Below are 231,871 nucleotides of genomic sequence, written 5' to 3'. Positions count from 1 at the left end.
GACCTGCCCCATGTAACTGTGATGTGCTAAGCCTGGTTTCAGTCCCCGTGGAGTGACTATGGTCCAGAACCTCGTTAGTGGTAACTTTTTCCTGCCATCTGATGCAGAGTATGGCACGCAGATCTCGCAAATGGAATGTATCCAGAAGCTTAACAGGATGCCTGTAGCAGGTCCAGGTCTCACACCCATACAACCAGTTGGGCAGCACAACCTACTTTACAGGTTTTTAGCTTGGTTTGAAGCTTAACACCACCTCGCTGCCAAGGTCTGCCTGCTAGGTGGCCAAATGATGAACTGGCTTCGTTGATACGACTTGTCAGCTCCTTGTCTAGGGTGAGTTCCTTTGACAATATACCACAAAGGCAGCAGAAGTCTGTACCAGCATTGTGCTGGGTGTTGCTGATTACGACGTTCGGTTTTGTTTAGGGTGTCCTTGGAGCTGGTTGATACATGACCTCTGTCTTTTTCAGATTGTCAGCCCGTACTTTTCTGCAGACCCTGCAAATCTGTCCATAATCAATTGTCTCTCTTCTGGAGTAAGTGACTGTAGCGTGCAGGTATCAGCATACAGCAGCTCATGAACACTGGCTTCAAAGACCTTCGTGGAAGAGAGCAGCCTGCTCAATTTAAATCATTTCCCAGAGGATCAGAAACATGTCCTGACACCAGCATTCAGGCCTCTTGGAGCATCCTCGAGCATTGCTGCTCAAGACTAGATAGAAGAGATTATACGAGGGTGGACCAGTTCTGCAGTCCTGCTTTATACCATTAGTGATAGGAAATGGGTCAGACAGAACACCATCTAGGCAGAAGCAGCACATGTATAGCCCAAGGTCAGACAGGAAGTCTGTGGCCAAGCAGGGAAGTGAACCTGGATCCCTGGCTAGTGTCCTATCCACTGGACTAGTCTTCCTCTCTAATGATAACAATATTCACCTACTTCCCAAGGCCTGCTGCAATGCTTAATCCATGAATGTGGTCGCAGCTTCTATGGTAGGTATTATATAAGTGCAAGTGATGATTTCTCTCTCTGTGTCTCTCTCACACACACACAACCATTCCATATGTTCACAAAAGGCATATACATATGAAGTCCCCTCTGCTGTCTGACAGGCCAAAGTATTCTTCTCTATCTGTTTAAACTTGTATAGCGCTGCTGGACACTGCTAAACAGCTGCTGTGTTTTACCCCAGAGGTGGCTGCATTTCAGCAGTGAGCCAAGACGCCAAGACGCTCATAGCACTAGGAGTTTGTAAAGCACCTGAGGATGAAAGAAATGCTGGAAATACAAGGTCACAGAGGGCAGCAAACTCTCCCAAGGTGATCTGATGCTGCGCTGTCTGGCAGTCTGCAGGCCCAGAGGCCGTGCTCCTCAAAGGCATTTTAGTTCCTAACTTCCATTTAAATCAATGAAAGTTAGGAGCCTACATACCTTTGTGGATCTGGGCCATAGAAACCATGGCAGTGGTTCTGAGAGAGGTGTGAAGTGTCTGCATTCGTGGGTGTTAACTCTGAAGCTTAATGATGACACAACAGCCACACTCCCCCCATCCTGCAGACATGTACACAGAAACAGCAGGATAGTAACACACTGGTAGGCACACAATCCATACGGGAACAAACAGGTGCATGTGGCCTATATTTATTTGTATTATAACAGCACCTAGAGACCCCAGCTGAGATGAGGGCCCCATTGTGCTAGGCACTGCACAAAGTGTAAGACACAGACCGTAGCCATCTAACTAGGCAACAGCAAGGAAGTATCAGTGCCTCCATTGTATGAATGAAGAACTGAGCAAGAGTCTAAATGACTTGTCCACCCCACGCGGTGCGCAGTGCAGGGCAGGTAATTGAGCTGCAAGCTGTTGAGTCAGACCAGTGCCTTAGCTACAAGACCAGCCTTTGGCACAGTAGAGCTGTGGCTGCATGCAGTGGTCAAGTCTGCCTTGCCAGCTGCTGTGGTTACTCTCTGCTGCTCCTTCTCCTGGGCCCACAACCCTCCACCCCAGCCGTTTCCATTCAGTGTCCCACAGGCTGGACTCAGCAGAAGAATTTCCCAGAGATGAATTTGAATTCTGCTCAGCCTACCTCCATTTCCCCAAAGCGCCTCTCGAGATCGGGGCAGAAAAACTGAATCAGACCCTGGCCCTGACACACTGGAGCATCTGCTCCCATGGCTTGTAATTCCGCCCGGGGGCACTGGCTGTTCCGCACAATATCCAGCGCCATCCTTGGGGCTTTGCAAACAGGGAATGAGACAAGCCAGGAAACAAAGGGAATGGAAAACCAGCCCATGACACTGGGGAGTAGAGCCTGGTTGTAATTTATTCTCGGTCCCTCCCAGGGTGTGAAGCCAGATCTGATCAGATCACAATTCTGGGCTAGCATTAATGTAGCCATATGTCTAACCAGCCTAGCGCTTGGCTATCAGAGAGTGAGACAGGAGTGACAGCTGGATGGGTGTATATGGGGATGTATAGAGGGTATGTGTGTGTATATATGGGGATAGAGAGACAGATGGGGGTGTATAGTAAGACAGTGATAACATACAGGATAGATTTTTGTCCTCAGCCAATGTGGCCTGGATGGGTACCAAAATGAGATGACAAACCCAGAGATCAAAGGGAATTCCAATCGTTCTGGAGTTATTGGCACATGTGAATTTTTTTAATCCTAGTCAATCCATGAGCACAGCAGCCGCCTCCTCCCTGGCATAGCTGCCCAAGTGCCTTGGTGCATGCGGGAGAGGGGGAGTGGCGATAAAAATAAAACTAGCTTCAATTCCATCTGGGGTGAGCTCCCCAGGGCTGCCCTTGGCCCAGTGTTCTCTCCACTTATAACATGAGCCCTCTGGCCTCCAATGTCAGCCCCTGATGGGCCAGGCCCCACTCTGGGACCAGGGTGTTGCACCCCTGCAGTGCCAGTTTCCATCAAGTCCCCTACCCTGGATGGGCACCAATGACCCAGTCTGACTGTGGGACGCAAGTTTGCATTCACGTCCCACCTAGGGCCAGCCCCCGAGCCGCGTGATGGCTGAATGAGGTGGGGTGAGCATGGGGGAAGATTATTACTGGGTATCGAGCCCCAACTATTGCTCAGCATTGTAGGATGTGTGCAGGGCTTTAGTCTCAGTTATACTAAGCCCCTTTATGCCACTCTGGCAGTGTAAAAGGACCTTACAGGGGTGGGAATGGTGCCCTGAGCATCCACACTGACTGTGGCAGAAGTGGGATAAGGCCTCTCCTCCCAGGTCCTGGATCAGTGGGGATTGGATTGGAGGCACAGATAAAGTGCCCTACACCTGGTCTATTCTCTGCTTCCCAGGGCCCATAGCATAAGTCAGAGCAGACTTGAGGCTGCTCTAATTTACACTAGGGGCCAGGCAGGCACCTACACAGCCCCAGAACATAGGAGCACAGAGGCAGCTCAAAGCCCATTTCACACTCCAGCTGTTGCTGCCCCAAATGTAGGGATGATGCAACTGTGAATCGGGGCCAAAAACGCAGATGGGCTGTGAGCCAAAATACATAAAACCTAGGAGATCGACTGGAGGCAATGGGAGACATTTCTCCTGAGACAAACCCCAGCCTGGTAGGGACTAAATTAATATCATACTAAACTGCTCTTGCCAATTGGCTTAGCAAGAAATATCCCAAAGCTTCAGGCTTGCAAACACATGGATTAACCATCACAGCCCTGACTCTCCGCACTGAAGAAGCCACGCAAGGCCTGCGGGCGGTGCCTGATGATGTGGGTAGGCACCAGCTCGCATGGTTTTGATCTTGTCTGCTGCATGAGCCGGCTGGCTGGTTGCCAGGTGAGTTTTTTGGCGAGGGAGTGGGGTGCATAGTTATGCGATGCTTCAGCTGGTGGCTGAATTGACTGGATGGCTGGGATAGCAGGTGGCTGCTTGGTGGACTTGTTTGATTAGATGGTGGAGAGCAAGTTCTTGGCTTTGTCCCTTAATTGCTGATGAGAAGAGGTGTAGTTAATACATCAGATATCAAGGGGGCCAGGAAGCTCTCTGGCCTATAGATATGTAGGTTGAACATTTCAAAAGCAGTCACTGAATCTGGGTGCCTAATTTAAGAGCCCTGAGACTAGTAGATGCAAGAAGCTCACCCCCTGATTGTTAAGAGGTATTTAGACATCATTTTGGTCAGCACTGCAAGGCCTAAGTGATTTAGACACTGACTTACAATGGAACTCAGTGCCTAAATCACTGCAGAAAATGGGGCTTGGCTTTGCAACACTGAGCAGAGCTATGTCTCACAGCCGTGCCTCAGCCACACAGGCACCCAAAGGTGCATCTACACTGGGTGCTGCCTCAGCCTGATTTTCAGCAGCGCAAGGCCCAGGGAAGCCAATGGAAGCTCTGGGGGAGGGGCTCCCCGCTTCAGAAATATCAGGCCCCTGGTGTCTCCGATCATACAACAGCTCAGATCACCCGACTGCCAACCCGACCCCGATACTACCATCCCCCGGCTACTCCGGGTGCAACTCTGGACAAGAGGGGAGTAACCCCCCACCCCCACGTCTTCATCTTTCACCTGGTCAAAGGTCAGGACCAAGGCGATGGAAAAAGAAACATTTCCTAAGCGAACTGGCCAGGTCACGCAGCCGCCCGTGAACATCCTGGAACAGGGAGAGGTTCTGACTCCCACACCGCAGCTGCCCCACTGCAGCATGTGAAACTGACAATAGCGCCTGGGGATGGGGAGGCCCTGTGCTAAGCCTGGGGGCTGGGGTGGGGGAGTGGGTGGGGGTGCTTTGGGGGGTACCACAGAGGGCTGGGAGCTTCCAGCTACACAGAGCGTTTGTGGCACAATCCCCCAACCCCCCGGATCCCTCCTGATGGGAAGAGTGAGACACACACAGAGGCTATTTGTTTTGAATGGACTCCGGGTGTGTGGGGTAGGTGGAGGGGGATGGGATGCTGCTTCCCTCCCCCTCCACAGAACAGTTCTCACCCCTCATTAAACTGATTAATGGTTTCACACATTGCTTCATGCTTCTCCGACCTGGCAGTTTCCATAGCAACAGTCATCCTCTGCTTTAATTCCTCTCCCCTCCTCCTCAGCGTGCTGCATGTATCCTCCTGGCTCCCCCCAGACCCTGGGCTGCTCAGGGCGCCGAGGTCAGTGTCATGCTCCGCATAGCCTTGGGGGTCAGGGTGACAGTAATCCCCCTTCTGCAGAGATCTCTTAGCGAGGCAACCCACCCACCACGGGGCAGGTGCCTATTCTTCACATCCCCATTTTACAGATGTGGAAACTGAGACCCAGGGAGGTGACGGGCAGAGCAAGGAGTCAAAGGGAGGAATCCTGACACCCAGCTCCTTGCTCTAGCTACAAATGCCACACTGCCACCAGCCCTGGAAATAGATCCAGGAGTCCAGACATCCAGTCCCCTGCTCTGACCCCACTCTGCTCCCAGAGCTGGGAAGAGAACCAGGAGTCCCCTCCCCCTTGCTTTAACCATTAGACACCACTCCCCTCCCAGAGCTGGGAATAGAACCTGGAGTCCTGATGCCCAGTCCCTGCTCCAACCACCAGATCACACCCATGTAGCACTCCGAGCATACAACCCATGCTGGGGAATCATACACGACATTCTCATTACCCTTTGTCCTTGGGGGACACGTAACTTCTGCCCTCAGTCCCACCTACAGCCAACTCCTTCCCCTGGCTGAGGGGAAGGGGCAGGTCATGCAATAAACCACCAACTCTTCCCCCGGCCCGAGCTCCCTGCTGTTGCTGCTCCAGCCAGAGCTGAAGACCAGAGATCTCCCCCCCACACCCCAGGAATTATTTTAAGGACATGATTTGCCCTGTGGTCTACAGGAGGTGAGACAAGATCTCAGTGGGCAGTTCTGGCCTGGGGATGCATGAAGCTCAGGGCACTACACTGCAAGCAAATATGTGATTTAACCTGCCTGGGCTAGCTTTAATGTAGTGCAGATAATAGCCACAGCATACGTGCTGCAGCATCAGGTCCCCGGTGAGCTTGTCCTCTAGTTTCTAGCGCATGCTGATGGCCCTGCCACCTCACTGACACTGCTATTATTACCGGGTGAGCTAAATTAGAGAGAGCACAGCGATGCTACAGTCACACCTTCACTTGCACTGCAGACATACCCACAGGGCACCAGCTCCCCTGGTTAGTTAGGGTGAAACAAAGCGTCAGCTGGGAGACACACACGGTCCCTTGCAAGGAGCTCCACTCTGCGAGGGGCGTGGATCTATCTCCATTTATTCAAAGAAGAGTTCGCTTGTGAACATGGGACACTTCCCCCTCTCTTTAGCCATAAATAGCTGCAGGAGCCAGGGGAGAGAGCCCCCTTTGGCTGAGGCAAGGAAGGTAATGAAGACAACCTCCTTGGGGCATTGATCAACCTGGATGTTCTTATTGACCCCGAGCGGAGGAGTGCTGCTCCGGCTGCCAGGCGGGTTGGAGCGGACGGGGCTGGAAAGAGCCGAGTGGAGGAGCTGGCACGAGGGACTTGCTCTGTGCTCAGTAAATGGTTTTGACTGAAATGCCAAGAGCCCTTTAAGAGCATCACAGAGCGAGAACGGATTGAAGGAGACCACAATGAGGGGGTAAAAGGATGGAAGGGGCCAGATTCTTTGGGGCCTGGGCCCTGAGTGAAGTGGCATGTCCAGTGTTCCTGCTTATGTAGGTAGGGAAGTCTGAGCTGGGAGCATTTCGTATCCACTTTGCCCAGATGTAATCGCTAAGAGCAAAGCCACAGGAAAGACAGGCCCTCAGACTTCCCCACATGACAATGATAGGAATCACACCTGAGCTTTGGCACCTGTGTAATCCACCGGCTTTTGACCCCATCAGCACCATGGACTGGATAGGGGCAAACATTTTAGAACAGCTGTTGCTGGCTGGACTGGGATGAGGGAGACCTCTGGGCTCTATTCCTAGTCCCTGTGTCAACCCATTGTGCTTCTGTGTCCCCTCCCCCCGTTTAGCTGTCTTGACCCCACAGATTCTACAATCAACCCAACAAGGACCATCTCTCCCTCTGAATATACACACTGGGGCCATCTTCTTGCCTTGTCTAAGTCTTATTTAGTTGGGGATTGGTCCTGCTTTGAGCAGAGGGTGGGACTAGATGACCTCCTGAGGTCCCTTCCAACCCTGATATTCTATGATCGTACAAATAAATGATCAAAAAGGGCCCATAAACCCACCCCTAACCACGTGCCACTGCTGATGTAATGACCTTTTCCCCTCAGCTCCATTTGCTGGCTAGGACACATCTGCAGTAAGACCACAAATTCCTCACAGGAGGATCTCTCTTCAGGAAGCAACCAGTATATTTTAACAGGCCCCCCCCGCCCCACCGGTAGGACTCAAGTCAACAAACAAATTGATTTGTTCTTGTAGACGCAAAATTTTTGTGAACACTGCAGACAAATCACACCTGCCCTGTGGCTTCCTAAAGCACTTCATAGGCTGTTGCAGCCTAACTGGGTTGTTACATGTTGCACTAGTTTATTCTTGTGGTTAGTGGCTAGAGGCCCATGAGCCAGACCCCTTTGTGACAGATACTGTCGGTGCAAGCGGAATAGAGCCCCTGCACCGGAGAGCTCAATCTAGACTCTGGCTATACTTCAACACAACAGGTGGAGCGTCTGCCAGGGCTGGGGTGGAGAACAGGGAAAAGTAAAACAAAAGGTCCCAATTCTCCTTTAACCTGACCCTCATGCACCCACTTAGAGCAGGGCAAGGTGGGTATAAAATACAACCAGCACAGGATAGCAGCAGCATTTACACCCACTGTACCTTGGTGAAATGATTACAAGGTGTAGGACAATGGAAAATCCAGCTCTGTGTCAACAAACCATGTTGTGACCGAAAGGAAGCCCTTAGCAGCATAGAGCGTGGATTATCCAGGCTACCTTTCAGGTAGGGGGTGAATCACCTAGCAACAGGGGATGGATCACTTGCCGATTCCTTGTTCTGTTCATTCCCCCTGAAGCACCTGGCACTGGCCACTATCAGAAGACAGGCTACTGGGCTAGATGGACCTTTGATCTCACCCAGTCTGACCGCTCTTATGTAGGTAGTGGCTGGTCTATACCAGAAAAGTAACATGGTTGCAAACTCCCACTGCAGATGAGCTTCAATTGGTTTAAACCTCACTTCTGTTGATTTAGTTTAAAGCAAGAAAATCCATCTACTGAGGTCAGCAAAATTAACAAGGTATAAACTAGTTGAAGCTTGCTTGTGGTTGGGGGTTGTTTTTCAGCCTGTTTTAAAAAGAAAAAAGGGCCCTGTCTGTACTAGAAAGGAAAATAGGTCTCCCCGGGCTTCTATTGGTAATATGGTAGCATCCAGCAGAAATCAGGCCACTGCTGTGCTATGAGTTGTACATATCCAAAGGGTATGTCTACACTTCAATCAGAGGTATGACTGAAGCATACACACACACACACACACAATTGCTTTGATCTAGCTAGTATGAATAATAGCAGCAAAGCTGCAATTGTACAACCCTGTCCATGGCCCTGGAGCAGCTAGCCTGTGCCATGGCTTTGGTCCTATTGTTAGTTGTTTGAAGTCGCTAGATCAAAAGCTGGCTTGCCTTCGTCCATAAGTGCTGCATTCACCCCTCTGATTGCACAGCCAACATACCCATAGTGACGGTCACAGCCGTGAAATGCTAACAATCTAAAGACAGATCAAGGATGGCTGGGGAAAGAGGCACAGAGCGAGGTGATTTCCCCAAGGTAACAGCAGGTCAGTGACAGAGCCAGGAACAAAACTGAGGTCCCTGCTCCCAGTGCAGTACTCCAAATCCAGCTGGGTGCATTCTTCCATATACACAGTGGCTGCAGTTGCTCTGCTATTGGGTCTGTTCAGAAGTTCACCAGGGAAGTTCCTGTCACCTGAATCCTACTGTCGGACCCTACTGTTGCCAGCTGCGATTTTCAAAGGAGCCCAAGGGATAAGGCCCACCCCCTCGCATGTCTCTCTCTCTCCAGTGCTAAAACTCAAAATCCAGACAGCCCATAGCTACATTTACAGCATTCCACTGGAAGGGGTGAAAAGAGAGGCATCTGGAACTCCCACAGCTTTCTCCAACCCCCTTCCTGTCCCCCTGCCTTTAAGATTCTACAGTAGAAAGGCCCTATTAATTCCTTTCTCAAATCATGGTGACTGTTCCTGGAGAACTTGACACCTTGGAGACTAAAATTTATTTGAGCATAAGCTTTCGTGAGCTACAGCTCACTTCATCAGATGCATCCAGCCACTGAATGCATCCAATGAAGCGAGCTGTAGCTCACGAAAGCTTATGCTCAAATAAATTTGTCTAAGGTGCCACAAGTACTCCTTTTCTTTGTTCCTTGAGAGAACTTTTAAAGGGTTTTGTTTTCCCGCACAGAGTCAAGGCTATTGCACATACAGTCCAGTAATTCTCAAGCATCATTGGTCTACACCTTCTTCAAAAATTGATGTTTGAAGTCCCATTTGCAAATTTCTTTTAGTACCCAATTATTTTGAGCCTTAATAGGCTTACCTTAAGCATTTCCAGATTATTGTAAAATAGTTGCTGTCAAGGTTCCTTCCCCACTCTGAACTCTAGGGTACAGATGTGGGGACCTGCATGAAACCCCCCTAAGCTTATTTTTACCAGCTTAGGTTAAAACTTCCCCAAAGTACAAACTATTTTACCTTTTGCCCCTGGACTTTATTGCTGCCACCACCAAGCATCTAACAAATATATAACAGGAAAGAGCCCGCTTGGAAACGTCTTTCCCCCCCAGAATCCTCCCAAACCCTACACCCCCTTTCCTGGGGAAGACTTGATAAAAATCCTCACCAATTTGCATAGGTGAATAGAGACCCAAAACCTTGGATCTTAAGAACAATGAAAAAGCAATCAGGTTCTTAAAAGAAGAATTTTAATTGAAGAAAAAGTAAAAGAATCACCTCTGTAAAGTATCAGGATGGATACCTTACAGGGTAATCAGATTCAAACAGAGAATCCCTCTAGGCAAAACCTTAAGTTACAAAAAGACAAAAATAGGAATATAAATTAAATTATGCTGAATAGAATGCATCAGCCATTTAAACAAAACAGAATCTAACACATAACTAAATTGCTTATTAGACCTTTACAGGAGTTCTGACCTGCATTCCTGCTCTGGTCCTGGCAAAACCAACACACAGACAGAGAGAACCTTTGTTACTTTCAAAGCTGGAGGGGGGAGAATCTTGTCTCCTCATTGGTCATTTTGGTCAGGTACCAGCGAGGTTATCCTAGCTTCTTAACCCTTTACAGGTGAAAGGGTTTTTCCTCTGGCCAGGAGGGATTTAAAGGTGTTTACCCTTCCCTTTATGACAGTTGCTTAAGAAAGCCTAAAATGTTTGATTTTGAGCATCTCCGGTTTCTTGTAAAAGGAACAATGAAATAGCCATTGTTACTACTTAGGTCTTTTATTGTACATAATTGTTTCTTGTAATTTGAGTGTGCCATAAATGATGTCAATACATTTCAGTGGGTGTGGCTGAACTATGTCAATGGCTTGACTTTTCACCTTATTCAATTTAAATTCAGCATTGCTGCTAATTGTACCTCGCTTATTGCTGAACATGAGCCAGGATCTTGGCTAGAAGGGGGAAGACTTTACCTGGACAGCCGGCAGCTTCAGATCCATGAGCCCTCTTGCTCCTTCAATAGCTCTAGATCCTTGGATACTGGCCCTCCAGTGCTGGGCAAACCACATGGGGCTGACCCAGCTGGAAAGGGGTTTAAATTCCAGCAAGTGAGATTTCCTTAGTTTGTAGGCAGACTTTTATCCAGAATTGCCAACTGGCCACTCCAGCATTGCCAACAGTCATGAATCTTGTGAATTTTGGTGCGTTTCTTAAAGGCCCAGCTCCTGGAATCAAGCAATTTGCAGGAGGATCTCAGCTTTCATTAAGGAAGTGTGTTTCTAACCCTCAGGATTACAGAAAAAGCTTGAAAACGTGAATTAGGGCACATGAAAGGCTCAGAAACCAAAGAAAAAACCCAAATTTAACAATCTCATGATTAATAACCAATAATGATAATCATGATTTTTTGGGGGCCTGATTCCTGATTTTTGAATGCTCCAGGTTGGCAATACAGCAAACCTACTCCCCAACAGAGACAGGAGGGAATTCCCCACTTCCCTCCTGGCTCCCAATCTTGCAAAGGCCAGGCTTCAGCCTCTGCAGGAAAGGGAGCGGAGGGGGAGCTCCTGCTCTGCAGCAACTTCCTACATGGGTGTAGCTGTGCGCGCTGTATTTCAGGGCTCCCTGCAGCTGCAGGTTTTACAGCCACTCTGAACTAGCCCTGAACACATGTGCCTTGGTACTCAGGTGACGCGCTATGCAACTTAGAAGCCAGCCTCAGTGACAAGGCGCTGGCAGCTCACCTTGAACAGGGTGACAGGGTTGGGGCTGGGAAAGTGCACTGAGGAGCCCAAGCAGCAGCCACTGCTCTATAAGTGAAACAGTCCTCCCTCCATTCCTGGTTACATGGCTCCACCCCGCCCAGCTCCAGCCTCCTCCTCCCAGCACCCCCACTCCTCCAGCTGAGGGGTCCCGTCTACCCCATCTTACATGCTCCATAGGTACAGTGGACATATTGCAAGGTTCCTATTGTGGGGCTGTCAGTTCCTATTGCCCCCCACCCAGTTTGAGTTGCACAGCTCAGTACAAACACCTAGCAGAACACTACCCAGCTGAGAGAACAGCACCCACCTGCACAGCCCCTAGCACTCAACACATCACTACATAGAACGACTATGCCAGCCCGTTCTACGCCCCACACACACACACACACACACACACACACACACACACACATTCCTCTCCTCCATTTCCGAGATTTGAAATCAACATGTGTTTTTGTTAACTCCCTTCCTCAGGGGCCCAGCTTCACAGTTGTCAACCCAGAAACGTTCAATTGCTCCTGTCGAGCCAGGCAGGAGCAGGTCTTTTTTTAAAAGCAGTTTCTTAAAGATCCCTGGTGTACCTAAGACGTGGATTATTTTTTTTTTTTAAGGTCTCAAAAAGAACGGTGGATTAAAAACAATCCAGCTGTTTAGAATCCTGCATCCTAAATTCATAGACATTGAGATGGAAGAGATTTACTGATCCAGTTCAACTCCTGGTATAGAATTCAATAAGACTGTTGGAAGGGTCATGGAGGAAAGTATCATTTTTGAACTAATCTGGCAAATGCACTGGAATATAATAATTTGTAAAAAGTTTTCTGACCTCACTATCAGAAGATTTTTATAGGCTGCACAGTAATAAGCCTGTACTGAAAGGTTAACACTGGAAATCTAGCCTATGCTATCAATTAGCATCCTTAGTTCTTTAAAACCAGCAGGAAGAGAGACTACAGGGCCAAACAAGACAACCCAATCAAAGACTGAACCAAGAGATAAGGAGCTTGTGGCAGGAAAGGCAGAGGTGGAAGACTAACAGTAACAGATAATCCAGCGCCACTTCTACGCATTTAGAAATCATTGAAGTCACCTTGTGGATTTCTTAGGAGGATGAAATGCGGTAAGATAGTGTAACCTCAGCACAGCATGTTGTTCAGGCCTTTCCAAGTCCACCCGGGGCACTATGGCAGAAAGGAAAAGTTTCTTCTCGCTGGTACTGCGAAGAGTTTTGTGAACAGCAGAGAGATCCTGCTGAGAAACACACTCATTCCTGGGTCAAGGGGCTTGTAAACCATACGGCAGTGCTTTAGGCACATCTGCATTTAACCGCTTCTAAAGACAGAGCTCAGTGCCTCACGAAAGTTATGGATGCAGACAGGTTTATCCTTTTGTCAATATCGCAGTCTGCAATAGATGCTGGTGGGAAGAAATCTTGCTGTCAGAGGCTGCACTAGCAGCCGCCTATGTGCCTCCACAGCCGTTACCGCACCGACGTGGAGTGTAAGACGACGATACATACCACTTTTCCAGCTTCAAAGAGTTTAACAAGCAAGGCCTTGGCGACAAGCTGACTGTGGGGCATTTTGTCTTTGCAAATATAGGTTCAACTGCACTGGCATTAGCAACATTGGAAGTGCTAATATAGAATAGGTGCCAATGTTTCAAACATTGGATCAGGTAGACCTGCTCGAAGGAGGCCGAGGACACAAATTACAGCCCTGTTGATTGGTTGAAGTTTGCAGTTTCCTTACCATAGGCTAGACATACAGAGACGCTTTGGGAAGCTGAGTTTCTCACAGTAGTGCTTGATTGTGAAGTTTATTCAGACTGCAGGGAGAGAGATGCCCACCACAAGGTCAGAGCAGATTGCATCTCTTAGATTGCGCAACTGGTTAGATCAAAGCTTTAGCACAAACCACATGTGTACGACAGCTCTTACACACTTTCCCTCATCTCTCTCAGCCTGAGTCACACCTGGTCTTATACTTCACCTGGGCAGCGTATTTGTGTTGGAGTCTCAATTAGCAGGTGCAGGGGTCTTAGCGTTCGACTCTGAGCAATCTAAAAGTTGCAAGAGACTAGTGGAACTTATTGCACATTGGTACAGAGGGCGTGACTGTCCAATTAAGAGCACGTGAATAGGAAAGAGAGCTAATTCTAGGGCTTAGACACAAACCTGGAATAGAAACTTCCATCATATATACACATGGGTTTATGCCCAGACCAGAATGCACATCTGTTCTCAAACAACTGCATTGTCCCCTTGGTCTCTCCTACCCTCCACCAGATCAGCATGCCTCAGCAAGCTAGTTTGAAGATACCTGGCACCAGCTCGAGGGGTGTTAACAGCTACAAGCTAGATAAACATCAGCCAAGGCCCCTTTAAAGAATCCTCCTCACCCAGCTCTCTGCATTGTGAAGCTGTGCATGCCCTGGGCCCCAGCCAAGGAGTTTCCATGGCAATGAGCCAGGCTGCTTAGCTGCACGTGCAGGGAGAGACAGGAAGTGAGTGTGGGGATGGGAAGGGATGGAATAGCTGAGGGGAGCTCAGGAGCCATGCATTGGGACAGCCGCAGCCGTCTCCATGGAGATATGGTCCCAACTGTATGCTCCTGTCTGTCCCTTCAATCGATATTTGCTTTGCCCAGAGTGGCAGATCTGGGAAGGCATAATTACTGCACCAGACAGCTGATAATTAGCAATTCATTACTGTCCAAGGCTGAGAGGGACAGGAATGCAGGACAAGCCCTGATTCCTCCCCTCCTAGGATTTGTTAGTCTCTAAGGTGCCACAAGTACTCCTTTTCTTTTTGCGAAAACAGACTAACACGGCTGCTACTCTGAAACCTCCCCTCCTAGGCAATCTCAGTCTGCTCTAGGAAGCTCAATATTTCCCTTTCAGACACCTTTTCTGAAGGGGGGAGATCCCCTAATACCACAGACCTCAGACCAAGCTAGCTCAGTGGTTTGAGCATTAGCCTGCTAAACCCAGGGTTGTGAGTTCAATCCTTGAGGGGGCCATTTAGGGATCTGGGGCAAAAACTGGGGATTAGCCCTGCTTTGAGCAGGGGGTTGGACTAGATACCTCCTGAGATCCTTTCCAACCCTGATATTCTATGATAATGTGGCTGGTGGGATTACAGCACAGCAGAAGAGCCCTCCAGGAATACTGACCAACTTCTCTAACTGGAAGGAAGAACTAAAGTGGAAAGGAAACAACTTTTCAAGACACAGCAGGACCCCGTGGGGTTTATATCTGCCTGCTGCACCAGAGATTGGTCCTGGCAGAAGTCACCAGAGTCTGAGACCTTCTGGATTATGACCGGGGAGACTGGCTGGATCCCCTGATGCTTGCTTTGTGCATGGGGCTCTCCAGACCTCGTACTCCCCTGCGCGTACTTCAGGAGGGCCGCTTTGCCGCCCTGCTGCTGGGGTTTACCTCAACTGGGTCCTAAAAGAGGGCATGCCCCGCCCACAGCCTTCCAGACCTTTTCATCCCCCTGCCCTGTGGACCTGACCGACCCCCCCGCCCCTTCACCGTGAGCCAGCTACATGAGCTGCAGCCGGTCTGTTTCTGGACCGCACCAAGGAACCATCTATACACACTCACGCTCCACACCCTTCACATCCTCACCCTTGTGTCCCGCCCCAACACAAAGTGGCGGGACCTCCTGCCATCTCTAGAGGGTGAGGAGCCCCAGTGGGCTGGCCTATATTCCACCCTGGCCTCGAAGCCCTGCCAGGGATATTAGTTGGTGGCTCCTTCATGGGGCTGTGAGCACAGGCATGTACTTGATGCGGTTCACCCCAATCCTGGACACCTGCCCCTTTACCGGCATGAGGGAAACCCTGGCACATGTATACCTGGAGTGCACCAGGCTACAGCCCCTATTCCAGCTCCTCACAAATATTTTGTTAAGATATTGATTGCACCTTTCCCCCTCACCTCCTTATCTATGCACTCCCTATCCATGGCCCCACTAAGTCACAGGACCTCCTGGTCAACCTCCTTCTGGCCCTGGCTAAAGTGGCCATCTATAAAACCAGGGTGAAGAGGTTGGCCGATGGAGTCTGTGACTGAGAGGCCTATTTCTGATCCTCCATCAGTTCACACCTCTGGGCAGAGTTCCTCTGGGCAGCGTCCACTGACTCCCTTGACACCTTCGAGGAGCAGTGGGCGCTGTCCGGGGTTCTCTGCTCGGCATCCCTGTCTGGTTCCCTTCGTTTGACCACACTCCAGTCCCTGTTCATTAGCTGTCCCCCGTAATTATTTGGTTTTCTAGGTCCTGTGGATCCCCCCCTCTTAGGCTGCCTGCCCACTTCCAGGATCCCAGTAAGGCAGCACAGGTGTTGTCCAAGGGCCAAACGTATGTCTTTGTACCACAAAAATGCAGTTTATTCAGCATGGGTCAGGATCATATGGGAATTACCTGGACAGTTGCTGTGCAGCATTAGCTATTCAGGAGCACTTTCCTCTTCTACAGCGAAGGTCAGGTCATAAAGGACTTCCTGACAGTAATTAACGGAGACAGGAGTTTTACCATCTGGAAACTGGATGGCAAGGATAGAGGATCTATTCTGCCTAGAGACAGACAAAACTATCCTTTTTAGTAACTAAATCTTTTGACATTTGGCACTGGGCTACAGCCCTGATAACCCCCTCATCAAAAGGAGCTTCTCTTGCACACTACTTCCATGAATAATGATTAGCTCAGTGGCTCTTGTGGGTGATGCTGCTTATGGCTTGCATGACATTTCCAATTCAGCATGAGCACAGGTGGGGGAAAAGAGGCTACTGCAAATCTCATGACACCTTAGGGGTGGAAAAATAATCTTTTCCTTTTATTAGAAAAAATGTCAGCTTGGCAACGGTGGAGGCTGGTCTTACTGATCTGTCTACAGAGCAGACAGGCAGGAGTGATGCAAATGTGCATTAACCCTCCACTAAAAAAGGTTAAACTGCAGAGACCCAAATACATATTTTGAACCTAGTTCAATGAGCTTTTCTACCACCATGCTTCCTGCCCCTGGGGAACCTTTAGTCAAAAGCAACCGTGTTTTCAATCATCACTTACTAGGGTTCAGTGCACAACAATGCAACCCATTGGGCTGCACCAAACCTGCCTTCCTGTTATGGACAAACTACTGCAGTGACAAGTCTGGCTGTTTACAGCACAGCCTATGAATAAAAATGACAGTGCATGTTTTTCTCAAAAAGAAAAGGAGTACTTGTGGCACCTTAGAGACTAACAAATTTATTAGAGCATAAGCTTTCGTGAGCTACAGCTTAGCTCACGAAAGCTTATGCTCTAATAAATTTGTTAGTCTCTAAGGTGCAACAAGTTCTCCTTTTCTTTTTGCGAATACAGACTAACACGGCTGCTACTCTGAAACCTGTTTTTCTCAAGCATTTCTCAGTCACTGTACTGAAAGTCCGTGGATGAAAGTTTGTCAAAGAACTTAGGCAAGATGTATTAACGGAGCAGCCATCCTTCACACTTTCACAGAAATGAGAATACCCATTTTGCCCATGATATATCAACACAGCTTTGTTGAGGTACAGTCTAGTTTTAAGTGTTTAGATTACCACAGCTTCCCTTGGGAAATTCACTAACATTTTAATGAGATGAAAAACATCTTTTGTTGGATTTACACTTTACATCCTTAAGCCTCCAGATGAATTGGTTAATGTTTACCTTTAGTAAGCCAGAACTGTTAATTCACTGAGTTGTTCAAAAAACAAATTCTTATCTGTCATTGTCAATCACCAACTCAGACCCAGAATTTTGTCTGTCTGTGCAGGTGCACACTGAAATCACATGCAACAATCAAGAGCATCTCTCATATTACCTCTGAAATGTCCTATACTGGTGTGACTGGAACAGGAGTCTCGCTTGGTTAGAGACAAGAACATAAGCAGTGAATCACTCACTTTAATATCAAGCTAAAAAGTTTACAGATGTCTCTAGAGCAGAATACTGCAACGACTATTATGTTTAACTTGAAGGTTAGGTTATACCATGGATATTAGCTAGAGTATATGGAAAGTTTAGGAACATGAAGTAAAAAGTGTTGGAATGTGACAAAGGCAGAGCATCAGTTAAGGACCCTGTAACCTCATACCTCTGAACTTCACCCAATCAAACATGGAAGGACTGGAGTGTGAAGAGTTTGGAGTGGATTACTTAAATGTGCTATATTTTCCCTTTCTGACTCTTAATCTGGCTCTCATCACCCTTGACTCAGTTTAATCAAAGATGCTAATGTTAACACTCCACCAGCCCAGAGGTATGCGAAAGTCAAAGTTATATAAAATGAGGCAGCTGAAATTACATTAGAAGGAAAAATCAGAAGCAAAAATAAAAAAGCACAATAAAAAGATAGGAAAATCAGAAGCAAAGAATACAGAAGAAATTTATTGAAAGCACAAGTACAGACTGGCCAATAACTGCTTTCTACAATCTGAACAGTAAATAATAGATCTACAGAAAGGTACAAAGTTTGTTATAAAATAGTTTTAATTTCAATTCTTTTTGCATTACAAACATTCTTTGAAAGAGGCAATGGAATTTTGATGTTATGTGTGGTCACCCTCCCACAATACTGAACCTGTAATAGCTGTTATCAAAATATACAATACATCTGTTCACCATAAAAAACTGGGTTTTGCTGCCCCCTCATGTCTTACAACAGGTATAAAAAAATTATAAATATTTACACCCTTTTGTTACTCATTCTTTACATGCAAACATAGGGATGCAAAGGACAAACCCACAGTTGTCTGGGTTCTGGGGTCACCTCAATTCATTTGCTTGCATCTTACAAAATATATAGTCTGTTTGCTGACCGATCCATGTGAGCAGCCAGCAAACAGGTTTAATTCCAATAACCCTCTCCCCAGCTTCTTGGGTGAGGTTGATTGAATGCATTTAAAAATTAAACTGCAGCTGTTCCACTTGGGTTGCGCATGGATCTCTCTTCATGGCAGAATGCTGCTTGTGGCATGTTCAAGGGTACGCATTCAATAGCCAGTGTCCCCTAGCTACAAGGGAAATTGTTTTACTGTTTTTGATTTGAGGGAAGGGAGATTAAGCAAATTAACTCTGGTTGATAGCAATTACAAGAATGACAGTTAATTTGCTCTATTGAGTGCAAGATGCTGGCCAAGGAAATCTGGAGCTTTTCAGATAAGGAGATCATAAGACTTTTCTGTAACAAGCTTATAAGGATCTATGGTAATTGGAGCCAGCATCTACTTATTAGTGAGCCCTTTTTTCAGCTCAAAACTGTGGGCAACACTATTGTTTCATTTAAGATGGCTTCTAACTCCTTTCAGCCACAAGCAAGGAGAAGATGAAGATAAGGCAGGCCAGTACTACCAAGCTCATGACAGCAACCCAAGCTGAACTCTCACTCAGACATCACACACTTCTCCAGCATAGTTCACAACCACAAGAGCTCAGAGAGGAACTAAGAAAGGTTAAGACTTTGCCAACCCCTCAGTGACAGGCAAGTCAAGAGCTTCCATGCTAGGCAAGGAAAACAACTTGCTACACAAAGAGAATTAAAAAAAACAAACTTTGGTCCACTATTTGCAGAAAAACCCTGAAAAAGTATAAGATTATTGTTATTTTTGCATCCAAACAGGTTGCATGTTAAAGGGAAATGTAAGGCAACATTAGATTATACAAAATAGAAGGCAGAACAGCACGGGAAAGAGTTGTAAGCCAGAGGAATGGTGTTTCAATTTAACAGTGGTTTTATCATTGGGAAAAAAACCCAACTTGCCGCATTCTTCTACTTTTAACAAATTTCCTTCCTATAACTTAAAAAGATCTGGGCTTATAGGTTAAAAAAAAAGTAAAAACTTTAGCCTGGTCCATTTACTCAATCGAAATCAGAAGTCACTGGTGTTCACTACTTTGAACACCTTTTGCTTTTTAAAAAAAGCTCTGCTTAGCTTAACATGTTTTATCGCTTTCATTACATTACTCATCCTCAGTCATGACCTCAGCCTGAAACTAAATTCCTGCCCTACAGTTTCAATTACAAAAAAATAATAAAATAAGTACAGTATACAAGGGTAATACCAACAAAAGGAGTAAATTTAGATTACGTTTATATCATCTTATTGATCTATAAAAAAGTTACTTAAACTATTTCTTTTGCATATAAAGAGATTAGAATATTTGGTCAACTGGAAATATTGCTAGGCACAGATGACAGCAACTGCATCAAAAAGTATAATACAAGGATTAAAACAAAAGCTCAAACGCTGAAGACATGCTACAAGAATGATGGCGGAGCTACAATGGTCTTGTTAATTGCCAAATTAGGGGCATGAAGGTGACTCAGATGAACACCTTTCTAACCATGGGATATCCAATAATTCTCCAAATCCTAGTCAAGTGTTTAGATTTATGTACAATTCAGACAAGCTCATACTAATTTGTTTTCTTCACAAGTGTCCAACAGTGGTTAATTTTATAGCTTGATCAAGGCTCTTGTGAAGAGGGAGCCTGTCAGCTTGCTACCAACAATGGAATATAATGAGGCCATAGGAATGTTTCCCCATGCAGACCTTTCTGCTTAGTTTGAATGAAATAAACCAAGCATTTTAATTAACTCCCACCTAGAAGAGTATACAGACGGAGATAAAACCACATGCGGACTAGAAAAGTAGCAAGAAGATACATGATACTATGCAGATTATTAAGACAGTTCATGGACAGTGGGACAATCAATTGCCTAAGGAATTAAAGCCAAATATTTTCTCTCTTTATCCACTCTGCCAGTTTTACTTGTCCTTCATTACGAGTTGATTCAACAACCAGAACTCACTTGTTCTTCTCAACTCCCCCAATCTAATCCTTACAGTTCAGATGATGTTCTTTCCCCAACAAACAGAATATAAGGCACAGGATAGCAGATGCTTAGAAAACATTACCCTAAAACCCTTTGCACTGGGTGGGTTAGGATCTCCTGCACACCATGTACTTTGCAAGATCCTGACTCAAAGGCGCTAATGTGAATTCACACAGTGGTTTCTAGGTCTTCCAAGGCTTGCATGGGTAAAGAAAATAAAAAAGGCATCAGTGTGAAACCTGATAAGCTTGTTAGGATCCATTTGTTTTTGTTTTTACTTGGGGGGGGGGGGTGGAGGGGGGGGGGAGACAGAGGGAGGAAGAGGAAAATTCCCAGAGCAGTTTCCAAAGTGTAAACTTTAACTTGTGATTTTTTTTGTTTGAACAGCCATCAAGATTGTTATCCCATCACCGCAAGGTTAGCAATATGAATTAGATTTAATTTTTTTAAAAACCGGTAAACTGATTTCTCTTTAAAAAAATAAAATCTCTGGTCTTTAAGGTCACTTCAGCTGCATTTTTAAAGTGGCTTTTTTTTCTGGAATGATGGAAGTTGTCTCCTAGCATTCAGCCCTTTAAGGTCAGGGCTGAACCCATGAGGTTTTAATCAGGTCCATTCTGTCTCATGCCTTCCAAAGCTTTAAATGGTAGACTTTGAGAAGGACACACGCAGGTGGTGATTCTCACCAAGGTCATGATTATGGAGCTCGATGAGTGACTGAATGGCTTCTTCCACAGAGCCCATCTGGATTAGAGCCATTTTACGGTCCTTCCTGCGAAGACAAGTCAGTTAGTTAGTTTTAGGACACCTTTGGTACTGTCTCTGTGTAGCCTCGCTCTTGCTGACTCAACAGAAGTTTTCTTGTCTGATGCTGAAGGCCAAACAGATATCTCAGTGGGCAAAACTGCTCATTAAAAGGTTTATTCTTTTCCTCCCACATGACCGAGTAGTCTCTGATAAAAACATGCATCCAAGCCACCAACGCAGTCATCTTAGACTAAATTTCATCTCCAGCACTCTATGTGCACTTATTATCCTTGCCCCTATTCCCTAACCCAGAGATATCAAGGAATGACCGTTCCATACAACCAATAATTCAGCCAAGCTAAATTTCTGGTCTGAGACAGTCACTACCCAGCGCCTTTAGCATCTTCAAATTCGTGGAGAATTCACTGGTAGATTTCATTTAGCTTTACCGGTTTTCTCCCAAGAGGACAGTTTTAAAATCAGACTTACTGGAAGAATTTGAATCCCTTCACCATCCCACCATTGCTTGAGAACAGCATCTTAAGGTCTTCTTCAGTTATTGAAGGTCTAAAAAAATCAAGAAATTAGTTTTCTAGTCAGCTGGCATGAACTAGGAATTTATGCCTTAACTATACATTTTACAAGTTCCTTTTCTAAACTCTTTTCTACTGTTGTTCTTGCACTGGCATCCAAGATATCAGACTGTAGAATGATGGATAAGCATTTCTTCTTGCTACACATGGAAGATGGCAATTCCCTTACTCCTGATGAGTGAGTTATTACTTTGTACTATGAGAAGCATTCTGGTAACATTACTGGAATTTAGAATTGCAAATTTTGATGCTGGTCTTCCATATGCAGCCTTTTCAGAGTGACTATGTACTCCTGCCTTGCCATTACACATTTTCCCTCCCTCTGGAAATATTTCCCCTGAAATGCTCCAACATTCTGAATCACAGAAGTGAGCCACTAGGGTTTGCCATGGGCAGAAAAACACCCCCAAAATAAAGCAGACAAGCAGTCTCAGATCCAAAAAACATGACTTATGTAGGATTCTCCCCCCAGATTTTCAGAAATAAACTGATCTCTAGGTTACTATAATTTGCTTTACTGCCATCACTAAACAGTTCACAGGAGCACTGGGATTTAACTGTAACTCGCTTTTTTTAAAAAAATAAAAAAGTTTCTAACTTGTTCTGTAACTGTTCTTTGAGATGTGTTGCCCATGTCCATTCCACTTCAATTATGTGCATGGCCAGTGCTTCATTGTTAGATATAGTTGTGGGTCAGATACTAGGGTTCTCAATTCTCCAACTCTCCATGGAGAGGTAATTGCTACCAAAAAGGCTGCCTTCACTGACAGATGAGAACAGGTAGCCAGAGGTTCAAAGGGCGAACCCATTGGCTTTAACACCAGGTTTAAGTCTCCAGGGGGAACAGGGCTGTCTCGTTGGGGATAGGTTTCAGAGTGGTAGCCGTGTTAGTCTGTATCAGCAAAAAGAACTAGGAGTACTTGTGGCACCTTAGAGACTAACAAATGTATTTGAGCATAAGCTTTCGTGGGCTAAAAATCACTTATCGGATGCATGCGGTGGAAAATACAGTAGGAAGTGTGACAGGGCAAGGTCAGGTGGCTATAGAAAAGTAGTGGGAGAAATATATTAGCTTCAGGCTCAACAAATCCCTGGTACCAGGATAAGTGAAATGGCAGCTGCTCCAGGTCAATTAAGACACCTGGGGCCAATTAAGAACTTTCCAGAAGGCAGGGAGAATGCTAGGTTGATTGGGACACATGAAGCCAATCAGGGGCTGGCTGAAACTAGTTAAAAGCCTCCCAGTCAGTCATGTGGGTGGGCATGTCAGGAGTTGTGGGAGGAAGTTGCACTGTTGGAGAAATTGAGCAATACACACCATATCAGGCACAAGGAAGGAGGCCCTGAGGTAAGGGTGAAGTGGAGCTTGAGGAAGGCTGCTGTGGGGGGAAGTAGCCCAGGGAATTGTACATGTCATGTTTCTAAAAGATCAGCTACCATAGCTGATACGATTAGGGTCCCTGGGCTGGAACCCGGAATAGAGGGTGGGCCCGGGCTCCCCGCCCCCCCTTTGTCCCCTGATTAATCACTGAGACTGGGAGACAGAGACTGTGCAAGGAAGGATAACTTCTCCTCACCTCCCTCGCTGGCTTATGATGAAAATGGCTCAGTAGACTGTGACCCTTGTCTCTAGAGAGAAGGGTTACGTGGAGAGGCACAGTGATCCTCTGAGGCTAGTGAAATCCGCCAGGAAACGCGGGACCCAAGGGAGGTAAGGACGGAGCTTTGTCACAGAAGAGACACACAATGAAAAAAATGGGTGTTGCCATACCCACTATAAGGAGAGTGATCAGTTAAGGTAGGCTATTATCAGCAGGAGAAAAAAAAACCTCGTGAGTAATTGTTGGAAATGGGCCATCCTGATCATCACTACAAAAGGTTTTTTTTCCTCTCCTGCTGATAGCTCATCTTAACTGATCACTGTATTTTCCACTGCATGCATCCGATGAAGTGGGTTTTAGCCCACAAAAGCTTATGCTCAAATAAATTTGGTAGTCTCGAAGGTGCCACAAGTCCTCCTCGTTCTTTTAGTTGGGGATATAATCAGTCCAGACTTCAAAAACCTTAGTGACATGGGTTTGGAGAAAAGTAAGTGACTACCAAGAGGTTATAAAGCAGAGCTAGCAGCAAGCTGCACCCTGATATACCTCCACTCAGTCCTTTTAGCTGTAGGAGGCAGGAACATGGCATTTGCTACTTGGGCACCTAAATAATCTCATTTATGGGGAGTGCCACCTGAGAAGGCTCCACAGATCCAAAGACATGAACTAATCTGAGCCCTCCTGAACTACTTTCAGCTGTACATCTAGGGAGGAAGTCATCCTCTTTAAGAGGTACTGGTGAGCCCTGTAACAGTGGGGGAGGGAGAAGGGGGAAAGAGAAAACACTACTTGCTATTGTCTCAGACAGATGAGGCAGAACCCAAGAATGGCTGAGGTGGAGCTCCAAAGAAGGATTCACTAAAGCAGATTGCCCATGTTTGGTACCAAGCTTGGGAGTGGCTTCCTGCAGCTCTTGCTGCAGAACTTCGTGATGTCTACTGGAGGATGTGCAGAGGATCTGGAGGCATGAGGAAACTCCCATGGGTTCCAATTTGGCCACTAATATGGTGTCAAAGCCCAATTTCTTCCCAACCATGGCTCCCTACAAGCAGACTAATGGAGAGGTTCTGCTGGATACCAGGGGTGAAAACCCTTGGGAGAGTGATGGCTTATGCAATGCAGCTGACACACAAGATTCAACTTCCAACTTGAACTATGAACTGGAGTCATCTGAGCAAGGAGTTGTGCTGACAGTCCGGAGAGGATGGCATTAAGGAAATCAAAGGTGGATTGCCATTCAACAGCACTGTACAAGAGGTACCAGAGTGGCCAGAGGTGCTCACAGTACTTGGCACTTAACCCAAGGGGCTGGCAGATCCACAAGTATCTGTTGGCACCACGCAAGAGGATTCTTGAACCACTGGCAAAGCCAGCACCAAGAGACAGACTGGGTGCCATAGTATATGTCTCAGACATTGATGGCACTGGGAGATTCTCTTGCTGCTGCAGCAGCGAAGAGACAGACTATAGCACCGCTCAACAGGAAGGTGCTCCCTTAGAGACTGGTCTCCATGGCATCAGTACTCATGCTGGAGCTGAAGACCCTGCCGGAGGTGCACTGATAAGCACCATGCACACACTACCCTCCTTTCCTGCTTGTTCACTGCACTCTGGTGCTGGGGACCTTGATTTCCTGGATGCTGAATACCAGGGTGCAATCTTCCAGTCCTCATTTTTCAGTACTGGAGAAGGAGACTGGCACCGAGACTCTGCCATGATTGGAGGAATACTCCAAACTGAAACAGAGGCATTCGATGCCCACCCCAAAGGGAAAGGAAGTATAACATGCAGTTGTGGCACCTGCCTTGATAGGTGCTTCTCCTAAACACTTCAGGCTTCAGCCTCTTGCATCTTTCAAGATTTGAAGCCTGGGGACCAAAGCATACCATGGCACGTTTATTGGTACCTCGAACGGGCAAGAACCAGGAGTGTACACTAAGTACACTAGTACAAAAAGGAAACCAACTAGTGTAGAACTACAGTATGACTATAAACTATCAACTATTAACAAGTACCAATATACAAAACAGAAATGCTAAAAGAGGGAAACAGAAGCAAGGTAGAATGCTCCAACTGTCCCATGTGGTAAGAAGGAACTGAAAGGGTGTAGGGCGCAGTTCTGCCTTTTATATCACCAAGCAGCAATTCAAGGCAGAAGCAGGCGCATGTGCCACTCCAAGGGTACTACTAGGGGAAAAATTGACTCAAGTTCATTGGACGCAGACACACCTGAAGTAGAATGGACATGTGCAAATCCCTCGAAGAAGTGCCACCCATATCAAATTATTTTCTAAGTGAACAACCATAGAAGCACAAACCTACTCAAGGACTGATGATGAATGGGACCAACTTAGACAGCTAGTGTCTTCAGGTTTCTGGAAGAAATGGACCTTAGAACTAGAACTGCTGTGGGGAAATCTAGATGAGTTGACATAATGCAAGTTAGCTCTTGCATGTGCACTGAGAGCCCTCATTTTAAGATGAATGCGGCCAAACTCAGCTACACCTAGAGAATGAAGATCTTAAATTAATGCTCCACAGAACCTGACACACGACATGCTCTCCACTTGCAAAGTGTCTCTTTTTCAGAGCATATGTACATTCCTTACATGGGTACTTACGGGATATTGGAGAGGTGAAGGGTAGCAGAAGGTGGGAAGATATTCTGGAAGTTTTTGGAGCCTGGTTTCTTGAAACGATGTAGAGGAGAGTTTCCATAGTCTTTAGTCAATCCTTGGTCTTCCTGTCCCTCACGGGGAAGCTGTACTGTCTGATGCTTGGACAGAGTGATACGGATGGGTTTCCCATGAAGCTTCTGACCATTTAAGTGACTCATTGCTGCAATTAAAAAATAGCGTAAGGGAACAGAAGTTGAAAGACTAGTTAAGGCGGATGTTTAACCCAAACCTAGAATTCCAATAAAATCCACTTCCCTATACAGACTGTCCAAACACCAAGACACCTATCAGTATTACTGTTTATTATCCTGCACCTTTTTATATTCTTTGCCCTCTCTCATTTTAAATTAGCATACTGTCCAACATAAGAATATCTACTTGAGTGTAACACCAAACCCCGGCCTACTATGGAGGCAAGCAATTCAGTGCATGAACACTTATTCTGCGCTTTTTGAAGAGCAACATTAGTATTGACTATCACTCTTCCATGGAGGAGGAATTTATTGCTAACTTGACTGCCATAACAATAGGATCCTTAGTTGGATGTTAAACCTTTAAACAAGCAGCAGTGCTATGAAAGACTGCTATGCTACCAGTGATGCAACAGAGCATGCTTACCAAGCTGGGCCTGGTTTCCATCAGCCATTTGAACTAAGGCATTCTCCTTCTTATTAAATAAGATCTTCACCCTTTGCACATCACCATAGACTCCTTCAGAAAGTGAGGAGACAAGGAAAAAAGTCTTTAGGCAGGAAAAGAAAAGTCTCATCCAACTCTATAACAAATCAATTCAACACCAAAATCATCCACAACCAGATTGATCTCATTCCAACCAAGTTTACTTATTCTGCTCTACTTAGAGGGAGAAACTTATATGCAGCAGAATAATAATGGAACAATACATTAAAGAAAACAGATACCGGGTTTCAGCAAAAAGAAAAAAATCTAACTGCCAAAGGATTGAACTGGACAATATAGCATGCTACCACAAATTTTAAACTCTTATAAAAAGACATGCAAAGCAATAAATCATGCATAACTGAACATAAAAATAAAGGCAAACTAAACTAAACAGCAAACTATGTAACAATGTAAAAAAATGAAATTATGCATTCAAAAATGGCAAACTGCAAACTGTACATTTTTGAAGTATCAAAAAAGTAATCTCAAATAAATGAAAAACAAAGTAATAAAAAGTGTGAATAATAACATACCGAAAAGAATAAAGAGGCATTGGGGTGTAACTCTCTTTAGAGAACAGCAGAGCAAGGCAGCGGAGGGACAGGGAAGAGGTAAGGAATCGAAGGGGAGAGCGAGGTTGCACAAATCGTCCACAACGAGGAAGGGCAGAGTCCCCGCAGGAAATGGCGAAATTGGTTGATGGATGATGAAGTTTTCAAGATGGTTAATATTGAAGGGCAGGTTGGTTTCCGAAGAGCAGGGTTTTTTGGAGGGGGGATTTTTTTTTATTTTATTTTTTGTTTCAAGCAACAACAGGAAGCAGAAGTACCGTGCAGTCAGTTGGCAAAGAAATTCCGGATCAGGGGAAGAAAAAAAAAATTCAGGGATGGGGAGAAAAGAAAAAGTAGCAAAAAACACAGGTCAGTAAATACATAAGGAATATGTAGTGTTCCATCAGTCAGATTTACAGATTTCTACATACAATACTTGTTTTACAAGAATAGTTAATAGGTTTTACCTAGTGGAACACAATGATAAAGAAAAGCATTTTTACTTAAGATATACATAGAAGGTAAGAGACAATATCACTGCGGAGTGACTTCTAGAGCGATAACATTAATATCCCAACTGTCCTTCTCAAAGCAATGGTTCAAGACTTTTTTGGCCTCTAAAAGAGGCTGAAACCTGTACTAATGGTCAAACTAAAAACAGTGACATGACACTCTGAAGTATCTGCTTAAACACAGGAATGTTTAGTGGAGATGATTTGTGTTGCACACTTCACTGCAACTGAACTAAAGGAGTGCAGTCTCAACATGAACCACGGCTTTCAAAGCCAAAGATTAACTAGAATAGCTTCTGAACCACTGCTAACTATATATCAGAGTGAATTGCTAAAGGAGAAGTGTCTGTTGTAAGGGGACACTACCACAGGCACTGGAGGGGAACTGAGATTTCCACATACTCAACACATTAATGAAGCAAGTATCTTACTGCAGAGGTCAGCGTGCCAATACTAATCAGCAAGGGTAGTAAGCAGGAAGAGCCTGTCCTCCAAGGGCACAATGATAATTCAACATGCAGGCAAACACCAGCACACAGTCTACAATAAACATGGAAAAACAATGCAAATGGAAGAAATCTGGACTTCTCCCTACCAATCCCACATTAGCTCTTAGGATTTAGAAAGAAATTTCACATATTACTAGAGGGAGAGAGTCACTCCAGGGAAATACAGTCTCTTAACTGTCTAATTGTTGAATAGGTAAGTTTCTAAAATACTGATTATACAAGCAGTGAAAAAAGTTTAAGACTGTTAGTTCACTATAGGTATCAAAGTCTCTCTAACCCAAAGACAAGCTGGATGGATAGTGAAGAAGTCATCAAAAAATGCAAGGCATGATGTAATTGCTTAATTCCTACATTCAGGCAAAAACATTTGTTCACACTGTTCAGAAATGGTTCTTTAGAAGCCTAGTCAGTTTACAAAAAATTAATCAGAATTCTAAAGTTTAAATGACTACACAGAAAAATGGATTATGCTGTGCCTGTCATTGACACCTGGGCATAGCACATAACATCTGGAATCAAACGGCCACCTAATTTCACAATATTGATCTGAATATGATAATGCCAGCCCTTTGCCAGTTAAGGGGCTCTCCATTTGTTTTGTTTAGGAAGTCACTGTTAACTCCTGAAATATCATAAGAATTTCCATTCTAGGGACAAGATCTAGCCTGTAATCACAGCATCCTGACTGTGCCACTGGCATTATCTCATGCCTTGAAGAAAACAGTAATGATAGTCAGGTGAATAGAATAGTTTGAAATTTGATAGATCAAAATATTTAATTCATAGATTAAATTTGTTAATTATTCCTTATCTCATCCAGGCTTCCCTTTTGAAGCAAAAGAGGTTTTACGGGTACTTTGACATGTCTGATAAAAGTTTTTATAATTACACGTAGTAGGAATTAAGTTTTATGGGCAGTCTTACCAGATATAGTAAAGCATTATTTTTCAGGCAGTATAGACTTATCTTCTAATGCACACAAACTGAAATAGTCTACACTTTCAATCCAAAACACAGCCAAAAGTTGACTTAATAGAAATACATTTAATTCTTATCAAATGCTTTTATATTTCATCCTTTTTTACTAGGAAGGATTATTCCAATTTTACTTGCCTTCATTTAAAAAGAAACACAAGTATTTTCAACTCTGAGAAAAGTTAAATGGAATTGAAAATGTAAATTTGAGAGTTAAAAGCATAAATAAAGAAAAACTTCAGGGAATCTTGGAAAGGAAAAAAACATGTGTGAGCACATGGCAGAGGAAACACTGCACAGGTACAATGAAGCCAAGCTGGCGGGGGTCAAGACATTAAACAGAAAGAGTAGAGGGCAGAATGAACTCTGTAGTTCTGAATTAATGTATAAAATTAGAACATGCCAAGGAAGGAAGGGAGGGACTTTGCTATTCTGTGACCCAAATCACATGAGATCCAGGGGAGTGGGTGGGAGATTGTAAAATAAATAAATAAAAAACACAAGGGAGGGACACACTGTAGCTTTATGGGATGAGAGCAGACAGGCAACACCCTTGGCTATCAACCAAGGAAGAGCAAAGATTTCAATTTAAAAAAGATAGACCTTCCCATTTCCCTTTAGTGGCTAGAGTATTGATCTGCTTTGAGATTTAGACTGGCACAGCACATTTCATCTGCTTTTCTAGTTTTGCCGTTTCCATTAGGACACAGTAAGATTTCACTTTCAGTAAGTTCCACCACAATCTTAGTGTTCAGAAAGTGAAAGTAGAGGTAACTGGAAGGAGAAAAAAGTGAAATTACAACTCCACTAACCTCAGGGTTCAGATTGCTAACCAGCAGAACTGAGTTCCCTGCCCCAGTGAGGCCGGGAATGCCCATCCGTCCTGCTGCAGCCGCTGCAGCTGCTGCTGATGGGATAGCCAAAGGAGCAAGTGCTCCATGAACATTTGGAACTGACAAGCCTGGAAATTAAAGAATATTAGCCAGTAAAGAAATTAACAGCATGTACTCTAATGTGTCTGCTGCACTAGAATGGAGCGCTTCAAACCCCACCAATCACAGTCCAAAAGCATTTACTCTAATAATGACAAGTGCCTCCAATTCTGATACTACTAAAAAGGAAATAGTCATCGGTTCTTCTAACAGTGTATTTCGCTCTCTTGTGGTGCCGACTGCATGACAGAGGTTTCTGGATGTGATCTGGCTGGTTTTAATATTTTACATGTTCCACAGGCTGCAGAATTGTATGAGTGCAAAGCCTCAATTCTGTGGGTTCAGGAAGGGTACTACAAGCAGTGCATTTGTAACATTATTCCAAACAATGCATGCTACAAGTGCTTCATTCTGTTACCATGCATGTAATGAAAACAAATTATACACTCCTACCAGTTATTCACTACTAAATCTGAGAAAGGATTAGTAGTCTCTACAGGCATTTCTATGGGGCTCATTGTAGGTACGCGATGCTCACAATATCAAACATACATGACAGTCTCTAAAGGTACATCTATACTGAAAAAACCTGTGTAGGAGCAAGTCTCAGTGTCTGGGTCGACTGACTTGGGCTTGTGCTACAAAGCTAAAAATAGCAGAGGTTCTCCCTCAGGCTGGAGCCTGAGCTCTGAGAGACACCCCCACACCAGATTTTGGAGCCAACGACAGCTGACCCAGGCTCTGAGACTCTGTCAAGGTGTTTTTTTTTTTGCAGCATAGACACCTTTCAATTTAGAGCTTTCAATCTTCAAGTACTGATAGAGCTACTGGTTGATTTCTTTCATAAATGATTCACAACATTCAAGGGGCATATGTATAACCTCCTTAGAGGGATGTGACATTAAAGAGGAATTGATGGTCAGACAGACCACCTGGCTCATGACTAAATTATCCCATAGACATCTCAAATTCCACTTAGCTAAGCTGTTTCGACAGTTTATTGATAACTTATTCCAAAGTTTACTATAGTAAAAAGGAGCCAGCCTAGTACTTAACCTACTATTTGAAGTTCAATACAAGTATTTACTACCCAAAAATTAAGGGTTTGAGAATGACATTTATTAAAATTGGCACTTCAGTCATATATGCATTATTTTGATATCTGCAATGAGCCCTGAAGTTCATAAGGCTATTTACCACACTTAAGTTTAAATATTAACTTTATTCAATTAAGAAGCATTAAAACAGAATGGAAAGTGGTTTCCAGTTTCAGAAGAAGCTTCCATAAGTGCTATAAAGTTAAAATTCCAGTGCCACTAACATACCAAATTTGCTATGCTTGGTCAAGAGTTCAGAAACAGATGCAATTCTTTATTTTCAAAATACTACTCATGATTATTATTTGTGTCTTGCCTTCTTTCCCCTCCCACTATGTTGATTACTTCATTTACTACAGTCACACTTGTCCGTGAAGATGGCTTCAAGGACTTCAGTATCTTCCATTTCCTCATTTGTCTACTTATTACAGAACCATCTCATTCTATACCCTGTAGTCAGCACACAGACTTAACAGTTCAGAAGGAATAAATATTTTTCTAACCTAATGATTTTAAGACAACTTGGGTTGAAGTGGCTGTCCAGTGACGAAACATTTAAAAAAGCACTGCTCTAGTAAGGGCCAACAACTGGAAGGCAACCTAAGGAATTCAAGTTTAATGTTTGAAATACAGTACCTGCTTGAGGAATTGCAAAGGCAGGAGGGAAGCCAGCTCCTGCATATGGAGAGGCAGAAATTATTCCTGGAGCTCCTGTGAAAGAAAGAGTAAGACAGTATGTCTATGAATCTGATTCCAATAGACAAGACAACCGCACTTCAGCCAGTTTGTCTCGTCACGTCTTGAAATGCATGCAACTGAGGACAGAAAGGATATAGACTAAGCTCCTAGACCTATCACAACGTTAGAACAGTCTCAAACCCAATAAAGCTACTAAGTTTCTTTTGAAAATGTCACCACTGAATGCCAAGAACCAGTTTCCTATTCCAAGTTTAGCTTTGAAGACACTTTCCTGCTTTGAAGCAGCAATTAAAAACTGTTTTATCTACTTTGCACTTTTGAAAAGCCTGCTACTTTTTTCTGTCATATCAGTTTCAGTATAACACCATTCTCAAAGAGCCAGGGATATAACTAGTAACTCCAGCCACTCCATATCACTGACAGAACAGCAGGTGGCACTAATAGCACAGCAAATAGACAAGTATCTGCAAGGGTTCTTGGTAAAGGGAAGCGAGATGGCTTATCAAAGATGAATGTTAATTTTTTTTTGTACAAACATATTAGTGTTCCATGTTATTAGCTTAAGCCTTATATGCCACCAAAGAGACTAAATGGAGATTAAACTGACTGATCCAATGCAGCATAATCTGTTGGTTAAGCAGTAAATCCAACTTTGGATACAAGAGGTCTTGGTTACTGCGCAAATCAAACCGGCAGAAAAGACACTCAAATACTATCTATGGGGGTAACTTCTGAATGGAAGTAAGGAGCTGTTGCTAAAAATGCATTAATGGGTTAATGCCAACATTCCGCTTTGCAAAATGCAGTTTCAGAGCTAACAGTTAATTGCACTATAGAGGGGGTCATTATGAATTGAAAAGGAGGAACCAGATGTACTCCACTAAAAACTGATACTTAGTATTGTTCAGGGAACAACAAAACATCTCATTCTGTACAGAAAGTGGTCTGAATCAACAGTGCAATGAGCAATTATGGTCTGTGAGGTGTTAACACTCAGATTTCTTCACTACTTGACTCAAGTTCTGAATGTTGAAGCCCACAATATACAGGCTTTTAGTAAGAATTCAATATATTCTTAGATGGGCTTTCTTACCAAAAGCAGCTGCCATAGTTTGATCAAGAGAGGGCTGGCTATCCCCAGAAGGTAAATCTGGCCGTGTGTAATCTCTGCTCTTATCATTGTTGTATTTAACATTGAGGCTTGTGAGTTTGGAGAAGTCGATGCGCAATGTGCAACAGGCATTGTAGATATTCTGCCCATCTAAAGACTGCAGAAAAACAAACCAGAGCTCTTTTACCTTCTCAAAGGTACCTTTATGCTAAAGATCAAATCTGACTAACCTGGAAAGTTATTCTGTCATCTTAAAGCTGAGAATAAGTGCAAATAGTTTGCTTAGATAACATGCTATAAAATTTAATAATATCCTGACAGACTGTGTTAAAATTTCACTTTCAATGCACTTTTATTGGTGAAATTCTCCCCATTACACACAGAAACCTCAGTGAAACAGTCATACATGTGTAACTGAGGGCAGGATTTGACCCTGTACTATTATAAACATTTCCAGCGTGACAGAAGCAAGACACCTAGCTGTTCCTAGATCTGTTAAAACCCTTTCTTTGCAAGTCGTCCCTTAAGTTCAGGTGTGTGAAGCTGCCAGTGTACTCACCAGTTTGGCATGCTGAGCACTCATAGGGTCAGCATATTGTAACAGGGCCTGGAACTGGTTGTTCTTGGTGAATGTAATTATTTTCAGCACTGTGCCAAACTTGGAAAAAATCTGCAAGATAAAGTTTGCATACCATGTCATCTTATGTTTCTAATAGTTTCTCTTTGTATTTCCACTTTTCACAGTAAGAAACTGCAAATAAAGCCACTTTCATCTTAATTTCATAGAATAATTATAAGGACTAAATTTCAATCATTTTCCTTTTCTAACTTTAAACTTAACTGAGTTTATAAACAGTATTAGAGGCACTTTTTTTGTAGTGCTCACACAATATCTAAAATTAAAGATCAGAATGGAAAAGTAACATAGGAAATAGGGTGTTGTAACGTATTTCTCAACTATGTTCTGATTATGTTTAATGAATGGCTTGTGGATCTCTGCAAAGGCTTACTGAATTTGAATTTCCAAAGCTGTATTATGCATGAATTTAGCTCTCCTGTGTAAAAAACTTTAGTATGACAATGCTGAAACCCTGCTGAGAAATACTTTAGTAGTTTCCCTGAAGAGTTACTTACTTCCACTGGAGTTAAAGATATTTAAGCAAAGGCACTTCCCTGTTTTGTCAGATTAAAAAACTGGTAACTTTTTAATTTGCATCTTTGTCTTGCAGTCAAGGTGACTAATACCATGTATGACAGACAGTTTAATATGGATTCTTCATAAAAGAGACCTGAATGTTTCCTAAAATGAATAGAAACATCAATGGCAGTTTTAACAAGGAGTCCTTGTGGCACCTTAGAGACTAAAATTTATTTGGGCATAAGCTTTCATGGGTGCCACTGCACACACGCTTACCAGCATGAGAAAAATATAATGCATGCATAACTAGCTACCTGTTAAAAAAAAAAGATACAATTAGGTCCTTTCCCTTTCCATCTGAAAGATGACCCACTACTATTTTGAAGTGTGCACATCTGATGGCGCTTCTCAAAATTACTTTAAACTCAACTTCTAGCTGGATAACTTGTACTGTTAAAGCATGTGTTGTAGTATTTGCACTTAGTGTATTTTGAAATTAGGGTTTGAAGGAAGAGCTACAAAAACCAAACTGCATTTTAAATTGAAGAGACACTGATCAGAGCAAAATTATTGTCCCTGGTGCCCTTTGCAATTAAAGAAATTAGCCTGGTTTAGTTTCACAAAAGTAAAAATTAAAGTTTCTATTTTTAAATGTATGCTCATTGCACTTGTGCTAAACTAGTTTTTTTTGTAATGATTGACAGCATCTAAATTTAAATGTGGCACATTTTACTAGCATTATATATAATGCCCATCAACTAAAGTTTCCTGGTTTAAGCCATGACACTATTTAATTGACACAAACTCCCTAACTTTACCAGTAGTCTCAGTTTTGCCCAGTATAGTCTGCCTTATTGCTGCCTACACTTCAAAATTTTCCTAGACAGAATTTTCTACCTATTCTGTAGTCATTTTTTGCTTCACTGCCACACATCTTGAACGCCTATCACTGCAATAGGCTTCACAGAACTAGATTTCAGGTGGGGACTGAACACTAGCAAATGAATGCAATGCAGTCCAATACTGTGAATGTGACTTGGCAATTAAAAATGAGGAGATACTACAGGAAGTGTTATTAACTGAAATGCCTCTATATTTAATATCTGCCAAATACTTCTTCATTGCCAGCTGTTTTTAAAGCTAAATAGTCAGTGTGAAAATTTTGATGTGCAAGCCAACAGTTTATATGGATTCTCTGAGATGCTTCTGTGTTTTACGTTGCTAAAACACATTTATGTATCACTGTAAAGCACCATGTACATTTACAGTCGTAAACATTCCTAGATGCAAGGACTTAACCTAAGACAAAGGAGAAAAACATTGAAGGGATGATCACATGAAGGTGGTGTTGGATAAAGCAACACTGCTCCATGCAAACTGTTGATGCCATTTTTTCCATATTGATCTGCACGAGGCAATTTGAGCATGGTCTCACCTGATGCAGGACATCCAGAGTGACAGGATAGAAGAGATTTTCCACAATGATCCTCAAGACAGGGCTCTGACCAGCCATTGCCATTCCTGCATCCACTGCAGCAGCAGAGGCCGACAGTGCCAGGTTTCCAGATTGAACAGAATTCACGGCTTGCAGAGCTGCCTGGGCCCGCTGTGGAAAGAAACATCCTGTCAGGTTAATAATACTGCAGGTAGAAGTACTCAAGTTTAATTTTTTTTGTTGCAAGTTTCCCTACTTGGAAACTGTGTGAAGAACACAACACTGATCACCACCATTGGAGATCAGGAGTCTGTATAAGGAAATTTACAACTAAGAGGCTGTTCACATAACAGTACATTTCAGGCAGTGGTTGTACACTTCAGAGCCAACAAGAGCATTGCAACATGAAAATGCGAACTAGAAGTTCACGCGCATTAATTGCTTACAGGAAAAGACAGCTAGAGTTCATACATGCTATGATCCAGTTACTAGTGATTGATTCCCCTCCACCCACCCTCCCAAAAGCCTAGATTGAGTGATCTTGTTCAACATTTGTTGATGCAAGGTCTGTGTTATTCCATAATAAACTTCAGGCAGAGCATGCCCACACCCTAGATGAAGGGTCTGGATTACTAGTATGATTACTTGGATCCATGCCAAACAGGCAGCACTAGTAAAATTACACATTTCACTTTATAACTGTTATTAGGGTCATGCTAGAAACACATGGAACAGGAGTGAGGAAAACAAACGGCATGGAGACAGTACTATCCTAAAAGTACCACCACAACATACTGGGGTTTCACCCTTCTAAATGTGCAAAGAATACTCCCTCATCCCCAGGACTGAGAATTAAAACTAGAATTAAGGCTCTTTAATTATGGTGCTTGCAAGTGTCTTCTGCTGTAAAGTAATGCTACAACGGGCAAGTCAGAGCTGAACTTCTGACAAGCCACAGAAACTGACAAGTTTTAGAGTAGCAGCCGTGTTAGTCTGTATTCGCAAAAAGAAAAGGAGTACTTGTGGCACCTTAGAGACTAAAATTTATTAGAGCATAAGCTTTCGTGAGCTACAGCTCACTTCATTGGATGCATTCAATGGAAAATACAGTCTATTTTCCACTGAATGCATCTGATAAAGTGAGCTGTAGCTCAGGAAAGCTTATGCTCAAATAAATTTGTTAGAAATTTACAAAACAATGATTAATGAGCAACTTTTTAAAAAACTATTTAGGAATTTTAAACAAGTTTACAAATCCTTGTTTTAAGGACAGTGAAGTTAAAACAAACTTGAAAAATATATTTTTATAAAATGGAGTCTCCCTTTGTGAGGTTCCTGTTCTGAGCCTGTTTATAGAACACACTGGAAATTGGAAAATGCACCAACATTACTATTTATCAGATACCTGGGCTCTCAGAATCATATCTATGTTCATTTTACTTAAGAACATAATAGCCATACTGAGTCAGATCAATGGTGCATCTAGCCCAATATCCTGGCTTCTGACAGATAATGGCTTCCATGCTAGATGCTTCAGAGGGAATGACCAGAACAGGGCAATTTCAAATGGTCTATTCCCTGTCATCCAGTCCCAGCTTCTGGCAATCAGAGATTTAGGGACACCTAGAAATTGGATTACATCTCTGACCATTTTGGCTAATAACCATTGATGGACTTATCCTCCAGGAATTTATCTAATTTTTTTGAATTATGTGATCATTTTGGCCTTCACAACATCCCCTGGCAACGAGATTCACATTGTGCAAAGGAATATTTCCTTATGTTTGTTTTAAGCCTGCAGTCTATTACTGTCATGGGTGACCTCTGGTTCTTGCATTACGTAAGAGGTTAAATAGCACTTCCTTATTCACTTTCTCCACCCCAGTCACGATTTTATAGACCTCTCTCATATCTCCACTGATAATGTCTTTTCCATGCTGAACAGTCCTACTCTCTTAATCTTTCCTCAAATGGAACCTGTTCCTCACCCTAAATCATTTTTGTTGCACTTCTGTGCTTTTTCCAATTTTTTTTTTTTTTTTTTTTTTTGAGAATACTAGACTAGAACTGCATGCAGTATTCAGGGTGCGGCCATACTGTGGATTTATAGAGTGACATTATGATGCTTATTGCCTTATCTATCCCTTTCCTAACCATTCTTAACATTGTTCGTTATTTTGACTGCAGCTGCAGCCTGAGCAGATGGGTTGAGAACTATCCAAGACTTCAAGATCTTTGAGTGATAACAGCTAACAGACTCCATCCTTTAGTATGTAAAATTGGGATTATATTTTCCAGTGTGCATTACTCTGCATTTATCAATGCGGAATTTCATCTGCCATTCTGTTACCAGTCATCCAGTTTTGTGAGATCCCTTTGTAACTCTTCATAAGCAGCTTTGGATTTAACTATCTTGAGAAATTTTGTATCTGTAAGCTTTGCCATCTCAGTTTACCCCTTTTTCCAGATCACGTTGAACAGCCCTGGTTCCAGTACAGATTCTTGAAGGACCCTACTATTTACCTCTCTCCATTGTGAAAACAGATCACTTATTCCTCCTTTTTGTTTCCTGTCTTTTAACCAGCTACTGATCCATGAGAGGAACTTCCCTCTCACTCCATGACTGCTTAAAAACCTTTGGTGAGGAATTTGACAAATCCAAGTACACTATATTCATGGGATCACTCTTCTCCACGTGCCTGACAATAGCCTCAAAGAACTGTAATAGTTTAAAGGATAATCATGCCTCACCAAAGAAAGCAGTATTGACTAACATTGTGTTCATCTATGTATGATAATTCTTTACTTCCGTTTCAACCAATTTCCTGGTACAGAAAATAGGCTTACCAGCCTGTAATTGCCATGACTGCCTCTGAAACTTTTTTTTTTTAAAAAATCCATGTTACAATGGCTATCCTCTAGTCATCTGGTACAGAGGCTGATTTAAGCAACATTACATACCACAGTTGTTAGTTCTGCTATTTCATATTTGAGTTCCTTCAGAACTCTTGGGTGAATACCATCCGGTCCTGGTGACTGTTTAATTTGCCATTTTTTTCCAAAACCTCCGACACCTGTCTAGGACACTTCCTCAGACCCGTCTCCTAAAAATAATGGCTAGGCATGGAATCTCCCTCCCTCACATTCTCTGCAGTGAAGTTCAATGCAAATAATTCATTTGGCTTCTCCTCAAGAGTCTTGTCTTCCTCGAGTGCTCCTTTAGACCTCAATCACCCAGTGGCCCCACTGATTGTTTGGCAGGCTTCCTGCTTCTGATGTTCTTAAAAAAAATTCCTGTTAGTTTGTGTCTTTTGCTAAATGGTCTTCAAATTCTTTTTTGGCAGACCTAATTATAGGTTTACCCTTGATTTGCTGGAGTTTATGTTCTTTTCTATATTCCTCAGTAGGATCTGACTTCCAATTTTTTAAAGGAAGACTGTCTCTCTAACCTCTGCTTTTACTCTATTGCTTAGCCATGGTGGCATTTATTTGGTCCTCTTGCTTTTTTATTTAGGGGTTATATATTTAGTTTAAGCTTTTATAATGGTTCTTAAAAAGTTTCCATGCAGCTTACAGGCATTTCATTTGTGACTGTTCCTTTTAACTTCCATTTAACTAACTTTTCCTCATTTGTGTGTAGTTCCCCTTTTTTGAAGTTAAAAGCTTCTTTGATATTTTCCTCTCTACCGGGAAGTTTAAATTTAATTACATTATGGTTGCAATTACTGAGCAGTTCAGCTATATTCATATCTTGGGCCAGATCCTGTGTGCCACTTAGGACTAAACCAAGAATTACCTCCCCGCTTGTGGGTTCCAGGATTAGCTGCTCCAAGAAGTAGATGTTAATTTGGTCTAGAAATTGTGTGTCATGTACCCAGTCAATATGGGGATAGCTGAACCCCCCTACTGCTTTTTCTCTTTTTGTAGCCTCTCTAATACCCTTGAGCATTTCACAATCACCATCATCATCCTGGTCAGGTGGTTGGTCCTCTACTCCTATTGCTATACTCAAATTAAATCAAGCATAGAATTTGTATCCAGAGAGTCTATGGTACAGTTTGATTCATTTAAGATTTTTACTATATTTCCACTCCCCCACCAGCAGGACCTACTCTGTCATTCCTATATTTTGTACCCTGGTATTACCAGGTCATGATGATTATCATTGTTCCAAGTTTTTGTGATGTCCATCATATCAATATCCTCATTCAATATAAGGTACTCAAGCTCACCCATCTTAGTATTTAGACTTCTGGCATTTGTACACAAGCACTTAAATTTGTCAGTATTTAGGCATCTTTCTTTATGTGATAATGAATAGGACTCATTTGACTGTTTCTCTTCAGTTCCTACCTGTACTCTATCAACTTCTATTGTCTTCTCTTTACTAGGATACAGACTGTCCCCTTTAATAAATCCTCATCTAAGGGATGTCTGTCTGAACTGTGTGCACCACCACACCTGTCTGTTTCCCTGAGCCCTTAGTTTAAAGTCTCCTCTATGATTGGTGGCACGTAAAATTAGAACAATCTGATTCTGTTTTGGTTTAGCTTTGCTGTAAAGGCACCTCCTTTCCCCAAAGTTCCCCAGTTGCTAATAAACCTGAATCTCTCATTTTAGCATCATCTCATCTATGCATTGAGGCCCTGAAGTTCTGCTTGTCTAACTGGCCCAGAATGTGGAATGGGAAGCATTTCAGAAAATGCTACCATGTTCTTCACCCCCTATCATTTCAACTGATAATTTTAGCAGTTCATCTCCCAGAGAATGCAGAAATGAAAAACAGCATTAGCTACCTGAGAGCTGCACGACCAAGCTTTCTAGATTGCAAAAGTTGTTAATTTCTAGTTTTACCGGTTTAAGTTAGCCACAGAAAATCAGAAAGCGGAGGAAAAAGCAAGAGGGCAATCAGAAACATGTGATTCTAAGGTCCAATTTCTTGCAAAATCTACCAGGACTAGAAGTGATTACGTAAGACTACTAGAGACGTGTCCTGTTTATTCAAGTTATCATGCCTTGGAGGCCGTCTTGTCAGCCTCAGTCAAGGGTCTTGTCCACAGCAGGATATAAAGGTGGGACAGCATGTTAGTAGCGAAGGTCTGGCAGTGCTTTAGCATTAATCCAGGACTAAATTTATCCAGCCTGAGCCTCAGACAAGCATAATTTTCAATCTCTATCCCATACAATAGTGCTTAAATAATACACAGTATAAAATTCATAAATTTAGCCCTTGCAGATCCTTGAGCCACAGCATTAGCGGCACATCAGGACCAACAATGAAACCAAATGGATAGTTAAGAATGGCCATAGTGGGTCACACCAATGGTCCATCTAGCTTTTTACCCGGTCTCTGACAGTGGCCAATGCCTGATTTAGAACAGTGGTCTCCAACCTTTTTTAGGTCCAAGATCACTTTGAATTTAAGGACAAACCAGCATCTACCCTGCCCCTTCCCCAAAGCCCCACTCAATCCATCCTCCCTCTCTCAGTCGATCACTCTCCCCCACCCTCACTCACTTTGGGCTGTGGCCGGGGTGTGGGCAGGGGTTCTGGGCAGAGCCTGGGCAAGGTGTTGGGATGCACTTTGGGGCTCTGGACTGGGGCTTGGGGGTGTGGGGTGCAGGAGGGGGCTTGGGGTGCTGGCTCCAGGCAGGGGTGTGGCCCCCCACCAGGTGGCACTTAGCATGGGCAGGCTAATGCAGGCTTCCTGCCTGCCCCATGCCGCTCCCAGAAGGGGCCCATGTGCCCTTGTGGCGGGTAGGACGGCTTGTGGCTCTGAGCAGTGGCCCTCTCTGCAGGCACTGCCCCTGCAGCTCCCATTAGCCACAGTTCCCCATTCCCAACCAATGGGAGCTGCGGGATCGCTGCTTGCAGGCAGGAGCAACATGCCACACCACCACCTTCCCCAATAGGGCCATGCTAGCCACTTCTGGGAGCGGCATGGGGCTGTGGCAGGCAGGGAGCCTGCTTTAGCAGCCCCGCTACACCACCAGAGATCGCAATCAACTGGGAGAGTCTCTAGGATCAACCAGTCGATCATGATTGACCGGTTGGTGACCACTGCTTTAGAGGGAATGAACACGAAGAGGTTACCCATCCTGTGCACAACTGTAGTTCAAGATGTGTCCACCTATTGGTGCTCCATTTCAGATGCGCATGTGCCCCGTGCGCCTTTGACTGGAGATTTTCATTTAGTGTCTGTTCAGCCAATGGATGCACCATTGACATCCTTGTACCCCGCATCAAAGCTTTATCAGGCTGTTCAGGTGAACCACCCCCTGGGTTCCTTCTCCAATGCAGAGTCTCAGGAGCAAACGGGAAGGAGGGTAAGTAGTGGAGCATCCACAGGGACACATCTCAAAGAACTACAGTTACTGCAGAGGGCGAGTAACCTCTCTTCAAGTAGTGTCACTATGGGTGCTCCACTTGAGGTGACTCCCGAGCAGTATCCCATCAGGAAGAGGATGCTTTGGAGTCAAGTCCATTACCGAGGAAACCACCACACTGTCAACTTCTGCATCAGATCTGGAGGCAACACACACACAGAGTCAGGAGAAGGTTTGTACCAAATATCACATAGCAGCTCTCAAGGTCTCAGTAACCAGGACATTTAAGTAGAGCCACAGATGTAGATTGTGATTTTGGTGAGTGATCTGACGAGATTCCAGAGTGTGGAATGCCGGCAACACTAACTATGTAATACGCCCTGAAATCCATTTTGCTACCCTCTGGGTAGAAACAACAGCCTTTTGATCTGTCTGAAAACAAAACAAAGCCTATGGGATTTACTAAATGGTTTAGTCCTATATATACAGAAAGATAATGGTCTTCTGATATCTAGAGTATGGAGCACTGTCTCCATGTTGGATTTGTGAAGTTTTTGGAAAGAAAAATGGCAGGTAAATGATCTGATTCAGATGAAACTCAGAAGACACTTTAGGAAGGTCCCCGGGATGCAGACACTAGCCATGTAGAAAATTGTGAAAGGAGGGTCTGCCATGAAGGCCCCAATCTTTCTGAATCTATGGGGTGAAGGTAATAGCCATTAGGAAATCTAGTTTAAGAAAAGGAACCTCTGCCCCTACACTGTGAAGAACCATCCACCAGTCTAGGGAACGCTTCACCAGCTGGGAAACTGACACCTGTTTCTGTAGGCTGTATTTGGCGAATAAATTGATCCAAGCCACCCCTGGAAACAGCAAAAGGTGTAACCTCGCCTGTTCTGTCTCAATGGTATAAACTACCACATGACTGAAGTCTGGGGACTCCCTTGAATAATTCTGACAAGGTCAGATAATGTCACAAGCCTATCCATGGGAAGGAAGGCCCAGTCTGTTAAAGAATCCACGAATATCCCTATAAATTGTATGTTCTGAAGGGGTGTCAGTGTGGATTTTTCCACATTCAACTGAAGACCCAAGTCTAAGAACAAGAAAAGTGTTTTTGCTATGGCAGATGACACCTCTTGGTATGACCAATCCCTTGCACAGCTAGTCATCAAGGCACAAATACTATGACCACCTGATGATGCAGGTAGGCAGCCACCACAAAGGGAACTTTTCAAAACACCAATGGAGCTAAGGAGAGATTGAGCGGGAGCATCTGATACCAAATATGAACCTGGCCTACGACAAGGTGAAGGAACCTTCTGTGAGACAGGTATATTACAATATGGAATTATGTATCTTGAAGATCAATGGCTGAAAATCATACCCCTGAATTTAAAGAAGGAATTATAGCTCCCTGAGTCACCATCCTGAACTTTTTAGGTTTCATAAATTTCTTTGAGCCTTAGATTTAAGATGGGTCTCCATCCTCTGTTTTTCTTTGGTTCAAGGAAATACCATCAATAGAAGCCTTTCCCCCTGTGCTGAGCAGGGCCCTGACTATCACCCCTAAACAAAGGAGAGAATTTATTTCCTGTCCTAATAGTAATTTGTGAGAGGGGTCCATGAAGGAAAGGAAAGGGGAACGAGGCAGCGGGACGGAGGTAAAATGTGTGGTGCTGCCCGATATTACGTCCATCATCCATTTGTCTGAGGTGATTCCCATTTTCAACAAGCCTAGGAGTGTGAGCATCTCCAAAGGGGGGAAAATGGAGAAAACACAGAAGTTGACAAGCAAATGGAAGTCAGAGGTTTGAACCCTCAACCACCCGGTCAAAATGGATGCTTTGGTGAAAAAGACTGCTGCACAGATGCATCAGATAGATCAGAGAGAAAGATCTAACCTGTGTCTTTCAAGAGGTTCCCTCAGCCCCTGAAACGGAAAGAATTGTATCGCAGGAACTTTGAGCCATTTGTGATCTAAACTTCCTTTTGTTTGTAGGAGTGTAGATACCTAACAAGTGTAATGTGGCCCTGGAATCTGTAAGGGTATGCAAAAACTCAACAGTACTTTCTGCAAACAACTTCAGTCCATCAAATGGAAGGTCCACCACCATATTCTAGACTTCTCTGGGGAAGCTGTAAGCATGAAGCCTGGTGCACCACCACTGCCACAGAGCTGAAGTGGGCTACAGTATCTGCAGCACCCAGAGCTGCCTGAAGAGATGTCCTGGCCAGTAATTGTCTGTCAGCAACAGCCTGCAATTGTTTCCTTTGGTTAGTTCAATAACCTATACATGTATTTGTATTTTACCATCAGTACCCAGTAATTTGGGATATGGATCTGTAGGGTTGCTGATGAATAGGATTCTCTGCCCAGCAGGGCCAGGCACTTCTGGTCTCTATCATATGGGGAGGACTTACAATGTTGCTTGCCCCGTTCATTAACTGCATCAACCACCAAGCGTTAGGTGGAGGGTGGGAGAATAAGACATCCGAGTCCTTTGACATGTAGGCATTACTGTAGCCCGAGTTTGCCAAATGGTTTTAGAAGGTTCCAGAAGAGCCTTGTGGAGAAGAAGGGCAACTCTGGATGTGTTGCAAAGTGCAGAATATCCAGCAGCTTGAGTTTGGATTCTCTGACCTCCTCAACAAGGTATCTAAGGATTCTGTCACCCACCTAACAAGATTCTGGAACTGCCAAAAGCTATTCACCATAGATGGAGGAGGCATTACAGATTCATCTGGTGAGGATGGTATAAAACTACAAAGTGGTAGCTTAAGGATTGGCTTCATCTGCCCTAGTTTCTTGGGATTCATATGTTTCTTCCTCTTGCTGGAGAGAAGAAGCTTGAGTCTCCCTTTCATTCTGATGGAGAGGGCTGGGAGCCTGGAAAACTGATAAAATGCGCCAGGATTCCATCACCACCACTGAGGGGAAGAATAGGGGAAGAGGTGGCACGCAGGGTTGCTCCCACAGGAGTTGTGAAATCCTTGAGTACCGCTCCTACCCCTCTGAGAAAGGAGGTCCATATGCTGAAGGGAAATCATCATCCTCTTCTTTTATTGTTAGATATTCAACTGAAAAGGGGGTGAAAGTACTGGAAATGTCTGAAGCCTGAGTGACTCAGTACCAAAAGGCACTCTAACCACCAGCAATGAGGACTCTGGTTCAGCAGTCACTGATAAGTCCTTTGTGTATCTAAAAATCTTGCAGCTCTGAATGTTGCTACAGCATAAATAGAGGAGTACGCTTGTCCTTGCTAGTCAGTACCGATTGCTTAGAATGCTGATGTGGCTAGAGGCTTACAAGGTACTGAAGAACTCCATAGGGGAATGGGGAAAGGAGTTAAGTCCACCAGTACTGTTCCTCTGTGTTTGGTGTGTGTGCATCTCCAGTAGATAGTACCAGGGCCTTCAGAGAACCATGACTGGACTTAAACCTGATTTCCTAGTTATCAGCACAGGAGGGTATTTTTGCCTCCACAGTACTGAGCCTCAAGGACATAGTCTCCGAGACCATCGACTGGTGAGGGAATGAAATCTGAGGAGGGTTCTTTGGGAGGGAATTAGTGCTCCTCTTCTTCGGATGTTTCGAAGAGGACTCTGAGGATCTCCCCTTTCTAGAAGAGTGCTGTGTCAAAGATGAAGGGGCGCTAGAGGTCCCCAGGGAGTGATGTACATGGGAGTTCTCCTGACCTGGTTCCAAATCAGGGTGAAGGGAACACTCCCCCATCAGTAGTCACAGCCTCCTTTCTGAATTCTTCCAAACCCTACATTAGAGGGCTAACCAGAAGCTACACTTGCAGGAACACGTGACTCTCCCAGGGAGCACTGATCAGGATAGCTTCCCTCTATATTAGGTGTAACATTTAAATCCCAGTAAACTGGTCATGCCCCACACAGGTAGGATTTCCCCAGAGGAAAAGAAACTCCTCACCTCCCCGCAAGAAACTACAAGCTATGATTACAAACTAAGAACTAACTAGGCTAGCTAAGTTGGGATAAACAAGCACTGCCAAAGCAAAGGCAAACACGCCAAGCTCCACTTCAGGTGAAGGTGGCTGAAAAGGAATTGAGGGCAGTTCACTTGCACAGCCTGATATACCCTCAGTGCAAGACATACAGATATTAACGGCACATGTGCAGAATGGACAAACAATACTAATGAAAATCTCCAATCAAAGGCACATGGGGTGGAGCACCCATAGGGACACTACTCAAAGATTAAGGCAATTTTGAATGATTTGTCTTGTCATCCAGACCAGCTTCTGGCAATTGGAGGTTTAAGGGTACTCAGTGAAGTGCTAGGCAGTTATTGAAGGACAATGTAAAGAATTACTACTCACTGCTTGGTTTGGAGAGTTGTCTGTTTTGAGTTCCTTGTGGTTTGAGAACTGAATGTAGATGGGCTGGCTTCGAAGGACTGGAGTGACTGTGGTGTAGTAACTTACCATGGTGTTTGCTGCTTCCTCAGTGTTCATTTCTATGAAAGCCTGCATAAGATCACAAATGCAACATGTTCTGGTTATTACCAGAACCGCTTACATTAAGGTGGCAATTTGAATGTTGTATGGTACCATGATGTGAATGATGGTAGGTCTTCTGTACAGGATATTAAGTGAGATTTAGCAAGATGTACAGCAGTGGTGTGTTCCGAGAGTTTACATGCAAAAAGAAAAGGAGTACTTGTGGCACCTTAGCGGCTAACAAATTTATTTGAGCATAAGCTTTCGTAAGCTACAGCTCGCTTCATCGGATGCATCTGATTAAGTGAGCAGTAGTCCACTGAATGCATCCGATGAAGTGAGCTGTAGCTCACGAAAGCTTATGCTCAAATTGTTTAGTCTTTAAGGCGCCACAAGTACTCCTTTTCTTTTTGCGAATACAGACTAACACGGCTGCTACTCTGAAACATGTTTACATGCAAGCTTTCAAGAACATTTGCTTGTACAACAGACAGAATTGCAAGAAGTTTTCAACTAAGTCTTGTTTTTAGAAGAGACTAACCATATTGAAAACAAGTGAGAGTTTTCACTGTGCAGTTAAAAATACCAGGTTTATTAACTTGGGTCTCATTTTTAGGACTTCAGATCACAATTTTTGGCAACAGATCCGTTATAAAAACAGTTTGCAAAAGAATTTCCGTAATCAGACTGAAGAGACCATGAATTCTGACAGTGCCAAAAGTGACAGTGACACTAGTGCAGACTGAAGCATTACCCCAGATTTCAGCCTACTTTCACCTTTTGTAGATATAAATCAGGCCCTAATCTTGAATATTTTAAATTTACTAGCTAAAATCTCCCACTTTTTTACAATAGCATTGTAAAAAACTGCAAACAATAATTGAGTGCATGAAACCACATGAACTATGTATTAACACATGTAATGTAGAACCTCACTAATTCTCTGCTAATCTTCAAATCTGCTTATTCTTATGATCTCATACTACTTCTAACAAAGATGCAAATGTGCTGCAGTGAGTCATTACTTTTAGGATACACAGCATAAATGCAATTTATATACTATGAAATATCAGATCAAAAGAGCCACACTTTTATACTTGCAAAAATCAAAATAAAATATTTTATGTGATGCAGTAACTGTAAAACTCTGCTTCCCAATTTATAATACACAATGGATTTCCTGGTCACCATGAATTCGTGCTAACCTACTATATTGTCCAACTGGGTTTTGGCTTTGATTACTTGTTAAATTTTTAGACATCCTTTAACTTCAAAACTTAGAAGACCAAAGAGGCTACTGGGCCAGCATGATTAAGAGCTGGCTCAGTCTTCTGTAAAATACTCTCCTGCTTTGTAGTTTACAATCAATTTTAATAGAAAAGTGACTGCATGCAAGCAGTGTTTGAAGCTCCTGAAGTCAGAAAAGAGGGCGTTTTTGAATAGCTCTTAAAATCATCTTGAACAACAAAAAATGTATCTGGAAGTTAGTAACTACTATATGGCAGTTGTGAAAGTTATGTTAGCAATATACATCTTATTTGCTGATGCCATGACAATGGTTTCAATCAAGTGTCCCATAAAATCCCCACTTTCAATTGTTGGGACAGTACCTGATTTTTTCCTTTTAGCATTAGAAGATTGGTGACTTTGCCAAAAGGTAATCCCAAAGAAATGACTTCTGCCTCCGTGACGTCACTGGGGAGTTTACGGACGTGGATTACTCGTGAAGGAACCCCCGCACTTCTGCTGTCACCTTTGAATTTTTTGCTGTCATTTCCATTAGCTGAAAAGAACGAACAAGCATTGTTGGTTGTTACAGTTCCAATTGATTGAGACAGGGCATCAGGTTACCACTTTGTCTTGCATTTTGCCTCCCACATTCAGTTTCCAACTCACCAAATTATAGAGAAATTTCATGCTCTAAGGCAACCCAAATAAGACACATGGTTCTACTCATTTTTTCAAATTATATAAGTGAGCTGAGTGACATAGGAGCAATGGAATCACAAGTTAACTCTCAAGTGGCCATTTTACCATTTATGTTTACAGTATGTCACAGCCCATATTTATACTCTAAGGTTTGAGACATTTTTAGTCTGCCTTTTCCTTTTCACTTTGACTAGTATTATTGGTGGTGAAGCTGCTTTTTGAGGGGGCTCACACCTTAAATAGTTAATATCAAACAGAAAACATGGCAACTCTAGACTTCATCTTAGCTCAGCTGGATTCTGCATCATCCGATTGCTAGCCATACATTGTTGGCAGTATACTAACATATACTAGATGATATAGCTTAGCAGAAAGGCCAGAAGTTAAGGAGAACATAAGATAACTGGAGGATTGTGTTAGCTCAAAGCTGCAGAATTTGAGGCAAATAAAGCAAACCATGAAATGCAACATTCTGCACTCAAATACTAATGAGTTTATCTAGAGCAGGATTATGAACTCACCTCCATACTGCATAAGACTGTTTCAATAATACCCATCATGGTGACTACATATTTCCGAAATCAACCTAAGGATCAATTTATGCACAACTGCAGAGGTTTATAGTATGAACTGTGGGGTCTAATCTCTTAAAGGGCCATTTTAGTAGTAGTCCTGTGGTACCAATTTTGTTCAAACTCCTAGGCCTTTTTAGGATGTAGGACAGCAGCTAGTCAGATATTTTGTATGCTCTTACACAAACCCTAACCAGAACAAGTAGTGAGAATGAAAGCAGAGATTTTAAACCAAGAGCAAGTGAAATAAAGTAGCCCTGCTAATTGTACCTTCAACACTCATCATGGGTTGCTATACTTTTTTGCTAGCAATTTTACCTGCAGAAGCAGAGTTGCTGCTCATGATAAAGGGTCCGTTAGTAACACAAGTAGAGAAAAGCTCGTCAGATCCCCGCTGGAAGAGAAAAAGATGGGAAAGGGTAAGTTGACAGCATTTTTCTAAATTCTGTTCAGGTACTTTGAGAACAGGAGGACAATTCAGAAATTAAGATGGTAGAGAAACTGAGCAGAAGTGTGTAAGGAAAAATACTTTGACAGTAGATCTACTTGGCCTTTCATTCATCTGTATGTAATTTTAAATCAGGCAAATGTGTAGAGCTACATAAATTTGGCGGGGGGGAGTAAAGTGTGAAGATCATCAGGAACAAAAACCTCTGGACTGCATACCCTCCTGAACTATTAGGATAACAGGCACCGAAAATCTAGTGGCAGAATTACCTATACCAGACAAGATTTTCATCCATTCTTTAATTTAAAAAAAAACAACAACAAAAAAACCCAATACTCCAGTCACTCTGGCAGCAACATTAAACTAACCCACCCTTCCGAATATTTGCCTTAGGTTACAAAGAACAAGTCAAAAAGCTCTAAATGCTACTGCTAGTTAAGCTCTTGCTTATAAGGTCTAAAACCACGCCATCTAAAAACGTTATTGTATGACATTAAGTCACACACTATGTGAGGTGCTGCTAAACAAGACGTAGGATGCATGTTTTTCAGTGGCAAGGAGAAGACCGGTTACACAGACAGATCAAGAACTGAAAATGCAACGCTACAAGTCTTTCCCCAGATAGCTTTTGCCAATTATTTGATATTGTCCTATTATAAGCCTAAGGGGTGTTCCACATTATTTTATTAAAGTATCTCCACAAATCTGAGTCCAAGTGTACACATCCAGCAAAAAGTATTGTGGCCATTTGTCTGTCATCTTACTTTTAAGTTCTTTAATTTGCATCTTAGGAGCTAGAGTCTAGAGAGTAACCAAGAGCAGCCTAATTTCCATATAAAATAAGTGCCTTGGAGAACTAAAAATCAAACTGTTGGATAATGTACAAGTTTATTTTAATAAAAATGAACAGACTAAACTATTCTGAAATACAGACAATATTTATTACCAAAGCACTGGGCCAGACTGTGATACCATCACTTTGCACAGTACCTTATGCCATGAGCATTCCCACTGAAATCAGCAGGGCTACTTGTTGAGCAAGTAACTATCCAATGAACACAAAGGTAGCACAATCTGCAGTCTCTGAGTAACTCATTGTAAAGTTACATTTCTATATGGGACAAACAGAAATTTTTTTCTGTAGCAGATTTTTAAAACCAGTTTGGATACAAATTGTTGTTGCTTTCATTAAAAGAAATTGTGTTTCTATCAGTGAGACTACAGACAAACTTCTGATTACTACTGTAAATTTAAGAGACGGTTAAAAATTCCACACTTTTCACGTATCAAAACTGACAATTCTGACCCTTGACTCTAATGCAATTACATACTGAATAATCTGGTACTTCATCTCCCAATACCCTGCAATCCAGTCAAAAGAACATCACAAGAGAAACCAGACAGATTGGCGACACAGTTGGCAGTGACTGTTGTAAGTATCTAACTGATTCAACCACCTAGTTTAGTTCTATTGAACAAGGCCAATCTTATTTAAACAGCATTAGCTGCTCACACTTTTTACTAAGAAAAACTGCATACAACCTCAAATTCATCAGCGTTGCTTATATTCATATTGGTGTATGAAGTTTTAGAACAAGCTAATCATCTCCCTAATTTTAATTTAAGTTAGTGCTACATAGCAAAACAGTCAATGCTGAAGTCTAAGTTACGAAGATTTGAAAACTCAGAATAAGTAAGTTGGGTATTACCAAAAAGGGCATTTTTTAAAGCTGTAGGTCAATTATAGTTTTATCTTGATCCACACATGAAATTACGGCACAACAAAGACTTCCCCTGGTAACTGAGAACTTGGTTTATCTACTTCTATAGTCTCTGCCTCAATCAAATGGGAAGTTGTTCTGTTTTCCAACATCTTGATGAAACCATACTCTATCATCACACACTCCAATTACTGGAAACACTATCTAGTGACCACTTAAGGAGTAACAGTATCTGTAAAGACAAAAGCACTCTTTTCACTGCATCTATGAGCAGGGTAAAAAAGTAGGTCATACAAGCAGCTCAAAATGAACTGGAGTTATATTCTAAACACATTTTATCTATTTGCATCTTGAATATCCTGTTGGATGACTTGCTAACTACTTTCCAAAGCCAAATGCAACACTTTGGTGCACACCACAAGATAACTTGGGAACCTGATCTAGTTTGTGGATCACTGGTCATCTGCAAAACATTTGCTGGGGTCTGCAGAGAGTGGACTGGGCACACAATGTTCTCTCCTTGTTTCCAACCAATAAACTGCATTAAGAACTTCACTATTAAAGATGCAATCCATCTTGCGAAAGTTTGTGAACCCCTGAACTACAGCAATTGGAACTGAAGTATTACACCATTTTAGAGGTTTCTTTTAAAAAGAATGAAAATAAGCTTTTGTAAAACTTAAGACAAAGTTGTTCCATGAAATGTAAAAATCCCAATAAATCTGTTCTCAGGAACATTCCTCTGCCATACCTAAACACCTCAACATTGCTAGTGCATGAGAAACTAGGAGTCAAATTGCAACTGGTTATTAACAAGTGCACCTAATTAGTCTCTTCATTGTTCAAACAGTGAAATACAAGCTAAAGCAGCACAATCTTGATTCACATTTCACTGTTTAAGTGTCCATCTACTATGGCATTCATAAGATTTATTTATTTAATAAGAATAAAGAATTTTGGTTGAGATTTTCAAAATCTTTAAGGGAGGTTGACTGCCTCACTCCCTGAGATGCTCTCGCAAATCCCAGCTTTTAACCCAAGTATCTTTAAAAGAAAATCACCATGATTAGTAAATTTTCTATTTAAACACCAGGCAAGGTTTTATGGAATCAGAAGTCTCCAGTATCAATCTGATAGCATGCGGAGACTGGTTCTGCTCACACAGTAAGTCCTCATGATATATCTATAGAAACACTAGAAGAATAAGCCATGTATTTGCCCTCTGTGGGAGGTAAGGTTAGGAAACTATTGACTGGAAAAACATTCGTTCTATGTCAGAAAGAATTTGGCTCCTCCAAATCTGCCAGCTTGAATGATGCTTTTGTAGTACTTTGAAGAGTTACACCATTTTCTTCTTGCACTTAAAAATATGTCAAGTGTATATAAGCAAGAAATGCTTACTGCTGCTAGTATTCGACACTTCAGGGATTCTTTAATCGAAGTGTAACTTCACAAATCCACACCCCTCTTATCTTCAAGACATTCTAAATGCCTGCTGTGACAAGAGCCAGAAAGTAGAGGGGGAAGACTGTTTTACACAGAAAGCAGCAGCAGTCTATTTGTAAGCTTCCCAGCTGGAAATGTGAGCTAATGAAGAGGGAGAATTGAAGGGACTGGAAAACTACAATTACACCATCTTGCCTACATGGGGAATTTACAGAATTACTGTACAAGTATAACTGTATATACACTCGTTCAGGATAATAGTGGCCTTTTTCAGTTTAGCACAAACTATACTAGCATAAACTTCAAGTTATACTAGTAATTTTATTCCACAAAAAGCAACTTCAGGAAGCTGGACAACCAAATTTGGTGCTCTTTAAAGTCTCCTGCCATCAAAAGACAGAAGGAAAGGTTCACCCATTTCTTAAGTTTTGGGACCAAGGAATGCTGTGTATATTTAAAAAGAGCAATTATTAAGAATTACTCAGTGCTGGATGTCTGAAGACTAAGAAGTCTACATGTGTTTTAAAAAACAAAATAATTAAAAAACTTAGTAAACTGATTCCCCTTTTACTTCCTGTTAGGGGTGTCAAGAGATTAAAAAATTACAATTAATCGTGCAATTAATTTTTTCACGCTGTTAAACAATAGAATACCATTTATTTAAATATTTTTGGATCTTTTCTACATTTTCAAATATATTTATTTCAATGACACAGAATACCAAGTGTACAGTGCTCATTTTATATTACAAATATTTGCACTGTAAAAAAGAATATTTTTCTTCAATTCACCTCATACAAGTACCACAGTGCAATCTCTATCATTGAAGGTGAACTTACAAATATAGAATTATGTACAAAAAACTGCAATCAAAAATAAAACAATGTACAACTTTAGAGCCTACAAGTCCAATCAGTCCTACTTCTTGTTCAGTCAATCACTCAGACAAACAAGTTTGTTTACACTTGCAGAAAGTAATGCTGACTGCTTCTTGTTTACGTCACATGAAAGTGAGAAAAGGTGTTTGCATGGCACTGTTGCAGCCACATCGCAAGATATTAAGATGTGCTAAAGATTTAGATGTCCCTTCATGCTTCAGCCACCATTTCAGAGGACATGCGTCCATGCTGATGACTGGTTCTGCTCAACAACAATCCAAAGCAGTGTGAACCGACTCATGTTCATTTTCGTCATCTGAGTCAGATGCCACCAGCAGAAGGTTGATTTTCTTTTTTGGTGGTTTGGGTTCTCTAGTTTCCACATCAAAGTGTTGCTCTTCTAAGACTTCTGAAAGCATGTGTCACACCTCATCCCTCTCAGATTTCAGAAGGCATGTAAGATTCTTAAATCTTGGATTGAGTGCTGTAGCTATCTCTAGAAATCTCACATTGGTACCTTATGTGTTTTGTCAAATCTGCAGTGAAAGTGTTCTTAAAACGAACAACATGCTGGATCATCCGAGACTGCTATAAACATTAAATATATGGCAATACAGGTAAAACAGAGCAGGAGACATACGATTCTCCCCCAACGAGTTCAGTCACAAATTTAATTAACATTTTTTTAAAGGAGCATCATCAGCATGGAAGCATGTCCTCTAGAATGATGGCTGAAGCATGAAGAGGCATATGAATCTTTAGCACATCTGGTAGGTAAATATCTTGCGGTGCCAGCTACAACAGTGTCATAGGAAAGCCTGTTCTCACTTTCAGGTGACATTGTAATTAAGTGGGCAGCATCATGTCCTGTAAATGTAAACAAACTTGTTTCTCTTAGCGACTTGTTGAACAAGAAGTAGGACATAGTGGACTTGCAGTTTTACATTATTTTGTTTTTGAGTGCAGTTATGTAACAAAAATATACACTTGTAAGTTGCACTTTCATGATAAAGATATTGCACTACAGTACTTGTAGGTGAACTGAAAAATACTCATTTTTACAGTGCAAATATTTGTAATAAAAAATATAAAGTGAGCCCAGTACAGAAAAACATCCAAAAATATTTAATAAATTTCAAATGGTATTCTATTGTTTAACAGTGCAATTAATCATGATTAATTTCAGTTAATTGCGTAAGTTAACTGTGATTGAGCAACAACCCTACTTCCTGTACATCTTACACCATAGTGCATTCTTCCCCTTCTAATTGCTGCATCATCACTTTTTACAAAAATATTGCAATTTTGTTCCCAGACTACTGTCCCAAAGGCTCTGCACATATAGCTCTTCAGATACCGAAATTAACATTTATGACAGGTAACACCACATTACTCATCTTGCAGTGCAATTTCTGAAAGCCATCTCCCTTACCCACCTGCTATTTCAGAAAAGAGTAACCAAACTGCCAATATGAGGAATGGTGTTAATGTTAGTGTAAGAACCCTATTAATTTGTATTTTCTATTATAGCTACCGAAATATTACTTTTCTTGTTGTTTGCAGAAAACAAAGCATAGCAAGTGCATTTAAATATGTTGACAAGTCTTGTTCAGCATAGCTGTATACCTTGTCTTTGTAGTCCAAAAAAAAGATCACTATTAGCTACATCATAAAATATTAACAGGTTAAATACTGACAGTGGGTGTTTCTATGGCAGCAGCCTGCTTTTGTCTACCACACACAGCACTACTGGTTTGTTGCTCTAGCAGCTTAAATCTAATAAAATGCACCTATACACCATCTAGTCTAGCTGTACAATATTAACTACAAATAATTCCTTCTTCAAAATGTTCCGAAAGGAAGGTTTATACTCCCAAAAGTGGAAGTTGCTGTGGGATAAAATATATAAAACATTCACACTCATTTTCTAAATTAAATTATAGTTTTGAATTCTCAAATGCCAGCGACCATTTTCCCCTCTTGTAAAATAAAGACAAAGCCTTGTCTTCACTAAGAAAAAAGTGGTGTTAACTCAAGGTAAAAGACAAGGCAGTTGGTATTTTTCCACACAAGTTAGTGGGTCAAGTTAAACACTAAGGGGGAAACCCAATTTAATTCAACCCACTAACTCATGTGAAAATTACAAACTGCCTTGTCTTCATTAGAATTTTACTTCCAATCAGCTAACTTGAGTTTCTGAGCAAAGAGAGTGCTTGCATGAATACAAACATCTTAGGGTAGGGACTTGTTATGCGTCTCAAAACACACCTATGGAACTCCATAAATTTTCAGTTGATCTGTATAATCCTTCATCTACTTAAAAACTAGTCACCCATAAAAAATAAATTAGTTGCATTCTGTCTGAGCAAAGGGCTAGAAAGCGATCCAAGCTAGAGACTGTTTTGTTATGAATAATTTAAAGACTAAACCTAGTGATGTTACATGGTGGCAGCTAATTGAAAACCTGAATTCCAATGTGCTCTGCATCAAAGCTACTAATGAGAGAAAACTAATAAGCTTTAGCAAGCATTTAGACAGGACATGAAATTGTGGGACTCCTCCACATTTTCAAGTTATTACATAGAATTAAAAATGTACTTCCAGAATACTGCATTACACGGCCTGTCAGTGGGGGCAGAGGTAACGTTTAAGCTATGACAAGAATTAGAAAAAGGCTACTTTGCTGGTTTACTGGCAGTATAAAATACAGATATACAAATTCAATTTAACTCTGGGTCAAACAGTGGTAAATGCCGTAAAGCAGCCATACACCCAGCCCTTGGACATGAAGTGCCTCACACTGCTCATCAATTGCATGTGAAGATGGAAGGAACAGCATTTGTTAACCTGCCTCTCTTTAGGATCCCAGGGGGAAAATGTTCAAAGGCACAAAAAGGCAGGTAAGTGCTTAATTCCTATTGACTTTCAATGGGAGTTGGGCACCTAACTCATTTGCACCTCTGAACACCCTCCTCCCACCTCCCCCAACAGAGGAAACTGTCAGCTGGTAAAGTCAACATGTTTGACCCAGTAAAACTTAATCAGACAAGAAAATCCCTGATTAAAGCTTTTGTCCTTTACCACTGTGACCAACCACAACTTGGATATTTCCATACTCCATTTCCCTCCATAAATGTCTGAAGTCAAAGTTGTACACAACATGAAGAATGTGTCCTTTTGTACAGGTATAAAGCTTTCAACCCCTATGTTGTTTATGCCAATGAGAGACAGTACTGACACCAATTTAAAAGGGCACAGTAAGAAGGTTTGCTGCTGCACCACAATGCTTTACCTTCATATGAAAGTTACCCCAAAACTCCTGAATTGAGAGAGACATCAAGGCCATGTCTACACTATAAATTTACATCAGCATAATTACATCGCTCAGGGGTGTGAAAAATCCTCTCCCCGAGTGAACAGTTATACTGATCAACTCCCTTCTTCCCCCCCACCCCCAAAGGGTAGACAGCACATGGGAGAAGCCCTCCTGTAGACATTGACATAGTACCACCTCACACAGAGGTGGATTTACGACACCAACAGGAAACTATCCCATTGGCATAGTAGCATCTTTGCATAGCTGCACCAGCTTTTTAAGTGCAGACCTGCTGCAAGGCTTGCAATGAAAATTCCATTCAACTGTGGTACTGAGATCCAGAATTATTGTTGTGAGAACGAGGGAGACAGACTAATTAAGTCAATGTCCCTGCAACAGCTTCCTCATATGTCACATATACACTAAAATGAATCATACTTAGATTGTAAGCTTTCTGGGGCCATCCTTTTGTTCTCTACAGCACTTAGCACAATGGAGTTCTGGTCCATGACTAGGGTCCTGTGCACTAAGGTAGTACAAACAAAAATAGTTTAAAAAAATCAGATGTCCTCTGCCCAACATAAAAAGTTTGAGCTGATAGCGCAGGCTGAAACAATGTTACAAAAACCATGACAGACACCATGCTCCACCATCTATCACATTCTGTAGCACACTGGGTATCTATGCTAGCTAAACAGCTTTCAACACTAATTGACAGGGTCCCTGGGGAGACTGTAGCTGACAGCCATTGTCAACAGGCCATTTTCCTTGCACAGACAGGAATTTTGTCTATAGGCACTGTGAAATTAACTGATTAATCTGGTTTTTGAAGGGTTAAATTAGACTTTCAAGATATAAGAGGGATCCATGTCAGTAAAATGAGACACTACATTTAAACTGTAATAGCTCCCATAGCTTCAGGTGATCTAGTATATAGCACACAAAACAGTGAGCTCTTCAAAACTGTTTATCACTATGGGAACTTTCGAAGTGATCTACCAAGAACAAATGTTGAAACACTTGCTGGATATACATGCTGTTTAATGAGTATTTTTAGAAGCTTCTTTATGAGGTAGGAAGGACAATTCAAGGGTTGTCTCAGCTAGCTCAACATTTTTCTTTCAACAGGGAAAATTCACCCCCTCCTCTTTCCCCCTAAAAACCCCCACACTGAACCCAGAAAAAGGTCACTGCTAGAGTTTTTTCAATAGACAATTCAACCAAATGTGCATCTGAGACTTGATTTCACATATCAGATATATTAGAATGGAAGATGACAGGACAAATGAATTCTTAATGCCATGAACTTGAATTATGATGCTGTTATATGCCAATACTCTTTGTGGAGTTAGATTCAAGAGCGAGTTCACCCAGAAAAAGGAAGTATCTGAATTATTAGGGCAAATTTCATGTCTATTTTCCTCATTTTATACAGGAGATTGCCTCTAGTAAGGGACTGGCTCCTATTCCCATAGTCTTTCCCTCCTACCTCCCACTAATCTACAGGCAGGTTGATCAATGTCCCAGGAAATCACAACAGTCTGGGTCACATTGAAGCAGCAATGTTAACTGATTTATGTGAAAATGCACCAGAAGAAAAAATGGAATATAGAATTACTTCCTCCCTGAGCTCAAAATTGAAAGAGAAGCAGACCTTAACATTAAGAACATCAGAATGGCCACACTGGGTCAGACTAACAGTCCACCCAGCCCAGTATCCAATCTTCCAGTGGCCAGATGCTTCAGAGAGAATGGTCAAAACAGGGCAACTATTGAGTGATCAACCCTGTTGGACAGTCCCAGCTTCTGACAAAATGGTGCAAGATGATTTTGCGCCAAGTCTAAAGATTGGAATCTCAATGTTGGATGAGTTCACCTATCAGTGTGGCATCAGATTTTACAAATGAACTGTGATGATAGTACAGATTGAACACCTCTAATCCGGCACTCCCTGATCCAGCGTAGGTGCTGACTCTGTGGATGCTCCCCCATCACCTCTTGTGCATCAGCAGCCTCGCTGCTTACCAACTCCTCCTCCTCCCTCCCATTGCTTCCGGAGCACCGCAAACACAGCAAACACGGCATTCAAGCTTCAAGAGGGAGGAGGAGGAACTGGGGCCAGTAGTTGGAACCCTGGGTGAAGGACAATGGCCAGGATCCTGGTTGATAGCAGGGCTTCTGGGTGGTGGGCCACGCTGCACACAAAGCCTGCACCCCTACTCCCCATGCCTATGGAGACCTGCTGGCACTCTGCATTGACCTCCTGTGGTTTGGCACAATCTCTGGTTCGGCACTGGTCAGGTCCCAAGGGTGCAGGACTAGAGAGGTTCAACCTGTACATGAAAGTTATCTATTGTCTATTTAAAACTTTAAACCAGTAGTTTTAAAACTGGTTTGCTGCCATGATTGCAAAGCACGTGTCAGTCTTCAAACAGCCAAACATCTAAACTTCAGCTTAAACGTTTCTGGAAGCTTTTCTGACCAACTGAACTCAAAACAAGTGCTTGGCCTCTCTGTAGATGCTCCAGTGATCTTCAAATTCATCCATAATCAAGTGTGTATCATAACTCAAAGCAAGCCTAAACCAATGGTGGTTGTAATGCCTCTTCACTGCTGGCTGCACTCATGACAGATGTTATTGGTATACAAGTGGTACCACATGGACCTTATTCTTTTAGGCAAAAAAGATTTAAAACAATGCTCACTAGTCCTATTTGAAACAATACTTAATACTACGGTAAGGCATATGTAGACTAAGATAAAAGGCTGGTTTTTTTTTCTAAAAAATTGTAGCTAAAACTAGCACATTTTTAAGACTAAAATCTGTCTAGAGAAACCTCTACTGTAGATACAGCTTAACATTAAAAATGGAGTCTAACTCTAGCTCCTCTCTGATCAGGCTAGCCCAATTTTGAAGATATTAAACTGCACCTATATTAGGTTTTAGGAGGTGTTTCAAATATATTTAGCTAGCAATTTTAAAAATACCTATTTCCTAGTTTAGGCACTGCTACGGTGGTTAGCGCATCAAATTTCTCTAGTGAAGGTCTTAGAGTTTCCTGAGTTTCTACATTAGTCACTTTTAAAAAATTACTTCAGGTTACATTTTGCAATTGCTCAAACAAGCTGACCTGAGGTCCTGAATGCAAAACAGTATATAGTTAACAAATAAACCAAAGCTTTAAAGGGTTTCTGCTTAAAAACTGTTACAAGATTAAGTACACATAGCAACTTGTACAGCTATTAGGGGTGGGGTTTTTTTGGTAGTATTAAAGTATACCTTTTGTCATGCTCTTTACAGTGGTACCATGGCTACTTGCTGCTTCTGCCCCCTTTTAAAATTTAAACCCCTATTCTATTCCTGTCTCAGTGCAGAAAGTCTGTAGCTTATCATAAAGAAAAGGAGTACTTGTGGCACCTTAGAGACTAACAAATTTATTCGAGCATAAGCTTTCGTGAGCTACAGCTCACATCCGATGAAGTGAGCTGTAGCTCACGAAAGCTTATGCTCTAATAAATTTGTTAGTCTCTAAGGTGCCACAAGTACTCCTTTTCTTTTTGCGAATACAGACCAACACAGCTGCTACTCTGAAACCTGTCATTTAGCTTATCACTGAGCTAACAGGAAGTCCCTGCTCCTCAACCCTTTCATCTAGTCTGCCTCTCCCTAACCTTTATTCTCACAAAAAATAGTCTTGACACCTACCATGGAGACACCCTGTAAAACAAATCTGCCCTCTGAGCAAATAAAAGGTGTGGCCATTTTAAATGGGCCAAAATTCCTGTGCTAAAAGTAGCAATCTAAGGTAGTCATTTCTTGCTCAATAGGGTAGTACACACCCCAGCTAATAGCCTTCAGCATTTATATCATGTTCCAGACCTCCTACCTAATTTAACCACTTTGTGACCAACAAGATGTTTAAAGATTATTTGAGTGCGCTTAAAACCAAAAGGTTATATTTTATATAGCATTAATAGTAAAAGCTTAGTACAATTAGTGCTTTTCTACATGCCAGAAAATAATTGTTAACTGAATGACTCACCTTGGTTAGCAAAATAATGGATCACTTGGGAGAGCTTTAAAATCTTGTGACTACATGAATTACTCTATAAAATGTCACCGTGTACATACAGTTTAAGGAATGCCTACACAGTTTAGATCAAAGACTAACTTAAAAAGTGCAGTTACACAATAGTGAGAAGATGTGTCAAAAACATGCTTTGGTAAATACTAGGCAACCTTTAGGTCAGAATTTCTATAAACAAAACATTGTTATGTTAGAGATGAAGTCCAACTTCAAATCAGATTGTGATTATGAAGCTGGAAAAGCAACTGATCACTTTGGGCATCTGTTAACTTAGAATTAGATAAAGCCCCTTTATCCTGGTTTAAGTACACTGATCACAGGACTAGGAGCCAGGAAAACTCATTACTTCTCATTCTACCACAGACACTGACTCCTTTTGTAGCCTTTGGTGAGTCACTGAATATCTCCTCTTCTGTTTCCCTATGTATTAATGGAAATGATAAATCACAGGAATGAGGAGAATTACTCAATATCTGTGAAATACTATCTCAAGTATTTTTAACTATAATAGCTATTCTACAAAATAAAATTCAAGTTTCAGAACTGGAGAGAAATCTTTTCATTTCACCATTTCATCACACGAGGTTTTCTTAAGAATCCCCTGATGGAAAAATAAAGTTATAATAGGAACCAGAGCAGGAGCTTAAGCAAGCTATGAATCAAGTCATTCTAATTAATTTCTACATAAGAATGAATGAGTAACTGAGTGTAAACTAAGGTTTAGATGTGATTCAAGGCACTTCACAATGATTCACTGGCAGATGAATATGTGCTACCCGGAATCTCTCGCTTACAACCCATAATGCAGGTTGAAGGAATGTGCGCAATTCATTGTTGCAAATAAAGCAACCATGTTTGAGTTCCTATACTCCATTAGAGGGAGTTTTCCATTTGCTCATAAAGATGAATAATCTATCCATAAATTGAAGTAGCTGTACATAAAAATCATATCAGATGACATTCGATTCCTTATGTTCCTCCCACAAAACATGTTACCATTCCTGTTACATACAGCTATTTCCCCTCAATTTCTGATCACCATGCCATTGGGATACTGCTTTTCCTGTGTCCATATTAAACACATGTGGCTTACATGTGTGATCATGCCTGTAACAGCAAATCCACAAGAGCCAGCTTGTTGCAGCCTTTGAACTAGAGCCATATGAGGGGACTGGAATTTCCTCACCACATTCTTGGCCTACTGCCTGAAGCCATAATTACTTGTTCCCATGGCAAAGAGCCTGGCTTGACCACAAAACCACTTCTATGCAGTCAGCCTGTATCATACTCTAACAAAATTTGTTCTAAAATATTCTAAGAGTTAACTTTGCAGATGCCACTTTTCTGTTTTCGAACTGTATATTTATTTCTAAGGCCACGTGTCTACACCAGGGAACTTACAGTGACATAGCTGTACAGATGCAGCTCCACCACTATGATCGCTCATGTAGCCAGCCACTCTATGCCAACAGGACCCAGAGACTTAATAAAACCACCTCAACGACTGGCAGTAAGTATATCGGCAGGAGAAGCTCTCCTGCTGACACAGAACTATGCACATAAGCACTTATGCCAGCGAAATTTACGCTGCTCAGAGAGGTGTTTTCTCACACCCCTGAGCAACAAATGGTAGTGCAGACATGGCCTCAGGGTCTGGTACTATGGAGTTTTGTGTTTAGGCCTATCCACTATGGAGCTTTACGCTTAGGATTATCCAATAGGTAGATATTTTTAAAGCAATTCATTGTTATGAAATACAATATCATTTGTTCTCTTCCCAAAGAATGGTGCATTGGCACAAAATATTAAATCGCCATCATTAATTATCTGTATTACTGTAAGGTCTAGAAATGGCAACTGAGATCGAAGTCCCACTGCGTACACTTAATAAAACAATCTAAACAGACAAAACAAAGAGACTATATTACCCCCATTTCACAGATGGAGAACTGAAGCATGAAGAGATTAAGTGATTCACCCAACATCAAACAGGGAGCCTTTAACATGGCCAGAAAAATAACCCAGCTTGCAGTCCAAATCTAATGTCTCAACCACAATGCCATCCTCTTCCTCTCTCACCTAACTGATTTGCTATCTGGAAAGAAAGGAAGTCTTAAGCAGATCACATGTTTATGGCTGCAGCACTATTTCCAGCAGGGTCTCCAATAACTGCAGGGCTTTGTGAGCAACAGAACAGTAATAAATTTCCTAAACTAGCTGTATCTGCATATTAAGATATGAAGAAACCCAGAGTTAGGACATGTGATGTGCATATTTTAAACCTCTGGACTGGCTAACTTGGACTATGATCCAGAAAATACTCAAGCTTATCCAGCATCACACTAAATCACAATAAAATTAGATTACAGGATTATTATTCTGAAGACTGAAATACTGCTTAGTGTTCTCAACAGCAAAATTACTAAGTACAATAATTCAAAGACTTCAGAATAATGAAAAAAGAGCCCACACAAGTACCTAAAACAGATTAAGGGTGAAGATGCTTATTCAATTACTGTGTGCCTGCTGGGCTGGAGGAAGCACAGCACACCAGTCTAATCAAAGCACTTGATTTAAAGAACATGAAGTGTGAACACTACAGAAGAGCTGCATGTAAACTTCTAAAACTTTAGGACTGACAACCTAAAAGGAGTCCTTGTGGCACCTTAGAGTCTAACATTTATTTGGGCATAAGCTTTCATGCCCAAATAAATTTGTTAGTTTCTAAGGTGTCACAAGGACTTTTTTTTTTTTTTTTTTGCTGCTACAGACTAACACAGCTACCACTGAAACCTAAAAGGAGACATCAAGAAAATAACTTGCAACATTTAATTCCCCTATTGTTTTCCCCTCCTTCCACATTAGTCTGCTGGGTTTGTCTTCATTTTTTTCCAGTATATTGACTAACAGTATAGTTCAAGAGATGTTTACCATTCTCTGTACAGTGCTGCTTAAAAGGACTAAGACTGTCTGGAAAAAAAGTCACTACAAATCTATGATTTTTCAAGCTTATAATGAACGGAAAGGCATACAGTTTCTGCCATCTCTGCTCACGCATACCCTTAACATACTTTGGGATGATGGGGATTGAAATCATTTAACACTTCTGATTGAAAAGAAACATATGTATCTAACTCTAATACCCATGCCAATTTAAGAGCAAAGCCAGCAAACTTAATCTCACAGAACAGTTTTCAGGAATAGATGCTAGTGGTGTAGCTTCTTTCATTCCCAAGTGAATCTTATTCCTATTTTAATCTTTTACAGATTCAATAGTGGTAAATGTCTTAACTGCTGTTCAATTTTATAATTATCCAGTAACTTGCAGTAATAAAGAACATCTATTTTTGAAAGGAGGAAGAAAATGATGTTAATAAAGTGATTGCTAACAATGGATGCCCTAAGAATCACACTTAACAGCTGCAGCAATGAACAGAGCTTAAGCATTCAAAGAGTATTTTGACAGAAATCCTGCTGAAATACTTCGACTGTATAGAAAGTTTCCTCTGCATAATACTCAGTAACCCAATTACTCAAAAAAACTCAGAAGTTAGAATGAAGTGAGGACAGTAGTAAGAGCAATTGCAAATGCTGTTGTCAGTTCTTTTAACGATAAATGTGAACTTATTTTCAACTTAAACTATTCACATACAAGGTTATATGATTTTTGATATTTAATGAAAGGACTCCTATTACTTTGGACATGCTAGTGTGGAATTAGAAGATTACCTATAATAAAACTGGGGCAAGGAAGGGCAAGAGGGGCATTAGCCACAGAAGAAAAGCATTCCATTGCTCTAAAAATAAGAGACTTCAGAAATTAAATTTAACAGTAAATAACCAAGCACTTATTCTAAAGTCAAAGGCATATTTTGGTGTAATACTACAGAATGTATTGCATTATTTACTGTGGAAGGTACCCTTCAAACACAACTTTAGGCATGACACTAAACTTATCCAGAGGGGAATTTCCAAAAATTTATGAGCAGACAACTTCTTACCCTAGTTCATGTGATTTAATCCTCTCCTCCTGTCATCTTCTAAAACCTGAACTGGCTTTCTAAAAGTGGGGTGCCTGACTGACAAGAGGTACTATTTCTGGTGTATACATTTTCCTCATGTTCTCGTCCATCTCTCATGCCCCCTGGCATTTGCAGCATAAAAGCGACGGTAGTTCTGTCTTGTGCTAGAAGTGGAAGTGCTGACGTGCGACTTCTTCCAATCCCCATTTAGATGACAAACCATACCCTCCCCTCCTTAAGGAATTAAAATCATGCAACAGATAAGAACTGCATGCTGAAAATGTAACAACACATCCTGAAGTTCTTGCCATCACTGGAGCTTGAAGATCAAAAATTAACATTTCATAACCCTTCTGGGCAAAAGCTTTCCCTTGCATAACTAGAGAGCTTCCTTTGGCTGGAAGATCTTAAATACATTTTAGCACTACAGTAGAATTATGGTGACATCACTAAAAGTTCTACTACATGGAAAGATCCTCCAGGGGTAAGGTAATTGACTGATTCCAGGAAGTCTAACCTATATGATTCTATTAATCTAATTATAAACCTATCTTGTTAATGTCAAAACTGAGTTTTTTCTCCCTTCCCCATAAAGCAGCATGGCAACCTATTCAAAATATGAACTCCTCCATGTAACAGATAGACTGAAAGCCAGGATAAATTTGGTCACAGCAGAAACTAGACACTATGCCATTTTCATACTTTTTAATAATAAAGTTTTAAATACTGTAGCACAAGTAGTATCCTCTCCCCTATAGATGTTAAACCGATCTCTTCTCCACCTGTCTGCTGCTCACTGGAACCACACAGAACTTTAACAGACTTGCCCACAGTTATGGCATTACTAGTGTTTGGTTCTGTTCTCTGAATACAAAAGACATTACGCTTTAATAGCTTCCCTGTAGTGCTTTTAGATTTTATGTAGCAAAAATGGCCCTGTGCTTAAGACAATATATAAAATAGATAATGAAGTAACAAGCTACCTGTCTCACCATGGATCTTTAGTTCAGTTTAAATTCTTAGTCCTGTCCCAAACTGAATCATTTCACCAACAGTTCAACTTTTCATTTGCCACATCTGATGAATCCTTCCAGTTCAACTCTTTAAACAATTAAGATACTGGCAATGAACTAAGATGAGGCGTTCTAGTTTATCCTGAACATTCCAGTTTAGCATTCTCAGGAACGAAGTTTCCTCCTTGAGCAGCAGCCTATTACCATACTCCATTGATAAGGAAGTTCCTCCTGTCAGCACTTTGAGTCTCAGGGTTAGGGCTGCACTTTCAAAACCAGACACTAGCAGGCTAAAGGTCATATTTACTGTACTCCCAAGAGATAAGAATCAATGGGTAAAATGCTTTTTACTTTAGCAGTACAAAGATTATTGCAACATCCAACTGAACAGGAGAGCCACAAAAACATGAAGTTGAGCGTTCTCAATCCAATGAGCTGCCAGTTTCTCTTTCAAGATGTATTACTCATTATATGGATACAACACAAGTTTTTCTGAACATCAGCATTTGTGTTTTCTGTTTTTAAACATCTGACAATTACAACAGTCTTTCTGCCCTCCAACAGCAGAGTAAAAATAAGGCCTTGACTTGAGTATTAAATACATATGAAAATTAAATAAGCCTTCTGGTTAAAAAACAATTGAGATGTAGTATAAGAAACAGACCTTTTAAAATTGAAGAGTTAACTTAGATAAGTTTACAACTAACACTAAACTAGGTCAAATACTGAGCAAGTGCAAAAAGAGAAAAAGCAAGAAGTGCCTACCTTTGTACCAACTGTTATATCTTGGACAATGCTGTAGAAAAAAGAAAGAGGATTAAGTTATAGGTTTGCCACAAATATCCAGCAGTAAGAAAAAAGCTAGTCAAAATGCACCCATCTTCACAAGTGAGCCAAAGACAGTTCATACAAGACCCAACACCCCAAAGTGTTAGTTCTAACAGTGGAACTTTCCCCTTTTTGCCAGTGAACCACAGAAAGGAGTATGCAGGTACCAAAGCCAATATTCTTCACAGGAACGGAAGACAAACAGCGTACGACCAAGAGCCAAGTTACAGCAAGAGTGAAGTGTCAAAATTAATCTCCTACAGTCACTAGTATTCACCTGTATAGTCCATACAATCCATATCTAGAGCATTCTTAAAACAAAACTTTATACTTAGACTATCAAGCTGGCACAAATATTCAGCAGAATAATTCAAGGGAACTGACCCTCAGGGAGCTACCTCTACAAAGATGGGTTTAGTAATGCTTCCAGAATTCACCCAAGAATGGTGTAATACTAATGGTGCAAGCAACTGTGGAACTGCTTGCATATAGACTAGACAGGCTTTTATACCACTGCCTCATCTAAACCTGAATAAAATAGCCTATGCATGGTTTACAGTAGCACTTCCACCACAGTGCAGCTCCACTGGTGACAGCAATTAGACTAATAGCAGGACGATAGTTAAAAGTGCTTAGTAAAAACAAAACCTTGGTGACCCCCCACATACATCCAAAACAGGATACATTTCCTACAATAACTTCCACCCAGCAAACAAAAACCAACAAAGGTGATTTCTCAGGGTTATATGGATATCAAGAATATTGAGTGTGATTATATTTGAGAGTATGTCTACACAGCCCACATTACAGCATGGCAGCACGACTGAAGTTTTAGCACTGAAAGTGGCAGCGTAGACAGCTTAAATTTTGTAAGGAACATTAAACTTCATGCACCAGGGCATACGTCAATCTGTTGGGGTACGTCTACACAGGAATAAAAGACTCCTGGCACGGCCTCAGCTAGCCCAGGTCACCTGACTCAGGCTGGTGGGGCTAAAAACCACTATGTAAATGTTTTGACTCAGGCTGGGTCCCAAAGCTTGGACTCCAGACCCAGCCCAAACAGCTACACAGCAATTTTTCAGCCCCAGAGCCAGAGCCCTGAAAGCCCAAGTCAGCTGGCCCTGGCTAGCCACAGGGTTTGCCTGTGTAGACTAATGTTAGAGACCTGGATGACACCTAGTGGTGGGTACACATTATTCCACATCTGCCTACTGCAGGGTTTTTACACCTTCCTACAAAGCATATGGTACTGGCCACTATCAGAGACAGGATATTGGACTAGACGGACCACTGATCAGATCTTGTATAGCAACTCCTAAGATTGAGAGTCACTAGTCTGCCAAACAGATAATGCAGTTCAAGGTAATGAGATACTCGTATTACCAACATTACACCTTTTTTGTAAAATGACTCAAGATGGAGGGAGAGTTCTTTCAGTATGTTTGAGGTTCTCTAGCACAGGGATTTTCAAACTTCATTGCATTGCGACCCCCTTCTGACAACAAAAATTAGTACACGACCCCCGGAAGGGGGACCAAAGCCCAAGCCCTGCATTGCAGGGCCTGTAACTGAGACCTGCCACACAGGGCTGAAACCCTGGGGCTTTGGCCCCAGGCCCCAGCAAATCTAACACCAGCCTTGGCGACCCCATTAAAATGGGGTAGCGATGCACTTTGGGATCCCGACAGTTTGAGAACCGCTGCTCTAGAGTAACTAAGGTACTGAGCTGTAGGAAGTCCAAAATATGGTAAAGTAGTGATGTAAAGTTGGATGGCACATGCCCATTCACTCTGTAGCCCCATGGTTCCCAAACTAGGATTGCTGCTTGTTCAGGGAAAGCCCCTGGTGGGCCGGGCTGGTTTGTTTAGCTGCTGTGTCCGCAGGTTCAGCCAATTGCAGCTCCCAGTGGCCACAGTTCGCCATGCTTGGCCACTGGGAGCTGCAGGAAGCAGCCCAAGCAGAGGAACATACTGGCCACCACTTCTTGTGGCCCCCATTGGCCTGGAGCAGTAAACCACGGCCACTGGGAGCTGCAATCGGCCGAATCTGCATACACAGCAGGTAAACAAACTGGCCCAGCCCTCCAGAGGCTTTCCCTGAACAAGCAGCACCCCTAGTTTGGAAACCACTGCTGCAGCCCTTCAGGGTACACAACATGCCACGAACCTTGAATTCTTATGTCAGCCTTCCCCAGTACTGGGTACATTGTACAAATACTTGGAATGATAGAGGATCCTACAGGTACAAGCCAATAGGTCTGCAATAACCTACTACTGAATCACAGAACACAGCTAAAAGTTGGGTTCTACTAAGTCCTGCACAGCAATATGAAAAAAGTAACCATAATTGCATTAAGAAACATTTTACCACTCAAAAGGATTTAATTCTACCACAACCTACATTTGCTACATTTTCCCTTGCATGTTAATAATTTGTCAGGTAATTAACAGTGTTCACACTTATTACAAAATCATTCAGGTGTCACCAATTTAAACAATCCCCAGTACTAGCATAAGCCAGCTCAACTTCTCATACTTCTTCCTCAGAAGCAGCCTGCCATGTCATCATAACCCAGCAATTTAAAGCTGGAGTCACAATCTACTCCAATGGCTGATGCCAGGAAACTACACTATGGTTTCTCTAGCTCAGACTGCTATTAAAAAAAAGCTCTGTATGAGACTGCAGGATTTTACAATCCCACTGGTGTTCAGAGTCACCAATGAAGACAGACAGGTTTTGTTTTATCTTGAGGGGGAGAGCTTTAGTGGTGTAATTAAACCCATCTGTACATCCGTGGAAAATCCAACTGAATGCTGCTGCACATAACCACTCCAAAGTTATTTAACATACTGGTATTTCTTCAGATTAAAAAAATACCATTTCTGCCATTCATTTAGAGTGCTTCTTGCACACCTGAATCAAAGAAAAAACACCCAGAGAGGCAGAAAAATAGTGAGGAACATCTAAAGTTTCCAAACCTCTCAAAGTTATCCTTGAGCAATTGCTTTTGCTTCCTGTTCCTCTTGAGGGCCTCACACACAGGAAATGTTTTACATAAAGTAGCCTTTACAGGGAATGGTATTTAAAATTATCCAGCAAGAGCAGCTTTTTTATTTGCCAGAAACTGTTCCGTTCTGGAATATTTTTGTAAATCTGATAACTAAGGTCACATGAATAGCACACAACGTAACAGCTTTTAGACTTTTTTTTTAAATAAAAGTAGTCAATTTTCAGTTTGAATACACTCTTAAACAGCCATTTCTCAAGCAATTTTCACTGGTCCTGGCAACCAAGCCTAAGTTACCAAGTTTTCTCCTAATTTTTAACAGTACAGGCCACCAATTCCAGCAAAATTTAATTTCACATAGAAAGATTAACACTTCCTTTGGAATGATGGACAGAAAACTGAAAGTAGTGATCTGGGATGACATTCTTTTGGGCCATTTTCTAATATGCAATCTTTGCCATATCAAGCTCCCTTGCATATTTAACAAGACAATTTATACCAAAAAATTTAAGAAAAAGAATGCAACTAAGCAGGATTGTAAGCATGAGAAAAACTGATGAAAGGTCATGGACAGTTAGCTATGCAGAAGTGGAACAATTTCCAGGAGAAAAACTCCCCACATCTCATCACAAGCCCAGCAAACAGCAGCTAGGCTCAGAAAGGAAAGTGAACCATGTCCTGGGATCTTTAACCAACGTGGAATAATTAAAATGTTAGGCTTCAGCTCATATTGCCATTTCCACTGCATAGGATGAAAAGCTACAACTGTCTGCATAAATATTCTAATTTACATAACCAAAGCAGCTTTGCTATAATGTACCCTGATTAGCAGAAAGAAGACTCAATGTATTTTACACCGAATGCATCCGATGAAGTGAGCTGTAGCTCACGAAAGCTTATGCTCAAATAAATTTGTTAGTCTCTAAGGTGCCACAAGTACTCCTTTTCTTTTTTGCGAATACAGACTAACACAGCTGCTACTCTGAAACCCACAAAAACAATAGCATTTTTCAAATTAGTTACAGCTGTAAATTATTAAAGTTATAGAAAAAGTTTTATCTCAACTCAACATGTTGAGCAGTTATCTGTTAAAAGTGTAACAAGCTGAACTGAAGTTCCTGAGCAAACTAAGGTAGTCTTCATATAAGGAACTAGACTGTGATGCCTTTCAGATACAGAGTTGTGAATGAAACTTTTTATGAAGCCAGTCATTAATTTATGCTCTCTAATTTAAGGTTTTGGGATACTTAAATACTGTCTCTTTGGAAGTGCCAAATATTTTGGGTTGACTGACAACGTTCTTCTCTTTAAAAAGTCAGCACACTGCTGTAATGACAGGTTTCAGAGTAGCAGCCGTGTTAGTCTGTATTCGCAAAAAGAAAAGGAGGACTTGTGGCACCTTAGAGACTAAAATTTATTAGAGCATAAGCTTTCGTGAGCTACAGCTCACTTCATCGGATGTGAGCTGTAGCTCACGAAAGCTTATGCTCTAATAAATTTGTTAGTCTCTAAGGTGCCACAAGTACTCCTTTTCTTTTCACACTGCTGTAGTTACTCTTCCAGACAAGGTAAATAAGAAGGTCTCATTTCTGTTAAGTCATGTCTTCAATAAGAACCACATTTTGAAGTGCCTCTAAAATAGATTTCAGAGTAGCAGCCGTGTTAGTCTGTATTCACAAAAAGAAAAGGAGTACTTGTGGCACCTTAGAGACCAACAAATTTGAGCATAAGCTTTTGTAAGCTACAGCTTATGCTCAAATAAATTTGTTAGTCTCTAAGGTTCCACAAGTCCTCCTTTTCTTTTTTCTAAAATAGATGGGAGTGTTCACTAGAGAGAAGCAACATTACTTGGCATTCAAAAGTTTTGCTGAATCCAGCAAAACTAGAGGAGCCACATCATTAACAAGGCAAGTTTTATCTGGGAAAAGGTCGATAGTTAAACAACAGAAGGGCAAGGAAACACTACCACAAGGCTTGTTGTGTTGTTACAGCTTAATCTGAGATGCCCAGGTAACAGGGCAAGGGGGAACCACACTTCCCCGAAATGCCCTAACTATGCCCGAAAACATGCAAGCTCCTCAAAGCCTAGCGTGAGCGTGTATACGCCAAATTACACTTCAAAACGCGTCTGTGAAAGGCCAGGACAATGGCAGTACGTGTAACCCATTACTGAGGCAGCTCTGGGTGCGCCAAAAGCCACAATCTTGCCGCCTGCGAGAGTCCCCGCCCGGTACAATCTTGAGCGATTGCTACTCCTACAGTGAGTGGGTGCATGTTGCAGCGCTTCCCAGGCACCTCCCCAAGCAGACGCTACGGCCCACACCCAGGCAATTTACAGGAAACATGGCAAACCTCCTCCCACTCCGCGACCGCACGGGGGAGTCTGGATTCTTTTGGGGAAGGGGGGGGAGAAGAGAAGAGCCACCCCCCCTTCCCTAGGGGCACGGAAAGGGGGTTCCACAAGGGGTGAACGCGCGTGCCCGCGCCCCAGGTGCACGGACCAGGGCAGGGCCCAGCCACGCGCAGACGAGGAAGCCAGTATCGTGCGCCTGTGTGTTCGGACACACGGTGGGGTGGGGGGGGGGGGAGATCACGCCCGGGCAGCTGAGCACGAGGCGGCTGGAGACACCGGGGGGGGGGGGGAGGAGGAGGGAAGAGCGGGAGCAGCAGCGAAGTTCCGAGCGCGCGCAGCTCCGAACGCCGGAGTGGCCGCACGAGGCACCGCGCGCTCCCCCCGGCCTCGCCTCACTTTCGGAGCGGAGGCGGCGGGGGGGGGGGAGAGAGAGACCGCCCCACCCCGTTACTGCGGCCCCACACGGCGACACAGGGGCCCGGGGCGGAAGTAGGAGGCGGCGGAGGGGGATCCAGCCGGGCAAACCCCCAGGCCACAACGGACCCCTCTCAGGTAACCCTCCCCCCCCACACGCTCGCCGCCGCCGCCCCCGCAGGTAACGCCCGAGCCCCCTTAGGAGGTCCCGAGTTCCCCCACGGCCCAGTGAGGGCTCAAACAACTCCCCTCCTGTCTCCGCCCGTAGCGGGGCCCGGCCCAGCGGGGACTCACCCGTCCATTGCACACAGAGGAGACCCGCAGGGAACGGAGTGGAGGCGCCGGAATAGCAGGAACGAACCCAACGGCTCCGTGTTATAGACTCACAAAATGGCGGCGCCGTCCGGCCCGCCTCACCCGCGCCAACACGCCATTGGCTGCCGCCGTTGTCGGCCTGACGACACAGGCGGGGATCACTCGCCTCCGGGGGCGGGGCTTGGGGCGGCTGCCGCGAAGTCTATTGGCTGCAAGGGAGGCAGGGGGCGGGATGAAGAGTGGGTGCGCGGCGGGATTGGATGTACGGCCGGCACTGTGAAGGGAAGCCATTTTGAGAGCGGGTAGGAAGCTCAATGGCCACACTGAGTAGCCATCTTTAATAGGGGCAAAGAACGGAATAATCACACTGGGTAGCCATCTTGAATATGGGCAAGATCTCCAACGCGCCTGTTGGGTTGTCATATTAAATATGGGTGCGCATGCAGTGGGTAGCCATCTTAAATATGGGGAACCAGTCCAAAGACCGCGCTAAGCAGCCATAGTGAATGTGGGCAAGGAGGCCCCAAAAGGCCTCACTCCCTGGACAACCATCCTGAGTGTGAACAGGAAGCTAAAAGGTGCATGTGCTTGTTATAAAAGTACGTTGTAACTACTTAAATATTTAGCACATTTTGTCATTTGGGGATTTTTTTTTTTAATGCAGTTAATTAACATTTACGAATACATGAAATTGTTTTGCTTTTTAAAAATTATATAATAAAATCAACCTTATTTTAACTGGAGTTGGTGGTTTGGGGAGAAAATTATTCTGTGTGTCTGTGAGAGCACAATAATATTTAATAGAATCATAGAATATCAGAGTTGGAAGGGACCTCATGAGGTCATCTAGTCCAACCCCCTGCTCAGAGCAGGGCCAATCCCCAATTTTTGGCCTAGATCCCTAAATGGCCCCCTCAAGGTTTGAACTCACAACCCTGGGTTTAGTAGGCCAATGCTCAAACCACTGAGCTATCCTTCCATAATATTTAATGAAAGAGATAAAGAACTCTATCTGCTCTGTCCAGACATTAGGATTCTCTTCATAAGAGTCAGGATTGCACCAGCTTTCTTGACCAAAATTTCCCCTATTGTTACCCCCACCCACCTATCCATCATGGGTTGCATGGATTAGTTCAGTGGTTCTCAGACTGTGAGTCAGGATCCCAAAGTGGGTTGCAATCCTGTTTTAATGGGGTCACCCAGGCTGGTGTTAGACTTGCTGGGACCTGGGGCTAAAGCTGAATCCCAAACCTCACCGTGCAGGGTTGAAGGCCAAGGGCTTCAGTCCTGGGTGGTGGGGCTCAGATTACAGGTCCCGCATCTGGGGCTGAAGCCGTTGGGCTTCGCCTTTGGTGCCCCCGCTTGGAATGGTAGGAATCAGGCTCTGGCTTAGGCCCCCCTGCCTGGGGCAGCGGGGCTCGGATGGGCTAAGGCTCAGTTCCCCTCCTGGGGTTGTTTAGTAATTTTTTTTTTTTTTGTCAGAAGGGGGTCGTGGTGCAATGAAGTTTGTGAACCCTTGAATTAGTTGATGCTTTCCACTCCAGAGGTAGCTGTCTTTCAGTCATCCTGTGTGTATTTAGGCCCCACTCCTTCATAGAGATTCATGCAGATAGCTGCTGTTCCCAAATGGAGTCCCACTGTAAGATTTCTAGGACAGGCATTGTATTTTTACTTTGCCCCTATGCAGCTCAAAGGGGACTCTAATCAGGTCCTCTAGTGCTTACTGTAATTCAAATAATAATAACTCCTCTTCCCCCCTACTAACCTGTTTATGGTGCACCATAGTTATTTGGTTTCCTTTCTCTAGCTTGTTTTGCTGTACAGCAGTATGCTTCCTTAGACACAATGATAATTTTCTGCTTAAATGTGGATAAGGTCTGTTCATCTGGAATTCTAGCAGCAATTCACTTTCATTGTTCTTATTTGTAATAATCCCATCTCTTAACCACTGCCACATCCTTCAGTAAAGGCTCAGAGCTCACTGAAAACCCCTTTTGCAGCACTGAATGAAATGCTTCATCCACCCTGGGATCAGAGCTGCACTGGTTACAACTGTGTTTGAAAGGTTGTTGTAACTTACATGTTTCTGATCACCGGGTAGACAGGACCTTTAGTATGACATGTTTCCTTCTCTTCCTGGGCCCACCATAGAAATTTTTCTTTAAAACTGACCACCTTTGCACTTCCATCAGCATAGCTCCACTGGTAATAGCAAATTGGAAGCACCTCGGTAAAAGAGTGCCAGTGACACAGTGGTAGAAACACCTAAACTCTGTCTACATTAGCCATCCCGTCATTGTTACCAATGGTGGATCTGTAATGACAGAAGATATATAGATATAGATATATAAAAATAATAGTCTAGCATAGACTTGGAGGCAAATCGTTCAGGCTGCTGATTCCATGTAGCTTCAGGCAACTTGATCAGGTATACCATAAGTGCATTTCTTAGGCTAAGGCTTTACTGCTGCCAGATTGAAAGAAAGGTAAAAAAAAGTTGTGAAAGTGTTGGAACATACCATCACTTTTCCTCACACATGGATCACCGTGTTGATTGCTGCTCTTGAGGTGGGGAAAAGGTAATTTCTTACCTGTTCATACTTATTTGTATAAAATAGTGCCTAATGGCCTCAACCAAAATCAAAGTCCTGTTATGCTAGGTGCTAAAAATAAGAAGCACGGACTGTGCTCCAGAGAGTTTACAATCTAACATGACAAAGGCCTGATCTACATTTAAAATGTAGGTCAATCTAGGTTACTTCACTCAGAGCTGTATTTTCCACCGAATGCATCCGATGAAGTGAGCTGTAGCTCACGAAAGCTTATGCTCAAATAAATTTGTTAGTCTCTAAGGTGCCACAAGTACTCCTTTTCTTTTTTTCAGAGCTGTGAAAAATTTCACACCCTATGCAATGTAGTTAGGTCAACCTAACCCCCACTGTAGATACAGCTACCTACGTTGATGGAAGTATTCTTCCAGCTTCCACCTCTCTAGGGTGGTGGATTTATTACAGTGACAGAAAAACCCCTTCTATCTCTGTAGTGTCTAGACTCCAACACTGCAGCTGTGCCACTGTAGTGCTTGTAGCGTAGACATATCCAAAGGATGGGGGGAAAGAAAGTATTATCATCTCCATTTCACAATATGGAAAGATGTGGAAGCAACAAATTAGCAAGTGAAATTTAATTAGCACTAAATCCACTGATTAATTATAAAAAATAAACCCAATTTACTGACAACTATTAAAATTAACAAATCAATTTATAGTATATGCAGATATCCCACTTATTTTGAATAAAAATAGGCACTCAACATCAAGGAACTATTGCTTGTGCAAGCCATCTTTCGTATGGTCATGATGTGGTTTATAAAAGACAGAAAGAATGAATGAAATGTAACTGAAACTTATTATTTAATGTCATGCACGCCTCTTCAGATTTCCCATAAATATATCAGATAAACAGATTTTCAGATTGAGCAATATTTTACCAGATTTCTTCCTACAGCGCTTGATTGTGGACAACATAAAAGGAAGTCTGATTTTGAAGTGTTCTAGATTACTCAGCTACTCATTTGTTCAGTCCTGTGTGCACTGGTAAGGGTGTTGCTCAGGTAATAAAGTTACTCAGTTAATTTTTAAAAATTCTTTTTTTATCATGTATTTTTCTTTTGACAGAGAAAATTAGTGCATTTAGTAAATATACCATCTGGTAATATACAATTTTTCTTTGGAGCCAACATGATGCATTTAAAAAAAAATCCATTCCCTTGGAAACAATGGAAAAAGGACTTGCCTCACCTTCCTTCCACCAAAAACAAAAAACAGCCACCCAACTGAAAATGGGCTAAATTCCAGCATGATTCAGCCTCTTTTGTGCAAGCCAGCAGGGAGCCCTGCCTGATTTACAGAGCCTCTCCCTGACCCCCAGCCCTGTGGTTGTTCATGTCTCAGTTGAAGGTTCTTTGGGAGACACATCCAGGTTTTTTTTCCCCTTTTAAAACCTTTACTGTATGTGTTATCTTCTGTTGAGTTTAACACATTCTGCACAGGTTTCAGAGTAGCAGCCACGTTAGTCTGTATCCGCAAAAAGAAAAGGAGGACTTGTGGCACCTTAGAGACCAACAAACTTATTTGAGCATAAGCTTTCGTGAGCTATAGCTCACTTCATCGGAGAAACTTTCCCTGCCTCTCTCTGTGTGTATTTTTTAAAACAGTTTTCAAGCTGAAAATGCTTTGTGCAGGTAATTTTTCCATGCAGTTATTTTCTGTGAAAACCAGCAGCCCTCATGACCTTGCTTTCCTGACAGCGGCTCTGCTTTTCAAGATAAATGAAAACAAACAATTCTCTCTCCAAGAAGGTTGTCTGTGTTCAGATATACTGTACACAATGATAATAATATGCTAAATAATTTTTTTATTGAAAAAACAGTCACTTTCTATTTTTCCTTGTTTATAATAGTTTCTTGGGTCCTGATCCTGCAAACATGTATTTGTATAACTTTACTGCTGTGACTAGTCTCATTGAAATCAATGGAACTAGTCACAGTAGTAAATGGAGGTAGGAGAGTGTGCACTAGTGCGGATACATGTTTGCAAGCGTTTGAAGGAATGAGGCCTTCGACTTTTTTTAAAATCATCCCCAAGGCACTTCTGTCCTTCTGCCAAATGGCAAAACGTAGTCCCCTTATTTTTTAAAAGTGACCTGCAATTAACATGGTGTTTTGTTTTAAACAAAATTTGCAACTTTTGCAGCAACTTAAGATGCCAGAACATTCTCTTGTGCATTGTTCATGATGTCACACGCAGCTCTGGAAATCCTTAGGCTAGATAGACCTAGTGGAGAGAGCAGTCCCTGTTGTATAAGTATCTTTGTATTGCTGTCAGTCCTGCTAAAATTCCCCTTGTGTTAGATTTTTTTTTTTAACATATTTCTCAGATACGGATTCAGAAGCAACCTAGGTAGTTAGAAACTGGAGGATTTTCCCCATTGGTTCAAACAGTTTGGGGATACAGAAGCATTAAAAATGAAAATAAATTCAATTAGTGGGCTTGCATTCTGTAACTGTATCTTACAAGTAGCAACAATGTATTACTAAATAAATTGGGTTTGGAATTGAGATCTTTAAATTGATATTAAGTTTCAATGAGGAGTGAATTTTTTATAACCAGGTTAAGAACTCCCTAAAATAGACTTTTATAATGGAATTGCTTTGTTGGCACAGCCAAATGCTGGTACTTCCTGCTACTTGTCTTTCCCCTTAGGGATCAGTTAATAATAGCATTGCTAAAGCCCAATTTAACTTGCAATATTATAGAAATTGTGGATTCCGCAATATTAGGCTTCCACTGCAGTTTTGACAGCAGGAGCCCCTGTCGGCTGACAGTGGGAGCCCTGTCCACCCGGAGTCTGAAAGCAGGAGCCCCTGTTATCAACCCCAAGCCCCCACTCTTAGCCCCAGGTGGCTGACAGCAGAAGTCCCCACTCAGCCCTGGCCGCCCAATCTGAGCCCTGGGCAGCCAACAGCGGGATCCCTGGCTCTCAGCCCCAAGCGGCCGACAGTAGTAAATCATAGAAAAGTAATAATAGACTTTATTACCCCCAAATAATAAGGTCCATTATTACTTTTCTCCAATTTTCCAAGGTTTGTCCACAACTCAGCTGTAATTTTTTGACAATCATCTCACAATTCAAATTGGGCATTAAGTATTGTACTACCCAAGCACTAGTCTTGAAATGTCTGTCAGTTGTTCCATTATAAATTTTGGGTTTTGGATTTTAATGTGATAACTGTGTCAAGTCAAACCTAGATATAATTTGTATGCATAAAACTAAACGAATGAAAATTCCATGTTTAACTACAGAATCTAATGATTATTTCTCTTTCCCTCTTTTTAATCTATTATGAAAAAGTGCTATCTGTCTAAGCCAGTAGTTTTTAACCTGTAGTCTGCAGACCCCTAGGGGTCTGCAGACCACATCTAAGATGGCTATGAAAGGCTGTCATTACCACAGAACAGTGGTTTTCAACCTGTGGTGTTCGCAGACTTTGTCTATGATTTTCAAAGGGGTCCGTACATTGATACAAAATATTTTAGGGGTCCGCAAATGAAAAAAGGTTGAAAACCACTGGTCTATGCTATTCTAGTCTTTATCAGTTCATGTTGTTTCAGCTCTTTCCTATCTTCATTGCTCCTCTTGGATGCATTTGGGTGACTCATTTCCTTTGCAGAATGAACCAGCCATTTCCTGGTTATTGAATTCAGGAACTTCTTCTACCACTCAGCTCTAAGTTTCTGAGTGGGTTGATCTATTGTTTGGTCAGACCCCCTCCAAGTTAGGTTGGAACTGTGAATGTTGATTTCAATGTTATGAAAGGGTAATATTGCCAGACTGTCACAATGTTGCTTTGGGATCATTAGTATGCCCTCTACAGTCTGGGTTTCATTATCCTTTTTTGTGTGTTGAAATTAAAATAAATCCATAGATCCAAATTTAATGGTACTATTCTTTAGTGCACTAGAACCAAAACCTTTTCTTAATTTCATCCAATAATTTTCAATGCATGCAAATAGGATATTTAAAAAGATATGATATGCCAAATTCATCCACAGGATAATTGCATTGAAGAAAATGAAATTACAGGAGGTATCTGGCCCAATGACTTTTTGATTATTTTAATAAATGGCAGCAAGGTTATGTGCACAAGAATTAATTTTGTTATTGACGAGTCCAGATCATAGAGATATTGGTTTTCGTATTAGATATGGACCAGTATAACTCTTCTGTTTGACATTGTTCTTTTTTTTTTATTTTCATAATTTTAACTCATCTCCATCCCCACACCCTTAATTTCCTGCAAAACTATTTCCCAGCTTTTCATCTTAGTGGAACCCTGTAACTATGTTGTGGAAAGCTACCTTGGCCAAAAAAATGTCTTATTCTAGAGGCTGGCCTTGCTATGGTAACCCAATATACAGTAGTGTTCTCCCCAGCCTGCAGCGTCTCAACTCTTTCAAAAAATGCCTTGTTGCTACAAAGCAATTTGCTCCTATTAAAGTCTTCTCCCATGATTTTGTTTGAATAGTCCTGTTTACTTGCCTGTCATATATCTGTTATGTGCTGAAGGAAATTAAACAATAGAATTGTTGGGTTAGAGATACTGCCCCTTTTGAGTTTGCATATAGCACATGCTGTGTGGATTATCACTGAATAATTCATACCCTTAATGATTGATTCTTGCACAAGAGCTGGATACCTCCTCTGTGACTTTCCATTAACTCAGGTTTCAGAGTAGCAGCCGTGTTAGTCTGTATTCACAAAAAGAAAAGGAGTACTTGTGCCACCTTAGAGACTAACAAATTTATTTGAGCATAAGCTTTCATGAGCTGTAGCTCACGAAAGCTTATGCTCAAATAAATTTGTTAGTCTCTAAGGTGCCACAAGTACTCCTTTTCTTTTTTCCATTAACTGTAATAGAATATATTGTACAAGTACCCACAGCAGCCCTTGTCTTCTGTTCATTAGCACTCAAAATGTGGTATCTATCAAACATACTTCAGCTACTTAGAGCAGGTGTGTGTGCGCAAAACCGCTCCTTTACTATTTAGTAATATTTGTACTTAGCCATGAATGGGAGCACATTCTGCTCCAATGCCAGACCTAACCAAAGTCAGGCCAGATAGAAGGAACTATAATATTTTTATATTATATACACTATATTCTAGTTCCTGGTCTTTCTTCAGGAAGGAAGGTGGGTGGGTATTTCATCACGTCCTTTTCAATGGTATAACTATGAAAGGTGCGCTAGCAAAGTTAGTAGAAAATCATGAACATAAAAAAAACCTGTGGCTTCTGTGATTTTTAAATTGTGGAAATGCCTTTCAGCAGAATTAAATATTTTGTCTAAAAAAAAAAAAAAGAAATTTTAGTTTCTGCCTTTTTCCCTTCCAGAGTAACAGGTCCTAACTTGGCCAATATAAACACAACAGTGTGTTGCTTCCCAGCCTTGCAGGAAATTCTCTGATCAAATAGCAACAGCATGAACTCATCCATTCCTTGCCTTGTTCAGTGCAATTGGACTACTCTTAGTAGTAGTTACTAAAATGCATCCGATGAAGTGAGCTGTAGCTCACGAAAGCTTATGCTCTAATAAATTTGTTAGTCTCTAAGGTGCCACAAGTACTCCTTTTCTTTATCCCAGTAGAAAGTGTTTGCAGGATTGGGCCCTAACTCCCTAGGAATCCACTATCCCTTGCACATGATTTAGACAACGCATCTGAAGTCCATTTGTCCACGAAGCTCGAGATATGAAGTTGTGCTGAAGCTAGGTTTCCGATCCCACAACCAGTACAACCACCGTTAGGTTGATTTGCATTAAGTTTCTTAATTGTTTACCCTTTAGTCCCCTGAAAGACTTTTGTTCTTGGAATAGACTCCACAGCATAATTTAAAAATGTCAAAAATGCTTGAGAAACCGTTCTAAGTTGTTAAAAATGAATGTGAATGTCTTCCCTGCAATCCCTGTGTCTTTCCCTTACCCTGGCCTCAGCTTTACAAAGTGGTTTGTTTCCAACCCTGCAGCATAGTTTGCATTCCACAGTCAAGAATGAACATTTATTTATACAAACATCCATCCTTGCAAGCACATCTCAGTGTACTATCCTAAGGCAGAGCAATAAACATCATTTTTCTTTCTGTTCTCCTTTGCATAGCTGCATTGCTAAACATTTTATCAGGAGGCAATTCTTCAATTAAAGATTAGCACAGTTCAGTCACTTCCCCATGGCTGCAAATCTGTTAAAAATGAAAGAGCATTCTGCTCCATTTCTCTACACCCATTATAGTTTTAGTACCCTCTAATGATGGTGCCAGTTTCCTTTATTTCAAAAAAAAAAGAAAAGAAAAAAATCTTGGTGCAGGTTAGGATCCCAGTGTCTCTGTGTATCTTGCAGAAACTCAAGCCCCAGAACCCTAGGCTTGTTTGTTCTCAGTTATTCTGAGAACCCAGTTTTCCCCAAACCTCTTAGCAGGCCATGGAAGTGTATTAATTATTTCAACACTTGAATGCACAAGCTGACAGTGTGAAAGTGATCAGAGTGGTAGATGAAACAGCATCTGGCCACCACTGAGAAGGATAACACAACTCAGAGTTAAAGCTCAGACATTGTCTCTTTAGGTTCTCTATCTCTCACCTGTCAGATGGCAGTATCATTCACCGAAATGCTAGCTCATCACCTGTGTGCTTGTGGCAGCAGGTCAGCACCCATTGCATCTGTTTAATTGGGGATTACACAGATGCTAGATGACTACAACAGGCTAATTTCAAGATCTGAATGCAGCATATGTAAATGAAACTGGGGCCCTGTGCAGAGAATTTCTTTATTTTGTGCCTTTATAGACAACTATATCTGCAAGCTACTCACTATCTTGTCTAAAGATGTCAAAATTTGCCCTGAGCATGAGCCAAATTCTGCTCTTAGTTGAACTAATTAAGAGCAGAACTTGGTTCCATGTCTTTTAAATTTAAATCCTCCAATGAATTTGATCAATCATGGCTTGATTGGGAACTTTCTTATCAGCATTTCTGAAGCAGCCTTTGAAAACATTATGTATTTAGGATTTTTTTAAAATGATGTCTCAAATATGTAGGCGGAATATTGTTAAAACACAAGAGGTAAGTGAAATTTATTTTTAAAAATACATGCTTGATACTGTTTTTTCAGAAGGAGAGTACTGAAACCTTTCTTAATGTTTCACAACCAGAGACTGATGAACTGTTCTAATGAATGAACTCTGAGGATAAGTTTTCTCTGACTATATTCACTGAATCATTATTGGTCTTTTTATGGCTGTGATTTATTAGATTTTCAATAACTACACTGTTGCAAGGCTTGCAAATGCACATTCCATTGCTGTGGTATTAGGGCTAAATCCTGTCCTTCCTTATCCTAATTACATTTTTATCATAACTCACCCATAACACGCAAGGCTGTGTACTGTGGTCTGCAGGGGTGTGGTATGCAGGAAAAGGGGTAGGCTAGGTTCTGACTTAATATATCATATGCTGCCATCAGCAACAACATGTGTTCGGAGACATCCTGCCCTGGTGGGGCAGAACAACTTCATGCTGAACGTGCAGCTGGCAATTCACTACTACCCCCCCTCCACAAGATTCATTCTGGGTAGGATTTAGTTCTAAGCTTGCAAGTTATAATGCACATCCTGGAGCACACACTACATAGTTACACAGCTATGTGAAGAGTTCTCATATGGCTATTTAATATTTGCCATGAAATTATATCAACAAAATTACAATCAGACACTTCAGTTCCATCAAAGGAGGTCTCCCATTTATCTAAGGTACTTATATGCTCTCTCATCACCATAGTATCTAAGCTCCCTCATAAGTTACTGAATTATGTAATGCAACACACTGAATCATCCTTATGTTGTGTACAAAAACTACACTCCATCAAAATGAAGTTGGATCACCTTTCTCTTAGGGATAAATACTGACAGCATCTTTTGCTAGAGTAAATGGCAGGGGTGCTCTGTACCCCCCACACTGCAGCTCTCTACTGCCCTGAGTAATCCTGAGGATGACTAGGCAAGCATAGAAATGGCATGGAGTAGACCCATAAATTCCTGGATGAAGTGGGGAGCTCATGCCAGTGATCTCCCAGGCCCACCTGATGACTGGGACCCTGGTGCCCTCTCTCTTCCTTGTACAAGTCCTATGGAGGCTGCTCTAAGCCTGAGGCTGTAGTAACCCCTGTGGAGCTGCCATGGGAAATAAAAGGAAAAATTAAGTGGTCCCCCAGAGAGTTGTGGGTGGGGTGATCTATGCCAGCTCCCTTCTTTCTATTGTCCAGGCTACAAAGAGGTCTTCGCCCTGTTTGGAAGCAGTCAGTTGGCACTGTTGTGAAAGTTGTATAGCTCCTTTAAGCTTCCCTGCAGAGTCAGGGATGCTCAGTGCATGTGCTAATGAAACACAGCGTATTATTGTAATCATCTCTGTATTGACAGTAACATATATACTCAAGTCTGTCCAAAAGAGTAATAGAGTTCAGACATCAAGCCCTTGTGTATACCATGCCTGCCATGAGTCCTGCATTGTCACACAGGCTAATAAAGACATCATTTTCCCAGATCTTAAGCTCTGTTAAACATCAAGCTCCAAGTGATTTCCTACTTGCATCAAAGATGTGTTTGTTCTAGTGCCACTTAAGTTTAAAAGGCAAGAATACCAGGAATGAATTAAACCTCCTGAGTGGCAGCTGATGAGGTTCAATTGGTTTGTCAGTGCCATAATTATGCAGCTGGAGTCTTCTATTTGCTGGCCCATATGTTCGTGAAAGATGTAATGTCATGGAAAAATACAGTGGTGCTTCGTTCCCAAAGCTATGCGATTTTTCTGTTGTGCTATGAGGATTTGCTTATGTTTCAGCTGAAAAATGTTGAGAACTAATGTTCCAATTTTGGTCTGATAATTAAACTATCATTACTCTTACTTGAACTATCTAGATGGAGGTGCCTTAAGAGAAATGGCTTGTGTCATAAATAAATTAAACAATGGGTCTCATGCAAGAGATGCTGACCAAATATTCACATTAAATTATTTTCACATTTCCAGCTAGTCTCTGAAAGTGAATGCTGCTGCTTGCCTCATGCTAGGAATCATTGCTGTTATTTAGTTTATGTTGAATTTTCAACTCATCTGAAGTTAGTATAGTACATATTTCCAATTCTGCTGCCTATTAAAAGCATTTAGAGCATTAAAAGAATATTGAGGACAAAAGGACTGATCCTGCAATATGCTAAAGTCAATGGGAACTGCGGGCATTCAGACTTCAAACAGCCAAAGGAATGACAAACAACATAATATTCTTTCAAATGTTTAAGATGCTCAGATACTATGGCAATGAGTATAATGTGAACATAAAGACAGATAGCCCTCGGCCTGAAATGTCAATCATAAGGGCTTAATCCATGTTCACAAAACTAGGTAATTGCGTCACTAAATCTGGGTACGTGTATGCACAATTGTCATTTGTAAGATCAGCTTCCTAGTTTGCATACACCATTACATGCTTGTTCATATTCTACAGGCACAGCATAGATCAGTAAGATTAAACTTTGAAATCATAACTAACAATTTAAACCAAAAACCAAAATGGTATCTTTAATACAGTGTATATCTGACTTTGACTTCATATTACCCATGTATTGCAGGTTTCTCAGAAAACGATGCCCTTGCCAATGCTACAATATTTCTCCAGGAGGATGAATTAATTTAATTTTAGTTTATTTTAAATGTAGTTTAATTGAATTTCCTTTCTTTAATGACTTTAAAATCAGACCATAAGAGTTATATTTAAATAGTGCTACATTTTATAATAGCACTACATTTACTTCTGTACTTGTAAGCTGGTCAGATACTTCAGCAACAATAAAAAGTCAGTCAGCAAGATTCTCTCTAGGCATCATACATGAGGACTTAAGTTCACAAGTGGTCATAAAAGAAACAAAAAGGTTTTTACATAAACAGGGAGAGCATCCCTCTGATTACAACCCAGCCCCTCTAACAAGTAAGGCCTGTGTTTCTAAAAGCAAATAGCTTTTTGAGCAGAGTGCCCGGGTGATTTTTGAAATTGGTTGTTAGTTGTGCCATTGTTATCAGTGAGCCTGTTGGCTGAAGCAGTCCAAGTGGAGGTTTGGGTGGGTTTGTGGGCAGAAGAATGAGTGGCCAAACTGTATTTTCAGAAGGGTCTGGGACACTGAAGGGCTGGTGCAGGTGCTCAAAAGCAGTCACGACAGAGACACAACTAAGGCTTTGTCTACATTGGAAGATTGTACCTGTTTAGCTTAAATCAGAGTTTCAAAAAGTGATTTAATTAAAGTGGTGCAAATCCCTGTATGGACATTAATTTAAGTGTTTTCAAGTTTACTTAAACCTGCTCCCAATCATCTTAAGCTAAACTGAAAAAAACCAAAACCCTCCCAAAACATTAAAACCAAAATAAGAGTGCCCACACAGGAGTTTGCACTGATTTAACTCCATTAGTTTAAATTCATCTCATGATTAAACTAGTGCAACTCTTCTGCAGACAAGCTCTAAATCAGGAAATGCAGGTTACGGTTCTTGAGCAATAGTCACTCATTAGCTACTCTGCAGTCTGTGCAAAGCTGAAAACAGACATCACAGTGAGAGGACCCTCTCCTTTGCCACCACACCCACACAAGAGAGGGACATACGTGAATGGACAAAGACAGATAGACTGGATTTACTGAGGAAATTGTAGATGAGCTCAGGGAACGAGAGGCAGAGCTGAGATTCAGATAGAGCTAGAAGAGGCAAGGGGTAGGAGGGACAGTGTCTAACCACACTGGGGCTGAGTATCATGAGACATCTCAGGGAAAGTAGATGGCAAGCAAAGGATCAGAGGTAGAGGAGTTTGTACCCTCCTAAGAGGGTCTTTCAGTTTCATAGGACATTCTTCACCCTCACTGAGGCATGGGTCATACGGATGCATAGGCTCACACGTGAAGCCATCCACCAGCACATCTGTGGCGAGCTGAAGGGGGAAGATAGAAAGATCTTCAGGAGCCTTGCTCACCACTGAAGATCTAGGCCTAATTGGCATATGTAAAGTGATTAGTTACATAAGTGAATATGCACCTTTGGTTTGAATAGAAATGCCCCAAGCATGGAATTTCTCAGGGTACTTTTGAAAACAGCATCCAGCATTATGTACTCAGGCAGTTTTGGCACTAAAAAGTTTAACTAAATTTTAATAACTAAAAATTCCTGTTACGGCAACTCCCCTCACACTTTTGAGAATGTTGGCCAGAGTTTGGAAAAGCTGCCTCCTTTTCTGCTTCCCATTTCACTCCTGCATTGTGCGAGCAGCACATGGGAAAGCTGCTGTGTCATTTTTAAAGGACAGTGACCAACCCCCCCCTTCCCTATTTATTCCAAGGCTTTCCTATCACTCCATGTGTTATGAGGCCATTGTACTGTTCCCCAAAGGCTATGGTTGCCCTGTGAGAGGATTCCTGAAGCGTCTTGGTGATCTTGGAGCAATGCCCCTCTGCCATGTACATTGGCCAAACCGGACAGTCTCTACACAAAAGAATAAATGGACACAAATCTGACATCAGGAATCATAACAGTCAAAAACCAGTAGGAGAACACTTCAACCTCTCTAGTCACTCAGTAACCAATTTAAAGGTGGCAATTTTGCAACAAAAAAGCTTCAAAAACAGACTCCAACCAGAAACTGCTGAACTGGAATTAATTTGAAAACTAGATACCATTGACTTGGGCTTGAATAGAGACTGGGAGTGGCTGGGTCATTACACAAATTGAATCTATTTCCCTGTTAAGTATCCTCACACCTTGTGAACTGTCTGAAATGGGCCATCTTGATTATCACTACAAAAGTGTTGTTCTCCCCCCCCCCCGCTGATAATAGCTCATATTAATTAATTAGCCTCTTAGAGTTGGTATAGCAACTTCCACCTTTTCATGTTCTCTTTATGTGTATATATCTTCTTCCTATATGTTCCATTCTATGCATCTGATGAAGTGGGCTGTAGCCCACGAAAGCTTACATTCAAATACATTTGATAGTCTAAGGTTTCACAAGTGCTCCTGTTCTTTTTGTGGATACACACTAACAAGGCTGCTACTCTGAAAGATGTGTTTTGTATTTTACAATTTAGGTGGCAAAGTCTCACTGAAAAAACAGAGGTTTGTTACAAGGCACATCTTCCCCACTAAATAAACTAACAGAACACTCTTTATTCAAAGCATCTTAAAATGGTAAGTTTCAGAGTAGCAGCCGTGTTAGTCTGTACTTGCAAAAAAGAAAAGGACTACTTGTGGCACCTTAGAGACTAACAGATTTATTTGAGCATAAGCTTTCATGAGCTACATCCGATGAAGCTTATGCTCAAATAAATTTGTTAGTCTCTAAGGTGCCACAAGTATTCCTTTTCTTTTTTTAAAATGGTAAGGTATCACCCACAAATTGCATATAGGGAAAGTGAAGCACAGAGTGGGGTGGAGAAAAGTAACTTTGCCCAATGGCTCCAACTTTAGTCCCCTAACCACGGGAATGTGCTCTCTCCAATAGAGAGCACTGTTTAATTTTTTTGTTAATAGATTAGTAGGGAAGTGGCCTGTGTTACTTCACTATTTTTAGATGAATTTTTGAAAAAAAAAAAAAAAATTGCTTAGCAATGCCTGGAATTCTATATAGATTAGAGAGAGAGAGAGAGAGAGAGAGAGAGAGAGAGAGAATTATATATACACACACATACTATCTCAATTCAGAAGGGATTTTTTAAAGGGACAAAATCTGCAGTCTTAGACTGAGGAAGTTTCATGCCAAGTTTCAGCCAGATTCAAAAGAACTAAGATACAAATCCATCACATACAAGATTATAAATGGAGATGTTTCTGTATTCAGCTAAAACAACACTATTAGTCAACCTAGAATTGCACTGTAGTTTTAGCATTAAGATTGCAAGAAGCTTGCAATCAATGCTAAAAGTCAGCATTGCTGAGCAGCCAGGAAAGCTAAGTCTAGGACTTTATATTAATTAATGCTATTTTTGGTGTGTTTGGTATTTCATGTATGTAGTTGGGTGGTTTTTTTGCAGCTACGGAGAACAGTATTTTAGGAGGGTATTTTCACCCTTGCAAAATTACGTTTAGCGGAAGAGTAGACCATGGATTAGTAGTAAGATTTTCTCTGAATCAGAATCAGGACATTGCTTTCCTTGTTAGGCCTACACCAAAGAGAGATGTGTAAACACTCTTTTAAGTCAGCCTACCCTGCACAAAGGGAATGCTTTCTCTCTGGATTGAGTGAGACTAAAATAGGACTGAAATCAATTGGCTCTTCCTAGCCAGGTTTCACTATTTTTATTAACAATGTAGCAGCCTCTGGTGGAGATCTGTTAATTCACAGGTTTCTTCAGCTGTAAATTTCAGCAAGACTTTGCCACCTAAATTGTTAAATACAAAACACACCTTTAAGTTAAATTTAAGTCAGAAAACAAATTACTATTGCAGGATTGCCAACCGCAGCATTCAAGAATGAGTCAAGCCCCCAAAATGCATACTTTTTTTAAAATCGTGATTTTGGGGTTTGTTTGTGTGTTGCCTTTTGAGCTCAAGCGTTTTTCTGCAACCATAAGGACTGAAATTTATTTAAAATAAATTAAAGCTGAGGACACTACTCCAGAAGCTGGTGCTTTAAGGAATATCAAATATCATGAGATTTTTGAAAATTTTGAGAGAGTTGACAATACTTCTTTAATGTCTTTGAGAAATGCACTGTGACATCCAGCATTCCTCTTCCAGTTCTTCAGGTGATGGAAGATGGATTATTTCAAGTACATAAAAGGTTGTTAAAAGGCTGTTATAAGGAGGAGGGAGAAAAATTGTTCTTCTTAACCTCTGAGGATAGGACAAGAAGCAATGGGCTTAAATTGCAGCAAGGGTGGTTTAGGTTGGACATTAGGAAAAGCTTCCTAACTGTCAGAGTGGTTAAACACTGGAATAAATTGCCTAGAGCGGTTGTGGAATCTCCACCATTTGGAATTTTTAAGAGCAGGTTGGACAAACACCTGTCAGGGATGGTCTAAACCAGTGGTTCTCAAAGCCGGTCCGCTGCTTGTTCAGGGAAAGCCCCTGGCGGGCCGGACCAATTTGTTTACCTGCCGCGTCCGCAGGTTCGGCCGATCTTGGCTCCCACTGGCTGCGGTTCGCCGCTCCAGGCCAATGGGGGCTGCGGGAGCAGCACCTGCAGCCCCCGTTGGCCTGGAGCGACGAACCGCAGCCAGTGGGAGCCAAGATCGGCCGAACCTGCGGACGCGGCAGGTAAACAAACCGGTCCGGCCCGCCAGGGGCTTTCCCTGAACAAGCGGCGGACCGGCTTTGAGAACCACTGGTCTAGACAATACTTAGTCCTGCCTTGAGTGCAGGGGACTGGACTATATGACCTCTCAAGGTCCCTTCCAGTTCTATGATTCTATTTGCATATATGGGTCTGAAGAACAACATAAGGCCCTGATCCTGCAATGAGCTCTACGGGGGCACACTCATGTACAGTACAGGATTGGAGCTTAACACTCCAAGAGTGATGCCCAGAGAAAATCTTATGCAAAAAAAAAAAAAAAAAAAAAAAAAAAAAAAAGGCCCCAGTTCTGCAAACTTGCATAACACAAGTTGTTCCCTTGTACAACTACTCATATCCATGGAGTTACTCACTGTGTAAGTGTTTGCAGGATCAGGACTTTGAAGTTATTTTCTACATTTGAGAGTTTTTAGTAAAAGTCTTTGACGAGCTGCTCCATAATTTGTTTCCCATTAACTTCTGTTTGCCTCATGCTCTTCTCTGTGTGATAAAATATGAGACTCTGTTTATATAACTGGATATTTTGTCATTAATTCCCCCCCCCCCCCCCGATATATCTGTTTTTAGTGTCTGCTTACATTTTGTTGGATCCAGGCACTACTCTGCCATACTTAAAAAATAAAATAAGGTAATAATAAAAAATAATAATTGCCTCAGGGAGCTGCAAGAATAGTGGCTCTGTAACAGACACTCGAGAGAGGGGATGTAATTCAGAGCAACTGTGGGGAAGATGATCTTGGATCTAAAGGAAGTAAAAACAAAATAGTGCCGATTCTGTGAAGATGTGATACATGAAGTCACATAATGAGGTTTCTGTGGAGTAGCACTTACCAGCAGAGTGTCTCCCACAGCTGGCACATGCAGTGAGAACCTGTTGTCCCTCATAGGACTAAGTGGACAGTGCTCTAAATACTGTTTTTTCTTACTCTGATTGTTCCAGTTTCCTGTTGGGTCCTGTCAGGAGGTGGAACTGCTCACAGTCTGTATATTTGCTTACCTTATTCCTGCCTCTTGAACTAAACCTGTGAAATAGACAATAAAAGACCAAAGAGAAAAGGAGTACTTGTGGCACCTTAGAGACTAACAAATTTATTAGAGCATAAGCTTTCGTGAGCTACAGCTCACTTAATCAGATGCAAAGACCAAAGAGAAACAGAACCCAGACTATTAGGAAAGGAGGGGAAAAAGGAACTAAAACCAAAACAAAATGTCACTTAAGGCGGTTTCTAAGATCTGTACAAATGCAAGAAGCATAACCAAATAAAGAAAGTACAAGTCTCTGTTATAGGAGATTTCAAGGATGTATTATGAACCATTATGACTTTGCCATCTAATTATGAAAGTGGAATAAATCACATAGTTTCACATTTTCAAAAGTGATTGATGATTTTGGGTGCCTCAGTTTTTGAGGTGCCTTGCAGGAGACAGATTTTCAGAAAGCACTGAGCACCCACCCTGTGAAATTCAGGCCCCTTTGAAATGTGTTGAGTTGGTCACACATGCACGTGTACACAAAATCACTAACCATTTTTGAAAATTTAGACCAAGAAATGTTTAAGGGTGAGATTTTCAAAACTGGTACCCTAACCCTATTGAAATTCAACAGAGGCTGGGTGCCTAACTCATTTAGAATCATAGAATATTAGGGCTGGAAGAGACCTCAGGAGGTCATCCAGTCCAATCACCTGCTCAAAGCAGGACCAACACCAACTAATTCATCCCGGCCAAGGCTTTGTCAAATCGGGCCTTAAAAACCGCTAAGGATGGATATTCCACCACCTCCCTAGGTAACCCATTCTAGTGCTTCACCACTTCCTAGTGAAAGAGTGTTTCCTAATATCCAACCTAGACCTCCCCCACTGCAACTTGAGACCATCGCTCCTTGTTCTGTCATCTGCCACCACTGAGAACAGCTGAGCTCCCTCCTCTTTGGACCCCCCCTTCAGGTAGTTGAAGGCTGCTATCAAATCCCCACTCACTCTTCTCTTCTGCAGACTAAATAACCCCAGTTCCCTCAGCCTCTCCTCATAAGTCATGTGCCCCAGCCCCTAATCATTTTCGTTGCCCTCCGCTGGACTCTCTCCAATTTGTCCACACCCCTTCTATAGTGGGAGGGCCAAAACTGGATGCAATACTCCAAGTGTGGCCTCACCAGTGCCGAATAGAGGGGAATATTCACTTCCCTCGATCTGCTGGCAATGCTCCTACTAATACAGTCCAATATGCTGTTGGCCTTCTTGGCAACAAGGGCACACTGCTGACTCATATCCAGCTTCTCATCCACTGTAATCCCCAAGTCCTTTTCTGCAGAACTCCTTTTAGGCCACTTAGAAAATGCCAAGCCTAAATTATCTTACATAAGAACAGTCATACTGGGTCAGACCAATGTCAGGTGCTTCAGACGGAATCATCAAGTGATCCATGTCATCCACTCCCAGCTGCTGGCAAACAGAGGCTAGGGACACTCAGCCATATTTAATACCGAGTGGAAAAAGTTATCAGATAAGAAACTGACATCTTGACTGTTCAATTATTCAGAGCAGGATTGTAAGAAAGCAGAATCTTATAGCCGTAAGAAGGTTCATTCTTTTTATTTATGTAAATTCATTTCTTGGTGAGGGTGGGGTTTATTTAATTGTAGTTTTAACTCATTTCATCTGAAGAGAGCATTTACCTTGAAACTTTGGAATATCCTGTTCACACTCAAGTCCATTATCAAATGGAAGTGCTTGCTGGAATATCATTAAAATGCCCCAGTATTCACACTTACAGAGATACTGAAGCAGCAACTGCTATTTATAAAGATTTAAAAAAAAAAAAAAAAGGCATTGGGCCAGATCTGAGGTACATTGGGGTGACTCTATTGGCTTTGGTGAAGCTATGCTGATTTATACCAGGTGAAGATCTGACTCATTTAGTAAATATTTAACTGTAAAGGCAAAGTTCTTTTCTCAGTTACACTGGTGTAAATCCAGAGTAACCCCATTGACTTCTATGGAGTTACTTCAGATTGACACCAACATCAGAGCAGAACTGGACTCTGAAGGTAGTATAGCTGGTCACTGGAGTTTCATTAGGAGCTAAGTATCAAAAGAAAAGGACTTTTTAGGAGAGAACAGGAAAGGGAAGACATGCTTACAGATAGAGGGAGATCAAAAGGGCCAATTTCAAGAAGGCCATGATAGCAATCAAGAAGTTCAGCTGCCAAGTTATAATTCCATGCTTTATGACCAGGCAAAGCTTCTGTTTCCATTACCCTGGCTCCACAGTAATTGTAAATGCCAAAGTATTGACGTGGAATACTTTTGCTCTGTCCAGATAGTGCAGCCCTTTGTGGGGAAACTACTCACTAAAGTCAGTGTCATAACTCCTACTGACATCCATGGGAGCAGGAACAGACCCATAGGCAAGAATGGGACAAGGATCATGGTTGGCTCAGTGTAATGCCTGCCATAAATTAAGACAGGCCCTGGGTTCAAAGTACATTGGCTGAAGTGGTATAAGACTCAGTTTAAACATAGTTTCAGCTAAAATGTTTTAGGCAGTACTTTTAAAAGAAGCCAATGAATTTTAGTGGGAATGGGCACTTAAACTCCCTCAAGCACCTTTGAAAATCTTAGCCTTACATGTGGTTCAAATGCCCAGCATAGTGAGAAACAGCATTCCAGGCTAAAGCTATCCCGATCATCATTGGAAAGCCATAAACAGGAAAAGCTGGGGAGACACACTAGTGAGATACATTTGTGCAAAAGAGCTTTACAAGGGGACCCAGTGGGCAATGATATAGCATTGCTAACATACAGGACTTTTCACACCTAAGCAGGAAGAGTTCTCCTGACTATTACCTATTCCCTGTTAGGTGGTAAAATAAATTTGGCAAGAGAGAATTTACCCGGCTCTGTCTCTTTAAATGGGCACCCTGTTATGTGACCTGAGTGCTGGGGAGGTGCAGACAGGCACAAGTGGTCCTTTTGTTTTCCTTCCTGTTAGAACTGTGATTACCTTGGTGAGCTGCTGCAAATTCATTCAATGTTCCTCTCAGGTATTTGTCATTTGGTTATTAACCCTAGTTCCCATCATCTGGAACAAGATCTCCCTCATTATTTTTGATTAATTGTTCTAGGCCATTTTTAAAGCCGCTTTCCCCCTTGTTATGATGGGCTTTCGGCAGAGTATAGTTAAAATTTCTCTCACTGTTTTTGACCTCTCCCTCATTTAGGCCCTGAATTCAGCAAAGCACATGCTTAATTTTTGAGTCACTGGGACTTAAGCACATGCTTAACTTTAATGTGCACTTCAGTGCCTTGCTAGTTCAGAGCCTTAGACTGAGAGAGCATTGAAACAGAGTTATTTGGAAGTTGTACATTGGTAAAGTGTGTATCTATTACTCACTCTTTTGAGGTGCTTGGCCCCATAGAATTTGGGCAGCAATTAAAAAAAAAAAATTGTTTAGGAGTTTGGTAGATCTCAGTCGAGTTCCCAGGGGGCAGGTGCCCATATATCACAGAACGCTCATCCTTGCCAGCACTAAAGCCCCTTGCTGGGCAGTCCCAAGGACAGGCCAACGACTGAATAAGATGGAGCTAGATCCTCATCTTCCATGGGCTCCCTTCAGGTCATGCTTGAGGGACATTTGCAGGGTATTGTGTGGGGAAGCCTGCATTGCTGTCACTCATGCTGGACCTGTTCCCACTCTGCGCCAAATCTCAGGCTGACAGCATGACATCCATCCCATGTGGCAGCTCCAATGGCTTGGTGCCAGGCTCAGTGAGCTCCCCCGCAGTTCCTCCTCCTGCCTGCCAGGGGCTGCTGTGACAGGAATCGCAAGCGTCTGAACTGGCCTCCTCTCCCACCGCTTCCCTGGGCGGGGGCCAGCCAAGCCAGCATGGAGCTGCAGGAGGCTGGCAGGGCAGCATGTGCCCCGTGAGGGAGGTGAGGGGCAGAGGGGAGGAGGCGGGGGCCAGGCAGCGAGTGGGGGAGGGAACAGGGTGAAAAGGGGGAGCAGGATCTCCCCCCCATCCAGGGGGACTCTCCCAGTAACCCTCCCGCAGATGCCCCAGACTCCCTCCAGTTGTCCCTCTGTCCCCAGCTCCTCTGTCTGTCTCTGCCAACCCCTCCCCACAGAGGCCCTGGCTCTCCCAGCCCCCTCCCACTACCTGCTCTTTATGGGTTCAGGATGTCACAACTGCAGGGCTAGCTGCACCTCTGAACCCTCTCAGAGGGCACACCCACAGCTGTCAGGCTTCACGCCTTTCGCTTGCGTGCGGTGGAATCATGCAATTCTACCGCTCTCAAAGTGGGCCCTGGGCTACTGTACTCTGCACCTCAACCATGCTTACCCAGCAAGTCCAACTGGGTTTGGTACCCCTTCAGGAGTCTGTGAGTACTGAGGAATACAGTGACCCCGCCACATTCTTACCCCAAAGTATTGTTTAATCTTCACAGGAGGAACCAAGCATCAGAGAATGAGGCTTTGTAAAATAGTCTATACACAGAGCTGACTTACCATCTCCACCCCCCAAGGTGAACGTAGGACAGCTTACCCTCTTCAGCCCTCCAGCGGGTGTGTGTCTGTGCCGGTGTGTTCCCCTGAACAGCCCCCAAAACACCCTAGAGAGGGTGTGACCTTTATCCAGCCAACACTCCTTGGTGTCAATTGTCCAGCTCTGTTTTCTCTGCTGCCCAAAATCAGGCCAGTGAGTTCAGCAAGGGGCCAGAGATGGAACATGAAAGCAAATGGCTCGTTTTCCCCCCAAGCGTTGGTAGATGGGTGGCTGTCTGAAGCCATTGTAGAGACAAAGTGGGTAAGGCAATATTGTTTATTGGACCAACTTATGTTGGTGAGACAGACAAGTTTACATAGAGCTCTTCTTCAGGTCTGGGAGAGCCATTGTAGGCAAGAAAGAGTACATGAAGATAGGCTGTTCCTGAATAAACCCTCTTGACTAGGGGTTCTCAAACTTCATTGCACCGCAACCCCTTTCTGACAACAAAAATTACTACATGACTCCAGGAGGAGGGAGTGATGCCTGAGCCTCACCGCCCCGGGGCTGGGAGGGGCCGAAGCCCATCGACGTCAGCCCCAAGTGGGGGGCCTATAGCCTGAGCCCCGCTGCCCAGGGCTGAAGCCTTTGTATGTATGTTGTGTCTGTTGTGGTAGGGCTCAGTTTTCAGCTTTGGCTCTGAGCAGTGAGGCCAGGACTTTGGCTTTAGCCCCAGGCCCAGGCAAGTCTAACACCTGCCCTGGCGACCCCTTTAAAACGGGGTCACGACCCACTTTGTGGTCCTGAGTATGAGAACCACTGCTCTTGACTCTACAACCACATACATACTAACAGGTTTCAGAGTAGCAGCCGGGTTAGTCTGTATTCGCAAAAAGAAAAGCAGCACTTGTGGCACCTTAGAGACTAACAAATTTATTAGAGCATAAGCTTTCGTGAGCTATGAAGTGAGCTGTAGCTCATGAAAGCTTATGCTCTAATAAATTTGTTAGTCTCTAAGGTGCCACAAGTACTGCATTTCTTTTTGATACATACCAACAGTAACTGACTGATTCTCTTCTCCATCCCACCACGCAGGTGTTAATTAATTAAGGCTAGGATTTTCTAAAGAGCCTATGTATAGACAGAAGAATCTTTTAAAATTTGCACCTAAGTCTATTGGGATAAATAGGAATTACACAGAAAATTGCTCACTTGTGTAGCTAGCAACTTTAAATGTTAATTATTTAACTTTTAATAATTTGCTTTTCACTGTTTATTTCTTTTTCTGCTTTTTCCTCAGCTTGAAGAATTAAACAAGACCCATCACAGTGCTATTGTGTTCAGGTTTCCAGTAGTACAGAAGAACATTTAAATTTTAAAAATTCTGTTTTCATAATTAATATTTTGTTTCCCTTTAAACTGGCATGAATAACTCCTCCTGTGTGTAGTCCCATTAAGCTCAATGGTACTGCTCACATAAGTGAAGTATTTGCAGCCTGGGACCATTTAGTTTGTGCTCAGTGAATATTGAAAAGTTTAGTGGAATGGAACTTGCCTCCAAAAATAAAAAAAGTAAAAATCTATATGCTACTTATTTTAGGTTCTGTGAAAGAAAGGACTACTTAAATATAAGGAGACATTTATCCCTTGAACCCCCAATGAAAGCATATTTCAAATAAAAATAGCAGCATGGTGAGTACACTTTAAATTCCATCATAGATAATTGGACATTCAACTGTGTTTGCTTAAATATATATTTATGTGAATGCAAAATGAACTCAAAACTACTCAAGGATAAACAGCAGGGAATTTTTACGCAAGAAAACGGGCAAAGGATTTTTTTGTTTATTAGATACATATTATATAAAACAATTATGAAGTTATTGTACAGGGCCACTGAACACCTTGGTGCCTGGGGGATGATTTATAAATTAAGTTATTTTTTAGTTTTGAATGGGTATAATTATTTTCAGGATGGCAAATTGGCTGAATGCTATCCTGAATGGTTTCACCCAATACATGCATGTTCAGAAACACAGTCTTCCATTCATAAGATACCCTCAGCTGTAAGCTTGCTCAGATCATAGGATACACATGCAAGTTGTATGTTGTGTCTATTGTGAAATTCATCAGATAAGTTAATAAATACCTCCACAAATTCCCTTCCATCTCTCATAGCTGAGCAAAGAAACTGTTCAAACAAATCATTTGAAAAAAGTTTCACAAGTTTTGTCAAGCTAATTATTCTAATATTTAAAAATTTAAATAGATGGGATTGAGAACAGCTCCCACTAACTGTTGCTAAAATCATCCTGTTTTTCTTACATGTCTTAAGATAATTCTAACCCTTTTGCAGAACGAGAACATTTGTGATGACATGTACAACAATGTCAGCTCAGTTGCCATGGATCTATCTAATTTAGTGACTTGGGCACATACTCATGGAACTATATGCAGTCAAATCCCAAGCTTGGAAATTATACAGAATATGGGACATCCCACCAGGCACAATTCTGTTTTGTGGATATGTGAATCTGGACATGCATATCACTGGCCCTGTGGGGCATTATACTTCAGAAGCCAGGAGGAAAGGGAGGAAGCTGCAGAACGGAAAAAGAGGTCCAGAAGCTATGACTCCTGGTCAGTGGAACATAATTTAAGTGAAAAGAGGTACAGGGTAGCCTCGCCTTTTGAAAAAAAGAAGGCTGACTCAATTAATATGGGATCATGTAGCAGATCCCCAGAAATAATGCAGAAGAAAGAGGACACATTTTGTGTAATGTCTGATATAACAATGACAAAAGAAAAGCAGAGTGGAGTAGTTCTTCAGAAAGACAGCTACTCCATGAGGTCATGCTTTGCTGCAGAGCCGAGTCTTCCATCTACTGACTATCATGCCAAAACTGACCATGGTAATGAAGAGCCAGAAAGTAGGGAGGACCTGCAAGACATCTCTGATGAAGAAGAATTTGAAACAGATACAGGAGACCAAATATGCAGAAGTAATTGTGATTCTGAAAGAGTATTCCAGAATAAAGTAGTATCTGCTGAGGAAGAACTGCAAATGCACGGAGATAGTAAGGTCATTAGCAAAGGAGCAGCCAACCAGACATCAGTTTCTGTCTTTAAAGAAAAGGCTGCAGTAATTCCCTGTTTACAGGAGACTTTAGAAGACAGCCATCATAGGAGCCTGGAAAGCAACTGCTTGAAGTTAACAGCTCTTCATCCTACAAAGTCCAAAAGCAAAACCTCTAAAACAGGGAATTCCTGTGAATCAACAGCATCCAAAGAGCAGTTAAAGCCATTTCCTGCCTCCAACATGGAAACAAAGGCCCAGTTGGAGCCACCCTCATTCCTGGCTTTCTATGACACTGCACTCGCTGGAGCTGTCCATCGGCAGCTCCAGCTGTGCCCATCTGTGTGTGCCACATCAGGAATGGGACTAGCTGGGAACTGTGCTGAAATACCTACTGAGGAGAGCAAACAGCCAGGACCACTGAATGCTGCAATTTCTTTAGCCCTGCCTACTCTGGAGAATGAAAACTCTGAGGACAATCTGCCTGTGTCTTCAAACAAAAGTAAGGATTTCTGGAGTTTTATTCCTGGGTGTTTTTTTTTTTTTAAGTATGTGTCTCTTTTATCCAGAATATTACAATTTGGGTGGCTCCATTTAGCCACCTAAATCCATACCTGAGCACCTAAATAAAAGCACCTGATTGCTAGAGACCCTGAACACCCTAATCTCCCACTGACATAATAGGAGCCTTAAGCAATCAGCGCTTCAGAAGATCAAGCCACTTATTTAGGTGCCCTATAATATACATTTGGGTGGCTAAAGCTAACTACCTAAATTGGAACATTTTAGACTTTGATTTTACCACAATAGCACCACACACTGTACCTCTTAATATGTTGTCCCGGCAATAAACTGTAACCAGGATTATGAACTCAGGTCTCCCCAGGAAGGAGAAAGAGGAACTGATCTTTAAAACAATTTAGTGCAGTAACTGCAGGGGAATTCTGGTTCCATTGAAGTAAGTAGCAAAATTCCCATTGACTTCAATGAGCCCAAAATTTCACCCCTTTTCTTAAAAGCGCTAAAGATATTAAAGCAATTTGTTAAAAAAGTTTATGTCTTATGTATCTTGTTATGATTTGGGATCTTAAAAATTTTTGGTAACTAAAAATAGACAGACTTTTATTTGTAAAATAAATTCACTTCTTGCCATGTGTCAGCATAGAGCACATTTTTACCTGAGAATGTCATAAGATTCCTCATTAGAATATACTCTTTGATGAATAACTAAAATGGTGGCATGTGATTATAGTAGCTTTTAAAACAGTTCCTGCCTTGTGCACGATACATCATTCATTTTCTTCTTGTATGCACTAACTGTTAAACTATCCTTCTTGCCAAATATTGGGAACCATTAGTGAGTGAATGGATAGGCTTCATTTTAGAAGTGATCTGGAGCACAATTGTGATTTTAGCATAGGTGTGGCTAATGGATTTTTAGTGCCAGTTACATACATACTGATTTAATTTAGTGATTAAAAGCCATCAAATAAGCAGCAAAGGGCCAAGTTTTAAAAGAGGATTCAGTAGAGCAAATACATTTGCATCTGATTTTTGTTTGCTTGCAAGCGGTAATTCACATAAATATCAGGCAGCTGGATGTCTACCTGATCCGTATGCAAAAGATTTTTATGCATGCAAAAATGCAGGTGCAAATATAGAGCCATCTTTTGAAAGTTCAAGCAAACAGTCCCAAAACTTGGGATTGTAGGTTTAATTAATTTTCCACAATTGTTTGGTGCGATGAATCCTATCTGACTGATAGCTATCCAGAGACGTGAAAATTCAGGGTGGTGCTTACTAAATATATATCTAGATTTTGTGGCAGATCCAGAGCCCCTTAGGATTTCACGGTTGCCGGTAAACTACACATTGTGACTGTTGAGATATCACAGTGACAGCAAGCCATGATAGAACTTGGATAGTTCTTGAGTTACAGATCCCCAGCCACCTGAGCTAAAAGAAATATAGTCTTTAGCTCTGCCATTGTTAGGGCTTATGACATGTCTGAATGATTCTCAGTTCATCCAGTAGAGGGTAGATGTCCATACTGCTAGATTAGCTAGTACATCAAAGACAGAAAAAACCTGCTGTTAGATTCTGTGATGCAGAAGATTGGATACAATTCTTCCTTGATTGAACAGAGTACTGGAATAGTGTTTTAAGGCTTGTCTACTCTTGAGAGTGAATTTGGATTAAGGTCGGGTGTTTGTTCAGACAAGCCCTTACACAACTAAAAATCTGCAGCATGACTACACTTGGTGAATACATTGTTAGAGTACTTTTGAAATTGACTTGTCAGTGTATCTCATCAACAGCCACTGTGAATTCACCTGGGGACATTTATGCAAGAATTGTTTTTGCTGAACAATAAGTCATAAGCCATTTTATCTTAATCTCAGCCTTCACTTGCAGTCGCAGTGTTTATTGATTTACAAACACTTTCTTTCTTCAAGTAGACCATGCATAGTTTTCATAAAAAAGGAGCAGCAACATTTAGGTTTGTAGATCCATACTCTCTGTGCAGAAACAATAGTAATTAAACTAGAAATCACGTACCAAATGACTCAATGCCAACAAGAGACATTCACAGCCATCAGCTCCAGAACCCCACTCAGCACCCACCTCTTCACACCTGGAAAAAACCCACAGGAGAGCACATGGATCTTTGCAGCATATCCTGAAGGCAATCAAACATGGCCTGTGGGAAGTGAAGTCATAGGAGGAGAGAGAAAGGTGCGAGGGAGCACAAACCATTTAAGGCTGCCCAGGTTTGAAAATCCACCTTAAACTTCATCTGGAAACCACTGTAGCCAGTGTAGTCAATGGGGCTGAGGTGTAGTGTGCTACTTATGAGAAATCCCACTCAGTAGTTGGGCAGCTACATTCTGCACTAGCTGCTGTTCCCAAATGGTCTTAAACAAGGTGTCATCCTCGGAGCACATTACAGTAATCCAGTTTAAAGGTAGCAAAGGTGAGGATGACTGTAGTGAGGTCCGTATCTGAAAGAAAAGACCTCCTTGCCAAGTGCTACCTAGGGATCCAGCACAGCGGAATTCCAATAAGCCCCCTAGGATTTATGCCTTTGTAACTGATGGCAGGCATTCTCTCTCCCTACTCTTCAAGCCCTTTACATCCCACCTTGAGGGGTTAGGCCAGTGGTTCTCAAACTTTTGTACTGATGACCCCTTTCACATAGCAAGACTGAGTGTGACCCCCCCCTTAAATATGAAGTGTTTTTAATTTATAACACCATTATAAATGCTGGAGGCAAAGCAGGGTTGGGGTGGAGGGTGACCGCTCGTAACTCCCCCTCATGTAATAACCTCATGACCCCCTGGGTTAGGCAATGCACAGACCTTGGGATGCCCCTTTGCATAGGGATGAATTTCACCATAAGTGATTTTCTTCCTAGGCTACATGGAACTATATAGATGTGACAACTCTATAACAATCTGAGAAATAAACCCCGCTGGAATCCTGGCACTCCTTTTTAAGAGATATTTTTACTTTTTCCATTTTAAACAGGTGGGCTTTTCCTGATTTTCAGCCCCTAGAGCAAACTTTCAGCTGACATTTGTGTTTCATGTCTAGAGCACTCCTTTTTAATAAAGAAGCTTCAGTGCTGGAGACCACTTTAAAGTATATTCTGTTTAATGGCTTGTGCAGCACATCAAACATGTAAAATAAATGCAGCTTAATATTGGGCCCCATCCTGAGATCTGCACACAGGCCAGCTCCCGTTGATTTCCCAGGGACTGCCTGAGCATAACAGAACAAAATTTGACTCACTACTGTGCCTTATTTAACTATAAAATATACACATGACCATAGTTGCAATCTGAGGAATTTTTATATGCACTATCCCTTTTTGGATTGCTCAAGTTTCAGAGTCCACATATCAGGTCCAATCATGCAATCCTTAGTGACTTGACTAGTTCCATAAGTAAGACCTGCAGATTGTGGCCTTAGATCTAAATTTTTAGATCATACAGGGTGAAATTCACCCCCTTCCCAACACACAAGTTAAAGTCCCACCTTAAGCCCTATTTTGAGGTCTTAAGTGTGGCATATAACTTAAGATGTCACTCTGTATAGGGATGAATTTCAGTGAGTGGTATAAAATTTCATTAACGCCTAAGCCTGCTCCCCTTGAATTATGAGCTTTTAAATATTTGATATGTTATCACCTAGGAATGCCAATTAAGATTAGGACCCCATTGTGCTAGGCACTGCACAGAAAAATAACAAAGATGACAGTTCCCTGCACCAGAGAACTTATAGTTGAGGTGTCAGACAGGATGCAAAGGTAGAAAAACAGTGGATGACTGGGAGAATGTGATCACAAAAGCAAAACAAAAAACAAAGGGAGCAGGATTATAGTAGTCCCAGAATGTTTGAATGCTTTAAAAAGGAAGGTGAACATGGTTTTGCATAGCCTTACATGCCTTTGATAGCCTCTGTAGTTCTTTCTATCCACAGAGTTGTCTCTTATCTTTTAGAGACATTGAAGAAGTCGGAGAGTAAGAGAATTCGTAATATTGGTGATATAAAAATGTTCAGAGACTGGTTGGCTTCACATTATCCTTCTGAAACGCGTGAGATCTTCACACTGCCACCTGCAGACCTTGATAATTACCTAGCCACCTTCTATACTAGAGTGAGGAAGCAGAATGGCACAGAGTTTTCCGCCAACTCTTTATTCTTCTTTCAGAGCAGCATAGACAGATACCTCAAGGAACACAAGTATGAGTATAGTGTGATTAAAGGGTCTGAGTTCACAGCATCTCAGGAAGCTTTAAAAGTAAAATGCCAGCATCTAGCACAGAAGGAGAGGGAGAGAGATTGGAATATTTTGGAAAACCTGACAGATAAAGATGTAGAGGATCTTCGTAAAAAGGGCATACTGAGTCGAATGCATCCCGAAGGATTTCTGCACCTAATGCTTGTAAACATCATCCGAGGCTTTGGGACAAACACACACAGTCAGACTCCAAATCTGTGGTGGGGGCAGATTGTGTTAAAAGAGAATGAGGAGGGATTAGAGTACTTGGAGTGGAAAGACGATCTGAACACAAAGGCAAGCACAGAAAAGTCAATTCTATGTATTTATGCCAAACCTGATAATCCAGGCAACTGTCCAGTCAGGGACTATAAGGAGTATGCTAAGAGAAGGCCATTGGATATGCATCATGACCGCGATCCATTTTACTTATCTCCTAAACCTTTGTGCTGCATATGGGACCAAATATGGTACTGTAGAAAATCACTGACAAAAACCAAAATGGAGAAAATGATGAAAGTCATTGTCCAGCAAGTTAAAGGATCTGAAAAAAGGTCCATGAAATAAGAGTTACCAGATTGGTTTCTGCTGTGCCTATTTTGGTACAAGTAGGATTTTAAATCAGTTTTGGAGTTGTTTAAAATGACAGCAGTTAGTATAGGTAGCAAGGGAACCCCTCTTCTCAGCAGATTGCCCGAAGTACTTACACAATTTTGTTGTTAAATTGACTACCACCTTCATTTTCAACATGGAGGACAATAAAAAGACCAAGGATAGAATTCATTCTGACATTCTGTTTACTGAATTAAATCTAAATCCTGGATTTAAAACATTGTTAATGTTCTATTGAATTAGCTCAGTAATGTTAATGTTGAAAGGACTTGTTTTTGAATACCCTGGCTGAGACTTACAGGTATGTTCAGTGGGTGTGGGGAAGGGAGAAATTGATCTTGTTGTAAACCAAGCTTGTGGTCTAATCTGTATCTTTTTATTGTAAAGAGAGAAACAGGTGTAGCTGGCTTTGGGAATAAAGAAGAATGATGAAAGATCACCAGTAGTTGCCAGCTACTAATCTATAGCTAATCAGAATGTTTTATACATAAGTGTTTAGATCAATTCTTAATTTTTCTAAATGAGGAAGAAATTCTTACATTTAAGAAGTTCTGAATGTGTTTTAGTAAGTTACCAACCCCCCAAATGCAGTTAATAGCACTGAAAAATTTTATAGCAGCTATTTTCCTCTGTGCGATAACCATAGTCTGTAGCAGATTAGAGTCAGTAGTCAAATTCTGTAATTCAGTTCAAAAGTTGTTTAACAGATGTATTTTCTCAATGTCCAGTCGTAATCGTTGACATTTCATAATAAACAAAATTTTACTTCATTACTGTCAGTCTGTTCCAAGAAGGTGAAACCAGTAACCCAGAACTAGTATCATTTCATTTCTAATATTCAAATCGCTATGATATACTATGATTATACTATCACTATATAATAGTATAATCAGATATTGACTTTTCTTCAAGTGACTAACAATTATTTATACTCTGGAGCGGATGCTGCTAAGGAATGTAGCCACATGAAGTTCATCTGACCGCAGTTGGATTCCACACAGGCATGAGGATCCTTGTAGGTGGATCCCATTGTAGGATCCAGTCCTGTACATAGCAGCTTTTAATCCATATAGATCTCAAAGTAGTTTACAAAGTGGCATAAGAATTTTTCTTCCCTTTCTAAAGGGGTTGAAAGAGAGGACTGAACCAACTTGCCCAAAGGTACATAACTAACTAGTGGCAGAGCTTGGGGGTATATCCCATGTTTCCTGACTTTCCTACACTATAGTGCTTAGCCTGCAGTGTTGATGGGAAAGTCATTATGGCAGAATCTCCACCCCTTTAATTTTGAAAAAAAGAGTGTGAAGCATTTTTAGTATCTCATTGACATAAGTGTTTATATTCTATAGAAGTGACAGCATGACCAGGGACCTTTGCCAAACTGCTCTGCAATCACAGTGTGAAAGCCTAACTCCCCCATTTTCCAGGGAGATTTGGCTTTATTAATAAAGTAAAGCCAACAACAAGATAAAGAGCATCTCAAAACTTTTCTCCAGGCTCCATAGCCACACCCTGGAGACTAGAGCCACTCCTACCTCCATTATATTCAGGTGGGGCAATGAGTCATCAGAACCCACTTAACCCTTTCTCAACCAAATCAATACTTAACAATGTAGGCTGTTACAAGTCAAAACACTGCCAGCCTGTACAGGTAATTTAGAGTAAGGCTCTAGAAAGTAAAGATCATTCATTTTTTTTGGAGGACAAGCACAAACTTCTGCTCCAAGAGCAAGATGCACTTTGACCTTACCTTCTCCGGTATAAACACAGAGCAGCAAGTTCATATAAAAAACCTGAAAACACTGCACACACAAACCTCCCCTTGGGGATGGGATGAAAGAAAGAACAAACCATATATGGCAGATGTCAGTCATGTCACTTAATGCATGGCTGGACAGAACTCAGATACAGCAGTGATGGGAGCAGTATAGGAACTTCTATGGGAATTTCATAATGTATACTTTATCTGCAAGAAAATTTGTGCAGGAAACAGCCTAAAGAGAGCCCTAGAAGTAGCAAAAAGGAGCTAGGGTTGTGAAAGAGGCAGTGGTTCATTTAACAACTCTTATTTCTTCTAATTCCATATGCTAGCAGTTGTATATAGATTTAAAAAACCCACTTATTCAGATGCATGGAGTCATCTGAAGTGGGTTTTTTACCCACAAAAGCTTATGCCCAAATAAATCTGTTAGTCTTTAAGGTGCCACCAGACTCCTCTTTGTTTTTGTGGATACAGACTAATACGGCTGCCCCTCTGATAATGAATTCTAAGTCACCCTTCTAGCTGTTTTGGCTCTGCAGGCTCAAGGGAGTAAGAAGTTAAGCAAAAGGAATACATTTGTCTATGTAAATACATCCAATTCTGAATACACAGAGGGACCAAAATAACATCATTCCTTTGTAGATTGTTGCACAGATGTTCTCTATTACTCTATCCAGAGTAAATCAAGTCAGATACTGTATCTCATACCTAAGAAACCATTAGGCTGTTCAAACCATCTCTTACCTCCAGACTTTCTACCACACTACTCTTTAGGGCATGATATTCTACCCTTAGTCTATTGACATCAATGGGATTTCTGTGTACACAAGATAGAACGTATACAAATGGTTACCTGCGTTGAAAAGTAACATCAGTTGTCCCCATATTGGTTTCCTGAAGCTTTTGAGGGGAGGGGGGAAGTATCAGACACCAGGCAGTCAGGAGAGGTAGCCTCTGAGCTATATAAAATATGTGGGAAGAGCTGTCCTCATTGCAAGAATCAGAATACTTGGATAACAGGTGATTTGGGTATCCTTGTGATCCACTAACAGGATTGCTAGAGGAATTCCAGGAGGAAATTTAATTTATTACAGGGGATTTTTTTTTCTGTTTCATTGGCGGATGAAAGTTCATCTTTTTGAGGGGAACAATGAGGATGCAGGTTTAAAGGGACTCACACGGGATTATGAGGCCCAGAATTAAATTTACCTTCCTTATTTTCATTTAAAAAGTCTATGTAATTGCCTCTAGTTCATGTTTGTTTAAAGAAACAAAACAAAAATCACTGAAATGCTCTCACCTAAATTAAAAAAGGCAATACTGCTTGCATGCCAAGTTGTACCCAGTTGCAAATTAAAGTGGCTGAATTACAAATGTCTCAAAAAAATATTTTTAGGGCACTGACTCCCTAAATATAAATAGTGGTCCGTCCTACTAATAGCGCCAAAGAAAACCTTTGTTGTGTGGCCGCTTTCTAATATTTCCACCTCTGATCTGCAAATGAGCCAGTCATCCATATACTGGAAGGCTGGGATCTAGTCATTTTTCTCTCAGGATACACTGTGATCCCACATGAACTGATAGGCTTACAGACAGACAAGCTGCACCTGTTAGCTGCCCACATACTAAACAGAGAAGATTAGAGATTTGTAGTGATACACGGTTCTGAGTAATTGTCAGTACTTCTGGTCTGAATAATCACATATCCAAAAAGGAAACAAGTGTTATAATATTGGACTGTAAAGGAAATTGGGAATGTTTACAGTAAATTAGCTTTATATGGATGCTTTGTCATACGGAGATCTCAAAGCACAGTCAATGTCATTCTCCCCATTTTACAACTGTGGAAACTGAGGCACAGAGAGGGGAAGTGACTTGCCCAAGGTCACAGCATGTCAGTAGTAGACCTAGAACGAGAACCCAAGTCTTGTGATTCCCCAGCTAGTTCCCTAGCCACTGGACTGTGGTCCCTCCCAATCACATGACTCAAGAATTTGATGGAGAAAAGATCTGTGTCACATAGCCTCCTGCAGACATGGCAGAACAGGACTCACCCAGTGCTTTCCTAGCGCCTGTGTGGAGAACAGTAGGTGGTGCCGCAAGATATAAACAGGGCTCGATACCCCCTGCTGGTCACATTCCTGGCTCAGAGGAGAGGCGAGCCCTGCTGAGTTTAACATTGGCAGAATGGAGACAGCAGTTTCACTCTTTGCAGCAGAACACCTAGAAGTTCAGGCAAAACTCAGCTTCCCTTCCTCTTTTTCTGTGTGCAGCTTTTAATAAAACAATGCCTCCGTAGCACCACTTTTAAGACTTGAGAAGCAGAAGAGGAAATGAAAGAAGAGAATGTTTGCCCTCAGTGGTTACACAAAGTAACCCAGCTACATGAGTCTGTTCTTCCCTGTCACATTTCTGCTTGACTTCAGAGATGAGGTTGACAGCGCTGGCTTAGACCAGGGCTCGTCCAAGCAGATGGTGTGCTAGCGTCCCCCCCATTAGTTTCTACTGTTGACCTCCAAGCAGCTCCATCCAGAGCCTGGGCTTTTCTTAAATAGAGACAGCGTCGTGCTGCATGGTGGGTTTGAGAGAATGGAGCAACATTGATTTGAATGAGAACTTCATGCTCATTTCACTTGTGATGTACGGTAAGATGAGCCTAAGTCCCATGTTCAAAAGCTGCATAGGCTCTTAGAGGGTATTAGGCAGCGACGTCCCATTGACTTCAGTGGGAGTTGGCGCCACTTCAGTCTCTCCGGTCACATGATTACAGACCTGAGGGTGGCTATCCTTCAACAAAAAAACTTCAAAAACAGACTCCAAGGAGAGACTGCTGAATTGGAATTAATTTGCAAACTGGATACAATTAACTTAGGCTTGAATAGAGACTGGGAGTGGATGAGTCATTACATAAAGTAAAACTATTTCCCCATGTTATTTCTCCCCCCACCCCCCACTGTTCCTCAGATGTTCTTGTTAACAGCTGGAAATGGCCCACCTTGATTATCACCACAAAAGGTTTTCCTCCTTCCCTGCCCCCCCCTTCCTGCTGGCAATAGCTCATCTTAAGTGATCACTCTCCTTACAGTGTGTATGATAAAACCTATTGTTTCATGTTCTCTGTGTGTGTGTATATAAATCTCCCCACTGTATTTTCCACCGAATGCATCCGATGAAGTGAGCTGTCGCTCATGAAAGCTTATGCTCAAATAAATTTGTTAGTCTCTAAGGTGCCACAAGTCCTCCTTTTCTTTTTTGCGAATACAGACTAACCCGGCTGCTACTCTGAAACAAATACCTTTGAGGATCCGGGCCCTAGGAGCCTAAATCTCATTGAAAACCAATGGGATTTAGGCTCCTAAATCAAACAGATGCTTTTGAAACTGTTACCCCAGTCAGAATTTGGATGTAGATCTCTAGTGGCAACAAGCCAGTGCTTCAGTAGGAGTTCTCTTGAATTCTCCTGCCTGTTCCACCCTCTCCCTTCCCTGGTGAGACAATTTGGCGGAAGTTCCACTGGTCCCATTTTCCATTACTCTAAGCCTTATGTAGTCTTTACATCAGCTCCAAGTGAGAGATTGAGTCTGCCACTGGGCCCTCTCCACAGAGGTGAATTTCAACCTAAGTAAGGGTACTTTTGACTATTGCCCTTCAGTTCCCTATTGTGGTTGCTTCAAGAAATGTATCTACCTGCCTGAAAATCCTGCTTTTGCTGCTCTCTGGAGCGCCCTAGTGGCATGTTCATAACACAGTCTGGGCCACCAGACTCGGATCCTTCTTCTGGAAGATGGATGTGCCGGGCGGTTATGTTAGTATTAGGGCTGTCAATTAATCACGGTTTACTCATGCAATTAACGCAAAAAAATTAATCACAATTATTCGCACTGTTAAACAATAGACTACCACTTTAAATGTATTAAATATTTATGGACGTTTTTCTGCATTTTGAAATATATCGATTTCTAATACTACACAGAATACAAAGCGTATAATATTATTATTTTTGAGTACAAATATTTGCACTGTAAAAATGATCAACAAAAGAAACAGTATTTTTCAATTCACCTCATACAAGTACTGTAGTGCAATCTCTTTAACATAGTCAAAAGTAAGTATAAAGTGAGCACTTACACTTTGTATTCTGTGTTGTAATTGAAATCAATACATTTGAAAATGTAGAAAACACCCAAAAATATTATTGTTTAGTAGCGCGATTAATTGCGCAATTAATTTTTTTAATCGCTTGACAGCCCTAGTTAGTACCCTGAAATTTGCTTATATTTTCCCGCTCCTGCGATTAGGGTAGCACCTCCACTTTTTGAATGCCTGGGGCCAGACATAAAAAGACCTCCTGGGAATTTCTATTTTCCCCTTCCTCCAGGAAAGCTTGTCTCTGCAGTTCAAGGGTTCTTTCCCCTACTTTTCCCTCTCCTCCCGCCATTCTCCCTAAACACGCACACTTTCAAATCCCCAACACAACTTCACCTGAACATCTCTACTGACAAGACAGGCTGGAATGAATGAGGGGAGGAGGTATGACTCTTTCATAAATTATTAGCAAAATAAACAACAGCATTAATATACATATATTTTATATACCACTGCATCTCTGCAGATCATATCGACTTCTCCTCTGTTTCCCATTTCGATGCTTGTGAAGATCCAGAGACATCTGTCTATCAAGGGATTCTAATGGTGTGGTAGGTAAGCACCTAAGACAGCTTCAGAAATAACTCCTTTTGCCAGCTATAGGGACACAGCTCGGAGTTAAATTACAGTTCGCGTTTCATTTTATCTAGCCATCTACTTGCAGAGAAGATTAAAATAAAGTGATCCATTTTTGCACCTTAAAAATATTCCTTTGGCGGGTGGGGGTACAAGCACAAGCTAAAATTTTTAAACAGTCGCCTTTTGAGATTTAAACATATGCAATTTGCAAAGTCTGTGATTCTTACAATCATCGTGTGGAGAAACAATTGGATGATTTATACTTAGCGTAGATTGAATCCAAAGCAGAGTAAATGTAAATACAAAGCAAAGTCTGGTAGGATCACCGCTCTTTCCTTGGCTGCTAGAGCTTCGTCAGGCATTATCTTTGTTGAAGAACTGCCCTGATTCCCAGCGTTCGGCCATGGCATTCTTGTGGCGAGTCACTCGGGTGCTTTCTAAAATCTAAAATTAAACACAAAATTATAGACAGATTCCTATGCACTGGCTTTTTATTTTTACAAGATTGTGTTTGTTCCCTGACCTTCCCTTCCTCCCACCATCCCCACGCTCCCCCTAAATCTTAGGCCTAAAATTTTCAGCAGCAGCCACTGATCTGAATTGTCTTAAATTCTGTGTGCCCAATTTGACATGTTTCTGTCTTGATTTCAGAAAATTGACCACCCACAGCTCATGGAAAATGTGACTCGTGGTGATTCAAGTTGGGCACCTGAGAATTAAGTTGGAGGTCACTTCTTAAAAATCAGGCCCTTACAGAGGGAGGTGGTGATAAGGCACCAGGCCTGCTCCCATTGAAATCGGTGGGAGTTTTTCTTTTGAACCAGGTACATCTGCCAGACTGACCCACTAGTTACACATTTCTACATGCACAGGGTTAATCCCAATAATTTTCCACCCTGCTGTTAACTGTCACTGCACAGGACAGACGGACTGACAGCAAGCAAGTGAAATCAGAATCATTGTGACCATATCTATAAACCTCTGGACACAGGAAGTTCCACTGATCAGAGACAGATGTTGCAGGGAAAATGCCTTAAACAAGCACTGAGTAGGGCCGGGCTGCTGATACACCTGTTCAGCTAAATCCTGCCCCCCCTGTGCAGAATGAGAAAGCAGGATCTATCTAGTATACTTACATGGCTCCCATTACTGTAATGTCTAAGGTTTTCACACTTTTTAACGTATTTATCATCCCAACACCCCCATGAGACAGGGCAGTGCTATTATCCCTATTTTACAGATGTGGATCTGAGGCAAAGAAAGAGTAAGTGACTTGTCCAAGGTCATGCAGGAAGCCTGTAGTGGAGAAGGAAATTGAACCTGAGTCTTACTTAATTATTTCCGTGCCATTGTGAGGGCCTCAAGCTCCTCCTTCTCTGTCTGTGGCACATAACAGTCTAATCTCCTGTAAGCTCTAATACTTTGTTCTCATTTCAATTGCTGGGTTAGTGAGCGAGTGCTGGGTGGTGTTGCCCTGTGATATACAGGAGTTCAGACCAGTTGATCTAGTGGTACCCTCTGGCTTTAAACTCCATGACTCCCAGGTTGTAGGCTACTAACCACCAGACTGTCCTTCCTCTTCTTTTCCAGGAGCGTTCACTCTTGGAGATGTCTCTGGCAGCCCACTCCTCCCTTCCATGAGGCCCCGCTCTCATGCTTGGAGAAATTTTTGTTGCCTAAGTGCTGTGTTTAGTCAGCCCAATTCAGCTGTTTGGCACTGAAGATGCTCTTTATTAATACATGAAGTTCGGAGAAGAATTTTCTATCCCCAGCAGAGACCAGCTCTCTGCAATGTTCCAGCGTATGCCAGGCCTAAGCCACTGCGTGGACGGGCACTGAACACTACAGGCCTGGTTCACTGCTGCCCATCACCTTATGCCATCTGTGCCAGATGGGTGTAATCTGCTACCATTCCGGCTGAGTAGCCTTTTACATCCCTTTGGCACTAGGGTGACCAGACAGCAAGTGTGAAAAATCGGGATGGGGTGGGGGGCAATAGGTGCGTGTATAAGACAAAGCCCCAAATATCAGGACTGCCCATATAAAATCGGGACATCTGGTCACCCTATTTGGCACAGATGTCAACGACAACACAAGGTGCAGAGTAGCAGAGAGTCAAGACCCTGTCCGTTTCGGGTATATTTTAGTAACATTCCTTTTCCATCAGATGACTTGAAACTTTAGGAATTTAACATAGTGCATTTGGGATGTGTGTCCAAGAGGACGAATAAATGAAGGCTCCCCAAAGCCTGAGCTCACAAAACTAAACGTAGAGTTGGATTGAGACTCAAATCAGGACTTCCCAAAGTTGTTCTGAGACCCAGGCTCAGCCAAGAAGTGTCTCAGCCTCCAGAAGCTGGATTCCCATCTGATCTTCCCCAATGCTGGAGGGTGTTTGGATCAGGCCCATTCCTAATGAACTCGCTACTAGTGTTAACCCACTGGAGTTTCCCTTCACCCCAGCTGGGGCTGGCTCCTAGCACAGTCTGACCTTGGAGCGAGAGACTGTCTAGAAAAAAAGCTTCTATTTTATTCCTCTCACAATGGAATAACTTCCTCCATGCAAAGCCAGACAAAGCAGCTTCACTGTTTAAGGATAGGCTTGTTATCGCTCTCCCTGCCAACCACCACACCCTGTGCGTTCCACAGCCACACATACAGGTGCCCTCACAGTTCTCTTTCAAGAAGTGCCTGTTGGCGTGGGACTTGACATTCAGAGCCCTGCTCAGTGATTGAAATCTTCCTGGCTAGAAGGGGCCATGAAAATGGGTGCCAGAGAAATGCAGATGTGGTCTGAACCCTGTGGGTATTTGCAGGGAGGGAGGCGGGTCAGAGAAGACAGAGGAAGTCCAGAGGCAGCGCTGAAGCGTCTGATGTACTTTACCTCTGCGTTGACTTCATCGCTTGCTTCAATGCTTGCATACTGTAAGAGGGGGAAATAAAAGGTCAGATGAAAGGAACCTGGCAGAGAAACAGGGAGGGTGATCAAGAGAAGCCAGGCACGAGGGGCAAACCCCCTACAGAGACAGATTGTGCTGGGTCTGCATAAAGTGTGTGTGGAGGGGAGGGTTCAAGGAGGCGAGGCACAATTGGGCTGTGGAGCACAGACCCCACACACTGCCAGCCGTCCCAGAGTGGGTGGGTAGGAATAGGGCCCAGGCATAGCTCCCGCTGCAGAACTCGCTGGATGCAGAGGGGAACCCACACCTCCTCAGTGGCTAAGGGTATGTCAACACTGCCATCAGAGGCGTGACGGCAGCATGCGTGGCTGTGGCCAAACTAGCACTGATCTACCTAGCTCCCAGAACAATAGCAGTGATGTGGCAGCATGGGTCCAAGCCCACCCAGCCCGTTGGGGACGTATACAAGCGGCTGCCCGTGCTGCCACAGCTTCACTGCTATTGCTAGCAAAATCCAGGCTTGTTTGGGTAGAGCTACATGTGCAGTTGCCCCTCTGCGGCACAGACAGACCCTCAGTCAGTGCAGCTGCTGCACCGTCTCGCCAGCCTCCCTCCCTGCAGGATCTGGGCACCCACTGATGAATGTATCCTTCCCACAGGCCCTGGAAATAGGCAGGTTTCACAGGCAGGAACCTGAGCTGAGTCACACCCGGGGAATCTGCGGCAGAGCCCGGAATAGACCCCAGATTGCCTAAGCCCTGGCTTGGTGCCTTAACCTCCAGCTTTGCCAACCATCCAAGTGACAGGGCTTCCAAATGACACAGGGCAGCATGGGAGGCTCAGCCTCTCCTCTCACAGCCAGCATCACCCACTACATCGACAACATTTCATTGCCTTTTATACCCGAGCAACTGCACGGTCATGCTTCCCACACCCCAGCCTGCTGCTAGAAAGTGACTGTGATCCAGGCCAGCCCCGAGGCTGCCAGACTGGAGCACTCACCTTCCTGTCTTCCTTCAGCTTCCTCTTCTTCTCATCCCACGGGAGCCCCGTGGGACCGTCAGGGGCTGTTTCAGAGGCGTGTCTGCCTGTGTAGCCCTGATAGGGACTGGGCACATTAGATGGAGGGGCTGACCCCAGCGTCCCTGACTGGTGCGAGGCAGGAGCAAAGACGGGTGATTCGGTCACCCAGTAGCTGTCAGCGGTGCCCGAGGCGGCTTAAAGAGAAAGATACACGTGCAAAGGGAGCAAGTACCAGGGATGTGTTTTCACAGGTCATTGGGCCCATAGGATATAAAAACAGGTGCAAGGTCTCAGGAGTTTTCCTTTGGCCTGGGCCCAGAGTTCTGACCCACAGCTGAGCACCCCCAGAATCCAGAGGTGTCTTGGGTCTGCTGTCCCTGTTCTGACCCATCTCTAATTCTATTAAGACCGTCCTCTGTGCTTTCTCCACCCCAATACTGCCTCCACCCAGGCAATCTGGGCTGGATCCAAAGCCCAGTGAAATTGATGGAAAGACTCCCAGGGACGTCAGTGGGCTCTGGATCGAGCCGCTCTGTGCTCCAGTAATGGAATCCCTGCCTAAGGAGGATTAAGTGTAGTAGAGACACCAGGCATTATTTGCTAACAGGATACAGGTATCCTACTGGAGAGCTGAGTAAATCCTTGCAGGGAGGAGTTTCTTTGCCCCCGCACCTGCACCCAGTTCTGCCTTCAGGGATGTTTACCCCAGAGGTGTGGAGGGGATGTGGCATTTTTAACCTTTACTCTGTTTGATTGCAGCTGGGCAGTTTGCAAGACGTGACTGGATTCCAAGGGGTGTGGGAGGCTGACACCAGAGAGGTATGAGCAAACGGGAAGGTGCCCTGGCATAGCATCTGCCTGAGTCAGACCGGGAGGCGCTCCTTGAGGAGATGCTTGTTCGCTGGAGATGGGGCTTGAGCCATGAACTCTGGATCTGGATTTGAATTCAAACGTGGGAAGCGGTGGGGTGGAGTAGGGGAGCATGGATTTGGGGTCCCAGTTTTGGCCCAGCGCTTAATCACTTGTGAGCCCTTCTCTTAGGCTGCAGGCTCCTTGGATATCCATTGAAGACTAAACTCCTCTCTGCTCAGAGGACCAGCACCAACTCTGTGCACCAACTAAAGCCTAAAGGCCTGGTTCTCAATTATTCCATTCCTGGGCTTAGGACAAGGATGGAGGGAAGGGAAGGTAGGCTGGTTGTGCTCCTCCAATTCTGGGCCTGTGCAGGGACCTGCCCAATGGTTCCCATGGTCCCCTAGGGACCTTTGGAAGCACAGAATAGCTCTTGGCCATGGCTCCAACCCACCTGCTATACTGGGAACTGGACCAGCCCAGGAGGCTGCCTGAGTGGGTTCGGGGGAGAGGGGGGCAAACATTGTCCCGGGGCTGTTTCCACTCACTCTAAGGTCCCTTTATGCAACCAGGGCAGATAAAAGGGGCCCTGCTGTCACCAAGAATCCCGGGGCATAAGGACATTGGTGATGCATAGGACTCATGCTGGCCCTCTGCAGGGGGCTGAATGTCACCCCAAGGGAGTGAAGCCCCATAGTTCTGTCTCTCTCTCCTCACCTGAACTCTGAGATGAAAGCTGAGACCGGAAGCCCTTCTCCCGGGCAGAGCTGTCATCGCTGGCTGGAGAGAAGCTGTCTCTCAGCAGCCTGTGCCTCCACTCCTCCTGCAGCTCCTGTTCCCTCTGCAGATTACTCCGGATCTCCTCCTCGATCAGCCAAGATGTCTGGGGCTTGCACTTCTTTAGGGTGTACTGGTCCTCCTGGGTGCCGACTGGCTCCAGCATCTTTTCCTTTCCGAACAGGCCCTGCGTCCCCTGGTCACTCACAAAGGAGATCTTGGGTTTCCAGAACGGAGTGGCGAAGTATTCCTTATGCACCCTGACCCTCTCCTCCGGACTTGCTGTGGAATCTGTCTTTTCTGTAGGGTTCGGGCACCTTGCCCCAAAGGAATCCTCATCCACCAATTTGCTGCAACTGCCGGAGGGCTGACTGCATGACAGCAGCTCATCCACCGTGCTTCTCTTACTAGTGTTTAGCGTGGAATATGGCTGATAAGCCTGGAAGCTTATTAGATTCACGTTGTGGTTACGGACTCTCTTTCCATCTGTGGTGCTCTCCGTGGGACTGAAGCTGCCATCCACGGCTTGCTCTAGTGGAAATTTGCTGTTCAGGGTCCCCCTTAGGTCCTCTGATTTCTTTGCAAACGCTGGTTTGTGTGGGGTCGGGAAGGCATCCTCCTGCTCAAATACTTTCTTGCGCTCACCCAGTTCCTGTTGTGTCCCCTTGTCATATATCCCCAGTAGCCTCCCTTCCTTCTTCAGATCTTCTTCCCGCTTGGTTTCCTGCTCGATCTCCCTCTGGACGTAAAAGGAAACATGGCCTTTGTCTTTCGCTTTCCTGGAGGAAGATAAAGAGAAAGAAGTGGAGAGGAGGGGCTTGGTCTGGATTTCCACCAGCTCATTGCTGCTGCTCAGTCTCTGGATCCCTCTCTCTTTCCGTAGGCTTTCCTCCCTCTCCATTGCCAAGCGGATTTCCCGTTCAATGGGCGTCTCATCCCTGGCCTTCAGCTCTTTGGCAGGATCCTGGTTGCCGGCCTTCAAATCCAGCTGAGTGTCGAAGACCTCATTGGACATGCTTCCATCGCTAATGTAACCCACGCTGGACTCATTGGACATTTCACCCAAGCCGGAGTCCACGTCATCTCTGAAAGATGCTTTGGTCAAGCTGGCCGTTCTCCCATTGGGATCTTCCCTTTCTATAGCAGTCTTTTTGGGAGCATACAGCTCCTCCGCCATGGGTGTCTCGTACGCCATATCATACCCATTGATCTCTCTCTGGCTGGGTGCATCGGCATTGTCATAGCCCATAAACATCTTCACCACGCCCTCAGCGCAGTGCCACTCTCCCTCAGAGGTGTTCTGAGCTGGTTCTGGCTTTGGAGACATAACTTTCTGCCTTGGGCTGAAGAGTGAGCTTGGGTTAGTCTTTTCCAGCATGAGGAACTGTTGCCGGGCAGCAGCAAAGTTGATCTGCTCCCTGTCTATGTTTTCAGGGTCGACGGGTGTCCTCACTTGCTCTGGGGAACGGCTATAAAAGCAAAGGGCAAAGCTGGTGGCATAGCCTCCTCCCTGCTTCGCCTCACTTCTACTGGCTGAGCCTGTGTTTAGAGAATCCAGCTCCTCTATGGAGTTCCACTTCTCAGCCATGGTGGAGCTTCTCCTCACCACCTGGCTTTGGATTACCTCTTTCCTCTCCTCTTCAAGCTCTTTTGCTTTCTCGGGCGAGATGTCCAAACTGGTGAGCGGGTAATTCGGCTCTTCCTCATCATCAGAGTATAGCTTGGATGGCTTCCTCTCCTCTTTATAAGCCCTGACATCATACAACATCCCTGACGTCACGAGCTCTAGCTTGGACTCTCTGTCTGGAGGTGGAGTCCAGAGATCCCTTCCAGCATCCAGGGAGTTTGTTGCAAGTTCAGATCTGTCTTCTGGCAGATAACTGGGTCTCCAGTCGTGGCCATTTTCAGCCTTCCATTTGCCCTGGCTGTAGGGAGCAAACTCATCATTGCTGCTCTCAGCTCTCAATTCTGCAGACAAGCTGCCTTGGTGAGTGTTGTATTTAGGAGTCGTGTGAGGAAGATGGAAGATCAGGTTTCTGGTGACTCTGTCCATTTCCTGGGGCGATTCCTCAGGCAGCTCTTCAGAAGCGTCTTCCTGGACTCTGAGTTGCTGTTCAGCTGTGGGGTTAATCGCAGGTTCCTCGTACACCTGAAGGCCTTCTGCATGAAAGATGTTTTGCTGTCCCTAAAGGGGGAGAGAAGTCACATGTTAGAGAGAAACACAAGAAGCATAAGTCACAAATGAGTCTGAGAATGCTGCTCATTCTCCTGACCCCAGTGTTTCATTCTGACCCTCTGCTGATCAGTAGCTAATGTCCAGGGCCCTACAGGGCAGCTTCCTAGTGAAGGAAAATTCAGTGATGCAGAATATGGCTATATTCTAAGTGTAACTTGTTTTATTTACACATATATACCAGTTCTGGAGCAGAGGTGGTCAAAGAGCATGCTGGGAAACCCTCCAGGAATCTCAGCCCAACACTAATGTCTGCTTCCCCGGGAGAAACTCTGCATCAAGAATTGCCTCAAATCAGAGTCCATGGCAGGCAGCAAATTCTCATGCTGCTCTCACGGCCCCTTCTCTCCTGAAGCGGCCCCTATACAAAAACCTTGCATAAGCCAAAACTAACAACAACACTGCATGTCTTCTTAAGAATCAAAACTTGCTCACACACTCAGAACTTGGAACAGCGCCACGTGGTGACAGCTGCCATAACCCACATAATGCTGTGGAAGCTGTGAGTGGCACCACACCTGGGGTGTGTACACATTTTGGGGCAGCATATGATGAAACATATTGAGGAAGTGGCTGCTGTGTATGTAACATCACTGCCTTCTACTGGAGAGAATCTGGATTGCTCAACTGTGTGTCAAAGGCCTTATATTGCTGGCACAAGGGATTCTCCTTTAGCTCAGTGCTACACACCTCTGTGCCTGGAGCAGGAGGATCTGAGTTCTTCTGCTATAAGTGGTATAAGGCTTGTGATAGACCCAGGCCAGTTGGGTACAGCAGAGGAGCAGAAGGCAGATATACTGGCTACTGGATGAACAGGTTTTTGTTCCCTGACTGACCAGAGCAGCGGCTGCTCCAGGCTAATGAGAACACCTGACTCCAATTAATCTGCAGAGTCAGGTGAGGTCATTAATCTAATGTGACTACCTGACTCTAATTAAGGCCCCTCTGATAATATAAAAGGGCTCACTCCAGTCAGGCAGAGAGGAGTGGAAGTGTGGCTGAAGGGCTGGTCAATGAAGATACCCTCAAGTCATTGGTAAGGGAGCCTTAAGGTAAGGGAGAAGCAGGAGAGCTGTGGGGAAATGGCCCAGGGAAATGTAGCAACTCTGGCAGTAAAAGGTTGGCTGCCAACAGCTGCTACCATCAGGGTCCCTGGGCCTGGACCCGGAGTAGAGGGTGGGCCCAGGTTCCTCACAACCCACTGCTACAGAAACACCTCCTGGGAGGGGAAAACAGGCCCCTGTCAGGACAGGAGGCTAAACTGTTTTGGCATGAGGCAGTAGGAGCAACAGAGACTATGGGAGTTCTCTCACCAACCTCCATTGCTGGCTTATGATGAAAAGGGCTCAGAAGACTGTATCCCTGGCCCTAGAGAGAGAAGGGCTATGTGGAGGGTTGCAGCGAGCCTCTGAAGCTAGCATAAACTGCCTGGAAGTGCGGGACCCATGGGTACAAGGTTGGAGCTCTGCCACAAGCTATAAGGCTGTGGTGCTGAGCACAATGATTATGTTAGCCCATGGGTGCGTTATGGACACAGGATGTTCAGAAATGAAGGGAGTGGGATCATATTTAGAGAAGGCCTAGGCAGGGAAAGACAACCAAGCTCAGACAGAAAAGGGGAATGAAACTGTGGCTGGAAAAAGAATGTCACTTAGCAGTCACATTTTGTAGCCCTTGCAGATTTCCCCTTCTCAAGCTGGGGAAAGATAAGTGCCAGCAACTAAGACATATATTTGAAATGATCGAAAGGGTGCGGATCATAAACATAGTTCCATGGCTCATAAACTGCAGCAAACTTTAACCCAAGTATCGTGCAAAACTGAAATAAATTCCAGCCCTTGACCTTGGCTTTTATGCCTTCTCATGCCAATTGTTCATTATGAAATCTGCTGAGGGTGGTGACGGCAGCAGGAGGAGCTATGCTAATCCTCTGACTATAAACCAGTTACTTCCTGTGTTTTTTTTCAGGAGCTATATTGCATCCTGGGTCGATCAGTGGAGCACACAATTCTCAGGGATGGGGTGCTCCACAAAGATCTACGCAGTGGATTCATTTATGTATTGGGGTGTGGATGGGATGCCAATGTACCTATGTAATAATCCGTTCCACACATGTCAGCAGGAATCTAACCTTTCAGCACCAAAACCAGAGTTCTCTGTTTGAGCTAAAGGGGACGCACCATCCAGGGGTCATAAGTAGCCACCTGTTATAGTAGCTGGGGACACTAGAAGGAGACTTGATTACACGTAACAAGTAAGAGCCTGATCCAAAGCCCAATGAAGTTAATAGAAATAGCTTCAGGAGGTTTTGCATAAGGCTCAAAGTAAGTATATTGCACCTTGAACATAAGAGCGGCCACACTGGGTCAGACCAAAGGTCCATTTAGCCCAGTATTCTGTCTTCCAGCAGTGCCCAATGCCGGGTGCCCCAGAGAGAATGAACAGAACAGGTAATCATCAAGTGATCCATCCCATTGCTCATTCCCAGCTTCTGGCAAACAGAGACTAGGGACACCATCCCTGCCCAGCCTGGCTAATAGCCATTGATGGACCTATCCTCCATGAACTTACTTAGTTCTTTTTTGAACCCCGTTATAGTCTTGGCCTTCACAACATCTCTTCACAACCTTGACTATAGGTTCATAGGCTCTTGACGCCATCAGGCTCTTGACGACCTTACGATCATCTAGTCTGACCAGCTGTATAACTCAAGACAGAGAAACTCACCCACAATTCCTGGATCAAGCCCATAGCTTCTGCTTTGAGGAGATCATTTACAAAGATACCCAGTCTCGATGTAAAGATGTCAAGCGCTTGAGGATCCCCCAGCACCCTAGGTCAGTTGTTTCAATGATTAATGCCCCTCACTTTTAAATATTTGCACCTTATTTCTAGTCTGCAGCTTCAGCTGCCAACCATTGGATCTTGTAATGCCTTGTACAGCTCAATGAAAGGGCCGCTCTGATGCAGCTGCATCTCTCCCAGCTGTGACGTTGCTGCGGTCAGTAACCTGGTGTCACCTGCTAAGGCTAGACATTACATGGAGTTTAAATGCGTCAGGCATGAAGAAGGGACAAGCCCCATGTTTGAGTTATCTGAGGGACAGCTCTGCCAGCCACTAGAGAACTTTGCACAGCTGTTCCTCCTTTGCACATACAGTTAATTCAGCCTCCCAGCTGGAAATTAGGTAAATATTATGACACCCCATTTTACAGTGGGGGAAATGGATTGACAGATTAGCGCAAGAGACTAGGGTGTAGAATGGAACTCGCTTCTGAGAGTAGAGGCCAGGAGTCCCGAGTCCCGCTCCTAATCACTACCCGCCATTCCCTTTCCTGAATGAGAACCCGGGAGTCCTGACTCCCCATCCCCTACTCTAACTACAACACCTCCTCTCTGGCAATGGTATCTACAGCCCTTCCTACTGAGTGACTGGTGCAGAACATCTGCTCCAAGCAGAAGAGTCCCCTGGAGCTATTTCAGACTTGTTCGGAAGCCAGTTCTGCAGACCTTTTGGGCAGCCACTGCCCCCAGCTGAAAGGGTCAAATTCACACCTGGAGACAGCAGGTGCAATGCCACTGGCACTGAAGCCATCTCTGCTCATAGCATGTCTGAATGGCTCCCATAGGCTTTTCACTGCACAGACACTGACCTGCTTAGAGAGAGTCACTGGGTCAGCAGGTGTAAGGCGCTTGATTCCAGGGATGGATTGGGCCCATTGCACACTGACAACTGAAATCCAGTGCAGCTGCAGTTCCCAAGGGTTTATACTCAGCTGAATTCTTATGACTCTCATTTCATACTGGTGGGTAATTATCCTTCCTTTATAGCTCCTGACTACACAGAGATTGGAAATGTATCATCCTCCTGTAGCTTATCTCCTGTCCGGGGTCAAAAGTCCCTGCTGGGAGTAGCTTTGCCGTTGTGGAATGTGGGTGGGTGCCAGCAAGTGGTGAGCACTGCACACGTCAGTGTGCCCCAATGTGCCCTCCACGTTACTCCCATGGCTCTGCCACGGAGTGAGCCGCCAGCTGGAGCAGGCTCCTGGCACTGGATTGGAGTGGAAACGTTTTCCAAAGCCCAGAGCTTGAATGGGAAGTGCGGTGGAGTCAGGCACATCAATCCTTTTGAGGATCTGTACTTCCGGGGTAAAGTTCTGTTGAAAGTCAACAGACTTGGACTCCAAAGTGGGCCTTTGAAAACATTCCCCTATGTCTGTGACGCTAACCCCTGCACTGTTGCAATGTAGTATCGGATGGGAAAGGATCTTAGGGACTAGTGATTTGGGTTGACTCCATTTTTGGGGTGCTCAGCATGAGACATGTTAAAGGAGCCCGATTGTCAGACAGCACTCAGCAGATCAGGCCCCTGTAAGGTATCAGAAGCTGGGCACCCGGAGACCAGAATCACTTTTGGAAATCTTGGCCAAGTGGGTGAGACAAGGGAGGGGCAGGTAGGAAATACGTTCTGCCCAGTTCTACCACAGACCTGCTGGCAGTGCACAAGTGACGTCCCAGCTCAGTGCCTCAGTCTCCCCATCTGTACATTGGGGATAATGATACTTACCCACCTTTCCAAAGTGCTGTGAAGTCTACAAAGGGAAGCCTCAACAAAGAGCATGAGAGTCTTATGCTGCTTCTGGCTCCCTGCTTCTGGCTTTTGTGCAGTAGGGCGGCAGGCAGGAAATATGTCCCTGGATAATCCCCCACCCATGATGCACGCACAACTCCCTGTACGTCACACGTGCACGGGATCCACATATGCAGCGCTCTGTGCTTTGAGAGGGGACAATGTCACAACCATATTCCTGACCTGCACCCTCTACTCCTAAACTCCCTGCCCCACTCCCAGGGAGCCTGGGAAGTGGAGCGTGAAAAGAAGCCCTAACTCTTGGATGGATGTCCATAATCCAGTACCTACATCTGAGTAAGGCCCACACCCACTTCCATTGTCTTTGGAAGTGACAGGGCTCTTTACTAGTCAATTTCATGCCAGATTTCTCAATTACAGAGGGAGGAACATTGTGAGGGGAGCTGATCAAGCAGAGGATCGGGGGGGAGGGGGCTGAGGGAGGGATATGGGTTAGTGCTGACAGTAAGGGACAGTGGCACCAGGACTCCTGGGTTCTATTCTTGGCTCTTCCTCTGAGAAAAGGGGTGGGGGGAAAGGGGATAGACAGCAAATGGGGCGTGTGTAAATGTGAAGGAGAGTTTGGTGATGCTGAGTGATTCAGCGGATGGTGGGATTCCCCAAGGAAGGTCCCCCACCCTGGGGATTCCCGTAGTGGTCACTGCGTAGCATTGTAAAAAGAAAAGGAGTACTTGTGGCACCTTAGAGACTAACAAATTTATTAGAGCATAAGCTTTCGTGAGCTACAGCTCACTTCATCATCCTGAAGTGAGCTGTAGCTCACGAAAGCTTATGCTCTAATAAATTTGTTAGTCTCTAAGGTGCCACAAGTACTCCTTTTCTTTTTGCGAATAGAGACTAACACGGCTGCTACTCTGAAACCTGTCATTATGCGTAGCATTGTGTCTCCAAACAGAGCTGGAAGAAGATTCTCTATGGGGAGCAGTAAAGCAGGTGGCCGGGAAAGGGAAGGTTTGGGGCAAGCCTCTGCTAGTTGTGGGGTTCACTGCCCTGGAGTTTGGGGGTGAGAATGAGCAGAGAACTGGCGGCCTAGGAGTGGAGGAGGGAGGGGATGAGAGACCATGGACAGGAGCCCAGAGACCAAATCCTACTACCCCTCCCCCAGTTCGGAGAATTTGGTACAGCCAAGAGGGAGGGAATCCCTGCCTTGCTGTGATCCTGCTGTTGAGGAAACTCATCTGCTGCCCACGCCCTGGCCAGGGCAGAGTAACACGTACCCTGCAAGGGTGCTGGGCGAAAACAGGTTGTCAATACCAGTGCAGTTGGATCCAGACCCCCCCACTGCTGCATGCCCAGTGACTCCCCACTTGTAGCTCTGGAGCAGTGCTGGGCCACAGCAGGATGGGCAGAGGTGGGTGTAGCTGTGAATCATGGGACGTTTATGAGCATTATAGATTGGGGCTTCTCATATTTAAAGGGCCTTCTGGGAGAGAAGCCAAGGAAGCAATGGGGCAACACACCAACCCTCCCCAGACCCTGCTCCTTACTTCCCCCTGCCCTCCAGTTCCTGGCCGGTAGCATGCCTGCAAAGAGAGGCCAGAAGTAGCCCCATCACCTCGTTACTGTGAGAGGATGAGCAGGGAGCGACCCGCCAGGGCGCTGGCATTTCTGTAGCATTCATGGACTGCTCAGGGTCTGCACTGCGAATCTTAAAAAGGGCACCGAAGTCCCTGGGGCCATTGCCCAGAGCAAGTGCCGCACACGCTAGTACCCAGCAGCCCCTGGGGCCTTTGCCTAGACCCAACATCGCCTCCTCTATTACCCAGAAGCCCCTGGGGCTTTCCCCAGACCAAGCACCACATCCTCTATTACCCAGCAGCCCCCGGTCCCTGCCCAGACTTGACACCACATACTCTACTCAAACACAACGGGCTTGGTTCTTGCTCCTTTTATGCTTGAATCCTGACCAAAACATACACACCGAGCACCCACAGGCATCCATACGCAGACACTCCCACAGGTGCACACACACACACGCAGACCCATTCACACACGTGAGCATGTTCACACTTGCAGGACTGGTGTACAGCCAACGCATCCAGTGCAGAGTAAGCGTTTGAGAGTCCTGGCTACACGCACTATAGAAGAGCTAGGCTTATTATTAGTAGCAGTAGAAAGTTATACAGGAGCAGCAAAAGCTAACGAGGCCCCCACCCCTGATCCAGGCCTCCCGCCCCACCCAGAGCACAAAGCACGTACTGTCAAAGGGCCCCTCCAGCGCGGGCGTTCTGGTTCCCCATGGCCATGGAGACCCCTTAGGGGGCATTCGGCTGGGCTGGTGTTGGTGAGCGAGCGTGTTTTTGAGCTATGCAAGTGACGGCCTGGGGGCAGGGAGGGGTGACGCTGCCGGAGCAGCCAGGAGACCACGGGCTGCATTGCCCTGATAAGCTCTTGGCCCCAAGTCAGTGGAGGAATTCCAAGAATTCGCCTGGGCTCGCTGTTGGAGGTCAACAGTTGTTGAACCTGAGTCTGGTTCCCTGCTCCCTCCCCCAGCGTGCACCTCATCATGATGACCTGCCCTTTGCAGTACCCTGGAACTATCCAGCACCACCCGCAGGCCTCAGCGGAAGAGAGCCAGGGCAACAGACCTGGCCCTTCCCTGGCAGGCCTAGCATTGACTGCATCGAGAGGTGGCTTTTGATCCTTTGTCCTGCAGGCCGGAATGCCCTGAGACATCTGCTGGGACACTACTCACTGCCCCAGCAGAGACACGGGCTCCATGATTTAATACATTTTACGCCATCCCTTACCATCCATCACCTTCTCTGTCAGCATCAAACTAGACTCTCTTAGATACCAACACTAGTGAAGCCCTAGATCTGAACCATCCTGAAATTTGAGGGAAATCTTGTGGCTAAAATATTTTTCCTACCTCTGCCACAGGTTTGCCTTATGACTTTGGGCTTGTCACCTCCCCTCTCCGGGCCTCAGTTTCCCCATCTGTATAAAAGGGATGATGATGACCCATCGCACGAGTAGGGTTGTGACGGTGAGTTCATCAGTGCAGAGCAGCGCATTGCCCAAACAAAGCGCCACATTCTCTATTACCCAGCAGCCCCTGGGGCCTCTGCCCAGCCAAGCACTACATTCTATGTAAAGTGCTTGCCCATGTAAAATGCTTGGAGCTTCTCTGACACACGGCACCGAAGGACGATGGTTGTCTGGATCCAAAGCTGGATCTGGAATTTGCCACCTGCATCTTTGTAACTGTCACCCATGTAATATAAATTGTCCAAGGGCTCGGGAGATTATACAGCTCGTTGCAACATCAGCCAGTGCGTGGGAGACACTGGATTAGTGACTGTCAAGTAGATATACTAGAACAAAGCCCCAATACCTGAGCATGGTAATCAGAGCTCTTTGCCTGTGGCTTACTGCCAAGGAGGAAGCAAATTCCTGGAAAGGGCAGGAAAATGCCCAAGAGCCCTTGCAGGGTACCAAGCAGGCCTCACTCAGCAAACACTTCAGGAGGAGGAAGTGGGTTCAGGCATACGCATGGTCCTGTTTACATTATGGGCGCCTCTCCCCAGCCAGGATTCCTCCTGTCCTAGCTGTGTATGATGTCTGATAACCCGAGTGTTTGCTCTTGCATAGCTGGGATGGGAGCTCTCGCCAGCCTCCTGGTACCCTAGCCCCTGAACGCTCAGCTCTGCAGCTGCAAAGCTTCCTGGGAGAGGGCTTATTCCTCGGGAGTCTTTCATTGGCTGCCCTGGTGCTCCCAGCCCATGCCAGCCTGGGGATCTTGGGAACCAAGCTCTGGCCTCTCTTGCCTCCCCGAAGGATGTTGCGCTAACTTGGAAGCCTCCCCCGAGGACTGGTACCGTCACCTCACCCTACTGTGCCAAGGACCAGTTGGCGGGAGGTGCTTCTGGGCTGCTCTTACTAAAATCTCAGCAACAAATCACATCTCCTGGAGGCAAGACCAACAAGGGGAAAGGGGAAGTCAGACTAAAGAGAGAGGCCTGCCCTTTCCGTGGGCATGCTGAGGCAATCAATGCCTCTCTGCTCGTTCTCTGCAGAGGATCCCTGTGCATCCTCCATCGAACAAGCCAGCAGCGGGGGCAGGAGAGGGGGTGTTCTCTGGCATCCTTTGAGTTCACCGGTTGGGGGAAAGCCTGATGACACTCACAGCACCACCTTCTGGAAGTGCCACCTAGTGTGAGCAACAGGTAAACGGCAGCACCCCATACCACCTGCCAATAGACAATGGCACCAGACAATAGCGCCCCCCCATACATAGCGCTGCCTCCTGATAGTGCCGTCCATGGCCCCCTCCTGACAACGGCACGCTGCTTCGACCCCCTTTAAGGCCAGTCCCACCCCTGTGCTTCTCCCAGGCCAGAGAGGCCTCCAGAGAAGCCCCACGTTCCAATCCCTTGAGGGCCAAGGGGTGTCCGGGTGGCTTGGTGTTTCTTAGCAGCTGATCCATGGTGGTTCCATGGCCTCTTCCGTTGTTTTATAATTGTTATTATTACTTAGTATTTGTATTACTCTGGCACCTAGGAGCCCCAGTCAGAGCCCAGGTACCAGGTGCTGCACAAACATGGAACAAAAATCCCATCCCTGTTTTGACTTCCTGCCCCATTTGGAAGCTGAACAAGAGAGGGGAAAACCCGCTCCCCATGGGGGCATGGCAGAGGAAAGGGAAAACAGCAAGTTCAGACCATGCCCGACCCACCTAACCCTCTGCCGGGCCCTGGCCTCTCCCCCAGCATCAACGTGGTGTCTCAGCAGAGGGACAGGGCCAAAGCGCTTCTGAGTGTGTGTAAATGAGAGAGACTGAGAGCGAGAGAGAGACCGAGAGAGCGACACAGCAATGCCCCCACCCCTCCCAGCCAAGCCCCCATCACTCGGACTTCCGACAACGCGCCCAGAGCGCCCGGCCCTGATGCTGGCGTCAGATTTAGGCATCGCTCCCAGCTAGGATCCCTGCTCACAGCAGAATCCAGCCTCTCCTTTTCATTTGAAAGCATTTTGCCTGGGAGAAGGAAATACTGAAACCCTAGATCGGGATTTGTTTACTAAGCTGTAGTTGAAAATCCAGGTGTTCTAGGTAAGCTCATGCCCCCTGATTGACTTGCTCTGCTGTGACCCCAGTGAAAAAACACTCCCCAGCCTGGCCTTTCAGTCGCTCTCCTGGTGCCTCACCCAGCTCGGGCAGGGTTTTTTTTGTGAATGTCCCTCTTGTTTTTCACTGCCCAGCTGTGCAAAGGCAGATGTGTTCTGGGCAGGGAGCACGGGGTTTAGTTCCCCATGGATCTGAAACTAAGTCCACTGTCTGTTAACGTGGGTAAGAAAGATTCCCCACGCTGAGGACGAGGGTGGGTCCAGTTCAAAATCTGGAGCTGGGATTTCTGGTGCCCCTTGGCAGGTGTCACCGATGCTCGAGCTCTGGGTCTCAGAGCCCTGGGGTGTGTCACAGAACATGGACATTTCAGGCAGCTTTAAGTGGAGCGCAGCTACTTAACGCAGCAGGTGAGTGCAGGCAGAGGACACCTCCCAGCTGCTGAGGGTTTCTCAGAAGGTACCTGGTGTGTGGCTGAATATAGCAGGTCCCTGCCGCGCTGGTGAGTGGACCAGCTGCGTCTGGGTAGAACACACCTGCAGCAGGTAAGTCCAGGAAGGACGCTCCCATTTCACTGCAGTGCTCCAGGTAGGTGATTTAGGCTCTCACTTCCCCCTGATGTGAAGGGGATGCTGATGTTCACATAGTCCTGATCCCAGGAGGGCTCCCTGCACGGAGCTCTCCTCTTACACTGGTGAGTGCCAGGCAGCTGTTAAAAAGCCAGCAGCTTCCAGGGGAGCGGTGAACTAACCAGTCTGTCCGGTGACAGCCAGGGTCACTTGGAGGTAACAACAGCTGATGTGGAATGTAGCCAAGCACCGAAATCCTGATTCCCAGTCCCCTGCTTAGCCTGCTAGAGAACTCGCCCCAAGAATAGAACCCAGGGGTCCTAGCTCCCAGACTCATCTACGCTAACCATTGGACCATACCCCAAACCAAACCCTGGAATAGAACCCAGGAGTCCGGATCCCCAACCTAACTTTCATAGACTATCAGGGTTGGAAGGGACCTCAGGAGGTCATCTAGTCCAACCCCCTGCTCAAAGCAGGACCAATCCCCAATTTTTGCCCCAGATCCCTAAATGGCCCCCTCAAAGATTGAACTCATAACCCTGTGTTTAGGGGGCCAATGCTCAAACCACTGAGCTATCCCTACTTCCAAACGCTAGGGCACACTCCAGCCCAGGGATGGAAAGGCTGTAGGACCCAGGAGTCCTGGCTCACAAGTCCATCTCCCCGCTGCTCTAATCACTAGGTCACACAGCCTCCTCTTAGCGCCGGGGTGAAGAGTCACATGAAGAAACAGCCTAAGAATGTGTCACCATTGCTCTTACCTGTGCCCTGGGCTCCAGGGAGGCACAGAGGACCTGCCACGGCGGGGTGTATTTAAACATCTTCTCTCGGCCCCTGGAATCACAGCTTGTGCCAGGAAGGCTGCCCTGCAGCACACAATGCTGGGTCCTAGGCGAAAGAGCAGCAATCCAGGGCAGACCCGCGTCCGTCAGTCTGTCTGTGATGAGGCTCCTAGCCTCTGCAGGTTACCACAATCCATCAGTGCGTAGGACTGATTGGAGCAGAAAGAGAAAGGGGATTTAGTCTGTTTACACCTGGCATGGGAGCGACCAGTTATTCTGGAGCCAATCCCAGCTGGCGAGCACTCCTCCTTCCACTTCCTCTCTGGGTGCTGCAGGGAGCTGGCTGCACCCTCTTAAGCAAGAGCCACACGACACGCAGCAGGAATGGGGAAGACAGCCCAGCCAAGGACCCTGCAGGTGTGGGTCACGGGGGGGGGGGAGAGGAAAAGCCAGGTGAACCTCATCGCTGCTCTCTTCCCTTGTGCTTCTGAGCTCCTAGCCAACCCTCGGAGCCTCTGCTGTCCTGGTTGGGGGTCCCCACAACTTTGTCTGCTTTAGGTTGTGTGTGTGTCTGTGTGTGTGTGTGTGTGTCTCTCTCTCTCACACACACACACACACACACACACACACACACAAACTCCCTGGGAAACCTGGACCCCAGATTGTCATCTCCAAAGGCAGCAGCCGGGCAACATTAACACCACAAAAAGAAAAAGAGTACTTGTGGCACCTTAGAGACTAACAAATTTATTAGAGCATAAGCTTTCGTGAGCTACAGCTCACTTCATCGGATGCATCCGATGAAGTGAGCTGTAGCTCACGAAAGCTTATGCTCTAATAAATTTGTTAGTCTCTAAGGTGCCACAAGTACTCCTTTTCTTTTTGCGAATACAGACTAACACGGCTGCTACTCTGAAACCTGTGATTAACACCACAGCATCCCACCTATCCCCAGAATGAGCCTGGGATGATCAGAAAGGAGCGAGTGTCCCTGGGAGAGGTGAACTGGCTGTAGGGGGTGGGTGGGAAAGGGGCGGGCGGGACAGGGAAACAGAGGGAAGGGCTGGGCCTGCCTCATCTGCGTGCCCCGGGGTCAGGGGACAACAGTTTCCAGGCATCAGCCCTGAAGGAGGCGTCACTTACACCTGTTTCTTGTGCATGGTTCTGGGACCAGCCATGTTCAATGTGAGCCCCCAGGTCCCTTGAGGGATGGGCAGGCAGGTGAGTTCCCATGCGGCTGTGTATAACAGGGAGCTGGCTGGCTCTCACACACCTAAATCCTGGCAAGGGTTTAGTCTCGTGCTTTAACAGGGTGTCTATGCAGAAGAACACCCAGCTAGCTTTTTGGCAAAGGCTGGGCACAGTTTCTGATACGTCCCCTGTACAGGGATAGACTAACAGGTCACTCCCATCATCGCTGTGATCTTATGAGCCACACGCATACATGTGCTTGGCGCGCGTCTGTGAACATGTATGATGCCTGAGTGTGTGAGAGACAAGCTGAGGTTGTCTGATTACACGGCTTTCCCTGCCTCCTGCACGTGTCTGCGTCTTGTGTGTCCCTACGACACACAGAGCTGGAGCTGGCCCCAGGTTCAGGGATAGAAATTGACAAGAAAGCCGCAGAATTCCGGGGCCACTGGGATCCAATGATCTGAAACACATGGTGGCCGGGAGGCCTGGACTGTCTGATATTCCTACTGATCAGATCTAATTTACCATAATGTTGCTTCCTCAACAGTAGAGAGGTCCAGTGGCATCCGGAAATTAACCCTTTGGAAAATCCCTTTCATTCATTCAGCCCTGGAAATCAGCTCCTTTCCCCGCCCCTGCAAGGAATGGAGCCTCCCCTAGTGGCTCAATGTCCCTTTCCTTGTTTCCCAGCCTGGCCCCAGCCCCGTCCTATCCTGCCCTAGCCACGCCCTATGGCACAGAATGTGGCGCTTGATCAGGTCTTGTTTGCCAGGGCCAGGGAGAAGTTATTTCCTGGTGTTGGGAGAATGAAACAATCTTGGACGGTTGCCCTGAGTGATGGATTTGCTCTCGCCACCTTAGGTACATGGAGGAGTCTCTTCTTTCTTCCTTTGTCTGACATGCACAAGAAAAAAAGCAAGGGCAAGCCTTGGAACACACAGGCGCCCACACGTTGCTCCTGCATCCTGGTTGTGGTTGAAGTTAGCTTAGCTGAGGGGATATCCCCTCTGACTCCTCCGGAAGGCTGATGGCCTTTCTCCTTAGGCTCGTGCTTGTCTGCTATGGGACACCTGCTCCCCACCCCACTAACACCCGAGACTCCTCTGCCCCATGGCCACACTTGTAAGAAGAGATGGTGCTGAAGTGCAAGGTTGAAATGAAGGGAGATACCACTGATGGATTGCAGATGACGTCTTGGAGTAAAGCAGTAGCCAGCATCTCCAGTGGCTTTGCTCTTTGGGTTTGGTCAATCAGTTGAGCTTGGCATGGAAACCAGTGGGTAGACAGGATGGGAAAGCTCTGAATGGGAGCAGAGTCGCTCTGTCGGGGAGCAAAGGATCATGAGACCCTTAAAGGCTTGGTTACACCCCGCGGCCTTCTCTAGATGGCCCAGCAGGCAGACGGCACTTGGATCATGCAGCAGCAAGAAACAACCGGACGCGGGGTCATGCTTTGCCGTGATGTGATTTCGCCTGGCTGGAAACAATCGGACGAACGGTGAAAGAAGAGGGTAGGAGCAGCTGGGACTTTCTGATCCTCAAGCCAGTGGACGTCTGTCGACACCATAAAGCCACAGCAGAGTCAAGAGCGTCTGGCTCCGAAGTCCAGGGCTGGAATGGCAAGGGGGCCTAGTGGTCAGGATCAAGGTGCGTTGGCAGAGCAGGACATGAGGAGCCCAGGACAATGTTGGGGTGGGGGTGGGAAGGGGCTTGAATGTCAGGAGGATTGAGGGAGCTCTAGGGAGTGTCTGACCCTAGCTGAGAGGGGCCTTTACTCTGGGGTCAGGGGCCGGACAGCAGGTCGAGCTGGCTCAGTACAAGGTACTTGCTGGACCCTTGGCTGTTTTCAGCCTTGCTGGTGCCGAGCGAAACCCAGAGATTGCACCTCTGACCTTTACTCTGGATGTGTCGAGTTATGGGGAATGCAAAGGCCTCTGGAAAGGGGTGGCAAAGCAAACCTGAAAGTGCTGGCGAGCAGCGCTGGGCCTCTGGGGTCCGGGGGGGTCACTGGTAGACCAGCCGTCCAGGGCGAGAAGGGAATAGAACTGAATGGAGCGTGGCAAAGTCTGGGTCTAGAATCCAGCCGATCGCTCTCCCGGGCTGTTCACACGGGACTCCTATTGCGGCTGCAGCCCAGCACCTAGAAACGGGCCGGGGTTTATTTGAGCTGTTTTTTCCCCTGATGATAAACCCAGATTCAGTAACAATGAGGAGGCCTCGTCTGTCATCCCTGTCACAGTGTGGTCGCCGGAGGGGCTTTTCCGGCCTCACCACCCACACCCCTGCTCTCCTTCCCCTCCATCGTGTTTTATTGTATTCTTCCAGCAGGTCCCAGCCTGTAGTGGGGTTACATCATGTGACAGGGCCCAGCCAGCTTCCCCACGTGCTTCAAGCCCAGGGCACAGTCCAAACTGCATCTGCTCTTACCTGTCAGTTTGTATTCAGCCGTAGCCCTGCTTTGGTTCATTGACACCCTTGGTCAGCTGCCTGGCCTCCCGTTAGAGCCTAATGAATAGACACTGGTGGGTGTGGGTGCTGAATAAGCTCCTGGTTCAGTACACCTTCCCCTGGCCTCAATGTGCTGCAGAGGGGCAGTTGCATTAGCCCGTCCTGTAACTGGGGAAACCAAGGCACAGAGCGGGGCAGCGCATGTCCAAGGTTACCCGGCAGAAGTGCAGTGGATTGACAGCGCTGTGCCCACCCTATAGGCTGCTGGGGCTTACTATGCTCTGGTGACTGCTCTGGGATCACCGATATCACAGCTGGCCCATGCCACCAACCACGTTGCTTTCTGGCTAGCCAGAGGCCCTCTTAGGCTCCAATGGGGGCAGGAGCCAGCTCCGGCCTTTGAACCCCCCTGATGTTTTCAGAATTGGGTTTGGCTTCTGAAGACAAGGGGCCATTTGCAAAAGGTGGAACTGGATTTGGGGTTCAATCTCCTCCCCCAAACCTGGGTTTGGATTAGGGCCATTGGGAAAGTCAGCGTTGAGGTGTTGCACACCCCCAGAGTTTGGGGTGAGGGGCTGGTCTGGCTTTCGCTCCAGGCACCTCCCTGCTTAGCCCAGCCAGGCTAGAGCAGCTCCCTTGCCAGTAGGGCTCCTCGTTCAGTCCTGGCAGTGTCTCCTGCTGGCAGGGATCAGCCTGTGCGAAGAGGCGGGCGAGCTCCCTGAGCTGCCCTTCCCGACAGCGCAGCTCAATCCTGTGAGGGTGCTGAGTGCCCCGTTAGTGCCCAGCCCCCTGCGGGATCAGGCTCCATGGACAGCTGCCTTCTGCAGTCCCTGGTGCATCTGGGGAACTCCAGCTCTTGCCGGACGATGCAGGAACCCGGCGGAACTAGCCAAGGATGGAGGCGTCTCCTTCCATGCTGGGGCAGAGGGGCTCTGGCAATGCCCTGCAATGAAGACAGGAGCCAGGTCTCCTGGGCTGGGAGGTGGCAGAAGCCAAATGGAAGAGCTACTCACATACTTCTGCCTGCCATCCCCACCCCTGCGACCCAGGAGCAGCCCAGCCCAGGAGGATGGACACACCGGATCTTAAACATTTCAGAGAAGCGATAGCTCCCCTGCCCCGCCCTGCTGCACCGGATAGTCACTCACCTGCTGTGGGTGCATCTCTGGAGATTCCCACGGGGGGCGGGTGCCTCCAGGATCACAGCCCTGTGGCCCTCAGTCCGCAGCTGCAGGACTCGGCAGGCCTGAGGTTCTGGAGCATCTGTTGGCTAAAGCCGGGCTTTACCGGGATTTGCAGGCAACAATGGCTGATGGCTGGGCAGAGACCCAGGAGCTGACAGTGGAAATGCCAGCCCGGGTGCTGTAGGGAAGGGCAGACAATGGGGCAGAGGGGTGCTGACAGTGAGACCATGGGAATGTTGCTGATCAAAGGAAGGGCTTTAGCCCTGACAACAACCTCCCGCCTCCCCCCGCCCCTCCCCCAGCTGGAACAAACAAAATCATCAGGATAAAAAGGGACACAGGAAAGTTCTGCATCAGGGCAGGAAGAGCCAGAGCCCGGCGCCTCCTCCTTTACCCCCAAGGGCAGGGAAGAGCAGGAGAAGCTGGACAGGATGCCCCAGCCTAGATCACCCAAGGGAAATGATAATAATGTGTGTCATGAAGTGGCTAGCATGTAGGTGGCACCATTGCCCTCTACTGGACAGAATCAGGGCTGCTTAACTCTTGGTGTGTGTCATACGCCCTATACTGTTAGCAGAAATTAGGGATTCTCCTTGAGCTCAAACTGGTGGGGGCCTAGTGCCTTCATAAGAGAAGGAGCCACGTTCAAGCCCCACTGTGACACACAGCGTAGTGAGAACCTGGGAGCCCATGGACTTGTCACCATGCTTAGCATCTTTTTAGCACCCTCCAGCCATGGAGCTCAAGTCATGGTCACGCTATAGACTATACCAGTGAAGCCTCACAGTCCCTATCATGGCCATCCTCATGAAGCAACGGATGGGGTTAACTTCACCAACCTCTGACATGCAGCCACCTCGGGGGTGGAGTGCAGCGGCTGTTGAACAGCTCAGCACAGGTAAGGGAGCAGCTAGCGATGTGGTGGGGAAACACTTCTCTTACTCTACCCAAAGCCTGCTGCTCAGCCAAGACAAACCCCCCCAGGGTCCAAGCCAGCAAACCCCACCCTGCCAAGAAAGCTCCCCACAGAACATGCTAAGGGCCTGCGGGATCTATGCAGATGCTTATCCTCCTATGTCCTGAGCTCCCAGTTTATTCTGCTCTCCATTTCAGAAGAGCGCAGACTGTCCCCCTCCCTTCATTTTTACCAGAGACCGTGCACAAGCGGCTGGAAATACCAGCATCGCTCCAGCAGAACTGCCCTCAGCGCTAATGGGGTGTGGGGCGGCTGTTGCTGCCAGCAGCCACATTCTCCAGCGATAATGGCTTCCTGGCTGGTCAGTGCAGTTCCCCTTCTCCTGTGCCTAGATCGTTATCTGCACAGACAGGAGATTAAGGTCTGTATTATCCTTCCCCTCCTGATGTTCACTTCCCTGGCTCTCCCTTGTTGGAGGCTTTGGCACAATCACAGGGCTAGCTCAGGTTGGGGATCTCCAGGCTGGGCTAGCTCAGGCCTCTCATGAAGGTGCTGTGGAAGGCCCAGTGCTCCATGTGAGACTAGACACGGTCCTTAGCAGGAGACCATCATGCGGAGACCCTCCAGGAGACAGAGGAGGGGAACTAACAGGCCATTTCCACCTCAATGATCTGAGGAGGGGACGTTAGCTTGGGAAAGGGTCTGATCCATGGCATGAACCTCCCACTCCCACGGGATTTGAACCCAGGCGCTTCAGTATGCCCCTCTGCCAGCTGAGCTACAAGAGTTACCCCCTTGGCTGTTAGCAGTAGTAGGTCATTATCCTCTTTGTGGCTCAGGATGGGGTGAGGTGTGTAATGGCCTGCACCAAAATCCTGATCCAAAGGAGGGGGCATGGTTTGAAATCCCCCCCATACATACCCCTTTATCTAATCTATCTCCATACACATGCCTCTATCTATCTATCCATCCATCCATCCCCATACACACCCCTCTATCAATCCACCCATCCATCCCAATACATTACCCATCTATCCATCCATCCCCATACAAGCCCCATCTATCCATCCATCCATCCCCACATGCACCCCTCTATCCATCCCCACACACACCCCTCTATCCATCCATCCATCCTCACACACACCCCATCCATCCCTCCATCCCCATATATTACTCATCTAGCTATCCATCCCCATACACACCTGTTCAGAGTGTTAGTATTCAGGCCTCTATATTTGCCAGAGAGTATTTTGGGTCTTGTTTGCCCATTTGACTTTTGATATTTTTATAGTCTTACTAATGTGTGTGAACCAGGACACTGGGCAGACGTGTTACATTTACCCACAAGAAGATGAGGGGAACAGAGATAAGAGGCAGAGCTAAAGTGTTCCTCGGGAGCATGGGAGTGTAATACATGATCATACTCTTGAAGGACAGTCCTGCCTCAAACTCCTCTCCCGAGATAAGGTCAAGCAGCCAGTCGGGCGGGGGGGGGGGGGAGGTATAAGAAACGCTAAAGGGCCAAAGAAAGGCCTGTTCCTGACCGAAGCACAACATCACTCTTTACCCCTCCCATGGGATCCAAAAGAGGTGGCACGAAGCCCCCAGACTCACGACGCTCCAAAACGGCACAGGATCATAAATGATAAGGGGTAGGACCAAGGGCGAGCACTACAGGTGTAGTTATGCCTGCTAAGGAGGGGGGAACTGTGACCCTGGGGAAGAGGCCCTGTGTTGTTGTCAGACTTATGCGTATGCTTGCTTGAAACTAACCCCAATGAACATCGCATTGCCTGCACTTGGACTTCTGGTCTTCTGCTTCCTGTCTGCGTGACAAGAATCAGGGGGAAGGGAAAAGCTCCTAATCACACCCATCTATCAATCCATCCATCCCCATACGTGCCCCTAGATCTAGAATATTTATATGGCCCCCCTTTACTGCAGCATCTGTGCCCCTCTCAGCCTTTGATGCAAATCCCGAGATCGAGCCATCGCATGCGTCCATGCACAGACCAGGGTGGCGAAAAATCCAGATGCTGCGCAGAGGAGCCGGGGGTGACGCCCCATCTCCCCACATGGGCCTGTGGGGCTGGCCCCAAAGCAGAGGGCAGAGGCATCCATCTGATTAGTCACACAGTTTATTGGCTTAGTTCGGGTGTATTACAAACAATGGGGGCTGTAACGTCAAATGGCTCGTCACAATTAAAAAGCACAGGAGCGCGGGAAGTGCACTTCAGCCGAGTCACGCAGCGGGGGGGCAGGGAGGAATGGCAGGGTGGTGGGGGTGGGCTCACAGAGGGACCGCCCTGTACATACACTGGCTGGTAAGGGGCCAGGCAGATGAGGGGAAAAAGGGGCTATAGGAGGGGGCCACACACCAGTCTCCTGTTCAGAATGTGCTGGGCTCCTGCTTTCTCCCCCTCAAGCCACCCCCACCCAGATCCGGTTGAGGGATCAAGGGCCCAATCCTGAGTCCATTAACAGCAGCGGCAGTGGAAAGCTCATCAGGAGCAGACTCGGGCCCTATGTGGCTAGGCTGGTGCCTGGTTTAAGCCCCACTTGGGTCCAGAGCTAAACTGGAACCTGGGGGAGGTCTGCCCCATAGCGTAACTCCCCATATGACCCATGCATGGACTGGGGGATGGGGCTGCCCCCAGAACAGCAAGAGCTCCCGGGGCTGGACTAAGGCCAGATCCGTGGAACCCTAGAAGCCAGATCCCTGACCAGCAGGTGACATGAAGCTGGCTGATTCTCGGCAGCCACCGGCCGTGGAGGAGAGGACACAGCCCGGCCCCACCCCAGGTTGGCACGGGACCAAGGAAGGGGCTATGGGAAGACAGTGTCCACCTGGCAAGGGCAGCCAACGTCATTCTTTGTACAGCCAGGTCACTCTCCCACCACCCCGCCACACCCCTCTTCATCCCCTTGAGAACCTCACAGCCAGCGAGCCAGTTGTGGCCTCCCACTACGGCCCTCCCACCCCCATCCTGTTTCATAGCCATGATTACAGATAAAGCCCCAGAGTCCTTAACGTTATTCTTTGGCAAAGTTCTCAGCCATGTGGGCGAAGACCATCAGTTAAATGAAATAATTGAGGGGTGTGGAATCAGCTCTGGTCGAAGCTTTGCCAGTGTCCATCCTGGATTGCGCCAAACCCAGTGCTGGGGAATCAGGTGCCTCTTCCAGGGGCCACAAGGGGAAGCTGGTCTACACCCCTATCCCAGGGGAGAAGCATCTGAGATGCTGCTGTGTTCGAAGGCCAAGGGTTGGAGGCTGAGCACTGAGAGGAAAGCGTCGGCCTCCGTCGGCCCCTGGGGAAATGATTGTCACAGCCCGAAGAGAACTGGCCAGCCTAGTGGAAAAAATACAAGTGACTAACCAGGATCTGCTTCTTTGGGCCTGGCCCTCCTACTGCTACGAGAATCTTTGAATGGGAACTTGAGGAGACTGGAAATGGAACCGGGTACAAACAGGCAGGGGATCCCTGGTCCAGCAAAGAACACGCTCAGAGTTACACACGGGCTTTAGTGCTTTGCTGGATCGGAGCTAAAAGTGGCAATAACAATTTGATTGTAAAATGTATTCCCTGTTGATCAAGACTTCAGGTCGTGAGGTCTCTCTCTGTGTGCACGCATGTGGGCACATAGAAACCAAGAGATTAAAAAGTATTTGGGTGCCAACTTCACTCCTGCCTCCTATTGGGCCCCTCTCAAAGTCAGTGGAGTGAGGAGGAAGAATGGGTCTGGCCCTGGGTGGGTTATTTCCATGGGCACGCAGGTGGCTACGTATGTTGTAGTCCAGAAGCTTTGCCACGATCCTGATTCCTCTCAGGATGACTGACCAAACAAGGACTAACGCCAGGGATGAGAACCACCGGCACGGAGTGGAAGGGTGCGAAAACCGTAGCTGGGTGTGGCAGGGAGTAGCCACAGGGGCAACACCGAGCACAGGAACCTTTCAAGCTGCACAGCAGGGGAAATGCTCTAACAGCGAATGCTACACAAATTGCAAGGGGAGGGAGAAGGAGGGAGACCATTATGTGCAGTCAGGGGCCTGATCTTTGGTTAATCCTTGAGACATCACATTAGGCTGAAATTTACCCCTCTGCAGAGAAACAGCAAGTAGCCTTGGCATCAACTGAGTCCAGTTAAGCCCACAGGGCACATGCTGTTAATCTTGCCCAGAGGTAATTTTCACATAACAGAGAAGCAAGGATGACGTCCCCCTTCAGGACCAGCATGCCTGGGTAGACGATGCAGTTGTCAGTGGGCAACACACCTGTGTGAGCTCAATCTCTAAGGATGACGTGAGAGAACAGGGTGAAAACCAAAGTTGCGTGGCGCCACCTCCCCACACGTATCACCTACCCATTAACTGGCCAACCTGGAACCCACGTTCCTACATCCTGGCAGAAAGATGGCGGTGATGGCACCAATGCACCACACAGCTGGCATTAACTGGCATAACGCCATTGGGCTTCCCATTTACACCAGGTGAGGATCTGGCCCCATAGCCTCTAGTGCCAGGCGAACATTTTCAACAAATAAAAAGCATTCATCCACTCCCAGGGCCAGGCCCTCCGAAGGTGTAAATCCATTGGAGTCAATGGAACTGGGCTGTCTTACACAAGATGGGGATCTGAGCCAGTGACTCCAATGGAACCAAGTCGAGTCACCCCAGCTGGGGATCTGGCGCCCAGATTGACCTTGAGGGCATTAGGCGTGATTGCCGCCAACATGCCCAGAAGCTTTTGTGTTCCTTTGTCTGAAAGAAAGTTCCTGGGAAACTCACAGCTTGCTCACACGTGTGCAAACATGTGCTCCGTGCAGGAAGCGTTCCCAGGGGCACCTCCTCAAATCTCTTCCCTCATCCCTGCTCGGAACAAATTTCAACACTCCAGCTGGAAAGCAGAGGCGATACCAACGACTCAGGCCCGCAACCTGATTCCCGCTTAATGTCAAGTTCCCGGAGCGAGTGGTCTGCCAACATCTCGCTGGCGGAAGCTCGTTTTCACTGAGCGTTCGTCGAACTGTTTCCAGTAACGAGCAAATTTGTAATCAGCATCAAAGTCTGTCTGTGGAGTGGGAAAAAGGTCTAAAGTCGTATCGATAAATGATTCACTGCTGATGAATGACCCAGTTCCAATGCATCCCTGACTCTGCCATCCCGAACCAAATACGAAGTGAGCGCTAGCTTCTCCTTGCGCAATGAGCACTACACAAGCTCCAATCTCTAGATCGACCACTAACCCTACAGCGTGTCCTATTTCAGCCCCTGTCACAGCAAAGGAGACCCGAGACCCGCATGCAGTAGCCCTAGGACACGATCCATGTGGTCTCACCACTAGCTCCGAGCCTGCATTCTACTGGCACCACTGGGTTGTGGCCCATTGCTTGATTTGTTCTGCTGGATGGGGTTTATCCTGAACTCCCATTGCCTCCCCTATGGAACTCACTCTGCGGGAAAGGGCTGCCCACTTAGATGCGATCCCAAAGGCAGCCAGCCAACAAGCTGCCTTTGGGGGACCTGCAGCATCCTTGCCAATCTGGCTGTTGCAGAGCAGAACTGCCTCCCAAGTCATGCTCTGCTGCAGAACCTGGGGTAGATCCTCAGCGGGTGTCAGTGAGCTGGCGTCGCTCCACTGAAGTTGATGGCGCTCCGGCAATTTACACCAGCTGGGATCTGGTCTGCAATTCATCGGGCATGGTCAGGGGAGTGAGTGTCTGATCTTGTCACGTCCACAGCTCTGCGCTGCGGGGAGAGTGGGTGCAAGGAAAGCGATTGGGGATCAGGGTGGCATCTGTTCTGAAGAGCTCCCACGAGGTGTTCCCGAGAACGGACATCAGCCTGGAGAAGAACTGGAGGCTCCCTGGAGGTGGCTGGGGCCCAGCGGCTAGCTACAAACTCGAACCAGGAGCAGCAAAAGAACTAAAGTTTCCCCTGCTCTGAGCCAAGCAAAGCATTGCCACTCACTTAGCTGCTTTAAAAACCAGGTACCCTCCTTCAGCATAACAGCGTTAAAGAATAAACATATTCTGAGGGAGGGAACCTCTGTGAGTGACCCCCAGAGGAGTCCCCAAGCTCTGGGGCAGACCCACAGCAGTCAGCGGGTAGCCAAAAGTAGAATCCGGCCCCATCTCTTTACGTGGGAGTGGTTCTGCTTTCAGGTGCAGCTGGTACAACCTCATTAGTGTCAGCAGGCCTGCACAGGTATCAAGGAGGGTAGGATTGGGGCCTGGTTTAGGGGCGTCTCCAAGCAATTGTGGCAGCTGCCCAACTATGCACCACTTCAAAGCCACTTGCTGGGCTCCTTGGCCACAAAGTGAAAACCGTTTTGCTTTGCCAGGGCCAAATGTGCTGAACGAGCAACTGGCTCGAGGGGACTCATCAATGCCACTAGGTGATGCCAAAGGCAAATCATAATCCCCCCACCCACACAGCAATAAGGCATCTGGCAGGGCACGCTCGAGAGAGGACATGCCAAGGGATTGGAGGGCTCAGACTTTGTCCACACAAGCATGTTGCGTGGGAGGGCTGCCCTGGACTGAGAAGGTGACAGCATTGATGCCAAGGGGCTGCCAGTGCTGAGTGGGTGGAGGTGCTGACAAGGGACGAGGGTCCTACCTGTGGCTAACCAGGGCTCCACAGTTTAATGACCACAAGCATGTTCAGAACAACCCTCCAGAACTCCCGACGAGCAGTCCCTTCTCCCGCTGGCCATGACTTGGGCCAACCTCCTCCAATTTCACCCACCGTCCAGAACTGGGAGCATCTCCAGTCATCAGCTCAGTGGCCGATGTCCTTACTGGTGTGGCATCTGCAAGGGAAAAGTTAACGCAAGCGGGGATGCAGTCAACCTCCTTCCAACCGCCTCGCCCCCTCACAGCCTTGTCATTCCAGCAGAGAAAAGCCAGCTAAGAAATGAAGAAGCCGCTCTTCTGTCGAAACCAGCAGAGAACATGAAATCACAGGGGTGTGGGAGCTGATAGGCCCTGGTTCCGGCATTCAAACCAGCGGGGTCAATAAAGTACCTTAAGGCTTGTGGTCACTACTGTAAGTGCCAGACTGAAGTTCCTTCAGAGAAGGAGTGACTCCAGAGTGACTGATTCTGCTGCCTGGAAATCCAGCAGAGTCCTGTTTATTTTTTACACTGCTACATTTTTCTGGAGCTGCATGTTGCACCTGGAACGATCAACTTTAGGTGTTGAAACAACAGGTCCATCTCACAGACCACCCCCACGGACCTTGGCCAAGCTGTGTTGGAACGTCACACGCACTTGCAGAGGTCTCATCTCCAGGGAGTGTCCTTTTCCTTTTGCCGTGGAAACAGTCCATCTTGCAGCTGGTTTGAAGGCTCAGGTCAGTGCTTAAAAACTCTAAGCAACAAGATCAGGCCAAATTTAAATTCGGCCAGCAGCTCACATGCCGGCCGACACCTCTGCTTCAAACTTCTTGTGGAGCTGTGGTTTGGGGCGCTGGGTCTGTGACTCGTTGGGTTTCCCGAGACCCGCCGTCGGAACGAACCCAGGGTGCGGGGGATAGTCAAGCTGCCGCTGGACAGGCAGGCTCTGACGGCTGGGCTGTGGCCTCATCAAGACAACACAGTAGCTTCTGTCTTGCTGGAGCAGGTGGCCTGGGTGTTTCTAAACCGTGGCCCATTGACGCCAGGGCGTGTGGAGAAAGAGCTGGGACATGGGTGGCCTCCCTCCTTCCCCTTCCATGAGGCCAGAAAGAAAGTCCTAACAGCAGCCAGTTTTTGAAGAACCATCTAAGAAGGCTTCCTAGTCCGATGACCCTCTGCTGAGCCCCTCCCCCCACATCAGTGAGATCAGCTCCAGCATCCTTCGGATAACAGCAGAGGGTGTCATTTAACGAGGGGAAAAGCCATCAGTAAAATAAAAAAAAAAACAGGAGCCCTACAGGCGGGAGAGTTCCATGATGGCCATCCCTGGTGGGCTGAGGATCTCTGAGAGACCCTACCATGGCACGGGGGAGCAGGGGGGAGAGACAAAGGCAGGGGGGGAAAATAAGCGTGTATAATAAATATAATATTCAGCGCCAGTGGCATATTGCATGGAAGCGGACGTCAGATGAGCGATGTCGCGGCCGGGAGATGGTGCTGCCTATTATACACTTTACAAACACTGCATTTGATTCCCCAGTCTCTTAAGAAAAAGAAGTTGTGTCTGGTAAGTAAATAAAATACGGTGTCACTTGGAGTTTGTGGAACCTAGGGAACTAAGAGGGACGGGGTAACAGAAGGTGGGGGGCAGTCCTTTTTGGCTGTACAATGACGGGAGGTCAGAAGGAGCTGGCGGATGTTTCACATCACCGTGCAGCATTTGCAACGGTGTTTCTTCATGTCTAGGTCCTGATCGGCTCCCTTGGGATCCGTGTCGTTGGCCCCTGGCTTCTCCCCGACCTGGCTGTCTTCCTTCTGCGGCAGGGCGGCCACGGGCTCCACGGTGCTGCCGTTGGGTGGGGCGTGGTCCTTGCCCGTGCAGTCTGCCGCTCCGGCTGTTGCTGGCTTGGTATCGGCATCGTCAATCACCACCAGCTCGGCCTTGATGGTGCCCCCCAGACCCAGGACCTTTTTGGTCTCGTTCTCGTCCTCCACATTCTGGTAGCCCATGAAGATCATGGTGACTGGCTGCTCTTTGCTAGGCTCTGCCCCTTCGCAGGAGGCCAGGATTCTCGGGCTGTCCACTGGCTTGGCTTGCACCCCAGTGATCTCCTTCCGGGGCGTGGTCTTCTGGCTTGGCAGGTTGCTCTCGGGACCCTCCTTCTTGGCCTCTTCACGCTCCTTGGTCTTGGAGTCCCTCTGGGAGACCTCGCCCAGGTTCACCTCATCTGCCTTGTGGATCAGCTCGTCCACCTCAGAGGAGCTGAGCGGGTGGACCCCATTCTCGATGGCTCCATCCTCCATGTGGACCGCGTGCACCACTGTGGGAGAGACAGAGAAGACAGTGAGGGCTCAGAGGAAGGCCAAGGGGGCATGTGCCAGGCTGGGTCTAGAGATGAGAGGTGGTGCCTGGATCTGGGATAGGGTGAGACAAAGGCTTGGAACCAAGCCAGGTCTGGGGGTTTAGGATTCAGACAGCAGGAATCTACAGAGCTAATCTCACATTATCGCTCCCATCTGGCGCTGGATATATCTTGGTTTAGGATCTGACCCAAACCCAGAACTCCCTTTCTGGGTCAGGCAGCTTTTGAGCTCTTCAAAGAGGCAGACACACCCCAGACTCCGTTGTTTGCTGGACCCTCGACTCAATCACCAGAAAAAGCGGTTGTCATCAGGCGACACTCCCAGATCAGCACTTGCTACTGCCCAGGGAATTATTCCTTGGGCGATCCACAGTAAACCCCCATCTACAGCCAGGTGAAGAGAACCAATCGCTTCTAAAGCAGTGCTTGGGATGGATCACACTGGGTGCCCACAAAGGAAAAAACCCTTTAAATAGGAAACCAGTCCTAGAATTGGTCTGCTAGGATACATCCACAGGCATAATCTAGATCATTCTCAGTACAGGGATGACGACCTGGGACATCTGTAAGAAAGAATCCCCACCCCTGAGATTAGCATACGCAGCCGCTAGGTGGCTCTCATGCTCCAGACGAAGGCATTTGGGTTTGATTTCCCCATGATGGTGATGACATGTTATCCCTATGGAAGGTGGCTCTGCTGTTCATTATGTGGTTAGTTCGGTGCATCTTTTTCTACGTAGCAAACTGCTGTCCTGTTCCGCGAGGCAGTGGAATAGTGCAACCCCCACACAGATCATGGGATAGGCCAGGAGAGAAACCCAAAGCACCTGACCAGAGCAAACTTAGCAGCCTACATACCAGGGGAGCCCCAAGCTCAGAGCTCCTGTCGGCACCCCGTGGACATGCTGTTACAAACCTAAGCAGAACACACATCCAAGCCCAATGTGTGGAGCAGCTGTGGGCCAGCGTCGGTTACCGATGGAACGGGGAAGGTTGCAGCCCACCCTCGATAAGAGCCATTCACGGGGACTGATGTTCCCTGAAAACGGGGATTGTGTTTGTCCCTTGTTTGCAAAGCGATCCCCCCAACATCTGCAGAACGCTACAAGGGGTGACGCAACTTTTAAAGTGCCTTCATTTGTTGCAGCCCCAACACCTCCCTGCACCCGCCAAGTGACAAACAAGACCACAGCTGCACTTGCCCGAAAGAGTCTGAACTCACTTGGATCCCTCCCATCGCACCTCAGCTGCCATGTCCAGCAATGCATGCAGCTTCTGCCATGCTGGGGCACGTGTCCCAGCAGCCGGTACGGATTGTTGCTTTGGGAAGGGGTGAGGGGAAGGTTGCAGCAAATCATTACAGAGTTCAGATAGTTAGTACCCCCCCCTTTGCTATCCGCTCCCCACAGCTGTTGCTCACGGTCACAGGAAGTGGCTGTCAGCTGATGTGGTGGCCCAACACAAAAGGCAAAAGACAGCTGCAGTCATCAAAGCTCTTAACGAGAGCGCAAGGTAACACAGACCCCAAAGCGTTTTAGGAAGTCAGGTCTTATCCCCCATTTCACACACTAGGGAAATCGAGGCACAGGGCAGGGAAAGCAACTTGCTCAAGATCACACAAATTAAGTAGCAGAGCCAGGGACTGAACCAGACCCAGAGTCCAGCATCCAAGTCATGGCACCACACAGCCTCGACCTAAACAACGTTACCTCCCACACACATCTATGCATCAACTCTAGATTAGGTCATGCACCCTGTGCATCTTTCCTCCATTTCCTGGGGCCACCCTGGGACATGAAAGAGCTTATCGAACATCCTCCAACGAGAGAGAGAATCAGAGCAATGCAGGGCTGGAAGGGATCTCGAGAGGTCATCAAGTCAGGCCCTTTGTGCTGAGGCAGGACCAAGTAAAGCTGTACAGGGGTTCCTCCAACCTGTTCTTAAAAACCTCCAATGACAGTGATTTGAGTCTCCCTTGGAAGCCTGTTCCAGAGCTTAACTCCCCTTAGAGCTCAAAAGCTTTTCCTAATACCGAACCTAAATCTCCATTGCCGACGATTAAGCCCATTGCTTCTTGTCCTATCTTCAGGGGACATGGAAAAGAACTGATCACCATCCTCTGTATACCAGCCCTTTACATATTTGAAGACCGTTATCAGATCCTCTCTCTGTCGTCTTTTCTCAAGACTAAACATGCCCAGTTTCATGAACTTTACCCATAGGGCAGGTTTTCTGAACCTTTCATCATTTTTGTTACTCTCCTCTGGACTCTCTCCAATTTGTCCACAACTTTCCTAAAATGGGATACTGAGAATTGGACACAGAATTCTAAATGAAGCCTCACCAGGGCCAAGGGGAGCAGGACAATCACCTCCCGCGTCCTACATCCGACACTCCGGTTAACACACCCAGAATGATAACCGCCTTTTTCACAGTAGCATCACATTGTTGACTCATATTCAATGTGTGATCCACTAGGCCCCCTAGATCCCTTTCAGCAGTACTATTGCCTTCCCCATTTTGTAGGTGTGCATTTGATTTTTCCTTCCAAAGTGAAGCACTTTGCACTTGTCTTTGCTGAATTTCATCCTGTTGAATTCAGAGCAACTCTCCTATTTCTCAAGGTCATTTCGAATTCTAATCCTGGCCTCCAAAGTGCTTGCAACCCCTCCCAGCTTGGTGTCATCTGCAAATTTCATCAGCAGGCCCTCCGCTCCCTTACCCGAGGCATGAATGAAAATATTGCCTAATGCCGGACCCAGATCTGGCCCCCGCAGGATGCCACTAGAGATGCCCTCCCAGTTGGACAGCAAACCATTGAGCATGACTCTTTGAGCACAGGTTTGCAAGCACTTGTGCACTCACCTTGGTGTGGCATGATTTGTTCTTGACAAATCCACGCTGGCTGTTCCTTAGAACACTACTGTTCTCCAGGTTCTCCTGGTTCGGTGAAAGCAATATCACGCTGGGTATGGGGCGGGGACTCAGGGTGTGGTTGCTGTTTGCTGCTAACCCTGAGTAGTTGGTGCCAATGATCCACCTCAGCCAGGGCAGGGGCCCGTCTGCCAGTCCCCAGGAAAGCCGGAGAGCGGTAGACGGCAGTGACCGGTCACTGGCCCTGCCACTGACAGTGATGCTCCTCTGGCAGTGTCTACAGCCACCTTCTCCCTTCACCTCCCTCTTGGCCTCCAGGATGCCTGGGGAGGGAGGGACGCTCTTTGGGCCCGTACCTTTCATCTCATCCTCGTACACCTTGACCCCCTGCAGGCAATGATTCTTGGGGAGCAGGGTGGTGCTGGATAGGACTTTGGTCTCGCCAGTTACTCTGTCCTTCTCCACTGTGATCTCCACTGAGTACATGGCTGGGATACAAACAGGACAGTGAGAGTTAAACCAGTCCCCGGCTCCCACCCCGCTATGAGACTTCAGCGCTCAGAAGCAGGCAGCTAGCACGTGGGGGAGGGGGAAGGGGGCGCAAGATGGAGAGGCGCGGGTGCCAGTGGGAGAGCTCAGAGCTGTTAGGTGGGGAGAGGCGGCAGTGTGCGCTCCAGCAAGGAGTGAGTGGCAGGCAGTCCCTATGTCCCAAGCACTGCCTTCCCAGCAGGATGTACATTACCTTCCAGCATCCTTAGCACCCAGCCCATCCCAGTGCTGCCGTGAGCTCCCTTACCTCTGGGGCTGTTCGGGCTCCCCTCTTGGTAGCTGATGTGATGTTGTGGGCAGAGAACTGCTTCCATTGTCACCTATCTGTCCAGAGAGCTGAGGGATGGGTCTAGCTTGCCCCCCTCCACTGAGCAGTTGGCCAGCAGGATCAGGCCCCGTTGAGGACTCTGAGCAGGGATCTGACCCTCACTCTGGTTTTGTACATTTAGTAAAAAACCCCAATTTTCAAATTTAATTGTAGTAAGAACGGCAGGAAAGCACCTGCTCTCTGATTCTCTCAGCTGGATGCAGGAGGTAGAAGAGATCTAGGATTTGTTTCCGTCAATCCACTGAGCCAATATGAATCAAAGACACATCGGGCTTGGCTTCTCCAGTGAACAGCTAGCCCCACGAGCCCAACTGCCCTCTGTCCTGTGCTATGTGGCATTGCTCCCCCTGTGCAAAGTGGGTGCAAAACACTTCCACAGCTGGAATTCCCCACTCCTGCGGCTGGGGCGTGTCCCCCCTGCTTTGCGCAGGGGCCCGTGACAACGCAAGGGGCAGGGCGGTGGAGAATCAGGCCCGGGGACAGATTCTCAGCTGGCGTCAAATGGCGTAGCTCTGCTGGCATCGGTGCAGCGCTTCCTGGCTTTGGGCTCATCTGATCTCCTCTGGCGCTTTGACCACTGGATCCCCGTCGCTGGGAACACCTCGGACCCCGCTCTAGTATGTTACACCTGGACCCGGAGGCCTGCTATGTCCCCTGGGCTTGGTAGCTCCTCGATGGAGCTGTGGACTCGAATGTAGCTGAGGCTTGATCCGTACTCACCTGGCTAAAGCAAATCATTTGCCACAGGAATGTAGCTTCCCTGCAGTCTCACAGCCTCACCACTGTCATGCAACATTGCTAAGCCCCGTTGCACTTCACCTGCAAACACCAGAGCTCCAGCAGAATGGCTGCATGTACCTACTGAGATCTGTACTGCCAAGCACTCCTAGCTGAGCTGGGCTGGCTTGCAAGCGGCCTTTAGTTTAGCCAGCTGGCTTTATCTAAGCAGCCAGGCTGCAGTGCTGTGTTGGGGGGTTAGATGAGCCATGCTAGGAGTCTACGTGTCCTTCCCTCTAAGCCAGCAAGCCACAAGGAGCAGGAGGCAAAGAAAGAAAGAAATCAACCCAAGGGAAAGTAAGGTGGTTTCTATCAACAGGCAACCCAAACGAGTGAAGCTGCAGCATGATTTCAAATAATAAGAGGGTAAAAGGGTAAGGCCAGAAACAGCATCTAAGATTATATAAACAACAACATTTCTGCCGGGGGCTTGGGAACCAATTGAGCTGTATGGATCGCACTTGGCATTAAGTGGGTTTACATGTATGTAACAAGCGTGTAGTTAATGAGTATCTCCACTTCGGAAGGCCGAGGTTCTGCGGCTGTAGCTTGGATTGTTCTTGGCATTAGCTCGACCTCACTGTGTTGTAGGACTCAAGGCGTAGCTCATTCACGCAACAGTTCGCTGCGCAGCTCTGGCAAAACAGGGCTGGGGTTGGGCCAGTAGTTACACGTGGTCGGTGCCCACTCAGTGTGAAATGGCCCCACTGGATGCAGTTCAGAAACAGCCGTGTCGTCTTTATGTCTGGTCAGTATCGGGAATCAAAATTCACAGCAATGCTTTTGGAGCTACGGCACAGTTAGCTCAGCGTGAGCCTTGGTGTGGCCTGTCCTTTGCCCATCACATGGGCAGGTGCCTGTCCACCTGCCTCTTGGAGATACAAACTCGCTGAAGTTCTTAGTTCCACCTTCCCGGCGCCCTGGGCAGGTAACTGCCATATGGTAGAGACATACAACTGAAAGCATGAGCCAATCCTTCAGGGAAGGAACTGTGGGTAGGACTTCTCATAGTTATTAGAGATGGGCTCAAAGTCTGGATTCACAGTTAGGACTGGGCAAATAACTGATTTTTCGGTTTGGTGGCTGAACTGAGTAATCTCCCCAAATAATTGTTCCTAGATTGCAAGGCCAGAAGGGAGCATTGTGATTATGTAGTCTGACCAGGCCCAAGACCGGCCCCCAAACAATTCCTAGAGTGGAGCTTTCAGAAAAACCAGCCAAGCTTGATTTAACAATTGCTTCGGATTGAACCAAAATGAAAAAAATTCAGTTTTTCTTGATGCAACAGAAAAACAAACAACCCATTTCAGGTGGAACAAACCAAGTTTTTTGTTTTGCTTTTGGGGTTTTTGGAAAAGTTTGTAATTTTCTTAAAAATACGTTTAGGTAAATTCTGAAAGGAAACATCTCTCTGAAGCAAAAAAGAGAAGCCTTTTGACATTTCCAATTTTGGGGGGGGGGGGGAAGGAGCAAAACTATTCACATGAAAAATGTCACCCAGTTCTATCCAGCGCCTGCGTTCCCAAAGGCTGAAGGGTTTCCGATTTGAGCCAGTTGCTAATTACCGGTAAAGAGAACTCGGTGAGCAGCATCATTTGCTGCGTCTCTAGTACACGCATGCACTGCAAGGCAACGGGAGGGCTGGGAAAGCCCCTTTCCTCTCTCATAGGGTGGCTGACATTTTTTGCCCCTCCATTTTTTTCATTGAAAAATGGCATTTTTTTTTAAACTGAAATTTTTGCAAAAAAAAAAAAAAAAAAAAAAATCAAAACTCTCTGTCTTGCACAAAATTCTCTGGGGGTGTTTTTAATGGATATTTTTAAGCCTGACCATGATTGACATTTTTCATTTACCCAAAACCTGGTTTTCAGTTAAAAAAGAAAAGCCACCAAGTTTTTTTGATAAACAAAATATTCGGGTGACCGTTTTGAATTTCGGTGAAAAAGCACCAAAGATTTTGGTGGCAAATGGATCCCTTTCAAGCCCTGCAAAATGGAAACAGCTCCAACACTTTGAATTTTCTGTGTGTGAAACTGTGTCTTCATTTCCTGAGTCAACCATCTTCCCAAGGGGACATCACAGATCCACCTCCACTAGAAAACAGAACAAGACTACCGGCTCAGATCCGCACAGGTCTTGTGACACCAAACTCCCATTGATTTCAATGGAAGTTCGGCACCTCCGCACCTTTGAGGGTCTGGGCCACAGAACCTGCTCACGCTGTTCCATTGGGCTTGGTTTGGTTGGGACAGACCCACCTGCGGAGCTCACCTTTGCTACATGACAATACAGCACAGCTTGGAAAAGTCTGGGGTCTGCTTTAGGAGAGTGGGACAGGGTGAGCTGGCCATTTAAAAGGTCGGGGCTCAGCCTGGCCTCCGCCAGGTGTAACCACCATTCCCAGGTGACAGGAACGGGGGCAGGGGTCAGGTGATGGGAGCAGGGGATCTTCCAGCAGACCTACTTCTAAGTGGCAGCCTGAGTATGGGGGGGAGGGGGGAGTCCAAGGAGAGGCCCAAAGGAACTGGAGGGTCGGATGAGCTACCGGGGAGAGGGCCTGGGGAGGGAGCCAGCTGGGACGAGGGCAGGTGACAGCTCTCCAGAGGTCCCAGGCAGGAGGCCTCAAAGAGAGCCCTGCAGGGAGCAGGAGCCTGCTGGATAAGGGGCCCCAGCAAGGCAAAGCCCTCATAAAGATCTGTGGGCCTGGAGGGAGGGGAAACTGAGGCAGAGCCTGCTATGGGTTTTGAGCAGCACAGTCCTAAGAGACTGAAATGCCCTAATAGGGCCACAATCCTGCAAGGTGCTGAGCAGGAGCATCATGTACTATTGGGCAAGGGGGGGCAATTTGCGAGACCTTGGTTTGTCCCTCCCCCAACTTTTCATAGATCTATAGAATCCATTCTGACAGGTTTCAGAGTAGCAGCCGTGTTAGTCTGTATTCGCAAAAAGAAAAGGAGTACTTGTGGCACCTTAGAGACTAACAAGTTAGTCTCTAAGGTGCCACAAGTACTCCTTTTCTTTTTGAGAATCCATTCTGTCTTCCACTCCCCCTCCCAGAATGACAATCACAGATAATGGCCTATATGCCGACACAGTTTTGCCCCTTGACCCTCCTGAATTTTTCTGAAATGACACCCCTGGGGTGGAGTCCCCTCAGCCTCTGTTGACTTCAAAGGGAGCCAGCACGTCATGGGCCGGGGCCCATGATCACCTAGTCTATAGCCATGCAAAGGCAGAGGCCAAAGGTGCAATGCACAGGGTGTGTGTATTTGTCCCCACAGATTGGTCCCTGCAGGATTGGATACAAGAGGCTGGATTGGCAGCTACACTAGATCTCGTATAAAACTCAAGAAGCCACAACAAGAGGGACTGAATCAAATAAAGATTCAGCCAGCCAACTGGCTTTGATTGGTGAGGGCATGCGTGGAAGGTAACTCTCCCTGGCAACTCAAGTGTCACACCAGATACAGAGCCAGGAAACGGCCTAAGAGGGAAACTCCTCCAGCACATCCTTAACGCATGGGGCCACGCACTCAGCACTGCATCGGGCGACCCCGTGTCTCATGTTAGATGTGCGTGACTCGCGTTTCCCTGGGGCACAGCCCTTTGGATGCGCCAGACGCTGGGTACCCAGCTCGGGAAGATCCAAGTGCTGACTTCCTGGTACAAGGCGGATTTCAGCCTGCCCCTAATAGGATGTGTCTGGTACCAGAGGCCTTCGCATGCCGTTCCCCCGGGGAACGGTTCCATGTGCAGAGCGTACGACTTGTATTGAAGGACCATCAAATTAATGGATATCTGCAATTCTAACCCCAGGTGATGGATACCAATAACCTCAACCCACCTGGCTGAAAACTCCGACCCCCCCCCCGCACATTCCTAAACCGAACCCTATTCCTGACCCCCGTGCCGTACACCCCTGTCCCCAACTCACGCTGATAAACACCTGCAGCCCTGGTCTGAGAACTACAGCTTTGCTGCGATTTTCTCTTCCAAGACAACACAACCCTGGTGAAGCCCCACGGCATCCTGCCCCCACCCAGCGTTAAGTACCATGAGGCAGCAGGACTCGAGCATCCTCCCTGGGACAAGAGGCAATGTACATACCTGCCTTCATCATGTCAGTGGCCTCCACCAACTTCATGGGGCTGTTGGAGATCTTCTGCTCCGCTTTGGGGAAGAAGAGGAAAAGCAATGACTTCCCAAGCTGGAAACCTCTCTATCCAGGTGACCTGCCCTAGCAGGGGACACACCCTGTTCCCACCATGCCCTGCTCCCGGCCATGCCCCATGACGTCCACCACAACAGGGGACATGCCAGGACTGTTCCACGGATGCTCATAGCGACCGCTGAAGTGGCATGCCCTGGCCTTGCAACAGCAACGATCATCCAACTCGCCTCTTCGACCCCGCGCCCCGGGGAGCTGGGGGGAGGCCCTTCCCACCACCTGGGAGGCTGCTGCCCCCTGCAAATGGGCTTTCGTGCCTTAGGTTAGCTCCTAGTTCACCCTGCAGAAAGTGGGTGCAGTCGGAGAAGGCTGATAGCTGTTGCCCCTGGGTTTAATGGAGAGAGGAGAAGGGGGTTATGAAAGGGGATGCTGGAGAAAAGGAAGGGGTTGGTAAGGTGGGTGATTTCAGCAACCCACCCCGAGCTGTAGGGCTGGGGGCATTTCCAGGGCCGGGATGGCACTGGATGGCACCCAAGCAAAGGGGAATCTACTGACTGGAGGAGCCACTCCTGCTCCTGGGGATCCACTCCCTGCAGAGCGAGGCGACTGGGAGCTCAGCACTGACTGGCATCCAGCGGCCAAGCCTGTCCGAGTGCTGCCCAGCCGTGCAGCATGACCATGGACTGCGAGGCCAGGGCACGGCCTGGCAGAAGGCATCTCATTCTGCTTCTCCTGCCTAGGAGGTCACCACTCCGAGCAGGAGCGCCAGGGAGCTCGCTCTTAGGTGAGGGGAGCATGGGTTGTGCCCACGAGAGAAGGAAAATTTGATCCCATGGATGAGACAGGAGAGAACCCACCTTTAGCTGTGCCCAGCGGAGTCTGCAAGACAGAACACAGAGAGGTTACAGGTAGCACTGCTAACTCCGAGCCCTCCTATGGTACCTGAGGCCTCCACACAGCTGAGCACGCATTAACTAATCCAACCCGGAGAACAGCAAACGGCTCCCCTGCTCCACTGGTTGCTGCTGCAGGTTTGCCTGCCAGCGAGGAGCATCGGGTACGTCTCATTCTAAACATGTGGCTTGAGACTCCTTAGCTCAAATCACAGTACGTGGGATCTGTGCAAGCAGAGACAACGGAGCGCCCAGAATCGGTGCACTTCGAATGGGGAATACGGTGCGGAACTGGCCAGCGTGTACATGCACGGATGGGATCAGGGCCGTTCAGCTGCTGTGTCATAGACCCTTTAGGGCTAACAGCAGCGAGTCCCCTTTAGACTGAATCCTTGTCCTTCACCTGGGAGTCAAGCTTCCCAGCCAGGCGGTGAAGGAATGCAAATGGGTTTGCAGAACTCAGCCAGGCGGATTCCAGCTTCTTTCCAGCACTCTCGGTCTTCATCAGCACAATTATTTCCACCCAGTGACAAACACCAGCCAATCATCGCCTTTTAATTCCCCGCGTAGCCCGACAGCCCCCTACACCGGGCGGGGCGTGCGGAGGGCTCCGAGCGTCCCCTCTGATCCAGCAGGGGGCGTGGCTGAGCAGAGCCGCTGACCACAGCTGCCCCGGCAAACAACCGTGTGTTCCCCCGCCAGACTGAGCCATGCGGCTGATTAAGCGCGCAAACGGGCAGCTCTGCGATAGCAAGGCGGGGGCGCACCGGGCAGAGCTGTGGGGCTGGCCCGAGCGCAGTGGCTGAGGATTTTCTCGGGGGGGGGGGCGGATGTGGGCTGGCGGCAAAGCTGTGCCCTGGGGACGGCAGGGGCTTTATTGTCAGGGGAAGAGGCGCTGGCTGTCGCCTGTTAATAAAGCCACGCAGCATTGTATGCTCTACGCCCGAGTCACCCCTGCCTCGCTTCTGTGTCACGCCTTGCACCGGTGCACGGTGCAAAATACTCCCGAGCGGAACCGCCCCCGACCCCTGCGCCGAGCGGGCACCCAACGCTGCCCCTCCGATCTGGCGGCATTTTACCCGCAGGCAGCACCCGCCAGCGCAAGGCAGCCGGGCACCCGGGGCCTCGTGTGCGGGGTGCAGACATTTCTGACAGCAGCTCGGGCACCCGCCGTGACACGCACGCGCCATGCGACGGCAGAGGAACCGGTTTCAGACCCGTTTCCCCAAACGCCTGGACTCGAGGCGATTTGGTTCATTACAGCACCGGAACCCCTGACGTGGGCAAGGGTGGCTGAGGGTAAACGGAGGCAGCTGGTTCTGTCTCAAGGGAATAGACAGAGATGCTTTCGCAGGGCATCTCTTTAAACCCCCCCCCCAGCCCCTCCATGACAACCTGTGCACGGAGGCACCGTGGCGATTCTGGGCTCCGCGGTACTCTAGGCGGTTAATGGCATTGATCTCCTTAAGGGAAGGTTTTGAGGCCAGCCAGGGCTAAGCTTCCCCTTCTCCCCCTCCTCCTGACCTTCTGTGCGTTTGCTGCTTTCTCCTCCCTTGCAGTCACGGCTTCCTCCTTCCCCAGCTTCTCCTTGGTGGAAGGCGCCGAGTCCCCGTTCTCCAGAATCTCCAGCTCCTTCTCTAACCTGGAAGACAGAGTGAGGCTGCTGAGCAGCGTGGGATGGGAGGGGGCAGCAGGTGCTTTCCCTCCCCCGCCCCCCCCCCAGTGTCCACCCAACTAGTCACAGAGAAACCAAGTACAAGAGAGACCCCCGGGGAACCTGAGAGTGAAATGCTTGGTTATGTTATCCAGGCCAAGATCAGCCCCCCCCCCAAGGTCCCGCCCCACGAGCTTGACCTGGGAGCAAAGGGAGGTGGAAGGACAGAACCAAAGAGTTCACAATTAAACCTCCCGACTCCCAGTCCCCTCTGCTCCACCCACTAGACCCCACTCCCCACTCCCACCCAGCACTGGGGATAGAAGCCAGGAGTTCTGCCTCCCAGCCCCCCGTGCTGCACCCATTAGACCCCACTCTGCCCATCCAGCACTGGGGATAGAAGCCATGAGTTCTGGCTCCCAGCCCCTCTGCTCCACCCACTAGACCGCACTTCCCCCCACCCCACCCTGCTCCCAGCACTGGGGATAGAAGCCAGGAGTTCTGGCTCCCAGCCCCCTCTGCTCTACTTACTAGATCCCACTGCCTTCTCAGAGCTCCCAACATACACTTCGATCTTGACCTACGGCACCCTTGCTTTTCCCTCAAGTGCCCACAATGCCCTGTCACTATACCCCCCTCCCACCGAGACCTGATTCTGATCTCATACATGGCCTGAGACAAAGCTTATTGAAGCCAAGGGGAGCCCTTTCATTGGTTTTCAATGGGGCCCTTACTCTGTTGCAAACCAGCTGTAATACATAGAAGCCAAAGGACGGACACTAGTGGAAATGCAAGGAGAATCAGGCTTAGAATATGAAGCAGAGCGCACCAATCTTGCCCATCTAGCGAGCCGGAGCTCAGCCAACCCCAAACCTGCCTCCACCTGCGGATTTAAACCGACCCACTCGGGTTTTGTTGTTGCTAATTTCCTTGGCTTCGCGCAAGAGCCTGTTTTCACCATTGCATTAAGCATGCCTTGCTAAACCCCCGGTGCATGGAACAGGGCCAATCAGTATGACACAACCCCCCGCAAAACAGGAAGGCCTAAAAGCTGCAGGTGTGATCTAGAGCTGGTGATCTCTTCCAATGGGCAGATTATTATTTATAACGCCCTAAAATTCAAATGGGGCTGTGGGTGTGGGAGAGAGAGGGGTTGGAAAAGACCCCATCGCCTGCTTTTAACTGGTAGAACCCAGACATGGCTGAAGGAGCTAGACAGACAGATGGGAGTGTAAGGAGACCGACAGACAGGCAGACGGGATTGTACGGAGACCATCGGATAGATGTTTCATGGGCCAGATACTCAACTGGTATAACCCAAATACTCACTTGGTATAACTAGCTCCACTGAAGTCAATGGACCCATGCTGATTTACACCACTTGAGGATATGGCTCTCCATGGTGTCAGTTTGCAAAGCAAATTCCCCAAGGGAGAGACTCTCATCCAACTCCTTAAATCCTCGAAGGGGGGCATCATCTCCTGCCCCCTCCACCCAGCCACGATGTTCCATTTCTCCTACAACTACCTCCACGACTTCTTCCCCATCACTCCCACGGCACGGAGTACCCTCCTAGCTCTGGACCGCCAAGCCACCCCTCTCCGTCCTTATTCAGATTCTTCCCCAGGATCTGTTCCTGCTACATTGCCCGCAGGAAGTGAATCAATAAAGGAGCAAGCACAAGGCCTAGGTGCCATTTAAGTTCTATTTTGAGGGCTTCTGTGGTGCCTACCCCTTTTCGCCGGCCCTCCAAGTTCACCCATGCCCCTTGAAACCGATGGGATCTAAGCACGTGCTGAAGGCCTGGCTGAATCAGGGCCCTTATGTGACAACCAATGAGAATTGCTTTACCCCCACGTTCATTTTATGGTGCAGCTGTGGCCATCTTGGCCAACATCAGGGTCTGAACTGGGGGGTCTCCAGAGCTCAACGCACGAATTCTGCCGCTTGAGCTAAAAAGCTCGGTTCTAAGAGCCGTGACAGACCCATATCACGCCTGTGGATCAGGCACAGAGAGGACAGTGACACACACATCAGCCAGTGGGTTACAACAGCAATTTAAGTATCCAGTGGCGAGGATCGGAGGGCCTGACTTTCAGAGGAGCCGAATCCGCCCTAATTTCCATTGACTTCAGCAGCAGTTGCTGACGCTCACCAGTCCTGAACGGCAAGAGACAGCGGCACGGCTGTTGATTGCACTTGTTTCCCTTCAGGATTTCACCAGGTCCACGAGCTTTTCACTCCCTCCACCGAATGTTTATAACAGCTAGGGGAGGACAACGGCCACTGACAAATCAGAACTACCTGTGCAAAGCCTTGAACTAATGAGCCAACAATACACAACCCTTTCCAAGGCAGGACGTTGGCTATGGATGGAAGAAGGCAAACGGAGCTGCAGATTTCCTGTCCACATGCCACACGCTCTCTGCCAATACCCAGGGCTCTGAGAGTGCACTCTCTAGTCCATTGGGCTGGCAGCACAAGATTGTTTTTTAAGTGGCTAGTTATTTGGGGCGTTTCCATTTCTGGAGGCCCAGCCGAAGCACCTTCAATGACCGGGATTTTCAGAGCGGCTCAGGGGCTTGGCTCTTTCTGAAGATCAGGCTAGAGACTTTGGAATCTCTCATCTCATGCCCTGGGGTGGAGCATGTTGGAGCAGAGATGCATACATTTGGGAGTGGATTGTGTACAATGCTGAACTTAAGCTACAATCTGCCAAAGGGATCCCAGGCAGGCGGACCCTTCTGTCTGCTGACCCACTGCGGATGGATCTGTCTGCATGGATGCCTTTGCGGCATCAGGGCCCTCGGTCACCGCATCCTGTGGGCCATTATTTCAAGGCTTTGCACCTCACCATACTTACCATTCACACAGCGCTGCCACCGGGACAACAGTATCTCCTGCTGCTTATAAAAAAAAAAAAAAAAAAGGACAAAAATACCATCCCGGTTTGGAAAAAGGCCACCCTAGTCTGGGCTGCTCAGCGATATCTGGCTGCGGGATCTCAGTGGGATCAAGAGCGTGCAGAAGGAGGGAAGCTATGGAGCTGGTGGGAGAAAGGGGAAGGGGCAGGATAGGCAGAGGGTGATATGTCAGCACCAGGACAATCCCTGCTGCAATTTTTTTGTGCAAGGTGACTGTTTGCTGGGGCTTACAGCATAGGAGTGAGGGTCAGACTCCTGGGTTCTAGCCCCATCTTGGGAAGCGGAGTGCGGTCTAATGGTCAGAGTAGAGGAACAGGAGTCAAGACACCTGGGTTCTAGTCTTAACTCTGGGAGGGGGAGTGTGGTCAAGTGAGCCGAGCAGGCAACTGGGAGTCAGGATATACAGCGAGGATTCCTGGCTCCTTACGTGGCCTTGGACAAGTCACGTCACTGCTCTGTACCTCAGTTTACCTACCAGTAACTAGAGATACCTACCGCACAGGGGAGCTGTGCACTAATCCATTCGCTGCAAAGCCCTTGGCCACCCTCTGACCATAGGTGTTTAGGGAAAGATGAAGTGTTCACATTACTGAGAGTTTCATTTTTCAACGGAAAATACCAAAACAGTGGAATTACACTGGGTAGCGTTAACCAGTGCTCGCACTCGGTCTCTCCCTAAGCACCTGCGGTCAGAGGATTCCCAAGTGTTTGCCTCAGTTTTGCCTTTTTATCACCAAACAACTTAGTGGCAAACCCCATTTTCCCCTCCCATCTCTACAGATGGTTGAATCATAATCAGGAAAATAAGGCAGCCATTTACAGAGCTGGACTGATGACAAAAAACCATTTATTGCGGGAAGATCATTCATCTACTTTAAAAGGCTGAAATTTGGCAGCTACAGAATCTGATCAATGCTGGTCACGGTATGAGGGCTGCACAGGGTAGAAGAAACTGTAGCCTTGGACAAAAATCATTCACTGGAACTTTAAAGAGTGTAAAATCATTGGGGCAGGGACTATGTTTGTACAGCACCTAGCACCCTGGGTCCATGATGGCAGCTCCTAGGTATTCCTGCAATAGAAATAAATACCTAGCTCTTATAAAGCGCTTTTCAGGAGATCTCCAAGCATTTGACCATCTTTAATGTATTCCTCCTCACAGCACCCCTGTAAGGCAGGGCAGGGCTTTAATCCCTACTGGACAGATGGGGAATAAGGCACACAGAGGCCAAGTGTCTTGCCCTAAGTCACAGAGGAAGTTGAACACAGGTCTCAAGTCTAGGCTAATGACCTGACCACTGGATCATCGATTGAGTTGAGGATTTTATAACTCCCGAGCTTGGCTCACCTCTCTGTTACGCCACTTCTGCCAGGATAACTCAATAGATCACAGATAACTGTTCTTGTTATCTGTATAAAACAGCACATGGAGGCCACAGCCAGACCAGGACACCATCGGGCCAGGCGCTGTACAAACAAGGCAGCATACACTCATAGATCATAAGGCTAGAAGGGACCTCTCCGGTCATACAGCCTGAACCTCTGCAGAGCACTGGCCAGAGAACGTCCCTGGGCTAAATCCTGTTTGAACTTGAAGTTAAACCCGGCAGAATTAACTCAAGTATTGCCCCAGTTCGATCCTGTCCACACGCAAAGCCCCTTAACTTGAGGTTGGGGGCGCGTCTAGCTCAAGTTGGCTGGCCTGCCAGGGGATATAGGCGATAGCTGGCGTAAGCATAACTCATCCGCCACTAACAGGACCACTCTGTGGAGCTAGTGTAATTTTGCAGTGTGGATGCTCTCACTTGAGTGAGGCTATAGCTCAAGTTAACTCTGCAGTGATGGGCCCACACCTCCTAAGAGAAAATCCCTGCACTGCGAGCTTACAGTCTGAACAGGCAAAGGGTGGGAGAAAGGGAGTTTTATTAGCCACATTTTACAGAGGGAGAAACCAACACAGCTAACCCCAAATGTTCAGAACTCCTGAGTTAAGTCCCAGAAACTCAGGAGACTGGCTTAAAAATGAGGAGGTTTTTAAAAACGCCCCAGGATTGTTTTGTTTGCCTTGTTCACTTTTGAACCTTGCCAGGGTCACAAGGGCAAGAACGGTAGGGTTTTGTCTACACAGCCATTGGCTGGTCAGCATGCCCATGTGACTAGCGGTGAAGATGGGGCAGCATGGGCTGTACAAGCCCATCCAGAACTCTGGATACATACTTGCGTCCCTCCCCTCTCGCAGGGTCCCAGTGCTCAGACTCCAGCCCACATCCAAACATCTACACCATAATTTTACAGCCCTGCAGCTCAAGCCCCGTGAGCTTGAGTCAGCTGATGTGAGCCAGCCATGGGTATTTCATTGCAGTGTAGATGCACCTGCAAGCCCAGGGTTCAAACTCAGACTCATGCCAACCCCCCTTCTATCTATACACAAATTGTGCTAACCCAGGGCTCAAATCCAGGCTCCCATGGGGTGGAGGGTCTGAGCGCCTCAGTCAAGCCAGAACCCAGGGTTCAAGGCCTATTGCCTTGCAGTGTAGACGCAGCCGCATTGGACTGGTACTCTGGGAATCTGCCAGAAGTATCCAACAATCCCATTGGTCGACATTCTCAGTTTTCTGGACAGTCAAATTTGGTGGATAATAATGTTTTCCAACACTGCACCATGAACAAAGTGCTAGAATGGCCACATTTTGGGAGGGCACTAGGAAGTCTGGGATATGGGTGGTTGGATTTGGGCCTGCATAAGGCAGCGTAGAGGCTGGATCCTGGGGTTTAATAATTCCTAACCTGTGATTATAAATGAGTGTAAACACCAAGCCCTTGGTTAACAAAGCTGGGATCTGCTCATTCGAGTTCTACTAACCCTGGGCTTACATTACAATATAGACATACCCTAAGGGACTTGGCCAGGGTCACACACTGAGTTGGTGGCAGAGTTGAGAATTAACCCAGATCTACTGAGTCCCTGTCCAGTGCTTTCCCTCCCCTTATTCACAGATGAAAATATACCTGGTGTAAATGTGATGAAACTGAACCGCTCTGGGACTCCCCTACCTTTGCAAAGAACTGAGCCTGACATGAAAATGTTTAAAACAAGCATCAGTTTTGCAAACAGCCTCTGGCGGAGGCTTGGAACATCCCAGCCTGCAGCAACTGTCTCCTGATCACAAAAGCATCAGTGTGGTGAAAACTAGGAAGTGAAACCAACAAGACTAGTTTTGCTACCTGAGTGAAATGCAAAAAAACAAAAACAAAAAAAATCCTACATAAACAAACAGTATCAGTAGTGAGAATGAAATCAGATTTTTAAAACTGCAGTATTGCTATGCTCAAGCATTCAAGAATCAGGAGCCCAGCCCCATAAAAATCATAATATGGGCTTAAAATCATGAGATAATAATAATAATATAGCTTGGGTATTTGCTTTCTGGTTTTGGAGCCTTTAGGTCACACACAGGTCATTAATGGCTATTAGCCAGGATGGGTTAGGAATGATGTCGCTAGCCTCTGTTTGTCAGAGGGTGGAGAAGGATGGCAGGAGAGAGATCACTTGATCATTACCTGTTAGGTTCACACCCTCTGAGGCACCTGGCATTGGCCACTGTCAGCAGACAGGATACTGGGCTGGATGGACCTTTAGTCTCACCCAGTATGGCCATTCTTACGTTCATGCTTTCAAACTTTTCTCTGCAACCATGAAGGACAGAAACTTTTTAAAAATAAAAGCCAAGATTTTTCTATATTCACATGACTCCAGGAGCTGGCAATTTAAGAAAAGCTCCAAACATCATGAGATTCGCAATAAAATTAAATTAAAATTAAATCATGAGAGTTGGCAAAGTGGACGTGGGGCAAATGTTATCCTTGTTACAACTGAGCAGTCTCACTGAAACCAACATGGTGCAAGATTTCGATCCCAAAACAATCAAAATGAATAAAAAGACTCTCATTGACATCCACAGGCTTTGGATCAGACTAAAATCACGCTCCTTGGATTTCCGGTGTTATTAGTCAGCTGAAATATTTGTTATGTTATTAGGTGAATGAAATATTTCAAATTTTGCTGAGCTTTTTGCCCCCAAAAGCTTCACAATTTCTCATAAAAACTTGTCCCCATTTCCCAACTAGTTGTGGTTATTAGCAATTCAGGCAGGGAATTTTTAAACAAAGAGGCCTCGTTCTGACCTCACTTCTGCTGGTATAGAACCCAGGGTGTCAGTGAACTTCCTCCAGATTTGTACTTATAGCTGAGATCACCATCCGGCCTGGACATGTACAATTTTTATTTTGACAGTGTCCCCTTCAGCAGATTTTTATTTTGGTCTCCTGTTTGTAAAGCGTCCTTCCCCTCTCTAGTCTCTGAAAAATCCATTGTGCCATTAAACAGGCACAATGGCCTCTTTGGATCTGACCTATATCTGCACTGATTCTCTGTAATTAATGGCCAGCATGACAGAGAGGGAGTAATTTACTGCATTCTGGCTGCTGGGATACCTCTCCTAGCAAGGCTTCTTTGCTGCTGGTTTTTTCTTTCTGCTCTTTGGCAGCTGAATGAACAAGAAGGAGGTTACTGGGAGAGGGTAAAAGTTTCTCGCTTTTCCTTCTAACTCATTGGAGTTTAAGATATATGACTGCAAAGCCAGCACTCCAGATCGGGTTGCTGCCATGTTCAATATCCACTGGAAAGCTAAATAGCAGTCCGACTCCTTCCTGACTAGCCAGCCAATGCCACCTACCAAACAACAATAAATATCTGATACCACTTGCGCACTGCTATGTACAGGAGACAAATCCCAGATCACAACTGTCTGAAAACAGCCATGTGAGGGAATCCATACCTTCCTCCCCAGAAATCAGTGCTATCCAGGCCATTAGCCAATCACATCACATACATGCTTAAGTGTACTCCGATTGGCGACACAGTTCTAACGAGTCTGAAAGTGACCGCCCCATCCCCGAGACCTCTTAAAGGGTCATCTAGTCTGAGCCCCCTGCCAAAATGTAGGATTTGTTGTGTCTAACCCATCCAAGGCAGATGGCTGTCCAGCCTCCTTTAGAAAGCCTCCAGTGGAGGAGCTTTCACAGCCTCCCGAGGCGTCAGTTCCATCATCCTACTGTTCTTACAGCCAGGAAGTTTTTCCTGAGATTTAATCTAAATCTGCTGTGCTGTCGTTTGAACCCATGGCCTCTTGCCCTGCCCTCTTTGGTGAGAGAGAGCAACTTTTCTCCATCTTTTTTATGGCAGCCTTTCAACTATTTGAAGACCGCGCTCATGTCCCCGCTTAATCTCCGAATTGCAAAGGGGAAACAGTTGCACTTTTTGAAATAGGCGAGACTTCCCACTACTTCTAACGAGGACCTTGAGCATGTATGTAACAATGCACAGACTGGGTTCAGTTCTCCTCTCGGTCACATCCCATTGAAACTGCAGGGTGGATTGGTGCTCGGTGTGAAATGCAGAGTCCAATTTGTCTGTGGATGGTGGTGCAGCCATGCAAGAAGCAACTGTGACTGGCCTCCTTGGGGGTGTCCCCTTTGTCATCTGTGGAGGGGAAGGGAAAGGCAGAGCCCAGGTGGTGAGAAGGCAGGCATTCGGCTCTGATCAATTTCAGGAACACAGAACAGCTGAGATGGTATAAACCCACTTTGCCCCGACACTGAGAAAGCAAAATGGGTCTAGACGGATGCGACACACAGACTCATAGGAGCTACGAGCTAGAGATGGGAAAGGCCCAGCTAACGTACGCCCCGCCAGACAATGTTAGGATCATCCCTCCACTGTATATCGTCACGGAGCTTTGTCCATGGCACCAAGTGATCCTTCCCCTCAGCCCTGAGTTTGTGTGTCTAGCTGGGAAGCTTTCTGCAGCCTCCAGCAACGTGAAAAGCACAAATGCCATTAGGGAGAGAGCTGGGGGAGCGAATCCATCTGTGTTCAGGCATACCTCCCCGGGGGCAGCTTTATAGTGTCACAGGTTCCTGATGAATTCAATTTCCCTCCTTTCCCCCTCCCAATCTCTATTGGATTTTCACTTTAAATAATGTCGTCTCCTAATTGCTGTTGATGGATGCTTGAGGGTTCTGGGCGCATGGCTATCAGCCTCCTCCCACAAGGACAAAGCAAGTGCGTTCTGAAATCCCCTCTGCAGGAGGAAAAAATTACAGGGGGAAAACCAAACTGCTTGGCCTTTGAACCAGGAGGGAATTTAGCACTTAAGAAACGGAGGGGATGAATTAACAGTACTGGCTGGAGATGGCCAGTGCTAGCAAGGCCAGATGTCATACAACTGTCTCCACTGCAGCTCAGTCCTGACCCATTGCCCCCAGCTCTTCCAACCCCAGGCGCTCTACATTCAGCTCTGCCGATGCCCCTCCATGATCCCAACCCGTCACCAGCTGCTATTCCAAACCCCAGCTCATTTTGGTGGGGGGAGGGAGTCATACATCCACGATGCCTCAGGGGCAGGGAAGTTTGAATGAGTTTCCCACATACCCGAATGGGAGCCCAAACTGCAACTCCTCCGAGGCACCGGGGCAGCATTTTGAAATTTCCTGCAGAAACTTTTTGCGCAAAATCCCATTTACTTGAACTCCCTGATTTCCAGCCAAAAACAGATTAGATGGAAAATTTCCCACCGGCCTTAGCTGCCAGCACACCATAGTCAAAAAGTCAAGGCTGCTGGACGGGGTTGCGGGAGGCTTTAAAGTGACAGAGGAGGAGGACGGTTCTGGAAAAAAAAAAACCTCAGGACTTTGACAGGGATGCAGACCCAACAGAGTCCTCAATGCCCTGCTCTGCAGCCCAGCTATGGAGCTGTGGCTCTGCTCCGGATGCACAGACAGTGACTTCACTCTACACTGCTTGGGGAGAGGACAGGAAAAGTGCCTCTGTCAGCAGCTCCTGGACGGAGGGAGCTTGGAATGCTCAGCTGCGTGTGTCAGACGCTCTCCTGTGTGGGAACGGGGAGCTCGAGCCCCTTGTATTTCCTGGCAACACCCAGCCGGCTGGATGCACCTGAAGAAGTTGAGCTGCCCCTCCTACATAATCCTTCAGCTCCCCTCCACCCTATTCCCCGCCAAATCCCCCACCACTATGCACAGCTCTCCCCCTGACACCCGGCCCCAGGTACAGCAGAGCGGGAGACACTCCAGGACTCAGAGTAGCAGCCATGTTAGTCTGTATTCGCAAAAAGAAAAGGAGTACTTGTGGCACCTTAGAGACTAACAAATTTATTAAAGCATAAGCTTTCGTGAGCTACAGCTCACTTCATCGGATGCCAAAATAGCATGAGGTGTCTTCAGGGCTTCAACATGAACTCGCTGCTAGCAGGAGTACGAATCCGGCAGTCCTTGTTCAGGCAACATGCCCAGTGATTGCCATAGGGGCTTTGCTTGACAAAGATCTGAGTCGAGCTCGGGATTTAGCCCCACTTATAAGAATATCTTATATTTACCAACTCTTATGAGAGAATCTCATACGTACAAACCTCACAGTGAGGTAGGGATGGACCAGTTCTCCATTTCACAGACGGAGAAACAGGGAGATTAGATGACTTGCCCGAGGTCACACAAGTAAAATCAGTGGCAGGGCCAAGAATAGAGTCCAGGAGTCCTGGTGCCTCACCCCCACTTTAACTGCTAGATCACACTGCCTCCCCAAATCAGGCCTAGCACTCCAGCATCCGGACTCAAAGGCACCTGCTCAAACCATGCTACCTCAGACCCCAGATGAACGCTCCAGAATCGTGTGTTCTGTGTGGTCTGAGGCCCTGTGCCGTGAACCTGGGGTCCCTTTCCAGGGGGCCATTTCTCCGAGCAGGAGCCAGCTAGTCCACGTGCAAAGGGAACTGGGTCTCCTGTGCGTGATCGTCCCATCAGCCCTGAAGAACATCGCTTCTTCCAGCTGATCTGCATGGCACTCACAAGTGGGGCTACAAATGTCCGTGACATCCCAGAGACGGGCCAGGGAAGGGGCACATAGGGAGACCGGGGTGGGGTGAAGGGTGTAGGGAAGGGAGTTGTTAGTACAAAGCCAACGAGCACCTTCATTTGCCTCCAACCTCTCGGTGTGACTGTTGGCATCCTGCTACTTTCTTCTCGGGACCAGTTCCCACCTACCCTGTGCGCTCTTTTCTGCACCCACCAGTGGCCTCCCGCTCCGCTCACCTCTGGGACGTGCCCTCCCTCCCTCCATATACTCCTTCGCCATTACCTCTGGATGGTTTCTTCCAGCTCCTTGGTCTTCACTTCGTCTTCCTGCATCTGTTTCTTCATGGCCTCGTCTTCCTCGGAGGTGGACGACGGGGCTCCTTCCAGTAGCCACCTCTCCCTCAGAGCCTTGGACTAGGTAGGATTGGGAGGGGAATACAGAGAGACCGGTTACTTTCCTCCCACCTCATCCTCTGCACTAGGGACACTGGTGTGAGCACCTGGGGTACAATGCTGCGCCACCAACATAACAGGGAGGAGGCTGAGCATTGGGGTCTCCCCTAATGGGCCTCCTGGAGCGGTACCATGACACCTCCTATCAGAGGAGCTGCTGGATGCGGGTGGTGTTCCCAGAAACACACATTAGCAAGGGGATGATGGCCCTGCAGAACATGAGTCAGCAAGGACATCACTCTGCATCATGGGGCTGAATCTATCTATCTATCTATACTGCTGTCCAACATTGTCGCATCTGAGCGTGAATCCTCAGGTGTCTTCATCGAGCTTAAGGCCAGAAGGGACCATTAGAACAGCTAGTCTGACCTCCTGTATCCCGCAGGCCAGAGAATTTCACCCAGTCACTCCTGTATCGAGCCCAATCATGTTGGCTAAAGCCACTTCCAAGAAGACATCTAATCTTGATCTGAAGACATCCAGAGATGGCGAATTCACCACTTCCCTCTCCCTTGGGTCAAACTCCCGGTGGATGCTTCATTCAGGATCTGGCTCCATTAGCTCCTTCCCTCCTACCTAGGAAAACCAAGCCACCCACTCGAGCTGGCTAACACTTTTTCATCCAAAAGCACTTTGCTAGGGATGAAGGAGTCGCTCCTTTAGCTCAAGCAGTAGCAGCATAAGCTTTGGGTCCTCGTGGTTGTAGGTTCAAGCCCCACCTGTGACCATGCTATCTCTGTATACAGCCATGGCCTGCTACGCTGGTGTGGTTTCAAACCTCGTGCAGTCTGGGGCTCATCAGAAAAGCGATTAGCCCTCCCAGCCCATGTCAGAGGTCCTCAGGCACAACCTAGCAGTCCCGGTGAGGAGCAAGGGATGTTCTTTATGCTAGGGAAATGCTGCTTTCCTCTCTCCAGAGACATACTCAGAGCCAAACCCTGGCCTAGCCATGCTGTTCAGATCAGGCCTTCGGGGAAACCCAAAGCCCAGTGGGTTCGTCTCTAGGTGATTGCAGCTGTTTCTAGCAAGTGGGATGTCTCGTGCCATCGCACGTTTCTGAGGGCAAGTGAGTCATTAGGGTCAGCCCCCAGACTTTGCCACCTGGCTCAAGTGAGCGGGGGATGGCTGCTCTCCAAGCTGCTCGTTCCGCTACAGAAACTTTTCAGAGGAAGCCCTTCAAAGCGGCACATCCGCATCCTGGATCTTTCCCTGCTACCCCCGATCTGTAAAGCTCCAGCAACGCAGCTTCTCATGGCCTCTTCCCAGATGTGGTAATATTAATCGCTCACCCTCCAGTCTGGCGAGTCTCAAAACTTTAGCAAACCGAGGACCCCCATTTTGTTTTAAAAATTTTTGGGGACCCCCCAAGCCACCCCACTCAGCCCTTGCCCCGTCTCCTCACTCACTTTCACCAGGCTGGGGCAGGGGCTGGGGGTGCAGGAGGGGGTGAAGGCTCTGGGCTGGGAGTTTGGGTGTGGGAAGGAGTTTGGGTGCTGGAGGAGGCTCAGGGCTAGAACAGGAGGGTGAGGTGCAGGAGCGGGTGAGGGCTCTGGGAAGGAGTTTGGGTGCAGCTTCTGGGCTGGGGCAGGGGGTTGGGGTATGGGAGGGGTGAGGGGGGCAGCATTTACCTTGGGCGGCTCCCGAAAGCCACCAGCACATCCCTCTCGCAGGGGCTCCTAGACTGGGGCCCAGGGGGTCTCCACGTGCTGCCCCTGCCTGCAGGCACCACCCCCACAGCTCCTATTGGCTACAGTTCCCAGCCAATAGGAGCTAAGGAGTTGGTGCTTGGGCTGAGGGCAGCACACGGAAACCCCCTGCTCCTGCTCTGGGACGCAGGGACATGCTGGCCGCTTCCAGGAGTGGCATGGACCCAGAGTTCCCCATTCCTCCCCCTCCCTCCTTCATGTCGGGGAACTGTTGTTTTCCGGGGTGAAGGAGGTGCTGGAAGGGACGGGGAGGAGTTGATCAGCGGGACCCACGGACCCCCTGGAATACCCTCAGGGTGCCCAGTTTGAGAAATGCTACTCGAGTCCATCATACCTGCCCCTGGGAGGTGACCATGCAATGAAACACTGAACTGAATACCTGGGTGCAGAGGGGAAGGTGGAGAAAGAATAAAGCACATTTGAAGGGTCGCACAGATCGGGGGGGAATGGTTCCCCCACCCCATTAACCATGTGAAAAGGGTCCATCACTGTGCTCTACTGAGCATCTCACAGTCTTTATTCACCCTCCAACAGCCTGGGAGGTAGGGCAGTAGCATCATCTCACTTCACAGATAGCACCAGAGACCTAGAGAAACTCCAGGCCAGATTGGTAAATATATTTCGGTGCCTAACCCCTGAAATGAGGAGTTAGGCACCCAAATACCTTGACCAATCTGGTGCTAAGTGATTTGCCCAAGGCTGGACAGGGATGTGACGGAGCTGGGAACTGACCCCGCGTCTCGTAAGCCCCAAGCAAACCCCTAAACCCTCTTTCTCAGCAACACTGGGCTGAGGTTCTGGGCATGCTTTGGGGTTGGCTCGGGTCCCACTCAGGGGCCCAAAGCCGCGTCGCTACCTTTAGATGCTGTAACTGGCGCCTGTCGTCCTCGAGCTGCCGCCTTTTATTTTCTATCTCGATCTGACGTTTCCTCTTCTCCTGAGAGTCGAAGGAGGAGAAGGAGAAGAAGGGGGAAAGAAAAGATTAATCATGAATTCATCCATGTTTGTTAGGACAGCCGTGCCAGGATGTAGCTTTAAGAAGGTGGGGCGTCCCATTGACTTCAGGGGGGCTGACTCACCCATTTAAAGCCAGGCGTGCGCTTAAACACAGGTCCTGGGGCAGGTCTCCAGCCATTTCCCCCGTGGGTCAGTGATTCAGTCAGCCCCTCCCAGAATCTGCAAAGTTGCCGAGCTCCAGACTAATGGGGAGTCGCAGGTGGGACTGGTTTCCCTTACCCAGTGGGCAGGTGTCGGGCTGGGTCCTTAGCAGGTGTAGATCAGTACAGCCCCATCTACGCCAGTGGGAGCGAGGCTGATCTACACCCGCTGGGGATCTGGCCTGATGTTTTCAGAGTCAATTTTAACTAGATTGACCTTTCTCACTGACTCAGGAAATTGCTCCCTCCTGCCCCCAAGTTAGTCAACTCAACAGCTGAGATTTCTCCAGTCTCAGCCCTTGCTGCTGCTCCATCACTGTGGTATGCAGGAGGCGTGGATGGGGCAGGCCAGAGAGGGTTCCCCCCCCAACATTCTTCTCCTTTGCTTTCTCTCCTTTAGGGTTTGTTCCTTCCATTTCCCCCGCCACACACACACACACACTTTTCCTCATTTTTATCTTACCCAGAAATTGTAGCTACACAATACAAGACAAATACACAAACAATGCAAAACAGGTACACACACACTACACACCTACAAAAACAATGCTTCACAACTACACGGGCCTGGACAGCTATGCAAACACTCCCCATGTTCACCACCGCCACAATGCACAACTACACTAACAAGCAATGCTTGACCACTGCCCCATTTACAACTACACAAACAATGCTCAACGGCGACCTGTACAACACACAATTACGCAAAGAATGCACGACAGCTAAACAAACCTTGCACAGCAGCTATGCCACGCACTGGACCACCAACGCACAACAGCTACATTTACAATAAACCGCTGCACCACCAATGCCCGGCAGCTACACAGCCAATGCCTCACAGCTGCACAACGTGTGACCGTGGCACATAGAATGCATCCTAAAATCCCATAGTTGATGCCTGGAGAAAGGGGAATTGCTGCCGTACTCGACGGCCTGGATTTCCAAGCAGCACAGCCCCACTATCTGGGATTGGCGTTTGTGCCTAGATCAATTCGCTGTACTTAGCCTTTGAGCAACAGCGACTGATCTGGAGACCCTGGCCAGAGGAGAGAGAGCTGGGCAGGAGCCAGGTACATTCTAACAGCTGATATCAAGGCAGCTATTGTGTCTACTCCATGCACTGAGACCAAACATACCGCTTTCCCTGGCTCGAGGTTTTCCCTTTCAGATTAAGGAGGACGACAACAAAAGAAGAAATATCAAGGCCCAAGCCCTCCAGCTGTGATTGGAATTCCCCATTCCCCTCAGCTCACCCACGCACCTGCCATGTGTTTGGACTCGCTCCCGCTGCGACAGGCCCACCTGGGGCTTCACTAGGCCCTGCTGATCCACAGTTAGTGACCAGCTGCTAGCAGCTCGTATAAAGTAGAACAGCCCGGAGACTGCCCTCAGCAGCTCTGAAAATCAGTTCTCAGCTGTCCCAGTTTGGGCCCTAGCGGGGAAAAAAGGGGATGGTCTAGAGAGGGACTCGGGAAAGCTGGGCTCTGCCACAGACTTCCCCTGCCCTTAGACAAGTTGCTTCATTGCTTTGTGCCTCAGTTCGCCCATCTGTAAAATGGGGAGAATAATCCTTTGTCTATTCAGATTGTGAGCTCTTTGGGGAGGGGACTGTCTCACACTATGTGCATGTACAGCACCAGGCACAACAGCCTTGGTTTCAACGAGGCTCTCTATAAATTGCTGTTGTAGTATTAGCTTTACAGTCACTTGGAGTCCCCGCTGGAAGGGCCAAGATGGGTGGGCAAACATGCTGCAGCCCCGGGTTTCATCGGACATCTGCAATGTATTTGTGTTATATATCGGGTTTTCATGAAATATATTTGCCCTTCACTTACCCCCATGTTCTCCCAGGAGAATTTTAATTTAATTATACTGGCTGAAGCACGTGTATTTCAGACTAAATGGGAGCCTGTGCTACTCAGACAATAACGTCTCTTGTTTGCAATTGATGCCTGCCCTGATTTGAAGGGAACAACATTCACATACATGCCCAGAATTCTTGTTTTCCCAGAGCCAAAGCGAACTTGGACCTCAAATATTATTACGATGAACTATTTCTACTGCAATAAAGCCAAGAAGCCCAGCTGAGATCAGGGCCCCATTGTGCCTGGCGCTGCACAGAGCCACGCTGAGAGACGGTCCCTGTTCCAAAGAGCTTATACATGAAACAGAGACAGACAAAGGGTGGGAGGGGAAACTGAGGCACAGACAGGGGACGTGACTCACCCAGCAGGTGAGTGGCAGAGTGGAAAATAGATCCCAGGGCTCCTGACTCCCAATCTGGTGCCTATCCACTACATCACACTGCATTTCTATCATGTCTTCTTCAAGCCCCTTACTACCACAAATGAATCAAGCCTCCTAAACTGCACAGAGAGACAGGAAAAATCTCATTATCCTCCTTTTACAGCTACGGGGAACTGAGGCCCAGACGGGGGAAGGGACTTGGCCAAGCATACACAATGAGGCAGCGGCAGAGCTGAAAATGGATCTCAGAAGTCCTGACTCATAATTCCCTGCTCTAACCACTAGATCTTACTCTCTCCACAGCTGGAAAAAGAACCCAGTCACCTCGACTCCCAGTTCTGGGTCTTTAAGAACATAAGAGCGGCCATACTGGGTCAGACCAAAGGGCCATCTAGCCCAGTATCCTGTCTTCTGACAGTGGCCAATGACAGGTGCCCCAGAGGGAATGAACAGAACAAGGAATCAACAAGTGATCCATCCCCTGTCACCCATTCCCAGCTTCTGGCACACAGAGACTAGGGACACCATCCCTGCCCATCCTGGCTAATAGCCATTGATGGACCTATCCTCTATGAACTTATCTACTTCTTTTTGAACCTTGTTATAGTCTTGGCCTTCACAACATCCTCTGGCAAGGAGTTCCACAAGTTGACTGTACAGTGTGTGAAGAAATACTTCCTTTTGTTTGTTTTAAACCTGCTGCCTACTAATTTCATTTGGTGACCCCTAGTTCTTGTGTTATGAGAAGGAGTAAATAACACTTCCTTGTTTACTTTCTCCACACCAGTCATGATTTTATAGGCCTCTCTCATATCCCTCCTTAGTCGTCTCTTTTCCAAAAAGTCCCAATCTTATTAATCTCTCCTCATACAGAAGCCATTCTATACCCCTAATCATTTGTGTTGCCTTTTCTGTACCTTTCCCAATTCCAATACATCTTTTTTGAGATGGGGCGACCACATCTGCATGCAGTTTTCAAGATGTAGGCATACCATGGATTTACATAGAGGCAATATGATATTTTCTGTCTTATTATCTATCCCTTTCTTAATGATTCCCAAGTCTTTAACCCCCAAGAGTGCTCTTCCTGCTAGAGGGTTGCTATAACCCATCAACACTGGGACACAGAGGGCTAGACCAGTCAGAATGATCTCCCACAAGGGTGATTACTCCCAGTCCACAGATGGGGAGCTGAAGTAACTTGCTTGAGGTTACGCAGCACATCAGTGGGAGGGCCTGGAATAGAAACCCAATCTCCTGGGTGCTAATCTAGTGCCTCTGTCCACTAGTCCTCACTGCCTCATAGGCTGGACCTTGCTTTTTCCAAAAGCCCCCACCTGGAAACAAGACGAGAACTGGATTTCCCCAGCCCTCGGAGAAGATCCGAGCCACCTCCAGTCCCTGCACCATTGTTGGGATCGGTCCTGATTAATTTCATCCGAGTCAGTTCAGCCATGTCCCGATCCTGGGAAGCGTCACACATTTTCTTCCCCGGCCCAGAACAATTTGCCCTTTGTGTGGCAGCGACTGGCCCGATCACAAGTGGGGCCTGGAAAGCTGGCGGCAAGGCGGCCACACAAATGTGCAGGCTGGGAGCCAACATGCTGCCGCGGGGAGAGGACCCCGCTTGGCTCCGTCTCAAAGGAGGACCAGGCAGAGACTGCACCGTCCAGCAGTTACACGCCTCCGGGCTGGCTCTCCACATCTGCATCCTCATCCACCCAGAGCTGGGGAGCTCCCGTTACAAGCCACCTTATGTCTGTGGGCCTGATCCTTTGGGAGTGGAGGGCGCTTGGCGTCTTGCAGGGGACGCTCAGCTCCTTGCTGGATGATGCTTCCTGTTCTCTTGACAATAATACCCCTTTCTGTTCTCTTACACAGCCTGTTTCTCCCTGGACTTTAGAAGTCAGGCCCCCACCAATAAACCATGGCCCTGACCGGATGCCTCTGCACACTTGCGAAAGCCCCATAGAAACGGACTCCACCACCCGTCAGATCTCCAGGCAGCTGGGAAGGAGTCAGCTAGCCAGCAAGCCCCATCCGCCCTCATTGGCCAACAGGCAGGGGAATCTCGCCTCACCCACAGCCCGGCGGGCACCAGATGCGAGCGCCCTGGAAATCAGCTGCTTGGATTCAGACCCACAGGAGGAGCCCGGTTACGGCTTACTCAGCCGGCGTTTTTCTGGGTCCTAGACGGTGAGTGAGTCAGCCCCTGCCAAAACCTCCATCCACTGAGCGGGCACGGGGATCTTGTTTGCAAGCAAGAAATCGCCCTCCTGTGGGGCCTGATCCAAAAGGCCCCAGACCCCAGAAGTTAGGGACTTCAATACCTTTGAGGATCTGGCCCTGGGTGTCTTTCCATTGCCCTGGCTGGAGAACTAGTAATAGCAACGAATAATCAGACATTCGTTTGCCTTTCACCCCAGCCTCTCGGAGGCCGTTCGTTAATTCAGCCATTAAGCTCCACCGCTGCCCAGACAAGTAGCTATCGCTTGGGGATACCAAGGCCTGGCGATTTCCCCACACTCATGCGGAAGCAGTGGCAGAACCTGGAAAAGAGCCCAGGAATCCTGACTCCCATTCCTCTGCTCCAAAAACTAGCCCAGCATCGTTCCAGAACAGGTAACTGTGACACCAGCTCCTGGCGGTTTGTATTATTTTTCTTTGCATTAGTTATCCACAATTTCCCTGTAGTCTCAAGGATACCTTTTTTGGAAGGGTCAAGGGGAATGGATTGTCAGGATTAATCTTCTGAGTCTCTTTGTCTTCTCTCTGTCCACGGTCCACTGGGGTCTACACCTTCTCTTCCCTCCAGAGCGCTCGTCTCTGGGATGGCTGTGCTTGGCTATCAAACAGCAATGCCAGTGTGAAGAAATGGGGAAATAACTAGACCCATGACGAGGGGCAGCGATCGGAAAGACTGGGAGCCTGCTGCTCCTGTATGCAAGGCAGAGACAGTGGGGAGGAAGAGGAGGATTAAGTTGACCTTTGCACTCCCTCTATTCTGAGCCAGTTCAGGGCTCTGTCTGGCCTCCTAGGAGAGCAGCCTTGGGGTTACTCTAATGTACGCTCCAGTTCCCATGGCCTCCGACAGCGTACTTAGATCAAAACTAACGGACCATTGCCCTGGGGTCACAGAGAGAGCTACTCACCCTGAAGAAAGGGGTCCCACTGGCATTATAAGGTGCTGCACGAATACGTTCTATTTATCCCTCATTCCAGCCAAGTGTGATGCCCTGCATCCCAGGTCTGGGCCTTGGCATATTGACATTACCACCCCCTAGCCTGGAGGGGGGCCAGCCACGTTGCCATGAAATGCTACTTGCAGCCAGACCCGCTGCTCGAGGCCCAGTGTATTTGTTGTACGATATTGAAAACGGAAGGAGATAGGACGGAACCACTTACCGCTATGGCCTGCAGCCTCTCCTGCTGAATGGCGCCAGCCTCCGTGATCCTGCAACGAGAGCAAACGAACGCAGGGAGTGTCAGAGCACAGGAGAAGAGACGAGCTGGGGAAGGGGAGACTCTCGCATGCTGTGGGTGCGTGTCCATGAATAGAATCATTGTGGCCCGCACCAAACCGGACACAGCACACAGACAATGGCTGAACTTTCCCCTTCCTTTGCAGCCCTCCCTTTGTCCCTTTGTGTATCCTGTCTGTGCACTTGTTGCTAAAACAGAATACTCCTTGGCCCGGCAGCCTGTGAATGGGGGTCTCCCAGCACCTCCACTGGATCCCATGCGACCTTTTGGATTTCACTGTCACTGCAGGCTCAGTGTCCCCGAGCTGGACTCGAACCAGACAAATGGAGTTTTGTGGACAAGCTAACTCCCTGCCTGCTCCAGAGTACGGCAGACACCCTCACTCCAGCTGTGAGAGGAGCTGTCCGAAGGCGAGGAATCCTCCCAACTGCCAAGGTGCTGCTCCAGTGAAAGTCAGAGGAGCTAGGGTAGGGAGGTGGGAAGGTTTGGGTGTGAAATCAACAGGGAGGGAGAAGATCCAGTTAGGAAAATAGAAACCTGCTGCACTCCCCAAATCACTGCATCCTAATTAAAAGGCAGCATACTCTAGAGGTTTGGAACTTCAGTCCTAGTCCTTGCTCAGCCACGTGACCATGGGCATGTCACTTAGCCTACAGCTGTGTCTACACTAGCGCGCTTACAGTGGCACACCTGTACCAATGCAGCTACATGGTTGTAAAATCTCTCATATAGCCGCTCTATGCGGATGGGAGAGAGCTCTCCCGCTGGCATAACTAATCCACTTCCAACAAGCAGCAATAGCTATATCGGCTGGACATAGCGCTGTCCACACCAGGGCTTATGTCGGTGTGAGTGATGTTGCTCGGGGGGGGGTGGTTTATTCACACCCCTGAGTGACATAAGCTTATCAACCGAAGTGGTAGTGTAGACATGGCCTCAGAGCAGGATGAAGAACTGATTTTTCAATTTGGTGGCCAAATGGAAAAATTTGAGAACAATTTTTTTTGGGGAGGAGGAGGGAGGGTCAAACAAAACATTTCATTTGACTCCAAATGATTGGGATTTTTTTGCTTGTTAAATTTAGCGCTTGGGTGTTTATTTTACCCTTCTTTTGAAAGGAACGAACTAACTAAACTTCTAAACGAAAACCTCGGCGTGAAACAAAAAGTGGAAACAGTTTGACTTTCAAAAAAAAATTAAAATAAAAACATTTTCTCAGTCAAAACTATTTGCCAGATTTGACCCGAATTTGCAGAACGTTCCAGCGTATTCAAAATGCATTTTTTGGCAAATCAGTTATTCATCTGAAAACTTCACCCAGCTTGACTTAGCTTCTCTGTGTCTCTGTTTTCCCACCCACATTTGTCTGTTGGCTGAAGATCACACCTCTGCACCTCCACACACAGACACAGACACAGAGCTGTGTTGGCAAACATTTGTCGTGTAGATCTGGGCTTATTCTTGTAGAACAGTGGCTTCTTTTTTCAGTTTAGCTTAAACCCCTTCCCAAGCAACATAAACTCACCTGAAAAAAGGTCATATTTATCCTGGGGGCAGGAGTCCACCTGGGAGATTATACTGGTACAGCTAGATGGATTTATTCACACCTTAGGTTAGACCAAAAAAAAAAAAAAAAATTTCCCTGCATTACCCAGGACTAAGCTATATGGGTGTAAGCACCTTTGGAGTAGTGTAACTGACCACTCGAGGGGTTTGCACCAATTTAACTATACCAGGTTCCAACTGATCTAGTTAAAAATGGTACAGATGAGCCTTGATCCCGGCAAATAATTTGGCAACAGCTAAGCCTCATGTGTATGGAGCCCATTAACTGTTACTGCAGGGCCTGTTCCCGTGGCTCTTGCTGTCATATTAGGGCCAAACTGTGTAGCTCAAGTTAAAGGAGGGGAAGGAGGCCTAATGCTTAGGGCAGTGGCAGGGAACTTGGGAATGGAACCCCTGTCTGCCTGTTCTGCCATGGGCTTCCTGCATTCCTTAGTCTCTCTTGGCCCCTGTTCCCTGGTGCTGCAATGGGGACCGAGCACTGTCCCCTTCGGGGGTTTGTGAGGATACATTGAGTAGGATTGTGAGGCATTCAGATACAATGGTAATATGGGCAGGGGGTGGGCTGCAGAAGGGCCTGTTGTGGGGACGGTTTCCATTCACTTCCTGAAGCTAGAAGTGCCAACATAACACTTGCAAAGCGGCCCCTGGGAGCTTCCCAGCACTCTGGAGGTCGGTGGCAGCTCAAACAGCCTCTGGGCAGATGTGATCCAGAAGAACCTAAACTTCAGACCTACAGAGTTTTCCCCGGGGTGGGGTGGGGTGGGGATGTGTGTGTTAGTCTGGAATCAAGAAGAGACTCTCGGGTGTATAAAGACCCCAGACCCAGAACTGGGACCGTCACTCCCCCTGGACAATTCATTCCTCCTGCTGCCCTCTCTGCTGAGTGTGGCCCTGAGCCACTGTGCTTAGGGAAGGATCCGAGCGTTTCTCTCGCCGAGTGCTAGGAGCAGACCTGTCGCTGTCTCCGAACAAGGACAACCAAGGGCAGGCAGAGAGGACACCAGGCAGGTGGCTGCGGCCTGCATTTGCCACAGCTCCAGAATAAGCGATGCTGCGGGCTGAGAGACCCCCGTGGCTGGCCTTGGGGTTCTGCCAGGGGCCGGGTCTCAAGACAGAGACAGGCCCAGCACACACAGCCCGGGGTTTCGGGTCAGAACCAAATCCGAACACTCCCTAGAGAATGGTTGCTTTTGTGGCTAAGGCCCTGGAGTGGGAGGCAGGAGATCTTGGTTTAATTTCCTGCCCTGACATGGGAAGCCCAATGGGGCTCAGTTCCAGGATGGGGAAAGCCCTCTCGTCTATTCAGCTTGCAAGTTGTGGGGTATGGAGGAGCATGCAGTGGCCCTATCTTGCTGTGTGTCTGGGCCCCATTGTGCTAGGTGCTGCACAGATCTCAGCTGGGATCTCAAACCCCCACTGTCATACACACAGCAACGGGATCTGGCATGGTGGAACGTGCCCCTTTGTGGTTCGAAGTCGCCCATCCGAGGAGCGAGCCCACTCCTGCCCAGCCGTGTGCTGGGACAGTGTCACGGCCTGGGAGCAGAGCAGCTGCAGGCTCTGCGGGGGGCAGGGCAGCCTTTCTAGTGAGGACTCAGAAATCGGCGTCAAACAGCTTGAAATTGCTGCTCTGACCCACCTTAAGCTCCCCGTCGCCTCGCTGGGACTGTGATTTGCATAAGGCTCAGGGCCCTTCTCATAAGCACTCCAGTAACACACCACTTAGCCAGCCTCCCTGGGCTCACTCTGCTGCTAAAGTCAGATGGGCGTTGCACCTGCAGGAAGCCAGCTGGCCCCCACCCCTCCATAAACATGCCCCAGCCCAAACAGTTCAACAGCAAATGAAAGGTGTGTCCTGTTCCATCTATATATAGCCCCGGCGAATACTACTAGGTCCAGGAGAAGGTGACGACACACAGACCCCAGGACTTTCTGTTGCAGCTTCTCCCGTTGGTTGGTCACTGACAGGAACTTACAATTGCCCCACTTGTGCTCCCGTAAAAGCTGGGACAGCAGCTGGCAGACTTTTCTGGGTTGGAATTTTTTTTTTTGGCCCTCCCCCCAAAAAATGCAGATTTACGTCAAGAAACTTTGAGTTTGCTGAATTGTGGTGGTTAGGGGAGGGAAGGGAAACCCTAAAAATAAATAGACTTAAAAATGAAAAATGTTGGGGGGGGGGGTGTTTTTTTTTTTTTTTTAAACTCAAAGTGACTTGGTCAAGAAATTCACTTCAATTTAAAAAAAAAAAAAGCTCAAACGTGAAAGGTTTTGTTTCCCCTCCGTTTTTTAATTTCTCTGTTTGCCAAAACAAACTTTCCATCTGAGGTTGACCCAAAGTGACTGTTTTTATGGTTTTGGTCTGGCCAGTGACCCCAAAAACGAGTTCTTTGGCTATGGCAAAAGGTGCAGAGAAGAGACAGGGCTCAGCTCTAGGGAATACAAAGGGGATTCTTTATTGAGGCTGCTGGACACGGACAGACCCTGTGGTTCTCTCACGTTATGGCTACACTTCATCTGACAGTGAGATCTCCTAGGCCGGCTCCCTAGCGCACTGAAAATAGCAGCGTGGAGGTTGCCGTTCAGGGGCTCAAGCCTAACCTCAAAGCAATGTTTACACAGATTTTTTTTTTTTTAGCCCGCTCCCACAAGCCCCTGGACTTGGGCTGGGAGGTTCACTCGCAGCGACAGTGTAGACACACCCTCTGGCCCTCGAGTTCCAGCCTGTACTGCCTCTTGTCACCACACGGGGTCACACTCGGTCCTGGACTTAGCCGTCATGGGTGGGGCTGCAGATTGCACTTTGGGGCTAGGGGAGGCGTGTGGGCGGGTGCCCCATGCTGGGGGCAGCCACCAGAGGCTCTGTGCCTGAAGCAGGGGAGCCAGGACTCTGTGCCCACGGGAGCAGCTGCTGCATCTTTAACAATGGTGGAGCCGGCTGAGGTGGCCGAGGCCCCGATGGTTTATGACTCCCTGTGGGAGGGAGGGCGAGAGTCTGACTTTCAGACACACCTGGAAAGCTCAGCGAGGTTTCCAAAGCGCCTCTGAATCAGGAAACACCCCCCTGACCTGGAGGGGGGGTTTGCCAAAGGCCCAGGGCCATTCACATTACCAGCAGGGGAGGCAGACTCATGGTTAAGTGGCGCAATTATGGGCAGTGCCCCCAGCTCTTTAGTGCCACACAGAGTACATAGGGCTGGGAACTTTCATAGAGATGGGGTGAGGAGGAGGAAGTTCCCCAAATCCCAGAATTTAACACGCTTCCACTTTATATGACTGTGATCCCCCCACACTGAGCTCAGGACTGCACTGCGCTGAGTAAGAGAGAGTCTCTCCCCAACAAGCTCACTCTTGAAACAGAAAAGATAGGTGAAAGAAAGATTTTTTTGTACAGACAGGGAAAACCAGAGCAATGAAGTGACTTGCTCAAGGTCAAACAGGGAGTCGGTGGCGGAGCGGAGAATTGCACCCACATCTTCCAAGGGCTCCAGCTGTCCTCCTGCCTCACTTGCACTGCTGCAGCTGTGGGGTCCTGTCATCCCAGGGCCCTGGCAGGAGGGATGTTCTGGCCCAGAACCAGAACTTGTGGCTGTGGGGAACATTGGCACCCACCCCACTGGGGGGTGATAAAGGAAGCGGCAGGGAAAGGGACCTCTGGTTCTTGTGCAGCGTGCCCTCCCCACCCCCAAAGCTAGCTCACAGGACCTGTTTTGAAATCACGGCCTTGCATATTTATCAGCTGGTGGATGCCCCAGGGCCCAGCTAGTTCCGGATCAGGCAGAGGGAGGGAGACCACATGTGTGTGTCGGTGGGTGGTGGTGGGGGGGAGCTTCTGTCGTCTTAATTTATGCCACTGGTGAAGGGCAAATACATTAACGTGCATCCCAGGAGCTCCTGCCCTGGACATGAGCCCTGGCGCCAGGCCAGCTGAAGGACAAGGGATCGTGTGACATCCACCCACCGTTCACCTTCCAGAGTGACTCAGGAGCAGCTGCCTGGCTCTGACCCCACTAGGGCTGGGAGAGACTGGCTGGCTTTTAAGGTTTAATCAAAATGGCCATGCACAGTTATTCCCCATGGACCACAGGGGAAGGAGAAATGCACCCAGCAAGGCTTGCTGGAAGAACAGGCTGCTGCTGTAGATGGCACCAGCCTGCAAGAGGCGCTAGTGTTGCTCCTGGCACCCCCGAGGGGAGAAGGAGACCAGTGGCCTGTAAGGTCTAGGGGCTAAGACTTACTGCAGCCGGGCTTCAAAAATACATTGGGAGAAGAGGGGGATTTTCTGGCTGCTCGGATAACGCCCATCCCTCCTGCCCACCACCACCGCCACACACCTGCCCGTTAGGTTACCAGGCCTCTTTCCCTTGTAACCATCTTCCTCACCTCTGATCTAGGGCTCCAGGCGGCTCACTCAATCCCCTACAGAGGGGACCCCACCAGCTAAGAGGTGAAGAGAGCCTCTGCAGCCATTGTCTGTGCTGCACCTGTTCTTACCGAAAAACTCTACTCCCAGATTAGGTGTTCCCGGGTGGAGAGAAAGGATGGTGCTGTGGTGGGAGCCTGGAGATGGGGGTTCCTTTCCCAGCCCTGCTCTCGCCACCTTTGGAGAAGGTTGCTCTGTGCCTCAGTTTCCCTTCTGTAAATTGTGGGGTAATAATCCTTCCTTTGTGGTGAGCTCTTTGGGGCAGGCACATTCACTGTGCCTAGGGAGCGCCTGGCAGGATGAAACCACCAGGTGCTGCTGTATTGCTAATAAGTAATAAAACTACCCAGCAGTGGAGCATAGTTATATGTTTAATAGGCCTGGGGGCTGAACTGATCCCAGGGGAGAGGGTGGGGAATACAATGAGCATTTATTCTCCTATCCCCATTATTAGATACAGAAGGAAAACTCATTACAGGGAAGTGAACTACGGAAAACAGTGACCCACACCCTACCTCACCCTAATATGGTTCCAGGGGAAGAGAATCGTGCAGCCAGCCGGCTCCCTCTTGCAGAGTTCAGCTTATAAAGCCAGCAGCCCAGTTCCTAGAAGGGTTACTGATCCCCGGTGTCTAGTCTGTGACGCCTTGAGCTGCCACCCCAACTATGCTTCATACAACAGCAAGCACGGCTGGAAGATACTTCAATCAAAACACAAGTCATTGGGCTCAGTAGAGGAGTAACTGGATGAAATTCTCTGGCCTGCTCCTCAAAGTGCAAAGCGTCACAGAGTCACATCACAACGAACAGTGACCACAACACATGGGAACCACTGGCCGCCAATCTTCCTCCACATTTTCCAGTCTTCTCACAGCCCTGAGAAGGGCACCATCCCGCATCCCAGCCACATCCCCGAACCATGCTCGCCGCAGGCACCCCCTAACCCCAGCACCACTCCCTGCAAAAAAACTTGCTTCGGCAATTTTCCTCCGCTCGTCTCACTCATATGTCCCACAAACTCAAGTTTGCTTCATCTGATCTTCTGGACAGTGTCAGGGATCAGACCACGATCATAACGGTCCCTTCTGGCCTTAAATTCGATTAATCTATTCATCAAGTCAGCATGATTCAGTTACGTTCTGGTTCAAAGCTGTAATATAGACAGGACGGAACCATCATCCCAGAATACAGTTAAAACCAGAGGCGGGTGAAAACTGTCCCTTGATACTTGTTTAGGCAACTCAATGAACATTTTCATTGCCTACGACATTTGCCTGGTTTTTAGTGAAAGCTTGGAAACAAAAAAAATTATTGCACTTTCCCAGCACTGAATATGCAAAATTGTTTGGCTTTGGGAAACATTTGTCAGAAAAATTGAACATTTCTTCGTTGAAAAGACTAAACAGGAAGATTTGCCAAGATTGCAAATCGTTTTTTTCCTGCTTCTTTTGAAATTTTTCATGAAAAAATAGTTATTTTCCAACCAGCTCCAGTGAAAACCCTGGATGGTCCAAGGCCTTACCACAGTTACTGCCCATCTACATACCCTTTTACCACGTGCAACCTGATCCCCTGACTCAGCTGTAGTTTTATACAGGCCCTAGGCCACTTTTTGCTGTGCTTTGGTATTGCATGACTGGGATCAAATTCCCTGTAATTAGTTTGCATGGCTGTGCAAACTGCAAGCCAGGGGTGCTGAAAGCCACTGAACTAAACTGTAAACCCTGTATATGATGGAAACCACTTCAAGCCAGGGGGTGTAGCAGTACCCCTAGTTCCAGCACCTATGCTGCAAGCCCTCTGCTTGTGTGTTAAATCCCTTTCCCCTTGTCCATTTAAACTGTCAGCTCTTTGGGACATGGACTGCTACCATGCCATGTTTGTACAGCACCTTGCACAACAGGACCCTGATCTTGGTTGATCGCTATGTGCTATCATAATCATCCAGATTAATACGAGGGGCCCATATTACAGGTGCTGTCTGAAAGGATTCCAGTTCCTGATGTCATTACAAACTAACTTGATGCCTTCAGCACACCGAGATCATATTAGTTGCACAATCACTTCTCCTCCCTTGTCAGTTACAAATCTAGCCAGCTCCCAGCCTGTATTTCCAGCAGTGGCTCCCCACAGAACCCCCAGCCAAATTGCTAACCCCCTTATCTGGTCCTTAGAGGTGAAAAATATATGATGACCCTCTCCCCCCAGTAGCATGCTTTTGGCAACGGCGTGATCTGCTTCAGGACTGAGAAACCCCTTGTAGACGGATCACGGCCTCCGCTGGCAATGGGAATGGCCAGGCCTGCGTGGCCCTTAACGTCCCCCCAGACATCAGTGATACGCAGAGCTGAGGCAGCGCAGAGTGGATAAAGCAGCCAGGTCTCGGGAGCGTAAAGATTTCCCTGCTCTTTCTCTAATCAAATAAAATGCGTCTCTTTCTTCCACTACATTGGCATCAAACATTAAACAGCCTGCAATGCAATGACTTGGCTATATCTGCGACCCCACTGCCAAGCCTCGTGTGTTTGCTGGCTGATGCCCTCCAACGTCTGCAAGGCACTACCTGCCCGTGAGGGTCTTTCTACAGCTAATCGTGCCTCCGGTTTCTGGATCCCAGCTCAGCCACGCTTGCACAGGGAGACGCCAACTCCATGCTATTCATATTTACAAGGCACATCTTGGCATCAAATGTGATACAGTCGCTGTGTCTCTGCCAACGTCTTCCTGGGCCCAGACTCGCAGCCGGGTAGTCAAGGGAGAAGTCTCTGAAGACTCACATGTGTGTGTTCATAGTGAGTGTGTGATTGTGGTCTGACCCATTATACAGACAGGCCCGAGCTGCTAGATTATAACTTTCCCACGGCGGGCAAAGGAAGAGGGTCAATCTGGGCCAGAATTAGGCTACTGGGGGATAGAGACAGGCAGGCTGATGAATTTCAGAAGCCCCAACTTACAACCACCTGTTTGCAAGCCAGGATGCAGAGCTGAGCTAGGGTTAACTGGCTGTTGGCTAGAACGGCCAGAGCAGTTGCCTCAAGGCAGAAATTTGGCTCAGTCCAATCTTCGCAGCGTGACTGCTGCAGGGCAGCGATGCAGATGGTGAAAGATGTGCTGGGGGAGCCCACAGTTAGAAGACTGGAGGGGGAGGCCTTTGTAACCCACACACCTCCTGGGTGTGGTGTTCTGCCCCATGTAGCAGCACCGAGACCACTTACAGAGAGAGATGGAGTCTGCTCTGCAGTCTTAGCTAGGAGCCAGCTGGCTTCTAGCTCCTGCAGCAGAGAGTCCTGCACTAAGCTCCCCGGTTCGATCCCGAGGACTGGGGTCTGTCGGCGTTACACCTGCAACACCTTGCCACCTTTGCGGAGGCAGCAGTTTGCCAAACGGTGATGCAGACAAGAGAAGGATCCCCCCCCCTACTTCTGTAGATGACCCACACCTCCCGGGAGAGTCCCCGGCCAGAAGAGCTTGCAATCACTGTTACAAGGCCAGGGGCCGGAGGAACGACACAGAGAAGGGTCAAGTGAGGCGAGCGGGGTGGATCCATTAATTAAGCCCTTCTCAGATGAAAAGCCCTGTCCCAGTGCTAGGGATTTAGCTGGGACTATTGTTCGTGGCCTCTCAGCAGATGGTGGGAAACTCCATCCCGTTTCTGGGCAACCTAGACATTGCTGTTACTTTGGGCGCAGAGACTGAAAATATCAGCTTCCTCTCCACTCAGCTAAGGGCCCAATCCTGGACAGCTTGGACCATTCTCAGCTCCTGATGGGGAGCACCTCAAAGGAAGGGCTCCTGGGAGCCCAATCCTGTGCTGAGCACCCTCAGCTCCTACTGGGCATCACCCAGAGATGATGGAACTGGGAGGATGGGGGGAGCGCCTCCACACACACCCCCCTTAAACTCATACATGCTGAGGTGGGTTGGAAGGGAAAGTTGGACCCAGCGGGGCTGGGGTTGGCGCATCCAGGATTGAGCAGAGAGCGGGATCCAGAGAGGCTGGAATAGGCCTGGAAGCAGGTAGGAACACCTGGGACCCTCCTTCCTAGCCTGTAGCTGGCTGCTTGTCCCATCCCCGCATCTCAGTTCCTCCCCTCCTTCTTCCCCCCATTCGCAAGGAGTGTTCACCTCCCCAGCCTCATCCCAAAAGAGCTCAGGATCTTGCTGGACAACTTGCTCTCTTTTGTATTTGCCACATGCCCATCACCGTAGCCTCCAGCCCCAGCCCATACAACTTGGCTCTGATCCCATGGCCTTGAGAGGGGAACTTCCAGGGGTCCACTGCTGTTGCTCTGTCCTTGGTTCTCCTGCTGCCACTCTCCCCCACCCCACTTCTTTTCCATTCTTTCAGCTGGCTAGCTAGAGAATTCAGGTTATGCTCTAAACTGATGGTTTTGCGAGGGGAGGTGGGGAATGGGAAGAAGTCTCATTAAAGAATGTGTGTGTGTGTGTGTTTTGCAAATACATTTTTACACACATGCATACACACACATCCCCGTGGGAGGAAAAGAATGACAAATCTACTGTAGGAGGGAAGGGCGTGAGGGTGAAAGAGAGAGAGAGTAAGAGAGAGAGAGGTTTGTCTGTGGGGGGGGGGACGCGCGTGTAAAAGGGATGCGTATGCAGTGGGGGAGCTTTGCAGTGAAGTCACCAGACTCAGCAACTGGGAAAAAGAAGGAGTTGTTAAAAAAACAAAACAAAACAAAAAAACCCCTCTTTAATCTCTCCCTACTTAGGGATGCTTAAAGGGCGTGAAATCAGCACAAAACAAACAAAAAAAATTATAGAAGGTTTAATTTTTGTATCGTTTAATTGTTTGAGACTTGAAGGAATGCTGTGATTGTGTTAGGGAAGTGTGTACACACACACACACACACACACACACACACACACACACACACACACACACACACACCCCGCCACCCCATCTCTAGCCAGCCTATCCCGTTCAGCATGCTTGGCAACCTGCCTTCTGTTCCAAGGCTGCTACATGAGTAACTTCAAAATTCAATCATTTTAAATACAAACAAAACAAAACAAAAACAAAACAAAAAAAACCCCACACATCCCCAGGTCCGAGGCCCGGACAGAACCTTTCCCTTTCCCTATTGTTTCTTGCTGAACTCTGGCTAGTTGAGATCATGGGAGGGAGCGGTGTCCAAGTATTGGGGCTTACTGAGCCAAGGCCAGTGTTTGTGTAGAGGAGCAGAAGCTACAGAACATAAATAACAGGGGTGGAGAACAGCTGATCCCTACCCCCACCCCCCTTGGGGACTTTCTGGATTACATCCCTCTCCCTTGTCTTCTATGCAACTTGCAGTACAGCTTACGGTGTCTGAACATACATAAATCCTGATGCAACCTTACAAACGCTTCCTTTGGATAGGAGCTGTTGTCTGGCACAAAGCAGGGAGAAAGGTCAGCGCAGCAATCTTAGCCAGTAATTGCAACAGCCTAGGAGAGAAAATTTCCTGCAATCCAAGGCAAAAAAAATCCTACTATTGTTACCCCCTACAAAAATCATGTGATCCCCCCCCGCCCCCAAACTAGAGTAAATGTTGGGTTCTTTGTATTTGCCTTCTGGTGTCTGAGCCTTAAGGGTGTGTCTACACTGCACACTAGGCCTGGCTGGCCACCCATGTTTGAACCCAACCCCCCTTCTCCCCACACACAAATCAGTCTGACACAGGGTCAGCCACCACTCAGGAGCTGGGTCCTAGCAACCGGTTCCGGAGGTGGGTCAGAGCCCATGTCCCACTGCAACTTGGCTCCAAGCCCTGTCATTCTGCAGTGTGGACGCGTCAGAAGGTCGGCGTAGCGCAGCGTGGACGCGTTAAGCACAGACGTGAGACCCAGTTCCAGCAATTTTAAATCCAGGTTTACGATGCAGTGTTGAGGCTTGAGCATAGGCTTGGAAATACCAAGTCAGCCAGCCCAGATCCCACACACCCAGGCTGAAGTGTGCGCAGTGTAGACACTTATTGGTGCACAGGTTTCTCCACCACCAGTAGGGAGAGAAACTCAGCTTTTGTTTCAACCGAAAGAAAAGTGAACTTTCCGCCCCACATCACCACAAGACTCCAGGAGCTGGGGCTTTCAGAAAAGACACCCGATATTGCAAGACTCGAGAACTGACACCTCTGAAATCCAGAATCAGGGGCTGGTACAGCTCATGGGTTTTACTATATTACCTTTATACTGGGCTTTCCATCCTGAGATCAGCATACATTTTACAGAGGTAGAGCAGTAAGGTTATACTTCGCTGCGTGGGCTCCTGCCAGCCGCCTGCTAGGCTACACTGCTTCACCCACGTGCACCTTCCAGCTTTGCTCCCTGGCTCCCCATCACAATCCACTTAGCCAGCACTTTTTCCCCTCTTCAAACTGATCTCTGCCATGGCGTCAGCAAAGAAAACCTTGTAGCTACTAGCAGCTGGGTAGGTGACGAGCCGAAACCGATGACCAGCAGTGTAAAATCAGACTCGGCAGATTGTAGCTGACGCAGGACAAGATGCAATGAGTCAGCTCCACGTAGCATTGGCTGGGTTTACCGTGCTGTTACAGATTTATTCACAAATCATACGATGCGGGTCCATTTATGGCATTGCTGATTATTATGGTGTGTATTGTGGTCGCACTTAGGAGCCCAAGTCGTGGCCCAGGACCCCACTGCTAGGCGTTGTACAGACAAAACAAAAAAGTTACTTCCCAAAAGAGGGTACAAGCTAAGGTAAGAGAATGTATTAAAAAAAAAAAAAAAAAAACCAACAAAAAAACACAACAAAACCAAAAACAAAAATCACAAGCAGGAAAAACCATAAAAACAAACATTTTTCAGGATCTTTTTTCTGCAGAAAGGAGCCACCAATTATTTTTGGCTCTTTTGCAGGTCACCTTTAAGCTCAGACCCTCTTTCCCTTCCCATACAGCAGTCTCGGGGACAGATGTGATCCTGCCAAGTCTCTCCAATTGAGAGGGAATCTCCCTAATTCAGGATTCAAGTTAAGGCCACTTGTGAAGTATCCACCCGCCCTGTAGGAAAGATATGGCTGCCCGGGATTCAAATGGGATGCTAGGAAATCTCTCTCCACACTTTATTTGGAAGCCTCCCTCTTGCACTAGAGTCTGAGTGACAGCACCGCCTGTCTGTCAGGAGAACAGGTCTTAGGCGGTCAGGACACAGGGTCGCAGCAGGAGTCAGGCCTAGTGGTCAGAGCCCAAATGCCAGATCCCAGGATAAAGGCAGAGTCAGAGCCGGGGCTCAGAGCCTACTTTTAGAACTAACATCAGAGTCCAAAAGGCAGAGCCCAGGATCGAGACAGAGTCAGAACCAGGGCCCAAGGTCAGAACTGGATTACCTGGAGTCAGGGAAGGCAGGAGCAGGGCAAGGTCTAAGCTGGATCAAGGCTGGGAGCAGGGCTCAGAGTAAGGGGAGTACAGGACTGGCAAAGAACCCACAAGCACACACATTGAGCCTCCCTGATCCCCTGCAGCTGCTGGGCTTAAGAGGCAGCTGCGGATCTCCTTAGTCCGGTGATTCTGCTGTGGCCCAGCTGCGCTCGTTGGATGCCTGACAGCTGGGCAGGGACAGCTGCAGGCCCTCATGGCTTGTCTCCCTGTACTCTCTTGCCTCAGATTGTCAGCTCTTTGGGGCAGGGATCATCTTTCTGTTCTGGGTTTGCTCAACAAGGTCTCTGTGCAGGGCCGGCCCAGGCAGAAAAGAAGATGCTGTTATTTAGAAAGAACATTTACAAAGTGGCGAATATAGAAAAGCGACAAGTAAAACTGAAATGCTGGGTGGAAAAGGATAACTTCCCCACGGCCCCCTTCCCAGAACCAGCACTCGGTCGGAGCTGCAGGGTTTGGGGCCAAACTTCCCCAGAGCTCCGGGGCATTTGGATCCAGAATTTTGCTTCAAACCCTTTACAGCAAGGGACGCACATGCCAAGTTCAGATCACTGCGGGGCATTTGGGCCATGCCCACAGTCCACCCCATACATGGAGGTCTGAGAGCAAGGCCACTGCAGAGCCCTTACATCAGCCAGATACCAGCTGGGGAGACCCCCTGCGTGGGGAGGCAGGAGAGGATTCCCAGGGGGCCATTTCCACCCACTTTCAGGGTTTTTTATAGGGTCTGAGCAGCATAAAAGCTCCTTGAGAATCACATCTGTTAAGCATGAAGAGCTTGCTATGTACATTGTCAAACCTTGGGCAATTCTGCAAGCGCCCACCCCACATCTCTGGGGGCAGGGGGGTGGGGATGGAGAGCAGAGTCCATTGCTGCTTTCTGGTTGAGATGTATAACCAAGGGCTGACCTGCTTCTCGCCGTTAAAGAGCCCACAGCACTTTCAGAAGTCTTGGGCAATTGGGTAATTTCTTTCTACCTCCCACCCCCTAACCAAACAGCTCCCCAGGATACAGTATTCTTGTGCCTTTCCTGTCCTGAATTTGGCAGCGGCATCATTATACACCTGCCATGCTCCACCCCAGAGGCAGCGATATTTTAGTGGTATGTGAAGTGGGGCGATTGTGAAATGATGGGCATCTTTCAAGAAGAAAGGTGCTCTCAACATCAGTGGTTCTCAACCAGGGGTTCACAGAGATCTTCCGGGGGGACATCAACTCATCTAGACAGTTGCCTAGTTTTACAACAGGCTACATAAAAAAGCACTAGCGAAGTCAGGACAAACTACAATTTCGTACAGCCAATGGCTTGGTTATACTGCTTAATGTACTATACACTGAAATGTAAGTGCAATATGTATATTCCAACTGATTTATTTTATAACTATATGGTAGAAATAAGAAAGTCAGCAGGTTTTCTGTAACAGTGTGCGGTGCCGCTTTTATGCCTGGTTTTGTAAGCAAGTAGTTTTTAAGTGAGGTGAAACTTGGGGTACGCAAGACAATTCAGACTCCTGAAAGAGTACAGTTGTCTGGAAAGGTTGAGAGCCACTGGTCTAGATACAATTCCAGTAACGTCACTCTGTGTGCCAGCCGAAGCCTAGAATACCTGTTGAGTCAGTGTGAGGTGATGAAAAACAGCACGGTTAAGGGCTTTTGGTTTAGAATCCCACTGGGTCCAATCATCACTGGGATTTGCCATCTGTTCCCATCCAATAATTAAGTTCTCAGCCATTTCAGCTTTTTTACACCCAAGACTTTAATAATCAGATCCAGGCAATATAAAATGGAACAAGCTACTATGTGCGCGTACCGCTGTCCTCTAGGACAGGGGTTCTCAACCTTTTTCTCTCCCCCAGAAAGCCCCCCCTTCCCCCAACTTGCTATAAAAACTTCACAGCCCCCCCCCACCCGTGCCACAATAACTGGTTTCTGCATACAAAAGCCAGGGCCAGCTTTAGGGGGTAGCAAGCAGGGCAATTGCCCGGCGCCCCACGCCACAGGGCCCCCCGCAAAGCTAAGTTGCTCAGGCTTCAGCCCCATGTGGCAGGGCTCAGGTCCCCGGGCTTCAGCCCCATGCGGTGGGGCTTCAGCTTTCTGCCCTGGGCCCCAGCATATCTAATGCCGGCCACACTTGGCAACCCCCCCGAAACCTGCTCGTGGTCCCCCAAGGGGCCCCGGACTCCTGGTTGAGAATCACTGCTCTAGGAGATGTAATCAGAACTGCTTAGCTGTGTGTCATAGGTCCTGTACTGCTAACACCTCAGGGAGATTCCCCTTTCGTTCAGCCAAGTAGGAGCCTGCAACATGGGAGCAGGATAGTGACAGTTGCGAAGCCCTAGGGTACAACAACCTCTTTGTGCTGTTTTATGTTGGAACTTTGTTAATTAAAATTAATGAGAATCTGGGAACTTTTCTACTGCTCAGGAAAGGTGCTAATGAAACCCCTGGGTGAATATGTATTTCAGGGCGCCTCTGTGCCAGCACTAGTTCGGATTTTAGCTCAAGCTGTAACCGCTCATGCTTTTAGCTCTGAAGGTTCCCAGTTCAGTCCCCCACTGGTCTGTCAAGATGGCAGCTATCAACCCCCAACTTCACAGTTGCTGGGTTTTTAATTTGGATCGAAATGTATTCAGTCAAAATAGAATCCACCGCTATGAGAAACCTTGCCAAGATATTCCCTTCCCTTCCGCTCGCTGGAGCGGCTGGATCGGATCTGTGGCTGGCAGAGATGAACGGAGGGTTGGCACCTCTACGTCTGCTGGCATCTGCAGCCTGCACTTAGGATCCTCTCAATTCTCATCATGCAGCAAGCGTGGCCGGGTGTCGTGGGAGGCTGAGAAGCAAGTACCATGGAACGTGAAGCAAAACAGGAAGAAGGATCCCAGACACACACATACACACCCCATGGACCAAAGCTGCCATGTTTGACAGTAAAGCCAGCCAACACCCTTCCGAACAAAACCACTCCACAGAGGGGACAACCCCTCTGTCTCCATATCAGCTGTTTCGTAGGCTGGGCATCCAGCCCCAGGCAAATCCATCAACATCCTCCCTATGGACGTTGCCGGCCCCATGTGGACATGACCTGGAGGAGGAGGACCAGAAGCTGAAGGGCTGGGAGAGCCTGGTGAAGGAGAAGCAATTAGCCAAGCAGGGAGGCTTTGCTCTGTTCTCCAGCCAGCTGCTGGCTGGTTAAGTTAATTAAGGTTTTATTATAAGAGAGGCGGGTTACTGGAAGTGCTTTGTCAGGGCAGGGGTGGTACCTGGCCTCTGCTTCCCATCAATCTCCCTGCAGCCTGGCAGGAAACCCACCCAGCCTGCTGAGATGGGGAGAAACAGAGTCACCCAGTGACATGTTCTTGGCTGCCAGCTCCCCAGCCCGTCCCCAGCAGGGTGGGGTGGCGATGGGGACGACATGTCTGTAGCTAAGGGCGTCCCCCATGGACAGACACACTGTTTGATGCGATTCCTGGGGCAATTTTCTATCTTGGGGCAGAAGTAGCAGGAGAAGGGGGGATGGGGCAGGATGCTGGAAGAGAGGAGAGGGCAGGTGGGGAAGCAGTGGATGGGGGAAGAGTCTGGGAAGGAGGTGAGGGAGAGGGGGTGCTGGATAAGGAGAAGGGAAGGGTGTGGGGAGTCTAGGAAGGAGAGAGGCATCTGAGCGGGGGGGAGGTAGCTGGGGAAGAGGAGGACAACAGGAGGCGCCATCTGGAGCTGGCTCAGGTGCATGGGGGAGCGTGGGTCTGTCTCGGCAGCCAGTCCCTGTGCTGCCCCCCCACTCCCCTGCCATCGCTCCCCTGCAGGGATTCCTGACGTTTTATTCATGGCAAATCGGAGCTGGGGGAAGAGAGGAGGGAAACGATTGCGCAAATCACTAATCACCTTTGGGCTCCGGGACCGGGCTTTCTCCCCCCACATCTCAGCCCCTCTGATAGGCCTGGAATCTGGGCCAGGGCTGGTATTGGTCCCCCATCCTCATTGAAGCAGATTGTGGGGGGGCCTCCGTGGTTTTGGCTCTCCCCATTAGGAAGCCACTTATTGGTGATTTATAGCTTACACCACTGGGAGGCGGGTGCCCTGGCAACATCGTCATGGTAACGGAGCTTAACCAGGCACCAAGGGACCCGGCTGATGCGCAGAAGGGGAGGCAGGTGGATCTGTGGCTGAGCGATGGATCTGCTACGGAAACAAATATACCCAGAGGTGCCCAGGGCACAGCTCCACCCAGCCACCTGCCCGGGAACTGCTGGGCTGTGCTACAGGGGACAGGGCGTGTGTACACCATACGTCCCCCCCAGCTCCTACACTCACACCCCACAGTGTCACCCACCCCTCTGTCTCCCCACCGCACCTGGTACACACAGGGGCTCACCGCTGGAAACCCCACACACCCAGTCTCATCCACACCCATCCATGCAGCCTCAGCCCCACAATCTCACCCGGTGACCCGCCCCCTCCAACCCCCCAAGTTTCACCTGCCTCTCCAGCCCACATCATTCCATCCCCCTTCTTTCACACCCCCGCAGTCAGTCTCCTGCTGCATGTGCAGACACAGACACACAGGCCACAGGCTTTCCTTTCTCACACAAACACACACACACACACAGAGTGCACTGGCCCGGCGTTCTCACCCATGCTGACCCTGCCTTTTTTCCACGCTCAGAAGGAAAATCGATGACCTTTTGTCTCGTTCCCCGTGACATGGAACAATAATGTTTATTTGCCTTCCTCTGGTTTTTCCCTTTATAGCGTCCAAATGTGCAAAGAGCTGTTTCAGGTTTCTTGTCCAGCTCCCTTTCCCCACATTCCAGCCCTGCCCCAGCCAATTGCTCTCTGTACCCAGGGGCAGGCAGGAAGGGGCTGGTGGCCAGTTGTGGTCCCACAAAGGGAAACTTTGCCAAAAGCCCCCATTCTTGCGAACACCGGTTTGGCTCCATGGGTATTTGCAAGATTGCAAGCCCTAGTGTAGGTGGCCCCTGGCAGCAGCTGATGGTTTAAATGCAATAGACCAGATCCTCAGCTAGGGTAAATCAGTATAGCAAAATGGAAGGGGATACAGCTACCCCGACTTTCACCAGCTCAGGACCTGGCCCTATGTCATCTAACTCTGCCGAGAGCTAAACCCATTTTTGCTGCTGGGGTGAAGCGAACTGCAGTTGCTTTTCAACACCATAATGGGTCTGTCTACAGAGCAGTCTATAAAATCCATCTTGACGAGCTGGTGATCAGCACTGCTTCGATTCAGTGCCTTTGATCCACAGCTGGGCGGGGGGGAGCCAGGAGGCGGGGGGGGAGAGGTGAGTAATTGACAATAATCAACAACAAAAGCAAACAAATCAACAATCAGCAGGGCCAGGCGAGAGGAGAGGTCCCAGTTCACGGGAAGGCGCAGCAGCGCGGAGAGGGGTCAAGAGAGGATCAGTTCCTCCCAAACCCCAACTCCCAAGAGTGCAGATAACATGGGGCCTGGAGCCAAGGTTTTCCACAGCTTCCTTTGCTCCACTGGGGGCTGCCTGCAGCAGTGATGGGGGCCATGGAACAGACAGGTCTCCAGGATGGCAGGGGGGTTAAAATCCTGAAGAAATGAAGAGGGGAGCCGGACTAGTTCCCAGGAGTGTGCTGGGCCCCGGAAGAATGAATCGCGGGGGGAACAGTGGACAGCATCGCTCCCTCTGCTCCAGCAGACAGATGGGACTCAGGTGGCATGGATCTATCTCGGGGGGGGATGGAATCAGATCCTCAGCACTGTCCCCACCCTGGCGCCCCGTAGAAGCTCCTTTTGTGGGCCTCAGAAGCGTTCCCAACCATGCACCTCTCTCTAGGGCACCACTGGCCGTGGATGGACTCCATGCAGAAGTCCCACTGGGAGTTAATGTGGCTTGAAGCTGCATTGCCCCCACTGGGTCTCCGCCAGCCAGAGCCCTGGAAGAGCTAAGCAGGGGCAGGGGCAGCTGGTTGCGATGAAACTCTGGGACAGGCAGCAGATGAAAAAGCCACTGGGACACAGAGGTGACACATCCCAGAGATGCTGCCCCCGCAGCGGGCCCTGACCAACGCCCTGCCCCCTCCCCGAGGCTGGCGACAGCTCAGATCCCCAGCGCGATGTCACGACAGGCGCCGTATCATGGTGATGAGCTGAAGCCCCAGCTCCGACACCTCCCTGCCCCAATACTTGGTGTCCCGTCTCTCATTTATAGGCCCCGTTTGTCATCTACCAACAGTCCTGCAGAGAGGAACTGGTCACCCCAGTCTCTGGCGCTGTAACACTGGGCTAAGCATGCCCGGGGCGCTGGGAGAGTTAGCGCTGCCCAGTTTGTCACAGTCAAAATAAAGGATTGTCCCACCCCAATGCGCAGGCCCCATGCAGAGATTCTCAAACTTCTCCCGTCCCCCTGGCCCTGTCACGTGTGCCCAGCATCACACCGTATCCTGCACCCACCCCGTCCCCGTGGCCCTGTCATGTGGCCTGTGCCCAGCATTGCACCATATCCCACGTCCACCCCAACCCCGTGGCCCTGTCACGTGTACCCAGCATCGCACCGTATCCAGCCCCATCCCCCTGGCCCTGTCACGTGGCCTGTGCCCAAGATCTCGCAATATCCGGTGATCACTCCTGTCCCGTCACATTCGGAAACCCAGCATCATTTTATGGCATGCAGCGAAATGACTCCCCGAGGGTCAAACCTGCTGCAGGATAAGAGACGGACCAGTCTGGCGTTCGGCCAACCCATTGGGGCTGGAGCAAGTGGATGGGCCAGTTGTTTGGGGCACTAGCCTACACCATGGGAGACACTTACCCGCTCTCTGTCTGACCATGGGTCCTCTCTGGGCCCACACTCCCCATCTGTACACTGGGGACAATTGGACCACTTTACCCGACGGGGGCGCTATGAACATCAATCTGGTAACAACTGCAAGGGGCTCACATACTACGGTGATGGTGACCATATAAGTAGCTAAACGGGAAGGCAGGGGGCTTATGCATGCAGAATCCAGCGCTGCTGCCGACAGGGCCCAGAACGGCTCCTCTTGCTGGAGTCTGGACAAATTCCCATAGCGGAAACATCTAATCAATAATCCCCCCCCGCTCTGTGAGACCCTGCGTTGGCAATAGGGGGACTCCTCTGATCTGTTTGCTGCTTTCCCTCCTCTGTTCCCTGCCTCTGCTGCTCACACACCTCCGCGCCAGACATTCACGAGTGGGGGGGCTAGCCCGGTGCTGAGCTCTTTGGAAAATCCAGGATCAGATTTTCAGTGGAACTTCAGGGAACGAGGCACCCAAATCTCAGTGCAGTTCACCCAGGGTGGTGGGAGGGGAGTGCCTAACTCCCTTGGGTCCTTTGAAAATCCCAAAGCTGGGCCTAACTGGGAGTTGAGCTCTTCCGAAAGTCTGGCAAGCTGACCACCCAGGAAATGTGGCCCTTAGTGCTCACACCATCAGCTCTGCAGCGAGACTCCGGGGGTTCAAATCCCAGCAGGATCAACTCAGCTCCTCCTGAGCTGGGTCCTGACAGTGAGAAACCACCACTCGGTCCACTCTGCATGGACACTAATGAGCCTGATACCAAAGCCGTTTGAACTCTGTGTGAAATGGGGTGCATTTTGTGCTGTCTGCCCTCTGCCCCAGAGGTGGCTGCATCTCAATGGCAATTATTTATATAGACACTTGGGGATGAAGAATGCTTCTGAAATGCAGGTTTCCTCCCTCCTTCCTCTCCTGTCAGCTGCTCCCTGTATTCACTGGTTCACTGCTTTCCCTTCCCTTTTCCACAACCTAGAAGGGCTCAGCATCCCTGATCCCCAAGCACCTGCCTTTAAGGAGGGGTGGGGGGGGAGAGGAGACAGCCCCAGGATCCTGAAAGTGCAGGATGCATTAGAGTAGAGCAGAGTTGCCTGATTGATTCTCCAGCTCAGACATGGGCTGGGCGTGCCAGGAGAAAATGGAGTACTTGAATATTTGATGCCAGAGCTCTGGGAGCCAGTTTGATTGGGAAATTACAGCTATTTCCAAATGGTTTCAGGGGCCTTGAGACACAACGGTTTCCAGCTCCTCTCTGGTAAGAGAAGCCCTGCTCAGGCGAGGCCCTGCCTATAAACACCCACAGTGTTTATGGATGAGACGAACTGCAGCTGCGAGCTCTTAACCCTGTCACCACCTCATTCAAGAACTCCAGACCTGGAGATTAAGGAGGGCCCAATGTAGGGTGCTCGCCTCGGAGACAGGAGACCTGAGTTCAGATCCCTGCTCTGGCCCAGTTCGTGAGACCTCAGACAAGTCACTTAGCTGCTCCATGCCTCAGTTTCCCATCTGTACAATGGGGATAATTTCCCTGCCTCACCTCCCAGGAGAGGAGCTTTGGTGCTGTGGTAATGGGAGTGAGGTGAGTACTTTGGGGTAGCACAGAGTGTGAGTGCACTCATGTATACACCCCTGAGCCAGCTTTAATCTCGCTAACATGCGTACTGGAGCAGTGAAGCCGAGGCAGTATGGACTAGCCAGGGAAGTAATCAGGAAGGGATCTGGGTGGGCTCGCACAGTCTGTGCTGCCGTGGCTTCGCTGGTCTGGCACCGGAGCTAACTAGATTAACGCAAGCTTGGGTATGTCTACGCATGGTGCAATCCCACCCTGGCATGGCAGTGGATCCTTGGAGTGAGGTAGCCCTGGCTGAGTTTAAGACCAACATGGGTGCTGATTTTTGGCAGAGCGTCTTATTGTTGGGGAGCCCAACCAGACACCTGGGTGTGATTAGACGTGATGAGCTCCTCGTGACTTCCACTGGAATTTCAGCTCTTCTGAACATGGGGATGGCCAGACTGGATCAGAACCATGGCCCGTCCAGTCCCTACAGGGGCCAGTGCCCACTGCTACAGAGGAAGGAGCAAGAAACTTCCTGATCCCTAGTATTTAGAGATTGGCTTATGCCCTGAAGCATGAGGTTTCATATGTCTTCCAATTTTTATGCTAGCTCTAACTAGGATAAACTCTGAAAATGAACCCCTCCCACACAACCGGAGGCCACGATGGGCTGTTTGCCTGCAGTTCCTTTCCCTAGCATTGCTTCACTTCTTGGTCTGGGGTGGTTGCTCTAGCTCAGACAAAACCCCGGGTTCCAGAAAGCTCAGATCCCTGCACCCACGGCAGCTCTTGCTTCTGGCTGGCCCTGCAGCCAACAGAGATGGAGCCAGATCAAAACCGCCCAGCTCAGGACTCCCTGACGAAGTTTAGATCCAGTGAGCTCGACCACACAGATCCATTCCCCAGATGGCTACTCCCCGCCAGGCCCAGAAGGGGCAGTGCCAGCCTTTTCCCAAGAGGGCCTGCGCTCCTTCGAGCTCTTTGAGGTTTGGGCTGCTCCGCTTCAGAGAAACATCCTGTCTCCCGAGTGAGCATATGAACTCTGAACCTTCTGTGAGCCGTCTGATGCCTTGAGCCACAACCACACACTTCCCAGGGCGAGGGAGAAACGTCCATCTGGAGGGACGGGGACTTGTCCGTGGCGGAGGCTTTACAGTTTCCCCTGGAAGCAGCTTGGGTCCAAACTCCTACCCAGTTATCCAAATCTAGCACCTGGAGAGGCTGTGTGGTCTAAGGGCCAGAGCACCGGGTTGGGAATCAGGAGAACCAGGTTCTATTCCTAAATGTGCCCCTGCTGCTATGTGACCTGGAGTGAGACACCCTAGCTCCTCTGCCTGCCTTTCTCCTCCCACCCTTTGTCGGTTGAGTCCTGTAAACCCTTGGGGGCAGGGACTGTCTCCCACTGTATGTACAATGCCTGGCATGACAAAGGCCCTGGTCTCATTTGGGGGGTGAGGTCTAGGTGTTACTGTAATTCAAACACAACAACCCCCAGCGCTGAGCCTTTAGCTTGATCAAGATTTCCGGTTAAGAGATAGGATCAACCCTCCCCCTCTCCCCCACTCCCCGAGAAATCAAATCCTCAGACTCTGGGACCCACTGTGGGATCAGTCCCTCTCCACATCAGATGGACAGTATCAGTTTCACTCAGCTTCTTAAAACCTGGGTTAATGAATTAAATAAATAACCTGCCAAATGTGACATTCAAATAAAAACAGGCTGAAAATGAGTGAAATGCAAAATACGCCACCTGCTCTGTTCAGTGGGAGGCAGGGGCTGTGCCAGGAGGTGCTGACCTGCCTGCTGGGCCCCCTCCCTCTGAACACAATTCATGGCTGGCCCATCTCCTGCTGCTCTGCCTGGGCTCTGGATCCCCATCCAGCTCTCACAGTTCCTCCTCCATCCACCACTTGTGTGCCAGGTGGGGAAGCCATCCATCCAGTTGTCACATCCGTCCTCGACATAACTCCTACATCTGTCTGTCTGTGTCTCAGCAGGACTGGGTCATGAAATGGGGACCCCGCTAGAGGTCACAACCTCTCCAGAGGTTCATTGCTCCCCTGATTTCAGTAAAGGCTTGTCCATGTGGATCCAATGGACGATACGAATGCAGGAGACTCTAGGCTCCTTTGCAAAACTGCAACCTCCCCGCATAGTTTCCAAGCCTTTGACGTCAAAAATCGCACCCCTCTCCCCCATATTAAAAATGACTCTCTGCTCTGGAGTCACCAGTGGAGACGGCGCAGGGAATATGATCCTAACGAGATGCATCGGTGCAGATGAGGTCAGAAAGGCAGAGCAGGGGACAAATCAGAGCAGTTAGAGGGGGAAAATAAAATCTCCATTTACTTAACAGCACAAATGGTGCCATGAGGAGGAAAGAAAATACAGCATTGAGAAGTGCTCTCCAGGCCTTTGAGTGATTGATGGAAAATTTTAACCAGCCCCTCCCTGTGGTTCAAATAAACTAGGACCCAAATCCTGAACAACTGCCATGGCTTTACAAAACTGGCATGAAACCTTCATTCTAAAAGTCCCCAGAATAGCCCCAGCTACAAATCCAGACCCCAAATTCAGGAAAAAGCCCTTAAGGACATGCTTAATTTTAGGCTTCTGCTGGAAAGTTAACAAAACCGGGCGTGTTTAGTCTTGAGAAAAGAAGACTGAGTAGGGACCTGAGAACAGTCTTCCAATATCTCAGGGGCTGTTCTAAAGAGGGCAGGGGTCAATTGTTCTCCATATCCACTGAAGGTAGGACGGAGAAGTAATGGGCTTAGTCTGCAACAAGGGAGATTTAGGATTGATAGTAGGAAAACCTTTCTAACTTTGAGGATAGCTAAGCTCTGGACCAGGCTTCCAAAGGAGGCTGAAATCCCCGTCATTGGAGGCTTTTAAGAACAGGTTGGAGGAACCACGGTCAGGGATTGTCTAGCTTTACCTGCTCCTGATTCAGCACAGGGGACTGGCCTTGGTGACCTCTTGATGATCCACATGGGAAAGTCCCTTCCAGCCCAACATTTGACGATTCTAAATGTCACTGACTTCAATGCTTAAGTGCTTCCTTGCGTTGGGGCTCCAAGACCAAGTGCTCCACGGTTTGAGAAACAAGACGGGGCCTGATTGTGAGGAACAGTGGGGTGCCTGGGTCTGTGGCAAAGCCAGATGGAACATGGAGGCATCAAGGGAATCTGCCTGCAAGTTTTGGGGTTTACTCAAACTCAGAATGAACCGCAGGCTGAAGCGGGGCTCAAATCTCATGTGGCTCTGAGCCAAAAAAAGGCTTTGCCCAAAAGCTCGCCTCAAACCACTGTGCTTTGTGGAACTTTGCTTTTCAGTGAATCCACCTGTAAAGTGGCACAATACTTCGAAATGGGCATCTCCATGCCCTTTCGAGTGTGTGCCTGGCGGGGAAGGGGAAACTGCGTCACCTCAAATTAAGGTTTGGTTTTGCTTTTTCAAAAGACCAGAAAACATTCCCATGAAATTAAAAATAAATAAATCCAGAGACCATAAGTGACAAACAACGCCCCCAAACACATCCCCCATATGCTCTGTAGCTCACACATTGTAGTTCTGTACTAGGGTAGGACAGCCAGAGAGCGAAACTGACTAGGAATTTAAATGACCCCAACCAGGCTATTTTCATTGCAGTGGGTCAGTTCGGGAGCGCTGACTCCATTTCTATACAAGTCCCGGCTCCCTTTGGAGTCAGTGGCAGTTTTGCAAAGTTGAGAACTTCCAGATTTGGCCTAAAGTTTGTGCAGGTTTTTAGAAGGCACATCAGGTACCCGATGGGCCAGGGCAGTCCTTTGCCCCCCACAATATGAAAAGCAAAATAGATCCCATTAGAGACCAAGTGATGGGGAAGACATGGCATCGGATGTGAATCCTGCTGGCACTTGGCACGGGGCAAGAGAGGAAGCAGGAGCATCCTAACATAGGTCTCATTGCTGTGCTGATTGTGCTCCTCTTAGCTTCAATGGGAGCTTTGCCCCTGACTTCCAGTAGGCTCAAGCCTGCTAGCATCTGTTGTCAGAGGAGGGCGCTGGGGATAACGGCAGAAACAGAGAGAGCAGCCGAATGCCTGTATGCATCCCCTACACAGAGGATAATAGCCTGCTATTGCTACCAGCCAAGAGAGAGGTTAATGTTTAGCTCATGTGGTAGAGGTCTGGGCTCTGGGTTCTAGGTTCAAGCCCTGCTGATAACCGGGTGGTGGGAGTTACCACTGCTCTTTCCTGCTTCCAGGAAGGCCAGACTAAGCTCCAGGCAGCCACTTGTAACTTTCCCTCTCAGATACTAGAAGCTGGTACATTTATAATCTACCTGCAGAGGCAGCCATCCCCAGGTGGAAACATCTATCAACACACTTGCATGACCCCTGTCATCAGAGTATCTGAGCCCCTCACAATCCACAGTGTATTTATGCTCACAGCACCACCGGTAGGTTGAGCGAAGCTACTGCCCCAGTTGTACAGCTGGGGAACTGAGTCACAGAGAGGCTAAGAGACTTGCCCACGGTCACCCAATATGTCTGTGGCAGAGCTGGGGAATGAGCTCAGCTCTCCCATATCCCCAGCCAGGGAACTAATCACTCCACCATCCTTCCTGCCTCAGGAAAAGCAGGGCAATTTCTCCCTTCCTGCCGCAGGCCCGATTCCCCTCTCACACACAGCAATGCAAACCAGGAGCAACTCCCCTGTCAATGACACAGTTACAGTGGTGTGAGGTCAGGCCCGGTCTCTCTGAGTGTAGGCATGTATCAACACCTGTGTGTGCAGATAATGCCTGGAGGAGCGTCCTCCATACACCCAGCTGTATCATGCACGAGTTGACTCTCAAAACCCAATTAAGTCAGCCTGGTTGGCTTTAATAATAATTTAATCTGAATAATGCAAAGTACTCCACGTAGGAAGGAAAGTACTCCAAAGGACTCCACTTAGGAAGGAACAATCAGTTGCACACATACAAAATGGGAAATGACTGCCTAGGAAGGAGTACTGCAGAAAGAGATCTGGGGGTTATAGTGGACTCATAAGCTAAATATGAGTCAATAGTGTAACACTTGCAAAAAAAAGTAAATATCATTCTGAGCTTTATTAGCAGGAGTGCTGTAAGCAAGACACGAGAAGTAATTCTTCCGCTCTACTCCGCGCTGATTGGACCTCAACTGGAGTATTGTGTCCAGTTCAGGGTGCCATGTTTCAGGAAAGATGTGGACAAATTGGAGAAAGTCCAGAGAAGAGCAACACAAATGATTAAAGGTCTAGAACATGACCTATGAAGGAAGATTGAAAAAGATTGTGTTTGTTTAGTCTGGAAAAGATAGGACTCAAAGGGGATATGATAACAGCTTTCAAGTACATAAAAGGTTGTTACAAGGAGGAGGGAGAAAAATTGTTCCTCTGAGGATAGGACAAGGAGCAATGGGCTTAATTTGCAGCAAGGGAGGTTTAGGTTGGACATTAGGAAAAACTTCCTGTCAGGTTGGTTAAGCACTGGAATAAATTGCCTACGGAGGTTGTACAATCTCCATCACTGGAGATTTTTAAGAGCAGGTTGGATAAACACCTGTCAGGGATGGTCTAGATAATACTTAGTCCTGCCTTGAGTGCAGGGGACCGGACTAGATGACCTCTCGAGGTCCCTTCCAGTTCTATGATTCTAATTCCTGTCATCCTTCTCTAGCATCACAGGATCTCACAGCCCTTTACAAATATTACTGACTTAATCCACATAGCTGTGCCACAAGGCTGGACTGTATTAGCCTCATTTTACAGGTGGGGAAACTGAGGCAGAAAGTTAGCCCCAGAAGCCCTGGTTGGTTCCCAGTCTCCTGTTCTAACTACTGGACCCTACAGCCCTTCCCAAGCTGTAAATAGAACCCAGGAGTCCTAATTTCAGGCCCCTTGCTCTAATCACTAGACCCCACTCCCCGGCCCAAGCTGGGAATCGAACCCAGGAATCCTGGTTCCTCGCCTGCTATCCAGCCCACTAGACAATGCTCCCTCCTACCATGGGTGCAGTCTGCAATGGGGGTTTTTGCAGCCTACGTGCTAGTTTTTCTTGCTGAAAGAGAAACCACTTTAGACACGCCAAGGAGTTTCCCAAAGCATCAAGCTTGGATTTGTCGAGGCCTCCTATGGCCAGGTATCCAGCCCACAGCAACCCTCGAAAACAGGGGCTTCTAGCCCATTGGCTACTCAGAGGGCTGATGCTCCTCTGCCAGCTGGAACAGGGGGCTCTTACGTTAACAGGCATTAAAGCCAACAAGAGCTGCAGGTGCTTATGGCCTGGCGCCAAGATCTTGGGCCGTGGAAATGCTCCCAGGACATTCTCAGCCGGGATCTGAGGAATCCATGGGTTTCAGAATTTACAGTCTGTCCACACACTCCCTGCAGCCCAGCCTGGCTTCCAGCCATTTCCAGCAGCAACTCCCGCTCCAGGAGGCTGGGACTAAAATCACCATCAACTCCTGCCATCCAGCGCTCGGACCCCACTCCTTGCAGTGAACCTCCGCGGCCCTGCAGATGTTGCCAACTCCCCATAGCGAGTGCTCCTGCCCCACTGCATGTGGTGCCTCCTGGTAGAAGGTGTCAAGACTGGGGTAGCTTGGAGCACCTCCGGCAGCTAATTAACCTGTCCTGCTCCTGACAGTGCCTCCTACTACAGAGGCTGAGAGTGGAGAATCTGGGAGCTCCTGCCCCATGCCACACAGCGCCTCCTGTTGGGAGAGGCTGGGAATGGAGTAGCTGGGGACTCCCCATGCAGCCAGCTCTCCTGCCTCCACCCCCTGCAGAGAATCTGTGTTCAGGCCTCAGAGATTCATCTCAAATGCCTCCCCAGGATCCAGCTTTCCCCCAGGCCACCAGCCACTGACCCAGATGAGCCGCCTCCCGGTTCCTTTGATAGCTCCAAGGCAAGAATCAAAGGCTGAAGCCCCGGGACACCCCCTCTTGCTGCAGGCCCGGCGGGAGCCACCTGAATGGCAAGCAGACGGCTGGGACCTGTTGAGCACCTGGCATCTGGCTCCCAGATGGTCAGTCACCAGTGCTGAGGCAGGGGCCGCCCCGGAGGAGCCAGGAGCCCAGCAGAATTCCACCGGTGAGCTGGACGCTGCTTGCCAAGGGCTGCCAGCGCCTGACGGTGAACCCCGGCAGAAGGGGGCAGAACGGGCATTGATCCTCCACTGCCACAGGAAACCCTGTTGCTCATCCTGCCCAGGGCTGAGACCTGAGCAGCTGAGGCAGGGGAGGGGGGTGCTACTTAGAACAGACACACCAGCAACAGCCACTCCGGCCAGTTACCCGGAGCGCACCGAGCCGCGGCAAGCCCGCTGTGTCCCCTCCCAGGTGATTATGCCTGGAGCCAGCGGCTCCGAGGGGACGATGCTGCTGGAGTCCTGCGGGGCAAACACAATTCCCACGCCCATTCGCTGCTTCTCCCCCCTCCCTCCACCTGTTGTCTTTCTAAACACGAAGCTCTTTGCAGCAGGCACCCACATCTCCCTATGGGATTGCCCAGCCTCCGACTCAGCCCCCGACTCAGCACGGCCCTGATCCTGGTTCTCCAGGCCCTGCATCCATACGCAAACAATAAGGTCAGCATCGCTACACCACAGAGACCTGGTCTATGGAGAGGCACAGCACACTCGGATTTCTGAGTCACCGCAAAAATATCCAGGCGGGGGGGGGGCATCTGCACCCTCACATGCACCAACCCCCACCCACCCGTGATCACACCGACCGGTGGCAACACGTCAGACAGGCCTTCCCGCTCCTTCTCCCCAACCCGCAAATGCCCAGGGCCATGGTTAGAGAGGAAGACCCCGCCACGCTCCCCATCTCCCCCAGCATGCAGCCCCTGGGCTCCCTGGCCTGGTGAAGCCCCAAGCTGTCACCTTGGCCGGCAGGACCAGCAGGGGCCGGCAGGGGGGTTGTATCCAGGTGGAGGGGGAAGCCAGCCCCAATAGGCCAGATCCTGAGAAGAGGCCGGGGCATTGTCAGCAGCAGATGAGCCCTGAATCCAACCTCAGCCGGCTTTGATGGATGGATGGAGGGGAACAGGGTGGTTGGCTTAATGGGGAGGGGAGATGCTATGGTGCAGAAGGCTATATATGTACCTAGACAGACAGACAGATGGCTGGATGCACCCGGTCTCCCCATAGCCTCCAACACATGCCCAGGGCCGGAGCAGGAGGAAAAGCGGTACTTACTCCATTTTCCCAGCCTCTGCAATCCCCCGGCTGCCTCACCCTCTGGCTCGCAGCCCTGTGCGGATCCAGGGAAGCTCTGGAGGGAAAGGCAAACGCCAGCCCTGGGCGAGTGCCCCCCTTGCTGTCTCTCCGCTCACAGGCAGCAGGCAGTGGGAGAGGTGGCGAGCGGCTGGTGGCTGTTCAGCATCCCCAGCTGTGTTATTGTCCTGAGTGCGGCTGGCTGGCGGCGGATGGCTGAGCTGGGGATGTGAAGGGATTTTTTTTTTCCCTCCCCTTCCCCTTCTCCAGCATCCTAATAGCACCTTCTGCTGGGCATCGCCTGTCACTGCCGCTGCTTGGAGAGTCTCCAGGACCATAAGGCTCAGTGGAGACCTTGAGCAGCGCCTGGACATGGTCAATAAGGAGGCTGCATCCCTTCCAAGTGCCTGACAGCTTGTGAGCACCAACCCAGACCTGGCTCCTGGCAACCAGCCGGGGCAGGGATGGACTCACTGAGCTAGTAGGACATATTTCCCGCCCCCCCGCCCCCGGATCCCGTTTACTTAACATCTGTGTGTCTCCAAATTCCTAAGCAAGCTTCACTTGACAGCCTGCAGGTCCGGCCTTGACTAAGCATGGTGCAAAAACAGCCTTGGTCGTACCCGCTGCAGGGAGAGGGGATGAAGGAGGGACTGGGGCATTTCGATTTCTTTACAATGACCGCAGCCACCGTTCTGAGCTCACCTGGGAAATGTGGTGGTGTTGTTCTGAAATGAAAGTACAGAGCTCCTTGTATCCCTAGCGTGCTTTACCAGCTCTATCCGGACAGTGTTAGAAATGCAGCCAGCTCTGGGGTGGAGAAACAGGAGCTGAGAAGGAACCCAGCGCGTTGCACCATATCTGTACAAAGTCAGAAATGCAGCCACCTCTGGGGTGGCAGGGAGGTAGCCAAAACCATGCACAACAGAGGGGGCGGGTAAGGGGAAATTTTGGTTAAGCAAATAGGGCAAAACTCAGCTCTCCCACAAATCACCATAAGAACGTTATATTCTTCACTGCTGAGCTCTAGCCTGGGCTCAGAAGAGCTGGGCTGCATTTCTGACCTTGCTACTTTCCCTGCATGGCCTTGAGGAAGGCTCTTCCCTTTTTTGGGCCTCAGCTTCTCTGTGTGGAACCCAGGGATAATAATCAGAGCCTAGCACAACGTGGCTCTGATCTCTGTTTGGGTCTCTAGGCGCAGCTATTATACCAATAATCATCCAAAAAACCATTCCACAGGAGGGAGGAGTCGACCCTGTTGGGATGTGAACCATGGGCAACTGAAAAAAAGTGCTTAGAACATAAAGCCACTTGCAATGAGTAAGGGAAGCAGTGTAGCCTAGTGGACAGAACACTGGGCTGGGACTCAAGAAACGGAGGGTTTATTCCCTGCTCTGCTACTGAAGACCTCAAGGGCTGAAATGTAGAGCAGGCTTTGGAATTTCTTCAACTATATAAAAAGGATCTGAAATTTGCATCCCACACAAGGGGCAAAAATCGTAGGGAAATTCTCCAGACCCAGCTGGATGAAGATAAAAAGGTTATTAGGAGTAAGCAGAGAGCCTGTAGGGAGTGGAAGAAAGGATTGATCAGCAAAGAAAGTGACATTTTGGAGTTAGAAAATGTAGGGATGAAGTGTGAATTGCTAGAAGCCAAGCTGAATTAGTGCTTGCCAATGAAATGAATATAAATAAGAAGAGGTTTTTTTAGTTATAGAAATATAAAGAGAATAAGGAAGGCTGAGGTTGGGCCCTACACAGTGTGGATAGGAAGGAGATTAAAGATAATCTAGGTATGGCCTCAACACTAAAATGAATACTTTGCCTTGGTTTTCAAAAAGGATGATAACATGGAACACAGGAATGAAGGCAGAACAGGTTATGGAAATGAGTGTACAAAAATTGAAATGACCTCCTGAGGTGAAAGAAAAACTTAAAGCACTTAATTAACTCCAATCAGGGCAGGGCAGATCATTTCCTTCCCAGAATACTGACAGAACTGGCACACGAGATTGCTTGTCCAGTAGTAAGGATTCTTAATAAATCTACCTATTTGGAGGTAGTACCACATGACTGGAGAATTGCTAATATCAGACCTATATTTAAGAAAGGGGGAAAAAAATAATTAAGGCAATTACAAACCTGTTAGTCTGACCTGATTCCCTTCTTTGGGAAAAAAGCTGATTTTTTAGATAAGGGAAAGGCAGTAGATCTAATATACTTGGCCTTTAGTAAAGCATTTGACTTGAAACCAATTGGGAAATTTTTAGTCAAAGTGGAGAAGAGGGGGATTAATATCAGAACTGTAAACTTCATAAGAAACTGGCTAAAGAGGAGAAGGTAACAAGTTGCTCTGAAAGATGAATTGTCAGACTAGAGGAGTTCCTCCAGGATCGGTCTTGGGACCAATTCTATTCAATATTTTTATTTACATCGGCATAAAAAGTAGATGTGTGCTACTGAAATGTATTGCCAATACAAAGCTGGGAGGCATTGTCAATACAGGGGAGGATCGGAATATTATACAGGAAGATCTGGATGACCCTGAAGACTGGAGAGGCAATGGTATGAAATTCAGCAATACCAAGTGCAAGGTCTAATAGATTTATGGTCTAATAAGAAGAATTTCTGCTACAAACTGGGGCTCATCGGTTGGAAGCAACAGAAGAGGAGAGAGACCTGGGTGGGTGAATTGATCACAGGACAACCATGAGCTAGCAAATGAGATGTGGCTGTGAAAAAGGTAGATGCGATCCTAGGATGTATCAGGCAAGGCATTTCCAGTAGAGATGGAGAAGTATTAATGCCATTGTACAAGGCCCAGATAAGACCTTGTTTGAAATACTGTGCACAGTTCTCGTCATCCATGTTCAAGAAAGATGAATTCAAACTGAAACAGATGTGGAGACAAGCTACTAGCATGATCAGGGACGCAGGGGGAGGGGGGAAACGGGTCCTATCTTACGAGAGGAGCCTGAAAGAGTTTGGCATGTTTAGCACAGCAAATTGAAGGCTGAAAGGGGATGTGATCACTCTATAAATACATCAGGGAGGTAAATACCAGGGCCAGTGAAGAGCTATTGCAGCCACAGGACAATGGTGGCACAAGAACAAATGGGTATAAATGGGCCACGAACAAATTCAGGTTTTCCAACCATCGGAGAAGGGAGGTTCTGGAACAACTTCCCAGTGGGAGTTGTGTGGGCAAACAACTTAATCAGCTCTGAGAGAGAGCTGGATACATTGGTGAGTGTGATTGTATAATGGATTTGCTTGAGATGGTGGAGGGTAGGGCTCAGCAGCCCTGGGGGGTCCCTTCTGGTTTATGACTTGGGTTCCTAAGGCTCATGCTTCAGGGCTTTGGTTGGCCACTTGCAGGGGGTCAGGAAGGGAATTCCCCTGCCCCAGTGTATAGGGGTGGGGGTTGGTCTCCTTCCTCTGAAGCATCAGGGATGGACACGGCTGGAGGTGGGACACTAGATAGGGAGGGCCAGAGCTCTGAGGTGGAACCAAGCATTCTCTCTCCCCTGTGCAATGCTGGCTGGGTCTTGCTCACATGCTCAGGATCTAACTGATCACCATATGTGGGGTCGGGAAAGAATTTTCACCCAGGCCAGATTAGCAGCGATCTGGGGTTTTTTTTCCACCTTCCTCCGTGGAGCGGAGTGGAAGGTCACTTGCTGGGATTACCTGGGTACATCTCCCTTAACCAATTCCCTGCTATCGCAGGGACCTTGGGCATTGGTGCCTGTCACTCTTCCTGGGGCACGGAATAGTCTAGTCTCTGGTGGGCCATAATACTTTGGTCTAACTCCTGTTGTTGGGTTTAGTGTGTGGGCAGGTGCTGGGTGGATGCTGGTGGCCTGTGATACCCAGGAGATTCTGCTAGATGATCTGGTGCTCCCTTCTGGCCTTAAATTCTAGGACAAGCTGGGCGAGGGGCACTTCAGAATGGCTTCCGGCTTTCTTACAACCCTGGCTCTCTCTTGGGTTGGATTTTTTTTTGGCCTGCCTGCCAGTGCATCTCATTCAAATAAACTGGCCAGTTCGAAAGGCTATTCCTTGTTTCCACTTTTGGCCACCATTTGGAGGAGGGCAAGAGGGATAAGAGGGGAGATTAATGTTCGGGGCCCATAAAGAACATTTTTGCTGTTTTTTATTTTAAAAAGCCAGGAAAGAAAATAGCTCCCTGAGCTCCCTTGTCCTTCCTCAGTGGGTTCCTCCTCTGGGCTGGGGCTGGCTGGCTCTCAAAGAGGGTCTGCATCCTCCACGCACTCCTCCTCAGCGAGTTTTGTCGCTGGCAGCTGCCGGGATCCATTCCTCTGGGCCTCATGAGGCAGCTGCTGTCACTCGCGTGGACGTAGGGGGGGTCCCCAGAAAGTGCAACCGCAAGCTCCACACAGGAGCAGCAAGGCTGGAGGGTAAGGTCTCAGGGGTTTTGGGGGCCCTCCCTTGCTTTCTGGGAGGACTGCCCAAGTTCCTTCCCTTGCACCAGGCATTGCTGCTCATTCCGGTCGTGCACCGGCTGCTGCATGCCCTCTGCAGCGTCTGACTTTATGTCTTTCGTCCTGTGTTTATTACACCGCTGTTTGCACTGCCCCTTCCCCCCAAAGGCTAAGGAGGGCCACAATTTCTTTCCTGGGCCAGGCAGCTGTAGCTTTACGCCAACCCATGGGCTAGCAGAGAGAAAGGCCTTTCAAAAACACGCAGGCAATTTTAACTTCTGCTCCCTGGGACCCGAGCAGTCATTGTCAGAGGGATGGAGCATTGTGCCACTGCTCCTGGAGGGTTGCTTTTGCCACAACAGGTAACGCTGCATCCACCAGGGCCTTCTACCGGTGGGACTGCCCCGAGAGAGGCAAGTTCAGCCACAAACAGAGAGTTGGGGCCCCAAACTGGCGCGCCCAAAGAGGTGCTGAAATAAGGCAAGTTTCACCCGGAAAACATTGGCATTTTAGTAGTAATCAGCAGAGAGCACATGAAGTCTGATCAAAACTGCAGCAAGTTCTCCAAACGGTCGATGGGCCCCTGCTAGGTCTGCTTCTGCTCCAGCTGTCTGGAGTCCCTGGCTCCATCCTCTCCGTTTTCCTCCCCCCAAAGCTACATGGTGGAGAAGGGAGGCACCACCTGGAGATCCTAGTGCCCCTACAACAGGGGTGGGTCGCTAATGCTCTGGGTGATCCCAGCTGGGCCCCATTTGACCTCCCAAAGGTAGCAGTCCCTGCTTTGGCTGCTTCTCTTCCTCCTGGAGGGACGATGGCCATGAAGAGACAATGGCCAAGGGTAAGTCAGGTGCCGATGGCTCTCAGGTGATTACTAGCCAGCACTGGGGCTCAGCTGGCAGCCTGGCAGTAGACAGACTCTTCCAAGTTTTTCTGCTGGACCCTCCCCTGTGCTGACAGGGTGTTTACCCCTCTACCCTTCGCCTGCCAAGTGCCCTGGGGCAAGGCAAGGCCTTTATTTCCTCTCCCACTCCTGTCAATTTAGACTGCAAGCCCTCTGGGACAGGGACTGTACTCGCTAGGGTTATACAGAGCACCAAGCACAGTGGGGCCCTAACCTCAGTAGGGGCATCCAGCTGCTCCTGTGACATAAGCATTATAAGGCTACTGGATGTCCGCTCTCTCCCGCATTGAAGACTGCACCTACAATCGTGCCCAGCTACACATCACAGCCCCACCTTAGCTTGCAATGCTAAGGTCCGTCCCCCCCGCCCCTCCACCACTGTGAGAGCTCTCCCGTCCCCCAGTAGCCACCCGTCTCCCCAGGGCTGCTTGAGGGCGCTTTAGTTTCCTCCCCCAGAGGACAGCTCTTAGCAGGTGCCGGTGGCTCCTTGGGAACTGAAACCATTTAAGGTTTGAGGAATGGAGGGTGCGTTTGTATGTGGCACCCCTGGTCTCTACTGGAGGGAATCAGAACTGCTGAGCGGCCTGCAAAAACCGGCAGACCTGAGTTCTGTCTCCACCGGCACCAAGGTGGCCCAGCAAACTGCAATTCGACTTGGCTGTGGGTGCGTTTATAGTATCTAAACAGCTTTGGCTGAGCGCGTACTAAACAGTGGTGTCTCTGCCAGCGGGAAGCTGAGCCAAGATGCTCTACGGAGCGCTTGAATCTAGTTTATGACCTTGCTGGCTGGATACTGTGTGAACCCAGGAGAAGTGGCGGCCGTGGGAGAAGAGAGAAATTTTGGGTGCCAGGAAAGTCTCCGCTTTTTTTTCCCCCCTCAACACAACGGTTTCCTTTAAAAAACTGACTCAGGAAGCAAAGATGGTGAATGTAAAACCACTACTAGGGTTGGGAAATCCATATGGTGAAAGATTCAAGCCTTAAGTCCAGAGCAGGAGCCTGAATTACTCCACTTTTACAGACCTAAGAACACTTGATGAATTTGAATCCAATTAGCAGAGATAGGATCAGCGCTCCAAATAACAAACCCCTTCCTAAACACTGGCAGGAAAATCCTTTGCACACTTTTCCTGTCTCTATAGTGGGCTGACCCAAACACCTGGATCTGCATGTGAGTTTAGAATCAGGATCCAAATTTCACAGCTGACTCTTATCACTAGAATGGGCTGGACCAAACTCTTACATCAATGGATGGGGTTGGAATCGGGAGCCAAATTTCACAGCTGGCCCTTATCTCTCTAATGAGTTGAACCAAGCTGTCAGATCTGCAGGTGCATTTGAACAGGGAATCTAAATTCACACCAGCCCCTGCTCTCTCTCATGGAAATAAAATTCTGGGTCTGAACTTCTTGGGGAGGATTTGAAATTTGGATCTCAGGTTTGTCCTGTGGGCCAAACATATAAAATTCTTCCACTGTAAGAGCCAGGAGAGCATCTGTGTAAAACCGGCCTCTTTGTACACCTCCCACCTGCTCTCTGAGGTCCCCGATTCCCAGATGCACACTTTTTCATGTGTGCAAATATAGGGCTCCTCCCCTTAGCTTGCAGCGTGTGTGCAGCTCTAGCAGAGCGAGCCAGATTCTGTCCTGCATCACGCTTGCAGCCAATTTCTGACTGCAGAAGCTTTGGTGCCGTGGAGGTGAAGCTGGCAGGATGACTGTCCGCTTCCAGCTGACACGTGCAGAAGTCACCCACTGACTAGATCTCTTGGAAGGTCCATGGGTGTGACTGGCTGGGGTCCATGGCAATCTTGTCTCCCTGTGGTCTTATTCCCCATTTTTATCCCAGCCCCTACATTTTGTTTGGAATTTTTTTTTTAAAGTAAAACTCAGCCAAACACACCAAGTCTCACCTGGGTTGGGGTGGGGGGGGGAACGCACAGTATTGTTGAGCTGTGGTACTGCAGTGCTATGGAAAGTCTTAAGAGGTCTATTCTACCTGTTCCAGAATCTCAGAGGGGCATAAGTGCCAGGGCCTAGATCCTGAGAAGTATTTAGGCACCTAACTCCCAATGGGAGTTAGGTGCCTAAATATCTTTGAGGCACCAGGCCTATGATCTTAATTTTACAGATAGGGAAACTGAGGCATAGAGAAAGGAAATGACTTGGCAAAGCTCACACAGCAGGTAAATAGCAGAGGTCAGACAAGAACTCAGGCATCTTGTGCCCCAGACTAGGACCCTAACCACTAGGCAATGCAGCCTCCCAAAGTCACATACTTTTTAATCATTATTTATTTGTATTACAGCAGCAGCCAGAGAGCTCAGGGCCTTGTTGTGCTAGGCGCTGTACAGATATGCAGGAAGAGACAGTCCCTCCCTCTGAGTGCTTAGAGAAGTTGTTTTCCACCCAACCCCATACACTGGGCCAGGCTCACTTGACACACAACCAGGGTTGTCTTGAAACTCAACCCGGCCTCTCTCTCTGTCTCAGGGGCTGTCCTCTAGAAAATGGGCCTAAAGAGGCCCTCCCGGCCTGGGCTCAGGGTTCAATTCCTGGCAGCTCCCGGCTCTCCTTGGGACAGTCCCACTCTGGGTCTCAGTCCCCATGTATAAAATGTGGATAAGAATCCTATGTCTGTCCCGTCTGTTTCGATTGCAAGCACTTTGGGGTGGGGACTGGTCCTTGTTGTGCATGTGGGTAGGTCCCGGTGCAACAGGACCTTGACTTTTCCGCCATTCGAAGTGCAGACGCGATCCCTGTGATCAGCTAGCTCCTAAATAACACATCTGCGGGACCCCTTGGCTGGGGCCTCTGCGCTGCCTGATAACACAGCCACTCCCTGCAAAGGCACAGAGCCCATGCCCTCTTTGTGTGTCTAAATCGCCCCCCTGAAGTTGCATGAACCCTGAGGTTTCTCCATTTAGGTGTTACCGCAGGGGCTGGGGAGAAGGGATTGCACAAGCCCACAAACAAGAGGAACCAAGTCCAGCAGGGCAGGCCAAGAGCCTAGCAGCAACCTAGCTATGTGGGATAGTGGCATCGCAAGACCCTCCCACGCCCTCTGGGCTTACTTAACCCCTAGAGCCTCAGGCATCAGCACTCACCATCCTCCCCCAGCGTGAAGGAGCAAAGAGAGCCATCATGGGGAGCACCAGCCTGCTGCTCCTTGTGCTCATCCCGGCAGGTAAAGGAAAACAGACTATGATGCCCCTCCAGGGGAGTAGGGGCTCGGTGGGGAGGACCCATGCAGCGAGGGTGTCTGAGCACAGACGCTCCTGGGCTGAGCAAGTAGATGCTGAGAATCAGCGGGACATAGCTGTCTTGAGACAGCTGGAGTGGGTGGCTATATACAGAAAGAGGAAGTATGGCCTAGTGGTTAGTAAGTATGGCCAAGCTGGGGCTTGGCAGAGCTGGGTTCAATTCCCAGCACTGTCCCAGATGTGCTGGGTGACCTTGGGCAAGTTGCTTCAGTTCTATGCCTCAGTTTCCCCTGTGTAAAGGGAGGGATGATAGCCCTGCCACCCAGAGAGGTGTGAAGAGAAATGCTTCAAATGTCAAGCAGCGTTCTGACAATGGCCATTGACTTCAGTGGGGCCAGGATTCCCCCCCATGCTCCTGAGCGCAAGTACCTCGAGAGATGTCTGATCTACTGCCCTCCATCTGGGAGCCAGGCAGGGCTGAGCTTTAATCCCAGTGTCTTCCCCATGACTTTGTGTGTGCTTAGGGCCTGTGCCTCAGGCTGGGGGAGAGATGTCACCTCCCCGCCCGTGGGCACAGCCCCTGTGGAAGCGAATGAAGCTGCGTCCAGTTGGATTTGACCCCTGGGGCGACTCGTCTGAGTCAGGGTTGCATAATCCAGCCCCTGGTGCATCTCCCCAATGCTCGGACACAGCCATTCCCAGAGCCCCATTGTTCTCTGCTCCTTTGGGAATCCTTGCTTCTCTCCCCACCCCCCAAGATCATCCATTTTTGATGGTGGATTCTTCCTCCCTCCCCCCCAACAGCTGTTTGGTTTGGGACAGGTGCCCTGGGGAGCTGGATTATCGGGGGGAATGAAGTCAAGCCCCATTCCCGGCCCTACATTGCTTCCATCCAGCTGGATGGCCAGCACGTCTGCGGGGGATTCCTGGTCTGGCACAAGTGGGTGATGACGGCGGCTCACTGTGTGATTCCCAAGTAAGTTACAGCGTTTTGGGGGACCCCATTTGGCCCTGATGGCTGCATTCCCCTAGGATGTGAAATAAATCCTGCTCCCCTGACATTCACTGCAAGGGGTGGAGGAGATCCTGCCCCACTGCTCAGCTCAGGGACCTTCCCAGGAGCCCTTAGCCCAGCCCAACAAAGCCTAAGCACCTAGTTGAAATCTCTACCCTTGCTGGGGACACAGGTTCAAATCCCAGCAGGGGCAGCTCAGTCCCTGCCCCTTTCAGGTGGGCCTGCCCCCCATTTTGTGCTCCCATCCCCTTATTTTCTCTGGCCTGCTCCTGGCTGCAGTCCTGTGTCAGGCAGGCCAGCCCCGGGCTGATTTCAGTCCCTCTCACTGTGCATTTCAGACACTCCCCCACCTTGCGCGTCGTGCTGGGGGCTCACTCCCTGAAACACCAGGAGGCCTCTCAGCAGATCTTCAGCATCCGGAAATCCATCATGCACCCGCACTTCAACACCCGGACGGTCCACAATGACATCCGCATGCTGGAAGTGAGTTGCCTGGTCTCAACAGGATTTTCCTTAGATCCCTGGGGGGGAAACAGAGAAGCTCACAACCTTGATGAAAACCTTCAGCTGCTCCATAATTCACAGAGTTTAGAGAAAATTTTCTTTTGGGGGGGAAATGAAACTCCCATCTTCTGCTCCTTACCCTTCCATCCTCCACCCCCATTGGAAAATCAGGCTCAAGTTTCCCCTGGGTCTGATGACCATACTAAAGCCAGCAGAGGTCACAACAGGCTGAATTGGACCCACTGCAGCAAACGCCAACCAGAGGGCTAAATGACTAATCTGTTAATGTCACATTCACATTAAGAGTGCAGCCCACAGAGCTGGGAAGCAGGTATTTCTATGGGGCGCAGATCAGAGCCGCTCAAAGCTGGTGGGTTCAAAGGAACGCGAGTGGTTTGCATTGGCCTTAGGTGAGATTGTGGGGGAGGAGGTGAAATACAGGGAGAAAAATGAAGTAGGTTTCACTGTCATGTTGCAATCCCGGCTGTCCCCGGCCAGGGCCTGGTATCCCTGGACGCAGCAAGGGACATTGCTGATGGCAGCAGTGGGACAGCCCGACATAGTTCAGCGGCAGCAGGACAGAAGCAGCACCTCCTGTCTGAAGGTGGCACAGGACTTGGGATGTGGGTCAGAACAGGAAACAAAAAGAAAAGAAGTGCTTGTGGCACCTTAGAGACTAACAAATTTATTTGAGCATAAGCTTTCGTGAGCTACAGCTCACTTCATCGGATGCATTCGGTGGAAAATACAGAGAGGAGATTTATATACACACACAGAGAACATGAAACAATGGGTTTTATCATACACACTGTAAGGAGAGTGATCACTTAAGATGAGCCATCACCAGCAGCAGGGCGGGGAAAGGAGGAAAATCTTTCATGGTGACAAGCAAGGTAGGCTATTTCCAGCAGTTAACAAGAACATCTGACAGGTTTCAGAGTAGCAGCCGTGTTAGTCTGTATTCGCAAAAAGAAAAGGAGTACTTGTGGCACCTTAGAGACTAACAAATTTATTAGAGCATAAGCTTTCGTGAGCTACGTGATGAAGTGAGCTGTAACTCACGAAAGCTTATGCTCAAATAAATTTGTTAGTCTCTAAGGTGCCACAAGTACTCCTTTTCTTTTTAAGAACATCTGAGGAACAGTGGGGGGTGGGGTGGGGTGGGGGGAGAAATAACATGGGGAAATAGTTTTACTTTGTGTAATGATTCATCCATTCCCAGTCTCTATTCAAGCCTAGAGTTAATTGTATCCAGTTTGCAAATTAATTTCAATTCAGCAGTCTCTCGTTGGAGTCTGTTTTTGAAGTTTTTTGTTGAAGGATAGCCACCCTCAGGTCTGTAATCGAGTGACTGGAGAGATTGAAGTGTTCTCCGACTGGTTTTTGAATGTTATAATTCTTGACGTCCGATTTGTGTCCATTTATTCTTTTACGTAGAGACTGTCCAGTTTGACCAATGTACATGGCAGAGGGGCATTGCTGGCACATGATGGCATATATCACATTGGTAGATGCGCAGGTGAACGAGCCTCTGATAGTGTGGCTGATGTGATTAGGCCTTATGATGGTGTCCCCTGAATAGATATGTGGACAGAGTTGGCAATGGGCTTTGTTGCAAGGATAGGTTCCTGGGTTAGTGGTTCTGTTGTGTGGTGTTCTCTGTGTGTGTATATAAATCTCCTCACTGTATTTTCCACCAAATGCATCCGATGAAGTGAGCTGTAGCTCACGAAAGCTTATGCTCTAATAAATTTGTTAGTCTCAAAGATGCCACAAGTCCTCCTTTTCTTTTTGCGAATACAGACTAACACGGCTGCTACTCTGAAACAGGACAGGAAACATAGCCCTGGGTGAAATGGAAAAATCAGTCACTGCCACCTTTGCACTGGAATGTGGACGTCTCCGGAAAGGAATAACTAAAGCAGCCACTAGGTGACAGTACAGCTCTGAAAAAAATCAATAAATTCAGCCCTCTGCAAGTCTGGGGGCTTTAGTGGGGTTGCACCCGCTTTCCAGCCAGGCTGGATTTGGCTCCTGGAGTGTGGAGGAAGGCAGGGAGCAGAGGCTCTGAAGGATGAATGGCTGCGCCATCGCTGGCTTGACCCGAACCCCACAGCGATCCCATTCGACAGGTTCTCTTTGCGAGACTTTGCGAGTCAGCAACTTTAGTAAATGGGAGCCGCTGGGTTGCTGCTTTCAACAGCGTGTGATGCTGAGACAGGCTCCTGTGCATTCGAAGAGGCAAAACCAGAGCTGGGTGGGTGTGTGTGTGTGGGTGTGTGTGTGTGGATAAACCAAGAAATGGGACTGTATTTGTATCACAGCTCCCCAGCAGTGATTCAACCCGGGGCCGTGCCTGTCCTGCCAGCTCCTGGCTAGGTGGGGCAGCTACAGGCTCATGAACCTCTTTACATGATTCAGCCACGAGCACGAGACAGATGCCCCCTGAGTATTAACATGGGTCACGTTTGCTCTCGTCTCCCCAGCTGAACAAGTCGGCCATCTTTACCCAGTTTGTGAAGCGGATCAGGCTCCCCCGACCCAACACCGACCTCCCTCCTGGGGTCATCTGCAGAGTGCTGGGCTGGGGCGACACCTCCAATTTTGGCACCATCCCCACCGAGCTCAGGGAGACCAAGACGACCATCGTGGACAGGAAGATCTGCAACGCGCTGTGGGTGGGTCACGTCAACAAGGACATGCTGTGTGCGGCCAGCCTCAACAGCACCCTCCAGGGGGTCTGCTCGGTAAGTGCTTTCTCCTCCTCCAGGCGCCCCTGCGGAGCCCACGCTGCCAGACCCAGCTTTGGAGGGAAGCCTGAAGCTGCTTCCGGCACCAATCCATAGCTGGTGCTGTGATCTTCCCCACCGTAGTGCCTTGTCCGTGTCAGCCATGACACCTGCAGGACCAGATCCATGCCCACTCCAATTCCAACACTGAAGTTCTCCACCTGGTTCGGTCAGTTCCAGCCAGAACTTCAAGTTTCCTTCCAGGGCCCAGTCACCCAAGTGGTTTTTAGACTTCAGTGGTGTGGGGTAGTGCCCTGTAGGACCCCAGCAGTGTGGCCTTTCACATCCAGCACAACACCCATCCATGCCTGGTAAGGCTACTGCCACAGAAACTTTCCCCACACTGATGGCTTGCTATCTGGAGTGCACGCAACAGCACTGTGTTTTTCGAGGCCAGGCCAGGAGTCAGGGGAATAGGAAGCCAGGGAAAACCCCAGGGTCTGTCTGCGTCCAGCAGCCTCCTTCAATAAAAAATCCCCTTTATATTCACTGCAGTCCACTCCTGACCCTTCTCGTCTGCCTAGGGTGATACAGGGCCAACTCCAGGCTTAGTTTTGATTTCCCGATACTTTCCTTTTCCTCCAGACTTAGCTAGTCTTGCCCTTTACTAACAGGTTTCCTCTTGCATTGTAGGGTGATTCCGGGGGCCCCCTCGTCTGTGGGGCCAGAGTACATGGCATAGTCTCCTTCTCCGGGCAGAGGTGTGGGAATCGCAGGTACCCAGACATCTACACTCGGATTTCCAAGTATATCTCCTGGGTCCAGGATGTGCTGAAGCGCTTTTAATACTGGAGACGAGAGCTGTGGGGGCTCCTTGTGTGACAGACATTCTGAAGAGGGGGCAGTTGGGACTATGAAAAAGAGGGAGGGATCTTTCTCTATTGGGCAGTTAACATGCATTTCACTATAAAGTCTATGGGGTCTGGTGTTTAGGATGGAAGGAATGTGCATCAGGACTCCTGTGTTCTATTCCCAGCTCTGTGAGGGGCATGTGGTCTAGTGGCAACTAGCAGTCAGGGCTTCTGTGTTTTATTCCCACTTGCCCACTGACCGCTCTTGGGATAAGTCCCTTCCTCACACTGTGCCTCAGTTTCCCCATCTGTACCATGGGGAGAAAGGTACCTACCTCACAGGGCTGTTGGGCACCTCATGAGTTAGTATCTGTGAAGTGCTTGGAGATGCTCAGGTGAAAGGGGTAGACAGGTGATGCCCATAATGTTGCCTGAGATATTTTAGGATGAGCCTAGCTCTCTGGGCCCACAGTTTCCTGTCCTACGCAGCCTCACGAAATGGGTGTACAGAAGGATACATGCCTTTCCCAGACTGCCTGGAGGATCATCACCTAATCCACGTATGCTGCTTGATGTAATATAACAGCCCAGGTGGGTCAGCTGCACCTAGGATTGAACCTGCAACCTTTGGATCTAAGCACACAGCCCTTTATGGACTGAGCTAGAAAAGCCACCTCTGTGTCCACTTCACAACCTCTATGTAGCCCAGCCACTAGCAGTGACACAGACCCCCACTGCTGGCCTGAGTTACACCTAAATCCTTTTCACTGTGCTGTCCCAGACAGCCACCCCAAGGCAGCGTGGGCCCCACTCTCACGCTGATCAGTATCACAGCCTCTGGGCCCACAACGCTGGAGCGTTCCACTTACAGACCTTCGCTCAGATGGCACCTGAAAACCTGGCAGAGGCTGATCCATCCCGTTACCTCCACTGACACCTGCCCTGTGGTCTAGTATCCCTCCAGCCATCACCCTGCAGGGACAGAAACGCTTCGCTGGCAGAAGCTGGAATGGCCATCGCTGCTCGCACCTCAAAAAAGGGGTCAGTGGATCCCTGAGCTCGGGCCCTGTTTGTTTGCCTCTGCTGCCTTTGGAGATTTCCAGCCTAAGAAGGCAGCGGGGTGGAGCTACATACAAGGAGCCTCTCCCCAGCCCTGTGTGCAAGAGCAGCCACATGCTTGGTCCTTGCAGCCCTGGCATGCCTGGGGTGAGCCCCCTGCACTGGTAGAAATTGAGGGGAAGGGATTCATTGCACCAGGATAGCTGGGACACCCAGGCTGGGCCTGTAGCTGGGGCCAGCCTTGGAGCAGATCCTCAGGAGCAGTGGCTCTCCAACTGCACTCCGTGTTAGGGGGTTGGGTGCACCTGAGCCGGGCAGGGGGTCAGTGGATCAAGGGGGCAGGTCTCACCTCCGGAGACAGAGTAAGAGCCCATTGGTATGCCCGTAGCGCAATAAGGGACCTGCTGCTCTCTGGTCTGCCAGCAGGGGCCGAATTTGGCTGCATTACTTACAGCCTGATCCAAAACCCACAGAACTCAGCGGAAAGAGCCCCAGCGCACATCTACCCTGCAAAGAAAGGGGCCGGGATAGAGACAGCCTCACTGCATCAATGACTACCACAGGCATAACCTGTGAATGCGACAACGAAACATTTGTCTGGCTGCTGCTAGGGGGCGCTATGCTGCTAGAGACACTATTTCAGAGGCGACTGACGCCCCGTCCCTTTGTAACCATTAAATAACCTCTGGCAAAAGTCAGGGTGTCAGGTTAACCGCTAGCCCATACCCCCTTCCACAGCTAGGTATAGAGCCAGCAATCCTGCCCCCGCCCCCACCAAATCCTGCTGCAACCACTAGATCACACTGCCTCCCCCAGAACTAGCAACAGCTGGAGACTATACATCTGTAGCTATTTATCCCTCAGAGGACCCAAACATGAGAGGATACTTGGCCCAGGGAGGATAACTTGGTGTGTCAAATTCTTGCCTTCTGTTCCACCCCTCTCAACTTCTCTCTGCAGTTTCTGTTGCTTTCTCCTTCACTTCTTGACTTAAACTGTTGGGTAGTCTTCAGACAAGACTGTTAAACAGCTGCCACCTTCCACCCCAGAGGTGGGTGCATCCCAGTGGTGGACAAAATGATCACTATTTCCTACCTCTTCCAGGGTGGGGGTGTGCAAGTTATTGGGCTCATGGCTGTAAAATGCTTGGAAATAAAGAGCACTGAGGGGATACAGCCTTTCTGCAAGGACTGAAAGGCCTGCATTCCTTGGGGAGGGTGGTTGTGGCTCGCAGGTGTGGCTGGTGTCCCATTAGGCCTAGACTTAGTCCCCCTGCCGTGCAAGGTATCGTACTCCACGTATTATTTACGGGCATTTCTATGGGCACCTTGTGGATACTAACAAAATTAGGCCTCCCAGAAGGATTATTTACTCCTGGGGGAGTTCTGTGCCACTGTGCATGCGCAGAATTTATGTCCCCGGCAGATTTATTTGCTTCCCCGTAGAACAATGACTTTCTGATGAGGAAGCAAAGGGAAGCCACAAGAACGGTCATGCGACCCTCCCCAGCAGTATGTTTTGAGTGACCAGGGCAACTGGTAGAGAGGTAAATCACTGTGGGGCAGGAGGTGGAACTGGGGAAGACCCGGCTGGTGGCTCCTACCTTGTGCCAGGCTCAGCTGCTAGTCCAGGCTGGGCTAGGGAGGACAGGACTTCCTCTTCCCATGCAAGGCAACCAGGCCCAGGTCAGACCCACCCCCAGATTTCTCCCCCAGCTGCAGGAAGCTCTGCAAACTTGCACCCCCACACACACTTCCTGCACCCATCGTTCCTCAGCTGCAGGGGGAAGGATCCCTGTACAGGGAGCCGCTCCCCGATCTGTCCAAACCCCGTGCAACCAGATCCCCTCATATCCGGACCCTCCTGCCAAGCCTCACCCCAGCACACTCAGAAACCCCCTTATGAGCCCCACTCACCCTGCACCTGGACCACCCCAACAAGCCACCCACACCCAGATCCCCACCCCACCGAGCCCCAATCAGTTGCACCTGGGTCCACACCCCACTAAGCCCATCACACCCAGACCCCCCTGCTGAGCCCCAACCACCTTCACCTGGACCCCACTGCAGAGTCCCATTGTCCCTGCACCCACAACAAGCCCCTGTGCATCCAGATTCTCCACACACACCGGGATCCCCCATTGAGCCGCCTGCACCCAGACTGCCCCACACAGAACCCTCTCAACCCAAATCTGGATCTCCCCACACTAAGCCCCTCCAGACTTGGATCTTGCCTTGCTGAGCCTGCCTGGCAGGGAGGGGCAGGGCCCTGAGGTGTTTCTGGGACAGTTCGGGGCTATGTCAGGGTTGGGTGCAGCCTCATCACTGAGTCCATGTCCGAGGGGGAGCGGAGGGGAGGGGAGCTGCACAGTGACCTCCCACCTCTGTGCAGCCAGTGGCCTGTGCTCCCCAGTGCCATGCTGGAGTCTCCACATTTATTTGGACAAATAAAATTTGCCAAATTTTAAAATATTGTGCACAGAATTTTAACTTTTTGGTGCAGAATGCCCTCAGGAGTAATTATCCTCTCCATTTTACAGATGGGGAAACTGAGGCACAGCTTGCGGCAGAGACTTGCTTAAGATCACTAAGCGAGTCAGGTGCAGAGCTGGGAACAAAACCCAGGAGTCCTGGCCCCAAGACTGTGCTCTTGCCACTGGGCAGACTGGCCCTGATTCTGTGGCACCACTTTTTTCCGTTGCATGTACAGGTCATTACGGTCATAGACCAGGCACGGTACAAACACTGGGGCTACTCCTGATTTACACCGGGGTGAGCGAAATGAGAATCAGACCCAATGCCTCCTCCAGAAGCCTTTCATCCTTGCCTCGGCGTATCCAGCGGCCCCTGCCTCCGCTATTTGCCCCTCTCCTCCCCCCCAGACAGAGAGAAGGGAAGCGGGCTGGCGCCTTCAGCCCCCCAGGAGGAGTTGTACCTTGGTGGCCGGCGGTGTCGTGTGCTGGGGCAGACTTTGGCATCGTCCATCGCACAAGCTGCACCGCCGGGGGCTTGTTTCCCCCTCCCCCTCCATTTCTCAATCCCCCCTGCAATGACGCAACTGGCGACAGTGGTCAAACGAGCCGAGACTCCTTCTGGGACCTGGCTGGCTATTGGCACAGGCCACACACAATGCTGGTGGAAAGGGAGCCACTGCTGGGGGCTGATGTTGCTTTCCTGTTGGACGTGTGGTTGGGCTGATGAGCCTGGGGATGTTACCTGCCCAGTGGGGGGGCTACCCACTGGTCTCTGGTTCTTGAGTCACACAAAACAAAGCCCTCGGGGCTCATTCCTGAGCCCCAGCCAGCTGGGTCAGTGCCCTCCTGCCCCAATCCCCAGCCAGATCCTGTAGCTGACAATTTCCCCAGGGGTGGAATTAGATATCTATTAGCTTGTCCCCAGAACAGCTGGGGGAGGGGGGGCGAGGAGGGGGGAAGGCAGCCAACTTGTAAAGCTAATGCAGGGAAACCAGAGCTGAATGCCTTACTCCGCCTTCAAGCAGCCGATCAGTCACCTGGGCTGGGAGTGCTACTTCCAGGGGACCACGCAAGAGGAGGTGATGGGCGCATGGGCATCGATGGCTATTAGCCAGGATGGGCAGGGATGGTGTCCCTAGACTCTGTTTGCCAGAAGCTGGGAATGGGCAACAGGGGATGGACCACTGGATGATTCCCTGTTCTGTTCATTCTCTCTGGGGCACCTGGCATTGGGCACTACTGGAAGACAGGATACTGGGCTAGCTGGATCTTTGGTCTGACCCAGTTTGGCCATTCTTATGTTCTTAACCAGTTGGGATGCATCATCCCCAAGCAGGCTTGGCTTGCAATAGGCCCCAGGCATGTTAAAAAAATCCCAAAGAGCATCTCATGGACACAGAGACCCGCACCCTTTACCCCCAGCTGTCTTACTCTGTTCCTGGGGAGGGGATGGAGTAGGTAAGGTAAAGGTAGCTCTAAGTCATCTTTATGCTCCCCATCGTCCGAGGCTGCCTGCCCAGTGCTTGGTGTAAGTTAGAGCAGCCTCAGGAATAGAACCAGGACTCTTAGCTCCCAGTCCGCTGCAGTAACTACTAAGCCCTCCTCCCAAGAGCTGGGGAAAGACACCTTTGCTGCAGTCCTTTGCTGCAACGACTAGTCAACACTGTCTCTCCCAAGCCACCCCACACCGACGCACTGCCTACGTATGATCTGCATCGGGAGGCCCATCCTGTTAAAGTCACAGCTTCTAACCTTGGCTACCTCTGGGCTTTGCGCTGAGACCGGGACTGCCAGTCCCACGGCTCCTCTCATAGATACTAAGGTCAGAAGGGACCATTCTGATCATCTAGTCCGACCTCCTGCACAGCGCAGGCCACAGAATCTCACCCACCCACTCCTATGAAAAACCTCACCCATGTCTGAGCTATTGAAGTCCTTAAATCGTGGTTCAAAGACTTCAAGGAGCAGAGAAGCCTCCCTCAAGTCAACCATGCCCCATGCTACAGAGGAAGGCAAAAAACCTCCAGGGCCTCTCCAATCTGCCCTGGAGGAAAATTCCTTCCCGACCCCAAATATGGCAATCAGCTAAACCCTGAGCATATGGGCAAGATTCACCAGCCAGATACCCAGGAAAGAATTTTCTATAGTAACTCAGATCCCATCCATCTAATATCCCATCTCAGGGGATTTGGCCTATTTACCCTGAATATTTAAAGATCAATTACTTACCAAAATCCCATTATCCCATCATACCATCTCCTCCATAAACTTATCGAGTAGAATCTTAAAACCAGATAGATCTTTTGCCCCCACTGCTTCCCTTGGAAGGCTATTCCAAAACTTCACTCCTCTGATGGTTAAAAACCTTCGTCTGATTTCAAGTCTAAACTTCCTGGTGGCCAGTTTATACCCATTTGTTCTTGTGTCCACATTGGTGCTGAGCTGAAATAATTCCTCTCCCTCTCCTATATTTATCCCTCTGATATATTTATAGAGAGCAATCATATCTCCCCTCAACCTTCTTTTAGTTAGGCTAAACAAGCCAAGCTCCTTAAGTCTCCTTTCATAAGACAAGTTTTCCATTCCTCGGATCATCCTCTCATAGGTGCAGACTGAATGCAGAATGCTGATTCAATGACCACGCAGCCAGGTGCCCCCTGGTCAATGACAGACCCGTGCCCAGCGTTGCATACGGCTCAGACACTCCTCAATAGCCCATGAGCTATAGGATGGGGATAGCCAACACTGTCATGATCTAGAGAGGCCTGAGAAGAGGCAGAAGGCGGCGCAGATTGGAGATAACGAAGCCTTCGCCTTTTGAAGTCTGGAGGGAAGCTGTGATTCTTCAGGACAGAGACTGATCAGGGAGATGGTGTCTAGTTTGGGAGGCCTCCCATCATTGCAGTGGCCCACGCCCACCTGTGTTGTCTCACTGCCTGGAGCTCAGCTGGAGTTTGCCTTTCACTTGCCTGCAAAGCCATCGTACCTCCTTGTGGAACAAGTGATCCTATTCCAGATACACTGAGATTTCTCTGCTCCCGCCCTCCCGGCCACATCGAACCAGGAAGCAGGGTCTGAGCGGGAGGCAGCTGCACCCACCTCTAGAGGCGCGAACTGTAGACCCCCCCCCAGGCTGGCGGTTCCGTGGCGGGGACGAACAGCGGCCCCATGCTCCAAAGAGCGGCCTGGCCCAGCCGAGTGACCCGTGTGCAGGAATCCCAGCTGAGTCATCCACTCCCAAACAGGACTGGAGCCAGCCGGCTTCCACTGGGGCCCTAAACCTCGCAGCTCGTAAACAGCACTTCTCCGGCCACGTGTGCCGCACAGCCGATGTGCTGCGCTAGGAAGCCCCAGTTAATTGCATCAAGCGACACCTCTGGGAATCAGGCCCTACAGCTCTCAAGCTGGACACCCACAATCGGGGGCCACTTTAGAAAATCTCTGCCCTAGCGAATGCCCCATACAAGCCTATTGACCCTGCAGATGGTCTTGTGTGGTTAAGGCATTGGGATGGGAGGCAGGAGAACTGAGTTCACTGCCCCGCCACCGACACAGTGAGTGACCTCAGGTAAGTCACTTCATCTCTCTGGGCTTCAGTTCCCTGGGGATAAACTGGGGCGTATAATCTCTCCTTTGTCTATCGACACTCAGCTTCTCGGGGCAGGGTCTATCTCTTACACCGTAGCACACCTATGGGGCCTTGTTTGGGGCCTCTAAGTATTACGGTGATACATACAATAAAAATGTCTCTGGCTAGTGAGCTGGGGGAGAATGGATGACTTGGAAGGGGTTTAATGGGCCCAGCCCATGCTGTCAATGACAAAGGTGTTGCATCCTGGTGGCTGTTTGCCATTCTAGGTGGCATGAGTTTGGCAGGTCTCAGTCAAGTTTCCAATAGACAAGGCCCCCATGACAGCTGCATGAGAAAACAATTAGCACTTGCAACAGAGCGAGGCCCAAGACTGAATGGGCACTGGAAAGCAATCCTTCCTTCCCCAGGCCAGGGGCCAGCAGAGCCCCGTTACAGGAGAGGTGTTGCACTGGCACGATCTGTGCTGCGGATTAGCAGAGGCCTCCAGCCTCCCAAGGCTGTCAAAACCCAGCAGTAAATTCACACCCAGCAGGCTGACCGGAAAAGGAATGGGAGTCTGGAGCGGGCCTCAAGCAAAAGAACAAAGGCCTCTCTTGTGAAACCACAGCCCCTCTGCCCCTGGCTCCTGCACCTACCCCCCAGCAGCAGACAGAGGAGAGAGCCAGTGATCCCTGGGCTGGCAACGAGGCGAGCGCTGCAACGACATACTGTATTTACGCAGGTGGACGTGGGGTGAGCTCTCGGTCCTGCCCCTGAGCCAGCCAATGTCTCACCATCGCTCTCTGCGCAGGCCTGGCTTTCCAGGAGCAGAGAGGGAGGATGCTACGCAGACAAGACACAAGGGCAGGCTAGCCAAAGCACCTAAGGGACTGAGGAGCATGAATGCTAACAATGGCATGTAGGCACCTAAGTCACTTTTGAAAATCTCCACTGCCAGCACAGGTAGCTCTTTCAGCTGTAGATCTCAGAGCACTTTCCAGGGTCATGATCCTCCCTCTAGAGCGGGGGAAGTGACTTCCCCAAGGTCACGCAGCAGATCAGTGGCAGAGTCAAGAATAGCTCTTCTAGTACAGAGCCCTAGCCATTAGATAACACTGCCTCCCAAAAAATCCCATGGGGCAACCTCTGGTTCTACAGCCCTGCTGTAAACTCCCGAGTCCCCTTCAGTCTGTTCTTCCCCCACCTATCGTTTGTGTAGAGCAGGGTGCCTCACTCCTGGAGGCAAAGGCTGGAGCATTTCTCCTCCTCCCTCTCTGCCACAGGGTGTTGGTAAACACTTCCCAACCTTACCGTGGGGCTGCACTAGACAGCCATTAATGAAAGCCCTGGAGGATTCAGGTTTAGACCCAGATTCCAATCCTCCATGCTTGGAAGGGGTGGGGCATGGGGTTGTATGGAGTGTGCATCTAGTGTCTAGGTCCAGGGTTCTAGTCCAGGCCCATCCCAAGAAACCAATGGGAGTTAGGAACCTAACATGCAGAGGCATTTTGAAAATCCTCCTAGGCACCTACCTGCATCATTAGGCACCTAAATACCTTTGGAAATCTGGCCCTTCATCTCTCTGTCTCGGGTGCCTGTCTGTAGATATTCTGCTCCCGTCTTGAGTCTGTCTTGTGTACTTAGACCGTCGGCTCTCTGGGGCGGCATATAGCACCTAGCCCAACAGGCCACTGACTCTGGCATGGGCATCTAGCGCTACTGGAACACAAACACATCATAATAGTGCTTCTGATGGCAACACACTGGGCTGCAATAGATTGAGACACTGATTCCTGAGCAGCAAGGGCATTTCTGCCTGGGAAGAGCTCCCTGTAAAAAAAACAATAAAGGCCCAGATTCCCACAGGTATGGGAGTCCAAAGGCCGTATGTTGTCTTCTCTCAGAATCCCTTCTGCCTTGATGCCTACAGAACACAAGGCAATGGGCATGTTTAAGTCCACTGCTTAGTCTACTAACCACGATCAGTACACTTTTACCTTGCCATGGGCGTCCATTTGTTCCACATGGTCTCTTGTCGCACGTTAGCTTTGCTAAATCTTTGGGGCAGGAACTGACCTGTTTTTCAAACTGCATTTCCACCATATTAATTAATTACAAATGAATTAATTACGCTGCCAGCAGCAGGCCAGGGGAGAAGCTTGTATTTTTCACCAGGATTTCATTCTCAGTATTGTTACTAAAGGAACGAGGATTTGCTCTAAAACCACTGAGAAAGCTCCAAATCCCTGAGCAAAGGTGCTGCCAGACAGGATGGATTAATCAAAGGAGGAAAGAGCTAGCCACACACAATACAGACTGCAAGGTAAAGTTAGATGCAGCCCGGCCCTGACATGCACCTCCCTGGTGAGCTGAAAGCATTTGGATTTAATCAGAGAGAGAACAGAAATAACAATAGCAAAACAAGCCACAGGCCCCAGACGCAAGTTCCAAGAGATTCTACTTCTCTAAGAAGCCAGCTGCCTTTTGGGAACATCTTGTGATTTATACTTGGATTGTAAGCTCTTTGGAGTAGGGACTGTTTTTGTTCTGTTTGTACAGCACCTACTGGAATATTAATAATGGTTATATTACGGTAGCATTCTAAATCAGGAACCCTGATGCGAAGAAGAGCTGGGCAGGGAATGTATTTCCTGTCCGGCAAAATTTGCCAAGATTTCAAAAAAACTTTCCTGTCCCAAATCAGGATGAGAAGGGAAAATCTCAAAAATTTGGCAAACCGAAAATCTGGAAAAAAGTCAGTTTGGGTCCATTGAAATGTTTCAGTTGATCATTTCAAAATGCTTATTTCAATTTCAACATTTTTTATTTTAAAAAACCTTTGACTATACATTAACTTAAATTTTAAAAGAAAAAAGTTGTTTTGAACTGAAATTGGATCTTTTCATTTCAAAACCGTCCAAAATGGGACTCTGACAATTTCTAAACTTTTTTTTTTATTTCCAAATTTTTTCAGAATGGGAAATGTGTCGAAATCAACCCTTTCCCCTGAAAAATTTCCCAACCAGCTCTATCCCTAAGCATTCGTACAGTTCCCTGTCCCTGCCAGATAAGGGAACCAAGACACAGAGAGACTGAGTGAGCTACAGTCAGAGAGTTTAAGGCCAGAAGGGACTATCCAAGCATCGCATCTGATCTCCTGTGTATCGCAGGCCACCCACACCTGCACACTAACCCAATGACTAAAATTAGACTAAAGTCTTACAGCCCACAAGAGACTAGACGAGACTTGCACAGTTCACACAGCAAGTCAATGGAAGAGCCAGGAACAGAGTTCTTGTTGGTGAGACACCGGACTAGGCCATTCTTCCTTCGCACACACCCTTCCCTCCTCCGCCCCCCACTGATCAACCCTTTTGAGAACCCACAGGACTAACCAGAGGTGCAGTTCCACCCCCACTGAAGCCAGGGGAGCAGCAGTGGTGGGACATCTTCAGAATGAGAGAGGAGCTCTAGTGCAGATGAGGTTTTGGTTTCCCAGGCTCCATTAGGCCATGCTGAGACGCTGATCCCAGCTCGGAGGTTGAAGCCCTCAGAATATCCGGGGAGGTTGTTTCGTGTAGAAACAGTTGGTCAGGTTTGAATTCAGTTGGTCTTGCTCCACGGTCCATCTAAGGAGGATAGTCTGAGAACCATGTGGGTGGTATCCAAGCCCCCAACCAGCTTGGTGCTGCGTTCAAGACAGGAGTCTTTGAATGCAGCCACAGGCACGGGGGGGGGGGGGAGAGAATAAAAGTTTATGAGGCTTAGCTTGGGAAGGATAGGAAGGGAATCGCTATCATCCTGAGGGAGTTACGGGCCCCTGGCAAATCGTGGGCTCCTCTCAATGAGCACAGGGCCTTGGATGTGTATTTCACATGGATGTTAATGGGACATGTTACTTGAAAGCCAGCAGATAATTAAAAACACATTGCCTGGGGCTTTATGCCGATTCAATAATTCAGCAGCCGTTTAACTTTAACACGTTTTTAAGACATTGGTATCTAGTTGCCCTGCAGTCTGGGCCATGCAAATACCTGCATGAAATGCAGCACTAGGCAGTTTTTAGTGGCATCATTTAAAGTCATCAGGTAATGAGAGGGGACCAGACTTACAGGTATGTTCCAGCTGCTTTGCACAGCTCTGGCAATGCAATCAACCCTGCAGAACTGGCCAGTGAAATTGGGCTCATCCTGGGAGTGAACTGGTGAATCTGGCTGTGGATTTGAAACGGCAGGTTCCCTTTGGAAGCTACAAGGCTAGTGATGAAACCAGGAGACCCAGTTTAGTACATTTAAAAGGTATCTCAGGGTTACAGCAAGTGACCATGGGTTATTGGACTCCTGGCTCTGCTATGACTCTATGATATGAGGCTGGGCATTTAGGTCCCAATCCCTCATGGTGCTGAATGCCCTCATGTCCCATTGACTTCACTGAGGGCAGTGGGTACTGCTCAGCACCTCATGGGATCAGGACTTTCACTTCACCATGCCTCAGTTTCCCATCTGTACATTAGGTATATTGACACATAGTGGACAAAGCACTGGACTGAGACTTTGGAGACTTGGGTTCTATTCCCAGCTCTGCCACTGGCCTTCTGGGTGACCATGTGGGAGCCACGCCCCCTCTCTGCACCTCAGTTTCCCCATCTGTATAATGGAGATAAGGATCCTGTCCTCCTTTGTAAAGCACTTGGACATCTCTGGATGATAACAGCTAGAGGTTGTTATTATTACTACTACTTCCCACCGGGTGTAGGGAGGGGTACAGGATGTGATGACCATGGATCCTACCACAACAGAGTGAGATATATGACCCATTTCTATGCGACAGCCTTCAGACAAAGCAGGAAAGTTATGTCTGCACTCAGACACCTCACTGAGAGGACCCTCATAAATACTTAGCCAGACAGAGGCGGGGTACCAGGGCTACTACTGCAGCAGCCTTTGGGCTATACAGCTGGGTATGGATCCACCAGGTTGACATATTCCTGGAGCCATCCGCCCCCTCCTCATCTCCACCCTCTTCATGCTGACACAGAGCGTGACTGCAGATTGTGGATACCCTCTATTTGGCCTCCCGACCTTCCCAAACCGTAGCAGTTCAGTGGCATCTCATGTCTATACTCAGTGGGGGCACAATCTGACCCAACATCAATAAGCAAAGGCAGAACATGGGACCTGGACAGGTTTGAGTTAGGAATAGAGAAATCTGAAATTCACCCCTGTTTAGAGAGCCCAGCACAAGGCATGAGCCCCCTTTAAGTCCCACACAGAGTACTGCCAGCCTCAAGAGATCAAAAAATAAATGAGTCGGATGCCAACAAATCAGGAAATTGTCCCCCCAAAACATGTGTCTATTTACAAAGAGATTATGTGGGGGGTTTTCAGTCTGCCCAACAATTGATGAACTGCCCCTGCCCAGACTGAGACAGAAAGTGTGTTAATGCTGCACATACTCCCAGACATATTGGGTAAGAGAATTTTGGCCCCTGCTGCAGGAGTTTTCACCCCCCGGCAATAAATTCTGTCCCCCAACGATCAAATCAACCCTGTGCCCCTCGTCTCCAAATCAGTTCTGCCCCGCAGACGCCCATCAGTTCTGTCCTCACCTTCCACCAGGCCAGCCCCCACCTCACCCCAATTCTGCCCCAACCCATCCAGCTCCCACCAGTTCTGCCCCCCCAGCTTCCCCTCCCCCACCTCACCCCAATTCTGCCCCACCCAGCCCCCACCAGTTCTGCCCCCAGCCCCTTCCCCCCCACCCAGCCCCCACCAGTTCTGCTCCCCGCTCCTCCACCCCCACCCTGCCCCATCTCACCCCAATTCTGTCCTCACCCCTACCCAGCCCCCACCAGTTCTGCCCTCCAGCTCCTCCACCTCCAACAGTTCTGCCCCCCGCTCCTCCACCCCCACCCAGTCCCCATCTCACCCCCCTTCTGCCCCACCAGTTCTGCCGCAGCAGCTCCCCAGCCCCCATTTCAGCACCTCACCTCCACGTTCCCTGCGGTTCTTCACCCCTCCCAAGCCCGGGGGGGCCAGCTCCAGGGACAGGGAGAAGAGCCCACACCGTGCTCACAGGAGGGGAGGGGGCAGGACAGGAAGATAGAGCTCTGATTGGTTGCTCTGCCCCTGGAGGAGGCGGGCAGAGAGGCAGACGGCCAATAAGAAGGGGGCTTTTCCCCCTTCCTTTCCCCCCACCCACTCAGCGGGGCTCAAATTTGCATGAGCCGGGAGTGACACCAGCTCCATTGAAATCCCGCCAGTGGCAAACCATGGTGGGAGTTGGGCGCTACTGAGGTCCCACATCCACCCATAGGGCTAAAGTGGGACTTAAGT

General features: G+C 47.5%; 5 protein-coding genes and 1 long non-coding RNA gene across 13 annotated transcripts; 3 read left to right on the top strand and 3 right to left on the bottom strand.

Moving 5' to 3' along the window:
* Nucleotides 1-17,829: 17,829 nt before the first annotated feature.
* On the bottom strand, nt 17,830-72,848 carry PTBP1 (polypyrimidine tract binding protein 1). Of its 2 annotated transcripts, XM_038384106.2 has the most exons (15): nt 72,692-72,848; nt 66,558-66,588; nt 49,179-49,254; nt 47,970-48,142; nt 46,240-46,386; nt 35,565-35,735; nt 33,551-33,661; nt 32,974-33,148; nt 31,818-31,892; nt 29,965-30,113; nt 27,139-27,172; nt 26,543-26,635; nt 25,868-26,084; nt 21,542-21,619; nt 17,830-21,077 (listed from the first exon to the last, which is right to left on the bottom strand). In XM_038384106.2, exons 1-15 carry the CDS (start codon nt 72,697-72,699, stop codon nt 20,945-20,947), a joined length of 1,671 nt encoding a protein of 556 aa, XP_038240034.1. In that variant the 5' UTR covers nt 72,700-72,848; the 3' UTR covers nt 17,830-20,944. The 2 variants fall into 2 exon arrangements, with proteins under 2 accessions (XP_038240034.1, XP_038240037.1); XM_038384109.2 differs by lacking the exon at nt 49,179-49,254 and having other exon boundaries at nt 72,692-72,812.
* On the top strand, nt 72,310-104,367 carry LOC119848368 (uncharacterized protein KIAA1958 homolog). Of its 4 annotated transcripts, none has more exons than XM_043502848.1 (4): nt 72,310-72,535; nt 96,727-96,818; nt 97,483-98,704; nt 102,705-104,367. In XM_043502848.1, exons 2-4 carry the CDS (start codon nt 96,816-96,818, stop codon nt 103,550-103,552), a joined length of 2,073 nt encoding a protein of 690 aa, XP_043358783.1. In that variant the 5' UTR covers nt 72,310-72,535; nt 96,727-96,815; the 3' UTR covers nt 103,553-104,367. The 4 variants fall into 4 exon arrangements, with proteins under 4 accessions (XP_043358783.1, XP_038240033.1, XP_038240030.1 ...); XM_038384105.2 differs by lacking the exon at nt 72,310-72,535 and adding an exon at nt 72,977-73,311; XM_038384102.2 differs by lacking the exon at nt 72,310-72,535 and adding an exon at nt 80,958-82,388.
* Nucleotides 104,368-109,987: 5,620 nt separating this feature from the next.
* On the bottom strand, nt 109,988-129,262 carry LOC119848400 (mitotic spindle positioning). Of its 3 annotated transcripts, none has more exons than XM_038384165.2 (5): nt 128,919-129,262; nt 115,577-117,821; nt 113,987-114,201; nt 112,969-113,007; nt 109,988-110,528 (listed from the first exon to the last, which is right to left on the bottom strand). In XM_038384165.2, exons 1-5 carry the CDS (start codon nt 128,976-128,978, stop codon nt 110,439-110,441), a joined length of 2,649 nt encoding a protein of 882 aa, XP_038240093.1. In that variant the 5' UTR covers nt 128,979-129,262; the 3' UTR covers nt 109,988-110,438. The 3 variants fall into 3 exon arrangements, with proteins under 3 accessions (XP_038240093.1, XP_043358366.1, XP_043358367.1); XM_043502431.1 differs by lacking the exon at nt 128,919-129,262 and adding an exon at nt 121,523-121,681; XM_043502432.1 differs by lacking the exon at nt 128,919-129,262 and adding an exon at nt 118,051-118,188.
* Nucleotides 124,936-132,336, top strand: LOC122457447. The gene is made up of 2 exons (XR_006276966.1): nt 124,936-128,130; nt 130,681-132,336. It is a non-coding gene; the product is annotated as an uncharacterized LOC122457447 (long non-coding RNA).
* A 4,465-nt stretch (nt 132,337-136,801) lies between these two features.
* Nucleotides 136,802-205,064, bottom strand: PALM (paralemmin). Of its 2 annotated transcripts, XM_038384203.2 has the most exons (9): nt 204,770-205,064; nt 174,730-174,778; nt 168,777-168,857; nt 166,045-166,175; nt 154,779-154,896; nt 153,219-153,240; nt 152,301-152,363; nt 146,896-147,027; nt 136,802-143,623 (listed from the first exon to the last, which is right to left on the bottom strand). In XM_038384203.2, the coding sequence occupies exons 1-9, from the start codon at nt 204,772-204,774 to the stop codon at nt 143,004-143,006; spliced, it is 1,221 nt and encodes a 406-aa protein (XP_038240131.1). In that variant the 5' UTR covers nt 204,775-205,064; the 3' UTR covers nt 136,802-143,003. The 2 variants fall into 2 exon arrangements, with proteins under 2 accessions (XP_038240131.1, XP_038240132.1); XM_038384204.2 differs by lacking the exon at nt 146,896-147,027 and having other exon boundaries at nt 204,770-205,063.
* Nucleotides 205,065-212,230: 7,166 nt separating this feature from the next.
* On the top strand, nt 212,231-220,311 carry PRSS57 (serine protease 57). Its single transcript, XM_038384020.2, has 6 exons — nt 212,231-212,317; nt 213,059-213,318; nt 214,157-214,310; nt 214,688-214,832; nt 217,340-217,600; nt 218,276-220,311. The coding sequence occupies exons 2-6, from the start codon at nt 213,276-213,278 to the stop codon at nt 218,426-218,428; spliced, it is 756 nt and encodes a 251-aa protein (XP_038239948.1). The 5' UTR covers nt 212,231-212,317; nt 213,059-213,275; the 3' UTR covers nt 218,429-220,311.
* The last annotated feature ends 11,560 nt before the right edge of the window (nt 220,312-231,871 follow it).

This window comes from Dermochelys coriacea, chromosome 25 (genome assembly GCF_009764565.3).
Source record: "Dermochelys coriacea isolate rDerCor1 chromosome 25, rDerCor1.pri.v4, whole genome shotgun sequence".
Taxonomy (NCBI): Eukaryota; Metazoa; Chordata; order Testudines; family Dermochelyidae; genus Dermochelys; species Dermochelys coriacea.
Note: the sequence above shows the minus strand (reverse complement) of the source record. Positions and strands in the feature narration are given on the sequence as shown.

Coding starts and splice junctions, on each gene's coding strand:
- PTBP1 (XM_038384106.2), bottom strand. Junction 48,143..49,178: donor CAGCAACTCTGCTTCTGCAG/GTAAAATTGCTA, acceptor CGTTCTTTTCAG/CTAATGGAAATGACAGCAAA. Junction 26,085..26,542: donor TGGAAACCAGGCCCAGCTTG/GTAAGCATGCTC, acceptor TTTTAATTGCAG/CAATGAGTCACTTAAATGGT.
- LOC119848368 (XM_043502848.1), top strand. Junction 98,705..102,704: donor GCCTGTGTCTTCAAACAAAA/GTAAGGATTTCT, acceptor CTTATCTTTTAG/AGACATTGAAGAAGTCGGAG.
- LOC119848400 (XM_043502431.1), bottom strand. CDS start 121,666: ATGAGAGTCATAAGAATTCAGCTGAGTATAAACCCTTGGGAACTGCAG. Junction 117,822..121,522: donor CAGTGACTCTCTCTAAGCAG/GTCAGTGTCTGT, acceptor CTCCCCCTTTAG/GGACAGCAAAACATCTTTCA. Junction 110,529..112,968: donor GCGATGAAGTCAACGCAGAG/GTAAAGTACATC, acceptor GTTTAATTTTAG/ATTTTAGAAAGCACCCGAGT.
- PALM (XM_038384203.2), bottom strand. Junction 168,858..174,729: donor AGAGGCTGCAGGCCATAGCG/GTAAGTGGTTCC, acceptor TTCGACTCTCAG/GAGAAGAGGAAACGTCAGAT. Junction 152,364..153,218: donor TCCGCTGGGCACAGCTAAAG/GTGGGTTCTCTC, acceptor TCTTCCCCAAAG/CGGAGCAGAAGATCTCCAAC.
- PRSS57 (XM_038384020.2), top strand. CDS start 213,276: ATGGGGAGCACCAGCCTGCTGCTCCTTGTGCTCATCCCGGCAG. Junction 214,833..217,339: donor ATGACATCCGCATGCTGGAA/GTGAGTTGCCTG, acceptor TCGTCTCCCCAG/CTGAACAAGTCGGCCATCTT. Junction 217,601..218,275: donor CCCTCCAGGGGGTCTGCTCG/GTAAGTGCTTTC, acceptor CTTGCATTGTAG/GGTGATTCCGGGGGCCCCCT.